The sequence below is a fragment of the Acomys russatus genome, chromosome 30, assembly GCF_903995435.1.
Source record: "Acomys russatus chromosome 30, mAcoRus1.1, whole genome shotgun sequence".
Classification (NCBI taxonomy): Eukaryota; Metazoa; Chordata; class Mammalia; order Rodentia; family Muridae; genus Acomys; species Acomys russatus.
This window is the reverse complement of record NC_067166.1, coordinates 11,106,348-11,394,705: the sequence shown is the minus strand read 5'-3', so window position 1 is coordinate 11,394,705 and position 288,358 is coordinate 11,106,348. Positions and strand designations below refer to the sequence as shown.

At 44.1% G+C, this 288,358-nt stretch overlaps 1 protein-coding gene across 1 annotated transcript; it reads right to left on the bottom strand.

Moving 5' to 3' along the window:
- Nucleotides 1-84,111: 84,111 nt before the first annotated feature.
- Nucleotides 84,112-255,212, bottom strand: Zswim6 (zinc finger SWIM-type containing 6). Its single transcript, XM_051172422.1, has 14 exons — nt 254,552-255,212; nt 148,693-149,049; nt 134,803-134,951; nt 129,700-129,850; nt 107,364-107,543; nt 103,136-103,312; nt 102,715-102,861; nt 99,899-100,045; nt 97,994-98,254; nt 93,596-93,731; nt 90,578-90,735; nt 89,771-89,934; nt 88,125-88,206; nt 84,112-86,794 (listed from the first exon to the last, which is right to left on the bottom strand). Exons 1-14 carry the CDS (start codon nt 255,195-255,197, stop codon nt 85,932-85,934), a joined length of 3,618 nt encoding a protein of 1,205 aa, XP_051028379.1. The 5' UTR covers nt 255,198-255,212; the 3' UTR covers nt 84,112-85,931.
- Nucleotides 255,213-288,358: the final 33,146 nt, after the last annotated feature.

The window sequence follows — 288,358 nt, the reverse complement described above, 5'->3', positions numbered from 1 at the left end:
GCTTAGTTAGGTTTCTATCCCTGTGATAAAGCACTGTGATCAAAAGCAACACGGGGAGGAAAGGGTTTATTGCAGCTCACAGTTCTACATCTCAGTGTCTCATCAAAGGGAGTCAAGGCAGGAACTTGGGCAGCTCAAGAACCTAGCGGCAGGAACAGATGCAGAGGGGTGCTGCTTACTGGCTTGCTCCTCCTGCTGGCTTGCTCAGCTTGATTTCTTATACCACCCATGACCACCTGCCCAGATATAGCATTACCCCTCAAGGAGCAGAGCCCTCTCATTTCAATGATTAATCAAGAAAATGCCCTACAGGCTTGCCCACGGGCCAATCTGGTGAAGGCACTTTCTTAATTGCGTCTCCATCCCAAATGACTCCAGCTCTTTTCAAGTTGAGCCAGATGGCACAGAGTCCGTCTTATCTCATAGGCCATTTATTGAGACTTTAAAAAGATGCATTAACGGTGATGCATACCTTTAATCCCAGCAATTTGTTGGGGTTCAGGAACAGTCATGCAAACCACTCAGACACCAATCTCAGTCAGATGTGGATGTTTATGGAACACACACACCTGGACCAATTGATCAGGCATGTAGAAAGACTCAGGAGCCAAGACTGTGACCCTGGACCATTCTCAGGGCCTATTTTTATATGGGAAAGCCACAAACAGGTGCATTTGCAACATCGACGCAAAGAATTGCTCTCTGGTCTTTAAGTTTGTTGGTTGAAGGGGACATTTTGGCTACCTAGACAGAGCAGAGCTCTCTCGCCTTTAATCTAATTGGCTAGGTCTAGTGTCACAGGAGTCTAGGGAGTTTCCAAGACCTGAGGGCTTCGAGGGGTGGGGGGGCTTCCAGACTTGAAAAGCAAGATGTCGTAGTTAAGGCAAGGAACATTGGTCAAATTAAGGCTACAGGCTAAGGCTAGAGCAGAACTATTAGAACTAGTGTCAAGTTGTAGCCCAACACTCAGGAGGCAGAAACAAGTGCATCAAGGTGAGCCTGGTCTATAAAGCGAGTTTCAGGACAGCCAGGTTGCTACATAGAGATAGCCTGTCTCAAAAAGCCAAATACCAAAAGCCCCAACCAAACCAAACAAAGAAGACACACAGATGCTGTGGAACCTTCTCAGTGCAGGCACCGTGTGTTAGTTATTCTTTCCCTTGCTGTGACGAAATACCTAGAAAAAACAATCAAAGAGTGGGGGATTATTTTGGCTTTCAGGGTCCATCCTTCATAGCTGGGAAGTCAAGGGGCGGGAACTTAAAACAGCTGGTCAGGTTGCATCTGCAGTCTCAAGGCAGAGAGGGAAGAAAGCTGCCGCTCAGCTTGCTGTCAGGGACCCCAGACCACAGGACGTTGCCACGCACTTATGGAATGGCTTCCCACCGCAGTTAACCCAATCTAAAACCCCCCTCATAGGCCTTGCCAGAGTTTCCTGTTATGGGGCTCTGGAGCCTGTTGAGTTGATGCTCATGTTAATCACAGCAGGGCCTGTAAGATCCTTAAGCGCAGAGGCCTTTCTTACATCCTTGCCTCTCACGCTCAGGTTCTTCCTTGGGGTGGAAGGCCCCCAACAGGCTTTACTCTTCCCTCTTCCAGCATCTGTGCTATTCCTGTTGGCATAGAGTCACCATCCCAAAGGGGAGGACAGACCAAATAACTCTGACAATGGAAACAAAAGCCTAAGCAGATAGCTGCTTTATTTCATGAAAATGCAAGGTCTCCTACTAGGTGATGATGGGATTTTTGTCTGAATGTCAAGGCTTGTCATCAGTGTGCTGGACCTCCAGGCTAAAAAAAAAAAAGCATCATAGGTTTGCTATCTGCATAATTTCAGCTCTAGGACAGTTGTCTAATTAAGGATTTCTCTAATCTATGCTAAATATATATTTATATTTATATTGATTGATTGATTGATTGATTTACTTGAGAAAACGATGGTCCTTGAGCTATCACATCCGTTAGGTCACAAGGAACAGCATCATCCTGCAGGAGTTTGTCTGGGGTATGAAATTCCAGGCCCGGAATCTGAAGCTACATTTTAACAAAATTTCCAGATCATTCTTTAAAATTTAGGAAATGTTTAGCTAGGATAAAACTTTTTAGAAATACCAGCATATAGGCCTCACTATGGGCCAGTTCAATGGATCCTTCTGGAAGTGGGGCCTGGCATCTTTCTGTTTCAGAGCCCGGCAGCTTGTTCCAGTGTGCAGCCACAATAGAGAGCCACTCTTTGGACTGAAGCAAAAATCAGAATCAAAGCGTAGAGCCCTCGATACTGTGCTTGCAGCTAAGTTCCACTCCCCTAAACAGCAAACAGGCATTTGCCTAGTAACAAGGGATTCCTAAAATATTTGCCCTTTTCTAAGCAGAGGCAGCATCAGCCTTTTGAATGGATACTCATTGTTCATGCCTCATAAAAATATGCTGGGCCTCCACTGCCCGGAGCTCAAGAGCACTGTTCCCATCCTTCTGTTAACAGAGGCCTAGCCTCGGGCCTGCCTGACATGGGACATGGCCCCTTTTGAGGCGGCTTCTCTTTTTTTTTGCTTCCGCTGCCCCTGGTATTTGTGATTCTGGACAAGGCATATGCCTTCTTACCATGTCATTTTCCTCATTTGCAGAGGGAAAACACAGTGTCCATTGATTCCTTTGGTTAAGCTGACTGGTGTCCCTGGCTCATGTCCAGTGATTATTTCTCTGCAGCAATCCTCAGCTGGGATTGAGCCAGGAAGGGAGAGAGGGCTGCTCACTTTGAGGAAAAGCTCCGAGTGTTCTCTGTCCTGTGTGCTCTCCAAGCGCCACCCTCTTCCTCTGATTCCTCCCAAACACAGGAAGGTCCAGCAGAAAGCCTTGGACGTTGTTTGTGAACAGACACACTACTAGAGTCCCCAAAATGTGAGTGTTCAATGCTTGTCCAGTCTCCAACTGAGCCAGACCTTAGGGATATAAGCCGGTTTCCAGGGAACTCTGTGAATAGGTGAGCTCTCTGGAACTAAATAGCTATACATTTATTTTATATGTATATTTATATCTATAGTTGCTGACGGCATCTGTACTTTTGTGAAGAGCCAAGCAATGGTTATTTCTTTAACAGTGCAAAATGTACGTGCTGGCTTGACTGATGCACATTCTCATATAATTTCATTTTTTTTTTTCATATCTACAACTCAACAGATGGTGGTGAATCTAGAGGAACAGCCATGATCCTCACAAGAAAGCAGACATAAACACACGGGGAAACCATGGTGCCCAAGGTCAGCCCAACTTGCAGCCTCTTAGGTTTGGCATTGACCGGCTCCCAGACGTAGAACTTGGACCTTGCTGAAGAGCAGCTTGGGAGCTGGGTGGGGCCCCCCAGCCAGGGAACCGGGAGGGCGCAGTGGCAGCACACTGGACATCACCACGTCGCACATTGCTGCCGTCATTCAGCCCAACCTACCTCTGCACATTATTACTCCCATTGCTCCACGAGCAAGTGTTTTGGGCGCACATTGCCATTTTATCTTCACCTCCATTTGCGGAGACAGTTACTAATATCATGCTCACTGCACGGGTGCAAAACCAAGGTTTAAATAATAAGTAACTTGGCTCAGGTTCCACTCATAGAAAGTGGCAGAGGCTAGATACAGTCCAGTTCTGTGTTACTGCAACGTATGCACCTCCAAACATGGGTCCAATCCCTCATTTCTAGTCTCAGTGTTTCCTGGGGACAGGGTATTATGAATCAGGCCTTTCTTCCTGGCTATATTTGTTTGGGAACTAGCTATAGAACATGGCATGATCAAAATTATTCAGAACCAATCACAAAGACTGAAAAATAAACTTGGGGGGGGGAACAAATTTAATATAAAGTATTTTTAAATAAAACAAAAGCGCTGGGAGAAAATATACGTGGATGGTTGGAAAATTCCAGAATAGAAAGGGCCTTTATAAAATAACATCAAAAGCAGAAACTGTGAATTTAAAATACTAAAAATCTTGGCTGCACTTTATCTTAAGGTTTTGTATTAATTTAAACACAAAGGCGATCAGCAGGCTGAGGTGTAGCACAGTGATAGAGCACTTGCCTAGCATGTGAAAGGTCTTGGGTTCGGTGCCCAGTATGGAGTGGGTGGGCAACTGGCAGAAGCAGATGGATCTCTGTGAGTTCAAGGCCAGCCTGGTCTACAAAGTCCAGGACAGCCAGGGCTACACAGAGAAACCCTGTCTTGAAAAACAACAACAACAACAACAAAATAAAAACAACAAAAAAGGTAAAGTAGGCAGAAATTATATGTATGTATGCATGTATGTATGTATGTATACTAATATTTGTAACTCACGAAGACAGAACTCCGGCAACAGACTTTTGCATTCTCTGCAGGTGGGAGTGTAAGTTGACATAACCTTTCCAAAGGCTGATTTGGTAAAATGTAGTGAAACTTTTTTTTAAAAATGCAGAACAGTTCACCCAGCCATTTTGAGGAATACATCTTAAGGAAATATTTAAGGACCTGCATGGTGACACAGCAGGGGGATGACCCTGAAATGTTGTGGACAGAGGTTTTAAACATTAAAAAATGTCACCAACCTTAAAAAAAAAAAAAAAAAAAAAAAAACAGTAAAGGAATGGCTAAAAAATATCACACTACATCCTGGCAACGGAAGCGCCTCTTAATCATTAAGGAGGCCGCACATCCACTGAGCTGTACTCACCGAAAGGGTACTTGGGTGGAAAGATGTTCACAGCACATTGTTTAGAAAAAGGAAAACCAGTTTTCCTACAAAATAGCCGTGTTTGTACCACAGTGTATAAGGAAGACTTGTCTCTAGGTAATGAATGCTTTCTTTCGTGTGTTTGCGGCTTTTCATTAATTCTACGATAAAGATGTACTTTTTTTTTCTTTCTTTCTTTTTTTTTTTTTTTTTTTTTTTTGTTAATCAAGAAACAAAATGCAATTGAAGTCATTAGCATCAGGGAGCCCAGGTCTTGCTTCTGAGAGATGGCCTGGAAGAGCATGGCTGGGGGTTAGCTAGTCATGACCTTGACACATACCTCAGGAGAAGAACCTCCCAGCAGCTTTCAAGGGATACTGTTACTTGTAGGATACTGTTTTCATGGGATACTGTTCGCAGACCCCAAGAAGCGCTCCCCTCCTGGCAGTCAGTCCAGCCTTTCCTCTGTCTTCACTCTATTCGGGGATCTGGGTCTCTACTCTGTATGCGGAATCCAGACAGGTGCATGACCTGTAAAGGTTACCCAGGCAATTGGAGCACAAATAAAGGCAACCTGTGCTGAGGAAACGCCCTGGAGCCAGAAACGCCTCTATTCCTCTGAATCCTCTTTAGTTCCGACATGAATCCTCTCTCCTTTTAATCTGATTTTAAACGCCCCCCCCCCCCCCCCCTTGAAGCTCCTGTAATGGGTAAGCTTCACTAGTGATTCATGGTGGTCGCCTTTCTCTGCAAATGTTGACCCACCCTCATCTTGGCTGCTGCCTCTAGACTCCCGCCCCCCCACCACCACACCCCACACTCCACACACACCTGGTGCTGGGCCAGACCCCGGGAGCTACCGAAGCAGGTTACATAGGTATCTGCGATGTAGTAACACAGGGTCGGCAGGCTCCTGCAGGCTCCCGTGGGTTTCTGTAAACCCATTTGCAGTTAGTGATACTCTGGAAGGGGCAGAGGGTATGGTCCCCCAGAAATCGGGCTGTGCGTAGCACGGGGAGGGGGGGACGCGGGTTCTCGGGGATCCAGCGGACGCCCCGACCCCGCCCCTAGAACGCCAGTTAACTAGACCAGGCGTCCTCCCGAAGGGAGTCCCTTCCTCCGGGTCCCTGACACCGGAGGCCCCTGGGTCGCCTCCTTCTTTGCAGGCCAGCGTTTCCCCCTGGCTTGCCCAGTGTCTTGTCTTGGACCTCAGATCCCTCCCCTCCGAGAGGCTGGCGTTCCGCACTGGAGCCCTCTAAGCCCCGGCATTTCGGAGAACAGGTTCGGCGGGGCGGGGCCTGAGACTGTGGCCCGTGGTCCGAGTTTCCACTGCCCACGCCGCAGGTGGGGGATGGGGGGGGAAGTGCGCCGAGCCCAATGTCGCCGCACACCGCAGGACCGCCTGGCACTGGACAGGGAGGAGGCAGGAGCCCCGCCGCCATTAGAGAAATGCGCAGCGAGAGGAGCCAGCCGGGGAAACTGACTCCGGACACCGAGAACCGAGGTGAAGGTCCGGCAATCAAACCACGGCAACTGCAGAGCCCACGAAAGGCTTGACCCCATTCACGAAAAGATGAGAGCTTTTAGGGAAAAAGAAAAATTGAAATCGTAATAGTAGCAGGAGTGGCAGAAAAAGGGAGGAGGGAGGTCCGTAAATCAGGCGTTCGCGCACGGACTCGGGTTTTTCAATAAGCACTTAATTAAAAATAAAATATATTGATGCGGTAGGCAAGTCGCGTTCCTGGGAAGGTAAAAATACAGTGGACTGACTCCTCCACACCCCAGATGCTCCACCTGCCTGCTGTAATTACAGGGCTTCAGAGAGGAGGGGAAAAAAACACGACACAGAGAAATCTGCTTGCATATTTTTTCCTCTATTGTGCTCGGCTCATTTGAATTATAATGTGTTGTAGGCCAGAGTAGAAAATTTTGTGCCTTGAATAATGAATCCCCCTGGAGCCCGCGGTACCTGTACTTCTTTTTTAGTGTCCACTGAGAATAACGTGTTCGACATTCAAGTGACAACACAGAAAAGGATTTCAAAGCCCCGGGGCCCCAGCACACTGTACGCCTCAACAACTCTTCTGCCTGCCCTCTCTTTGCCTTCCAAACGCAGCAAACTCCTTTCTTTACTTAGAATGGGTTCTTGCTTTACGCCGATCCTGGCTGCACCACAGAAATGCGGCCAAGACAGGAGGGCGCGCAGTTCTAGAATAGGAACTGGTCCTGCCCTGCACGAAGCTTCGCGCTAGCTGACTATTCCAGACAATTCTAAACTAGAAAGCATTGCCATCCCAAGCCCAGGCAGGCTTTTCTGCTGTCGCTGTCAAAGATCACTCTCCTGTGCTTACATGGGCTTTCTGTAAGAAAGGATAACAATCAATGATTTAATAAAGCAGACAGGGTTTAAGTCACCGACAGTATCCCACCCAGCCTTTGCATACTCAGTTGATGGTTCTGTGGAGATATTTTAAGGGGCAAATGCTGAAGGGGGGGGGGTATGAAACTGTCAGTAAGATGAGAAAACGGAGGGTTTGCAAGTCAAAAAAGCAAGTAACCTCAAAGCAGAACTTTGCAGCAAGGTTTTGTTGTTTGGGGCTTTTGTTTGTCTTGGTTAAGCATTCTTTCTGGTTCAATACAGTCTTTTTAAAAAAAAAAAAAAAAGTCGCTTTGGCTAACAAGATTAAGGATTAGGCTATATGCTGTGATGGACCCACTTATCAAAACAAGAAAGATGTACCGGTGAAGAAGAATTTCCCATATACATTCATAAATATATGCATAGATAGTATACATACATATCATATAGCGTAAAAAAGTATACATACTTTATTATATGTTATATTTGATATTTTATTTTATATTTATTATATTTAAATGTTTTATATATATACACATACATGTATTCAATGTCTATGTTTGTATAAGCACGGAACCATCTCGGCATGGGCACTGCCTTTTGGGAGAGGAAGCCTGTGAACGCACAGAGTTCCACTTTTACAAAAATCCAGTTTCATTTTGTTTTTAAACAATATAAGTTAATTGTTGGCTTAAAAAAATAATGAGGCAGGGTGATAAATAAATATTACAGCTGTCTCCTGTACTACAACCAAATGAAGACTTGGTGCTAAGGACAGAAATCTTGTGGTAGCTGCTGGGGTGTGTGTGTGTGTGTGTGTGTGTGTGTGTGTGTGTGTGTGTGTGTGTGTGTGTGTGTACACTTGTGGCCATTACTTCACCTTTTCATCACGACTGTTAAAAGCTTCCCCACGGAGCTTCTAGGAGGCTTCTGCCTCTGCCTGCACTCTGCTCTAACAGGGGCACCAACAGTCAGGGAAATGACTAAAAAACATAATACAGGGAGGAGCAGGAAAAGAAACAAAAAACTGGATGATGATTAACATCATCATGGTCTCAACAAAGAACACCTGACTACACGAATTTACTTCCTGAATTGGGACACTTCCTTTGTGTCTGAGGAGCACTCCAGGACTTGTTGGGTCTCTATCAATATTCTCAGAGCTTCGAGCTCAAAAGCAGAGATCTCCAAAGACTGGGAAAGGCAAAGGCAAAAGCAAAACAAACAAACAAAACAAAACTCACCAGATCTTTTGGGTCTGGCTGACCATCCAAATCAGTTCTGCAGAGTGTGCTGTGACAGTTCTGGCAGCCAGAGTGTTGGCTACATTCTCTGACAGGTTCCCTCGAAGAACCTTCAAGCCTGCTGCTTGAGAACTCAGTCCTGCAATCCTGCAATCCTGCAATCCTGCCTGTGCCCAGGATGCCCAGAGAGTGACCCCAAAGAGCCCAGAATCCTCCAGCCTTGCTGATACCCAGAATCCGCAGAGAGTAGCATAAAATGTCGATCAGGGGACCACGCTGCCCAAAGAGACAATATGGACATCTCTGTGCCAGGTTCCTCCCCCACCAAGCAAACCACACAAAGCAACAAAAGTTATCCTTTCCCTACTCTCTCCCCTTAAACAAGGCCAAGACTTCTCGTCCCTTATAGCAGTTTCCTTCGCTACCTCATCATCCTTGACTCTTCATGTCAGATAATTTCTTGAGACAGAGACTAAGCTGAGCAGTGCAGGAAACTTAGTGCTGTTTTGGCTTGGCCTCTTTACACTAAGTGCCAGCAGCACCCCATCCAGAGGTCTCCAGAAGTAGCCAAATGTTCCCCAGGGAAGGGGCCGAATCCCTCCCAGCTAAAAAGTATTTAATTTAAGACTAAAATCCAAAACTTATGAGAGATATGATAACTTTTCCCCCTGTAGTTTGAAAAGTAGTAATATATGAATAATATATAAAAATATATATGAGGGGGTGGATTTTGAGACAGGCTGTCCTAGAACCTGCTCTGTAGACCAGGCTGGCCTGGAACTCAGAGATCTGTCTGCCCCTGCCTCCTAAATGTTGGGATTAAAAGTATGCACTACTGGCTGGCTATAAGATATAAATAATATTTTTTTAAATCATTACTAGACTAGTAAAATGAGAATGAGATGTCAAAACAATGAAGAAAGTTGGGTACTGTGACACCTGCCTTTTAATCCCAACATTTTCATTCAAGAGGTACAGATAGGCCGACCTCTCTGAGTTTGAGGCCAGACCAGTCTACATAGTGAGTTCCAGGATAGCCAGAACTACATAGTGAGACCCTGTCTCAAAAGCAAACAAACAAACAAACAAACCCATGGAGAGATAAGAGGTGGCAAAAAAAACAAAACAAACAAATAAACCCAAAAAACACAAAACAAAACAAAACAATGATGCTGTAAGTCTGAGATGGTCAGGGGTTGGGGTGACATAAAGATGTTGTGTCAGGTATGTTTCTTCCCCTCGCCCCCATCTATCTGTCTAAATATGTTCTTCCCTGCTTTGTCTTAAGGGCTGCATCTTCATGTGGCATCAACACACACACACACACACATACACACACACACACACACACACACACACATACACTAGACAGAACTAGGCATGAGAGTACAGGAGAACAAAGTTGAGACTCTGCACTTCCCTTGGCCACTTGGCCATATCATGGTGAGTTGGCGGATCACTGTTCTCCTCCACAGACTGTTGCTCCATAGCTGTGGAGTTCCATGAACTGCAAGGCTGTCTCTCCGAGATGAAGGTTCTGCTTCCTGCCCTTGACCCTTCAGACCTACACCTGTAATGGCTCCCTGTTCCCGCTGCTCTGGAATACCGTACTTTCCCTCACTGATATCACCAACTCCAGCCATGTTCCCTCCTCTTCCTCATTTTCTTTGTATTGATTTTTGGGTGGTAATGGTGGTGTTTTGGGTTTTGGAGGTTTTGGTTTGGTTTGGTTTTTTTTTTAGTACTGGGTGCTGAACCTAGAACCTATGCATGCTAAGCAAGTACTCTACCACTGAGCTACATTCCCAGCACTTGGGTTTGTTGTTGTTATTGTTGTTGTTTGGTTTTTCAAGATAGGGTCTCTCTGTGTCGCCTTGGCTGTCCTGGATTCTCTTTGTAGACCAGGCTGGCGGCGAACTCACAGTGATCCACCTGCCTCTGCCTCCCGAGTTCTGGGATTAAAGGTGTGCACTACCATGCTCAGCTGGTTTGTTTTAAATTTATTTATTTATTATGCTTAGAGTGTTTCACTTGCATGTGAGCATGCAGGCCACAAGGGGGCACCAGATCTCATTATAGATGGTTGTGAGCCACCACGTGGTTGCTGGGAATCAAACTCAGGACCTTTGGAAGAGGAGCCATTGTTCTTAACCTCTGAGCCATCTCTCCAGGCCGGCTGGTTTCGTTTGTTTGCTTGTTTGCTTTGTTTGAGACAGGGTCTCTTACAATATAACTCAGGCCGGTCTTGAACTTGCGATTCTTCCACTTCTGTCTCTCGCATGCTGTGATTACAGGCTTGTATCACCAAGCCACACTCTATCTGCACTTTTGTATTTCATCCCTTGATAAAACCTCCTCCGGTTTCTCTTCGAGGTTGCTATCTATTTCCCCCAGGGGCCTGATACAGACAATGTAGGAAAGCATTTAGGGGAAATGAACATCTGTGCTGGGATTTAGGAATTCTTGGGTCCTTTGCCCAAACACCAAGCAGGCTGCAGCACCCTGAACCAGAGGCGGACTTTTCTCTGAACTCCTCTTCAAAACCAAACCTAGCTTATGTTCTCCCACACTGGCTACTGAGAACACAAGTTCCCAAACCAAGAGAGGAGATGGTTGTCCCAGCTGTGTTTGCCCCTCTTTAAAAAAAAGTCAGGGCCAGGGATTACAAAAGAGCCATGAGAGAGAAAAGAGAGCCCAGAACCCTAAGCTGTGTCCCCTTTGTCCACTTGGGCCACAAAGACAAACAGCATCTACGCTTGAGAAGTATACCTCCTGAAAAGCACAGGGAATGTGTTTTCCACCTTAGCACCAAAAAGATTTTTTTTTTTTTCAGGCATAAAAATGTCTCCATCTTCACACCAATGCATTCGGGATGGAAGGTAACATGTCTGGCATGTAGAAGAACAGGAGGCCCACTCTATCAGTCCCCGAGGTGTCTGGACCTACTGAACTAGGCCTAGGATCCAGCACACAGGAATTAGACAGGCAGGCACAGCAGAGATGGCCTCCAGTCTGCATCAGGACAACAGGCTCGATTGTCCCTCCCCACAGTAGCTATGCTGCTCCCAGAGAAAAAGCCCGCAGGTCTCCTGGACTGAGCCTCTCAGTGAAGAATTCTGTTCTTTCTCTGCAGCTCTGGAGCCCAGCATCAGGGAGTCAACTGCTCCAAGCGAGCTGGCAGCTCCCTCAGAGGCCAGGGCAACCTCCCCTATGGTCACATGGTCCAAGACACTCTGTTCTTTGTGACAGGCGCTTGGCCAGGTGGGCAGCAAAGGTCCTTCAGGTGCCCTGGCTCTGGAGAAAGTGATGAAACACTAGCTTTCCTCTGTTTTCCCAGCATTCATATATCAGGGCCACCCCGTGACCCCAGGCTTGGCTATTATTCATAGCAGAAACAAAGACCACATCCAATTTGGGGCACAGGGGCCTCAGAAAACACCTTCAGGGGTTTGCCTCATGTGGCTAACATCAGAGATGTTTTATAAAAACAAGACTGGAGGTCACATTGCTTCTTGGATAAAAGGAATTTTACTTCAAAGAAATTTACATGGTAAACAAAGCCAGGAAAAGTGTCAGGACATCACCAGGCATAGGGCAGGAGAGCTATCATGAGGTTGCCCAGCGTTTCCTGAACTGCCAGCCACATCATTTACAGTTGTAGGAATCCAGAGACTTGGCCCCTGAGTCTTCAGTTGCCACTCTGAAAGAAGATGGTTTTCTGAGTTCAGCTCAGCCGAGCTTAAGCTCTTTCCAGCTCTGCTCTTCCGTGTCACTATGAACCCCCTGCCTCTTGGCACTTAAAAAGGAGAAGTTTGCTAGGAAAGAAGAGATGAGAGAGTCCAAATCTGGAGCCAGGCTGTGCAGGTTTGAATCCCAGCTCCACTTTTTACTTGCTGTGTGACACTGGGAGATAATTACATCTCTGGGTCTCTGTTTCTCCGTCTGAGAAGTGGATGGAGCTTGCTTCCCATTTCAGAAAATTGTCGTGAGGGTCAAATAAAGACCCACGGGGTGATGGGGGGTGCATTTAGAGTTCACAGTGCCCAAAGTAAGAAGGCCACAGCACTTCCTGTCTTCATTATTCTTGTTGACCTCCACAGAAGGTCATTCCCATGAGTCTTTTACTGTCATCCATTTGGTCCTGATGAAAGGACCTTGGCAAATGGGTTCTCTCACGTGGCAGCAAGTGGTGCTTTTCTGGAGCAATCGGAATACCCAACCCATTCCTTCTCAGCTAGCACTGTCCTGAGCTTGAAGGCAGAGTTGGGGGTGGGAGTCTAGCACACCTTAAAGAATTGAACAGAATGCCACCGTGTGCCCGCAGCTGGAGAGGAGTGAGATGGAGAGGCTCCATGTTAGCTGCAGGCACTGTTTAAGATAACTCACCACCACCACCACTACCACATTGTCCATCAACACTTAAAACCACTCTATCCCTGCCCCCTCCCTGGCTCAACGTTTTCACTGCCAACGAGTCATCTAGGGACCATTTCTTGTGATGCAGGAGCCACCGTTATGAGCACCAAAGTGCTGGGTATCAACTGAACTGGGTAGAAGCTGAGGAATCACTATAACGTGGACCAGAAAAACAATCACAGAGGACAGGGCACATCTAAAATCCACCAGACTTGTTCACTCCCTAAGGGGGGCAGCATAGGGAAAGAAAGGGACTGGAGCCTTAGAGAGCCCAAGAGCCTATGAGTCCTACATACATGGCCATAAAGGTCCTAGTATCCCAGTGGCAAATCCCTGGGGGGGGGGGCAGTTACTAGCCATGTCCTTTTCTTCCTTACCACCTCCTCATCTCCCATCTGACTCCACCCTCTGTAGAATGGGCCCACAGGTTCCCTTGCCCCTGGGTTTCCCATTGGTTTAGGCCCATAAGAGGTAGGAGCAGAAGAATGAATGAGGGGCGCAGTAAAGTGAAGTGTCTGGGTATGTATCTCCCTGGTCACTACACCATGCTGAATCCTTTCCCCAAAAGGCAAAAACTGAAAGAGAAGCACATGTCAGAAAGCCATCCCTCCTGCTGCATGCGGTCCCTAACCCAGAAGTGAGTGGGACCTCTTCTTGGCAGTGGCCCTCTGATTCCCTGTTAACTCCAGCAATGCCTCCATCAGCAGCTTGTGATTCTCCTCACCACTCTCCTGGAACAAACCGTGCCACCTGTTTCTTGAGAGAGGCCAAGGGTTGGCTACTGACTTATCATTCCATTGGCTTTCTCCCTCCTTTTTTTTTTCTTTTTTTCTTCCTGGTTTCATTTTTGACCACCGAAGCCTGCGTGTAGCATTATAGAAACTATGAAGCCCCCATTCATGTCTTCGCTGAAATGTATGCATGCCTCTCCAGTGTTCTCTGTGTTGCACCACCTGCTCCCTATCAGTAGAGACACTCACTCATCGCTGCACATACACATACAATTCACCAGAGCAGCAGCTGGCCCAAGACACCCCCTCCCAGGAATGACATGGAGGCTGTTAGCCACACAAAAGTCAAATCATAGTGCGTGGAGCACTCAGTAGAGAGGCAGACTGACACACAGACAGATAGGCAGGCAGGGAGGTAGGCAGGTATACAAAGCACCAAAGTCATTCTGGTCATCAATTGTAATTCCCAATGGGAAATGACGACAGAGTGCCACACACCCAGAATTTTGGGGGTTGGGTGGGGGCTTTCCTTCCTTTCTGCTGTGATAACCACCACTGTATGCAGCCCAGCAATTTGGTGCCTCAGTAATAGACTCCTGGTAGGTGCCTGGGCTTGACCACTATTGGTGATATTATGACCATGATTACAGATGACTGAGCAGTCCGGCAAAGTGACCAGCAATTTGCAATCTAATGGCCATTCAGTGGTGGGTAATATTATGAATCTTACCCTGCAATTGCAAAAACAACCAGCCCTCTCTAATGTAGCAGTTTTCCCATCAAAAGCCCAGCCTCTGCTTTTGATCTCTGCTAACCAGTAGCTGTGCCAGCTTTGGCTTTCGATTTGGAAAAAGCTAAACAGGGCCTCATGAAATGATACACTCCTCTCCACAGGCCCTGAATGAGAAGTGTAGGCAGTTCTGTCAAGTAGAAGGGAGGTGGGGGTGGGGAGACAAGCAAAAGAGGCATCTGGAAGGCAGTTTCATTTCTTAAAAGAGCAACGGAAGCTGGCCCCGAAGCTCCGCAGAACACAGCGGAGTGTTGGGAAACCAAGAGAGCCAGGCGTGACCTGCACAAACAGGCTGTGAGTGTGTATACGCAGGTCCAGCTGGGTGCATAGCACGGCCCATGTGTGCCTGTGCACACAAACATTCCCATACACATGCCTGCAGACAGACAGACAGACAGAAGCAATTTCCTCTAACCACAGGGTAACTTGCTGGCAAACTCCAAAGTTATGTGTTGAGGGTCTCTAGTGAATGCTAGCCTCAAATCATGTTTGCAAACAGACCAGGGCTCTTGGCCCTGGGGTCAGCAGATTGTTTTGTTTTGTTTTGCTTTGTTTTGTTTTTTAATATTCAAAGAAGACAGGTGACATTTGAGTCATAGTCCACTGGGACACCTCCTTAGAACTATACAGCACAACCAACAGGAACTACTGGGCATCCACAAGTTCAAATCCATCACCAATGACCAGCTTGACCTTGAGTGGTGAGCTTAACAAAGCTGGCCTGGTGGAGAGCAGGGACAAGAATCCATGACTAACTTCCTACACAGTTAATGGCTCTATTTTTTGGAATCTTAGTTTTTACCATTGTCAAACAGGGATAGTAATATCATGCTGGTCTGTCCCTCAGCAGGTGCCTGTGAACCGAATAAACTCTTAGCTGTGTGTTCTCGAAAACTAGAACACGCTCTGCAGAGACCAGGTATCAGTGTGTATTAGCCTGCTGAAGAAATGAATGACATTCTGCCCTTCCCTGGTGCTTATAGAGAATGTTCTGTTCTTAGTGATTTGGAAAACATAACCTGCATGGTAGGGTGTCCGATGCTTGTGAGTCTAACCCTCTATACATTGCCTCTACAATGCTGCATACCACCACCCAGAAATGGAAAGAGAGGGAGAGAGGGATGGAAGGAGGGAGGGAGAGTGGGAGGAAGGGAGGGGAGGAAAGCAGCTGAGAGAAAAGTAATAGGACTTCGGGCATTCTTTGACTTTGACAGTAATGTTGGAGAGTAGTGACTTCCCTACATGAGATGAGATCTTGGCTTTCCAGTTATGGATTCTTCCATAGACGAAAGAGACAGCTTGTCGTGTCCCCACCACTGCAGGCCCTGGTGAAAGGGAGCAAAGTCTCACTAGTGGGGAGACTATACCTTCCCTTCTATGCCCTACACCTGCCCACTCCCAGAGTAGAGTTGGTGGAAAGCAACCTGTAGCTATTGTCACAAGCCATCCACATGGAGGAGGTGAGTATTGACATGTGATGCCACCCACTTCCTGAGTCCAGCCTGGTCCTGTGCCTCCTTCTATGGCATGCTGTACCAGAGGTAGGAAATCAATCAAAGTTTACCTTAGGGGAGTGGGAACCAAGGCCAGGAAAAAAATATATATATATAGGGTCAGGTCAGGGCAAATGATAAGTAGATGACTCCGTTACTTGCACTTGGCTGCATTGGGATCTAGATGTAATAAACCTGGTGGGGTCTGCAATGGGGCTGGAAGGAGAAAAGAAAGACCATGGCCAGTTTCCAAAGGAAAGATGGGTGATCAAGTAAGGACACAGAAAGCCCAACCCGTCAATCATGGAAAGAGCTATCATTAGAAATCATGTTTGGCCTTGGTTGAGTCCTCAAAGCCCGTTCCGCCATAGAAGATGGATCTAGACAAATTCAGCGAGACTTGGGAGGAAAATCCTCTATTAAGGGCAAGCCACAGACAGAGATGTCCCTCTTCCTTTTGATGGTGTCACTTTCACATGTGACATGTGGAACAGCTGCAGCCACCTTGCTAGCAGGCAGATGATGAAACGAATATCAAGAGGGCAGAGGGGAAAAGCTCAAAGAACACGGGTCCCTGGTGATGGCATTAACCTAAGAAACACCCAAGTCTGGCTTCTCTCCAACTAGAACCTTCCTATTAATTATACGATCTAGTGATGTTTCCTTTATTTCAGTCTGTCTCTCTGGTTTCCTGTTAATTGCAGCATAGTGTTCCTTAGTTGATAGGACATAAGCCAAAGGGAACTAGGAAACTAAAGCCAGAGAGGACCTGGCTTTAGCCAAATTCAATGTTTATCCACTGCGGGCTGTTTTCAATCACCCCTGTAAGCCCTGGAGTGTCCGTCAACACCCTACAGCCAGCTGAGTCTACAGGTATGGAGTTCCCAGCAGCAACTGTCAGGGAGTTGAGGAGAGGCAGAGCCAGCCAGTCCGTTACAAGAATCTGTTCGCAGGCTTCTGAGAACACACATGTCCAGGCCAGTTGGACACTTCCCCTTCCCTCTGGGGACCCTCCTTTTGGCCTCATCAGCCAAACCCCACAGCTGCCAGGCATCTAGCCTGACGCCGAATGCAGAAGAACGGTCTGTGGAGCCCTTCTCAGGAAAGCGTATCCCATCAACAGCTGAGGCTCTTGGGCACTGGTCCCCTGGGAAAACGCATTCCAAAACAGGAGAAAGGCGCATTTGCAGGGATTTTATCTCAGATCCTCTACTCATCATGCTCAGGGTGGTAGAAAGGTTGAGTAGAGCATAATTCTATCAGACACCGGCACGCTTCCTGATTTGCACTTTAAGGGCCTTCCCAGTTCTTATAGTATTTGTGGCTTATATCTTCCGGTGAAATGGGTGGTCCAAGAAACGTCACGGTTGAATTTGTCATTACACAGGTATATAGAATACCAAGAGTAGGGCAGCTTACCAAATACAAGTCTTGAATAATTAGGGATATAAACAGGTGGCAAAGGTGCACTTTGTGCACTGGCAAGTGAGGTAAGACCAGGCCCCCCTCCCCATGGCCACTGTGGTTTCTTTCCTTGGCTGGCTCACAAGACCCACACAGGAATGCTGAGAATAAGAGGCTAACGCTTGGCAACAAATAGTGCTGTGTTACGGCAGTCTCTTAGAGCGGCAGCTCCCTTTCCACCTAACTTTTTAAATCGTAAGTCATCAGCTAAAATGTTTCTGCATCGTGCCATTCAACGGCCAGCAAGAACTGATACAAGTTACGGGACGTCCTGACTCCAGAAAGGCAAAGAAGGCCATTTATTTGCCTGTGGATGCAGAACCAAGGCTGTCTGCAAGCTCCATCCATGGGTGGTGCGGACACAGAACAAACCAAGGGGCATCCTGGTCTCCGCAGCCACACCTCCTCTAAGTACGGGTTCCAGGAGCCATCAGAGAGTCCCAGAGTTAACTCCATTCTGTTGTCTGAATCCCAGGGAGTCAAACCTGGAAACACCCCACCCCAGTCAAGAAGACACAAGCCAAGCAGAGGCACAGTGCTTTCCAGCAGGCTGCAGGCTGAGGACTAGACTCTCACCGGGGTGAATTTTGCCAATGGGCATCACCATACACATCCATCAGAATCCCCGGATAGCAGCCTGGACATCAGGACTGCTGCCCTGGTTACGTTTCTCTGTTTGCTGTGATAAACACTGTGACCAAAACCCACTTAGGGGGGAAAAATGGCTTCTTCGGCTTCTACATCACTAGGGGAAGTCAGAAGAGGAACTCAAGGCCGGCCGCAGACGAACGCTGCTAACTGGTCTGCTCTCCACGATTTGCTGAGTCTACTTTCTTATACACCCCAGGGTCACCCGCCCAGGAATGATACAGTCCACAGTGGACTGGGCCCTCCTTCATCAATAATCAAGAAAATGCCCTGTAGACCTGCTTGTAGGCCACATCCCAGCTGTGGTCCCAGATGAAGATCCATCCATACGTGGGCAATGTAGAGTTCTGGACCAGCCTCAGATAGAGTCTCAAAAGAGTCAAGTGAAGGGGAAGATGGGGCGGGAGGAAGAGAAGATAGAAAGAAAGGAGAAAGGTCAGGAACCTTTGATGTGGGCTCCCTATGGGTACAGTAGGCCTGCTGCTAACTACAGGTAAGAATCTGGCTCAGGCATGAACAAACAGCCTTTATGATACGGGGATGGAGGGTAGCACAAAAAGGCTGCCAGCCCACCCTGCAACCACACACTTATGCCCTGATGCAAGGGACAGAGTGGTTTGGACAGTGGGATGGCCTGTCATCCAGCATGACACCACAGGGTCCCATGAGTGAGGGGGCAGCAAGGTCTTTCCGAGTAGTCACCCTTTACCGCTGCCCCCTTCCTCTCCTCCTGATTACCAAGGGGAACACTACAAAAGGGCAGCACTGTCTGTGGAATGTGCTAGAGACTGATGATGCCCTCCTGAGAACATGGGACCAGGATGAGCGGGCCGCTGCAGTGCCAGGTGACCAAGCCAGTCTCCAGGGACTGAAGGCCAGGGGCCCAGAAGGATCTCTGCAGGTGCTTTCTGGTTGTAGCCAGCCAGTCCTTCTAGAACTGTGGTTCTCAACCTTCCTAATGCTGGGACCCTTTAATACAGTTCCCCATGTTGTGGTGAACTCCCCCCCACAACCATGAAATTATTTTTGTTGTTATTTCATAACTGTACTTTTGCTACTGTTACAATTTGTAATGTAAATATCTGTGTTTTCCAATGGTCTTAGATAACCCCTGAGAAAGGGTCATTTGACCCCCTAAGGGGTCTCAACCCACAGGTTGAGAACCGCTACTTTAGCATGACCCACATGGGAAGGCTGAAGGCTGTGGACTTGATCTTTCGATGAAGCTGGATCTGTTCCTCACTGAGTCTCTTAGCAACCCCTGCTGCCAGATGCCCCACTGTTACCCATTGCTGTGAGGTGTGTATTCCACAGCCTAACAGCCCTCAAGGAGAGACTGGCTATGTTGGTTATGTATATGAGTGTGTTGGACCCCTGTGAGGATTCTAAAAGCAAAGAAGCCAAAAAAGACTGTGTGCAGGGACAGAAAGTGAGCAAGGCAAACCATGGGTCAGGACCCTTTCCTGCCGCCTTGAGCCTCTTTCTACTTCCTCTGCCCTTCATCCAAGAAAGGCTGTCAGCCTGACTGAGCCTCCTCTCAAATGTCTTGTAATTGATGATCTTGGATAGCACTGTACTATCCTGTGGACCTCTGCTGCAGTGTCCCAGAGGTCCCCACCTCCAGCCTGTCCTCCAAGCCAGACTTCATGTGCTTATCTGAGCTCTCCTTTCTCTTCCACTATTAACCCCACCCCAAGAGCTGTCCATCGCTAACTCTCAGAAGAGTCTAGAAAGCCACCGACCCCTGCTTATTTCTCCAGCCACATCCCACATAGTGACCAAGGTAATTCTCTATTCTGTGTTGGCAATCTTCTGTGACAGTTGGGTTCATTAACTGCACTCCTGGTCCACATTTGTTGTTCATTACTCTTCTCATTGCTGTGACCCGGCGTCTGACAAGAAGCAACTTCAGGGAGGAAGGTTTCTTCGACCTCAACAGTTCGAAGGGGTAGAACCTCCAGTGGGAGAGAAGGCATCGGGGTGGTAACAAGAAGCAGCTGGTTACCAGAGCACAGAGAGCCAATTGCTGATGCTCAGCTCCCTTTCCCTTTTTAATTCCACCAGGAACCCCAGCCCAAGGGATGTTGTCACTGACATCTGGGTGTTTCTTCCCTCCTCAGCTAAACCTTCCCTGAATCGTCCCCACAGACACACCTAGAGGTGGGTTCCCAAGGGGATGACAATGAAGATGGTGATTACATTCATTCATTTTCCTTGGTTGCTACAGGCATTATGGTCCTTTTGTTAACTCTAGTTTTGTTCTGGCACTGGCCCTCCCCCACCTCACTCTAGACCATCCCCCCCCCCTTCCTTTACTGCCTCTGGATCTCAGCAGGGCTTGCTCCTTTGGTTTTGTTTCCGTTTGCTTGTTTGTTGTTTGTTTTGTGTTGCTATGCTAGGGATGGGACCCAAGGCCTTGCACATGCTCTGAAAGGGGCTTATACTGAGCTCCACCCCTAACCCCAGGTTTCTTGCCACACTGCAACTGCACAAGTGGTCATTTTTCAATGTACCTGAAGCTCTGGGAGTGAAGGGGGCTTCACCTGTTTGACCCCCTAATCTCCAGGGCTCAGCACTACCATGGGGGGGCAAATTCACCACAATGTCTGCAAAAATCTATTATAATCTGAATCAAGAAAGTGTCTCTGAAGTTCACATGTTGAAGGACTTGTTCCTTAGTGAGGGTAGATAGTAGAGCCTTTAGGAGGTGGGATGTGAAGGAAGGAAGCTAGGTCACTGGGCTCATGATGTAGAAAAAGGTAATGTGGCTCTGGCTTCTTCTGGTTTCTTCCTGACTACCATGAAGTAAACAGTTTCCTCGCCATGTATTTTACCCACCATGATATGTTGCCCTGTGACAAGCCCAAAAACAATGGACCAACTAACCGTGAACAAAAAAAAACCACAAAAACCAACAGCCAAAACCTATGGAATTGTTGTAAACCAAGTCAAACCTTTCCTCTCTTTAAGCTGAATTAACTCAGGCATTTGTGATAGAAATCTGACTAATGTATTCTCTAAGCTCATTAGCAGTAAGTAAATTGTGAGGCAGGTGCTTATAATAAAAAGATGAAGGGCACAACGTCTCAAAGGTAGGGAAATCTAAAAGGAAAACCACCAAACGACTCTAAGAAGGCTCTCTTCTTCCTGCCATACATTGACTTATACCCAATTCTAACCAGATTTGGAGACAAAGAACAGCAGCATCCAACTGTAACTCAGAGCACACAGAAGAGATGGATTCATCACACCAGCCAACAAATTTCACTAATACCTAAAGTCTTCCTAGAAAACTCACAGCCACCTTAAAAATCCCCCCCACCCCACCCCCCGACACACGCAAGAAATATTAAACCAACATGTTGCAAATTGAATATTGTAGTAGAAGTTTTGGTTTCTGGGTAAACTCAGTTGTGTTATGTAAGGTGTGTTCTTGTTCTAATCCCAAGCGTGGGATTTTAGTTGGAGCTTTAGCTTGTCCGTACCTATTAATTGTCCCATGAGGGACGTGGCTTTTGCAAGCTCTTAATGGCCTTCCCTATGCAGCAAGGAGAGGGGCGTGGTCTAGGGCTCTGAGGAAATAAATGAGAGCTCAGAGAGAGAGAGCGTGGTGTGGAGTGCTGTGTAGCAGTTGGAAGAGACCAGAGACAGAAAGTGTAGCAGTTTGGAGCAGACCGACAGAGAGAAACGCTTCGGGGAGCAGCGGCTTGGAGGAGACTACTGGCTGCGTCTGCTGTTGGCCGACCTAAGTATAACCCAAAAGAACCCAAATGACCCTAAACATCCGGAAGAAGCAAAGGGGCCCCTCTCTCCTCTAACCATCTCTATCCTTTGTAAGGTTGGGAGGTTGGAAAGGAGGTTGAAGCCCAAACACCTCAAATAAAGAAGAGTTTAAAAGAAAGAGTGCTGTGGAACATGAATAAGAAATCTCCCAGGGCCTGAAGAGATAGCTCAGAGGTTAGAATAACACAGTTCAGTTTCCTGCGTCCACACTGGACATCTCACAGCCCCCTGTAACTCCAGCTCCTGACAAGCCAACTCTGTCTTCTGAGCTCTGTGGGCACCTCTATGCACAAACACATATGCCCGCTTACACATAGTTAAAAATAAAGGAAATCTTAAAAGAAGGGTCTCCTGGGACAAATGTCATTTGGAGAAAACTTTGAGGGACATGTATCCTTCGTTAGTGTTGAGAAATGGAGGGGGGACCCCTCTACACACGCTTAGGTGCCGTGCAAGCATGTGGGTATCCTTTCTCCATTTAAAGTGTGGATACCACAGTTTGCAACGTGCTGGTTGAGTATCTAACTCTGGCAAGGGCCTTTAATGTTATAGAAAATGGAAGGATAATGCTTGGTTCATATGCTCGGCACAGTCTACAGCACTTAGTAGGGATTCAGTAAATATTTGCTGAATGACCACGCTCATTGGAACAATTGGAACAATATTGACAGTTATCTAGGAAGGGTGCCATTATGAATGCATGTGACAGACAAGAAGAAGAAAACCAGGAGTAAGAAGCCAAGTCGAGAATGAATCAAATTGAGGGCTGGAGAGATGGCTCAGTGGTTGGGAGCACCGACTGTTCTTCCGGAGAACCAGGGTTCAATTCCCAGCACTTACATGGCAGCTCACAACTGTCTGTAACTCCAAAAATCTGACACCCACAGACATACAATGCACATAAAATAAAGATAAATAAATTTTTTAAAGAATGAATCAAATTTTAAGGAGGGGAGAGGAGGGGAGCAAAACCATGAAACCAAGAAATGCTATAAGACACCACTGACTGGCAAACTCACAGCACCGAATACCACCAAGCTGTGACTAAAATTCTGCTTACCTAGTCCATGCTAGCAAGTTTATATATTGTTTGTGTTCTGCTTAGATGAGAGCCTGGCTGCCCATGTCAGCCCTCCACGTGCAACTGTCCCAATCAACTGCCTGGCTGTAATTAGGGAGTACTGAGAAAGGGCTGTTGGAGAGAAATCAGCTTGCATATTTTTTTCCTCTCATTGTGGCTGGCTCATTTGAATGATAATAGATTGCAGTCTGGGGTGTAACACTGATTGCCTTAAATAATGAGGCAGTCTAGGACGCCCAGTACCTGAGCTGCCACTGGTTAGTGGCCAGTGACAAAATGGGAACAACATCTTTGGGCAATAAAGGATGAGTTCCAAGTGGCAGGAGACAGATGCTGGGAAACACCCCACTGCAGGCACCACCAGAAGTTTCCATTGCTGAGAGCTTCATTTGTTTTATTCAGAGTCATTTTTCCAGCTGAGGGACCTTAAAGGCGCCTGGCCATTGGCATCCCGAGGTGATAAAACACTGAGAAGGCAACCAAAAGAGGTGCTGGCCCTCCCTCCCCCGGTGGGGGGGGGGGGCGGCTCGGAGAACCTTAACACCTATTTCCATTTTCTGGAAATTAGGGGACTCAACCAGATGATAATTCAAGGCTCTGTCATCTTGGAGGTTTTCGAATATCACTTTTGTTTTGTTAGTATGGTGTCCCTTGCCAGATGTGTGTGTGTGTGTGTGTGTGTGTGTGTGTGTGTGTGTCTATCTGTCTGTCTGTCTGTGTATGTGTATGTGTGTGATGCAGGTACTAGAGGTGGCATGGTAGGTAGTAAGGGCACAGGCATTTATAGACCCAGGTTTGAAGTCTTATCTGTCACTTGCCAGCTACGGGCCAGTCTGGCTCATTTTCTCTGCTTATAAAATGGGCAGCGTTTATCTCCTATGTGAAGCTGCTGTAAGGGTTGACTTTATGACTCAACAGGAAGCGTGCACAGAGAGGCAATGCCTGGTCAGCACTTGCTATTATCAGCAGGTCTCTGCACAGGCGTAAGCACGTACTGCAAACCAGGTATCCATTCGTTGAGACTAGTGTGGACTCTGAAAATCAGCGTGATCCCAGCATTGCTGGACAACAAACAAGCTGAGTGACCTTGGCCAAGTCATTTGGTTTCCTTGAGCCTCTGTCTCCCCACATGTTAAAAGAGAATGCCTAACAGTGACAGCAGAGGGTTACTATTAGAAATTAATTAAATGTCATGCACCTAAAACAGGGCTTGTCGTGTACTTAGTCAACTATTGGATAACCGTGATAATATTACAAAGCTGCCACCATCGTTGTCATCGTCTTTTTCTTCTTTCATCATCATCATCATCATCGCCTTCCACACAAAGTTTGGCCTTTACATACAAGGGATGGGATACCTTGCTGTATTCATATGAGCAGCTATCTGGTCATGTCTCCCTCTGGCAGCAACTCAAAAGGCACACTGAGAAGGTAGTCTCTACAGAGGTCAGAATCAGCAACACAGAGGAAGGCAGTTCCCAATCTAGCCCTAGAACTCCTTTCAGTAGGATCTATGTGCCTGCAAGGAACCTATTTCTGCATTGCTCTGCCCTGCCATCACTTGCCCTGAGCTGCAGGGTCAAAACTTCACTTGAGAAAAGCAAACACTCACCTATCAGGCCATTTCCCTCGATCCAAAGCCCAGAGCAGATTGTTTAACTTAAATATGAAATCCACTCTAATTCTACATTATCTACCACACCAAGACTTTTCACAACCTTTCTGAATAAGACATGATATTACATACAGGTAAATCATGTCAGCTGTATGAAGTAGGAAAGCAGGGAGGGAGCGGCAAGGTACAGAAGATGTTCTAAATCTAGACACCCACCCTGATAAAGACACCTTGGGTACCACTTCCATATCCCCAACCTCTCAGGAAACAGCCTTTGGCCTCCTCGGTGCCCATCTCTCCCTGTCTTTCCCTCTACCATTATTTCTAAAGTGCTCTTTCTTGCAGAAGGTTTAGGCCCTGCCCACACCAGAAACCCACACCCCAGTGAAAGGACACACCTTCATTCTAAATCTATTCCCCGAGCCTGTCAGGGATTCGTGAATGGCAAAGAGTGCAGGACTAGAGCTCAGACACTGCTCATCATCCTGTCATCAGGACAAAGGGAAGGCATCCCATTATGTCACCTTCCAAGGCAAGAGACAGTGACAATTCCCCCCCTATAAACACTGCACTGACACTGTTATGATGTATCTCAAGCACTTCTAATCAGTATGAAAGTGGAGAGCCTACGGATGCTCTTCAGCCTGAGAGATGCCATTCATCTGGAACTGTGCTCTCCTGTTGTTATTAAAATGACCTAGCTCAGAGCAGCTGCTGCCTCCACACCACCAAGCATAAACACATAGCCAGTGGCAGCGCTCTCTGCTCACAGCCCCTGCAGTTGAACACCCCAGGTCAGAAGCATCCAAAGTCAGTCTTCACATCAGCCACCTTCTTACAAGCCTCTCTGCATTTCCCCCTCCAGACCATAAAAAAGGGGGGAGGGAGTTTCATTTCACCAGAAGGTACTTTTTCTAGTCTGAAAAACACAGCTTTTCTCTCAGCAGTGGCAGGGTACAGTTTCTAAAATACAATTTCTTTTCTTTTTTTTTTTTTAACATTTTGTCTTATTTCTGGGCATATATATTTTTATTATTACACATAAATAAACAAAATTACATACAGCAAGAAAAACCACAAAACAATCAGGGATAATATGAATGTTACATTCACGGTGTTTTGGCTAATTGTTAAAATACAATTTCTTAACAGTGATGGGGTGCACTATTTCCTTATAGAGGCACATTAGACTTAACTCTGCTGTCTCGCTGAGAATTATTTAATAGTTGCAGATGGGAAGCAAGCACTTTGCAGTGAAGAAATCTGGCAGGTCCACTGAAGCCAGATGAGCAAATTGAGCATCACTGGGAAGGAGATGCATGGGTCTGAGGACAGAAGTCTTCTGCACACCCACTGTGGGGTGGGGAGTGGGAAGCAATGCGGATACATTTTGCCGGAGGCATGGGTACCATTCCTTGGCAGATGTCAGGCAAGCAAGAATAAGGCCCACAGGCTCATTCAGGGATGCTCGGCAGAGCCAGGGAGAGGTCCCTGAAGATTAGTACCCCTGGGTGGTGTGGTCAGATTGTGACCAGGGCCTGGTCTTGTCATGACTGACTGTGTTTGGTTTTCCTTGTAGAAATAGTACTGAGCGGGGCGGGGGGGCACGAGGAAGAGAGACCCCTTAGTATTTCTAAGCAGACCCTTGATAGGATTTCGAAGACCTTCTCACATCATTCAAATAAGCCAGTCACGGCCCCTTCCCCTCAGGCACTTGGATTGATTTTCTAATCTGATCAAGTGTGCTCAGTAAGGGCCAAGGGGCTGATGGTGGTTCCTCTCTGAAAATATTATACTGAGGCTTTTGAGGATATAGCCTTTGTTCAAGTGATGAAAGGGAAGGAGGGAAAGTGGAAGGGAGGAAGGGAGGTGGAAGGGAAGGAGGGAAGGAAGGAAGAAAGGAGAAAGAGAAGGTGGGAGGGAGGAGAAGGAGATGGTGGGAGGGAGGGAAGAGGGGATGGATAGAGGGAAGGAGAGAGGGAAGGAGGGAGGGAAGGAAGAAAGGAGGAAGAGAGGGTGAGAGGGAGGGAAGGAAGAAAGGAGGAAGAGAGGGTGGGAGGGAGGGAGGGAAGAGAGGATGGATGGATGGAGGGAGAGAGGGAGGGAGGGACAGAGGGAGGGAGGGACAGAGGGAGGGAGGGAAGGATGGAAGAGGGGAGGACGGAGGGAGGGGGGAGATGGATGAAGGCCAGTTCAGGTCCTTAAAGGATCAGTTTTCTCTTTAGGGTCCTGGCTGTGCCTCAGAACTGGGCTAGAAGGAAGGGCAGAGTTGCCAGCTTTCCAACAACACTAAGTAAGCCTCTGGCCTTTCACACACACTCTCCTAGGCTGAATCCAAGCCTGAGTCCCTGTGGAGCTGGCCAGCTCCCTGATGGTGCCTTCAGAACCTGTTCTCATGGTCACTCCTCCCTTCTTAGTCACAAAGGGGCTCCAAGGGTACTCATCTCTCAGGGATCAGCAATCAACTGATCATAATATTCATGAATATTATATATTCATAATGTGTATATATATACATATATATATATTCATAATTGCATTTGGACGCTAAATAAATATCAGCTTCTGTTACTGTCATAGCACTCCTTCTAAATAGGAAGCATTCGACTTTTATGCATATGGTTCAGAAGCCATGTTTTGCTTGCCTTATCCCCACAGCTTCTTTGTCCCTTCTTCCCACCCCTCCTCTCAGTCACAGTTTTCTTAGGCAGTGTTAAAGTTATCAGACATCAAGGCAAACTTAGACATCAGGGTCAGGGGACCTGGGTTCAAATCCCAGACCTGCCTCTCACTGGTGGATCACCTCAGGACATAGCTGTTGACTTCTCAGCTCCCTCATTTATAAGAATAGGGTGACACTAACCCATATCTCTTAGGAATGGCACAGGATGAACTGAGAGAATACATCAAATACATTCAGAATATTGCCCAGTGAATCAACGGCTCAACAAATCATATATATTATGATACTTTAGGAATATTCATTGTTAAAATAAACATGGTCATTCAGGGGCTAGGGAAATGGATTATTAGTCAGTAAAATGCTTACCACACAAACATGTTTGCCTCAGTTCCATATTCCTAGCATTAAAAATATAAAATAAAAAGCCTGACACAGAGACATGGTCCTGTAATCCCAGCACAGTGGTAGCAGAGACCGCCAAAAGCTGCCCTGAAATTTTGGAGATACCAAATGTTAACATTTGACCGCCCCATGCACTCGCATACATATGTAAGTGTTTGTACACACACACACACCAAACAAAAAACACTGATTTTGGGGGGGGGGGCAGAAGGGGGAAGTTTTCTAGAAGAGATCCACCTGCCTCTGCCTCCTGAGTGCAGGAATTAAAAGCACGTGCCACCACGCCCAGCCTGATTTCCCTTTGATTTAATTTTTCTTGAATGGAAAGATAAGAAATCTCCTATCTTGTTTGAGGAAGCATCTGGTACATTTCTTAAAGTAGGATTTTTGTCCCCAATAAACTAATATATACGTGTGTGTGTGTGTGTGTGTGTGTGTGTGTGTGTGTGTGTGTTCCATAAAACTAAGACTGTGGCACTCTATCTGTATTGCTGTCAGTCTAATCCGTATGTCTATCTATCTATCTATCTATCTATCTATCTATCTACTTAGCAGTTGATTTTAAGGAATTGACTCATGTGCTTCTGTAGATTCGAGGTCCAATGGTTAGGACTATGCAGGCACGTGTTCACCGCTGTCACTTTGGTTATGGTTGGGCTGCAGGTTTTCCCCACATCGGTTCACTGGTGTTCTTTTGCTCCTTAAACATGTTATTAAATAAGCATCAATCTGAACGTGACCCGAGAGTACCACTGGTAAGGCAATGGCTCTTTAAGGCCTTATTCCCAGCTTGGTGTGTAATAGTCTACTGATGCTCTCTCTCAGGAGCCTAACTGAGGAGGACAAGAGAGGCCAGCATAGATGCAGAAGAGACAGGAGCAGATTACAAAGACCCAGGAGGACAAGCATAGCAGACTCCTCAGGGGCCTGATGTCGCCTGCAGACCACTCAGGGACGGCCGGTGAGATGCTGGGTCCTTCTGCTTCAAGGATGCTCTAGTATTTCAGCCCTAGGGCATGAGAAAAGAGGTAGCTGGGATCTAGGCAACCAAAGCCATAGGGAGAAAGCAGCTCACCTGTTGCCCAGGAACCATGAATCCCGGGATGTGACCCCACTACTGAGACAGCAAGAGATTCTGGTGTCCACAAAGGAACATGGACAGAGCCTCACAACGCAAGTGGAAGACAGAGAAATGGAGGGGTCAGGGGAAAGCTGCTACCTCTAAACAGATGTTCACAGGAACCCATTTCCAGATGTGCTTCCCTCAGTCCCCTAAAGAATCAAATCCAGGCGTCCTTTGCCTTTTTTTTTTTTTTTTTTTTTTTTTTTTTTTGTCTTCATCCACAGACATTTGGAGAGCAAAGTTCACGCCAACAAGAGACAGCCTTGGGAAGAAGGGCCTTCTCCCCAACAATATGATTCCTCTACCCAGCAAATCCGCAAGCACCTTACAGCCTTCTTGTATCAGGCAGCCTTCTGAGCTTAGTATAAGAAGGGCAGGGTCCACAGCGCTGGGCTCCTGGCCAAAAGAGCTTCTTTTAGGATTTTCTTCTTCTTTTATTGCTTTCCCACAAAGGATTATAGATAGCTGAAGTTTGTGAGTTAGATTACTTCCACCCATAAAATACAGACTATAAAAATCCTTCCGCCCTAATCAGAAAAAAAAAAAATAATCCCATCCTTTTGTCCCACTATATCCATCAATATGTCATATTTAACAGTTACAATTATTGACAGGTATATAAAATATTTGGTGACAGGGAAAATGGCTTCCTATAAAGTGTTTATTCTTTTTTATTGATAATAAGTTGGTTCCTCCAGCCCCACTAAGACAATAAGGACCACTAACAAGTGATCAAATTCATTTATATGGCTTCCTGCAATCATTCCTGTGGCTCCCGGGCCCTCATCTTGGCCCTGCTTTTTACAGTTCAGCTGCAATAGGAGCCAAAGCAGGGTCACATTACCTCTGTAATGAGGAAAGTCTAATTCTCGGAGCGTCGTTCAGCGAACCCTCTCATTTTTCTTCTTCAAGACAGACTTGCTACTGTGTCTATGACTTGAATTTTTAAAATAGAAATTTTTTCAACTGCAGAGGAATATTAATCAAAGGATCTGTCTGTGTGCAGCGCCAGGTGGGCACCGTGCATAATAATAACGATGATGCGTTAATAATAACCATAACTGTAATTGCTGCTCCCATCCAGTGCCTACTGTGTGCCAGGCATTTGACCAAGGCCACAATTTGCAGCTGTACAAAAGTATCTCGCTAAGGGTGCAGGGGGGCGGAAGGGTGGGCGGGGGGCGCAGACGACTCAATTCCGCTTGCCAAACCCTTTGTCCTTGAGACTATGCTGACCCAGAGGAAAGGACATCTTTGTGTAATGACTTCTTGGATGAGCTAGTGGATATGTTGATTATTAACACTTATTTCTGATCCCCCAGGGCGTTCATTTCTCACCAATAAGAGACTCAAGTTTCTCTGGCTTGACACCTGCTCCCTCTTCTTTTGGGCCACAGTGCCTCTCCACAAAGAGACTCAACACAGACCATCAGAAATGGAATCAATTCCGGCAGGGTTGCCTGTCTGTCTATTCCTCTAAGATAACAGATCATTCTTATCAGAAATACCCACTCACTTGTTCCTCACAAGGAAGACCTTTCTGGGATCCTGGGAGACCATACAGCTGAAACCTACCTTGCTCTGAAAGTCTTACATTCTCATGAGAAAGACAAATTGGGCCAAATAATTACAGCTCCGAAGCAGGTGAGAACTCAACAGAGGGTGTGTCATCTCTGAGATGCTCAAATGAGAGATGCCTTGGAAGACAAGAAAACTGAGTAATAGAGGGGATATTGGGGGGAGGGGTGAGAAATCAAGGCTCAGGGCAGAAAGCTCCACCCTTGAAGGGCAATGGCGCCCACCTCATCTGAGTCCTGGCCTCCGACTTCTGCCTTCATTTCCTTAGAACCCTTTGCTCCTCCTCCCCTTCCCTCCCCTCCCCAGCCAAGGCTCAGAGGCCCACCCAGTGCTTGGCTCCATGACACTCACCCAGAAACCCTCTGTGAACCAATGAGCTTCCTGCTCCTCTTCTGTGCCCACACTTCTCAGATGCTGAAGATGTCCCTGCTTGGATGTCTGTCCTGTGCCTGTCCCAGACCTGTCCCCGAGAAGCTCTTTGGACTTCCTCTTTTCCACAGCAGAGGCCTGGAAAGCATCTCCCAGCTCACCCGGGCAGAAGTCAAAGCAGGACGGCCCCCCCCCCCCCCATGGCTTTTCTTCCTCTAGCCTATGCACTCACAAACCGCTTTACCAGGTGAGCCTGAGGGAAGGCTGGGTGATGCCCTGCCTCCCCGGGCTCCTTCAGATGTGATTATGAAACTCTCACCTCACCTCCATTCTCAGTCTCTTGCTTCAGTTCACTTTAGTCAATCAGTTATTCATTATCAATGATATTGCTAGTCATGACCTCACACATGAGAGGCTTGGGATGCAGACAAAAATGAATAAAGCTCAGGAATGCTTACCTGGCTGGGGATGGTGGCTTAGCTTCTTCTTGTCCCTCTACCCCAACTCTTCAACACGGAACAATCTCCAGGCTCCCCAGCTACACCTTGCAGCCTCCAAAGTCCCCAGCCTGCAGACTCACTACAGGCTCCCAGGCATTGCTCTGCTCTCCTCAGACCTCATCCTTTCCTTCCACCCATCCCTCAGCAGCCTCCATTCCAGCATGACTCTGTGAAGGAAGAAAGGAAGGAAGGAAAGAAAAAAGGAAGGAAGGAAAGAAAGAAGGAAGGAAGGAAAAGAAGAAAGGAAGGGTTTATTGTGGCTCATAATAAAGAGTACCTGTCATGGTTGGGAAGGTGTGTCGATGTGAGACAGCTGGCCACACTGCATCGGCAATCAGGAAGCAGAGAGAGATGAACCGTGGTGCACAGTCCACTTTTTCCTTTTTTTCAATCCAAATGCCAACCCACTGGCTATTACTACCCACTTCCAGGGTGGGTATTCCTGCCTCAGTTACACTAATCTAGAAAATGCCTCACAGACAAGCCCAGAAGTTTGCCTCCTAAGTAACTTGACACTGCGTCTAGGTGACAATGAATCATCGCATTCCGGGTGTTGCCACTCCATGGTAGGGTCCTTGCATCCCCAAACTGCCACTCCTTAGTCTTCCCGTGATGCTATCCAACACAAACCCTACCTGAACAGCAGCTGCTGGGTGCATGCTAATCACAGTGTCATGTGTTTTTAAAGGACAGTTGTACTGGTTGTGCTTTTAACAACTTTATACTGTGTATTGTTCTAAATGTAGTTTTGAACATGGTAGCATGGCACTCTATCATCTATCTATCTATCTATCTATCTCTATCTCAGTAATCACTTAAGGTAAGTGCTCAGATACCTCCAAGCTCACAAAGGATGAAACAGCTTTTTGAAAAACTAACCAACTCCCCCCCACTGCTCACTGCTGGAAAAATGAAAGCCTGGATGCAACCTCAGTGCCCATGAGCGATACTCTCACTAAGACTTCTCTCTCTCGTGACCCCAAACAAATGAGTGTTTTATAGGGACCTGATGAGTGAAGGCACAGACTGACTCTGACTGCTCCCTTCAGACCACCCCTGTCCATGCATCTTCGTATTTAATTTTTACACACACTCTGTACCATATTACTGGCTAATATGACTATGGTAAGTTGACTAATTTGCATGATAGGATCAGAGAAACTAAGAAGTTTACCCAAGGTCACACAGCAAGTACATGCTAGTCCTGATCAAATCTGAGCTCTCTAAAAACAAAATCCTCTTTCCAGCATAGAATTCAGTGCTCTAGCCCTTTAGAAAGGTAGAATACTCTCTCACTTTTGGCTATAGGATCAACTCCTTTCAACGCTCCTCTCACAGGAGATGAATGGAAAAGAAAGCAGGCCCAATTCTTCCTTTCTCTTTCTTTCTTTCTTTCTTTCCTTTTTGTTTTTGTCTGTCATTTGGTTTTGAATCTTCATGCTTCTAATTTTTTTCACTTTTTAAAAAAATTTTATTTTATTAATTTATTTATATTACATCTCAATGGTTATCCCCTCCCTTGTATCCTCCCATTCCTCCCTCCCTCCCATTTTCCCCTTACTCCCCTCTCCTATGACTGTGACTGAGGGGGACCTCCTCCCCCTGTATACGCTCATAGGGTATCAAGACTCTTCTTGGTAGCCTGCTATCCTTCCTCTGAATGCCACCAGGTCTCCCCATCCAGGGGACATGGTCAAATGTGAGGCACCAGAGTACATGTGAAAGTCAGACCCCACTCTCCACTCAACTGTGGAGAATGTTCTGACCATTGGCTAGATCTGGGTAGGGGTTTGAAGGTTATGGCCTGTATTGTCCTAGGCTGGTGCCATAGTTTGAGCAGGACCCCTGGGCCCAAATTTGCCTATCATAATTTTCTTCTTGTAGGTTTCTAGGATCTTCTGGATCCTTCAACTTTGCCATTCTCCCATGCTTCTCTCATCTAGAGTCCCACTAGGATGTCCTCCCCTCTGTCTCAGTTTCCTGGTTAGTGATGGCTAAGATCAAAAATTCAAGCGACACCACATGCTGGCAAGGATGTGGAGAGAGAGAGAGGAACACTCCTTCATTGCTGGTGGGAATGCAAATTAGTACACCCACTTTGGAAGTCTATCTGGTGCTATCTCAGAAAACTGGGAATAGGGCTTCCTCAAGACCCAGCTATTCCACTCCTTGGAATATACCCAGAAGATGCTCCAGCACACAACAAGAAAATTTGCTCAACCATGTTCATAGCAGCCTTATTCATAACAGCCAAAACGTGGAAACAGCCTAAGTGTCCTTCAATAGAAGAATGGATAAAGAAACTGTGGTGCATTTACACTATGGAATACTACTCAGCTATTAAAAACAAGGAATTCCCAAAATTTGTGGACAAATGGATTGAACTCGAAATGATCATAATGAGTGAGTTAACCCAGAAGCAGAAAGAGTTAAATGGTATATACTCACTTATATCTGCATACTAGCCCAAGGGGCATGTCCCATGAAAGTCTTCACTAATTTTTTTCACTTTAAACACCAAAATTCGCCCCAGACCTAACTGAATTTTATCACAGACTTCCAGCATTCTAAACTCAAACAGTGGTTCCTCTGCCTTAGGGAATCTCCTCTCCCTGCAGAAGGCCTAAGTCATCCTTGTCAGAACCCCAGGCTGATGAAGGTCACAACACCTCCCACTGAGGCAGCAGCTCAGGAAGGCAGAGAACGCGCTGACAGGCTGATTCTCCTTGGGGTGGTGGAGAAGCTGAGAACTACCCGGACCTCACCTTGGTTCAAGGTTAACTACAGTGGGATCAAGTTCCCTGTGTGGAACTTGCTTCTGATGTCCCTGAGACCCTCTGGCCCACTTAGCCTCTCAACTCCACTCTGAAGGGGCACTTAGCCGGCCAGCTCTTGAGCCCAAGCCCTGTCCATGGACTGCCAGGGACTCCTGTGCTTCAGGGAGGACATACTTCCTCACCTGAAAATACTGGGAATTGCTCAGTGTGTTGGTCAAGGCAAGCCCAGGGCTAGCAGATGGAAGCTCCTGGAGGCCAGCAGCCTAACCCCTGCCCCTGGGGAGGAAATGGCAAGCTCCCACCATGCCCAGTGCTTGGGCAGCAAGTACAGGAGGGCTGAAGCACTTGGCTACCACAGTATTTCTCCAACTTAGCAGGCAAATGATAGACTGGGAAGGCTGTTTAAATCCTGTTGCCTGGGCCCATCCATAGAGGTTCTGATCCATCTGGTCTGGGGCAAAAAAGCCTAGATTTGCCCTTGTGAATTCTCAGGGCGGCTGCTGCTGCGGCTGCTGCTGTTTTTGCTGCCACCAAGGAACATTGTTGCAACATTCACTGCTCTGTTCACTACTCCACTCAGTCCTTCAGCGTGGAACGCCAGGAACTAGTAGGGAATCAAAACATCACAAAAGTCTGCTTTGGCAGGTTTCTGTGAGTTCAAGGCCAGCCTGGAATATACAATGAGTTCCAGGACAACCAGAGCTACATAGTGAGACCCTGTGTCCAAAGAAGAAGAAGAAGGAGAAAAGAAAGAGGAAAGGGAAAAGAAAAAAGAAAGAAAAGGCCTGCCTTGTTTGCAGTGCATTTTGTACACTGCCCAAAGATGCCTGACAGAATGAGGAGGGATGATAATAAAGTTCACACTAAACAAGCCAAGCTGTGTGCTCTCCCAGAAAGGCAAGCCCGTGGAACTGGAAAGGGCTCCCTTAGAAAGTAATGGGCTCCAAGGAAGGACCTCCATCTCATCATCACTAAGGCTGCACAGGCAGTGGTAGCTTTACATAGCTGCCCCTGTGCCCATCTGCCCAAACATCAGGGCATCAAAGGTGTACCTATTCCGAGAGCCCTAGAAAAGCTACAGGGTCCTGAGGGGCAAAGCCTGTATCCTCAGTTCTTGGCTCACATGTTAGACTAAAGACGAGGCCCTAAGAACAAATGATTCATAGCTACTTTGTGTGCCAGTTGATAGCCATGCCTTGCACACTAGTGCTCAGAAGAGGGGGAAAAGTGCTCTCAGGCCATCTCCCCCTTAGCCAACAGCCTGGCCAGCACACACTCCCTTCCTCACCTTAGCCTTCTGTCTGCTACCCACAGCCGGCTGATGCTCAGGGCTGGCTAATGGCCCCTCTATGATGCCCACCCTGCCTTCTGCCAGCTGAAGACTTGTTACCGGGAGGTAAACAGGCATCCTGAAGCAGGTGAGGACCAAGAGTCAGTTATGAAGGCTCCAGAACCTCCTGACGCCCACTGTTCACAGGAACTGGATCATTTAATTAACTATCTTGTAACTACTTATTCACAGGGCTGTCCACCATGGTACATTTCACCCCTGAGAAGTGCTGCGGGTAGAAATGGGAGAAAAGACACGGGGGGGGGGGGTACGGTCTGCACCAGAAAGGTGTGGGACCCAGAACCAGCCAGAGATGCATCTAAAAAACCAAGGTTCGGTCCCCAATCATAGGGTGAGGGGTGATAACTAGAAACATACCTCCATCAATGAATACAGCAGAGGGAGCGTGTGTGTCAAGGCTAAGCCGGGGTACCCAGGTCACTTTGTCCCTTTCCAGCTGAGCAACCTGGACAAACAACCTGCCTGAGCCTCAGGCTCCTCACCTGGCAGAGAGAGCTGCAGGTGCCAAACTCGCAGTGGAAAATGGGGGCTCACCTGCTGTTTGCATGCAGCACTCTTCTGGTAATTTCTCTGTTTCTTCACAACATCAGCCTGGGGCTTTCCCAGCTCAGAACAGAGGACTTGGCATGGACATCCCTTCCTACCACCGCCTGCGTCCCAGCACTGGCTCAAGGACATTACCAGGGCCAAATATGGGTGCTGGGGGCCCTAAACCTTGATCCCCCAGGACCACCAGCTTTCAGGGAATTACTTCTCTCTTCCCCTAGAACACTGTGAGTGTCACCCTGCAGTTGACAATCTGGAGGACAGTTAGAAAAGCCAGGGGAAAGGATCCCAAGAGTGAATCTTGTGGCAGGGAATGAAGGACACCATTTGAATCCTGGATTGAGCCAGCCTGAAAACCAGACTTTTCTACTACAAGACACAACCTCGGCCTTTTTACGACAGCTTCTTGAGGACAAATGCACGGAGGTGATTTGAGAGATGAAGCCTGGAAAGTGAGAGAATGAGCCAGGGTAGCAAAGGGGACATTGTCTAATGAGTGTCACAGACCTGTGAAAGGATTCTGGAATCATTAGCTCCGAGCCCCCACCTGTCACTGGATGAAGGCTGCGCTGGAGCAAACAGGGTGGAGCCTAGTTGTGCAGGATGTTATCTGTACTTGGGTGGGTTACCATCTGTGCCACACAAGGCCTCACTGGCTTTGTCCTAAACACAGAGCCCACAGCTTGGAGATCACAAGTTCCAAAACACCATCTCCATCGACCACACACCCACCACTACTGCCGACCAGTAGCAGCCCACATGGAGGCAGAGTGCGCTCCGTTTGCCTGTGCTATTTCTTTTAATCAAAGGCCTCTTTTCAAACAGATAAAGGGCCGTCTAGACAGCCCCATTTATTGGACACTTGCCCCAATCCCTCAAGCCCTCTCTGCAGCAGAGGCCCCAAGGCAACTGGAGGTAAAGGTTCCTTCAATTGTCACCCATCACCAGACCCCCTCAGCAAGTACCGAGAAGAGCATGGAGAGGCAGGCAGCAGGCTGGTTAGGTCAAGACATTGAGTAACAAGGCAGAAGTAGATTTTTTGTGTGTGTGTCATTTTTTTTTTCTTTTTATTTTCCAATCTTAGTTTCTAAAAGCCTGGGTAGAGAAAGTAATAGAATATTAAAGACTGACTTATTAATAATCAACTGATTAGAATAAGTAATGTTTAAATTGCTTCAGGACTTTGGCCTCATTCTGGTAGTGCAACCCCTGTCAAGAAGGAGACCTGAAAAAAGGAGGAGGAGGAGGAGGAAGAGGAAGAGGAAGAGGAGGAGCCCTGCTCGGGTCTTGCCACGGGTCTGGAGTTGGGACAGGGGAGGCATATGGGTTTGGCCTTGGCTGTTTCTGCCAATCTAACAAAACAGATTGTCTTCTGCCTGCATGCTGCCATGCCTAGGTTCCAGAGTATGCTCCTACAATGCCGTTGTGAACACTTTCCTAAGCCGAACCCATTTAGCCTATGAAGAAACAGAGGTGCCAGAGTGCATAGTGCATAAAAGCACATTTTACAACATGGCATCCTTGCCGTTTCCAGGTCCTCTCCATCCAACTATGCTCGTTTCTCCTCTAGCCTGTCCAACCCTGCCGGCTGCCCACCAGGCTCTGCCTGAAAAAAAGAACACAGTGGATCCTATTGGTTTACTGTGTTCTGTCAGGCATCACGGATGGGGCAAGCTACAAGAATCCCTTCTTCCCCTTCAGTTCTCTTCTGTAAGCCCTATCTGGGCCTGAGTTAAGGGCAGTCTGCCTCATGAGCCCCAGGAACTGCATATACTGCACACACACACACAAAAAGCCCGGTGTCTTAAGAGATAAAGGCCAAACCGTTTACAGGGCTGAAAGAGGCATTTACTTACAGGGTCTCTGTTGGGAAAAGGACCCCTTCTCTCCAAGCCTTGGCTTTTCTCGCCTGTAAATGGGTCTATTTCACTGGGTTTGTTGCAAGAGCAAAGTGAAACAGCCAACAGAAGGTGGAAACCAGGTTCAAGCCTCCGAAGGGCTTCCAATAAAAGCCCTCCCTTTGTCTTCCTAGAGGAGGGACCTGGCACGCGGAAGGTGCTTCCAGGAGCAACACAAGCAATTTTGTTGGTGTCATGGCAAAGGATGTCCTCATTCGGAAAGGATGCTGCCTGGAGAAGAAATTCAGCCAGGTGACCCGACCGACCGCGCGAGGGCTGACTTAGCTCCGGCTTCCTGCTAGTCACTGCTGTGAACCGCTGGCTTCTGCTGACTTGGCAGGGAAACGGGAAGAGTCTCCGCTGGGTCCTCCACATCCTCAGCCCACACTCGCGCCTCTTGGGACTTCAGTTTTGTACTGATGGTGAACCCTGAAGTTTGTGAGTTTGTTTGCTTTGGGCAAATAATCACTTCCTGTTTCTTAGAAGTCAGAGCAAGCTTCCCAAGGCCAGGCAGCAGCTCTTAACCAAGCCGTAGGAATGTGTGGGGATAAACAAAACAGAGCAGCCCCAACAGCAGGGCTTGGCCTTGAGAAACCTGGTGGTGCAATCTCCCCCCAATCTCTCAAGAGATAAGGGAATCTCAAGAGCGGATTTGAGGTCTTCATAACCCCCACACAGGGCCTCCAGGAGCCCAGGCAAAATTCCTTTGCCACTTGGCAGAGCTTCCTACTGAAACAGGAAGTCTGCATTCCTCTCTAACCAATCAGCTTGCTGGTGTCGCTCCATCTCTAAGTCCCAGTGTTATCTGTCCCGTTTGCCTTCTATCCCTCTCATGCCCAGCTCACACCCTACTTCCTGCTGGAAATCCCCTGGAATTGTTGCTTTGAGCTTCCTGCTCACAGCCCTTAGCCCTCCCCTACTGTTCATTACAGCCAGTCTCAAGCCTACAGCCCTTCATTGTTGTTGGTAGGGATTTGAAGCATAGCCAGTATGTGAGACCCGCGGAGAGGCTTAGTTTTATTTAAACCTTCATAGCCCACATAAGGTAGGCGCCTTCATTAGGAAGTGAAAGGGCCAGTAGCCAACTTGGGTTGTGGCCCAGCTTTGATTCTTACAGACCCTGAACTGCTGCTAGATCAGCATCTGCTAATAGGTTGGTGGGCATACAAGTCCTTAAAAATGCCGCTTCTTGGGCCCTATCCCAGAGTTCCTGAAACAGAAACCCCAGGGACCTAGCAATTTCTGGAGTGCTTTCTCTCTCCCTCTCCTCCCTTCCCCCCCCTCCCCCCCCCCCCCCTCTCTCTCTCTCTCTCTCTCTCCCTCTCTCCCTCTCTCTCCCTTCCTCCTTGTCTCCCTCCCTCCCTCTCTCCCTCTTCGTCTCCCTCCCCTCCTTATCTTCTCTTCTCTTCTTCTTTCTCTCTCTGTCCCTTCCTCCCTGTCTCCCTCCCTCCCTCTCTCCCTCTTCCTCTTCCTCCCCTCCTTATCTTCTCTTCTCTTCTTCTTCCTTCTCTCTCTCTCTCTCTCTCTCTCTCTCTCTCTCTCTCTCTCTCTCTCTCTCTCTCTCTCTCCTCTCTCTCTCTCCACGCCCCCCATGTGCATGTGTACCAGGCATCTGAACTAAGGCCTCATGCCTGTGAGGCTAGCACTACATTCACCAAGCCATCCTCCCAACCTGTAATTTGTGTTCTTAAAGACCCTACAGATTTTTTTTTTAATGTTTGTCGATGCTCTAGACTCCCTCAGCAAGACCAGGACTTGGCAAATACTTTCCTTTAGCAGTTTGCTACAGTTTAGATAAAGTTTAGAAGTCTTCCCATTGGCTGGCTGTGCAGAGAGCTTGGTCCTCAGCTGTGGGGGAAGGGGGCAGGGCCTTCAAAAGTCAGAGCAAGGCAATTAGGTGTCCAGCCTTGGGAGGAAGCAATGCTGGTGTCATGGAGTCAGTCCTCAAGAGAATAGGCTCTTATGAAGTGGGTCCACCCAATGTGTTTGGCCCCTTCTGCAGGTGGCTGTTTACCTATCCTCTCCTCCACAGGTGCCATCCTCCTGTGTGCGTTCTTCTTCTCTCACCCTCCCACCCCCCATCCCCCACCCCCACCCCCCACTGTGCTCACAAGTGCCAATCATCAAGTGGCACCTGCAGTACACCCATCCTGGAGGTCAAACAGATAGGCCCAATCAATCTTTGCCTTTCGGAATCTAAAACTATTGAGCCAGTTCACCCCTGTTCTTTGTTTTTTTTTTTTTTTTTTAATAAAAAGATAGATTTTTATTGTATATGTATGACCGTTTTGCCTGTATGTGCGTCTATGTGCATATGTGCAGCATATATGTGCAGCATATATGTGCCCTTTGCCCACTGAGGTCAGAAGAGGTCACTGGGTCCCCCAGAGCCGGAGTTAAGGATCGTTACAAGTTGCCACGTGGATGCTGGGTCCTCTGCAAAAGCCAGTGCTCTTAGCCACTGAGCCATCTCTCCAGCCTTAGAACTCCTTTCTCTAGGTGCCCCCAGTGTCATGTATACAGTAAAAGAAAACAACACAAACGAAGGGATAGAAAGCAAAAATCTCGGTCTTGGCTGGTCTAGAGAAAAAACAAGATAGAAAAGAGATTTCCACAATTCTTACTGATGACATTCGAGATATGACAACAATCACAAGTATGATTAGCTGTACAAAGTTAATGATGAAAAGGTTTAAACTCACCCGGGAGGAACCATTTGGCTTATCTGGAGGTCAGAGTTAGTATTACCTAACATCAAATCAACTGCAGATGCATATTTAAATTTTTTTAAAATCCTACCTTTTAAAACACCTCATTCAAAGCACATAGGCCAGAGTTAACCCGTCTGCAGTAAGCAAACCCTTGACTATCTCACCAGAATGGACACTGGGTACATTTGAGTCAGTTCTTGTCTACACTAAGCATTTTTTTTTGGTAACTCCACCCCTCCTGCACCATGCCCCCCGACCCCCACTCCAAACAGTTGCTCGCTGGAATTGACAGATTTGAGCAGGCATTTTGGCATCCCGTCATTCCCTAGAAGCTGTGGTAAGTCAGGCAGTCCTTGCTTTACATAGCTCCCTGAGAGGGAAAACAGCTGTCCAGCCAGGTGGCTGAGCAGCTGCAGGAAGCCCTCAGCTCTGTGTCTGCTGCCACCTGTGGCTTCTGTCCTTTCCTCATCTGGCCCCTCCTGGACTTCCCTGGTGCCAGCATCATCCAGCCAGCCTGTTCACTTGATGAGTGTGGGGATCAGAAAAGATATAAGCTGACCTCCCCTCCTCCGGATTTATTCTGTTGACCTGGATCTTTCAGCACCTGTCTGAGCTTGCGGCTGGACAGAAGACTAGCTGCAGTGAGTTGAAACAAAGAAGAAACAAGACACTTAAAAATCTGTATGGCTCCCTTTAAAAGATGGACAGATATAACAGTTGGTTTGAATTGTGTTACTACTCAAAGCAGTGGGTTCACTTCCTAACTCCCAGTACCTGTGAGGAGCCTCATTTAAAAATAGGGTTATTGCAAATATAATCAAGAGAAGGGATCGTGCTGGATTAGGATGGTTCTCACTAATGACCAACGTCTTTGTAAGAAGGAAGGATCTGGACACAGAGACATGGCACCACAAAGAAAATACCACATGAAGAAGAATGGGTTGTGAGGTATCTACAAACCAAGGGCTGTCAAAGATCGCCAGTGACTACCAGGCAAGTGAAATAGCACAGAGGCAAGTCTCCCTCAAAGATTCTACCAGGAGCCATAAGTCTACACCCTATGCTTATGGCTTCAAGAGAAAACATGTGTGTTGCTTTAACCCACCCAGTCAGTGCTATCATGTTGTCATCACTTGAGCACACTAACACAGCCAAGGATGGTAAGAAATAGAATGACCCTGAGGAAAAGGCTGTACGCTCTCAAGGGCTATCACAGTGCTGACACAGTACTCTTGACACAAAGGTAAATAAAAGGAAGCAGATTCGAGAACCAATATGAGATTTTAAAATGTTTAACTTATAGACATGAGTAAGCAAGAAGGCTGGATAGAATAATCTATGTCGTGTTAGCTATCTCTGGGTGAATACTAAAATGAACCAGTTTGGGAGAGGGGTCGTGTGTGTGTGTGTGTGTGTGTGTGTGTGTGTGTGTGTGTGTGTGTGTATGTATGTATGTATCTGAGAGAGAGAGACAGAGAGAGAGAGAGAGAGACAGAGAGAGAGAAAGAGAGAGACACAGAGAGAGAGAGAGAGAGAGAGAGAGAAGGAGACAGACAGAGACAGAGACAGAGAGACAGAGAATGCCTATTGGGACCAGAAAAAGGTGTATGATCCCTGGAGCCCAAATCACAGACAATTACGAACCACCTGATATGCATGCTGACCTGAACGCTGATCCTCTGAAAAACAGGAAGTGCTCTGCACTGCTGAGACACTCCAGACTCTCCTAAGCAGGAGCTCTTGTGTGCTCATGGGGTGGGGGTGGGGGTGGCAGGGAAAATGGAATATAAGGAGACAAACAAAAATATCAGTATAACTTTTACCTTGAAAACACATAACACACACACACAAAACACACACAGAGACACCACACACACACACACACACACACACACACGGGCAATCATTTATGATCAGAGCAAGTGTAAAGTGGACCTGAGAGAAGCCTTGAAGGCCTTGGATATTAGATTGCGTAAGAGATTCTTGGGAAGTTACTGTGAGGACGGCTAAAATCAAGCCAAACGTCAAGCCCACTAGAGTCTGGCAAGGGGGCTGTCCTTGCTGTTGTCTTAGTTAATATGTAGGCCACCTTCCCACCTGATGCTAACTGAATAAGCCAGGAGTGCTCAGTCAATCAACCAGGACTGTATAAAATTTAAATTTCCTTTTAACTAGCTTGTGCCTCTTAGGAAATTCTATATGAGAACAACTGAGTTCGACCTCATCTGGAGAGAAGTCTATTAGGAATAGCTAAGAAGGTTTGCCTGGTTTTTGGCTGGTGTTCTTCACGCTGACTATGCTAGCTCCTTCCATATGGCAGTGGCGCCATCATCATTAACAGAGGTGAGAGAGCCGATACTTGGTAATGGAAGGTGTTGTGTACGGCAGTACATTACATGCGACAGATTTGGGATCCCACACCAGGTAGGCAAAGTCTCCGTTGCTGGGATTTTTCCAGTTTTGGATTCTGCAAGGCAAGGACTAGCGAAGACGCTCATAGTTCTCCACTGCAGCGTGAGACCTAGAACTTTACTTTTCTCAATCCGTGCATGTGTCAGAATGCCTACTGTGTGAATCTGGTATGTGCAACTGATTTAAGCACTGAGTATCGGGGCTGGAGAGATGGCTCAGCGGTTAAGAGCACCGGCTGCTCTTCCAGAGGTCCTGAGTTCAACTCCCATCAACCACATGCTGGCTCACAATCATCTGTAATGGAATCTGATTCCCTCTTCTGGTGTGCACGAAAGCAGAGCACTCGGATACATAAAATAAATAAATAAATCTTTTTTTAAAAAGCCTAATTGTCAATTAATAACTGTCCTGCTTTAAGAGCTGAAGATGGTTACCTTGTAGCCTAAAAGCTCTTTGCACAGAGTAAACTGTCCGTGGCAATCACCAGATGAATCTCTTGTCACCTTAGGACCTGGTCCTAAGGGACACTTAATGGGTATGAAGCCTGATGGGAGCATTTCCTTCCCATCTGATGCATCTCCTGCTCACCTGTATCTTCTTACCGTCTTAGTGCCCTCACTCGTACATTACTAATTCTATGTTGTCTCTTTGTGCTCAGTTTTTATTCACCACTAAACTCAGGAGATGCCTGGAAAGCTGGCTGCATTTTAGAACCACCTGGGGATCTTGGGAAAATTCCAGGTGTCTAGGGGCTGGAGAGATGGCTCAGAGGTTAAGAGCACTGGCTGCTCTTCCAAAGGTCATGAGTTCAGGTCCTAGCAACCACATGGTGGCTCACAATCATCTATAATGAGATCTGGTGTCCTCTTCTGGTGTACAGGTGTATATGGAGGCAGAGCACTGTATATGCAATACATATATAAGTATTTTATATTATTATGTTATGTTATATATTATATAGCATTATATGTTATTAATTGTATATTATTAATATATACCATAATATATTATTGATATATAGTGATAGATTATTAGTTATGCATAATAATTATATATAAATATATAATACATAATTTATATATATTTTTCCAGATGTCCAGGACACTCACCTGACCAGTGGCATCAGGTCCTTCAACAGGACCAAGCATTGTCTTAGTTCTCCACAGCTGATGAGTTCCAGAAGGGTGTCCTAGAAGCCCGCCTGAGAAATACATGGGGCAATAAGTAAAACACAGCCCTAGACCACACCAGGCTTCTCACAGCTCCCTTACATCCTTGGCCACTAGTGATCATCTTCCTGTTTGTTGCTTATGTTTTCTCTGCTTTTTGGCCCTGAGATCTCAGTAGGAAGAGCTATAGAAATGTACTTCTCCCCGCTGTTCCCCTCTGCTGCTGCTTCTATGCCCTCCTTCAAGCCAAAGCACATGCCTCTCTCAGTCAGAACTCTCCTCCCTCCCACTTACTGGGGACCTCCCTACTCCCTACCATTTTTTCAACATCTGTGCCTCCACCAGGGACCTAAAGAACAAACCCAAAACCACAGCAAACCACTCTCCTGTAATTTGCTGGGCGGTCAGGCTAAAAGGGAGACTAAATCCGCCCCCCCCCCTTTTTGTTGTTGTTGTTTAAATGATCTGTGAAACAGACCAATGTTGTGGTTTTGTTTTCCAGAATCAGTTTAGTAAAGTAGTTTAGTGCAGAAGCAAAGACAACATGCTCATTTAAGTACATGCTTTGACAATAAAAGTTCATGAAAGGAACCTTTAGGCTACTTTGGCTTTGAGTGAAACCAGTCACAGGCATGCATGAATCAAACGGGCCATAGCTAAGTAGACCCAAGTGTGGAAAGGGTTAATCTTAGAGCAGTGTGACAGAAGAATCCCAAAAGCAGGCACACAAATATTCCCTGCATAACCTTTTGTAACTATTGGGAACTTCACAGTCCCCTGTGCCCTCAGCCTTCACCCCTGCCATGTTCGCCTCAAGAGGTAAAGCTTAAACCTAACTCACCATGGGCTGATTGCAATCCAGTGGGTGTTACGTGTTTCCTGGTCCGCAGTCCTGCCCCCAGCTCAGTTCCCAAGGCCATGAAGGAGTGAGATAAAGCAAAGTGTACTCATGGTGAGCAGTAGCCGCTGCGTCTCAGTCCGGGATCCGAGATGTCGATGCCGGGATGAAGAAATGGATGGGGTTCCAATCCTCAAAGGGCCGTATGTAGTCTCGTAAGTTATAAGGTTGTGATAAGTCAGCAAACTTTCCGGAGTGCCATCCAGGCACCAAGCCCACTGTGCTTCTGGGGGTCAGACAGCCCAGGCTTCCTTGAGAAGCCTCAAGGCAGCTGCAAAGCTAGGCTGGCACCCCATGAAGGCAAGAATTGTATGCATCTCGGGCATCAGGGGCAACAACAGCTCCAAGCCAGGCTCTCCTCTCTGCCTGGACCTGATCTTGCTCCCTTACCCCTACCCCCATACACACACCTCCAAATTCTCCTAACCCTTCCTGCCTTCCTTTTAGTCCTCAAATGCCCCAAGCTCTCTCTAGCCCTTCATTCCACACGAATGACCTTCCCTTGATCTTTATGGATGCGGGTCAGTCCAACCCCAGGTAATTGTATACATCAGGCCATTCCCAGGTCTCAACCAAAGGAGGGCCACTCTGCTGTTGGTTGCTAACTGCTCCTTTTTAAAGGCTGTCACAGTTTTTGCATCTCTGTGTGCATTTCCTCTTGAAATACATACCCCACAGACCTAGTTTGGTTTCCTGTATCTCGGCACTTACTCCAGAGTCTGACATGTACTTGATGTCCTTAAAATATTCATTGGCTGGCCAAATAAATGGGCCAATACCAATCTGAATGCTATCATTGGTTATATCAAACAATCAGGCAGTGCAAGAAGCACCAGGCGTAGTTCTCCAGTGTCTGAATTATTAACTTACTTAATAACATTTCAGTTGGGTCTTGAATGGCAAATAGAGGTGAATGGCAAATAGAGGTTCCCAGGCACAGGATGGAGGTAAGGGTGTCCCAGGCAGAGAAAACAGCACATGCAAAGGCCCAGAGCTGTGAAACCACAGGACTGAACCAGCAGTTCACAGCAGGCAAGGTGTGGTTAGAGAGAAGGCCCAGGAGATGTGTTTAGATACAAGCTGGAGAGGAAAACACAGAAAAGGCTATGAGAGGTTGGGAGGCAAAGATAGGATTTCATTCTGTGGTAAAAGAAAATGGAGAGGAGGCCTGTCTATGCCTTGGATTTCATGTCGTATCAGCCAGCTTGGGGACTCAGTTATCTTGCTGTGTTTCGTGGCAACATTTCAACATCCCGTGGCCACCCCTAGCAATGCATAGCGTCTGGCTGTGATCACTGGTTGTAAATAGTGACTAGTCTCCAGCTCTCCTGATACTCGGTCATATCTTTTCTGGGTGTGTCTCTGTAGATGTTTCCATATGAGACTAAACAGAATGACGCTGATTGCTCCCCAGTGTGGTGAACCTAAGCAAGCTCACGGAGGGTCTGGAGAAAACAAAGGACCAGCCCCTTTGTGAGTCAGGGGACGTTTTCCTGCCATTCAATTGTAGCTATAACAACGACTGTCCTGGGTCTCTAGTGGGCTGACTCACCCTACAGATCTCCAGGCTTGCAAGCCTCCATAATTGTATAAGCCAATCCCTCTTTATAAACCTCTCTCTATATTTGTGAAGAAACCACAGGCTCTGCCTCTCCCAAGACCCTGAGTGGTACAACCAGATCTTGACACTGGGCTGAGAGGGGAAGGAGAGGGAAAAGCGACTTAAGGTGCTCCAAGGGAAAGGGGAGGAATGAGGTGGAAAACGCTGAGGGCAGAGAAACAGCCAGAAGTTTCCTTCTCTCCCTCATCTCCAGGCCACTCACGGGCTCAAGTACTGTGAGTCTTGGGGTGGCTGTGGGCCCCAGGGACAAGAGCCAAGCTGAACAAAGGCTTGCCTCCAGAGTCTAAGTGATGGTACCCATCCGTACTCGTTTAATGAACTGCAATCAGGCCACTGATAGAGAGTGGCTTAGCTGTTGATTTGGGGCATTTGAGGATAGTACCCAGGCTGGGCTCATTAACAGCACTTGTAGAGGTTCACCCCTGCACCCACCAACCCCCTCCCGCCCCCATCCTTCCCAAAGATAAAACAGAAAAGCTTCCAGGTTTGGGTGAGTTCATTCGTTGATTTGTTTTGTCTTAAACAACCTTTGGCCATGCTCTAGTGCTTCAAGCAGGTAGGCAGTGGTTGGCAAGGGAGAGCAAAAAGCAAGGAGCAGACAGGACTCTTCTCAAAGGGGCAGTTGGTTGTGTGTGGCTCAGGGAAGTTAGACCCAGACTTATTCCTTCTCTGACTTAGCCATGCATCTTGAAGCAACTGCATATCCCCACGCCCTGATCACTGTGACACAGTGTCCTCTGAGGTTCCTTTGGGTCTGGCAGTTAAGGTGACAGACTCCTCGTGCCGAGCAGGACTCAGGAGCCTCCTAGAATACTCCGTACTAAAAAATGCATTCTAAGATTTGGGGAGGGACTACCCTCCTCTCCCCTCTGTCCCTTTCCAACCTCTGTGGTCAATAGACTAGGGAGAGAAAGAAAAAAAAAAGAGCCACATTATCTGCCATGCACAAATTATATTCAGCCTTAAACTTCCCACTTTTGAAATACTCATCCTTTCTCTATCTCTGTCTGTCTCTCTGTCTCCCTGCACCCTCAACTTAGTACCAGGTTCTGAGAATCTCAAGCCACTTGGGGAGGCCCACCTGCAAACATTAGTACAAGCATCTCTGCCAGAGCTCCCCACCAGTAGCCTGCATCCCCTGCCAGCCGTGGAAACCTGCCATTCTACATGGTCAAGCCTTGACCTTGGACAAGCTCGCTACACAGTAGCGGATCTCCGGAACACCTAACTTCTCTCCAGAACACCTAACTTCTGCAGTAAGTGGAATGCAGAGCACAGGAGACTGAAACGATTATACAAATGTATCTCATGAGCCCCAAACTGCTCCACAGACATAAAGGCTCATTGTTAATGTCACAAGTTACTGCCCTGCCCTTCCTGTTCTGTCCCAAAACACAGCTCCTGGCCCTGGTTTCAGCCAAATTTGGGCTCTTGACTCAGGCAGCTTTCTGCTTTGGCTCTGTGCATGAGTTTTTTATATTTTCCAGGTGAGGCTTTAAGTGAGGCCAAGAGGCAGTGATATCTCCCTGGAGCCTCTGGGTTTGCCTACCCAGCGTTCTTCATCAACATACTGATTCTCCTTTTTAAACAAGCTTATAGGTGAAAACTTCAAATCCCAGGTTTTCTCTCCAAACTCCTATAATGGAAAGAGGTGTCCACATGTGCCCTCGGTACCACATGTTCTTAATGGCCCAGGAGCTAACATCCCCCAGCCAAAATGTTTGCAAATGCCTCTTGTGGACAAGCGACTACTGCCACCGTGCACAGGATCTTGTATTAAAATGGCAGGTCACAGTGACCACAGAGAGAAAATGTGACCAGAGCAAGCTTGCTGTGGCTTCTTTTTAATGACCTAAATAAACCCACTGCTAAAAAAGAAAATCGTGAGGCTCAGGCTAAGGGGCTGGCTTGGTTGGTAAAATGCTTGCCTTTACAAACATGAGGACCTAAGTCAATCTCCAGACCCATATTTAAAAGGCCAGGCACAGTGGCGAGTGTTTGTAATACCAGCCTAGGAGGGCAGAGAAGGGTAGGTCATAGCACTCACTAGCTGGGAAGGTCCAGGATATTGAGAGAGCCCGCCTTAAATGGATGGTAGACAGAGCCTTAGCAATGATGCCTGAGGATATGCCTGTGTCCTCCAGATATTTGTGCACACACACCTCCCTACATGTGTACCTGCACACATATGAATGCCCATGAACACATAGACACACATATATAATAATAATAATAATAATAATAATAATAATAATAATAATAATAATAATAATAATAATAATAATTAAAAAAAAGAACTGGGAGACACATCCCAGGCAGGGCTCCTCTGGCCTGAACCATCTTCGGTAGAGGTCTTTACCTTTTTCAGTACTTTCCATATTATTGAAACTTGACATCACATGCTGTTTTAAAAATATCTATCCAGTTGTTCCAACTTCTTCAAAAACAGGAATAAATGAAAGAAACTTTGATCTAGAATCTAGCTATCTGGACATAAAATTAAAAAGCATTTCTAGATCTCCCTGCTGGATTCCTGTTTGAAGCTGGGTTTTTCTTGTCACCTATCTCTCCGTTGTCCTGATCAGTTCATGAAGACAGAGAAGGAAGCATCACCTGGGTCATCTCACGAGCCCAGTGGAACCAACTCCTACCTCTCCCTACCTTTTTCAGGGAACGATGCCTGGGCCGTCATTTCTCTTGCACCATCCCAGCCTGCCGTGCTGTCTGGAGGGTGGCTCATGCAGGGCGGGAATGGCTCCTGGGTCAGTTTCCACACCAGCTGACTGCCAGCTAGATTCCAACAGTCATTGGAGACTGGAAGAAAAGAGGTGCAGTCTTATGTTCCTTCTAACACCACGGAAGCTGCGGGGGTCTGGGGTCAGGGGTGTGGGAGCAGTTCCGGGCTTGTGGACAGCCTGGGCACCTTGAGGCTTATGTTACATTTTTACAGCAGTCCTGTCCGAGTATGAGTCCTTGTTGGCGACAGCACCAGGTTTCTGGCTCCTGGAATTTGGAGGCAGCACATATAGCAACTGTCCCCTGGGTTGGGAGTTATACCATTTTTCCCTATATAATTGTAGCCCAGGGGTAGATCTCTCACAGTCCCTAATGTCGGAACAAATTTATCACCCGTCCCTCTTCCCTCTTTCTTTCCCTCCCCCGCTGCCCCTCCCTGCCTTCCTCTCTCTTCCAGCCTTCATGGCAGTTCCCGAGCTTATAAGAAATTGCTGCATCAAATTCTTCTGTTTGGTTTACCTACAGTCCTTTCTGTTTTCTTTTCTAGCGGGCTAGCAAGCAGTCTGCTGTCCGAAGCACCTACCAGAGGCCTTGTCCTCCGCCTACGTGGCTGCCATCTCTTCCGTCTCTCTCATGAACTCCAATTCAAATTAGATTAGCCATGTTTCCTAACCCATAAATTCCTAGTCTCTTTGTACTTCCCGGGTGACTTCGTGACAGTTTTGCTCAAGAAAATAAAAGAGTTCTCTGGGGCCTCAAGGGAAAAAATTTGCTTTTCTGGTAAGATGAAACAGATATGAACAGAGCTGCCATTTCCACTCTTCCTTATTTGGAGTGCACACGTGATGCTTGGTCCTGCAGCAGTCTCTTTGCGTCCAGGAGTCAGCAAACATGTGGACTTTCCTTGTCTCCCATTCTTTCTAGTATCTTCTGGCTTGATTTGTCCACACAGGAACACTGGGCACCCCTCTCCACCTCCCATTTGCCATTTCCATGCATGCTCAAGACCTCTCTTGAGAAGTCTGGAAAGAGATTCAGAAAATGGATAAAGGAACACTCTCACAAACAAGGGAGTCACAGGACGCACTTCTGGGCAGAACCTCACCACAGCCGCAGCTGGCATTGTTTGACCTCTCTGTTCTCATTCTGAATTTCCCTTTATCAAAAAAAAAAAAAAAAAAAAAAAGCACACTACCACACAATTCTCATTAGAGCCTTGGAGATAAGATGCTGTAGGTCAGAGACAGATTATTTGGGTCACGGCCAATAATACAGTGTGTCACGGATGCTCTCTCTCCTCTCCTCTCCTCTCCTCCTACCTTTTTCCTTTTCTTTTTCACCAAAGTTGGCTGAGGCACCCATGCTCCTAGGAGGCCCGAGCTGCTTCCTTGCTTGCCGCTGCTGCTGTTTCTCTTGACAAAAGCCCCTTTGAGAGGAGTACCCCAGCCTCACCCAGCCTTCCTCCTGGGGCAGGGGTGGGGGGGTGGGAGTGGGATGGAGGCGTTTGCCCACTACCTTCCTGGTGCTTTAATTAAATGGACGCTGCATTCCCACAGAGGGCATACTGCTGCTGCTGCTGCTGCTGCTGCTTCGCCTTTCTAGCATCTCAGAGCAAAATCAGAATTTTAAAAACCCTCAGCATTCTCTTGCAGGAGTTGTGGGCCTCTCCCTCATTCACCTCCTGGGGCCTTGGTTCTTTAGGATGTCTGGCCAGGGGCAGAGGGATGCTGACCCCCTAAAGGTCACAGGCCCAAGCCCTGTTAATGAGAGCCCTATTTGGGAAGAAAGGGAGGGAATGAGGAAAAACCTCATTTCTCTCCTTCGATTTGTTTTTTAATCAAATCAAATTCCTAATTACATTTGGTTGGAATGAAATTAGGCCTCTGAAGGGCTTCCAGATGGAACTAGGGAAGCGATTTTACTGAACTCTGCAGCCATTTTGGGCAGCATTTGATGTTTTCTCCTGAAGAAGCTGCCAACATGTGCCTTCTCTCTCTCTCTCTCTCTCTCTCTCTCTCTCTCTCTCTCTCTCTCTCTCTCGTTCTCTCTCTCTCTCTCTCTCTCTCGTTCTCTCTCTCTCTCTCTCCTTTCCTCCCTTCCTCCTCTCTCCCTCCCTCCTCCCTTCCTCTCTCCAATGGTTGATCCAGAGACCACTTTCCAATACAAGCCAAGAGCTTCAGATAGGACCAGAGGGTGGGACTCTAAAAAGTTTATCTTGAAGGAAAGCTTAAGGTGTTACGGTCTTCACAAGCCAGGGTTCACACTTGACCTACGCCTCCACAGCTGCGCAACACCAGGCAAAGGGCAACCTCTCCGAACCTCACCTTCTTCAGTAGATTGTTCTCAGGGATATTAAGTCACATGACTTGTGAAAGATGTTGGTTTCCTTTGCTTCCTCAGAGAGAGGCTAGCCATGGACACAGCTGCAGTAAATTTTAAGTCATTCCTCCAACTAGAACCTTTTTTTGGGGGGGGGGTCTATTTATTTATCTTCTTGGATTCATTAACTTCAAGCCTTTGTAAAACGGACAGACAAGAATGCTACTTGTGTTAGAGAGATTTTCCTTTTTACTTGTTTTATCCCTAGCTCACTCCGAGTGCCACCAATCCTGATTTTTTTGTTCTCCTGGGTCTTATGAGTCTCCCCCCAACCCCTCCCCTGCCGTATGTGTGTGTGTGTGTGTGTGTGTGTGTGTGTGTGTGTGTGTGTGTGTGTGTCTGCACATGTGCACGCACATGACCTACTCAACAATATCTCTGGAAGTTCTTTTTTAATAAGGCAAACATAATATAATTGATTGCTTATCTCTGAAATTTTTTCTAGGCATATTCAGAGCTCTGCCTGCCTCCAGCTTCACAGCTGGGGGAGAAGAGAGGCAGGAGGGCAGACCTGGCCATGTGTGGCAGCTCAGACTTGTATTTTAATCATCATCTCCCTGAAACGTGTTAAATTAACTCTCTGACGAAAAGTGGAGGGCACGAGGGGCCAGGGAGGTGGTTCAGTGAGTCACAATGCTTCCTCTGAACGTATGAGGACTCAAGATTGAATCCTGAGACGGGTGGGTCCTGAGCTTGCTGACCAGGCAGCCTAGCAGAAATGTCAAGCTTTTGGATCATGGAGAGACTCTGTCGCAAGGCAACAAGGCAGAAGGAAATAGAAGAAGTCAGCTGGTGGCCCGCTGTAGCTTCTACATGCATGTATACGCACAGCATGCCTACCCCCACCATCATGCATGCCCAGAGGAAGAAAGTGGAGAGTGTGAAGTTGCAAGTTTTCACAGGATCATTGGCAACCATCACCCAAGGCAGCTGAGCAGCCCGGCATGCAAGGGGTACACAAGTATTTGGAGGAGAGTAACATGTTGTCTTGGCAACCACCCTGGACATTCTACTTTCATGACGTACATCATCAAGACCATAGAAACAGCTTCCAGAGGGGCTCAACTGGCGTGAACTTTGAGGACAACTCTCTGTTCCCTTCTGGTCCTTCAGTTCCTCCCTTAGCTCAGAGTCTACCACTTGGAGGCACTGAAGTCAGGAACTGTTTCATGGTCTCAGGAAAACAGGAGTTTCCGCTCTTACCCCTCCCCACTGTCTTCTTCTCTCCCCTTGGCGTTTCCGTTGGATTGGTATGTGCTCTGCCACCGAGCTATACCCCTATGCCAGCACCATGCTTCTCACCTGAACATTTTTGGAAAGTCCTATTGAGATACCATTATATGAAGAGCATATCTGTAGGGTTGGGCTATTAATCTGTGGCTTTTATTCATTGACTTCAAACAAACAAACAAGCTCCACAACACTGCGTAATATGTCTTCTGGTCTTTGAAAAACGCCAAGGTCGTTTTCAGAGTGGTGTAGCAGATATTGTAGAGGGGCTTTCCTAGACATCCAATTCCAGCCTTACTTTTGTTTACCTTTAATATGGGGTCTGAACAGCCATGTTCCAGATGGTGCTAGTAGGAGCTAATGGGAAGCATGTCCCTTTCTCAACCGAAAGATAAGACCCCCTCTCCAGGGGAAGGCTTTTGCATCCACATTATTCTTGCCTGGTAGCTGCCTTGCAAAACAGGAAGCTCAGGGCTACACGTGAAGAATGATGGGACAGAAAGACACAGAGGAACTAATAGCACCACAGAGTAGCTGTGCCAGCCCTCAGTGTTGACCTCCAGACTTCTCATTGAGAAAAAATGAAGTCCAATTCAGTAGCTTAAGTCTCTTACAGTTGAATTTTCTGTTCTCTGTTCAAGGCTTATTCTTAAATTATGCAAGTAGGATCCCTCAGAGACACTGGGCATTTGATATATAGCTTTCCTTCTGTTCCTGAGGAGCCATAAAAGAAAGTGTTAAGCCTTGCTTGACAGGCTACAGGAAGGGTCAAAGAGAAAGAGTTCGAGCTTGCCCACGATCTCTAAGATCAAGGTTAGAGGAGCTTGTAGTGTGTTGCTTGCTCCACAGTATTGCCATTTCTTTGCACTGGGGTAAATTTTCTAAATGTTATCTCTAAAAAGAAGTTTGGATGAGACTCAAGTCTCCTGACATTTAAAAAAAAAAACTAAAAAAAAACAACAACAACAAACCAAGAATAATTTCAATTCCTAAACACTCCAGTTAAATGTTTGTTGAAGTTTTTTTTATGTCTGGGAAACTATTTGCTGAGGTTCTAATATTATGTAAAAGGCAGAAGCAAGACTCCCTCCAGTTAATATTTCAAAGTAAGCATCCTTATCTTTTCCTTTCTTTAACACTCCACCTAATATCATATTTGAAAAGAGATCAGTCATTTTTTTCCATCTCAGAAGCGCATCCAAGGGTTGCCATGCCACAGTGATCACCATCATCCTTAAACCAAGGGGCCACAATAGGTTGTGCTCTGCTCACACAGTCCAAGAGTGAAATTGGTAAGTGAGGTCGTTTGAATGAAAATGGCCCTTTTAGGCTCATAGAGAGTGGCTCTATTAGGGAGTGTGGCCTTGTTGGAGGAAGTGTGTCACTAGAGACAGGCTTTGAGGTTTCAATATGCACAAGCCAGGCCCAGAAGCTCATCCTCTCTACCTGCAGCCTCTGGATGGGGATGCAGAACTCTCAGCTCTTTCTCCAGCACCATGTTGGCCTGTGGATCACCATGATTCCCACCATGACGATAATGGACTAAACCTCTAAACTGTAAGCCAGCCCCAATTTAGTGCTTCCCCTTATAAGAGTTGCCATGGTCATGGCAACTCATCAGAGCAATAAAACCCTTGATTGATTAATCTGTCTTGGGATAGATCAAGACAAATACAGAATTAATTACTACTTATTACTAGTAAATTGCCGCTTGTTTTTGCATTAAAAAAAAAAGACTATTAGCAGATGCAAGACAAAAATAGTGACTAACCTTTCAAAGCCAAGAAATGGCACTGGGGTTTCCCTATTAGTTAAATGTAAACGGATAAAATAGCCAGGAGGTAGGGAAAAGAAAAGTGTGAACTGAAGTGATGTTGGAAAAAAAAATAAAATAAATAAAAGACCAGGTCTTAGATAGGGTTTTATTGCTGTGAGGAGATACCATGACTAAGGCAACTCTTATAAAGGAGAACATTTAATGGTGGCTGGCTTACCATTTCAGAAGTTCAGTCCAGTATCATCATAGCAGGAAGATTGGCAGTGTGCAGGCAGACGTGGTTCTGAGCGAGCTGAGAGTTCTACATGTTGCTCTGCAGGTAGCAAGGAGGAGACTGCATGGTTTCACACTGGGTGTGGTGCGAGCATTTAAGACCTCAAAGCTCCACCTCCACTGTGACACACTTCCTCTAACAAGACCACATCTCCTCCGGTAAAGCCACACCTCCTAAATGTGCCACTCCTAATGGCCAAGCATTCAAATATATGACTTTATGGGGGGCCATAGCAACTCAAACCACCACAGACCAGAACCTATAGCTGAATGAAAGAACCCTCCAAGACCCAGGCAGGTCTCAACAAACAGAAATGATCAATCTACATCAATGCCCACAGCAGTGCGCTAACAGATGTTTAAAAACTGACCTTGTGTGGGTAGGAAATAGATAAATTTATACCAATTCCTGGCCAGCTGCAAACAACCAACTCTTCAAGTAAAGAGTCAGGAAGAGGCGCTTGGCTTGAAGCTCCGGAAAAATGAAACCTGGGTCCAGCATTCCACTGGGCTGGTCCAAGCCTCATGGCTGTGAATGTGTCCTATACTGGATGGAGTCTCAGTTCACCCAAAGGAGAAGCCCCTCACTTCAGCCATTTTCTTTGATTTTAAGATAAAGGTACTCCACTCGAGATCAAACACCCCTTCCATCTTGCTGTTAATCCATCTGTGATATAGAACATAGTATAACAAATGTGCAGAGCAGACTCTGAAGAGGGCACTGGAAAACAGAAGAGGAAATCCCCATTGACAAGAAATAGGTGGAATTTGATCTGGATCCATGAATGGATGACGTGGGGCCGGCAAGCAATCCAAGGCAGAGGGATGATCGAAACCCTGAGGGTGTCAGGGGGAAACCTGTTTGGGGTTAAAAGTCGCAGGAAGCGATTCTGGGCTGAGTTCAAAGGCCACACTCTGGGTCAGCCTGGCTCTGGCAACATTGTCTGGTCACAAGGTGATTTTTTTTCCAAGGCTGCATTTGACAAAGCTCACTCAGGAAACAGTGTGGTCTTTGGACAGGGGTAGGCAGCTATTTGTGAGTATGTACCTGTGAGTGTGTGTGAGCATGTACCTGTGTGTGTGGGCATGTAGCTGTGAGTGTGTGGGGGCATGTACCTGTGAGTGTGTGGGGGCATGTACCTGTGAGTGTGTAAGCATGTACCTGGGAGTGCGTGAGCATGTACCTGTGAGTGTGTGTGAGCATGTACCTGTGTGTGTGGGCATGTACCTGTGAGTGTGTGTGAGCATGTACCTGTGAGTATGTGAGCATGTACCTGTGTGTGTGGGCATGTACCTGTGAGTGTGTGGGGGCATGTACCTGTGAGTGTGTGTGAGCATGTACCTGTGAGTATGTGGGAGCATGTACCTGTGAGTGTGTGAGCGTGTACCTGGGAGTGTGTGAGCATTACCTGTGAGTGTGTGTGAGCATTACCTGTGAGTGTGTGTGAGCATGTACCTGGGAGTGTGTGAGTGTGTCTTCACAGGCATGCTGGAGGAGTGGTCAAGTAGACATGACACATGCTGAGCATGTAGCGAGAAGGCACATGGGACCACAGACTGGAGCAAGGCAGCAGAGCAAAGGGAAGGAGCACAGCGAACATGAGGCTCAAGGGACCTGGGCCAGCTGGAGCACAGCGGTGAGCGTGGCTCTTACCCTTCCCGCCCCCCTCCCCCATTCCCTCTGCTTTGCCATAAACCATTAGGTTACATTCCTGAAGCTGCCTCCACAAGGTCCATTCCCTTAGCTGGCCACTTCCTCCTCTTGAGGCTGACTACCAAGGTCCAGCTATCAAAGTATTAAAGCCTGGCAATTAAAAGCCCCCTCTTGGCTCACCTAATTCACAGGCCTGCTCAAAATTAAACACCTTATCCTAACATGGGGTTTCCCCCCTTTACCTTTAGAAACCCCATTTGTCTATGGACCATGCCTGCCTTCTCTCTATCCGGAGGCATTCCTTTGTCCTCCAAGACAGATGCCCCTTCCCCATCTCCCTGTCCCCTTTCCCTTCTCCCTCATCCTCTATCTCCTATCTTTGTCCCCTATTCCCTGACCTTTGACCCCCTGGAACAAAAAAAATCTTTGTGTTGAGAACTTGGTCTTGGGGTGTCCTGGGCTGATATCTCTCCTTTCATAGAGTTCGGGCAAATGAAGCAGCTGTAATCTTGTAAATCAAAATTACAGAAATGGGGGCTGGAGAGACACTCAGTGGTTAAGAGGACCAGCCGCATTGGCAGAGGACCTGGGTCCAGTTTCCAGCACCCACATGGCAGCCCACAGCTGTCTGTAATCCCAAATTCCAAGGATTTTGATGCCCTCTGCTGGCCTCCATGGGTACAAGACATGCCTGTGATACACATATAGGCAAAACACTCATACACATTTTTTTTTTTTAATTACAAAGAAAGGGACATGAAACTAGACGCACATTTGGTAATAAAGGGATTACAGCTGTGGGGACATGAAGGGACTGGGCAGACATGGTACGTGTCTACTATGAGTGAGTGTACCTACCGTGCTGTCTTTCACGTCTTTGAAACTTTGGACAACTTGAATATATTCTGTGGTGAGACGGTTAAAGTTCCTTTGAATGAATGTGCAGAGAGGGTGAACATATGGTTCCAAAGAATCCAAGATGTGTCTGTGAAACACTTTTAGGTGTGTAGTTTCTTCATTCTGAGGTCAGGCCAGGAATCCTGGAGACCAACTGAGAGTGGGCATCAGTGACTGTACAGTGTCAGGTCAGGGCTCGGGGCTGCGTGGGCACGAGTTCCTGTGGGCTTGCGTCTGTGAGCAATGTTGCTTGACTTCCTCAGAGGAAGTGAAGTGGAGCCCAAGAGGGCTTTTTTCTCTTTGTCTTCCTTCCCTGAGAAGTAGCTATCTCTTTATTTCAACCAACTCTGCCTCCTTTAAAACTCCATTGTCTCTGCTATGCTATGGATTATTTCATGTGTTTGTGTGTGGGATTTGTTGTTGTTTTGTTTGTTTACGTGTGTGTGTGTGTGTGTGTGTGTGTGTGTGTGTGTGTGTGTGTGCTTAAATCAAGGTCTCCTGTCTCCTGTATCCCAGGCTTGTGGCTAATGATGGCATTTTAGTGATTTCTTTACTGTGACACTGCCTTGGCACACTTCCATCTTCACCAGACCCTCACCAAGTCTGTAGGTACAGATGACACACACACACACACACACACACACATACTTGCACACACTCACATCCCATCCAATCACTACACCCCTCCCCCAGGGACCTATCTCCACCCCTAGAAGTTCTGACTAAGTTCTCTGCTTTTGGTGGCTGCAGTGGTCTAGGTGACTGTTTCTAAACGCCCCTTCTACCCAGCTGCAGCTTCCGCTAGCTCTCCTGTCACTCTCTCTCTCTGCTTCTGTCCTGCACACCAGGGCCTCAGTTTAATCCCTCTGCCTGAGATCGCCACCCCTCCTCCACCACTTCCAGCTCCAGATCAAATTCCAACACTTTCATGTCAGCTGGGACTTCCTTTCCTATTCTTCAAGTGCCCTTTTCAAAGTCTGCCCTGCGTGTTTGATATGACGTATGCAAGACTGGGGCTCTCTTGAGCTGAATGAGTCTGTTGTGAATGGGCCCCACCTGGCTTCTCCTGGCTCAGCTACTTTAACATCTTACATACTGAGTGTACAAGACAAAAACTGTCCCCTCATATCTACTTTGCATCCCTCCGGCAGGCCAGGCACAGGGCTACCTGGCAAAGGCTATATATCCCAGGCTTTCCAACACTAGCTCTGGTTTTAAGCCTGAGCTCTACCCAATGGGATGTGGCCCACATGGTACATGTAGAACAGTCCTCCTTATCTCCTCCTCTTTCTCCACCTGGACCACAGATGTGCCAGCCAGCCAGGCTAGTCTATAAGTAAAGCATCTAAGTGTGAGGAGAAAAGGGGGCTCACCTCAGACTGCATGGGGTCAGTTCCTCCACCAGCACAGCCGCCAACACACACACACACACACACACACACACACACACACACACACCTGCGGTTATTTCACATCTGACTTACAACAGCTGAGTTTATGTTTCTGCTAATACAAGGTGCTTTGTATATGCCTGCTGAACCACATTCATGGATAATAGATTCCGGTTTTACACAGGAAATAGGAGTGTCAAGAGGCTTTTCCTTCACAAGTTTCGACTTAAGTTTTAGGCAGCCTCCCCTTGTAGGATCACTGCACCATGCCCTTGTCAAGCACAAGACCCCTGAGAAATGAAATTGACCCTGAACTCTATCGATTAAAAGTGCTTACCCAAGGTCAAATGGGCCTCGGGTGTGCCTTGGCTAGCAGGCTCTGTGGAGTAGGGCTTTCTTTGCCTGGGAAGCCTCACCACACTGAAAATCAAGGCCCAGGCAATGCGGCCTCAAATGTCCTGTAGCTTTCTTCTGTGTTTAGTCTCCTGACTTTCTAAAGTCATGGATCCCTGAGTAATGTGTACATGTCACTGCTGAAGAGCTCTGTTTGGGAATCTCTCCACACTCTCTAGCCCCATCCTGGGAGTCCACTCTGCAAGATGCTTGCAGGTGAGATGCTCCACCCCCACCTCAGGCTGCTCCAGACATGAGAACCCTGTAGCTCCACAGAAGGTACCGAGGCTTGCCTGAACTGCCACGTCCCCAACCACTGGGCTTGCGTCATGCTGTTTACGGGAACTGGGCGCCACATGTCCAGTGAAACAGAAGATACAGGAAATGAGGCAGATTCCTAGGTTTGAGGGAGGGCAGGCTCCCCCTTAACCAGAGGGATCACAGCAGTCACACATGGCACGCTGAGCCCTTGGCAAGCGGCACAAAGGGAGGCTGTGTCCACCCATTCTAGGGACAGTTTGGGGGTGGAAAGCTGGAAAGCTAACTTTGTTTCTTTCTCTTTTTTTTTCCACTTAGCACAAAGCATTGAAAAGTCAAAGTGATGTGTGTGTGTGTGTGTGTGTGTGTGTGTGTGTGTGTGTGTGTGTGCCATAGCACATGTTTTATGCATGACTGTGCATCAGTCTGGGAGTTCTATAGCCCGTCAGGAGGCAGAAAGACAAAATGGGCTCATGCAGCAGACAAAACCAGTTCTGGAAAAATGGCCAAGTGGGGGGTCCAGGGGGTGTTCTGACTCAGCAATTCAAACCGCACACCCCAGCTCCTCCCTCTCAGAGTCTCACCATAGCATTTAAAACTGGTGGACAGAATCCGAGAGGAGGCTGAGCTGCAAGATCAGATTCGGGCTGCACGCGTACCCTCATCCTTTCCTTCCTCCTCCTCAGTCCTGAACCACAAAGCTCTGGAGCCAGACTTTTCTACCCTGAAAAAAAAAAAAAAAAAACCATGACTGTCCTCTTGCCAATTGTTCTTTGGAATCAAATGTGTATGCACACGGGGCCTTAGCTCCCACAATGGGATTGGAAGCATCTGAGAAGAAGAACTCAAACACCTCTTCCTTTACTGGCCGTGGCATCTTGCACAATACCTCACACAGGCAGCTTAAGAAGTATTTGCCCAGTGGGTTTGGTTTATTATAGAAGGATTCCTTTTCTTTCTACACTTCACAAAAATTAGGTGTTGACCAAGTCCTCTCTCCCTCTCTCTCTCTCTCTCTCTCTCTCTCTCTCTCTCTCTCTCTCTCTCTCTCTCTCTGTCTCTCTCTCTCTCTGTCTCTCTGTCTCTCTGTCTCTCTCTCTGTGTGTCTCTCTCTCTGTTTCTCTCTCTCTCTGTGTCTGTCTCTCTGTCTCTCTCTCTGTCTCTGTTTCTCTCTGTCTGTCTCTGTCTCTCTGTCTGTCTCTGTCTCTGTTTATCTCTCTCTCTCTCTCTTTCTCTCTCTCTCTCTCTCTCTCTCTCTCTCTCTCTCTCTCTCACACACACACACACACACACACACACACACACACACACACACACGACCAGTTCTGGAGGCTTTTGCTGTACCTACAATGTTTGCCTTCAACTGTGAGCACACAGAGAAAGCAGAGCCATGCCAGGGTCACATACCACCTCTGCCTCCCTCTCTCCAGGCCCATCCTGTTTCTGGGGAAAGCCTTTAAAGTTAGCGAGTGAGACTGTTAACAATTGCCGAGGAGTGGACTACCAATCCCCCTTCTGCTGTAGCTAGATCACGACATCAGAAGTCCACTGCGATCATCCCTGGATGTGTCGACATTGGCATGAGGTAGAAATGAGGACCCTGTGGGACTTCTGCGTAGGACTTCCTCCAAGGGGGAAGACAGACACACATACAAAATGGCTTCCTGGCTGAGCAGGAAGACTGGGGGCCTCTTGTCTGGTGACATTAAAGTAACACTGACTTCTTGCCTGTCAGGCAGAGAACCCATTTCAGGTGCGTCTCCAGAGGCCCTTGACAGGTAAGACCTTTATTCAAAGGCATGTCAGTGTATATCCAGGAAGTGTTCCTGTCACCCCCTTCCTCACCTCAGGTCTGTCTATTATGACCAGGACAGCAGGGTTGTGACTTCTGCTGCAGTGTCCCAGACTCCAGTGGGTCCACCTCAGTGGCAGGTGTGCTCTAGGCACTTGTGCTGTGTATCTGGAATGTCCTTGTGCCAATGCTCCCCTCACTCAGGGGTGACTGCAATGTCACTCTCTTCCAGAGCTCTTTCCTGAAATTATCCCTGGTACCCACATACTAGTCCTTATTTCCTGTCAAGCTTCATTTTCCCTGTGACACCTGTCACAGCCTGATTATTATCACTTACTCACACATTTTCTTTGCTGACGCTTGTCTCTGGAATGTAGTTAGTTCTATGCGAACAATCTTTTTCTATGGTATTTTTCAGCACTTAACCAGCCAGGTTAATAAACAGATGCTTTAAAACAAATAAAAATAATTTAAATAGAACTATTGCCACTGTTATCACTTTCACAGCAGGATCGTCAGCAAGGGTACCAATCCATCTTTGAGCTGGCTCTGGACAGAAGACTGAGCTGCACTGGACTCTGTGTTGGTTTGTTAGGACCACTCGGCTTCTCATAGTTCTGGAGGCCAGGGGTCTTGGGTTACAGCAATTGGCAGAGCTTCTGAGGACAGTGAGAGTTTGCTCCATGCCCTGTGGCTTGCTGGCAATCTTTGGGGTTGCCTTGCTTATAAGAGTGTCACCCACCCTTGCTTCCAACTTCACATGGTGTCTTCCCCACACTCATGCCTGTTTCCAAACTTCTCCCTCTTCATAAAAATTTTAGTCTGAGCCCAGTGCAGTGGTACATGCCTTTAATCCCAGCACTCAGGAGGCAGAGGCAGGCAGATCTCTGAGTTTGAAGCCAACTTGGTCTATAAAGGAAGTTCCAGGACAGCCAAGGCTACACAGAGAGACCCTGTTTCAAGAAGAGGAAGAGGAAGAAGAAGGGGAAGGAGGAGGAGAATAGGAGGAGGAGGAGGAGAAGGAGAAGGAAGAAGAAGAAGAAGAAGAAGAAGAAGAAGAAGAAGAAGAAGAAGAAGAAGAAGAAGTGTAAGAAGAAAGAGAAGAAGAAGAAGAAGAAGAAGAAGAAGAAGAAGAAGAAGAAGAAGAAGAAGAAGAAGGGTGTGAGCATATACACAACTCATCCCACCACTCCCTTCCTGGTATAACCACTTAACCACTGAAAGATTACCGATTACCTTTGGGCAATGTCCCACCATGTTGCACTGTATCTCAAGGGAAGGAACATGGACATTGGGCGGGTGAGTGGGGGCTGGACAAACCTAAACGCCTATGTCCACCTTCTCCAGACCCTCTCTTAAGATGACCCATACCTGACCATTCTGGGTCTCTGGATTTGTTCAACCCTCTCAGCCGTCTCTAAGCTGGATTTACCAGGAAACACAACTGCGGGCACTTCTAGATCTAGCTTTGGTCCCTTGCTGGTTGGGACAGTTATGCTTCTCTGGTATCCCCCAGTGACCTCAAAATCTCAGACTTGGGGATAAGCTCCCATGACCTATATAGTCGTTGGAGACAAGCTCCCATGACCTATATAGTCGTTGGAGACTTACGCAGCTCCACTCAAACGGCACATGCCACCACCATTCTGGGAAGAGACAGGATTCTCCCATGAGCCTGAGAAGGTAATGCTACTGGTGACTAGGGCCCCTGGCGCCAACACTTTGGGAAGTAGAAATGACAAGATTTACCCCTAGAAGCATCACATACAGCCTCTCCAAAATGCACTCAGTGGGATTTATTACAGAACTGACCTCGAGCATCAATACCCAGTGTCTGTCACCAGGATCCTAGTTCTAGGAGCAAGCTGGTGGGGCTGGACCGCTCTGCATCTTCACTTGGGTTTTAATCCTTAACCCAGGTGCATGTGTCCCCTGCAAAAGTACACTAATAAATATGTGGCTGTCATTCTTATAACACATGGTCACCTGCCCCAGAATTAAAATAGCACTATTGAAAGCCAGTGGTATGAGGCCAGGTGTGTGATGTCCATAAAGCCTGAGCTCTGGTTTTTCTAGTGCCGCCTAGAAGAACCCACATCTTTCCTTCATTGCTGGCTGTGAATATGGGTATCTTCCCTGCACGTAGTAGGCACTCATAAAATGCAAACTGGGTGTCAGCTGAAGATGAGATGCAGAGGACTGAGCAAGCGTCTCAGGAGCTGGAAGCTGTTTTTGTCTTCTGCATACTAAGCCTACTGCAGCTAGAGGCTAAAAAGAAGAGCAGTGAGGATGCTAGCACTGTCAGTAGGGAGAGTGAGCCTGTGACACTTTTTCTCTTATCCCAGACTTTTAAAATATGAAATCTGCATTCTGTCCCCTGGGGGGGCTTGGCTCAGTGACCAGAGCCTCCGGGTTGAAATACTTCCGCTCCGGGGAAACTGCAGGTTCAAATTCTTGAGGGATTTCTCCTATGCCTGGCATCTTTCTGAGACCCATCATCTGAATGAATGCAATTTAGTGAAGGCAGTGCTGGCAGGGGGCAGGGAGCCTCTGGAAAAGAGTGATGGAGAGCCAGTGGGAGGCTGGGGAAGGTCAGTGTTTCACCAGAGTTTCTCCACATCCTTGCCAGGAATCAAGGCTTAGAAAACTCACAGTGTGGCTGTGTCTCAAGGCCTGCTCCCTCCCTCATTTCCTTCCTTCTCTACCCTTTGTACAGGTGCTTTTTAAGGAACGGAGTTGCCTGTACCTAAACTGCTTTCTAACCCGGAGTTGAGGCTCTCTTGTCTCCAAACCCAAGTCTTATTCAGTGGCTGCAGAATCAGCTGAACTAGCTGTAAGTCCTGGCTTTCCCAGGTCCTGCTTATGTAGTCTGGGAAGTCAGCTATGGTTTGCCATGCCGCACTCCCCTCTGCACCCCCCACCACAACCCTCCCCCTCCCTCCCAGCAACACACACACCAATGCACCTGCCTCTACATTTCTACATTTCTGGAAACATCCAGATCAAGCATTGCCATGTTACTGTACTGCCCAGAGCTTGGAATTTGCTGGATAAGGGAGTCTACAAGAAAGTTTCCAGCAGTCTTCAAATTCCCCAAGCAGGGTTACAAGGCACCAGCAGGGGAACCATGAGCGTCAATGACTACCAAGAAGAGACTTGATACCCTATGAGCATATACAGGGGGAGGTAATCCCCCTCAGGAACAGTCATAGGGGAGGGGAATAAGGGGAAAATGGGAGGGAGGGAAGAATGGGAGGATACAAGGGATGGGATAACCATTGAGATGTAACAAGAATAAATTAATAAAAAAAATCCTCCTAATTTAAAAAAAAGAAAAGAAAAAGAAATAACTGAGAGAACCAAAAGATATGTACACATCCTCTTTATCAGTACTTATCACCTCATAGTTTAGAAAAAGAAATCCAAAATGTAGGTTTATTTTTAATTGACAAAATAATACCAATACATGTTATAATGCAGTTATAAAATTTTAAATTTTACAACAACAAAAAAAAATGACACCTGAGATACATCCTAAAAACCTTTCATTTCCATAGCTCACTACAAGCTGCTCAGAATTTGTATGTCATTTGAAGGGTCATTATCCTCAGGACTCTGATCTGCACGGAGCACTGTGGACAGGCAGATAACATGGGGGTGCTATTTGGAGTTGCATTCCCAAAGGACAAAAGCGAGAGAGCTGTGTGTTCACTGGGACATAGTTACACGATCAATACCAGGAGCCATATGTCTTTAGCATGTAGTACAATAAAAAAAGCAAACAAAGCCAAAGAAACCCCAAAATACAACAACAAAACAACAACAAGAAGCCCCCAGATGTTCTGTTTTGGTCAGAGTACTACTGGGGCTGACCTTGTATATGTCTAGCACTGATCTAGTAATAAGCACCGCTCACCTCAAGGGCAACCGAGCCAAGACCCTCAGACTCCCCGTGAAAGTTCTAACTCTGCAGTTAGCATGGCTTCCCCTTACTGACCACCAAAAGGTTGTTATCGTTTCTTTTTCCTTAAAATTTTGTTTTTACTAGTTCTTTGATGGTTTTACACATGTATATAATACATTCTGACAATTCTCACACCCCAGCCCTCCCTCATCTTCCTACTGCCCCTATCTACCCTGATTCCCCACACATATTTTCCATGTCCATTTGTTTTGTTGTGTGAGCCATGGAGTTTAACCAAGGCTGAGTGTTGGCACAAGGTTATTATGTAATTCAAATGCTGATTTCTGCATCTCCCATATCTGGCTGCAAGCCTTGTTCTGAGAATCTCCTGTCTCAATGTTGTATAAACTCTGTTCCCCAATTGTCCCGTTATATGCCAATAAAGCAGCTTACAGCCAATGGCCAAGCAGAGGAGAAAATAGGGCTAGACTTCCTGCCAACCAGGGGAGGAGGAGTTAGAAGAGGAAGCCGGGCATTCAGCGACAGGCATGGGGTGAAGGAGAAATGAAGAAGATGCAGCTGGGGTTAAAAAAACAACAACAACAACAACAAAAAAAAAAAAAACAAAAGGAAGAAAGAAAGAAGAAGAAAGAAAGAAAGAAAGAAAGAACTAAAGAGCAGGTAACTTGGGGATTTTGGCAAAGATGAAATTAGGAACAGACTTAAACTGCTCAAGGTTCTGTTGTAAAGCCTTATAAACAAATATAAGAGAGTCTCAATTATTTGTGTGATAGCCAGGTTAAGAAAGAAGCTAAGAAACAAACACAGTTATATAAAAATAACATCAACAGCTGTGTGAGTGACCCTGGGTTTGGAGCCTGGCGGGTTCAGTGGTAGATACGTCACTGGAAACAACGTCTCCCCCAGACCCTGCACCCAGCAACTACATATAGTCAACAGGTTAGCAGGAATGGGGTCTGGCCTCATGAACCCTTGTGCCCCCATGGCTGACTGCTGACAGAACCTGCCTTGTTCCTGCCCAGAGCAAATAATCAAAGTTATTGTGGGTTCATTATCACAATGTTTGTGTGGAGTCTAGAGGATGGTGTGATTGTCTGAATGAGAGATGCTCCCACAGGCTCACCAGTTTGAACGTTAGGCCCCTGACTGGTGATACGATTTGGGTAGTTATGGACCCTTTAGGAGATGTAGTCTTGGAAGAGGAAGTCTATTACTGGATACGGGCTTTGAGAGTTTTGGCCTTGCTCCATTTTCAGTTTGCCTGAAGATGTGATCTCTCTGCTTCCTGCTCTGACTGTCTGCTGCCATGCCTCTCCTTCAAACCATAATCTTCTGTAAGTTGATTTTGATCATGATGTTTTACCACAGCAGTAAAACAAAACTAACACAGACGGCGTGTCTCAACCCTTCGTCCTATCATCTGGCTTTTGCACAGTTCTTGTCATCTTTTCCACAATGTTTGCTAAGCATTCAAGGAGGTGGCATAAATGTCTCATTTAGGGCTGAGCCCTTCGATAGTCACTTTTTCTCAGCGTCTTGGACATCCACGAGTCTCTGCACTCACTGTAAAAAAAAAAAAACTTCTCTGAGAATAGTTTTCATTTATGGGTATAAACATGTATTTATAAGGCAATTGATGCTATGTCAATTTAGTTAGCATGCTCAAGCCTTAACCCTCCTGAAGCATGGGTCGTTAACTATAACAACTAGGCATGGGTATTTCCCAGTGAAGCAGACCTCAAATCCAATCAGAGAGTAGATGGTTATCCTCAAAACAATTAGGCCACTATTGCACAGGTTGGTAGGTCTTGCTTGGGGTGTTGCGGGTTTTGTTAATAGGATTCAGAGCTGAATCAGACCTTCCTAATGGTAAGTTACTGTGAATTTTCTAGAGGAAATGACTTTCTACTATTTGAAGACATTCTGTTTCTTTCTCTGGGCACCAAATATGAACATTTGTCCATTCATTAGGCAAATGTCATCTTTGTGTTTCGCTGCCCAGTTTTTTTTTCATGTACATGGAATCACTCGGTTTTGCAAAGAGTTTTCACTTTGGAAATCAGAAAAGGTTTCAGAAGAAAGAAGGACACGGATTGAGGCTAGAAGAATGAACCAAGAGTCTTCCATCACAGAGTGGACAGAAGACTGGGCTGGGCGGTCAGACCTAGGGAGACTTGGAGCATCCTGGGGATGAAGCCGTAATGACTGGTGAGAGCTGTGGATAGGGCTAGAGTGGTGCTTCTTGACTGGGGACAGGGGCTCCCAGGGGACATTTGTCAACATCTAGAGACTTTTTTTTTTTTTTTTTTTTGTCAAATATGGGGGCAATGCTGAGGGCATTTAACACAGTCAGCAGTACAGGCCAGAATCCTGCAATTCACCAGGCTATGCATATAATAAAACTTTAGTCAAACTTTTCCAGTCTTGCCAAGGAATCCTGGTAAGAGGTGAAGGGACAGAAATGGTAAACAAGTAAATTGAGGCCAGATTCTGAAAGGCCAGGCTCAGAGCTTTGATATCTCTCTGTGAATGTCAGAATCTAGACACAATAAGAAAACAGCAGAATAATCTAGAGTGAGCTGAGCCTGAGGTCAGGGAGATTCGTTAGGAAACTCATGGGGTCGGTCTGTTCATGTGTGAGTCAGGATTTGTTCTTCAATTGGTGAGCATCTCTTATGATCCCATACCTCTGCTACCTGTGCAGGTCACTGGGGTATAAAGATGAATAAAATAGACCCAGTCCCCACCTTTGGGGCTTTACAGACTGAGTACAGAAAAAGGAAAACAAGCATCCAAAGAATCCCACAGGCACACATCCTCACTCTGGCAGGTACTAGGGGGTCACAGAAGGAGCTGCCAATCACTGGTGATGATAAGAAGAAGAAGAACTAACCAAGGAAGGTTTCGTGAAGAGAGGTTTAAGGTGAACAGTCCAGGCAAAAGGTCTGTTGAGTCTTCACTGAGCAAAAAGATGAGCCATTTAAAGATAAATTAGGGCAAAGGCAGAATATGCAGGACTTCATATATTCATTAGAGATTACCTCCCGGGTCTAGGTAATGCACCTGTAATAGTGGCCAAAGCAATATACAGAAGGATTGAGGAAGGAGAAACTGAAGCCCCAGGATTGTAGCATCAGACCTGTGAGAGATGACTGTGTGCCCAATGTGGTCCCAAGACCCCACAGTCATACAGTGACAGCTGTGTGATGGACAAGCATTTATCCACTGAGGCTCAACTACTTCCAACCTGTTATTTCTAGTTAGACAAGCCCGTAGGGGAGAAGGCTGACTCTGTTTTATAAGAGCAGTCCCTGTGGTCAGAGGGGAGTTGAGTGGCCTTCCCCAGGATGCTCAGCTGGCTAGTGGTACAGACAAAACTGGTTTCAAGCGACCAGCCTCCCCACCCCCCACTCCCAGCCCTGAGCATGTGAGAGAAGAAAGACACAGCCCCATTTTCCAGTTCTCCACTTCAGTGCCTAAACTGAGGCAGCCCAAGCAGTTCTCTGGACAGTACACCCTGGACTAAGTGGATCTGGAAACAATCCAGTTCCCCCTTTGCCTCAACCTAGGCTCTTGAGATCATAACAGGAAAAACGAAGCCACCAGGAGAAGACAAAACCAAGGCATGGAATTTCATGGGTGACAGGACACAGAGAGCCTGTTGGTCCCTCCCAAGAGACTGAGATCACAAGACAGCCGTGTGGGTCAGTGATGCCCCAAGGGGTACAATCTTCCTGGATATGTAGCCTCTTGTTTTGGGCTTATAGATGTGTGTGTGTGTGTGTCCTCATATATGTACATATATATATGTGTGTGTGTGTGTGTGTGTGTGTGTGTGTGTACGTGTATATCCTCTCAGAGTTCGTACTACGATGTTTATCAGTTGGCAAAGTCCATGCACCCAAAAGAGGCAGTTCCTCTTCTAGTGGACAAATACCATGTATTCTCTCACAAGTCTGTTTCACATCCAACACTTGGGAGCAAAACAAAAACATGTTTACATCCTCTACAGGCTGTCCAGTGCTGAGTGTGGAAATGAATGGATCCTCCAAAAGAGTGCTATCGCGGTGAGTGTGGTTTGTGTCCCCTGGACTTAGAGAGGTGGCAGAGATAGGTTTCTGACTCAGAAACACAAGGTGACCAAGCTGGGAGAAACGCTTTTGCTGGAGGTGGGAAATACTGAAGTCTCAAAGCACCGAGAATGAGGACAGATTGTAAACGGTTGGGGAGGGGGAAGCTCCCAGAAGGATTGGCTTCTGGAACCCTCTGAAGAAACCTATGGGAGAAACACTGCCCACAGAGAGTTGCTAGAAGTAGAAAGCCCAGGAAGGAAGCCAGCAAAGAACCCACAGAAGCATGCCACATACATGCGCCGCTGTAGGCCCTGACCCCGCCCCATAATCTCACAGGCTGCAGTTTATGTACTTTTCCACACAGTTCTCCCTCCTGTTAGATCCTGCAAGGGCCCAAAGAGTCACAAGAGGGAGAGTAATAGAGAAGATAGAACAAGGAGGCGAGACCTTCTCACTGCAGGAGTCTAAGGCCCAGCTGGCTCCAGTTCTGTGAATAGGCACAAATGTGAGTGTCCATTTGTATGGATCTGGATATATATGCATACATACTTGTGAGTAGGTGTGTACCTACAGGTGTGTGGTCTGTGTGTGTGTGTATGTGTGTGTGTGTGGTATGGGTGTGTGTGGGTGTGTGCATGTGAGACTCAAACAGGAATCTAAATCTCTTTGAATGGTGAAGCTGAGCTGGGACAGCAAAGGCACATGCATGTCACACCACCATTCAGATGTGTGGAAGGAAAGAGCAGGCAACGCTATAGACTTCAAAGGCCAACACCTATGCCTTCTCAAGTCTACTTCAGCCTACCACCTGTACCGAGAGAGAGGTGCAGGGACACAGCTTGATTCTGAAGCTATACCTTGCTTTGGTACGGTGGCAGCAACAAGAAAGGAACCATCAATGTCAACCAGGCCTGCATCCTGGGACACACAGTAGTAGCCTCTCTGGGTGTTGGGCACAACCAGGGCTGAACTCTTCACATGGAAAATTCCCAGTTTCATAACCAAGACTCAGCGCCTGCGCCACCCCTCCACCCCCCAAGTAGGCCTTCACCACAGGCTCTGCTCACGCTTCCCTCATCCCTGTGGTGATGTTGCCCTGCTTTCTCTTGCTAGTGACATTAGTGGGCATGAGCCTTCTAGGCCACCAACGTTTTCCCCCAAGGAAGCTGAGTGCGCTGATTTGAATAGGCATAGCTCCCAGAGACTCATGTGTTTGAATGCTTGGCCCCTAGAGAGTGCTACTGTGGAGGGGTGTGGCCTTGTTGGAGGGAGTGCATCACTAAGGGATGGGCTTTGAGGTCTCAGACGCCCAAGCCCAGGCTCAGTGGCTCACAGGCCTTTCCTGCTGCCTGAGGGTCCAGATGTAGAACTCTCAGCTCCTTCTCCCGCACCCTGTCTGCCTGCACGCCACCATGCTTCCCGCCATGATGACAGTGGACTAAACCTCTGAACTGTAAGCCAGCCCCACTGCAATGTCTTCCCTTATAAGGGTTTCTATGGTCATGGTGATGGTGTCTCTTCATAGCAATAGAAACTCTAACTAAGAAGCTGAGCCTTCACAAATGAGTTCCTTGCCTGGGGGCAGAGAAGTTGTTGCCACCTGTCTTTCCTGAGCCTGTCCCTTCTGGGTGCTTTAAGAACAGTGCCTGGGGCTATTTTGTCCACACAGTCAGAATGGACCAGCTGAATGCTCAGGAGATAGTCAGCCAAGGTAGAAAGTCTATAGACCATAGTCACATGATGCAGAGGACTTGGTCTAGGAAGTGAAGGACACAGAACAGGGGCCCAAAACTACAGCTCTGGCAGGCCCAGACCTGCATCCAATGTGGTGCTCTGAGAGCCAAAGCCAGGCTCTTATTATGACCTGCAGTGTAGCTGTGGAGAGCTGACCTCACATATCCGAACCTGGATCCTTCCTCCTTACATCTCTTTAAGTGAGAGAAGCGCACGAAACTCACAAGCAGGGTGTAAGTAAGAAACAGGATGGCAACGGCTAAGACCAGGGCAGGCGCATAAAAGGTTTTTCGCTGAGTGTTGTGAGCTTAAACATAAACCCAAGAGGCATATTACCTCAACAACCAACTTTGTGCCTGCTTGCCTACTGGCTTGTTATGCTTATGGCTCCCCTCTAAAGGCCGTATGTGGGAGCCAGGAAAGAGCCCCTGGCCAGGTGTAAGGTGTCAGGGCGCACTGCTGACAGCTCAGTCTCCCAAAGGTCCATAGTTAAAATTAGACCTCCCACATTCACTGACAATCTTTTTTTTTTTTTTTTTTCCCAATTCAGTGATCATTCTCCACAATGGTGACTTAAGGGAGGAAAGTCAAAGAGACCGTCTTTTTTCAAGGTCACAGATTCTGATGTCTCCAATCCCAAGACATTCACTCCCACTGCTCCGAGAGGGCACACTGTCATTTCTTTCTCTGGGTGGCCTCTCTTGAGTTCCACTGGGAAGCAGAAGGCACGCTCCCTCCTTCATCCAACGCGTTGATATGCTGACTGTGCAATTGTGAAGTAGATGTTTCTAGGGCCCCCGAGAAGACCCCAGTATCCTCTTGTTATTTATTGATTTAATTAGTTTAGCCTTCATCTCCTCTAAGGACTATGTGAGGACCTAGCAATTCATTACATGTCCCAGTCTCCTGAGGCCTGTAATGGTTGCCTCTTAGAAAGATTTCATGCGAAGGTCTGGTTCCACCTGCTACTCCCACAATCATGGCCTCTGAGTCAGATATGGGTTTTGACACCATGGCTGTGTTTAAATAAATGTCCTCCGGGTTTTCTATACCTGTAAACCAGGGAGGTGCTGCCAAAGAGGAATTGCAAGGCCATAAAGATGAGAATTTAGGTCAGAGGAGAAAGAAGTTCACCTTGGTGCTGGCTCGTCCTCCCAAGCTCAGCTGGCGGTAATGGAACTGTGCTTCTTTTTTTTTTTTTTTTTTTAACTTTGTCATTTTTATTTATTTTTTAAATTTTTTTATTAATTTATTCTTGTTACATCTCAATGGTTATCCCATCCCTGGTATCCTCCTATTCTTCCCTCCCTCCCATTTTCCCCTTATTCTCCTCCCCTATGACTGTTCCTGAGGGGGATTTCCTCCCCCTGTATATGCTCATAGGGTATCAAGTCTCTTCTTGGTAACTTGCTATCCTTCCTCTGAGTGCCACCAGGTCTCCCCCTCCAGGGGACATGGTCAAATATGAGGCACCAGAGTTCGTGTGCAAGTCATACCCCACTCTCCACTCAACTGTGGAGAATATTCTGTCCATTGGCTAGATCTGGGTAGGGGTTTAAAGTTTACCGCATGGGTCAAATGGAACTGTGCTTCTTACCACATTTCAGCGACAGGCCAATTCCTTATCACAGGCCTGTTCATGTCAGTGGTATAAAACCTTGGGTTCCCCAACTAGCAGACCTCCCTCCCACTGTGCTTCCTCCAATAGAGAAGCAGGCTTGGGAGCTGGGCCGGAGCAGCACATCACTGGGTGCCGCTTCCCCAAATCCAGCAGTTCCCACTGTGATAATAGGAAGGTGTGGAGCCTTCAGAAAGTCACTAGGACATGAGGGCTCCTCCCTCAGAAATAGATTAGATGCCTTGCAAAATGAATTTGACCCAGGCAGCCTCTTAGCCACTCGGGCATCTGTCACATGAGGATGTGACACTCTTCCCTCTAAAGCTGAGAGCTTTGCTGTCACCAGACAACAAGCATGTGTGATCTTGGGCTTCCTCACCTCCAAGTGAGATACATTTCTGAATTCTATAAGGTATTCAGTGCTAGGGTTTCTGACCAAAGTGGAAAGCAAGTGTGGTTCTCCGGGGCCCAACAGTGGTTGGAGTGTCGTGACAGACAACCCTTCAGAGGCTCAGGAGCACCACGACAAACCTATAAGCCACTCCAGAGAAACACAACTGATAGGAAGCTCCCTTCAACCCACTAACCTACACATCCCATCCCAACTAAGCCAGTGCAAAGTTCATCACTATCCCAGACACCATCTTAGAGAAAAAACAAATTAAGAGCTACCAAGGATAGTCGCAGCAAACCTGTGTTAGCAACCTGGGTGACACCCAGTTATACTGTGCCACGATTAGACCTTGCTCAGCAATCCATGGTAAACAAGGAAGTTATATATAGGCTCCAACTGCAGAGGACAGGGAACCATCAGAAACAAGGCTGACGGTGAGGCACTTTCAAAGCCAGCCCCTCAGAGATCTGAGTAAAGGCAGCCCCTTTAAAGATTGCTTGCATATCCAGTAAACCACTTGAATCCATAGATGTAATACATTATTATTAAAATAAGTTTTGCTTTTTTTTTGTCTATGGCTAGTGTGCATGTATGAATGTTTGCATGTATGTGGGGGTCACATGTGTGCAGGTGTGCATCATGTGTATGTACATGCATGTACAAGCCTGAGCGTGACTTCAGAAGTCATCTTTGACTATTTTCTACTGTATCCTTTGAAGCAGAACCACTTAGTTGAATCAAGTGCTCACAGATACAGCTCGCCTAGCTAGCCATCATGTTCAGGAGATCCTCTCTCCCCTCCCCCTCCCCTTCCCCCTCTCCTCTTCCCCTCCGCTTCCCACTCCCCTCTTCCACTCCCCTTCCCCTCCCCTCCCCTCTCCCCCCACTCCAGCCCGCGTATCCGCTTCCCAAGTGCTGTACTTATCCTAGTCACACCGTTATCTATGTGAATACTGAAGGACCCAACTTCTGTCTTCACGTTTACAAAGCAAATGCTTTGTCCACTGAACCATCTCCCCAGTCCCATGGGAAGAAGACTCAAAGCCACAGAGTTGGGAGAAAAGAGATGGTCTTGCTCACGTGTCACCCATAGCTTCAAACATTTCATCTATCCCAACTGTTTCCACTGTTTCCAAAGATTCCCTCTCTCAGTGCCCTCTGAGCACTGTCTCCCAAGCCTCAGAGGGCAAAGGGGGTACAGTCCACTACCATGGTGCCAGAAGAACCATTTTTTTCTGTGGTGCCTTTTTACACTTGTTTTGACTGTGAGAGACAAAGGAAGAAGGGCAAAATATACAGTTGTATGGCTCAAACCTCAGCTCCCACTTTTCCTATTCAGTCAGCCCATTTAAGATTCAAGAATGGCAGTAAGCTTAGAGACACAGGACCCAGAGGTGAGGTTAATAAAAAGTGCCTAATGTATTATAAATAAATAAATAAATAGATAAATAAGTAAAATTAGTTTATTATAATTAAAAATATAAATAAATAGATAGAGAGATAGATAAATGAATAGAGAAATAAATAAATAAGTAGATAAATAAATAAATAAATACAAAGCTCCTGAAAGGCTTGCAGCACCAGGAGAAAGAGACAGTGACCCAGTTGAACAGATTGTAGATTTGGACTCAGGTAGAGACAGGCCCGAGCTAAAACTCCTTTAAACTTCAGACACAAGACTCAAAAGATGGTCAGAGACTTACCATAAAATTCCAAGTGCAGTATCTGCCCTAACATGCCTTAGCGAAGGGTGGGGAAAACGAGGCACTTTGCACAATTGTGGACCCCAGAGACCATGAGGTTCAGATAGTAAGGATGGCATTGCCTACTTGAAGAGCTCAGGTGGAAAAAGCTAGAAGACTTTCATCCCACCCTCGCTGGCACAGCTGTCTGACCTCTTCATACCAAGGGTACTCTGACTTCAGACCTTAGAACTGAGGCTGTTTCTGGCCTGGCTGGAACCCAGGTGGAACACAAATCCCAGAGAACCTTCAGGAAGATGCCAGGAGCTGTGTTCCATCAGAGGGAGCTGGTTTGCCTAGCATGAAGAGGGAGTTGAGGTCAGAAACAGGGGTGCATCTTGATGTGTGTACTTATAGATTTAAGAGGCAACTAAATCACCCATCAGTGAACAGCCATTTTTTGTCTCACTGGGCAGGTGCTCCAGTGGTCCATTCAGGAAACCCAGGACTCTGTGAGATGCTTAGAAATACAGTGGTTTGGAATGGAGCATTGCCAACCCTTTCACCCCCTCCTCCCGTTGCAGTCTGAGGAGTCCATTGACTCCTTGGATTCAATGGTAAAGAAAGAAGTCATTGCCTATAGCTCATCTCTTTTGTATACAGTGGCCCAGTCTCAAGGGGTTACAGGTTTTCTGTAAAGAATAAAAAAGACAGCCACTTTTATTAAAGCCCTTTGTCGTCCACAATCAATTTCCCTAGCCTTCTTGGCACAAGTTTCTTTCCAGTTGTGCACATTCACCTGAGAGGCCAGTAGAGGTCTCCATGTGAGTATGGGGTCCCTGGCAAGAGGCTTGTAGCCAGGAGGTGACACATGCCTCTTCAGGTGGCCTCAAGTGGATCACCTGGAGTTAAGCAAAGTGAACTCAGAGCTGAACCAAATAATGCCAGGGCAGCCAGGAAACACAGCGACTCAGAAAGGGGGCTAAAGGGACAAAAAAAAAAAAAAAAAAACAGTGTAGGCCTGAGGTGTGTGACCATATATCAAAGCTTGGGTTAAAAACAACCATTGGTTAGGTTGTGTAAGAAGAGTATAAATGCTAGAAGATTCCACAGATAAAAGTGAATGACTCAGTCTTCCTCCTAGCCTTGTACCATGACCAAGCAGGTCTCTTCTCCATTGGGAAGGATGGTCTGAAAATTCTCACGTAGCTTTCAATAGATGATCTATGCATCTATAAGCATATTAAGCATATAATCCTTTCACCCATTAAATGCTAATGCACACACACACACACACACACACATACACACACACACATGATTTGCCATTTCTCCACTTAACAGCATATCTTACGTTAATTTGACAACTACCCAATTACTTGCAATTAAATGTACTTCTAATGTTATTATTCATCGGCTTCATTCATTCTTTGACTTCCAGATCTAAAATATCTGAAAATTGCCAGGCCTTAGTCACTGTCCCACTGCTGGGAAGAGACACCACCGTGACCACTGAAACTCCTATAAAAGAAAGCACTCAATTAGGGATTGACTTGTTTCAGAGGTTTAGTCCATTACGGTCGTAGCAGGAAGCACGGAGGCTTACAGACAGGCAGACATGGTGCTGGAGAAGTGATAGTGGGACATCTGCATCCAAAGGCAGTATTTCTACCTCTTTACTGCCAAACTCTTCTTCATTTCCAATTCGTTCCATCGCCTTGCCACCCTTTCTTCTTGCCTTGCCTCTGTTTTCTGCAAAGGTTATTTTCCTGTGGGTTTATTCCCGGGTGAGCTTCTGTTTTTCCTGTGGTTTCTCCCAGCACCTTGCCAATGTCACTGAGTGGTCAGAGGCAGGGACTCCTGGGTCGTGGTTGCTAGAATGCACTTCTGGCTAAGTTATTTGACTTTGCGTCCTTCACCGTTTACGAGAGTGAAGGGAGAGCACACACTCACCTCACAGGCTCACGTGAGGAAGGGGGAGTTAAGACAGACAACTGCTCCAAGTCGAGTCACGTTGGGCACACGTTAAGGTCTGTTTGTGAATTGACAAAGGAGCGAATAATGCTGATAATAGCTCCTTTTCCTCCGGCTTTTAATTCTCTGCTTTGAGCTCTTAGATTGAGGTGCCACATTGTTTGAATTCATTTTTTTTTAATAGGATCAAAGCTTTTATCTACTTGACCACATTTTTCTGATGCCTGCGGTTTTTCTTTCTTTCTTTCTTTTTTTTAACCATTTCCTTTTCTTAGCATTTCTTTCATATGTTTCTTGTAACACATTTGAATAGACCCTGGGCTGATTCCCTTTTTTGATTACCACTCCTTGCTTGATTGTTCCCTTTCAACAAGACTAACAGTCTCTGGACCAGCCTTTTGCAAGAGATAACCCTGGGCAGGGCCAGCCCGAGTTTCAGACAAGGGAACTTTCTCTGTGTGATCTTAGCACTGCGTTATTTCAGAAATCAGCAGTGTCGGATTAGGTACTGTGTGGAGTCTCTCCTCCTCATCCTCTTCAACATGTCACCCCACTCAACGACTGTGACACTCACTTATTCTGTGATATCTGTCAGTTGCTGATATCAAATGGCAGACCAGCCCCTGCCATACGTTCCGCTCCTCCTTTTCCTCCCTCTTTCTCTCGATTCTTCTGCCTTAGCCTCCCAAGTCCTAGGATTACAAGCATATACCACCACACCCACCTAAAGTCTGTTTATTTTTTGCAGTATAACTGGAGAGCAAACCCAGGGCCTTGTGCCTCCTGAGCAAGCATCCCAGCACCGAGCACTGTCCCCAGCCACTGTTGCTGGGTTACATTATTTGCTCTTGGTGACTGCCTGGCTTTCTTGGTTTGTGAGAGGGCAGAGCCCTGGTGGTACCCATTCCCAGTAGTATTCATGAGATCTCAGACCCCAGGCCATAACCCCACTGATAAGTGAGGTCTCAGGGGACATAGAAGGCAACTGCGAGTCACCCGCCACTGGTAAAGCCACCTCTCCTATAGTGTGAAGCTGACGGTGTCCTGGTTTTATCTACTCATTCGCAGATTCTCATCCTGTGCAAGCTGAAGTAACACATTTTACTGCCTCCTTATTGGGCTTATAGACTTCACACATGCAAAGAAAAGCATCCCAGCATTAATGGAAGAGTCAAGACAAGTCAGGCACCATGAGTGACTAGTAGTGGAAAACGTATATTTCCCCTACTGACTGGTAGATCCTGAGTTGGCTAACCTTGGCATTGTCAGAACCAGAAGTTCCACTAGGCTGGGTAACAATCAGATTAGAAATGTATAAATGTCTCCTTAATGAAAACAGAAAATACAGGTGATTAGGGAAATGGCTCAATCAATAAAGGGCTCACTGTGTATCCATGAGGATCTGGGTGTGATCCCTGGGACCCAGGCAAGAACGCCAAGCATGACGGTGTTTGCTTATAATTATAGTATTGGGGAGGAGGACAGAGATGGATCCCGGGGCTGACTCACTGGACCACTCAAAAAAAAAAAAAAAAAAAGTTGGCATGAACAACACGTAAGGAATGACACAGACAGTTGGCATCTAGCCACCCTCTGCCCAACCCCTGCCACCATGTCTAGCCTCACATTCATATGCGCATACTGAAAGACGAGACAATGACATTTGAGCCTGCCTGGCTCTTCTTTCCTGTACCCAAGCACACCAGTCAATGACCCAAGCCACCCACAGCGTGTACAGAACCATTTGTGCCCAAGGTGAGGACCTGCCTTGCCAATGCAGGAATCCACTTGCCCTACAGAAGCTGCAGGTGTGTCCCAGGAGGACTCCAGAGGAAGAAAACCTCCGCCTCAAAGTCACTTCTTTACACACTACGTGGCTGTCAAAGAAACTGCAAACAGAGGCCCCAGAGAAGGCTGTGAAGACGGAAACCCACCCCCTCCACCTCCATCTCCCCCGAGTCACCAGACAGGAGAAGAGCCAATCGAACCTGAAGGGCAAATAGAGCTTGAATGTGAATTCTCTTCTTGGCAGTTTCAAGAAATGGTCCTCACGCATCATCACTGGTTCTGAGTTCCCCAGATCTCCTAGAGTGACAGCGATCAAAACTGATTTGGGGAATTTTACCCACAAATTAAATTTACTGGCCCCCCCTCCCCCAATATGAAAGCTCAGTGACTTTGGCTGGCTGCCAGTGAGGAGATGGGAGGGTTTGAGGCACGACACGGAAAAGACAAATCGAAGAGGCGTTTGACCATCAGGCATGATAGAAAAGCTGAAGCAGGGGCTGCAGATGCGGTTCAGCTGTGAGCCAGACTGGGCGGGGCTGCTCTGGGGCTTGACAGTTCCATTTCTAAGCAGGCTTGTGCCTTGCAAGTTTGCAGACTTTCTATGTGCGTGCGTGCATGCTCAGGCCAGTATATGGATTTTCCCAGGCAGCCACACTGCCTACGATGTTTTTAGGAGAACTTTTGGTGAATGCCCTGGGCTGTACTCATATTTTCCTCCAGGAGAAAGCCTGCCTGGGTCCAGCCTGTAGCTGTTCTCTCCTGACTACTTGCTGCCTCTGCAGATGCCTGCTCCCTGCCCTTTGGCAGATATTGCTTCTCTGGGTGCCAGGAGGATTTCCCAGCAGAGGCAGGTACAAAGCAGGTGGCTGGGCTCCGTGGGTAGGGCTGGGATCTGGTCTTGCCTACATACGTGCAGAGGCCACCCCACACACCTACTTTTCCAGACCATCTTGTAGTTCAGTCCACTCCTTGTGTAACATGAGTGGATGTTGGATGTAAAAAGCAAAATCGTTTTTTGCTTTTTTTTTTTTTTTTTTTAACTAAGCTTCATTATATATAGTCCTGGGTCCCTTACTAATAACTCAGTTTGGGTTGTGCAGCGGGCTGTCTAACTGTCCTGATGCCTCTAACGCAGGTGGTTCATGGACTACACGCTGATGAACAAACCCTAGTGGACGAGGCAGTGCAAGTGCTAAGAGGATTAGACGTATCTTGGTAATGTGAAAATGAATGTGCTTCTTTCCCTCGCCCCATTTTTTTGCTAACCACTGGCTGAGATGTAGACGTGATGGCCAAATCCAGACTAACCAGTTAGAATTCAGAAATGGAAAACATGGTTGTACTTAGGGTCGTCTCGGGAATGTTAGGTGAGCCGGTATATGAGCCACAAAGCTCCCCTCAGCAAAAATTTGAAAACCAGGAATAGCTTCTCCCCGTCAACTTGCTTGCCCATTTTTAAGTTCATCTTAGCGAGTTCTCTTGAGGGTTGAAACTATGTAATATATTCCTTTGGGCTCCACAGTGCTAAGGCGTAGTGCATCATCAATAAATGTAATGCTGTGAGAAGTGACAGAGCATGACCCACTTAAGAGTGGCTTTGGAGACGCTTGCCAAGGCTTCTTGTTTGCTGTCTGGTACTGTGTGACTTTGGATAACCTGTGGGGTTTTATTTGTTTCTTCATGGGTAAACATGGGATGGTAATAACACATACAAGACTGGACAGATGCATTCACCAATGGTATGCACAGTGTCTGTATATGGTAAGCACGGAAGCTCTGTCATCGCTACTGGACTTGTCATGACAGTGATGACAACGGAAACTCTATGGTAGGATCCAAATGGACTGTACTAACCCTGAGCATCCTTTTGGAGTCAGTGGACCTGGGTAGTGCATTGTTTATTCTGAAGCAGAAGCAATGATCCAACTGTTCTAGAGGATATTTCATCTGCTTGACATTGTGTATTTCTCAAAGGAACATATTTACAAGGTAGCGGCCCATTGAAAAGCATTGCACGGAGGAAAAGCAAATCCCTCCAAACAGGCCCGTTCTCTCCATACTTCATGGTAGGACTTATCCATGGAGCCCTTTTTTTTTTTTTAACCCCTTTTCACTGAATGTTAATATATTATCTATGTAGGGCAATTTTATTTTTGTAAAAGAAGTGTTATTTCCTCCAATCTTCAAAGTTCTTCCGACTTCCAATAGGAAGGTGTCTCCAGTTTGGCTCTGAGAAGTTGTCTTCTTCTTTCTCCCTTTGGACCTTGATGCCCCACGTTGCAGTAGTGACTTTTCAGCAGATGCCAGCTTTTCACACACCCAGGAACCAAGGCCTGAGCTATAAATGTGGGTCACCAAAGCTCACGGCAGCTCACACCGACTGTTAAGGAACTGCAGGTTTCGTTGTTACTCTTTCAACCTTCCTGTAGGTTTGAAAATTCACAGTAGAAAGTTGGGGGTGAAAGAAGGGTGGAGGAAAAACCGAGGAGCAGGGCCTACAGTTTCTTTAGTTTAATTTTAAGCAACTATTATTCTTCATAATGTAGAAATTATGAAAGCCATGCCAAATAACAGCACAGAGGAAAAAAAAAATCAAACGATTGCTAAGGCTCCTCAAACTCCGGTTGCTGCAGGCACACAAGACACAAAGGGCTTCACAGCTGCTGACTGGGCTTTTAGGAAGCACATCTCCCAGTAAATAGCACCCATTCACCTGCCGTGACCCAGTCCAAACAGGGCCTCCGTGGCCTCTTCCAAATGGGAACTTAACCCGAGGATACAATGATGACCAGAAACATGTTTTCCACATACGGAGAAGCCATGTTAAGACTAAAGTCAACCGCAGACGATAAAGCTAAGCTCAGAGGGCCCAGTGCATGATGGGAACTACCATTTAGAGGTCGAGACCATGAGATCCAGTTGGGGGTGGGGGTAATGTCACAGCAACAATTGAATTAGGCAAATAACATTTTTAGGATTTTATTTTGGATCAAATTATCTTCATCACTTAAAAACAAACCTTGGAGATGCTTTCTAGCTCTGAGCTTTTTCTTGAACTACCTGCTGACAGCTGCACTTGGGCCATACAAACCTTAGATTTTAAAGTGAACTCCTGTTCTCCTGAGAAACTTGTTCCCTGCCATATTCGCCATTTCAGTTGATGAAGCATCTCCCAGCAGCTCAAGATTGAAGCTAGGGAGTTATCGCTGGTTTTTGTTGTTGTTGTTGTTTTGTTTTTCCTAACACACTGCCATCTAAAAACAGGACACGGCTCAACTTTCTGCAACACACAGACTTTAACTGCTGGTCACCATCTCTACTGAGCCCAGCACGTCCAACCTCACATGGTCTGTCTGTACCCGGCCTCCTAATTCATCTCCTCCCTGATTTATGCCCCTGAGCACAATGTAGCCATCAAAGGGCTTCTCAGCTTCCTCCCAGATCATGGTCTCATTACTTTTGGAATCATGAAGGACTTTGCCACGACTTAAAAGCCTCTTTAGGTAAAGGATGTCTCTACCACTTCAGCTCCTTCTACCTGCTCTGCTCATCTCATCACCCACCCTAATGTGCCATCCTGTAAGTACCCTTGCTGACAGTCTAGCATTGTCCACACTCCCTTCACATGGAACACGAGGCCTCATACATCTGCATAGCCAACTCCCTCATTTCCCCAGACATCTGTTCATGTCTCCTATCAGGTCTTCCTAAAATTATAATTTTCCCTTCCCCTGTGACATTTGCCATCAATAAACTGTTGGCACATCTCCCGTGGGGTTCAAGCCCTGCACACTGCCTTGCTCTATTCCTGTATCAGAAGCTCCCTTCTCATACAACAGAACGCTTAATGAATAGACCATTCGCAACTTTCCCAACACATTTCCTTTTTTGCCTGAACTACACTGAAATTGTCCATATTGGTGAATATTTATACCTGGTTACACACCTCTTACTAAAGCGTATCAGGTTAAACGACTTTTCCTTCTATTTCCCCATCTTCTGACCATTTATTTCCCATTAAAATTTCAGCAATATTTAAAAAATTCAATTCTCCTTCATCATCTTGTTGTACTAGGACCACAGTCGTCGCGGATTTTATTCAGTTGATAATTAATATTTGAAGGCCATGAAACATTCATCAACCCCAAACTATAGCTCTCATCCTCAGAGAAGATACCAACCAGATAGAAGGCTCCAACTTTGTAGTTTCTCCTTCCTGCTATTCCAATTTGGTCTCAGGTGGTCTTCTACCATCAGACTCACTAGAGATGAGAGAGCATGCGCACAAACCGGGTTGTCTGCTGGAGTGCTGAACAAACAGTCTTCACACCTATCTTCTTCCTTTGAGGGCACAGCTTCCTTTTGTCAGTCTACTTCATTATGGGATATGCTGGTACTTACCTAAACTTGCATTTGCCCTTATCAATATTAGCTATGCAAAACTATGAATGAGCTTACCCCCCCCCCCCAAAAAAAAGAGAGAGAGAAGCAATTCTGTACCATTGCATAGGTTTTATTTCTTCTAGGCAATAATTGGACATCTGATATTACCACAGATTCATCTATTTTCACTTCTACCTACTGACTTTACTTCTTGACATTTGTAATTTACCTTTAAGAACAGATGTTAAAGAGCTAAAAATACTTTAAAAGGGAACGTATTCCAAGAACTGTAGATCCTCACAACAACAAAAAAAATCCTATTTTGTTAATTCTATTTCTGGGTATGTAGCTATATCCACAGTAAAAAAAAAAAAAAAAAATCTTTCCAAGAAATATCTCCCCAATTAAAGGCAGCATTGTTTACAGCAGCCAAGAAGTAGCCCAAATGTCCACTGGTGGATGAGTAAACAATGTGGTTCATCTTGTGTGATGGGATGAAGTGTAATCCCAGCACTCACACTTGGGAGGCAGAGGCAGGCTGAGTCTGACGCAAGCCTGGTCTACAAAGCAAGTCCACAACAGCCAAGGTTACACAGAGAAATTCTATCTCAAAAAACCAAAATGAAAAATAAAAGAAAAAGAAAAAGAAAAAGAAAGTGGGGAATTTCTGGCACATGCTTCAACATGGATGAACCTGGAGGACACTGTGCTAAGAGAAATAGGCCAGTTGCAAGACAAATTACTGCGTCTATTTACTTGGAGGCGGCATCCAAAACAGCTAATTTATAACAGAGTGGACTGTTATTCACCATGCACTGGGGGAAGGAGTTATTTGTTCCATTATGCAAGCTGCTAAACAATAAATTTTGCGCTTATCTGTATACTGAGTGGTATGTTTTGTGGGGTTTTTCCAATGTATGCATATGCCCACTACATATCCACCTTTCTGTCCAGATCTTTGATAGAGGTAGTGTAGTACAGATGTCTATACCGCATGGATGGCATTTATCCCTTACAATGTAATTTCCTTTAAAACCACACACACTTGAAAACCCTACCTTAGCATTTATTAAACATACAAACTACTTAGCATCCTAGATTACAGTCATTAGTCAGGGATGAACTATGTGGCTGACGACAATTCAGCTACTGCCTTGCTTTTATTCTTGAGGTCATCTGACTTATACCCGCCATCTCTACCAAGCCGACAACAAGCTCCAGGCTCTATTTTGTTCACCATTATTATGCATCTCTAGGGCCTAAGAAGGTACCTGAATACAGCGTATAAATATTTGGTGGATGAATATAACTGTTACTAAACACTTGGATGCAGTAGCACCCAATTATAAATCCCCCCATGCAAGTGTAGCAAGAGATATACCATAAAGGAGGCAGAATCAACTTTCAAAAAACTAATTTTAATCAAAACAAAAATTGTTGATCATTAACAAGTTTATAAAACAGTGATTTAGTTACATAAATAAATTGATATCAGTGTATCAAATCTTAATTACTTTCAACTTCATGAGCTTGTTTACATGAGTGATGAAGTACAACCATTTTTTTTTCTTTTTACCTATTATAATAAATAAAATGGAGCGCATGAAATAGTTCTTCTAAACAAAAATACCTACAAACATACCTCTACCATGTTCTCTAATGAAGGGAACAAGAGACACGGGACAACTTTTGCACCAAAACATAAAGTTGCTTTAAAAAGCACAAGGTTACAGAACCATCAGCTAAAGTAAAGACACTACACTGTAACCAAGGTTGGTATTTTAATAATATAATGAACAGTTTGGTAGTTAGATCTCCAGTTTGGTTATTTTAAAGCATTAAGACAAGGCAAGATAGAAGGCTGCTTTTGTTTTGAGTAATTCTAGAGAAAATAAAATATATTAAAAAAAAGAGAGAGAACTGAAAAAGTAGAACAGTCATACCTACACAACTTTCTGTCCTGCACAAAGTCAAAATACCTATGCAGAATAGATATATAATATATATAATGTTATCTGTGCACAAACGTTGGCTTATTAGCTCACTGCAAAGGCGTAATGTAGTATGTCAATTGTTTTGGAAAACATTTTGCGTTCTGTGTCAAAAGGGTATTTTAAGTTTCCTAGGCTAGGAGGCACGAACCTCAGTTCTGGCATACCGTATATTCTTAATGCTAAGGCTTGCTGCTCTGGCTGTGTATTGTCCCTCTTTAGTCGAGTGCCTGTTACAAGCATGTGTGGTGTAGTGGTTGTTGGTGTCTGTGTGCATACATATATATATATATATGTATACAGAGGCCGTATAGATATACATACGTATAGAATCTTCCCGCTAGACCTCAGTCCAACTACGCAGTCGGAAGGTGGCTCTGCACAGATGCCCAGCATGGAGTTCCCTGCCTGAGCCAACCCCGAAGCAAGGCGCATTTTTAGTCCTTCTGATAGGTTTTCTCTCCATTTTTTTTTTGTTTTTGTTTAAAACCAAGCTACTGCAGCTTCAAGTATTTTGCATTACATAGAATATTTTTTATAAATTAGTTAATGTTATATTTTCAATATTCAGACATATACTATAATATATATACAGTACAATAAATGCTCTCATTCTTTTTTTTTTTTAATTTTTTGGATAAATCCCTGAGAATGTATGTTGACAGTCGCTAAGTTTCCACATGCACAAGCATCGTGTGCCATGCTTCTGGACGAACAGCACTGCAAAGCCACGTGGGTCAGCCTTTTCACTATTAGTATTTCTTTTTGTTGGTTTATTAAATATGCTGAAAATGTGAAGATGAGTTACAAAGGAGTAAAGCTGAATCCATTCGAGGTACTTATCACAGGATGGAGGTGTTTTGTTTGGTTTTTAAAGCCATTTCAATTATTTTTTTTTTTTTTTTTTTGAGGCTGTGAACGTATACAGAAAACAGGAGAGCTATGTGGACTTCTGCCACTTGACAACATATACTCAGTGTAAACCAAACCTTTTCAACCTCTCTCACACAAACCAATAAAAAAGAATTAAAAACAAAAGAAAAAGGGAAAAACTTAAAAACACACAAACTTTCACAACATGACAATTTAGTCTGCAAACGCAATATAACTATACACATATAATACCGGTGTGGCTCTGTTCTTTAAGTTAAAAAGGGTACAAAGGCAGGCTCAAGTAAAAACAAACCATCCCTCCCGCCCCCACCCCCACCCCATTCATACAAGTTCTATCAACCAAACCTCTCCCGAACCAACATCATCAGTTTCTTTTTGCCTTTGTAGATTTGTTTCAGGTTGTCAATGAACTGTGTAAACTGAATGTGTCCATCATGTGCCATAAGGAAGGTCTCTCGGGCCTTGCTGAGGAACTCTATAAACTCACTATAGTGCCGAGGACTGATGTGTGTGAGCCGTGAGTGCGTTGTGTTGATATAGGCCCCAATCGTGGCATCCAAGAGTTGCCTCAAGGGGGCTTTGTCCAGTGACATGAGCTTGCCAGAGTTCCTCCTTCCATGAAGTCCCACCATGCCAGGAGTGGTCAGAGTGCATCTGCGCAAAATGTCTGACAGTACTGTTGCACACTTGACACTCTTGACCACCAGAGGTATTATAGCTGCAAGCTCATTCTTACCAAGGGAGTGACTAAGCGCACAGGCCCACAGGACGTCATTAATGGCAGGGTGTGTGTCCTGATTGTAACTCAGGTTGAGATGGGTCATGGCCAGCGTGGCCAGCTTGTAGGCCCGCATGGGGTACCCGCGGTGCTCCATGTACCGCGCTATTGTAAAGAGCTGTGTGTAGCTCATGCCGGTGGTAGCAGCATCGAGGACAATCTGGTACGCCGTCTCAAAAGCTATGTGATCCTTTTCACAGAGGGTCAGTGCAGAGAGGGCGCAGTTCTGCGGGTCCTTCATGGCGCACTGCAATGCCAGGGTCCGGGCACTGCTGGCCAGTTTTTCCTGCTGGTGGCAGTCCAGGTGGAGGCGGACTATGGTGCTGTTGGACATCACAGTGGTCGCAACAATACTTGTGGCCTCAGTGGGAGTAAAGAGCGTAAACCAGCTCTGCATGATGCTGTCCAGAGCATAGACACCTGCAAGGCACACAAACAAATCCTGTCACTACCCACAGCAAGTCTGGATACAGCCTCTGTTTGTACTTTTACAACGATGCTCGCATTGTTAACTGTCATAGAACCAGGCTAAACCAGAAATCCAAAGGTAATGTGTCTGGGAGCAGCCTTTTAGGACAGGGTTACATACACTGTTATTCTGTGGAAGCCCAGAAGGGACATGAGTTTATAATAAAGAGGCAATCCTCTCGGTGACTGGTATTTGCACTGCACTGCTTGCCATTTCAGACAATGGTTTTTTACTAATGAGTACTCACTCACTGGGGCCTCTTGTCAGTTATGCACTATACAATTGGAGGCCAAAAAAAAAAAAAAAAAGGGCAACCTTCACACAAATAGAGACTTAATATACACAGTGTGCTATGTTTAAGTTTAAAAAATACACAACACGAAACTTTAAGACCTACAATTAAGAAAATATCATCCACAATCAAGAGAAAAAGTGAGCAGATGTGGACCCGCAGATGACAGAGGTGCTGCAAACGGCCTGTACAGAAAGTCTTAAGCCACCTGTACACAGATCTCTCACCTACACAGAGTAGTGTCTACCCTGCTGCAGGGGCAGAGGCGTGGGCAGTTCTGAAAGCCACATTACCTTTATATTGTTTCAGCAACAGAGTACTTTAATAATCTAGAGATGACTTTTATGCTGAGATCAAATTCATGCTTGCCAAAATAAAATGTTCCACACGAGTGAAAAGTCAGTCAGGGTATTTGCCAGTGTCTCCTGTCAGGCTCATGGCACTCAGGGCAGTGTCTTCCCAGGGAGAGGGGTGCTTCCTTTTGTGATGCGAACAGGAAGAAAGTTTAACCAGCCCAGTTTCTACAGCCAGCCACTATCTTCTGTGCTGTGTTCTTTCTGTGGCAGAACCATTTTGTTGTTTGTTTGTTTTTTTAAATCCTGCACAGGGGAAACCATGGGCTTCGAGGGCCCTATAGGGCCCAGGTGACGGACAGTCAGAGGATTCTCTTATGGCCAGCTGCATTTCTCACATTCTTCAAAGTCCATCCAAATCACAGAAAGAGCATCCTCTCCCTTCTACTCAGATGAAGAGAAACCTCAGAGCAATGGGGTGGCTAAAGGAACTGAGACATTCTGCTTATTTACTGATTCCCTCCATTGAAAACAAGAGCCTGCAGCTGCCCACCGTGACAGTTTCGGATCTGGGTGTAACTGAAGGATGGAGCTTGGAGCAGAGCAGGGAAGCCTGGTGTGTGCTGGAAGGGAAGAGGTTTCTCACACTGTGAGATGAAACCCCACCACGAGGCTTTTCCTCCAAAAGTTACCTACCAACTTCAGTAGCACATGTCACCAGCCACCGCACCATCTCTCGCCGTCGCCAGTTGAGGGTTGACAGTGTCATTCGCATAACCTGTGAGAGCAGGGCGGCCAAATGTTTTAAAGATAGTTTTATGTCAATGGGGGAAAATCCAACTCATCCCACAGGGTAAACTACCAGGTAGATTCTATTGCAAGGGGCTGGAAAGCACTTGAATTGGAGTTTAGATCTACATGTCTGTTTGGAACTGTCCTTGGCTTCCTCCAGCTGGTCTTGCCTGGCCTGGGAAGTAAGAAGCCCACTCAGTACTTCAGGGGTCCGTTAGCCCCATGTAGCATCCCAGGAAGGGCTTCAATGTCTTTTCTTGTGTGACTCAAAGGGTGAGGTTGAAAAACTAAGCAGAGTTTGATCCATCTTCTTCCTAGCATTAGTATTCTAGGACTGGGTTTCTGAGGTTTCTTATAAATTCATTAAAAAAAAAGACAAGTGTGGGTAAAGATGTAGCCCACTCCTTCAATAACTGACTATGACAGTCACCTCAGATTTAGAGAAAAAAAAAACTACCTTTGGCATCACTGCTGATTTCTCCCCTTCCTGCATTCTATTCTGAGTTTCTAAGATGAACTTCATCCACCTCCTCATGTTCATAAAAATATCCAGTACACTTAGTACCCTAAAGCCCTAGAGAGGGCACATGGGGTGCTTGGGTTCTAGAAAGTATGAGGCAAGGGTGAGCTTTCACCAATCTGCCTTTACCCAGCATTCCAAAAGTGCAGAGAAATCACATAAATGTTTCTTTCTGCATCACATCCCCAAAGATAAGGCAACTTATGACAAAATCAGCCAAATGACAATATTTTATGTTTAAGAAAAGAAATTCTAAGCCATATTTAAAAGCAATTCCTGAGTTTTTGCTTACACAACACACCTCATGTTATAGTGGCACATGAATTTTCCACTGCATTAAACATCATTAATATATCACTGAGAGGAAGGATCGATAACTTAGAAAACAAGTCGATAATCTAATCAGGGCAGTCTAATTCCTATGCTTTGGGTAGGATCTAACTCCTTTTTAATGAACAAGAACACAAATGTTAGCACAGGTTTCATGAAGGAAGTCAAACAGGCTTTGGTTTCTGTTTTTAACAGCATTCCGTGCATGAACTGTAAGGAAGAGGACATCACCTGTGTGGTGGGCTCCAAATGCCCCTGCTGCTGTTCTGCAGCAATCTGAAATTAGAACCAGGCTGACTGGCCCTGACTTTACCCAGTTTTCTTGGTGTTATAAAATGGAGCTAGAACTGTCCGATGCAAACATCAGTAACAAATCATATTGCCTCTGAAAAGTCAACCCTCCCTACTGCACACACTAGTTTCACTTAAATCTCTGTATTTCTCCATTTATTTGCAAGAGGAATAGGATTGTTAAAGCTATACGTCAGAAAAAAGTGTCTTTAAACTTGAGGAACACATATGAGGATTCTAACTGTGTGGTTGACATAGCCCAGACTAAAACCTGGCTGAGCTCTAAAAGACAGTGCTGCCTCAAAGTCCAACACAAGCGAACTCCAAGGAGTCACTAAACAACTAAAATGAAAACGGTTCGACGAGGGCTGAGTAGCAGCAGTCGTGCCCTAAGAAGGGCTAGTCGTACCTGCAGGCCCAGCTCCAGAGACACCTTCAAAAGAGTGATGTCTGGCAAACTGTCCATAAGAGTTGCTATTTTAAATGCATCTTGGGCAAGCTTGAAGATGTGTGAGGAGGAGTGGATGTTTTTCTGGATGGATTCTAATACTGTCTCTAGCCTCCGAACATCGCCTGCAACGAACAAGGGAAAAGCAAATCAGACTGAGTCAAATGTAGGCAAAGCAACATAAGCAGAGAAAAGCCATGCAGCCACACGCAGGGGCATGCACAGAGGACAGAAGGGCACAAAACAAAATCACACGTTCATTTCACTTGGGATGCTCGTAGCTGGCACAGATAGTGTAACCAAACAATCCCATAATCACTGTATCTCATCTTCACTTGGAGATCGGCCTAGAGGCCTAGACATACCCTCAATGACTACAGGTACATATGAGCGGGGACCAACCAACACAGGAGAACAAGGGGCACTCCGAGCTTCTGCTTCTGCATTATGGTGAATATTCCAAGGACAACAAATACTGTGTTCTGTTTCTAAATCTCAACAATTTAATGTTTTCCCCCATGGGGGTGTGTGTTATACAATACGTAACATGATATAGGCAAATAAGGCAATGCCAAGCTAAAATGAGTAGCACCCATTTGCCTTAGGAGTAAAATATGACGCTAATATCTTTAAATTTTTTTTGAAATTTATTTGATAGTAATACTATGTGGAAACTTTGATTTAGAAACAACAATAAAGAGGGTTTTCTGAAGGAAAAGGAAAGAGTGTAAACCAATAAAGAGATGAGGGCTTCGGATATCACACTACCTTTGGCTGCAGTTAGCATGGTGGACGCCAGCTCACACTGCTGGGATTCAATGTGGCTCAAAGTGAACCAACGAGGGTATCGGTTGGGAACGACTGATGCAATGTGGTGGGGGCGGGTGAGGTCTCCTGTTGGAGCAGTAGATTCCAATACTAGTAACCTGCAAGGAGAAGGTAAGTAAGAGTCAGTCGCTGAGGCGCAGTTTGTCCACTGCCCTGGCTACCGTGACTGGCCAGAGGTGGCCAGCATCGAAGGCAGACGCTTATGGAGATGGACGCTGTTTGAGGTTTGAGTTCACAGCTCACTTCCTGCAGCACTGAGAAAACTGCATGGCATTCAGGGAAATCCAGACACAACAATTACGAAACAAGATCTCCATGTATTTTTTTTAAATCTCATTACTCATTACAAAAAAAGAATAAAATGGACATTTAAGACTGAAACTGAAACAGGCAGGGGCAGATAAAAATCTTGTTAAAACATAATGGGAAGGAAAACAAGGGCCTCCTTTTTATACACTTGTAAGTTCTAAGAGAATTCATTCCGATGACCCCAAGAATCTGAAGTTAGCCTGTGTTCTATCAAGTAGAGGCTGAACAGAACTGAATGTGAATTTAGAATGATTTCTGACTTCAATCTATGTTGACAATTGTTTATTGAAAACAAATCACATTGGTGATTTCTTCTAATAGTAAGTACCAAAGCAATCAGCAGAGTAGCGCTAACTGGAACAATGCCTTGAGAATCATCAACACACAGGCTCCCCCCAGTCCACTAGGATTAGGGACTGTGGAATAAGAGCCCTGAGAGTCAGTAGAGTCAGAGAGTGATGCTGGCCCCAGGCCTGCTCAGAAAAGTCTATGGCTCACTCACTGTTTTTATCCAGGGTCAAAGAGATGTTAGCGTTAGAAAGTGTGGCGAGGTAGAAGCTGAAGAGGTAAGGATTTGGCAGGGTTGTTACTCAGCTCTTGAAAGGGCTCAAGAGTGCCTCACTCCCTAGCCAGATGTTCTCTGCAGCTGCTGGAGCGGAAAGTAGTCAAGAGTCTGAGGAAGATGAGAAAGTAGATACAGAAGCTGCCCTTCCCCCACCGTCTCCTTCAAGTCTAGGAGGCAAGCATGCAGCTACAGCTCCCTTTTCCTTCCACGTTTCTTGGCTATCCTGGAATGTTCTGGTGCTTTATCTATGCCCCAGGCATGAGAGGCCTTCTGGGCAGCGCATGCCAAGAGTAGGTAAGAGAGAGTGGAGCAGAGGGCAGTGCCTGCTCGTACCCCTGGCTATTATTCCAGGCATTCACCAGGACCCCGGACTCTCTCACGTCATCGGACCCACACAGGAACAATGCTGCCACTTCACCCTTCAGCTTTACAGTGGGAGCAGCAACAGGACCTGGTGGCATCATGACATTTTCTTCCAGGTAGAAATCTTAGGATTAGAGTTAGCGTACAGATGAACATCTGCCCCCTCGAAGACTTTCAGCTTCTCAACATGGGAATTTAAACGCGCTCAGGAAAGTGTGCTCTAAAATATAGTTCAAATGGTATGAAGCAGTTTTATGGGGGAAACTATTGCTCATGTTAGTTATTGATTTACTTTTTGGCAACTTAAAGATCAACAGAGTACTAGAAGGTTCCTCTAATAAATCATTGATGTCTGCTGTGGTCAAAAGTGCATGTGAAATTACATAACAGCCCTGAACACTCTGTCACACAGATAGGTGCGTGCGCACGCGCGCGCGCACACACACACACACACTCACTCATTCTCTCCCCCACTCCCTGCCCCCTCTCACTCCCAAACCCTGCAATGGCAATGCTGATTAGCACATGGTACTTACACAAATATAAGAAAGATGGGAGAGTGACTTTGGAGAACTGGTAATTCTTAGGCAAGGATTCATGTGCCAATCTTCTATCAATTACAGACAAGGATAAAAAGTTTCTTATAGGATCAAACATACTCAAGCTTTAGACATATACAGGGCTTGCCTTTTGTCTACTATTATAATATACAATCTGAACTTTCCATTAAAAACACAAGAGTGATTTATTCACTAAAAAAAAGCAAAAAGGGAAAAGGCTACTGCTTTGAGAATGGCAGGTGTTCCCCTCAGCCTCTTCAAGTTGAATAGGTTACATACAAGATTTAAAAATAGGCTCTTAGGAGCACAACAAAAAGTGCCCACCGTGAGCACATTCATGATGAAAGCAATTCTTTGGTGAACTAACTTTTCAAAGGGAAGTGAGAATAAGCAAGTGAGTTGGTAAAGACCATTTTCTCTGCCATGACTGAAAATGGCGAGGAGATGGGAGCAGTGGAGCTGAGGCGAGCAGATTTTGAGAGATGCCTAACATGGACTTCTTTAACATGAGACACAGATGGCCTCCAGCTGTGCACTGATGTGCCCTGGTAACGCAGGCCTTCCAGGACTGGCACTGCAATGTTCCCACACACAGTACAAAGGTTTTCCTTAATATGATAACTTACTCTAAGGTATTTGTTATTTATCCATGTTTTTAAAAATTAAATTCTTTTTTTTAAAAACAACTGATCATTCAGGAAGAGTTAAATTGTCATCCTGTGATTAAATTGTTCTAAAGTTGTTATTTTACTTCCAAATTCTACCACGAAGAGAAAAGACTATGGTGGCCATAGTCTAACAGCAGTTAAGAAAAGGACTTTCCTCTTACTTTAAAGCAAAACAAAACACAGCAGACAGACCACCTCACAGCAGACAGGCCGCCTCACAGCAGACAGGCCGCCTCACAGCAGACAGGCCGCCTCACAGCAGACAGACCGCCTCACAGCAGACAGACCGCCTCACAATAGACAGACCGCCTCACAATAGACAGACCGCCTCATAGCAGACAGACCGCCTCACAACAACCCAGGAAGCTAAACTAGTATCTTTAGCTTCTCTGGTGCCTGTAAGAAGCAGGACTGCACATGAGGTCAGCTAATGGCCACTTCTCCCAGCGGGGAACGTGGACTGCCTCTGCTGGGCTGGGCTGTGGATACGTACCGCATTGCTCGCAGTGCAATTTTGTATGCCAATTCAGCATCATGAGGTAGGAGAGAGGTGAAGAGATACTTGGCAAATGTGTGCATTGGAACACTCTCCCGATGGATTATTTCACCTAAACCACTATATGGTCCAGCTGTGGAAGAGAACACCCATAGGTTACATTCCAAAAGAACAGTCTTAACACTGCTTACACAGATTTTAAAATTCTTTACGTAAATTCATAGCTTATCAAGTTAAGACCCGAACTAAGTAACAGCAGAAAGGAAAGCGATTCTTAGTCAAAGGCCCCTGAGGGCACAGAACCCAGTAGAGGCATCACGTGACGCAGTCCCATAGTGTTTCACTGCCAAGGCAAGAACCAGGGACCCGAGGGTCAGAGCTCACCCGCCACAAGCCCCTCCCACAAAGAGGCCATCTGAAGCACACTCCTTACTAGAATTAGAAAGTTCTTTCTCAGTACATGCTAACTGAGCATCCAGATATGGAAACACAGAAAACTGCTTAACTATGGCGCCTCCCGTCATGACCAGGACAGATACACCACGTCCAGAAAAGAGCTCAGTCTCACATGTGGGAGGACGCTGAGCCCTCAAGCACAGTCTCAGTACACTACTGTTTCTAATAAGCAGAAATGGTAATTCCATAAAGTGATTAATAAGTTACCCATTTGGTATTCAGTGTAAGCAAAAGGAAAACATTAGAATAATGGAAATGTATTCTTCTGGGCTCCAGCAGGCCAATTTTGAAAGCAAAATCACATTTAAGTTGTCAAAACTCATTTCTTAGTAAATTCTGACAGGTGCAGTGGCAGCACTGGTCCCCTGTGTGCTCCCCAAATGCTTCTCTCTGAGGAAGCACAGACTTCAGATTTGAAAGGAACTACAGTGGTTAGTTCTACCACTCAGCACTTAGGTTTAGTTACTGTGAAGTGTTTAATAAATTGCTTTCCATGTCACCTTTGGGTAACATTTGTTTCATGATTTCTAGAATTATGAGCCATGACACTACTACTCAGAGGACACAATACATTTGTTTTCCATGAGAAAAACCAGTCTGTAAAAGAATTTAGAACGCAAGAAATGCAGTTCTGAAGAAATGGTGAGACAAGCTTACTGAACTCATTTTTGGGTAGGAACATGATACATTCTAGAAAGATCTAAAAGTAATTTTGTAATAAAATGTTCAGATTAGTATTTTTAAGTTATTCACTACTTAAATATTTTGAAAATCATAAAAATTTCATATTTTAATCTTAAACCATGACCAATGCCAAAATTCTAACTTTGTCAAAAATACTAATCTTCCTAAGACATCTCAAAATGGTTAGTAATACAGTATTTGTCAAAAGCAGATATACTGTTAGACATGTACCCTTTGTTCACAAAGCAAGTTACATTACTGAAGTCACTGTGATGAACTAAATGTGTATTAATCTCCAAACTCATATACTAAAACTCCTATCCCAATGTGAACATATGTTGAGACACAGATTGATTCTATGAAAACACACACTTAAATGAGGTCCTAGAGCAGGGCCTCGGCTATGAACTCTTCAAGCTATAATAATAACTAGCTGGGCAAAATGTGCTCAGCCACTGGTCCAACTGTGGCACAAATGTCATGGGAGTAAACAACCACTTTCTGATTACATTTAAGGCATGCTCCACAAGTTGAAACCCAAATCTGGGTCTGAGAGCCTGTGCCTAGACAGGGTCATGGCCCCGGGCAAGAGCCTACTATTATTACTCTACTAAGTGGGCCTGATATTAATCAACTCCCAATGACATCATTACAACCACAGGTTAGTGCATCATTCAGCCCTCACCACAGAAGCTTCTTTTTGAAGTGGGTGGCAATTAAGAGAGACCCACAGCTGGTCAAACTGAGGGAAGCAAAGGACTGCAATGATCAGCCCTAAATGGACATATATATCATCCCCTTCCTGCTAAGAATTAGGGGCCACTGTGGAAGATGGGGCAGAAAGACAGAGCCAGAGGCAGTGACGATACAAAGACACAGCTTTCTGGACACAGCAGCTAGCTGCGCATGAGAACTCACAGCAGCTATGACAGCAACTTGGGAAGCTCAAGCCAGATGCAATTCCAGCACGGAGGAAGGGAGAGAAGAGTGGTATGAGTTCCAGCCCTGACTGAAAGGCTATTAGCAGCTCGCAGCTGCTGGGAGAGGGAGAGTCTGTTTCTTGCAGGGTGTGGCTCCTGGTAGGTTCACCATGCTCCAACGGAAGGCAATGCATCCAAGAGCATATATGAGCAGCACGAATTGTTGTTGTTGTTGTTGTTAAAGACGACACAAAGTTGGGTGGGTAGAAAAGTGGGGCAGGGATCTGGGAGAAGTTGAAGGAGAGAGAGAAAAAGGGGAGGCCAAATAGATTGTTCTATCTTTGTCGAGTAAGTCACACCAGGAACACAGCCCTCTTGAGAAACAGAACTGGCCAACACCTTGGCCTTGAATTCCAGTCTCTGTGAATTTCCAAAACACTGTGAGAAAGAAATAAATGCCTACTGCCTATATGACCTGCCTATCTCATGCTGGCATAGCACCCAGGTGACTCAACCACCCAGCTCCATTCTACTTCACGACAAATTACAGCCATCTACCCTGCAGACTACCCTTGTTCCTCACTCCTCCATCCCCTTTCAACGGTTCCCTTTAAAGCACTAAGTTACCTTTTTACTATTCAGAGAGAGCCAAATGCACACTCAACAAGTACTGACGGTGACAATAATCCCTGAATTCATGTGCACTAAATAATAAAGCCCTGACCCTTGGCACAAAGCAACCAGTGCCGTGGCCAGGGAAGTCACACTCGGCAACAAGATAGTAGTTACTCTTCCCAGGCGTGTAGCTCTGTGAGCAAATCCCTGACTCTGTAAGAACAGGAACACATGGAGGATTCCATGAGCTCATGTAATCAACTCAATACTCTTGTTATGTTTAGCATGTGTAGAAATAGCGCCCTGCCGCCTTGTGACTGCTCCAGTCCTATACTGGCTACTCTTGGGCACTAGAGGGACAAGGCAGGGGGCGTGGGCAGAGGTAAGTCAGAGCCTCTCCTTAGATAGGGCACTTATAAAAAAACAAAAGTTTGGTAAGAGTGAACTAATTAACAACTAAGTTTAAAAAAATCAAACAAACAAAACCAACCCCCTAAAACCCCCCAAATGTTGAATAACAAACACAGAGAGACATATGATAAGGACAGCACACACTATCAGCTGGAAAAACTGCAAGTCCTCTTTCATATATAAAAGCAATCAAAGTCAGGACAAACCATGACTACACTGAAAAGACACTTGTGGCCAATGATGTTGCTTATACACCAAAAGGGATTATGTGGAAGGAAACTACTAAAAAATAAAAAAGCAGTTACACAATCAGGAATAGTCTTGAAAATAGCCAGGCCAGGCCTTTTATCTCTGTATATTAATAAATAAATAACAGTCAGCAATGATGAACTAGAGAATACTTCAAAATTTAAAATGGGATTCCTCCCCCAAGGTGAGGAGTCATATTAAGGCTTACTTTAAGAATATTTCCCTTTTAAATGTATAATATAGTTGAAAAAAATCTCTTAAATAGATCTTTAGTTTTGCACAAATTAAAGAGATTTAAAAATAGTAAATTCTCTAAAGTGTGTAGCAGTCCATGATGTAAAATATCAATACTAGCCTATCATAGGAAAATCCATGATCACAGTACACATCTCCAAGAGAAGCAATGTCTATCAATAAGAACTAAGTTTGCACACACTAAGTTATACTTATTACACTTACCTTTCTCAGGAAACATATCTCAACAACAGTGCCAGCCCAAAGGTAAGTTTAGGATCTTTAATCCTAGATCTTACAAAAATCAAGAAAATTGGCCTGTGCTTTTTATAGTCTATGAAGCCTTTCCTTGGTGAAGCTCTGCCTAACGAACGCTGTGACATTACGACAGAACAGGAGAAACCACTGCTGTAGCTTTCTTTGTTGGCAACTGCACATGATGCTAAGAGGCCACGTGTCCTGTAGAGGCAATAAAGCTACAGGAGTGCTGCACAGTTCCCACCTTATTATTTACTTGGCCAAGCACACAGGAACATGGGTACCAATAACAGTTCCCTAAGTATCAACATTGCATTACCTCAGGAACAATACAGCCTGAATAAAAATAGCCCATTACAAAGCAAGTGACATTAAATGGGGCTCATTTCAAACAAGCTGTCCTACACGACAACCTAAATCAAGCAATAAAAAATTAAACATCTTTACTTAAAGTCGGCTGACAGGTTTCTTAGTGAGCATGTCTCAATGCTCTGTGACTATCTTACCACGCTCTATGCATCCACAGAACAAAGATTAGTGCATAAAGCAGGCCCCTTCATCTTGTTACCTTCTAACAGGAAGACTGCTTGCTTGCGAAAAATTTTCACCAGTGTGTCATCCAATTCGATTTCCTGAAGCTTAGAAATGAGTTGCTCCTCGTTCCGGCAAACTTTTTCTTGTGTGTACAGCCCGTCGGGCATGATCCGCTGCTGGCCCAGGCCTATCAGGGCTGCCTCCACAGCCAGTGTCACATAGGACTCCCCTTCTTCTAAGAACTTGTGCGCAGGCAGATGGTGGTATTCCAGGGACTTGCACTGTCCCACGTTTTCTATAAAACATCATAAAGAATGTATGGAAGTTACATCTGCTGCTGACAGGCACAAACTGTATGTTCTAATTAGTATCAGTGAATGAACTTACTTAATTCTGAGAAAGTCAGGACATCCACTTTCTATGTGAAGACGGATACCTTGTTAGTGTATTTTAAGCAGTAGCTATGGATAGTAAGATGTGTGTGTTTTGTGGGTAGTAATATTTTGTTTTATTTTGTTTTGTCTGTAGTAAATATGGTACTAAGGATATGGAAGTGCAATAAGGAGTGGGAAAAGATTTTAATTAAATAAAAGTAAAATTATATACTACCAGGGTTATTAAGACTTGTTACATTGTATAACCAATATGTGCTAATAATAAAAAGTTAATTTTAAAAATTGCATGACTATAATGGTACATTTTTAAGATTAGCATAAAAATGTTTCCATACTGTTACTGTAATAGTAACATTTCCAGCAAAATCAGTAAAGAATACAGAATATGTAACTCAACTTCAGGGTCCTTTTGTTAACCAAGTCAGTCAACACCAGGGAAGCATTCTCCTGTCTCTGTTTGGGAGTGTCAATTTGAAATTGTAACTTCAGCCATCTAACTCTCAGGGAAACATGAATGTGGCCTCACACCTGTCACCTTCCTGACAGAACCTGGATCACCCTCAACTCAGGAAGGCAAGCACTAGGGCAATGCTGAGATGGATGAAATAATCAACCCTGCTTCACAGGACTAATGCAGGATGGTCCTGCTCTTCCTCACCTTTTCTTTAGGAAACCTTCTGAAGGAGGATTCTGAATTCCCAAGAGACCAAAGAGAAATCTCAAAATGTATCACTTTTATGGGACGTATGGTGTCAAATACTTGAAAGATATTTAATAGTGCCCTTAAATTAGACTTAAAATATTTAAGTCACTTTGTTTTTTTGTTTGTTTGTTTGTTTCTCAAGACTGAGTTTTTCTGTGCAGCCTTGGCTGTCCTAAGACTTGCTTTGTAGACCAGGGTGGCCTCGAACTCAGAGAGATCCACTTGTCTCTGCATCCTGAGTGCTGGGATTACACATGTGTGCCACTGTACCTGGCTTTAAGTCACTTTTCATGCAACAACAAATTAGAAAAGCAACTAAATATTCTAGTTCTAAATACTATGGTACACAGCTGTATTTACTTCTCTTTTAATCACAATCAAGGCTGAATAAGTCATAAATGTTATTAAATTCTTAGTAAAGGAACATGTGCAAAAGAGAGTATTGTTCAGGTCACTGACAAATGCTGCCAGATGTTTATTCTGAAGATCTTCCTGTCGGGAGAAACCCATCTGCCATCTGAGGCTTCAGTGCCCACTTCTAGCTCTTGCTAACCCACAGATCCTGTTAACTACATGACTTCATAAAACATACTGTAGGGGCTGGAGAGCACTGGCGGCTCTTCCAGAGGACCTGAGTTCAATTCCCAGCACTCATAAGGTTGCTCACAACTGTCTGTAACTCCAGGTCCAGGGGCTCTGACACCATCATGCAGACACACATGTAGGCAAAACACCAATGCACATAAAATAAAAATAAATCATTAAAAAAATATATATATAAAGAAAAACAAAGACTCACATCAGTCTGCATTTAGAAATAAACAAGTGCCAATGGTTTTACCTGTAAAATCTGAGAACCCAGAGAAGATTCCATCCTCAGTGTGGCAAGCTTCCATGAGGCTACTGAAGAGCGTGCCCACGGGGTCTAGGGGGTGTCCAACCCAGCCTTCCAGATTGGTTATGGAGGTTATGCTTTTATGGGGTAGCTCTGTTTAAAAAGGGAATCAAGAAATGGGAGATGGAGGAAGAGAAGTAAGGGTAATTCAGATGTGATTTAATGGCAGTACTCTGAAAACTTAGTAATTAATTCAGGTGGAAAACCTCTTTAGTTCGAAAAATTCAGCTGTAAGGTACTCTGATCTCCACCTGTGAGCTCTTCTGAGTTGTGAAGATCCATCTATCAGTCAATATAAATGGTCCGCACATCTGTTTAACATCATGTGCTAGTATCCCCAGGACTGCTGTGTTGTGGAGAGACAAGCTAGATGTGGCTTTTGATAAAAATGACTTTTTTCATTTACTTCACAGAATGTTAGCTCTTTCACGTTACAGTGATGAGGAAAAACCTTACAGGTGTCTTAGGGTATAATCTACTATAAAATGCTATTTGAATATGTTTACCAAAGTAACACAACAGTAGTATCTCTCTTTTAAGAGAAAATATAATAAAATCTATTTATCTGAAAAACACATTAACAAACTGACTATAGTACAGCTAGCCAGAGTCATTCTATGAATTTATTACTTCCTTGGAAGCCTTCTGACTTTGCATTATTAACTCCAAGCACACAAGAACTGTACATGGATGCTTATTTAAGTTGGGTTCTAGAGTCCTCGGAAAGGTCATCGTTCACTTGGTTTCTGCCACTGGATTTCATACGCATAGCAAGCGTGAGAAGCACAAGCATCACCCTTTGCTACAGCTAACACGGCTCCGTTTGATTTCAAAAATTGTATATGGTTAAAAGAACTGTGTGCAGACAAGCAAATCAATAGGCAGGCGAGAGATTTTAAAGAAATGCACCTTTAAAGACAGGGAGAGGCCATTTTCTTCCAGCATCACAAAGCTGACAAGCCACGCCAGAGGGCACTGAAGTACTCTGCGCTGTGTTCACTAACCCTGGTTCATTACAAGTAATTGCAAGGCACACCTTGACCTTGACAACAGCTACTAAAACCCCAGTCTTTAAAATTAGGACAAAGGACAACAAATCAGGGACAGACACAAGTGCAGATAAGTCCTAGCAACACCCAAGAATGCCTGAAACAAGTTTCATCGCATGTAGAACGGCAGAGACAGTGTCTGTCATGGCCCAGGCCTGGGCTCTAGCACAACTGACTCCAAGGCAAGCGCAGCAGTCTAACCTAATTGCATTCTAACTTACTTCAACATTTTTACACTTTCCTAAATGGAACATTTTTACAAAACAAGAGTTCAAAAACCAGTATTTCTCAGAAAAATTTACATGGTTTCTAAAAACAACTCAGACATGATCATCAGGGGCCAGTTCTTTCTATACAAAGCCCTGTGCATCCTCCTAGCACGAAAGCAATCCCTTACACAACTCACAAGCAAATGCCTTGGTCAGAGATGACCTGTGTTTAGAGGAGGAAGACTTCAGGAACCTTCCTACAGGGCCTAGCAGTGTGCTTCTGGAGAAGGAGCAAACCCACTGCATATTGAGGCCATTTGCATCCCAGTTCCATCTGCATTTTCTGCTCTGTGGTTCACACTGTGACTCTGGGATTATTTCCACTGTGACTGACAGTGCCAACCCACACCCCTGATAGTTTCAACATAGAGGAAATTAAAAAGTTACAGCCAGTACATGCTCCAACCTCCAGCCTATTCCAACAACTTTTCAGTATTTATCTGTACTCAAGGTGGGTATCTATCAAAAAATTAAAAACACAACTAAGAACAAAAGCCAACAGTTCATAATTTTTAAAACATTAGAGAAAACCAAGTCATCCCAAGAAATGTTTGCCTACAGAAGGCACAAAGAACGCACAACCAAGAAAGGCGGATGCACCTTGCTATCTGATCAGCAAGTTAAGGACCTAGTAACAGCTTTTTTTGTTACTATTATGGTGCTTATTCAAAATCAGAAGATTAATAAAGCAATATAAAGACAAGTTAAATGTGTCCTGTCATGTGATAGCTCATCAAATGTCATTTGTGGACCTTGAAAAACCAACCGCCCAACCAAACTAACGAACAAAGTGGGAGATGTTCTGATCACTTTTAGTAAATAACATACCCTCAAACATAAATTATTATGCCTAAAAAGTTATAGAGTGCCAGGCCCTGTTTAAGCCTGTCTAGGAATGAGCTGGTTTGATCTCTTCCAGAGACAAAGCCCCTGCTGAGACCTGCTCTGCAGAGGACGAATCTCAGTGATTAAGAATGCAGTCATGGGCTAAGAGGTGCCCACTTGAGACCCACTGCTGAGATCCAGGATGGGCAGCCACTCTAGAACTAAAACCAAAAGAAAGTATCTGGCTTCCATGTTAGAGGATTCAGACATATCACCAGCTATTCCAAAAATAAAAATCTCCTTAAAGAATTATGTAGGAAACCTTTTCTTTCAACATCCAACCAAAACCAAAACAAACAAACAAAAAAACCTTAGATTGCATTTTTACAGGTATATTATCAAATTAAATTTTTTTCTGTCTTTACCTTATGTGCATGGGTGTTTGGTTGCATGTTTGTCTGCGTACAACATGAGTGCATTATCAAACATTTAATAGTGCTGAGTAAAGCCATTTCTATGGCTGTACTTTCAAAAATCCATCTTTCCCAGCAAAATATAAAACAAGCTTCACCCTCACCAAGAATCCCATTCCAAAGGAAACAACCTCTTCCACAATCACCTTTTTTTTGAGTCCGGAACATTTCCAACTGTTTCTGTTGTTGTCGTCGTAATGTGTTCACAATAGCTATTGCTAGTCTCAGTGCTTCTCTGGGGTACCCATGCGAACGCAGTGCATCCACTCTTGCACAGGCTGTAGGAACATGTTCTACAACAGAAACCCAAAGGGGTCAAGTTGTCACTGTCAGACACAGCCATAAAGGCAGGCTGCTACAGTAGGACGTCTCTCCCTGAATGCCATGTAAGATGATACGGGAAAGCATTTCTGACCTTGGATCTGAATGAACATTTCAACCCCCTTTGCCAAGCATTCATCCATCTCCCACTGAATGCCTCAAGTCTCTACCTCCCACTCCAATAATGCTACAGAAACTAAACAAAGAAGTAAGTCATGGAAATGTCTTTCCGGTTTGGCCACTTACCATGCCAGAGGGGCCACCCTCGGGAGTCAAAGAGGGAGTTTTCAGCATCGTCATGGTAACAGTAGTTGGTGTACAGGTCACTGCTGATAATGTGCTGCAAGTGGCTGTCCTGCCAGTGGAGATCACATGCCTCGATGGCTCTTGTGAACACTGTCCGATGTGGCCTGTTCGATGAATCTGTGTTTTCCACAATTCAGAAAGCCGTGTCAGCTATTATTCATATGCAAATCAATCAGTCACACCATTCTGTGGCCAGATGCTCATGAACACACCCACATACACTGTCCTGCACCCCACAAGCAGAAGGGCGAAGGGTGAATGGATAGTCTCACATCCTAAGTGCTAGAAGAGTTTCCAGTCACTCACTTGTTTTATTAAACACAAACATTCTGCAGCCATTAAAGCTATGGTTAAAAGGCATCCTGCAAAAAGAACTGTCAAGTGTAGTCTCCATGCCAAATATACTGAAAAGAGGCACTCGGTTTAAAAAAAAATTACATGAAAACTCACTGCTCCCCACTTCTGAGGTGCTGGTGTTGGGCTGCCCCTGATGGGATCAACAGCTCTCACAAACACTATGCAAGAGATGCGACACCAGCCATGGAACCTTTCAGGAAGATGCAGTCAGCCTTAAAATTATGCGTAAGGGTTGTGCTTTTGGTTGTATTTTTTAACTATATTGTGCGGTTTTGCACAATTAAAACTATTATGCTTCTTGGGATATAATGATGAAATTCCACTTTATATCCCAAAGGGCATAAATGCATATCTTTAACATTTCACAAAGCCACACAACATAGCTACAAAACAAACCAGCGCACTTACCTTGCCCCTACAGGCTGTCTCCTGACTCCTGGGCAGGTTCCATGACTGGTGTGATGTCCCCAGCATAGTGTATGCCGGGGCATCACAAGAAAGCAGAAGCATACAGTCCGAAGGGGGTTCAAGGTTCAGGACCTGACGAAGAGAAGAAATGTTTGGGGAATAAAGGATCTTCTCACGTCAGCTCCTTGGGTTTCTCCACTCCTAGAGAGAGCACAGGCGCTCCCGTGCCCCGGCCCAGCTCTAAGCTTACCTTCAACTGCGTTGTGGGGCTGAACACTTTCACTTACATATCCTTAACTGTGCTCAAACATAGCCCCCTGCAGGGCTCTCCGAGACTCAACTAGAAGGGAGAGCTTCCGCTATGGCAAGGCTTTATTTCCTGTCCCCAGACCTCTGCCTGAGCGGACAGAAGCAAAACCACAAAGGCAACCGAGCTGAGAAGAGTAATCTGGAGAACTCACCCACTAGGCACTCTGTCCTGCTGGGGGAACCCAGCAGCAACACAAACACCATGACTTGTCATGAGCCCACAGCCAAGTGTCAAACACTCCCCTGACTACAGACGTAGCTAATGCAGCCATTTGCAATGGCTGTTGGCAAGTGTACAAAGACATTCAGGGTGGTCACATATCAACTTAGTTATCTGTATCTAGGGGAAAGATAAAGAGGAGCAGGTGATCGTCTGCTGAGACTCCTGGGGAGGATCCTTGCTAGCAGCATATGGATGACCATCCTGTAAAACTGGAAGGATGGGACCGACTTTTACTTGCCTTTTGCCATGCAAAATAAATGTGCTATTCCCAGGAACAAATTGGTTTTACAATCTCACATAATCAAATGCTCTAAAATTCAAGTTTTCTGTAGGTATTTTAAGTGGTCTTAGAACTTACTTTGTTTATTTCAAGTTCTGAGATAAAACTTAAAAACTAAAGTGACTTCAAAAGCCATTTGCTATTATGCATGCTGTAAAACAGTGAGTTAAGGGTTCCAAGTACTGATGGGGCCCTCTATCTGTGACACTAATACAAGCACATAGCGTGGTTTCATTAGAAGAATAAACTGACTGTTCCTGTGTTTCATGGCAGCACAGAGAGAAGTGGAGAACACACACAGCTTTTACCATTGGTCCAAGATACCAACAGAACTGATAGTCACAAAAGGGCTAAACTCTCAAAAAATTGTATTTAAATGACCATGAGGACTATAGCACATGAGAAGCAAAATCAATAAACAAACCGATAAAGTGTCTATAGCAATACATTTGGGAATACAAAAAGTGAAGAATTCTTACTTTAAAAAAACAACTAACAACAGAAAAGAAGCTGGCTTTCACTCTATGATCTTTGAAAGTCCTCCTGAAAGAGTAGGCTCTGGATGCTGTTACCTAAGCCTAACCAACCACCCTAGCCATGGTGGGCTTTAGGAGCCCTGTGTGCTCACTCTAACACATGTGTGTGAAAGACATCTGTCCCAGAAGCACAGTGAGCTCAGCGTGACGCACTGGCTTCTGGGCTCCACTCCTCAGTCCCCAGGCTCTCCTATAGAGGGAACACTGTGGAGTGTTCTAGGTGTAAGTAACCACAGCCTCTGTGGGTATGATAACCATCACCCTCCAAAAAGAATGGCTCTTCTCATACCCGCTCAGGAAAGCCTATGAGTTTCTGGCTAAAAGCAGACACCCTTTAGGCATCACAGCTACAAGCACTGCCTTTGGAGTTCCGACCTGCCTCTCTACACTGCTGAAGTCAAGCTGTAAGGGACACAACTGCCCTGGAGCCCTGGAGGCTAGGTCTGTTCCTCTTCTTTAGTGTGTATTGAGGTTTTGCCTCCTCCTGTGCCTGTGTATTGTGCCTGGTACCTACGGAGGCCAGAAGAGGGCATGAGATCCCATAGAACTGGACTTATAGATGGCTGTGAATTACCATGTGGGTGCTGGGAACTAAACACAAGTCCTCTGAAAGAGGAGCAAGTACTCTTAAAACACTGAGCCATCTCTCCAGCCTCCACCTGGTTTCTAAAGCCTACAAAATTTTCATATTAAATCAAAAGTAACATTATAAATAGAAAGCAAAGTTCAAAGTGTAGGACACATCAAAGGAGCAGTCCCCTCAAAATAGCAGTATCCAAAACTCCAAAAACAAAAAAACAAAACAAACAAACAAACAAACAAACAAAACCCCTCCAATTACAAAAACACAAGATTAGGGATGTCACCTACATAGACATCAGGAAACCTTTCCGTAGCAATGAAAAGAATAAATGTTGACCAATTACACTTGACAACTTGGAAAAAAAATGGAGCTCTGAGGGGTATATTTAATTATTAAGTAACATCACCATGAGCATGACATAGACAGGATGGACTTCAAATACTGAATTCCCAGGGCAAGCATCTTCAGGTAAACAGAGCCTGACAATCATCTGGCTAGGTCCTGGAACTTTTTTTTTTTTTGATTGGACAAGTCCCTGTGGGCTTCGTTTTTAAAGACGGAAACACTGTTAACATCACAAATGAACTCGACACATCACATAGCATTTTCTTTAAGAATATCAACTCCTCCATGGCCAGCAAAAGACATATTAAGTCTGGATCCTTCCAATGTTAATTACAACCCTGTTTCCACCATGTGGTTTAAATCCACACCAAGCATAACATCATGTGAAAATACTGGTACAGATTAGTGAATGATAGTAGATTTGTCTAAGACTTAACAAGTTAAGAATGTGATTCTGAAAAAGACCAGAAAATTCAGCAGTGTCTCACAGAAGAAAGTGAAGCCAAGGAGTAGTTTTGAAAGGACTTAAGAAAAACTGAAACAACAAGATAAAATAATGGATTATTCTGGAAACATGTGGGGGCATTTCTTGGTTGTCTCAGAGACTGAAGGGCACTATTCACCTCCTATGGTTGGGACTGAACACACTATGCAGCCTTTAACAATAAAGAATTTCTGTAAGGCAAGTGTCAACAGCATCACCCCCCCCCCCCCCCGCGCGCAGTTTCAGATCTCCTTGCTATATTCTAAATCTAAGAAATTAAGTACACAATAGCTCAAATATAAACTGACCAGCAAAGCCAGAAACTTCCTCTAGTTTCTCCACAGTTTTACACACAACATACTACTACTGTACTCTATCTTTTTAGTTAAAAAGTAAAATCCAAACTAAAGCATTAGTGGATCATTTTATTCCACACGAATATATAGGAACAGCATATCTATCTGCATTGTGTAAGTATTTTTAAATGCATACAATATTCTCTATTGAGATTAAAACACAAGCACACATTCAGAAGAAACATGTAATGTCCTTAAATTATGTAAGTCCCCAAATTCACTACCTGTTAACATTACAAGCAAATGCACAAAGCAGCAGCTAAGAACGGGAGCTACAGTGGACTCACCTTGGTTGGCATTTGCACCCTGAGGCAGAGCATTGGTTAGGTTGGGTAATTCACTGCCATGATTTCCATCTTCCCATGGGCAGACATCAACACTGTTCCATTTTTTCAGTTGTTTTAGCCAACTGGCCTTCTGTTCCAACTTACAGTGGGGGTTTAAAACTATACACATCCACAGAGCACCTAATATAAAGAGGAGGAAGAAATAAATTTTTAAAAATTATAAAAAGGTTCACAACTAACAGCTAAAGAAAAACCTTTGAAGCACTTCATGGTGGACATGAGTCTGACAGCTCTCCTCAGAAGACAACACACAGCCTCATTTGAACTGGAGACCGCGGAGCTGTTACACGTAAGGATGTGTAGTTCACAAGCTCTAACTGCCATCACTTTCTTATTTGAATTATACTGCACATAGAAAAGTCAGTAACACAAACAATCGTAGGGTTCAATTTAAACAGAGTGTAGACATTGGTACATAATATACTGTTCCACATCATTCTTCCCCAATTAAATTTACTTTCAAAGAATAAAACTATACTATGGATGGACACAGGCTCTTAGCTTCTTTAAAATAATTTCAAACACTGTTTATTACTTAGAAGTCACAATTATGTGCACGTGTATGTACATTCTTACACACACACACATATATATACACACACAAACATATATGTAAATGGAGGAATTGTTTAGGCTCAGAAGTCAGTAATAGCTGGGGTGGTGGTGGTGGCACACGCCTTTAATTCTAGTATTTGGGAGGTAGAGGCAGGCGAATCTCTATGAGTTTGAGGCCAGCTGGGTCTACAGTGCAAGTTCTAGGACAGCTAGGGCAACACAGAGAAGCCTTGTTTCAAAAAACAAACAAGTCAGTAAGAAAACATTTTTTAACAAATAAAACTTAAAGCCAGGCATAGCGACACAAAGCTGTCACTTGGGAGGCTAAGACAGGGGGAGCTTGTAGTACCCAGTGAGTTCCAGACAGTGAAATACTAGCTCAGAGACAACCAAATAAAACAAAATTAAAAGTAAGTTACATTGAGCACACTTTCCTAAGCAATCTAATAGGCATCAATCTTCATATGATCACTGAATGTTAAAAAACATACTAACAAAATTTTCACTAGTTTTTCAAAAGATAAAAATGAATTTAAAGGAAAGGAATAACTCCTGACCTGAATAATAAGATAATGGTGAATATATTGTGCTTTCTGCATAGTTTAAAAGGATAGCTAATACAAATATTTCACAAATTTTAAAATATTAATTTCTCAAAAAGATGATACCAATGCCTCCAACCGTTCCCAATACGTGTTCTCTAGGAGGTATGTGTGGACACCTGTTTCGATTAACCCGTAAGCTGGGTAAGAAAGGTAGAAGGGAACAGGATGGACAGTGTTTTCTTTGCCCAAAAGTGATGTCTAACAGTCTCTCACATTTAGTGCATCTGATACTGTAAGTATAAAGTAGCTTAAAAACTTAAAACGGTCAAAATAAAATACACAAAGTAAAAACAACAACAACAAAAAAGCCAGCCTCAACTCTTCTAATCCACAGATATCTAAACCTACAGTTTAAAAAGTTCAAGTACCAGTTAAACAAGAAACACAGTGAGCCAAGATGAAGTGAGCTCAGCACAGCCACTCTTCCTGAGACACAGCAGTGAGCTGGAGAGAGGAAGCAGGACAGGGGAGACCTATGTGGCTGCTATTTCCCACCGCCTCTTCTCTGCTTCTCCCGGATCTGACATAAGATTAATAGCTGCACTCAAGGACCTCTGCAGGGCACGTCAGTGATAAACCTGAAACTTGATTTCCCCCAGAGAGTACTGGGAAAAAGAAAATCCTGACACTGGAGCTCCCACCCCAAAAGTGTTGTTTCAAGTTATGGTCCCATCACCTTGGTAGGTGGTTTTCATTTTTTCCCACTCTTTAGGGAATTTTCATCAAATCCTGATTCTAACAATATTCAAAATGTCTAGACTCTAAAATCGTGGTTTACAACAAAGCAGGAAAATGTGTCGACTCTCAAGTGAAAACTCAACAGATGTCAAGCAGGATGAGCAAGACTTTCGAATTAAAGCCTTGATAGAGACAGTAACTGTTCTGTGAGAAGATGGTAAAGGCGATTAAGAAAAACACATAACCAGATCCTCAGTAAGGAAATGCAAACTATAAAAGAGACTTACATAGAAATGTTATAAATGAGAAAACAGTATATGAAATAAATTTACTGAATGGGACCAAAAGCTGAATGATGATGTCACAGGAAAGAGCGAGCTTAAGGAGCGACAACCAGGAAGACGCCGGGATGGCGTTACACACACTCTTAAACAGGCAGGCAAACAGCAAACAGCAAAGGCTTGTTAGCATTTGTGTCACTGGATTCTAAGGAAATGAGAACTTTGAAAGAAAGAATTACTAAAACCTTTTCAGATTTGCAAAATGGTATTAATTTACAGATCTAAGCAGCTTAGTCAACCTCAAAAAAGGGTCTGCCCAGACAGAACCATGACCAACCATAGCATAACTAAACTGGTGAAAAGCAAGATAAAAAAGGGCAACAAACAAACAAAACAATCTAACAAAAACCCAAAACCAAATCAACAACCAAAAATGAAAATCACCTATAGAATAATGGTTCAAATAACTACCGATTTCTCATGAGTGATCACATGGGACAGACCATAATTAACAATGTCGGTGGAGTGTTAAAAGGAACTGAAAACCAATCTAGAATTGACACTGGACAGTGATAGTATTACCCAGGACACGTGGGGAAATACAGACATCTTCAGAACAAAGAAAACATGCAGCATTCATTGCTAAAAGGTCTTTTCTAGGGGGGAAAAAAAAAAAAAAAAAAAAAAAACGAACAACAACAACTAAGGTCAAGTATTCCCGAATAAAGAGAAATAACACCAAAAAGAAAGTTGAGAGGATAAAGAATAGCAGAAACGATGTCTGAGGAAATAAGAATTTTTGCCATTTTTGTTCTTTGGAAATATGTGTGAATAGTCAAAATTTCAAACACTGTCCCATGAATTTTTAAATGCATAAAATATATAATACATACTAACAACTTTAATAGATTAAGGTATCTCTGATTATTAGATTTTATATTTATGTGGCGAAAGGTTAACTGAATAGTAGGTGTAGGCATGTTTGCTATAATGCCACTTGAAAAAAATACGAGTTAACAGGATAACCAGAGTCAAAATTTTAAAAATAGAGTTATTTTTTAATTTAAATTTTAATTAACACATACACCCCCAAACACAGATGCACATGTGTGTATGAATATATAGAAAGTATCTATGTTCTAAATGTACCAATTAAAGGGGATAATCAAGTCAGATTAAAAGCTAAGAGCAATACCATGTTGTACATAAAATATAACAAGCAACGTAAAAGGATTAGGAAGACCGTGCCACAGTAAAGCTGGAGGAACTGTACTGCAGACTTGAGCCAGACTTTACATGGTGATGAATGTTCTCCCTAAAGATACACTCCTAAGCTGTACTTAACAAGGCTTAACACATAAGCAAAAATAAACAACTGTAAGGAAAACACAGAAACAGTTTAGTTTGTTTGTAGACTTCAATATTCCTTTCTCAATAATTGGCAAAACTCGTGGACAGAAAATTGGCAAATAGCTTAACACTATCAAGCAAGTAAAATAAATCAAGGTGGACCACACACCTGAAGACCAAACTGAGGACCACAGAGCTTCTAGTTCCATGCCTTCAGCTAGGTGAAGGATTATCTAGAGTACCAAAGGCAGGGAACGCAAAAGAAAGACTAAGGAAATGGGCTCCAGCCAAATTAAAAACTCTTCTCTACAGAGACAAGAGACTGACAGGAAATCATGGACAGGGCAGGGAATCACCAAGTCACCAGTGTGACAACGAGCAATAATGCATGCCCTAAAGCCCTCTCATAAGAAAAATGCTTATAAACCAACAGACTGAGCACAACAAACACGGGTGCTGTAAAGAGACTTGTAGGAAATTAAGTAAATACTGAGTAAAAGAAGGCACTCTGAAAAGGCTTCCCAGTATGTAATCCAGCCAGGGGACAGCTAGAAAAGGCAAACTAATGGAGGTGGGGGAGGGTATCAGTGGCTGCCCCAGGAATCAGGGGAAAGAAAGGCACAGAAACAGGAAGAGGACAGAAAACATTTAAGACGGTGAAGGGACTCAAGAGTACAAGACTTGAAAGGCAGGCATACGCCGCGACGCACTCATCCAAACACGTGAGATGCACAGCACTTAGTGTCAACTCTCCTGGAAACCACCGGCTTTGAGTGAAAACGTGTCAGCCTAAGTTAATCAGCTGAACAAATACACCACTGATGTGGAGAGTGCTAGGGAGGAGGCGGGGCTCGGCATAGTGGGGACAGAAACTTCCCACTCACATAATCTGTAAAGTGTAAAACACTGTAGAAAGATAATTCACCAAAGAAGCAATAAAGACTGACCAGCCTATAAAAAACAAACATGCTCAACATCAATAACTAAGAAAATTTAAGTTATAATCACAGTGAGATAATCACTCCATTACAGTGGTTACAGTCAAGAAAAAAACAAAAAAGCTTGGCACCTGCAGGCAGAGGCAGAACCCTCATAAACTGCTGTGGAGTGGGGAGTAGTGGGCAGCCACCTGCAAGACACGCTTACCAAACGAGCCAGAACTCATTCCTACACATTTTCCCAGGAGGATTATAAACACATTCCCACAAAAACCTGGAAAAATATGCCTATAAAAATTTGACTGGGGGGGGGGGGGAAGTGAAAACAATCTGAATGTCCTTCCACTAGTGAATGGACCAACAAATTATGGTATAACCATATAAAACAAACTAAGCCATGGATATGCTACACAGATGCAGAGGCACCCTGGTTAGTGAGGGATATATTTTAATAATGTTTCTGTAGTTAGTGCTCACAGTATACGTTTCATAGTATAGAATGGTTAACATCTGTGTGTGACACAGGGCCCTGAGCCTGATCCCTTGCACTGAAGGAAAAACCAAGTTGCCATTTACTGGGTCCTCACTGTATGCTATAAAGGACATGTAAAACTCTGCAGCCATATCCCATTAACTTATTATAGTAATTCTCTCCAACACCATTACTATTTCCATGTTGAATGCCTTAAGTCAATCTGGTTGCTGTAAGTACAGTTCATAGTCAGGAGAACAAGAGGCCAACGAGCAAGATCACAGTTTCAGCAACTTTAGCATCCAGTGACAGGACCTTCCTGGAGGACCGCCCCTTCCTGAGGCATCCTTGTGTGGCCTCTTTCAAAAGGCATTAATTCCATCCACTAGCTCTCATGGTCTAATCACTCTGCAGGGTGCAGCCTCTGAGTGCCTGACAGCCCAGATGCCCACATGTGAAGCTGGGCTGGTTACAAATAGGAGAAAAATCAAACCCAGCAAGGCGAGGAGCTGAACACTAGATCCTAACTATTCTTGGCTCATTTCAACGAGGATTTCTATATGGCCTCAGCTTTTTATGCTCGAATTTCCCTAATTAGAAAATTTCCATTTTTCAGGAGAAATTCTTTTTTCAAAAGCTAAGTCTTTATTAATTGGCTTGTAACATCCTTTTATTGCTCACCTCCCTAAAGAGAGGTTTCATCCTGAATGGGTGTTCTTAACGCTAGATTCAAGTTTAGTGCCATAATAGATATGGTCTTTTATCTTAACAGTCATGACTACAAAGGCTGTAATTAGCCTTAATAACCAAATTAACCAAATTGAATAAGTCATTCTCCAAATTTTATTAATTCAGGGTCCCACTTTGGGCATTTATCTCTGTTCCCTTCAGTGTGCCTGAAGTTATCTTGTCGCTATAAGAGTAGAGTTCTCTGATGATTAAACTTCACTCCAGGGTCTCTCTGAAATGGTAACCCTTTCAAAGATTCCATGGCAAAGTGGTGAGAGTTGGGTATAAGTCAGCATTTCCAGGGTCCTGCAGTGGACCTGCAGGACACACAGTGAGAGATTTCTGTTTTTTTGTTACAGAGAATGCTTGGTTGTTACAAATCACAGTGAAAACAAACTCCATATATTTACACTGATTTCTTTAGGTTCAATACCTCAAAGTAAATAATGCCAATATCAAACCAAGGGGCTAGCAGCCAGATTCAGAATTCTCTTTGGCACATCTCAGCTCTAGCTTTTTCTACCACTGTGGTGATTTGAATCAGAAGCATTCCCTATAGGTTCAGGCATTTGAACAAATGATCCCCAGCTGGCGTACCTGTTTGGGAGGTTTAGTCTTGCCGCAGGAAGTGCTCACTAGGGGCAGGCCTGGAGATCAGATAGCCTCACCGGAAGTCCAGTTCACAGTCTCTGCTTTGTGCTTGTGTTTGAAGGTGTGAGATCGCAGCTTCCTGCTTCTGCCACCACTTGCTGTTATATGGACTCTTGTCCCTTTGGAACCAGAAGTCATTTTTTTCTTTCATAAGTTATTTTTGGTCATGCTGTTTTATCACAGCAGCAGAAAAGTGACTAGGACAAAAGTTGGTGCCAGAGGCTGAGTGGCTGTTGTAAAGAACCTGACCATGTTTGTTTGCTTGCTTGTTTTTTAAAAGATGTACAAGACTAGAACTTTGGAACAGAAAATTGCTTGAAACCAGAGCTTAAAGGTAGTAAATTCAGTTAAGAGTCTAGAAACAGTAGTGCTGAGAGCAATGTAAAGTATGCAGGCCCAGTTCAAGGGGCTTCAGATGAGAAACAGCATTAGTGTGGGGGTTAGAGGGCATTCATGTGGTATTGTTGACAAAGAATCCAGCTACCTTCTGCCCGTGTCCTGAGAACTTGCTTGAAGCTACATTAAAAAGCAATGGGCTAATTTCTTTGGTGGAGGAGATTTCAAGACTGCATAATGTTGAGTCTGTGTCATGGCTGCGTCATTTCCCTTCTGTGGGCCTACAGTGAAATGGAACAAACAGTGCAGAAAGAGATACAAAATGTGGTCTGGAAAGAGAAAGACCACTAGAAAGCTCAGCGTTTAAACCAAGGCATGTGCTGAAAGAGAGGATGCAATTGCTAAAAAAATTAAACCCGTAAAAGAAGTCCTTGCTCTGCACTGGAACAAAGGCAAGGGTGTTCCCTGGACAAGCCCCCACTCAGTTAAGCTTCCAACTTCTACAAGTGAGCCTAAGGCATCTTCTGCTCCCAGAAAGCAACTGAGTAAAAAAAATCTACAGTTGATGTGATAAAGGGGGTTAGAGAGACCATTCCAAGTTGGCAGCCAGACTTGGCAGAATTTTCCACGTGGTACTGGGTTTAGTGGTATGAAAGTCTGTGGAAGAAAGAGCCACTGGGGCTGGGCAGTACATGGCAGAGGAGTGCCTGAATGAAGGCCCTAAGAGGGAAGAAGCTAGAAAAGGGCACTGACGGAAGCCGTCCCAGTGAAGTCTAGATCGTAGTGGAGATGCCAAGATGCTAGGGTTGTGAGTAGTGAGACATCTGCCAAGGAGAGCTTCATACATGGAGAATAACTAGCTCAAGAATCATGTGTTGCAGACAGCAAAGCCTGCGGGGTACTGCCATCTGAGGTCTTCAAAATGACAGTCCCAGACACTGAACACGAGTTACAGGATTTGGTTTTTGTCCGGCTGAGTTTTTGTCTTGTTCTGGTCCAGTATTTCCTCACTGTGCCCCAATTCCTCCCTTTTGGAGTGATAATGTATTTTCTGTGCTATTATATATGTTGGAAGTATGGAATTTGCTTTCTTTCAAAAAATGTAGGGGGTTATACTTTCAAATACCTCGAGTCTCAGAAGAGACTTTGGACATTTAAACTGTGTTGAGACTGTGACAGACTATGGAATTGTTTGAAGTTGAACTATACGCATTTTTCATTAAAATATGGCATGAGCCTAGTTATGGGGGCAAGGAGTGGAATATGGTGATTCAAGTGAGATACACTCTGAATAGGCTCAAGCATTTGAATCCCAAGTCTTTTGTTTTTGTTTTTCAAGATTTTTCTTTTTTTAAATAGTCCTGGCTGTCCTGGAATTCGCTTTGTACACCAGGCAGGCTTCAAACTCAGAAATCCACCTGCCTCTGCTTCCCAAGTGCTGATTAAAGGCTTGAACCACTATGGCCAGCAGGCTCAGGCATTTGAGTATCGGGTTCCTGTTGCTGGTGCTGTTTGGAAGGTTTCGATGGTGCCACTCAGGAAGTGCATGAGAAGGAGGCAGGCTTTAGATCATATAGCCATGTCTTACTTAGTTTGCATTTCCTGCTTGGGGCTTGGGTTTGAAGATGTATGCTCTCAAACTCCTGGCACCTGCCACCTTGCCTGCCTCTTAGTACTCTGAAACTGTATGAAAGCCAAAACAAACTTTCTTCTCCAAGTTCTGTGGTCCTGGTGTTTTATCACAGCTCCAGAAGAGTAACCAATACAACCACCCTGCATGCATTCATCTTCCCCTCACCTACCCTGCCTAGTCTTCGCTCAGTGATCTTAGCCAAACAGCATCAAGGAAGACAAGCCGAGGAAAAGTACAGACTCTTGGGTCTACTCACAACCAGTCTGAGAACATGGGCAGAAACGTGCAGAACACAACACAAATTGTTCTCACAGTCTTTTTGATTACGTCAGTATTCTGCCAATAGCAAAATACTAGTGAGGCAAGATCTACCGTCAGTGAAGTGGGTGACACGAATTAACTGCGCCCACCAGCTAGCTCCTTCTAGAAAACATTCAGACAATACCATTTTGCCCCACCTCACATCCTGTTTATTTTCATCAACAAGTAATTTTCTCATCAAAAAGCTCTGGTCTCAAAGGAGTGAGTAGCCAACTGACTCTGAACGAGTCCACTCAGCCTTTGTGGTGTCCTTTTCCTAACTGAGACAATAGGGACAATGACATCTTCCTAACTCATCGGGCTGTTTTACACTTCCGCTTCTGCTAACTGTAGACTTCACATTGCCTCAGACAGCCACACTTTACACAGAAACTCCATGAACAGACTTCCAAGATACAAGAAGTGGACCCTGCTGGTCTCTTATTAAGGTCTTCACCCACAATCAGTCTCAACTGATAAAATTTGCCCAGACTTCAGAGAGGAAACACCGATGCCATACCACAGAGCGAGGAAACACCGATGCCATACCACAGAGCGAGGAGCAAACACTGTGGCCAACTTAAGCCTATCACAGTTGCCAAGCACTTAAAACCTTGCTAGATTATGCCATGGGAAAGTATTGGCCACTTAATTGCCATAGACGACCATCTAGTCTTTAAATATGGTAATTTTATGTGCTTTTATTTTTTTGTAAACACTAGCTACAATTTTGCTTGAAATAAAAAAATTAACTAGTAGTCAGCTAACCAACTATTACATTAAATTTGTAAGACTTTATTCTCTATTATTGTTGAAATTAAGCTGTACCCTGCTCTGTTACCCCAAACTGTGGGAAATTTGGTTTGTTTTTTAAGCCTATGCCTCAAATTGAGAGACTCCACTGGCAAAGATTGATCAATGACTTATTCCCGGGTCTATAAATGGTACCACCCTGTAAATTATCATGCTGAATTGCTACTATAGGTATAAACAGATGTGTTGAAATCCTATCAGGAAAATTAGGACCAAGAACTCATTAAATATACATCACTAATGAAAAGGTCTAACCTCAATTGGTCCCTGTAAAGAAGTGATCAACAAAGATGATCAGTCCATTCCATGATGACTTGGTGTGTGCATCAAGGCACAGACAGGTAGAGAACTCCTGACCATACCTGCAGAGTCAGCCTGGCTCCAGTCTTCTTGAATTGCGTGCTGTCTGTGTGACCTCCTGGTTCTCTGTCTGGACCTGCCACCATTAATTCTGTTCACCGTATGTTAGTCTGGACCCGTCCCTCCAAACCCTTAGCATCGCTTCACTCTTCCAGCAAAACTGCCCCCGATGCCACACTCTAACAAAGCAGCACATTGTGCAAAGACAAACTTGTTTCTTTCTTTCTTTCTTTTTCTTTTGAGGGCTGTCCTGGACTCACTTTATAGACCAGGCTGGCCTCGAACTCACAGTGATCTGCCTGCCTCTGCCTCCCGAGTGCTGGGATTAAAGGTGTGTGCCACCACTGCCCGGCAACCTGTCTGTTTCTGATGCAGTGCACTCGTGACTATTACTCATTATCAACAACATTTATAGATAATAATTTTAAATGTAACAAATATATTTATGAAAGGTTTAAAGTAGCATATTAACTATAATGAAACTTTAAGAGTGACAAACACTTATTTCTGAATCTATCTGCCACAGACATTAGCCCTTCTTACTGGTATTTTTCTTTTTTCTTTCTAAACTGTGACCCAACATTTAGAACAATGGCTCTCAACCAGGGATGACTCTATGCCCTTCTAGGAGGAATCTAGCCATATGAGGTCATATATGGTCAGATATATGGTCATATAAAGTAAGGCCCAAGACACTAGTTAAACATCCTACAACACATAAGATGAATAAACCTCGAGAAGTGAGAACAACTCGTGCATGTGTAAATATTATTATCTCAAATAATCAAATTCAAATAAATCACTCAACAGATGAAAGAGCTGTAAGCCAAACAAGAAGTCATTATAAAAACGTAACAAAATAGAAGGTATCCAAACACACTGCATTATTATTACACGCTGCTTTGTATGCAAATTTTATCCCTTCAAGGAAAATCCTAACAATATCAAGTTACACATGTTGGGTTTCTAATTAGATCCTACATTTAACGTTTTTAAATGTCTCTCTTCAGGGTACAAAGAATTGTTCCATCTAATTCAACTAACATTTCTAAAAGTGAGCGGCATCTGCAGTTACTCACCTGACAATAATTGCTGTCATTTCACTGAATCTTTACCTCACATTAACCCTGCTTTAAATAAAACATTAACCCTGCTTTAAATATTTACACAATTATCACGTTACCTTACAACAAACAAACAAACAAACAAACAAAAAGCACTACTGTGTAGACAAAGAAACTAAAGTTTAGAGAGGTGAGTCTCCTAAACGAAGGAGTAAGAACCCCATCCCAGGTTCACGTTCAATATCCTTAAATACTACAGCAACTTAGCTATCTAGCCGAGAGTTTCAGTTTAGACTTATGCAAATTCCAAGACTGATGATTTTATTCTTTTGACAGAATCATTTCATTCTTTGTATTTTAGAAGTATAAATATTTTATTAACTAAAATTATGAGTATCCTGAAATACAGTTAATAACCCTGAACTTCACTGAAGTGTGTTCTTTCAAAAAAATTTTTTTATTGTATGTTTGCCTGTATGTGTGTCTTTGCTGTGTGCGTGCGTATGTGTGTGTCTGTTCCCTGTGGAGGTCAGAAGAGGGCATCAGACCCTTTGGAACATGAGGTATGGGTGGCTATGGATGTCTGAATGGGTACTGGGAATCAAGCCTGGATCCTTTGCAGAGCAGCCAGTGCTCTAAGCTAATAAGCCATCGCTCTACGTCCCCTCCCAACTGTGTTCTTATATACTCAGATCATATAAAGGAAAGTACATCCAACAAGAACCACAGGTCCATCTAAATAAAGCCCAATTAAACAACATAGAACTGCAGTTTTTCAGAAGTGACAGGCATAGAAAATAAATTCAGTGTTGACTAAAACAGTAGATGAACCAACACCAGCTAAACAAAGGACTCAAGACTCATTATCCAGGTCAGATGACATCTGTTTTGTCTGGAAACACTATGGTCTGCTCTGTTAGAGTTAAGTCTACATCAGTGTTTCTGGGGTAATTCGTGTGGCTGAGCACGCTTTCTACCTGGTGGGGTGTATTGCAGGATATGGCATTATGAACAGTGAGCAAATAAGTGAGCTGTGGATACTTGCTGTTCCTAACTTCACACGTAGTTCCTGTTCCTTGTGTTTTGTTGTACTGCTATCAATTTAGTGATTAAAAGCCATAGATTTTTGTGTGGTTTTTTTTTTGTTTTTTTCTTAAAGGGAAGAAGGTAGATTAATTAAAATAAAGCTGTTCATCTTTGGAGTGAAAACCTTGGGAGTCATTTATAAATACTGCTCTTCTCCCTCATCTCTAGGAAGCTAATGGCGCGGATGGTACTGGGAAAGCAGAGATGGTGACAATAGGGGAAAAGGCCAGACCAGTGCAAGGCAGAGGAGCCAGACAAACATTACAATCTCTAACAGAGACAGTCAAAGTCTAAGGTTCATTTTCCCTTTTTCTATATTCATTTTAAAAGGTGCTGTTGGATGCGAAGTGCAGTATCTACATACTAGTGCCATGTAAGGCCTTACACAGTAATAGCAGGCAAAGTAAAGCAATCACTTTTAGCATATCCAAGGGTTCAATGATTATAAAATAATTCACAATATTTATTTTTGTTCTCAGAGGCTATTATAATAGTATAAATTTCATGCATGATCCAATTATCTAATCATATTTATTTAGAGGCCATGAAATACCTAATTGCAGTCACAAATAGGAGATCACTGGCATAATTAGTTGTGCTAGCAAAACTACAGCCACAAAACTTCTTGGGTCAGACCACATGAAAACCGTGACTCTAATTATGACAGTGTTATTATCAGCATAATGAAGTTTTAATACATCGGTCACTCCATGTTTGAAAAGTTAAGTTTAACTGGCAAAACAGTCTTCTTTAAATTTGATATGCTAGCTTTTAATTTATGAAAACATTCCTGGAAAAATTTCAAGATCAGACCCGAGGGACATAGTGAACCAAGTTGTAAGACTGCCGGGGTTATGCATAGCCAAACTCCCGCTAAATGGCACACATTTAGGTATCACACAGCCTGGCCTCTAGAAAAGATTTAAAGGAAGTTTCTTTTTATTGTCAAGAAGGAAAATAGTTAAAAGGAGTTTGCTGACATCCTGGACCATGTTCATTATCTAATAAACAAGCTGTCCCACTGCGTTTGATCTGTCAGTGCTGTGGACTTGCCCTCATTAGGAGCCTCACTCTGTAGGAGATCACAGAAACAGCTTCCACACCCTCAGCATCTCTCTCCTTTTCAAGGAAAATGAGGAAAAGGAGACCAGAGAAGAATCAGAGAGAGGCACTGTGGCAGGCAGTGGTTTCTCACTCTGAGCTGGGATACAGTCAATAGAGGAGGTAAAGGAATGTGGCTATATGACTGAGCATCTTCATAAACAGGTCCATGGTTCACTCAAGGGTCATGAATTCAACTCCATATAAACCTATTTCTGAAAAGACTCGGTTGGCAAGTAACTTCTCCTAACAGTGACTTACTTCATTTTAATGTATGAAATGTACATGATCAATCCTCAAATTGTTTCCGTGGCACACTTTATATGATATAATGCTTCTGCGGTTGTCTTAGGCTGCCTTTTATTTCTCATTTATTTATTTATTGTGTGTGCTGACTAGACAGCAAGGCTGTGAGCTCCCCAACTGCAGCACATATACACGATGGTAGTACAGAGCACTACAGAGCACACAGTAGGTAAGTAGGTCCTTGCTAATCTGCCTGTTTATTCCTCTGGCGAATCACTTACTCATATTTACACTGAAGTGTGTGTGCCTCTGAGCTACTGGTAAAATCCTCTTCCTATTGCTAGAGAATTGAGAACCAATTAGGACAGAAATCTACCAGACTGACCAGTGCCGATCATTCTAGAGTATCAGTGGTCAAGTGAACACTTCAGCACTTAAATTTGTGTGAGATACCAAAAAAGGGGATGGGGAGGGGGTTCTTGCAATAGTCTGACTGGAACACCAATTTGTTCATAAAAACGATTTCGGAACGCACCGACTTTTCTGTGGAGTGCAAAAAGAACTTATGGTGGGTGCTGTGCTCCCCAGAGAGCAGACTGTGTCATTTTGCTCTAATTCATTCTATTACTGGATTAAACTTTGATGTATTGGTCTTGACAAGTGCTTCACGCTGACTGTATCGTGTGTGATAGTATAATCACTCCCCATGCATTTCCCACAGGCTGCATGATTAATGCAACAGATTACCTGCAGCATGGATGGCAAGGGAGAACGAGTACCCTCCCGTACTCTAAACTGCTTGTCAGGACATGCATGTGTGTGCATGCACACATGAGCACCCATGAATATCCTGGGCAGAAAAGCCTAAATAAGACAAAACATGGGGGAGAGGAAAACTGGTAACAGTTAATGCTTTCCAAGTGTTTACTATCACGGCTTCCAAATGGGTAGATGGCATTGTGCCTCAATTATTCGTTCACTTACATTTTCACAAATATGTATTGAGCACCAACTCTATGCCAGACACATTTTTCACTTTTATAGAAAGAATAGCTAACAGCATGTACTACTTTCAATGTTCTAGTTACTTGAACAAAAGAGAAAAAGATGGTATAACTAAAAACGACAGGGATTAAAAAAAAAAAAAAAGAAAAGAAAAAGATAGCCAGAGGAACTATATAAGCATGCTGGTGACAGTGTCACGGAGGGATGTCTGTGCTCTCAGCACTACGGTCACAGCATTTCTCCTAGCATGACTTTCTCTCTGCTTCAAAACTGGGACCTGACTGGGACGTCCAGCCCTTTAAGCCATTTCAAGGCATCTGTTCAAATCCCCACCGTATGAATGCTTTTTACATTCTCCGCTACGTTTGCTGATGAAAACTTTGGAATTTACTAACATACTCCAGAACTAAAGGAGTCAGCAAAAGGTAACTGTCATGGATCAAAACCAGATTTGCCTCTGAACTTCAAAGGTTACCTCTGCGAGAGGAAGCCCAGTGACTCACTCACATTTCAGATCCTACCTCTGCTCCAGGTTGCTTTATCACCAGGTCAAAGGAAAAGACACAGGCCCCAGTGGGCCTGTCAACTCACTCCAGTAAGCTAAGGAGACAAGCAGCAGTCTCCTACTCAGGCAACACTTTTTAAATTTAAATTTTGGAATTCTAAAGAAAGTCATTAAAACGTTATGAAATCATCAGACAAACCTGTAGTAGCCTCACAAAATGTTCACTTGCTGCAAATTATTTAGCATTCTTTCTGCTACCAAACTGTATGAGAAAGCTGTCTGTGTAAAATTCAAGTCATTCTTCGCTTTATCTCAAGAAGTGACTATTTTAAGAAATCACCATCGAAGATAGTGATTATCAAATATAAATTCTAATCTTAGGATTCTATTTCACAGAACTGTTCCTAGGAAGCCTGGCATCCAACAAGGCAAATCCCAGCGCTGTGCCTGAGTGGGACCTGCCTCCTGCCTTGCATCCTTCTTCTTGCATCCCTCCCCTCCCCCTTCTACCACTAGGGCTTTGCTGGACAGTGCTGCAACCTCACAAGGAGGTCAAGCACGGCCCATACGCTTGGATTCTCCATCCTTACAGACCTGCTACTAAATGAGACATTGGCATTTGTGATGCCCTTTGCCCTGTGCCAGCACACAGAGAGCCACCCTGATAGCTCCTTCTGGCCCACCTCCCACTGCTTCTACTATCTAATCCCTGGTATCCCTAATTCTCTGCAAAGCCCTTGCAAATCCCAAATGGCTTAAGATGGGGTTTCTCAGGCCTCAATGATCTCTGTATGCTGCTACATCAAGGGGAAAAAATGCTCCACAGCCTTTCTTTCTTCACTCAACCTCCTTCTATGTCAGCGGATCCCAACCTGTAGGTCACAACCCCTTTAACAAACCTCTAGCTCCAAAAATACTTATGTTACAATTCACAATAGGAGTAAAATTACAGCGGGGAAAATAATGTTATGGTTGGGGGGGGGGTCACCACAACATTAGGAACTGTACTAAAGGGTCGCAGCATTAGGAAGGCTGAGAACCACTGCTCTATATGCTACAGCACAATAATATTGTCTAGATCCACAACCCAGCAGAGGCATCTTGACTGCATTCCTCCTCCACGGCTGTTCCTTGGGGAAAAGAACAGTGATAGTTCTCAGGGAGAAGAAGAGAGTGAGCATAGGACTTTCCTAGGAAACCGTTTTAAGAGGGAAAGGAGGACACCTAATGCCAACTCTGAGATTCCTCTGAGCCACTGACAGGGAGAATGTATGCTAGAAATGAACTGCTATGGATCAACAACGTTCAACCAAGTGAGGAGAGTCCATTTTTGGTATAAATAATGCTATACGTTATACATACATGGTTTCACTTCAACAAACCCTATCTTCGTTTCTAGCCAGATTGCTACAGTCTATATTTAGAATAGAGGTTTATAAAACCACAAAAGTGAAATTATTCTAAACCATCTAAATTTGTTATAAATGATTTAATTGTATATGCAGATCATTTAGATTACAGTATCTTTACGAAACTCCAATTTGTTCTGTAATGAAACTAAGTGACCTTTAATGACCTCATCTAATCCCTTGAGCCTATTACTTCCTATTAATACATATTTACAGTTTTTCTCTTTCCTACATGGGGTAGTAAATGGATAATTAAACCCTAGAAACTACAGTCAAAAGAAAGACAGTTCAGATAATTACAAGGGACGTATTTATCATAGGTTTGCTCACTGTAAAGAATGTTCTTTCCTTTCTAACTTCTGGTTTAAACTACAAATTACTCTGTGAAGCAGAGAAAATCCCCCTCTCCTCTGAACCCCACAGCAAGAGAACACACAGGACAGGCCTATTGCGGGAGAACAGAGTCATATAACTACAGAAGCCAGGCCCTGTAGAAGGACCCAGCAGCAACCGGACATTCTGACAACAGTGCTGGACAGAAACACCCCATTCAGAGCCACAAGCACACAGGGCCTGGCATCCAGAGAGAGCTGTGAATTATGCCACAGGAAGAAAAGAGACTCAGGGAGGCGCACTCTGCCCCAGGCGGGACAGTCCATGAACTCTACAGACTGCATGAGATCAAGTGGTGTCACCAACTCCATGACTGCCATCAGGGCCAGGTACATGCGAGGACAAAGACGCTGAGCAAAAGGTCTTCAGCAACCTGTTACCAAAGGAGACAAGAATACGATCAACACGTCACTGGACCCCAACGCAAGCTTGTCCATCTGCATTTGTGATCAGCTTATTAGTAAGCTATCACTGCTGCTCTCTAAGACAGCATGAAGCTGTTCTTTTCCAACGTTGTTCCTAACAATATTTTAGGAAAAACTGATGTTGTCTAGGTAAATGCTATGGCTACACTTTGTCTTGTTTGCAAAATTAGCACTAACAATTACACCTACATCAAAGAATTGCTTTAAGGGTTAAGTAATATAAAACATACAAGAAACTGCTGAGGTAAGTGATTGAAAAGTAAATGTGGTCAATTGTGCTATCACCAGCAGCTGAAGCTGAGGTGCCCAGCTGTCTCTCTGTCTCCCTCCTCACTTGGGTAAAGCACCAGTGAACAAGGCTGGACTGGAAACCCTACAGCTATTGTTTTCATAGGGACTACCTTTCCCACGGAGTCTACCCCTGCTTTGGTCCACACTGCTTCTTCCCTGCAAATCCTTTCCATCAGCACCTTACAAACCACACTCAGGTCAGTTTCTACCATCAACGGCTTCCTGGTTCATTATAACTGTTTTAATTTACATGTCTCCTGGTGCTTGCAAGTCAACTCCCTCCTTACTATCAGAACCATTGCTAGTGTTGGAGTCTAGACCCGGTGCATCCGCTCTTCTGGATATAGTGCTTTGTGGCAACTGAACTACGACTTCTGGGAAGAAGGGGATGGAGGTGTCAGCAGCACATGCAGTGGTGAAGCTCTAGTCTTCCTGTGCCCAGGGGAAGACAGACTGACAGATGACAAGTAAGCCCTGGCGAGCAGTTCATTAGGCCAGAGCTCTGCCCTGACAGTTGTATGGAGGTTTCCCAGTCTGGGCTGACATCCTTCTGCTGCAAGGGCATTCTGGGATTGCTGTGTGCTCCATGGCCTAACGCTCTCTAGTTTTCAATGCAAAGCAGTAGGCTTCTCAATCGGTTTTTTAACCATAACTGACTTCAATAGGTGTCAAGGCAAAATTGAATTTGCCATAGAAACTGAGGGTGGCAGTTATTAAGGCTGCTGCGTTGAGAGATGTAAGATGGTATTCCCCAGAACGGGCCATTTAGATTTTTTATTTCTGGCTGTGAACAAAAAGCATCCTACATTAAGAAGATATATTCTGAATGTGTGACTTCACGACACCAGGAAGGTGTAGAACTGTTATTTGCATCTAGGATGCAATGAGAAATGAGAAATATCCTTGGTCCAGGAAGCCAGTCATTTTTAGTCTATTTCCATAATTGTGGCTCCAGTTAGAGGGTCGAGGTCTCTGCTGGTGACTATGGATTTACCCTGATTCCCAGTGCCCTGGTCTACACAGCATCCACTCAGTCTCACACCTGAGGCTAGAACATGACAGTCTTTATTCTTTGAATGAAACTAGAATTACAAAGAAACATTTAATTCTGCCTATTTGTGCTCACAAAGAAGTGGGTCCCCAGAAGGCAAGATGTGACAAGAATTACAAGAGCCACCATCTTGTCCTCAGGAAACACAGGAACAAACTCAGTATGGGGTTGTTCTGCTCTCGCAGCCCGTCTTCTTCCTGTGAGCAGAGCTCATGTACCAGACAGCAAAGCTCGTGATTTTCCTCCGAGAGAAAAGTGTCTCAAATGTGGGGAACGGTATTCTATACTTGAAAATGAAAAATTTAAAGAAGTTTCCCTGTGACAAAACTGTAACTAAATTCCATTTAACTGTTTCCTCTAATGACATCCATTTTAATTAGGTGTTAATAGACTGGCAGCCACAACCTACAGCTTTATGATGCAAAGTAAAATTACAGTCTTATAAAACATTTAAGGAAAGAGACCCACCAAAGCCTATGAGAGGTTACACTACATCTCTTTATCCCTAAAGACCTGCATGGTAATTAAGTGCGGTGAACAGGGATCTCTTAGGGCTAACAGTAGGTGTGTATGCCACAAGTTGGCACTGGGCTGTTCCTTTAATCCACACTTTATTTCTAGGATTTGTTTTCCAGAAAATGTGTGTCACTAATACAGGCTACAACTTCAGCAATAGGTGTTCAACTCATTACTGAATGCATGGCCTTGAAAAAACATGGCCGCTGCTCCACCATTACCATGGGGCTTTCTTTTCTGTCTTAAGATTGTAATGCAGATGTCCCTCCCTAGCTGTCTATAATATAAAATTACTCATCTTCAGAACACTGCCAAGTCTTTGGGGAAATGAACAGCACACACACACAGAGAAAAAATTAATATTTGGAAAACTGATTCATGCATAAGATAAATGCATCTGCAAATGAGGTTCAGTAAGCAAGGTCTTAATAGTATACATCTGTATCTATTTTGTCTTACATTATGAAAATCAGGGAGTAAATCACAAAAATTAAGCTCAGACCAAATGAGGATTGCAGGTACTTGGAGTAGAAAGGAAGTCCTGGGAATAAGCAGCCTCTCTGTGAGCTGGAACATGGGAGAAAGAAATGGGCTACCCAAAACGACTCTGCATATCTGTATGAAAGGGAAAAGTTTTAAAAAATGAATGTGTTATTTTCAACTATTTTTGAAGCATCAACAGTGTGAAATTTTGTAGATCACATATAACCAGAAAGTTACAAATCTTGGGAAGGGGGCGATCTGGTCCTCTGAGGAAGATTCTGTCATCTTCTGGCTGACAACCTGATGCCTCCTAGTCCTCTGCCAAGAAGTGGAGTTACTTGGCTAGGGTACTTGCACACACTTATCCCACAGAAGCTTTCGTGCCAGCAATCTTTTTTTTTTTTCTCTCTCTCGTGGTGCACTGGCCACTGCCAGACATGGGCCCATCGAATCCACTGGTGCTAAGGAGTTAAGCATCTGAGATTTAATTTAACAGTTTCGGCTTTATTAAGCTGTCACGGAGCGGCCCCACTTTGATAACAGTAGCTGCTCCAATTATGGCTTGGTTTAGGGTTGACAAGTATAATGATTCATTCGTGGCACATGAGAAGCAATAAAAGGTTGTTTTGCATTACAGCTTTAAAAATGTGGGCACTTTTTTCATTTAATTTGTCACTTAGCTTTTGCTAAGAGGACATTTAAATTGCAGTAAAAGGCAAATGGGGCTTTTAGTTTAAATGTAATCCCCATATTTAAATGATCTGTAATGGTGCAATGTTGGAGTGGGAACACTATTGTCTCACAGTGGGTCCTGATGGTGACATGTGACATTTGTATTCAGGTCCTGTATTATCCATGTGGCTAAAGGGCTTCCAATTTCATTTCACAGCCAGAAGCCTGCAGAAAACACCAATTAACTTGCAGATCCCATTTGCCGACAAAACTCAGCCTCTTCTCAATGTCTGGCATCTGGCAGTGCTCAGCATTTAATTCCAAAGCAGAGCCTTGAAGCAACATGAGCCCTGGGTAGGGGCACAAAGTCAAATTCCCCCATTTTATTAAGAAGCAAAGCCTTTCCTTTGTAGTCTAGAAGGAACTTCAAGTTAATGTTTTGGTGAACAGATATTAAGATGTGATAGCTACTACGACTTCTGTAGGGGATTCCTCACAAAACTTAGATCCCATTAAAATGGCACGTGACCTCTACTTGGCATCAGGGCATGCAGACCTATTTCACGAATATAGCAATGTCTTCAAGGTGGGGCAGTGGGGAGGAGGTGGACGAGTGAGTGTGCACAGATGCATGAGTGTGTATGTGTACGTGTGCGTGTGTTTGTAGCTGTGTTCTCAATCCTTGTCTGAAAGCAAACATCTTGAGTAAAGCCTGGGCCTTAATAAAGCAGTGCTGCCAGAGACTGACTAGAATCAGCTGCCACGGCTGCCACCCAGTGAGAATTCCGATTTCTGACTGAAGGTCTTGACACACATTTTTAAAAGCCAACTTGGAAAGGTGAAATGTGACTACAGATTAAATGTGAACACTGTAAACTTCATCCAACATTATCATTTGTATCTTTTTCTTTTTTTGTAACCAAAATATTCAAATGGCACCTTTTTTTTCTAGTCAGCTACTTATACTTTCACATTTCTAAGCACCACTGTTTAAAATTTTATATATTTAATAGTAATCCGGTATTTTCCCTACCTACTGTCTTTTAATGCTATTCCTTTTTAACCTTTATGAACCAACTAGTGAACTCATTGTGTACTACAGAACCACAGCTAGAAAGGCTTAGTTTGTGAAACCTAAAATCATTCAGTTTTCTGTAGAAAATCTTTACTTACACCATGCTTTACCCCTGTGCTCCTCAGCACTACAGTGTGCTTGCTCTAAGACCTCATTGCAACACACGAAAGATATTTACTGTGTCTACGGATCGATTTAAATTTGACTGAGGGAAAGCTACTATCAATACTTCAGGGGACCAAGTAAAATAGCAGATACAATACACTTTTTAAAAAACACTAGAGAAAAGCATTCACAGATACATCTCGACATTTGGCAAGTAGCAGACATACTTGTATAGAAACCAAGCAGAGGTTCAACCAACAGTCAAGTGAAGTTCCTCAAGAAGCATCCTTCTTAATAGCAAGAAAGAAACACTGATGTCAGTTTTCTAGTAGCTTGCTGTATAACCCTAATGGCTCCATTTCATCAGCATACAGAAACCTCCCTGAGGTCAGTTTCCTCATCTCCAAATAGTCTTAAAAGTGCCTTCCATTATGGTCATGCAGGCCCTTCCCAGACAGCTGCTCTTTGTGAGCTACTCTAGGCCTGGATCAACTGGTCAACAGGAATCTCCCCAAGACTACACATGCAGCAAGCAGTTTCCTTTCATGAAACTAATCTGACACCTTTTTCCCTGGAGCAGTGAGCACTGCATAAGGAGGCTCGTCCCCAGTATTTTCAAGCTTCACACAACAAAACGCCAACCCCCTGCTGTATTTTTATATCTTTAATCACCAGAGAGTTTAGACAATAAATTTTAGAGTTGCCATATCTTTTCCATTCTCAAGAACAATGGTTGACCTGGGTCTGTGTCAACTGAAAATAAAGCGAGTATCCAAATCACTTTTGAGAATTCCAATGAAGGAAAAAAAAAAAAATGGCAGACTCAAAAATTGAGATGAAATAGTCAGTAACCAGTCCCACAATGGAAGCCACTTATTCTAAAAATATTGACCCTTTTACCAAGTACTTAAAGGGAGAATCCTGTACTGGCTTCTTCACTCAAGTCAGACAACTCCCCATGCCACCACAGCTGCTTTCTTCAAACGCTAGTCTGAATCCCTGCTTTTCCTACTCAGCTGCCCAAAGCACACTGGCACAGGCTTGCGTGAAGCAGCTCTCTCCAGCATCACTAGGACCATAGTCTTCAATACCCAACTGTGGTCTTAGCTACACACAGCTCAATGTAGTGTGACAGGAAACTCATTTACCAAGCTCATCCCAGAGCTGCCTGTATTTGTCAGTCATTGCAGTGCCTTGCTGCCTCCAAAGTGACAGGCGAGGATCAGCCATGAACTGCTCTGTGATCAAGGTCAACATTCGGGCCCCATTGGAGTCTCTCATCTTCAACATCTCCCGCACCTAGTGGGGCAAACAAAACATGTTTAAAATGTATAAGCAAATAAATAACAGCAACACAAAAGATAACTTATTTTTATTTCTTGTGTGTGTTTGTGTGTGTGTATGAGAGAGAAGCCTTCATATAGCTCCTCTTAGGCATACAAAAGTATGAAAAACGACTGCATTCTAAACTGTAATGTAATTAGAAAAAGCACCATCAATTATTATAATCTGTGCTTTAGAAGCCATATTTATTCAATAGCAAAGTTTCCCCAACTTTTCAATTTCAAATGTTTTGGTGAGCTTTAAACATTTAATTAAGACAAACAATTATGTTTCACATGTAGGGTAAAAATGTACAGGGTGTGTGTGTGTGTGTGTGTGTGTGTGTGTGTGTGTGTGTGTGTGTGTGTGTGTGTAGGGTAAAAATGTACAGTGTGTGTGTGTGTGTGTGTGTGTAGTCTCATGATAAGAGGGTCTTGCTATGCAGCTCAATCTTACTCATGATCCTCCTGCCTCAGCCCCTTGACTGCTGAGATTACAGGCAGGCCATCCTCAGAGAATGCCTTTTATCTAAACTAAATCTAATTTGTGGTCAGATTATACTCAAAATAGATGACTAGCTAATTCATGTTTCAACAGAGCACAGAAGTGCACACAAAGAAGTATCTGAATCTGACAAATAGATGAAAACTATTTCCTTAGCAACGTGTTGCTCCTTCATGGGGTCTTAATGGCACATCCCTGCTGGAATACAGGAACAGCATACAGACAGACAGACAGACAGACAGACAGACACACACACACACACAATCACGAAGAGTTTGGCATGCTCCTGACTCTTCTATTGACTATGTTTACCACCAGAGTAGCAGACCCAAGGCACTCCAATGGAAATGGTTTAGGATTCTTGTAAATTGATCTCATAGTGTAAAAGTTTCTTGAGACATAACTCAGGTATCATACAAGTCATCAGTATTAACTCCAGAATTCAATGTTGCTTATTATATTCACAAAATTGTACAAGGAGTTTACTTTTTAAAATATATTTATAATTTAGGCATGTTCTTTCTCACTGAAATAATTTACAAGAGAGCAGTAGCAGAGAGTCATTCACAAAGATCCACGGGTTCTGGAACCTCTTGAAACACTAAAACCTGCAGTTGCCCACTTTCTTTTTTATTTTTAAAATTTTTATTTTTACTTTTTTCTTCAATTTCCAATATTCCTATATGAACACTCTATATGAACACTTAAAATCATCTCTACATTAACTTGGGGTTTTTAGAATGCTCACTCATGCATGAGTACACACCATCCATGCGTGTCTTTCTGGGTCTGGGTTCCCTCACTTGGGATGATACAATCCACAGACCCAAAGGTGCCAAGTAGCAAAGGGAGGATCCTTGAATCTCACTCAGAGGGGCAAAAAAAAATAGACATCTGAAGTAGCTGGAGGGAGGCACTGGATAGGAGGGGGTAGGAAGGGGTACAGGGATGGGGATCAGGAGTATGGAGGGCCAAGGTTGGGAGTGAGAATGGCAATACCGGTGGGAGGGCATCTCTAGGACAGCGGTCAGTGGTGGTGGGAGGGCATCTCTAGGACAGCGGTCAGTGGTGGTGGGAGGGGGTGGGGAAAGCTTCCAGGAGTCTATGGGAATGACCCTAGATGAGACTTCAAGCATGAGGGATATGGAGCCTGAAGTACTCACCTCCTGTATGTAGCCAAGCAGGACTTCCAGTGGAGGAAGGGGGACAGTAATCTACCCACAAAACCTTTGATGCCAAATTTGTCTTGTCTACAAGTAGTGCAGGGATATAGATGGAGCAGAGATGGAAGGAATGGCCAACCAATGCCTGGCTCAACTTGAGACCCACCTCATGGGAAAGGCCAAACCCTGTCACTATTAATGATACTCTGTTATGCTTACAGACAGGAGCCTAGCATAAGTGTCTTCTGAGAAGCTTCATCCAGCAGCTGATGGAAACAGATGCAGAGACCCACAGCCAAACAATGGGAAGAGCTGGGGAGTCTTGTGGAAGAATAGGGAGACGGATTGAGGAAGCCAGAGGTATCAAAGTCACCACAAAACAACCTATCCTGGGCCCATGGGGGCTCACAGAAACTGAACCACCAACCAAAGAGCATGCATGGGCTGGACCTAGGCCTCCTACATTTGATAGCAGGTGTGTAGCTTGTTCTTCATGTAGGTTCCCCCAACAATTGGAGCTCATGGGGGAGGGGTGTATCTCTGACTCTGTTGCCTGCCTTTGGATCCCTCTCCCTTAGCTGGGCTGCCTTGTGGGAGAGGATGCACTTAGTCTTGCTGAGACTTGATGTACCATGGTGGGCTGGTACTCATAAAGGGGATAGGGGGTATGAGAGTAGGACTGTGAGGAGAGGAGGGAGAAAGGAAGGAAGAAAGGAAAGAAAGAAAGAAAGAAACTAGCTCACTCTATATGAATGTTTCACAAAGTGCCAAAACAACAACAAAACCCAGTGTCTGACATAGTAACTGAACTTGGACTTTCAAACTAACATTGTGAACTGTCCATTTCTCTGTGCCATATTTCCAAAACGAAAGAAAAAAAAAATCAAGGTCATTGTCTCTAAGGAATCCATAAATAAAACACATACAACCCCAAAGTGTACAATACTCAGCATATACCTCACAAACAAGGACCCCAACTTAAGACCAGTTGTCCCTGTGGTAAATTACTGGGACAGGGTCCTATAGGTGTGTGTGTGGGGGGAGGGGTTCTCTGTTCAGGATCTGACATGAAAGGCAAGGCAAGGCAAGGCAAAAAACAAAATAGCTCGTCTGCAATGAGCAGCCCACATACTACGGGTCCTCTACCTCAGGCTTGGGCTAACAAAAGCACTGAACTCCCGCAGCCCCTAGAGCACCTGAGCCTTGTAAAGAATCCACAAGCATTTCTGCCCTGAACCCAAAGGCTGGCCTAAAAGCTATTCCCAATACAGTAGCACCAGAAAGTCAAACAGGCAGTGTCTTGGAGGAAAAGGAGTTGTTGACTGGACAGTGGGCTCCAGAGTTTGAGCTCACCACTGAATTTCCAAACAACGTGTAGACCGGAGCAAAGCAGAACCTCACTTCCTAAGTTCTAAAGCTAAGCCTCCAAGAACTTAGGCAACTGCCCAATGAACAAAAGCAACAGGGGAATCGGAGCCCACATTTGCCTTAAGACTTGAAACACTGTACTAAATGTTCCCACAATTAGGTGCCTGCATTACTTCATGTGCATATGTAACACATTTATAACACATAACTTCAACTGGGAACTGAACCTATGTTCTACGTAGCTCCAGTTTCCATTTGGCTACAAGGTGCTCTGGCGACAAGAAAACACGTGAAATGCTTCCTCTGTGTCTGAAAACTCTAATGGACTTGATTTCTTTTACTGACACATTTCTAAGTTAGTATTCAGCAACAGTAATGAAATAAATGCTGAACTATTAAGCATATAAACCCAAACTGTACAGCAATCAGCTCGAGTACATCCACTGTCTACAGCTAACACATTTTCAAAGTATTAGCTCTGAAGAATGAAGAATTTGAATCACCAAGAAATAATCAAACCACGGTGAAGTCTCTGTAGACTCAAATGCATTACATTATAAACAAACTTTTCTAAACTTTACAATCTACATACAGCCTATAAGATAAAGCTTTTTGACAGAACAAACTAGTTTCTGGCCATATTAAAAAACAGGATCCATACTAAACTTTCTGAATTAAAAATAAATGAATATAAAACATAGACCCACAACTTTCAATTTTTATGAACACTAGAAGGTGTTTAACAAAAGGATCAATTAATAAAGTTAACTGTTCCTCCTCCTCCTAAAATGTAATTTTAGTACATTATGTGCAAGAATGACTATACCCTCAAGAAAATATAATATTTTAGCACTGGGTTTGTGCGGGACGCAGGGTATGTATGTGTCCATGTGTGGGTTATCAACATACATGTGCTCATAGAGCGGAGGCCAGATGCTGATACAGGGCTCCTCCTTTATCACTTTCCACCTTTTTGTTTGTTTGTTTGTTTGTTTTTAAGACAAAGTCTGTAACAGAACCTAGAGCTGAGATGGTTAGTCTCCACTCCCTACGGCTCAGCTTACAGGCATGCCACCACACCCAGCTTTTCAGCTCAGCTTACAGGCATGCCACCACACCCAGCTTTTCAGCGGACTCTGGGGATCTGAACCTGGTCTCCGGCTTGTGCAGTGAGCACTTCCCTCATCAACCCATCTTGCTAGCCCTAGTATTTTTAGAAAAGCATTTTATCCAATATTTAGAAATGGTTTGATGGTGCCAAATGCTCTGCCATGCTTCTGATCACAGAGAACATGCGCTAAAGATACCAGGTGTTTCTTCTCTAGCCATGGGTTTTTACCAGCTGAAATAAACACAGCACCATTATTTAATACTGCTATCAAAGCAATGGAAAGAGATGTTATCATTAGTTTAATAGATGAGAAAACTGGCAAATAATTTTCCAAAGTTTTTAATTCATATACTCAATGAGATTAGAACTTTGACGTCTATGAAACTAATTCACACTTTCGAAACTAACATTTACTATCACTGAAATTATTAAGTTATGTGTCAAAGAAATGCTATGCTTAAAGTTATGCTCCCCTGGGGAAAACTAACTAGAAAGAGAAACACTTGAAAGGATGTCAAGAAACACTGGAACCATTTACTTTGTTTTTGCTATTGAAAGATTTTTTTTTTAAACTGTAACAAATTACCATTTTATAGTAAGGATGAGAGGCGAAGATGCCCTCCCATGCTGCAGAAGGCCACTTGAACAAGTTAACGCTTGTATGAGAACATAACGCTCTCACTGGTTCCCTTGCTTCCGGTCTCCATCCTATTCCATACAGGATGTGAGTTACCACACATGCCCCTATACTTGGAGTAGGTCTTCAAAACTGCCAACCATACCTTTGCAAAGAGCAAGTTAAGCTGCTTCCCTGATCCGTGGTACCCTCCCTGGGAAAGGAACAGTTTCACCTGTTCTTGCACCTGTTCTTCATCCAAGTGCCAGCAGTTCTCATCGTCAACACTAGCACCTGCTGTAGGGTCAGGAGCACCTAGAAAGAAAAAGGGACATGTGCTGCATTAAAGCGGTAACTGGAAATAATTCACAGTCTGGTTTTGCCTAGACATTTTAAAAGTTAATCTCAGTTCCAATTAAACATACCAATTTATGACTGAAATGAATACAAATCACTTTCGATTTCTGAGATTGTCCTGATTCTACGCTTAGTCAAATGAAGATTACTATAGAACTCAAGTATTTCCATTTTGTAGGAGCAGAGTGTTTTTTTTTTTTTTTAAATAAAAAGCTTGTAAGTTTTCTAAAGAATTAAAGAGTCACAAAAATGTCTTACTGTAAATGCATGATTTAGGAAGATCTACATAGGACCTCCTAGAAAAACATGTCTCAAAGACACCCAGAAAACAGGGAACAAGTCACCTCAGGAGAGCCCTTCACTCTTTCCTCGGGTAAATCAAGAGGCCTCGCCATCATCTGCCACTGTACAAACAACAAGCTGATGCAAGTCTTAACTTGCAGAAAACAAAGATTAAAAAGGGAAATCAAGACACATGGGAGCAGGCAGTGCAGCTGTTGTACTAACCCAGGTTGTAGTATTACCTTGCCAAACTGCATAAATATTTTATTGCCGAAGCACACACAAAAGAGAGCAGCTAGATAATAAACCCAGCGAGTGAAGGCTACTCAGAAATTTAAACGGTACCCAGATAATCCGGGGAAAATTTGTAAGCGTCACTATTTGTTAAGAAAATAAAACAATGAGATTTTAAGGTCTAAGAGCTTTAAGAAATAAAATTTTAAATATAAGAACATTTCACTCCTGATGTCTCGGATCCTCATGAGCCTTTAGACAGTTTGTAGATAGGATTCTATGTCTCTTGTCATTTAATGATCGAATACAAATTAACTGGCCAAGGAGGTAATCAATAATGTCTCCTTAGAAACTGAGTCTGCTTGACGCTAGGAGAGAGCCACAGTGGGACAAGAGCCACCCTAAAAAGTGGCATTTGCTCTTTCAGTTTGTCAGCATAGCCACAGTGTCAACTCTGTCAACCTGCCTCTTGGCAAGACATGGCAATATAATGGTATTCAAAACACAAAGAATTCCGGTTCTTAACTAATTTAAGGCCTATTGTTTTTAGCTGGTACATACAATAATAAATACAGTTTATACAATGCCTAACATGCTTATGCTTTTATGTACTAATATGATCACAGCTTTTTATTGAACTGAAAGGTCTGACTGGAAAGACACAGCCTGAACATAAATGAAATGGCCTGATATTTGCTATTCTGTTTTTTTAGTAACTTGTTATAATCCTTTACACTAATTCTATACCATAGTTGAATTGTTACCATACTATTTGGAAAGCATGATTTTGAGTAAGAGAAGAATCGGTGCAGTAATAATAAATATGAGTGTATGTGTATGTATTGTGCTGCGTGGTGACAGTCCCTTAAGGAAGTCAGGGTTTGGGAGACTTACCAGAACGCTGAGATAGGATGATTGCTAGAATAAAATAAAATACCTTCAGGAAATGGCAACGAGCTGATTCTGCTTTAGGCAGATTAGAAGCCTATTAGAAGTCATCTAAAGACAGGGCAAAGAGGGACGGTCACATGAGGACTAACACAAGAACTTGGGCAGAAAGAAACAAGAACAGAGGAGAAGTGAGAGTCCACTCCTCACCAGAGGAGGAGCTCGGGGCAGAGGGACATGAAACCAGCCTCTCACCAGAGGAGGAGCTCGGGGCAGAGGGACATGAAACCAGCCTGGAGAGGCAGAAGACTTCAGAGGCTGAGGGGCTCCGTCTCTCTTCCCGTGGGGGGCTGAACGGGAACTCATGAGGACGTTGCCTCAAGCAGAATAATGAAATACCCTCTGTCCCCATCCTTACCATGAAATATTAATTATGCAGCCACAAAAACGAACGGCAAGAGTCTCCACATCCTACAATGGAAACATGTCTAAAAATGTTGAATGAAAATGAGAAAAAAAAATAAACACCAGTTTACATTGACAGTGCGGCCTTTAAAAAACCTTCCCCATCATTGTCTCCTAGCCTCACCGAGGCAGGAAGACTTGGTGAAGACGTGAGCACGTGAGGGACGCACGAGATCTAGGCGTGTGGAGGGAGGGGCACTGCTTTTTTAGATTAAACCACTGTACAGAATATGGGACAATTCACTGTAGTGGGAAATCCTCAGATTTGGGAGTTCAATTTTAAATATAGTGAATCTGGAATACCTTGAGGACAGGACAGGAAGTGGGCCAAGGATATGAATGGGGGGGGGGGGTCATGCCGTGGGAGGCAGTGCGGGTGTAAGAAGACCCCAGGACAGAGCCCCAGCGAAGGCTCATGTGTAAATGCTGGAGGCAGAGCCGCGAGGGCAGTGGGAATGAGTGGCCTCTTACAAGAGCTGGAAAGACGTTCCCAGAGAGAGGGAAAAGCTGCTCCAATTAGAGATGGGGCAATTAGGCTGGTGTCCAAACTCGAAAGAGTGAGGATGTTATCTGTCACTATTGCCTAAGCAATCCAGAATCAAACACTTTGAGGACGATATCAAAAAGAGGAGGGAAAAGTCAACAGCACCCTCCAAAATATCAAATAAGGTAAATATTTTCTCTCTAAGGGCTTTCTAAAAAGTGTCTATATTTTTCCTATTTCTTTTATCTATATGTATATGAGTACATATATGTATATGTACATTATTACTCATAAGGACTATTAATTGGCATATTTGTTCTCACGGCTCTCATCTGACAGTACACATAATGCTACTGTAACTACCAGGTCTACAACGGTACCTCAGAGGGATTCAGGGTCCCTAACTCGTCCAGCCATTCACTTTGGTTATTGGGACCTTCTCACACAACCCCTCTGTAGAAAAACAGCTACAGATTCTTTACGAAAATGAATCAAAAAGAACTCTGCAAACAGTTAAACTACAAGGTCTCAACTTCTAAGTTCTCTCCAACATACTGCTAAAACCTCCCTTGAAATCTCACGTGCAGCTCAGAATGGCTACTTATCACTCATTTCTACTGCTCCTGATGATCTGGACGGAAACCCAACACCCACTCTCAGCACAGCTGTGCCTCTTTTCTGTATTTTCCTGTGACTCCCTCCTCAGCACAGAGGTCCCAGTTAAACCTTGGGCGGGCGTGCTGAGAGGCCAGCTGTGCTCTATGTGACTAAGGGCTCTCAGTCGCAGGGACCAGAACTCTATGGGAGAAGCATAGTGTTGAGTTTGTCACAGACATCCAAGTATTTTAAGTAGATATAAACTTGAGTTGGAGGAAATAAAGTGATTTTCTATAGCCTGTAGGCAAAGTGACCTACATTGAGAACCCCTCTAAAAATTGCAGACCATAAGCAATTCTTAGTTATTTCAAGCAAAGAGCAACAAATGATATTAGAATCTAGGAATCACTCTTGAATTAAATGATGATTCCCTCCCCTACTTATAAAAGTTAACAGCTTTAAAATATATTACATTCCTGCTTTGAGGAATCACACACACACAGAGGGAGGGAGGTGAGAGACAGAGGGAGGGGAGGGGAGACACACAGACATGCACACAGACACACAGACACACACACACATTAGAATCCCAGTGACTTCAGCTCAAGGAAGAGCTGAGAAAGAATATGTGTATCCTCTGGCAAATTACACTTCTCCCGCTTCCATCTTAATTCCAAAATTCTATGTTACAGGAATAAAAACATTAACTAGGCAATAAAAATTAGAAGTCTGTTGATGCACTGTAGAAAATTTGATTGTTTAGTTAGAAGAATGAAAATAAAGATAACTAGTGGGTGTAAGATTTTACTTGATATATTTAACATATTAAGGTATACATCACACACATTATAGGCTAAAAGATTGAATATCTTATTAATTACTACAACAATGGTATTTATCCCCAAAGTACAAATGCCTACACTTTATGCATTCCAAGTTTTAATGCTGGGATGGGTTACAACTCTGTGGCAAACTGTCTGCCCACCTCATATAAAACCACAGGTTCGATCTTCAGCACTGTTTCCTAGCTAGTTAGTTCAATAACAAGATTTAAAAATAAACTTTAAGTCTGAGGTTTAACTATTAAATCCCAATATGTCTTAATCAAATACTTTATAGAGTACTTGATTAGGCATCACATAAAATCTAAGAGCTGTGGAATCTACTTCTACTTATTAATGGTCATCTGTAATCAAAGACAAAGCATTTAACTTTGAAAAGAAAATACAAAGAGAAACAAAGTTCACATATTTACATATTTACTATTAAATAACCTGAGTTAGGCAGGAACCAGAATCACTATATCCATACATTAAATGCTTTAATAGCTATCATGGTTTTTGTTCTTACTTATAGGTGCTATAGTATTTGCAATGTATAATCAATCATTATGAGTATTTTATTACTAAAGTTCATCAACTCTTTAGTTTCAAGCTTTTGGGGAAAGGAAAACTATCTATTGTGGGATGGGCAATGAGAGACTTAATTGTCAGTCATTCCAAGACAGGTAAGTGTTTGAGTCTGGTTCACCTTCCACCTTGGTAATGTGACACCAAAGGAGGAAGTAAAGGAGAATTCATGGGCACGAAAAATCACTGTCTAGTCTAAGCCTACTACTTAGCTCTGATTCATCAGAACAGCGAAACTCCTCATCACAATAGTTCCCTAATTTAAAACCTATCAAAATTGCTAGGACACACTGGATGCCTTGGCACCATGTCACATCTACTGAATTGCACTTTTCTCTTTGAACTAGTGGAGAAGAACAAGGATTCTGTAGTTGAGAGGGAGACTATGAAGTGTCTTGGCATACTGTGGACCTTAACAACACAGAAGAGCACTCAGGGGTACCACACAAGCACCTCTCCCCATTGTGAAGGAAGCACATTTTAAGACGCTCATTGAAAGGAGTGTCTCATGCTGCGGATGCCGTCTTCTCGGGGCTAGATAACACCACCTCACCCTGTGCGCTGGAAACTGAGCCATGAAGAATAGTCAGCATGGGCTTCCGTTGTGCCCAGCTCACAGGTTTAGCGTTCAAATGTAGAGTGAGAAGGTAATTCTTTCTTTTCTGCCTCTGCTGTGACCAACTACTCCCAGGAAACCAGCGTTTCAGGCATCCATCTTTCTACATTTATTTAGTGCGTATGTCACGTGCCAGTCAGTTCTCTCTGCATCACATGAGTTCTGATGCTCAAATTCAGGTCCTCAGATTCAGTGGCATAGGCCTTACCCACTGAGCCGTCTCGCTGTCTCCCCAATAATGTTTTTAGCTATTTACACTTAGAAATCATGTTCTGTTTTATCAAAATCATCAAATTTCCTCTATTTGGGCATAATGTAGGCAGCAGGTATCTATACTACAGAGGTAATTAGCTAGTCTCTGTTGGGCGACCTACGGAAGTACGCTATCATGCAGGTTTAGTGCCTACTGTTTACACTAGGAAACATTAAGTCAATGGGTATGCCTGTCTTACACACTGATGGCAAAACCATGACATCACCATTAGTTCTGAGGAGAAAAAAACAGAGAGAGAGAGAAAAAAAGAAAGCTAAGCTTAGAGACTCAAGACTCAAAAACAAGTCTCTCTTTAGAGCAGAAAGAAAACAAGAATACTTTAAAAACATGACCATGAACACTGAAGAGACATGTTCTTTAGAAAAAATTTAAATTTCATTCTCAATCCTCATTTTAGGATGGTGTCTAACTAATGCTTGGATTTAAGTTTATCGTTTTGTTGTAGTTCAAACAGCGAGACCCTTGCTCAGTACCTCTCCACCATCCCTTGCAGTCCACTGCCAGGAGAGGACGCGGTGGCTTCTCCAGAAGCTACAGAAAGGACAGCTTGTTTTCTCAGCCAAAGGGGCTGATGGCAGAGGAAGGCCTGATGGGTGCCACTTCTGCTCTAACCGATTACCTTCCTTTAGCTAAACACCAGGAAGTAGATGAGCTACACATGCCAGCGAAGTGTCTAGGGGTCCTCGAGTACCACTGTCTCCAGCCCTCCTCCACCATTTCCCTCTCTTCCAACAACTGCTCATCTCTTATTGTTTAATTTACTTCAGTCTTCAGAAGACTAGCATGTATCTTTTCTTGGTAAAAAGCAATAAAGCATGTGTACATTTTCCAAATCTCATTAAAAGTGCAGCATATAAACAGTGTAAAAAGCTGCATGGTAACAGGTACATCATTTTCAGTTGTTTATTTGATAAAATGTGCTAACAATTACTTAGTACACAAATATAAATATTTATGCCAAGTTCTCAGAATTTTTTTTTTTAATCAAACTCCTCAGCCTTATTAGAAAGGCCTTTACCACACTTGTGAGCTCTAGCAATAGTCAGCTCTGCTTACTTTAAATGATGCTTTAAAATGCTGGTCTGTGTGCTGGATGCGGTGGCACTGTTTCCACCCCCCCCCCCCCCAAAGAAACCACAACAAAAACAGCAAACAAACAAAACAATGAACAAACAAAAAGAGTCTATAAATATTTTCCTCCATTATTTACTACTGACCCTACAGCCTACAGATGCAGCTCAGCTAACACAGCACAGTGACGGGGACAGCAGGACCCACTCCTGTTCACTCTCTTAGCGTTTAGTTTTGTTCACCTTGTATGAGACCTCTTGCCCCCATAACCAGGCTTGAAAGCATGGGACCAGCGGCTGGATTCCAATTCAGGTGAGTCAGACTTCAAAGATGGAAGTCTTATTAAACACGGAATGGGCTACAGGGGAAGGTGGGCAGTGAGAGCGACCAGCTCATGTAGATTAACATGGAGATTTGAGGGTCAGCAAAATGAGAAAGAGCAGAGAGGGAGAGGGTTGCAGCTGATGGTTTCTCCATACATGAAGGCTAAGGGTGTTAGCGATGCCTGGAGGGTGAGAGGGAAGGGACACACGGATGAAAAGGGACACGGAGACAGCTACTGAGCTCGAGTACCTTGCCTATCGGCTACTGAGCTCGAGTACCTTGCCTATCTCTTCATTACACCTGAGAACATTCCTCACAGGCAAGAGATTTTTAATTCCTCCAAATTAAGGAACATTAAATTTCTAGACTACTTCTTTTGCTTAAGCGAAATGCTGGGACTCCTGTGAAGGAAAGACGGACTATAACCTACATTTGATCAGAGTCCATCAATATTTTAGAAGGTACATTTAACTCATGATGCAGCCATCATATTTTGGTTATAATTTGGGATAAAATATAATTTTAGGAGAAGCTTTCGTAATAATTATAAAATTCAAAATGCATATACCACTTATTCTAGTATTTATACTACTGAAACCATTACTTAAAAAAAAACAAAAAACAAAACTATGGCGTATGCCTTTAATCCCAGCACTTGGGAGGCAGAGGCATGTGAATCACTGAGTTTGAGGCCAGCCTGGTCTACACAGTGAGTCCAGGACAGCCAAGGCTACACAGAGAAACCCTGTCTCGAAAAACAAAAAGCAAAACAAAACAAAAATCAGAAACTAAAACCAAAACACTCACAAACCAAGTGACGGTCCTAACAGCAACACTTCTGGGTAGGGAAAGCTGGAGGACACCTCTCTTAGGTCACCATGAGGTAAAGGACATACACGCACCAGGAACTAGTGCCCGGCTCACAACAACTAACGCAAGACAGTTACACCTATGCAGCCCCTCCTCCTCCTCCCAGAAGGAAGCCATAAATACAGTTTTCAACTGGTTTCTATTTTTCCCTTAAAACTTCATTTCAAGTTGTATGTGCACACGTGTGTATGTGTGTTCACAAAGGAAGAACTATTTTATAGGGCACAGACAATGCTGTCTGCTGGGGGTGCTATGGTGGGCACTGGCTCTGGGAGCAGGGAGCCACTGAGGATTTATTTATCTTTTTGTCTACACATACTTCTCTAACTACTATGATTTTTTCCAAAATCCACTCTTAAGCGTTTCCTTTAGGCTTCATATCACTATCTTTTCAAGATAGTGTAGTCAGAGCAACTTTCTCCGGTGCACAAGGTACTTGTTATGTTGACCACCAGTAGACCATACTTTGTACCAACTGTTGACATTACAGTGCTCCATAAAGATGGGCTGCTAATAATCAAATGCCTCCCTAGGATGCTCCCACAGGCTGTTTGCTAACGCAAGTCCAATTACACTTGAATGTGTGTTGTGTTCAGACATGCTACCAACATACACAGGTCAGAATATGAGTCTCCACGTTTACTGTCAAATGAAAAAGGAACTTGTATGTAGACTTGTTTCGTAGTTTAACCAGGAGGCTGACATAGATTGATAAATAAAATGATTCAAAGTAGTATTTGAAGGCTAAATTAAGAAGGGTAGACAAGCAAGATGGATTTAGTCTCAGTTTTATAAGAAGAAACCATGATAAAAATACTGTATGAGAAAATTCCTTTTCGATAAATATAAAATTATTTTAAAAAAGAAATACAGTAGTATCAAATGCGCAGCTGGGAGTACCAAAAGGAGACGAGCCTTTCAAGTGCAGATCCTGGTTGTGGTCTGTGTTTCTGCAGATATGCCAGAGTTGAGAGGTCACATAGACCCTCTGTGACACGGCAGTGAATGCCTTGGGTACTGCAGCTACTGGGCTGGTATCTGGAGTACATACAAGAGCATTGGCCTACTTTGGGAACTGGCCCAGGGCCTGGGTTTGAAAAAGTCACTAAATGACTTCCTTTTCACTCAAGGTCAAGATCAGTACGACTTTCCCTGTGACCTGTTCCTTTTTGTAGTTTGCGCAGTAGAAGCTAGCCTGTGGGTGGTCAGTAAAACAAAAAGAAATGGGTGTCATGGGGTCTGGGGAAAGCAAAGACTACCTCTAACTCTCCTTTTCATCACTAGCTCTCTGCTTACTGTGTGGGAGGGGACTTAAGGTATTCAAGGACCATGGAGGACTGCCTGGGCAACCAGTTCTCTTTCTATGCCTGGAGGCTCCAGGGATTAAACCCAGGTAGTCAGGCTTGGTGGCAAGCACCTTCGGCTGCTGAGTCATTTTGCCAGTCCTTTGCTCTCTTCTCAAACTATCGTAAGGGTGTCCCAATGAGATGCCGTTGAATATCTTTTTACTATCGTCCTATATATCCATGCCATCATTTTTTTCTAGAGCTATCATACACGAGGATGAACATTTTAAGCATGAGGGAAAATGTGCTCCGCCACATTCAAACCAGGTGACACATACCAATGACACTCCGGCACTCTATGTGCTCAAGTTCAATATTCTGTCCCTATGCCACAACTTGCCGATTTAGAATGCCATCTCCTTTGGGGACATGCTTTGAGACAGGGCCGTGCTACATATACAAGCCAGGCTGGCCTCAACGCTGCAGTTCGGCTTCTGCCTTCCTAGAGCCCTGAGATCACAGCACTCACCGTCACACCGGGCTAGTGTGTTTCCTCCTTTAGTAGGAAACAGAGCCAGAGAAGCAGCAGTTCACACAGCTAAGCTAGGGAAGCAGGGCCTGGAAATCACTGTCTCTACTGCTGAGTACTTAGCAAAGACGTTAAAGGAAGAAACGTGTATTAGAACAGAAAGATAAAAGCAAACAGTTGGCTCAAGAAAATTTTCAGAACTACAATGTCCCTGGTAGGATATTAACGTTAAATACCCTGCAGCCACTTTGTGCATATGATTAATTTTATCATCAAGTCATATAAAAAAATGTATGAAACACGATGAAATGGAAAAGACCTGACAGTAGGACTGTTAACAACAGTGCCCACACTGCAGTCGGTAGTCACACAGGCCTCACCACATACACGTTACTGCCACTGTCCACTCGCAATGCTGAGCTAACATATACGGAATAACACAAATGAAATGTTGAATTCCTCAAGATATAACTCTTTTTCAAAAATATTTCAAAATACTAAGAAAAAGAAAAAAACTTTTAAGAAGGCAGGAAGTAAATTCACACACAAAAAAGAATAAGTATAATCAAAAAAATTTCTGTAAGCTGGGCGGTAGTGGCGCACGCCTTTAATCCCAGCACTCGGGAGGCAGAGGCAGGCGGATCTCTGTGAGTTCGAGACCAGCCTGGACTACAGAGTAAGTTCCAGGAGAGCCAGAGCTGTTACACAGAGAAAGCCTGTCTCAAAAAGCCAATTAAAAAATAAATAAAAAATAAAAATTTTTGTAGCTACTTGTAAGGTATTCACCTTTCTTTCAAAAGGGATGCAGATATGCTAAACCATGTCATCACGAGACTGGCTAAAATAATTAAGTCAAAATCATATACTGGCCCTGTTTATCTCATTAGAAGTTGGTTCTTCTCTTTAGAGAAGGTCACCCCAAAATCATGTTCAAGGCATTTTTCTCAAATTAAAAAAAAGGCTCAAAATTATACAGGAAAGTGCTGTCTTGTAAACAGATTTAATATGAACGCAGGTGAAACCACATGGTCAAATACCTGTGGAACAGTATTAATCTTACATTATGTCATGCCATTAATCTAACAGTTAAAGTTAAGCTGCCTCTTGTGAGGCCATGGCCTGTTTCCCACCCGTCTTGACCACTGTCACGCTAGAGTGGAACGCACGTTTCTAGGCTCAAATGCAATGAGAGACTGAGTAGCGAGAAAGCTGGAAGTGCACTCCACTCAGGTCCTCTGCTCTCAAGCAGCTCTTCTCAGACACAGGCTCTGAAAATCAGATTCCAAGCTAACCTGCACTGTCCATTATAGTTTCTTAAATGGTGCTGTTTCAATCTCAGAAATTCTGAAAGGAATGTCATGTGACCACATTTCTGCAAACAATCATAGTTTACATGACTGCATTAGGAACACTATCTCAACTTGGTAATAAACTTAAAAAAAAAAAAAAGGTTTAAAATAAGAAACTCCAGGAGCTATTAACCTTCACAGCAAGATAACTGCATTGAATATATAATTATTGATAGGCCCATCAGTTAAACTAAAATTTAAAGAACAATGTGTTATTTGAACTAAGGAAAAATAAAAGAGAAAAAAGAACTATCTTATTTGTCAACGTCCAATGAAAAGGTTAATAAGCTCTAAATCAGTGATTCTCCCCCTTCCTAATGCAGCAATCCTTTAATACGGTTCCTCATGTTGTGGTGACCCCCAAGCATAAAATCGTTTCATTGCTACTTTGTAACTGTACTTTTGTATGTTAGGAACTGTAAATATCTGATATGAGTCTCCAGGGGGCTGTGACCCACGTGCTGAGGGGCACTACCTGAAATGCTCTTGAGAAGTCTCTGGGATGACTGTGGGCTAGTGTGGATTATCCCAAGGCAGCAAGGGGTGCGTAAGATGACCGATCCTCTAGGGCAGAAGCCTACTTGACAACTCTTAAACGCACGTGCTTTCTGGAGGCTGACGGCACCTCTGCAGCACAGATGGTCATTCTCGCGATTTAACAGTGGCAGCCTCTTGCCAGTGAAATGCTCCACACACCTTATGATAGCTACTGAGACATAGCAGAGCCGACATGGGGAGCACCACGAGAAATCTGACTGCACATATGACTGCCTTGGACATAAAAACCACGTATCACACACAGTGCCAGGAGACTTCTGAAAACACATTCACAGCAGCGTTATTGTAAACAAGGCCCATCATCAGTAGGGCGGACAAATAAATACTGACATTCTCATAGCCAGAATACTCCAAAGCAATGCTACCACCAGCCATGCAGGGCTACAGACTTGCATGTGGGTCTCGTGTGATTTGGGGTATTATAAGCATGAAAGCAGGCACCAAATTTTAGAGTTATAAATGTCCCTAAATGATTTTGAAAATACCCTGTCAACCTCCACATGCACTCACACACACACACACACACACACACACAAACATGAAGCACATGCACTTTCACAGCATCACTGGCACATAAGCATAACCATTTTGAACAACTTACAGTGCTTGTTATTTTATACATCGTAACAGTATAAAATCTTATGGATTCATTGAAAAGAATATACTGAATTTTACTTATAAAATATTTAACTGAAAATAAGGCTGATAGTGATCTAAAATTATAAACTATATAGATATTTTTTGGGTTTGAGAGATGGCTTAACAACTCTTTAACAGACTAGGCTACAATCAAAAATATAAATATTTTTGTTGAAGCAATATTTATATATGAATCATAAAATTTCATTAAAATTAATTTTGCTTTTTATTTTGTACATTTTACACTAATATGTATATGTGGGTCACACTGTAATTCCCTGTATGAGACAGGGAAACATCCAATAAATGACAACAAATGAATTACAGGCACATGAAACATGGGTGTTTCTACTATTAAGACTTTAAGCAAGATGTATAGAACTCATACTGTATGATATATAGAGCTTAAAAAACAGATCAAGATAAACCAGCATTTAATGATGTAAAAATGCCTCTACTACCCAAGAAGAAATTACAACACAACTCAGGGGCACCCTGTAGGGGCGGGACATGGAGACCTCACACATGCTCAGAGCTGTCTGCTGCTTGGCCTAGGTGCTAGTTTGCTGTACTTGTTGTCAGTAGTCAGACTTCATATACAGAGTGACATCTCTTAGTTTTTAAATGACTTAACACTGCTTGCCATAAAGATTTCTACTTGCACTATGAAGTAACAACTTTAAAAACACTTACAAAACTATATTGTATTATATATTATATTATAAAATAGTAAAATAAATTTAATAATATTAGGTCCCTGGCCTGCTTAGCCAAGACCATGATATGATACTTTCCTCAATATATTTTTAATTACTTACAAAATCATTTCTAAAATTTAAAAAGCACAAAGTGAAGGCCGGCACAGCAGTGGATGAGCCATCTCCCCAGGCTAGCATTATTTACATTTTAGTAGTATATTGTATGGAAAAAGATGTTAGTGGATATATTTCTGAACTTTCCCATATATTCTTTTGAGTTAATTTAAAAGAAAACTGTTTTTTAGATATAAATATATATGTATATATATGTGTGTGTGTGCGTGTATCTCATAAACTCTAAATCAGCTGTAATATTTTTCTTAAGTTTATTTTCTTTTAAAGTATCACATAGAATTTTCCCTGCACTAGACAGTAAGTTTTATTTTAAATTTAATTTAAATTTTTGTTTTGTTTTTTTGAGACAGGGTTTCTCTGTGTAGCCTTGGCTGTCCTAGACTCACTTTGTGGACCAGGCTGGCCTCGAACTCACAGTGATCCACTTGCCTCTGCCTCCCAAGTGCTGGGATTAAAGGCGTGCGCCACCACACCCAGCCTAGAAAGTAAATTTTAAAAGTGAAAAAACTAAATATGTACATGCTCATTTGCTTAAAAGTATAAATTAAATGACAAGTGTTTTATATAACTAATAGCTAATACTAAATGAAATGTTACTAAACTAAATGAAGTGTAGAACAATTTGGCTTTAACAAGTGAGATTTTTCTGAGCACAGAAAGCTTGCTGCTGTCAGATGTGCTGTGGCACACGCAATCTCGGGGAGGTGGGAGGCAGGGGCAGGAGGCTAAGAAGGGACAATTTTGTGCTCAAGGCCAGTCTGAGCCATACCTAACGAGACCCCTTTCCTAAAAGACCCCTTTTCTCCAAAGGGCTTGCCTTCTAGCATAAAATACTTCAAAAGAAATGCTGTAGCATATAAAACTAAGTTAATCTCTCTCTATCAAAGAGTATTGCTGATAACCTACTTCTCACACTTAATTCATTTTATGCATAATTGAACTTATAAATGAAAAATACTCTGAGAAAAGTTCCGTCGTCGGCAGTACTCACCATGAACTTGGTTGATTTCTGAATTCTGGGACAGAATTTCGTCTGCGAGCTTTTGAGCAGTCGGCAAGACTTCTGTGTGGTGCACTGTGATCAAATACTGAACAAACTTCTGCAGCTGGTCTCTGTTCATCTGGAAGAGAGTCTCTGAAATGGGCAGGTGAAGCTTGACCTGATCTGGCTTGCGGATGCGATATAAAGACAGCGCCACAACATGGGCACAGTAAAATATGTCCTTGTTTCCACAGCTGCAGGTCACTGAGGTAATCTTGCAACGATCAAAGCTGATGGCCACGTTGCAAACGGTTTCTGGCTCCGATTGTGTTGCAGGTTCTGTCACTGTGCCACTCAAGTGGAAACCTAGGTGACAAGAAAGGGAGAGTTCAGCTTCTGTCCTCAGACGCTATGAAAAGTCCTAACTCTTGGAAACAGGTGGCTCTGGACAAATGATACTTGGTACCGCAAAATTAAGCCACTGACTGCAGTATGTCTTCAACACCTCCAGTGAGCGGTTACTTCACAGCATCACTTCTGTACTCATGTACTTGCGGGATGCGTGACTGACATCTAGAGCAGAGGAGCACTGTGGTGCCCCCCCCACCTTGTATGTTTAAAGTAACCTGGCTTATTTAGCTTTTTTTTCTCAGCCAAACTGCGCACTCCCCTTCACATTTGTTCTGGGCTGCCATGAAGCTAGCAATCAACACTGTAAAGGCAAGGGAAGACTTGGACCAGAGAAACTTCTTAATACAATATGTTTCTGCAATACATAGATGTTTATAAATTTATGTATTTGTATGATATATTAACATATATATGACAATGCCCCCAAACTGCAGTATCAAAGCAGCTATAGGGAGAGCTGTAAACCCTACAGCTGTTCATGCATTTCACACTGAGTAAATCACATGGTTACACTCTTAACCTTGAATAGAGGAAAGCTTAAATACAGGGTTAAATACACACATAACCCCCACAATGTGGTATCACCAATAAGAATAGGGCATTGGAGGCAACGGACGTTCAACTTAGAAATAGACAGGAACCTTCCATAGGTTCCATCATCAATGGCCAGCTGGGCGCTGCTTACAAAGAGCCAGAATCACAATGCTTGCCCCACAAGGAGGCCATTTGCTCTTGGAGAGTTCTAGCTAAGCCAACTGCAAATGTCTTCAACGACCACTGTGTCCCAATCAGTTGTGGCCTACGTGGCCAGCAAGCAACCCTGGACTTTCCCCTTAAATGCACAGGAAAGCTACCCTGAAGTTTGGCGGGCTGAGGAGAGGCAAGGGGTAAACATCCATTCCGCCAGCCACACTCACTGGTGAAGGATAAGCCCTATGGCGAGGAGACGCCTTCAGCAGCATCAAGGGCTCACATTTACCACATGACTTCAAATGCCTGACAGAAACTTGAGCGCTGAATAATGAAGCCCTCAGCATTCTCTTGGCCTTCTGCTATTTATGCTACTTCAAAAAAAAAAATTATCAGGCTGGGACTGAGTTCCCCTTCACAAACCACGTGAAAACTGGAGAAAACCCTCAAGCATGTGGCTTGAGAGTGACTGGCGGACAATAGCAAGAATCCCTACGTATGGTGTGGGACCCCACTTGAGTTACCTAGGCCACTCTTCCAAAGAACACAGACCTGCTAGAGTGAGGTAATTTCATCTTGACAAGATAAATGTATTGTAATGATTTTTAACCAAATAAATCACTCTAAAAAGGGTATTCCATAAACACAAACTATTGTTTCACAATAGAAAAATTTGAAAGCTGCCATGTAACAGATATTTGGGTTTTTCTCCCATAAATATAATCCACTTAAAAACAGACATTTTAGTTTCCTTTGTCCTTCTGATCAAGAGTTCTCTAGGAAAAGAAGAGAAAGTGTACAGAGAAAATAGTCTCTTCATTCTTAAGTTTTACCCATTAAAAAAATACATAAACACCCGAGGAAAATGTAAAAATGAAAAAATAAGGGCAATCTTGCCTTAGTCAGTACATATCAGATATACTATATATAGTAATAAAAATGCATGGAATAGGCAAAATGCGACAAAAACGTCTGAATCAGAACAAAGGCCCCAACCATATTATATACATTTAGTTCAAGGAAGATTGTTTCCACATGTCACATATTCACATGTATGGATGCCATATACCATAGCATGTAGAGTTGATTGATTTATAAAATGAACATCTTCCCACTTAACACAGCCACCTTTCCCCTTGTCCACCACAGTCCCCTTGCCCCTCCATAAAAATGTACTGGAGAATTCTAAACATAGACAAAGCCCGTAACTGAGGACTCAAAAGGGGGAGGCTGGGTAGTAAACAGTTTACAATATAGCCTGGGAGGGTAGCACATTCCTACCATGTGCTAGGCCCTTGGGAGATCAGTCTTCATCATCACGTGTGAGGTGTACACACACACACACACACACACACACACACACACACACACACACACACACTCTCCATGTGTAATCATCAGCGTAATCAAGAATCAAGAAGGTGATAAGGGAACAGGCTCTCTAAATAGCACTAATGATTATTAAAAGAAAGAGATCCTTAGGAAAACTGACGAGGCACTACAACAGCTAGTGCAGAAATGATCTTTTTCATGTAAGCTACATAGTACAAGTCAGAAAGCGGTGAATCCTCATATAGTATTGTTAATGCTAGCAGGGAATTTCCATGTATTATTCAACTGCTACAGTAAACATTGATTATTCTTCAATTCAGATTTTTAAATTAAACTTTAAAATTTTTGACCTCAAAAAACAACTTAATCTAAAAGATATGAGGTCACAAAACACAAAATAAGTCACAAAACTTTATTAATCTGAGCTCATCAAAGATTACGGTATTTCATTTTTCCCCCTAATTCTAGTATCTTTCAAGTGCCCAAATTCCTTTAAAAATTCCAGCCTTCTCTAATGGAAATCTTGCTAAATAAAAGGTAATGTCTCCTGTTGTCTGGCAGGTGCCTTGCCACCCTACCCTGCTGACTACAGAACAGTGACTCGCTCCCTGAGTGAGCTCCTCCTGCTGCTCTCTCCAGCACATCTACCAGGACACCTCTTCACACAGCTCATCTGTCAGGTCAGCCACACTGCTCCATGTGATGCTGAAGCAGTTAGTTAGCTCACGGAGGCCAATCTGATGGGTGTGGGGCAATTTTCCCTTCACCTTCAGGTGAGGGTTACAAAGTGCACTCAAATACAAGGAAATGACACATTCATATATAAAAGGCAGCTCTGTATAACTTCCTAAGGCCATGGGGTACCAGGTCAGTATGAAGAAAATTCCACACGCCGACTTCAGGATTTTATAATGGTGTTTTGGCCTCTTTGAGGAACTTTTGAAATTCTATCCTAAAATCCTAAAATCACACCGATGCACACAAAAGAAGAGGCAGGAAACCACATGTCCCTCCACCACATCACGAGGGCTGGGAAGACCTCCTGCTTCACCTGCTTCACACTCTGTCCTCCTGCTGTGGTGATCACTGAAGGTGCTGAGTGAGCTGAAACAGGACCACTTCCTAAGTTCGCATGTCCTTTCTGGAGCTCTGACCAACCGTGATGATGCACAGAGCACAGAAAGGGCTAAGCCTGGACTATCTGGTAAAATATTTAAACGTGAAGAAATCACTCTAAGCCTTCTTCTAAAATGCATTCAGGCCTGAGTGTGGTGGTGCATCCCTTTAATCCCAACTCTGCTCTCAGGAAGCAGAAGCAGACCAATGTTTGTAAGTTCAAGGCCAGCCTGGAGGCCAGAGAGGTCCAGGCCAAAGTGAGAGCCTGTCTCAAAAACAAAGAAACAAAGTTTGTTTGAGAGCCTCCAGGTCAGATGGCAGACTACACGGGCTAAGGAGGAGTCAGTAGAAGCACTGGCTCTATGCAAAGGGACCAGGAAGGCTTCAGAAAGTCACAAAGGTGAAGATTCTTCATGTGGCGCAGGGATCTGCAGTGGGGGGGGGGGGGGGGGGGGGGGCAGAAACCTTATTTGAACGGCAAACCAGGCAGCAGTAGAGAAAAGAGACTGGTGGGCCTAGCTTAAGGACAAACCCTTGGATCACATGAGACTCAAATTCAGTGAGACAGCAATTCCTCCAGCAGTAGTAGAATCCCAATTTGTTGTTGTTTTTGTTGTTGCTATTTTTTCAAGACAGGGTTTCTCTGTGTAGCCTTGGCTGCCCTGGACTCACTTTGTAGACCAGGCTGGCCTCAAACTTACAGAGATCTGCCTGTCTTTGCTTCCTGAGTGCTGGGATCACCACCGCCCGGCCAATTTGTCATTGTATATGACATGGGGTAGTAGGCACTATTTTGAGAAACAACAGACTGTTTAAAACTGAGCTACCCTTAAGACCTAATGACAGGGAAGAATCACATCATAGAGCCTGACTTTAGCCTTTCATAGTCCAAAGCAAGGCGCAGCTCTGTGAGGCAGTGGTGGAGAGCAAGAGAGCTGCACTCTTTGACAGGCCAAAAAACGCAGGCACCAGAGGCATGGCTCAAACAGAGAAGTACACCAGGTCAACACGCACACCCTCAAATGACAGGAAGCCAAGCTTATCAACTGAGAAACTTCGGAGGAGCCTGCAGTAAGTGGTAAGTGGACAGACCAACCTCTGGAGTTTGTTATCTTTTCAGTAGGTTAGAATCCCGGAACTCCAGCCAGGCAGATCTCTGTGAGTTCAAAACCAGCCTAATCTTACAAAGTAAATCCAGGACAGCCAAGACTACACAGAGAAACCCTGTCTCGAAAAACCAAACACACACACACACACACACTCTCCCAGATCTCTGAATTTTGTGGACTACTTGACATCCACAGCTCCATCATTCCGGGGGGGGGGGGGGGCAGCCAAGGGCCTTTGCCCCTACAGAACTCAGCACTGCCATTGCGTCCGTTGATTGTAAAACACTCAGGAAATACCCCAGACAGAGCATTAGTCACTCTAGGGTGCAGATCTAGGGAGAAAACTTCTAGGAATGAAAAAAAAAAATTCTTCAAATTAAATAGTAGAAAACACAATGGAAAACGTCATCAAAATACTGAAACAAGCAGACAAGAGATCACGGAGGAAGAACAAGACGGACAACACACTACAGTCAAACAGCAAGAGTGGAAAAGAAAAACTAACTAGCATAGCCACAATGGGTGGGTGGGGGAACATGCCTGGTCCACACTTGAAAAAGCCAAGTGGAACAGCAAAGACCCTTCACAGGCAAGCAAACGAACAAAACACAAACATAAAAGAAGACAGCACCGGCAGCTGGCAGGAATGTCCTCCATGCTCTCTGCAGCAGCAGAAAGCAAGGAAAGACAAGAGCTGCTCAGGCCCAGACTCCTCTTCAGGCTGCAGACACCTCCTCATGCAGCCCACATCTAGCAAATGGACCCCTTACACCACACACACAGCACACTGAGCCCTCACACCGCACACACAGCACACTGAGCCCTCACACCGCACACACAGCACACTGAGCCCTCACACCGCACACACAGCACACTGAGCCCTCACACCACACACACAGCACACTGAGCCCTCACACCGCACACACAGCACAGCGAGCCCTCACACTGCACACACAGCACACTGAGCCCTCACACCGCACACACAGCACACTGAGCCCTCACACCACGCACACAGCACACTGAGCCCTCACACCGCACACACAGCACACTGAGCCCTCACACTGCACACACAGCACACTGAGCCCCTCACACCGCACACACAGCACACTGAGCCCTCACACCACGCACACAGCACACTGAGCCCTCACACCGCACACACAGCACACTGAGCCCTCACACTGCACACACAGCACACTGAGCCCTCACACTGCACACACAGCACAGTGAGTCCTCACACCGCACACACAGCACACTGAGCCCTCACACCACACACACAGCACACTGAGCCCTCACACCGCACACACAGCACACTGAGCCCTCACACTGCACACACAGCACACTGAGCCCTCACACCACACACACAGCACACTGAGCCCTCACACCACACACACAGCACACTGAGCCCTCACACCGCACACACAGCACACTGAGCCCTCACACTGCACACACAGCACACTGAGCCCTCACACCGCACACACAGCACACTGAGCCCTCACACCACGCACACAGCACACTGAGCCCTCACACCGCACACACAGCACACTGAGCCCTCACACTGCACACACAGCACACTGAGCCCTCACACCGCACACACAGCACACTGAGCCCTCACACCACGCACACAGCACACTGAGCCCTCACACCGCACACACAGCACACTGAGCCCTCACACTGCACACACAGCACACTGAGCCCTCACACTGCACACACAGCACAGTGAGTCCTCACACCGCACACACAGCACAGTGAGTCCTCACACCGCACACACAGCACACTGAGCCCTCACACCGCACACACAGCACACTGAGCCCTCACACCGCACACACAGCACACTGAGCCCTCACACTGCACACACAGCACACTGAGCCCTCACACCGCACACACAGCACACTGAGCCCTCACACCACGCACACAGCACACTGAGCCCTCACACCACGCACACAGCACACTGAGCCCTCACACCGCACACACAGCACACTGAGCCCTCACACTGCACACACAGCACACTGAGCCCTTACACCACACACACAGCACACTGAGCCCTCACACCACGCACACAGCACACTGAGCCCTCACACCGCACACACAGCACACTGAGCCCTCACACCACGCACACAGCACAGCGAGCCCTCACACCGCACACACAGCACACTGAGCCCTCACACCGCACACACAGCACACTGAGCCCTCACACTGCACACACAGCACACTGAGCCCTCACACCACGCACACAGCACACTGAGCCCTCACACCGCACACACAGCACACTGAGCCCTCACACTGCACACACAGCACACTGAGCCCTCACACCGCACACACAGCACACTGAGCCCTCACACCGCACACACAGCACACTGAGCCCTCACACCGCACACACAGCACACTGAGCCCTCACACCGCACACACAGCACACTGAGCCCTCACACCGCACACACAGCACACTGAGCCCTCACACTGCACACACAGCACACTGAGCCCTCACACCACGCACACAGCACACTGAGCCCTCACACCGCACACACAGCACACTGAGCCCTCACACCGCACACACAGCACACTGAGCCCTCACACCGCACACACAGCACAGCGAGCCCTCACACCGCGCACACAGCACACTGAGCCCTCACACCACGCACACAGCACACTGAGCCCTCACACCACACACACAGCACACTGAGCCCTCACACCACACACACAGCACACTGAGCCCTCACACCGCACACACAGCACACTGAGCCCTCACACCGCACACACAGCACACTGAGCCCTCACACCGCACACACAGCACACTGAGCCCTCACACCGCACACACAGCACAGCGAGCCCTCACACTGCACACACAGCACAGTGAGCCCTCACACTGCACACACAGCACAGTGAGTCCTCACACCGCACACACAGCACACTGAGCCCTCACACTGCACACACAGCACAGTGAGCCCTCACACCGCACACACAGCACACTGAGCCCTCACACCGCACACAGCACAGCGAGCCCTCACACTGCACATGCATGTGCAGCTCTAATTTTCAAGGAAAGAAACTACACCAACACTTCCTCTTTTTTCTTTTTATTGCACTTTTAGTATTATTTTCACTTCACTGTATTTTAAACATGCAACGTTTAAAGAAGATTTTATTCATATTTTTATTTCCCTTCATCAGTTCATCTAACTATGTGTTCTTTTCAGTACTGCAATCTTTTTCCCTCTCTTTTGCCCACTCTGTTTCCTTTCGGTGTTCTTTCTAATAATTTTTTGTTGGTTGGGTAGTTGTTGTGAGCTTTGTTTTGTTTTGTTTTTTTGTTTTGAGACAGGTGTCTCTGTGTAGCCTTGGCTGATCTGGAACTCACTCTGTAGATCAGGCTGGCCTCAAATTCAGAGATCTGCCTGCCTCTGCCTCTTGAGTGCTAAGATCAAAGGCGTGTGCCACCACCACCCGGCTCTAATAGTATCTTTACTTCAGCTGAAGAATTGAGGTCATACTACTGTATGGTACTAGAAAAAGGTGCGCAGACAAATGGAATAGAAGATCTAGAAATAAGCTTACACGGCCACTTGGGTAAGTGTGAAAAATAAACATCAGATAAAAAAGAAAGCCTCTTTAATAAACAGCAAGAATGAAGCTACTTCCATTTCTCTGACCATCAGTGTAACATGGATCGAAGGCATTCCTCACACGAACTCCATCACATCAAGGACCCCAATGCCTCACGAGCATGAGAACACAAAGCCTTCCTTCCCTGGGTCAGGCTCAGAGGGAGGCCAAAGCCCTCTTCGGGTCCAAGTACAATATTAAAAAGATTGACCTTTACCTAAGCCAGTGATGGAGAAAATATCAAGCCCAGTTTCCTCCTTCTGCTGAGTACTCCTGAAACTGCTTTCCTCCAGAGACCTCCTCCTGACATTACTTTACCTAAGCCACCTTCTGCAGCCGATACAGTAAGCCCACCTCCCTGTGCAGCAGTACACCAGCAGTACACGGGCTTACTTCTGGACTGCTGGTGCATTTCTGTCAGAGGGCGCCTCCCATCCAGTGTCAGCTTTTCTCTACACATGTCTGTGTGTCTGTCCTTCATTCTCTCTTCACTCTACATACGTCCTGGGGTCAAGTCCAAAATCATAGGAATCAAGGGCGACCTTAACTGCTAGACCTAAAACTCTGCAAGTGCTAGAGGAAAACGCTTCAAGACAGGCACAGACTTTAATGAATGACAAGAAATAACTGCAGGGACTAACAAATGGGATTCTAGGAAACTAAAGGGGTTCTACACAGCAGAGGATGTGACCACCAGGGAGAAGAAACAGCTTGTGGAATAGGGAAGCTTCTCTGTCCTGAGACAGTGGATTAACAGCTAGGATACTTACAGACCCACAGAAACTAAACAACAAAAACACAACTAATAATGGGCTAATGAACTGAAATGACAGCTCTCAAAAAAAAAAAAAAAAAACCAGGAATATTAATGATAATAACTGAACAAGTGTTCAACACCATTAACCGCCAGAGAAACATGATTAGAGAAAAAGCTTTACATATCTATCTTATCCCAGTCAGAATTGCTGTCATCAAGGGAACACATGACAACCAATGCTGGCACAGAGAGGGATAAAAGCGTCTTTGTACATTGCTGGTAGGAAGGTAGATTGGCACAGCCATCACAGAAGACGATATGGAGGTTCCTCAAAAGAGAAAAGTGAGCTACCATATGACCCAGCTAGACTACTACTGGGATCACACCCAAAGTCAACACAGCACAACAGACACACACTCGTGTTTATTTCTATGATATTCACAACAAAAACAACAAAAAGAACCAGCCTCAAGCCCATCAATAGGTGAATGACAAAAGAAAAAGTGTATACATACAGAATGAAATTTTATTTGGCCATTAAAAAGTACAATAAAATCAGCTGGGCAGTGATGGGGCACACCTTTAATCCCATCACTTGGGAGGTAGAGGCAAGTGGATCTCTGAGTTTGAGGCCAGCCTGGTCTACCTAGTAAACTCCAGGACAGCGAGGGTTAAACAGAGAACCGCTATCTTGAAAAAACAACAAACAAACAAATAAAGACATTTGGAGGAAAATGGATGGATAGAACTGGAGATCATTGTTAAATGAAGTAAAAGCTTCAAAAAGAAATATGCTGTGTTTTAGCTCAAAAATACAGAATTGTGTGTGTGCGTGTGTAAGCAATATTAAGGGAGGAAAACGGGGAAAGTGACTGTAACAGGAGAGATAATGATAAGAGCATACAAGGGACACTTCTTCTGGGGACAGATGGAGGCCAGCAGGAAGAGGTGGAAGGATGGCTGTGGACGAAATGGTTAAGAACGAAATATAATGATATATATGTGCATTGAAAAAAAATACTTTAAAATGGTTGACTCTGTAAGATGTAATATAGTAGGAAGTTAGTCAGGAAGAGGGACAGTCAGAGAGCAAACTCTTTGCTTATCACAGCAACACCTTAGTCTCCACAGTTTTAACCTCTGTGAACAGAAGGAAAACTGGGTAAAAGCAGTGTAGTGCTGTGGAGGCCTCTGAATACAGACTTTGGCTTCTTAAATGCTCTGTGTGTTATTCAGCCCTTTTGAGTCTCTATTTGTGCAAGTACGGGGCTAGAAACATGTTGCAAGGTTGCTTGGGGGATTAAAATGAAATGACATGTGTAAAGCACCTGGCACATAGTAAAAGTGCTCATTAAATTTTATTTCCCTTTCCTTCCATTCCCAGCTGGAGAAGCAGAGGGGCGTGGTGCTTTCCCTTCATCCAGAACACTTTCTTTTTCTAAGCTACTGGAATCTTGGGGGAGGAGGTTACTCTCACGGGTGGCTTGGAAAATAACGAGAAACCACAAACGTTGTTTGATGCAAGTGGCTAGGGGGACACTAGAAGAATCATTGTTATTTGAGAACAAAACTGAAAAACGTAAGTCACTTGTATCTCATCCCAGCTCTTCCCTATTTTCCTATTAGCAGTGTGTTAATTTCATATGCAGAGAAACAAAAACCATGGAGAACAATTTTTAAAGTAACGGTAAGTTTTAAAATGTTATAATACAGTGACTTTTAAAATGGGAATACTAACTCCTCCTCCTCCTCTCACCCCCGAATCATCAAGTGCCTTTCAGAGCAACCACGATAATGAACTCTTTCATAACTATACCTCGACACCAGTGACCTTTTACGCGTTCTCTCCTGAATGCATATTCAGTTTCAAGAGGCTGACACGATGTGGGCTACTGTAACAGAGACAGATAAATAAGAGATGGATACTCCTAAGAGTAAACATTAAAGAAATTTGCAGCAACACAGATAATGTCACTCATTTCAGTTAAATATTTTTATTGCAAATTACGAGAGTATTTTTAAACAGATTTTATTTCTGTTAACATATACTTACTATTATTGAATAAACATGTATTGTACTTGCTTATAGGGTTAAACTTGAAACAGTGTCTATCATTAGGATAAAACACCATGACCAAAACAACTTGAGAAGGAAACGGCTTATTTCATCTTCATCTTACCAACTCTTAGATCAAGCTCTATCACTGAGGGAAGGCAGGGCCAGAACTCAAGGCTGGAGCTGGAGGCAGGAACTGAAGCAGTGACCACAGAACACTTGCCTACTGGCTTGCTTCTTATGGTTTGTTCAGTTTGTTTTCTTACACACAGTATATGACCACCTGCCCATGGGGTGGTACCACCTTTGCTGGGCAGGACCTTTCCAAATCAATCATTAACCAAGAAAATGCCCCACAGGGCTAGCCATGGGCCATCTTATTGAGGCTTTTCTCCACTGAAGTACCCTCGTCTCACATGACCCTAGCTTCTATTAAGTTGGCAAAACAAACATTGAACACAAAATAACTGCCCATAGTTATAATGCCCATAAGCAAAAGCACCTAGGAATTTCCCATAAGAGACCCAAAGGTTTTAGAACTGACATAATGCTCTGTAGAAACAGTTCAACTGTTCTTTGCATAACATTATTTGTATTTGTATTCATTTTTTTCCAAGATTATTTTCATTGATGAGTATGTGTCTGTGTGAGTGTGTACCTTGTGTGTCAGCGGTGCCCATGGGGCCAGAGAGACCACGAGATCACCTGGAATTGGAGTTGCAGCTCCAGGAACTGACCTCAGATCCTATGGAAAAGCAGCAAGTGACTTACTTACTGAGCCACTTAAGATTTTAAAGTGACAGGCCAACAGTATACTCAGCAGAGAAATGGGGAGAAGACAGATTTTTCACACATGAACACATTAAAGTCGCCTATATTAAGTCTTAACAAAGATGAAGTTTCTGTAAAAGAAAACTTTAATTCTTCACTGACAAAAATTTAACTTTTCTTGAGAAGTGATTGTTTTCATGAGTAAGGATAAGTATTAAGTTAGGTTTTAAATGGGACAGAGGCATCATGAAAAGACAGCAGTTTGAGAACACACCAGCAAGTTCTAAAAGGTGGCCCTTTTGAGCATCTCAGTGTATGTGCTCAGCTAACTGAAAAACGGTTACAAACTTGAAGCATTAGAACATTTCTAAGCTAGAATGAGCTGGCAGACATGAAATAAACACACAGGCCTGAGCCATTCCTGTCACAGCACATTCTTCTCAGGAAAATGCGAGGCCTGTGCATGAAGTGCTCAAGTGACACGGTGTTTGTCGGAGAAGTGAACAGAAGCCCTGGTGCAGTAGTTACACAAATACATCTTTCACCCTCTTCCTAAATAAGGAGAACCCCGGGGAAATGAAAGGCAGGAAACAAGGCACTGTGATGTTATGGCTGAAAGGGTGGCCAGGGTTGGGAGAGGGGTTTTTCTGTCTTCTTAAAAGCTAGGTCCAAGAGTATTGGTGTGTAATGCTCTCACAACAGCGTGTCTATTTGTTACACTAGCCTGGTAAATGTGTCATAACCAGTATTGATTTATGACTGGTAAACAGGATGAGGTAATCCTCATCCCCACATCTAACAGTAAAGCTTTCCTACTCAAAACTATTGCACACGATCCAATAACCTACACTGCAACCATCAGCGCAAACACAAAATGTTTCTGTTCAAATCATGTGCACTCCCCAGATCAGCAGCAAAGACACTATGGGGCCCAAGATGGAGACAATAAATGCAAGTTTAAAGCCAACTTATCTAAAATATCATATTCCTTCTTTAACCACATAATTTTCTCAAAGGGAAATCCTAAATGAAAGAGACCGCATCCTGTGAGCTGCCTAATTAAATCCTCTAGCCCTAATTTCTAATACTAAGCTTAAACAGCTTATAGAAAGACATTAGGAGACCTTGCTGGTAATAGCTAATGAAGTAGTTTCCATCTTTTTGAAAAATAATTTTTTAAAGGAAAAGCTTTATTTTAGGTCCAAGTCAAAAATGATTATTTGAAACAGACTCACTTGTACACCTCATTAATATTTTAGAAAGACAATGGCAAATTAATGCAAAGGCCAGACTGTGAAGCACAGCACACAATATAAACAACATAAAAATTTACGGAGCATGCCCTGGACTGCCTTAACCAAGAGTTCCCAGCAGCATTCTGCGCATTATTGGTTTTGTTTCCTCATTAATGTGAATTCTTCCCCCATTTCATACAAAGATCCAGTTAATCAGAATGCCGGCGTTAGCCAGGAGTGACTTTTTTTCTTTAAGAGGGAAAAAAAAAAGAAAAAACCTACCAACTTGGCTCTTTGTAATGGGCACTGAGAGGAGGCAGGAATTGAACACAGTAATGCAAAAGCCAAACTGAGAAGCCAGGTTGGCCTGCCCTGAAGTTCGGAGGCTACCTCTTACCAAGTGCTTTTTCAGGGGTGCATCTGAGGGGCAACAATCACTGCTCAGCCAGGGAAGTGGGCGGCAGGAGCGGGCTCTGATGAAGAAGTGGGAGCCAGGACTTCTCCTCTGCGAGGTGCTTAGCGATGGAAATGTAATCTTTCCTGATGCCAGCTGGTCTAATACAAGCAAAGCCCTTTGGCCTTTTGCCCTTCTACACGGGCAGCCAGGCCGCCCTGCCTAAGTCCCAGCACACCTGCAGAGGCCTCCCAGCCCTCATACCTCTCATTACCCAGGCCTTCCTGCCCCCCTCAGGCCTCTCTCCTGGATCTCCAACTTCCGAAGTGCAGATGAGGTTTATTAGTGTCTTTGTTGCCCAAACAGCACATCTGCACACCTTTGTCCTGCCCCCCAGGACCCAGAGGCTAACCAAGGAGGTCACAGAAGTCCCTAACCTGTGAGTTTCTTCTTTTGCTTGCTGCTCTCAGAAATGCTTGGCTGTTTCCTTAGGCAGCAGTGGTAGAGGGGCAGACAGTCCTGTCTGCCAAGCACGGGGAGAATGCGGGCTCAAAGCTGGGAGGAGAGGCTGCAAGCCAAACTCACTTGCCAAAGTTCTGGCCTAACTTCAACCTCAGCACCAGGCCCATGGTTTGGACCTAACCCAGGCTCTGACCCTATCTATCAGTTTCATAATCAGAATAAAATGCAAGCATATGATTCCTTTTTAGATGAGCTACTTGAAAACTCTGAGGCACAGTGGATTAGCATACTTTACATAGGTGGTTCTCAACCTGTGGATCCAGAGAACCTTGGGGGTCAAATGACCCTTTTGCAGGGGTCACATATCAGCTATCTTACATAGCAGAGATTTACTTTATGACTCGTAACAGTACCAAAATTACAGTTGTGAAGTAGTAATGAAAATAATTTTATGGCTGGGAGTCACCACTACCCGAGGAACTGTTTTACAGGATCAGAGCATTAGGAAGGCTGAGAATCACTGCTTTAGATGAAGCAGGACTCTTAAAGATGAAAAGAAAACAGGAGTTTCTGTAATCCAAATGACGAGCTTCCACAAATACGACCGTTCTACCCCAACAGATGATCTTAAAAGCTGAGAGGAGACTCACAGCTGCAGATCCTTACATATTACTAAGATGTAGGATTCCTGGAAACCATGTCATGTTGTCATTTCTATAGTCCAAGAACCCAGCATAGCTCTTGGAACAGGACAGGCCTGAGACAAAACATCAAATAAAAGAACTTATGGGGGTCTTCCAAGCACTGCCTGCCTCACCTCACGTAAGTTACCATAAACCTGAATGCGTTTGTTGTCCTTCAGCCAGAGGCAGTTTAACTTGACTGAAGACTACTTTAAGATGCCAGCCCTTTCTTGCATCCAAATTCAACCTGATGCATGGACATAGTAGATGGCTGTGGCACCTACATCATAGGGTCCTGACAGAGAAGTTACTGCTTAGCAGAGTCTGCAAGATGAGAGAGCCCCAAAGCATTCTTGGCATGTGAAACGCAGACTGGTGTTCCTCTACTGCAATGCATGTGGATCCTGTGGAGAGGGACGATAGCAAAGGTGACCACGCCCACACAGAGTCTCTCTCATCCACACCCAGTGACGCTCACTGCTCCTGGGTTCGGAACCAGAACCACTGACCTGGATGATTCTAATTACAGCCCAAACAAGGCTCTTCTCTTCAAAACACTGGAGTAGACAGAGCAAATGGGACAAAAGAATACGTAAGTCTTTTAACAAAGACTTTGTAGGGGGCTGGGCATGTAGCTCAGTGGTAAAGCACACAGCTAGCACACAAAAAGTCACTGAGGTAACGTTCAGCACCAAAAAGTATTTTAAAAATTATACACAACCAAATGTTTCCACTTTGTCAGGCATGGAATAATAAGGAGGGAAGAAATAGTATTTTCTAGTAAAACATATTATCAGTATAATCAAATACTTATTGTCTTACTACCTTAAACAAGACTTTCATTAAATATAAATCAAAATATAAAAAAATTAAACCATTATTAACCGGAGTCTGTACTTTTACAAAGAGATTGTTTTACAATGCCCATGGGATGCCCCATGATTGGAGGGGCTTTATATATTAGAAACAATTCAATTAATGAAAAAATACCAGCAACTCCTGGTAACACATTTTTTTGCCTAAGGCCAAGTCTCCACCACCTGAGAAAGGCAGAGATAGGGCTGTGTGACAGCGAGGGCAGTGCTGCATTTTAGAAGAAACAGAGCCTCTAAACATGACCAGCAATCCTTTGAGCTCTGGCGACTCACCTCAGGGACCTTAGCAAAGTCACTTGGCTGTCGCAGCTTTCATCTGCAGGAAAGCTAATGGCAGCATGTGCTTGCTGTAAGGATGAAATGAGAGCTGACATGTATGTAAGGCACGAGTTCTCTTGTGGAACGCCTGCTACCATAATTACTGTAAAACAATTCCACATGCTCCGGGAAGCTTGGCATTTCCAACTTGAGCACAGAAATCCCAGCCTACACCAGGAAGCACACATGCTGCTTGAAATGCCAAGCTCCCAAGAACACACATAATTTTACTCTACAAGTGGACAGAGACTGTCTACTGCAGCAACTCACAGACTACATACTCAGAACTCTAATTAATAGAGCCATCCTATTTTTCCTTGTCCAGTTTTTATAGTGTGTTCTTATAATGTGATCTATCCGAAACAAAGAGAAAGGGGGGCTTAGGGCGTGCTTTTGACTCTAAAAAAAGCTTTCAACTTCAGTAAGCGTTGTTACTCTTTTCTTTGAAGATATTTCTACTAAAATATAAAGTGCCCTTTTATCCCTAATCTTGGGACTTCTTTTATAAGGAATGAAATTACTTTTACAGTTCAAATTCGTCCCATAACTGAGTCACAGACTAGTAAAAAAAAAATTAGATGCTACAATTAAGAGACTCACGGCTGTCATCAGACAGGGAGCACTGCTTTGTAGTCTCAACAGTTTGTGTTCTGACGAGCGAGCGTGAGCTCCTCCTCACCCTGAAGATACAAAAAAACACCAGCTTCTGCAAGACTGCAAGTTAGTATCTGCCTCTGATTGCAGAGGTCCAGCAGAGAAGCAAACCAGCTCTGCTGTGTGTGTCAGCAAGACCAGTGAGGTAGATACAGTTATTCCTTGGGTGTGGAATATTTTTAGGCTAAGCACAGCAATAAAAGAGAAGCAGAAACAGATCTGTTCAGTGTGTGGATAAAATTATGAAGGCATTCCAACCTACAGTGTGACTGCTCTTTAGCTTCCCTGTTTTAGCTGGTATAGAGGAATGTCTGCACTTTTATCGTTTATAAGGAAAATTTTGCTTTAACTTTAATCATGAAAACATTCAACATATTTCTGCATGAAGAATTTGACATATAAATGCTCTCCAGATTTGTTCTGGGAGCCTGATAAGGACAGCACACACTGGTGGTCATCACGAAGTTTTGCCAGCTTTCCCCAAAGCTCTCCTTTAACACTAATGAGGGCACTTTGTGACTTATCGATGGTCCAGAGAAGTGGACTACATGATCAAAGGCAAAGGAGAAAAGAAGAATGGGTCTCTTGACTGTAACTTCTGCTGCCATAGAATTTTAGCCCCAGGAGCAACTGATTTTACCTTTTCCTTGTCTGATATTCTCACACAGTGAGAAGCACGTATTAAGATGATTTCTGTACATTACAGGAGTATACAGCAGAAATGGCCATACCCACAATAGGCAGACGTCACACACAAATGGTATAAGACTTCTGATTGACCCTGGCTGTTAATGGTCATCTTAAATAACTTGACAACTTTTCCTCAAAAAAAGGACAAAGGATTAATTGTACAATAGCTGCAATAATATATGTGTCACTGACAATTTTTACACTGTGAAAGAAAATATAAAACCAAATAAATATTGGGTTTTTACCTAAATGATTTTTACCCATTTTTTAAAGCAGTCGTGTAGGCATAAGGTTACTGTGTAATTCAAATGCTGAGTTTGTACCCCCCATATCTGGTTGCAATCCATGTTCTGAGAATCCTGTCTCCATGCTGTGTAAAGACTGCTCTCCAACTGTCCCCTGATATGCCAGTAAAGCAGCTTACTGCCAACTGCTGAGCAGGGAAGAGAGGAGGGCTGGACTTCCTGCCAGGCAGGGGAGGAGGAGTGAGAGGAGGAAGCAGGGGATTCAGCCATGGGAGAGGTCCAGGAGACATCAGCAGGAGCTGGAGCAGGGAAGCTACAAAGTGTGAGTATCTCTGGGATATACGGTGGGAGGAAGACAGATTACCTTAGAGGGTTAAGAATAGAATAATAACTGCTCAGTTATTGTGTTGTGAAGCTTATTGAAATAATATAATAGAGTCTCAATTATTTGTGATAGCTCAGTTAAGAGAGAAAATGAGAAACATAGTTTTATAAAACTGTTAACACAGTTGAGATTGAGGCATAGTGTGTGTGTGTGTGTGTGTGTGTGTGTGTGTGTGTGTGTCTGTCTGTCTGTCTGTCTGTCTGTCTGTCTGTCTCCACAGTAGCTGACAAAAATCACATGGCATGAGTACTGTCTGTACAAAATGCCGGAAATACTGAGTAAGGTATACAGTACCATCCTTTTAAGATCCCACTGAAGAAGGAATGACCTCACGGATCGTCTTCACTTCCTACATACCTAATAAGCCGCATTATGAACACGTGTGGCCACACTACTTCACAGCCACCTCCATAATCCACCATTTGGTAAGGGGCAATGTTCCAGTCAGAAGGAGATGCACTGTGCTTAGCATAAAAGTTCCAATTCTAAGAAGTCATGGGATTATTGGACAACATGACACCTAAGAAGCTGGACTGCAGCTGAACTCAGATGTAGCTTTTTAATAGACCCCTATTCCCATACAATGTCCTGTGTGTCAAGAGGAAAAAGGCATTTCCAAGGTCAAGTGGGTTTGGATTGAATTGTCACAAGTCCTCACTCCCTTAGAGAGTCCAAAAGCACACTGAAGTGTTAATGGATCCAAGGACTTAAACAGCAAAGAGATTCCTACTCAGTACCACCCACTGTATCTCTCTCAAGGATGGCAGGAAGAGATCTAGACCAGCTGCACCTATGAACGTGAAAACAGTTCAGAATGCACGATAAAGAGAACTGTGGGCTCCTTGGAAACCATAAACCCACATGAACCAACTGCCAGTTTTTGGACTTTTTCCCAAAAGTTCAAGCCCAAAGCCCAAGACATGGGTCTTTAAATGCTGGATGTGTCCCATCAACAACACCTTATACCATGCACCAATTATTACTGGGAAAGGTAAGTCTGTTGGTGAAACTGACCATCTTTGCAATGACAAAACACAATGTTGTTGTTATTTGCACCACAATTAGCCAAGGGTTCATGTAGCATACTCCCAATTAGAAATATCAATGAACTTTTATTTAACCAGAATATTCTATACTCTATCCACAACAGTCAAGAAAAGTGTTTACACTATTTTTTTTTTATCCAAATCCTTAAAAGCCAAATGGCAAAGCTCTCTTTGTGGTTCAGATATGACTTTGTGGGAGGGTTTTTAAAAGTCTAAGATATTACATTAGGGTTTATTTCCCATAATGAGATTCACAGTCTTGACTGTGGTCGGCTAAAGTTAAGGTCTAGGTGGCACTTAAAGCAGCTCAAACAATGAGGATGGTGGCAAACGCCTATAGTCCCTTGAGAGGGCAGACAGGAGGAGCAAAGGTTAAGGTCATCCTCCACTACAAAGTTGAGTGCGAAGCCACGCCCAGCTGTGTGAGATCCTGTCTCAAAATCAAAGCAGTTAAAGTAGCACCTGCCATATCACACACAATCAGTTATTTATTATGCAAATGAACAGAACATTACGTGTATGTGTGTCTGTCTGTGTGTGTGTGTGTGTGTGTGTGTATTTGCACATGGGCGCTCTCGTGCCCATGTGTCTGTCTGTCTGGGTATGTGTACATCATACCCAGGGACCAGAAGAGGGCACTGCACGTGGCTGTGAGCCCCCTTTATGGGACCCAAAGTCAGGTCCTCTGAAGAGCAGCAAGAATCCTTAGCTGCTGAGCCTTCTGACCAACTCCAAAATTTCAATTTAATAACAGGTTAAGTGAAAACCAGTAAGTTAGATGGCTCCAGGATGGGGAACTGAAGAGAAAATCTGAAAGTAAATTATTTAGAAGCCTCATGCAGGAAACATCATGTGATGCAGTAGTTATCAGGAATTAAAGCACTGTTTATAGAAAAGATCCCTTAGTGTGACTTTCACAATCTTAAATGTCACCACTATGTACACTACTGTAAATAACAATTAATGCTTATTTCTTCTGAAAAACAAGTGTTTGTTCTGTAACTACACAGATATATTCTACTTTAGCACAGGAGAGTATACTGGTGGATACTGCTAATAAGTCAGAAAAATTCAGCCATTGGTCTAAGATCTAACTAGACCGTTCTTTTCAATATCAACTCATTGTTATGTAAAGAATACTATTCATGAATACTGATTTATGTTGCTACACTTTAAGAAAAAGTCATGACAGAATTTTTACAATTGTCCATTTTTAACAAGAAATGTAAACGCAAATAGGTTCAAATCTGAAGAAGTGCTAATTACGCATCAGCTATGTACATGGTGGATTACATTTCAGAATCACACTCTGGGCCTAGGAAATGGTAACACAGTGAATTGGAGCGCTGACCTAAGAAGAGCAAGTTTAATGCTGGCCCTGCTATAATTAGCTACTGAACTTCACATATTTGGCTTTATTTTCATACCTGCAAAATAAAACTAGAGGGCTTGCCATCTTCATTGGGGACGGAAGGTAGCAGTGAGGTCACAGATAATAGGGTAATTGATAAAGAGCAATAGATGTCCCTCTCACCAAATCACCAAATATGTATAGGATTCTGCAGATCCAGTACTAAAAGTGAAGGCTACCTTGTGGGTCTTCTTGCAGACTCAACTCTATAAAATTTCAGATTCTAAAAAAAATAAAAACCATCAAAATCATACATGCATTCAGAAGACATGGTCAAAACCCAGGCCTTTTTTTCTTTGTTTTTAACAGATTTTTAATTTGAAAAGGACATCTAGCTTACTTCCAAGGCACCTGAATACTTACACAAATTCCTGCACGGTACAAGTAAATGTACTTATATCCCAGTTCATGTGCTTCGGATCTGAATATCCCCTAAGACCTTGTGCTGAAGACTGGGTTCCAAAAACAGCAGACTTCAGAGGTGGGGTGGGAGATGAGCGAACCAGGAAGGCCGGCTTCGTGAATGAAGGAATCAATGTGTGGCCCTAGAGCTTAATCAACTATGGGGGTACCAGAAAGTTAAGGAGGTGTGGGCCCAGGATGAAGAAGCAGTGAGGAGGGCACGCCGCCCTTGAAGGGTATACTTAGCCACAGCCCCTCACCTGACTCTCTCCTCTCCGGTCTCCCTCCCTCTGCCCTACCACTTGCTCTCCATTACCATGTTCCTGGCTCCCACAGGGCCACAGCCAACACAGCCAAGTGACTGGATGCAACAAGAAGCCAAATAAATCTGTACTCCTTCCTGTGGATGTTCTTAGGTATCATGTCGGCAAGACAAACACACCGGCTCACAGAGACTTACTGCCTACTGTTGAGGATCTAAAAGAGGGCATCAGGCGATGAAAAGAAGAATTCTAGAAGACATTTCTAATGGGATGTGAAGAGAAAAAAAAGTCAGAACTGCTGTATGATTAACCATTGTCCTATTTCATTATAAGACTAAAACAAACTGCTGACTAAATGCAGAAAAAAATAATTGCAAAAAAAAAAATGAGAATAGTCAAAAAGTGAAATTACTAATTTAAAGTGTCTCTAATGACCTAACATTGAAATGCACAGGCTCTACAATCAATATCTGAGCTAAAAACAAAAACCTACCTGAGAACTGAACTATAAGGGTGGCTTGCAGGTTCTGCAATTTTGGAGGAAAAAAAGGCCTAGGCTCATATATTTATATTCAAGTACATTCGCTCCAAGGATGTCTCCTCAGAGCAGAGTTTGATCCCTTCTACTTGAGGGAGAAACTGTCTGCCTCTTCTAAGGCAGGAAGGGAGACAGAATTAGAAAAGCTCTCATTTCCAACAGGAGGTTAATTCCCTGCTTCAGACACCTCTGAGCACATAGGAGAATGAAGTATCCTAAAAGAGTAGGGACAAGTGACACGCAGGGCCCAATCTGCTGCCAGTGTAACTGTTTCTCTTCCCCCCTCTTCTAACACTTCTCTTCAAATGCTCAACACACACAAAGCATGTCTGGGCTTCCTCTTTGCCTTACCCCCATCTCCACCATCAAAGCTATCTTTACATGTATCCAGTGTAGGGGGATCCACTAGAAAACACTCTGGTAACTTTTCTCGCTGCAGTTGTAAACCTGGACTATTAGTAACTCAGGGGCAACTGCAATTCTCTAGGCTGCTCCTTTCTGTGGTAGGCTGAAGAGACAAGTCTAGGTCTATCAAAAAATGCTTATGTATCAAATCAGCATTTTATATAACAATGTAAAAAATCTATGCAGATAAGAGAAATATTAGCCTTAAAATATTTCTACTAAAAATCATGCTTCATTTTCATCAGTGATTCTCCTGTAATAAACTGCGTGTTGTTTTTCTAAATTAAAGTGTGAACATTATATTCACATTTATTTTGAGAACACCTCTGATACATACAATGTTCCTGTGAATATGAACCCCAGTCTAACAATGACAGTATACTAATAATATACATTTTACAAGTGAAACTAGAAGCAAAAGGTTCGTCCCTAAAGAGAAAGCCATGCTAGTACAATCAGAATAAATAAGGACCTAGTTTTCATGAACATGACTTTAACCAAACAGCAGTACTCTGTGCTCACAAACTGTCTCTCAGTATTTCTGAAATCAAAGTTTTAGCCTGTATAACTGAAAATAAAAAAAGTTTACGCCGCAAACAGTATTTTCATTTTATCACACAGATGAAACCCTTCTGCCACGGAACACAACACAGCCCTGGCTCGCAAGACTTCAGCAGTACTTTAACGTTCCCTGGTACTGCAAGGGCAACAGCAGGCAGCACTGGAAGTTTGCATGGCACCTACTTCATGAAAGCAAGTCCTCAAGGGGGTGTTCGGGCCAGCTCCAGCTCAGGGGCCTCGGTGCCTTGTGTCTGAGGTGCATGGTGTCTTTAGCAATGGGGACTTAAGTTCCACCTTGGGTGGAAGCCAAGGGCAACAGCAATCTACTGTATGTCTGAGGGTCTTTTGGAGCCCTGACTAACAACGCCAAAGTGTCTGGGGTCAGGGTTTTTTAAGTCTTTATCTCTTGAAGGGTGCATCGTCGGCCCAGTTGGTCAAAGGTTCATTCAAAGTATGTATTATGTATGTGTGTATAGTTACAGAACTACATGTATTGTAGAGTCTTATAAATAATTATCAGGGTGATTCTTATGATGTTGTCAGGGTTTATTTTACTCTCCGCTCTCCTGTATTTGCTTCCCTCTCCCATCCCTGAAGAGCTCCTCTTTTCCTCCTCCCCTTCAGATCACTACTACTCCCTTGATCCTTCTGTATTTACCCCCTGCCCCCTCTCTAAAAGATCACCCCTTTCCAGACCTTGGTTACACCCACCAACTCTCCAACCGCAATCCCTGTTTAACAAGAGGGAGACTGTGCCCGGTAGGATGCCTAATCAACTACTCAGTACAGTGGAACCATGGATTTTGAAGGACCACATGCACAGTCACTTTACTAAGTTAGCACAATTCTAACTACATTTTAAACATTTGCCCTTATACCTACAGGTAAGTGTAGTCCTCACCCCCGCAAAACTTCTCTTTGCTACAAAAGGAGACCATTTCAGAAAACCACAACCAATCAAAATGTAATTTTAGAGCTCATTCCCAATGGACACTTCTATAGAACACTCCTTCACCTAAGGCTCAGGGAACTTTGTGGAAGAGGAGACAGGAAGACTGTAAGGGCCAGAAGATCAGGGAGTTTGCTCTAAGACTATAGCGTCTCCTAGTAAAGTCAGAAGCTACACCCACAGACTAGCCAACATGACTGCCTAAAGACGAGCTAAACAAGGGCAATGATTGGCATGCTGAGGTAGATGGGGGAAACCCACGAGGCCTCCACTCTACACTAGCAGTTATGGGCAACTCAGGACCACTGAGAGTGAAAGAACTAGTCTTCTCCATCGAAGAACATGCCAACTGATTATTGCAACCAAATGGTAGGCCTTGACAGCAGACATACAAGTAACACAGAGACAGAGTAGGTTATATTTGGCAGGGGAGAGTGAGTGTGAGTGTGAGTGTGTGCGTGTGTGTATGATCACATATTCGTGTAATAAAACTTAATGAGAAAAGAGGCCAGAAGCCATGAACTTGAAAGAGAGCAAGAAGGGACATATAGGAGGATTTGGAGGGAAAAAACTCAAGGGAGAAATAAGCAGGATGGGTGCAAAGAAAACATGAAGTCTAATGTAACCGTGCTTGGTTACCCAGGGTTGTCACTGTAAGAAAGCATAGGGCACTCTGTCTTTTCAGCTAGGCAGCCACAGCCTCACTCAGCTTTCTCCTTCCTCACAGAAGTCACCTGTACTGTACACCCATATTGCTGAGACCCTTCTGGTTCTTTTAAAGCACTGGCTTACATCTTGTAGACGCTTAGAAACTAGTTAGCCAACATTTTTAGATTTGTGTATATATATATTAGGGGTAACAGTGACTCAAAGGCCTAAGGTTTTATTTTATGAGTTGAGGCGTAAGACCTAGCTAGGGGTTATTGGTGAATTTAGTTTAGAGGTTTTGGGGACCCTCTCTCCCCTTTGTCCTTGCTTCACTGTTATCAGCTGTGTCCCCAATAGGGAAAACAACTGCTTTTCAAGTTTTTCACAAAAAAATGCAACGACTTCAAAAGGACAAACTCGAAACTCACTTCCCATTACCATAAGTGTGTGACGCTACAGTAACACGTCTAATTAGCTGCTACTGTCTGTGTTGAGAAGAAAATAATGTATTTACCTGTCACTACATAAATCTCACTTTTGTTTCCAGACAGGGGAAAAAAATGACTTTTGACGATATATGGGAAATTACCTTTGTTTCTCCCTCATGACAAATACTATCATCTAAAACAAACACCCAAATACTCTCAGCTTCTAAATATGGTCTTTCAAAATACAAGACCAGGGCTGGGGAGATGGCTCAGAGGTTAAGAGCACTAACTGCTCTTCCAGAGGTCCTGAGTTCAAGTCCCAGCACCCACATGGTGGCTCTCAAGCATCTACAACCTGATCTGATGCCCTCTTCTGGCCTGCAGGTGTACATCAGAAATGGAGTTATTTTTTGAAACTTCAGGAAACTGTTACAATGTGGGAAGGCCCCCAATGACCACGCTACACCTATTTGAGAAGCAAAATTGATAGCAACAATGTTAGAGTCTAAATCAAAGAATTAAGTAATGTATGGTCCTTAATGGCCTGAGTCATAGTGAATGAAGAAGGGAAAGTAGACATATCTTCCTACAAAAAACAAAAACAAAAACAAAAACCTGGATAATAGGATCGAGGGACTTGGGTGGGGAGACAATTCACAAGGGCACTGAAGTAGTAACTGGTATAGGCAAGAAACTAAAATAAAATTGAGTGAAGATGCCTAAATTGTGTACAACTTCAAAGTATTTCCTCTCCAAATATGTGTGGACAAGTAGCGCTATCAGCACATATCAACAAAGGCTTTGGTCATCCTCTTCCCTTTCACCTGGGTGTGGCTGGACCCTTCAACTGAAGCATAAACATTGTTAAACATTGCTAGGAAAGCAGATGTACAGTATTTTCACTACAAAATAACTATCTGAGGCAATGCCTGTCAGTTAGCTAGCCTTAGTCACTACGCAAGATCCATATGCTTTACAAGGTCATAATATAAAACATGAAAGGCAAAATGTAGTAATTTCAAGGTGGAAAACCCTGGCATCAAAGACAAATAAAGCCGGGCTAATTGTCAGAATGTCAACATCGGACCCTAATTTGGATTATCAAATGTGAAAGCAGTAGGGAACTTTGAACAAAGTCTGTCTGAGTGGGACTAGGATCATTGTGCCAAGATAATTCCTTGAGTTTTGATAATAGTGATATCAAAATGAAGAGCTGAGGCCACTAGAAAAGGAAAAACCAAGTAGTAATGAATTTTAAAGAGCTTCAGCACCTTGTAGAGATCTCCTGAAATAAAAGGAACAAATGTTTAAGCAAAACCCAATTTGAATTCTACGTAACAATGCAGACTGTCAGTGAAAACTACTCCAATGTCTGTACCCTGACTTCCCGAATCTAAGAAATTCCTGCCACATTGCCAACTTCCTTTCTGAAAGGACTAAGGATGCTCAGGTTCACCCTAAACGGGAATCAAAACATAAAGTGCCTCTGCTGTGCAGTTGTAACCAGCCTAAACCGCTCATGAACCAGAGCTGTCCTTATTGATCACAATGAGAATCACTGCATTAGCCAGATGGCCAGCCTTCAGGAAGCAGGAGCATCCAACTCCAGAGCCTGGGAAGAGACTGCTTGGAACCACATTATCCTTACGTAAACAAACTTCAATACAATAAATAAAAGCACAGATAGCCCTAAGAAATACACTCAGCTACTCAAGTTTTCCCAAAATGGCCAAGGGCAAATGGTCCTGGGTGGGTGGGCAGGGCTCCTTGATGCTGCACTCGTTTCTCCCAGGAATGCAAGTTCTGCCCTGCCCCAGGCTTTACACTGCATTCTGCCCCAGGCTTTACACTGCATTCTGCCCCCTTCATGGTGGTCAGAGTACTGTTTGCTCGCCATTTGGGAGTCCTGTAAATATTTAGCAACAACAATCAAATGGTTATAAAGCTCAAACATTCACCATTCGGAGAAAGGTGCCCATAAGCTTACTGACGTGTGTTAAACACGCCCTGTGCTGACTTCTCGATGCAGCGGTAATTCCCACTGCATTTCACCCCGCCTTTAAGGAAGGAAAATGAAACAAGGATGCTTCAGGCATCCCCAGAGACCAGTGTTGGAGGTTAGGATTTAGTGAGTTCCCAGTGTGCTTCTCTGCAGGTGGCATTTCAAACAGAGAATGTCACAATATTCTGTCTATACCTGCTATTATCTATTTCTATTGGTGTTGTGATTATTCTCAAATTATTTTAACATCTCTAGTCAAAGCAAGCTTCGCTCAATTTCAATTTCTACCTATGGCCTTAACCTTTCTCTTCATTCCCCTGCTAAATATGCCCCTCTCTGAGAGCCCTAGTCCTGTCCACGACCTCACTCAAACTCACCCTTCAACAATGTGGACGGATTCTGTTACCTAGAGCTTCACTGCCCCTTACACACACAAAAGTATTTATTCTCTTCTGCGCACCAAAGTACTTTTTGCACAGTCTTCTGATCACTGTTAGCACAAACACTATGGTGAATTGTTCATACGCCTGCCTGTTTCAGTGGGCAGTGAGCTGGCTCATTCATCTTTGTGTCTCAGTACCTACCAGGACCAGGCACATGGCTGGCACGCATTAGCTGTTCACTGAATTGAACTGAATACAATAAGGAAACTTCCCATTCACTCACCCCACATAGCTTACTTAGGCTTGAACACTGTGAGCATTCGTGCTGAGACACGTTTTAGACGGCAAAAGCAGCTTCGGTGCCCTCTCCGTGCTGGGATCCACAGGGAAAGGGTACTTTAAAAAGCGGCTTAAGTTCTTCTCATGTCTTACGAACTGAGAGGCCACGAAACAGGAAGCTGAGTGTCCCCCATGTGATGACTGTAGCATCCCTGACTTTCTCCCGCCTGGGAAGTCAGCGGAGGGCTATTTACTGTCTCACCCATGTGATGACTGTAGCATCCCTGACCTTCTCCTGCCTGGGAAGTCAGCGGAGGGTTACTTACTGCTCCTGTTCTCTCTCCTGGGTTCATCATGTTCTTTACCCTAAGCTCAATGCTTTTTCTTTTTATATGTATTTTTATTTTTCTTATACCAATAAGCAGCATATAAGAGACTGTACTTTTTTTTAATTTCTCAAAAATCTAAAAAGAATTCTGGGCCTTATGCCAAAGAGTTGTCAATTTTCAAACAAGATTGCCCTACCACTAAGTCAATCATCTTTCTTCTTCCATTAGGAAAGAGATTAAAATAGAATTACACTTCCAAATGTGAGCGCAACATTTTAAAAGCCACTAAGCTTTTGTTTCCTTAATATATACTAGCTTTTTCCCTTTCATTTTCACCCAACAATAAACAAAACAGTAGCATAGTTTCTAGCCTCAAACATCTCTCCTTTCTTCCCATGTGTCCTGATTTGTGAATGACTATTCCAATTAACAGAGTAATGACCAGGAGTCCATGGCAGATGGGCATTTCAACTCGACACTGGAGACATGAAATATTCCCACCACATCCTCATGAAAAAAAAAACAAAAAAACAAATCTTTTACAAAAATATATGACTTAAACAAACAAATATTGGACAACCTGCCATTAGGCCTTTTAAATTAGAGCAATGAATTAGGAAATTAAGTTTGTCCTTATCTAGCCAAGTTAATGTATTGTAAGTATGTATGCATGCATGCATTTTTGTATCTATACATGCATGCATGTATTGTATCTATTAGCCCTGAATCCTATCCTAAGTGTGTGTGTGTGTGTGTGTGCGCGCGCGCGCAGGCGCCAAGATACAGCCATAATGCTTTAGCACTGTTCCCAATGACAGCACCAAACTAGAACCAACACAAATGCCTCCTAACTGTTCACCGGCTGAACAGTATGGTGGAGAACTAAACCATTACTAAACAGCAGAGAAAATGCTCTACACAACCGAGGTGAGCCACACATGGAGTCAAAGTAGCCAGCACAAGGCAATTCCAGGCCTCTCTCTTCTACTGTAGACATGCGCTAGATGACCCATGTGGGCTGTGTCCTTCACAATACAAAGCAGCCATTTTTTAGGTCTTTCCACCTGACTATAAACTGCTTAAGGGTGAATGTTGATTTTATTCATTCTGGGGCTTCCTGAACATCACAGTACATAACAGTTGTTCAGCAAATACTGACTGGACAGACAGATGGATGAATTATGGACAAAGGGAAATCACAAATGGCAAATGCCATGAAGCATAAAAACACAGGTGTCTTGACTTTCCCTACACTTGGAGAACAATTTTAAAAAGTGAGCCTCCTTTCAGTCAGCTAAGTATGGTCTCACAGGACCACATCTAGCAAGCTGCTCTGTTTAACACAGGATAGCTTTGCCTGAGCTCAGTTCAGTTGTCAAATTTTGCCTTTCTCTATTGCAATATGGATGCCAGACTCCTAACCATCTAACCATTAATGATTCCTTATTAAGTACAAAACAAAAAACGCAGCCTTCTCTGTGACTTTCCCGTGAGTTATACAATGTTTCTCTATTAACAAGCACAGCCTGCTGCTCTAGGAGTTGGAATGCCTCCCTCCTCCCAGCTCCCTGCCACTCTCCTATGGACCACAGGCTGCAGCTAGTCTCCTATGGACCACAGGCTGCAGCTAGTCTCCTATGGACCACAGGCGGCAGTTAAGTCTCCTATGGACCACAGGCTACAGCTAGTCTCCTATGGACCACAGGCTGCAGCTAGTCTCCTATGGACCACAGGCTGCAGCTAGTCTCCTATGGACCACAGGCTGCAGCTAGTCTCCTATGGACCACAGGCTACAGCTAGTCTCCTATGGACCACAGGCTGCAGCTAGTCTCCTATGGACCACAGGCTGCAGCTAGTCTCCTATGGACCACAGGCTGCAGCTAGTCTCCTATGGACCACAGGCTGCAGCTAGTCTCCTATGGACCACAGGCGGCAGTTAAGTCTCCTATGGACCACAGGCGGCAGTTAGTCTCCTATGGACCACAGGCTGCAGCTAGTCTCCTATGGACCACAGGCGGCAGCTAGTCTCCTATGGACCACAGGCTGCAGCTAGTCTCCTATGGACCACAGGCGGCAGTTAAGTCTCCTATGGACCACAGGCTGCAGCTAGTCTCCTATGGACCACAGGCTGCAGCTAGTCTCCTATGGACCACAGGCTGCAGCTAGTCTCCTATGGACCACAGGCTGCAGCTAGTCTCCTATGGACCACAGGCTGCAGCTAGTCTCCTATGGACCACAGGCGGCAGTTAAGTCTCCTATGGACCACAGGCTGCAGCTAGTCTCCTATGGACCACAGGCTGCAGCTAGTCTCCTATGGACCACAGGCGGCAGCTAGTCTCCTATGGACCACAGGCTGCAGCTAGTCTCCTATGGACCACAGGCGGCAGCTAGTCTCCTATGGACCACAGGCTGCAGCTAGTCTCCTATGGACCACAGGCGGCAGCTAGTCTCCTATGGACCACAGGCTGCAGCTAGTCTCCTATGGACCACAGGCGGCAGTTAAGTCTCCTATGGACCACAGGCTGCAGCTAGTCTCCTATGGACCACAGGCTGCAGCTAGTCTCCTATGGACCACAGGCTGCAGCTAGTCTCCTATGGACCACAGGCGGCAGTTAAGTCTCCTATGGACCACAGGCTGCAGCTAGTCTCCTATGGACCACAGGCGGCAGCTAGTCTCCTATGGACCACAGGCTGCAGTGAGCTAGCCACTGCATGTGAAGGGGTGCTGGCTGGAGCGAAGCCCTGCAGAGAAAGTGCTAGTTTACGGCGGTTTCAGCACCAACGCACCTGCTGTCCTACTCATATGTACATTTAATTCTCGGCATAATGTACAGAATTATATGCTGTTCTGTGTCTGTTTGTTCTGATTCTGTATACTCCTAACTAGTTGGTATTCTCAATTGTTCGCTTTGAAAACCACGCAACTTTCACTAGGCCTCTTTGTTGACAGTGTCTGTGAAGCAGGGCACAAATAAATGGCATGCAGAGTATTATATGCAAAAAAGAAAAAATCATGACTCCAAGTAACGTAAGGAAGCCTACCCAGCCTGCAGCCACTAATACAGCTTCCTTTACCTTCTAGATTCCTCACTTCTGAATACACTTTCACACTCTGCTGCTATGATGGGAGGAATTAAAGCACAAGGGGCAGTGACTTTTCAACAGCTGCTGGTAAATCTAGAACATTATAACTGTTCTTTTCCTAGAAAATCTGAACACTTGTGTTAAAAGCTGTATTTCTACAATTAACATTAACAGTCTGTTCCACATAAACAATGTCATTTACACCTGTAAGTTGTGACAATACATGCCACTGAATTAACTATGGGATGGGGAAGAGGTACAAAACAGGATATACGAGCAAAGAAATAATATGCTAAGACAGCATTTAAATTGTACGAATTACACTTGCTTTTGTTCACCAACCTTCACATTCAGCAGGGAACATACTGTTCAATAGTTAAGATTCATCTTGGCTAAGCTTATAAACTATAGACGATGAAGCAGGAGAATTGCTTAAGCAAAAGAGGTTGGGACCAGCCTGAAACACCCCACCTCAACCAAGAAACTCCCTCGTCCTCACCCACACTTACTAGCCGAGGCTGCTTTTAGTTCTAAGGTTATTAGGCTTTTGTCTTCTGTGCAGGCTGATGTGACGCGTTACTATCAGTAGCCATCTTGGGTACTTCAGTAAATAACTGGCATTTGCCTTTTACTCACGAGTCCTATATTCATGAGTCCTATAAACTTAAAAAAAAAAAAAAAAAAAAAAAAAGCTATTCTACTTTCCTCTTAGATGCAGAAGTTTAGGTGCCAGTGCTACAAGTAAACAGACTTACAATACATGGTCATCACACCCACCACACTGCACCTTTTAAAGCTCCTTGGCATGGACACAGTCTATCCTTCCTCTGTGCTGTAGTCTTTTTCTTCGTTTTAGCAGGGCTTTGCCTTAACTCATGTGGCCCCCTTGGTCTCTCAGATGGAGGCAATGGGGTCAAATATAAGAGTTCTGATTCAGCAAGCAAAATAAACAGCAGATGATAAGCAGGTGAAACACATTTGGGCTGGTGTAATTAAAATCATCAGGAGTATTTCAGACCAAAAATCAACAGAGACTGAGAAGACAGACAAGCTGCACAGTTTTTTATAGAACACACTAGCTCGATTCCAGGGAAAAGGAACCATAGAGCAATCTCTACCTTCTGGTAGTTTGAGCACACCTGCAAGTTTTACCTGTCAATTTTCTTCCCCCGCCCGCCAACCTTTGGCTTTTTCGAGGCAAAGTTTTTCCTGTGTAGCCTAGGCTGTCCTGGAACTCACCTTGTAGAGCAGGCTGGACTCGAACTCAAAAGATCCCCCTGCCTCTGCCTTCAAGTGCTGGGATTAAATAAAGGTGTGCACCACCACACCCAGCTAAACCTTTAATCTTTATCTTCCATCTAGAAGGTGGGGCTCATCCATGTATCCTATCATAATGTACACTATTTAATGATGAGTCAGTGAATGTCTGCTATGAAAACATGTAAGCGTGAATACTAGACTTACTCTAAGAGCTGGTGAGAACATTCACCCAAACCCACTGAGGTAGAATAGACCAGAAAAGTCCGTAGTGAGTAAAGACTCCTTGCAGGATCTAGCCCAGTGGCAGCAGGATCTGTAGAACATGGGAGGTGTATGTACCTAATGAATAGTGTGGCCCAGATTAGAAAAGGTCTTAATGGGTGAACTGTAATACATCTAAAACAAACAGCCCCAAGACTATCACCCTGGACATGCATCACAAGAATGCTACTGCTAGAGTAGTCCAAAGAGTCCAGCTGATGTCCACATGGCTGACATCGCACTTGTTCATCTGTACTGGCTACGACAGGGTCATAATTAACTGCTCAGCTTTGAGTGCCACAATCAGAACCCAGGCCCCTCATAATATCATGCAACAATTTCCTCTGGGATCCTGCACAGAGCCTCCCTAAGAAGGAAAGTAAACAACTAACTCAAAATAGCTTCAGGAAGTCCCTAAAACTGACCAGATTCACTAGGCACCTTCCTCCCAGAGAAAGAATGAAGACTCTTACTCATTTCAGGCTGTTGAGACACTCTCAGACAAACCAAGCTAGAAGAAGCCTCTTAGCCAAGATAAGCTGCCAGGAAGAGGTTAGACCAACTGAGTCACTCAGAACACTCTTCATCTTGTTGAGCTGCCTGTAGGCTGTGTAGCGTGATCTAGGTTCCCGGCTTCTGTGAGCTGTCACCAGTGCTGGGGTGGGCTTTGGGGACACAGCTGTCCTTTAGTCATTTCTGCTCCTGTGAGTAACCCCAATGAACCCCACTGGTTCACCAAGTTGTACTTCGCTGATCTGTACATGAGCTGCCTATTTGTGGTGAGTAGACACATGTAGTATTTCCCCAGGAAAAGAAGTCACACAACACAGTTACCAGGCAAGTGTTCGATCATCAAACTACAATCCAAACTGCAGATTATTTTTTCTTAGCCACAGAACAGCACACTAAACTCTAACTGATGGCATACCACCTTTAATCAAATTTCAAAAAAATGAAAATTAGCTCCCTTGCTATTTAGAACCCACCACCATCGCAAACTAACAGCCTCAGAAAATGCCATAAATTCATTCCCTATTTAATCAACCCTGATTTTAAAACAATCCCTAACAGTTGTTTAAATATGCATAGCTAGGTTTGGAATAGTTATTCTGATTTAAAGCAAAGGAACATCTGTTTATGAGCACAGACTGACAGCAGTTTGGCACATCTATCAGAAGAAATCAACTGCAAGCTTAATAAGCATTATTTGTATTCCACATAATACTATTTGTCCCTTGTAGCCACTGCAGTAATAAAACACACTCAAACCCATTTAGTGTGTACTAAATTCAAGGTACCTAGGCAAAACACTGAATATCCCATTTGATGGTTCTCAGCCCATAAAGCCCAACTTTTTAAAGTATTACTACCATCTGGTTACTAGTCTGTGTTTACCAAAACAGTGGCTAGGCACACATTTCCATAGCAGCTGTGGTCAAAAACTTTAAATCAATTCATTTGGCTAAGTGAAAACTCTTCGAGGGAAAAATAAATATAGCATTTTGAATATATGTTTAAAATAAATTTCATTACTGGTCCTTATAGCCTTCTTAAAGACAAAATTAACAAGAACGTAAGTTATATCTGAGACATCTTCCCCTGCTCAATCATTCATCAAATTACAGGATGCCCACCCAAGTCAAGTGATTTGTCCCTGACCTGACAATGATTAGCTGGGCCCTGTCCAGCACACCGGTGTCTCCTAGTGTGCAGTACTAAGTGTTCATAATGGAGTCCACAGGATTGGAAATATACTCAGGATAACACATATGGAAATATTATAAGTTCCAAGTATTTTAACAGGATCTAACATTTCCACCCAATATTAACAGCTTCTCAAAGATTAAAAACTCAACTTGTGTCTCATAACTGTGGTAAGAGCTAAAAGCATTCTGCAAATTGTATTGTTGATTTTACAAACACTATCCCTTTTCATTTTTCACATTTTTTCCCAAAAACATTTCCATAAAACTAACTATATATACCAATCCTGTTTCTGTGGTCAAGAGACTAAGCCACTGCTTAAGAAATTGTTTTTCACATGTATTTTTGAGTGTGTCTGTGTGTGGAAGTGTGCACTCTCCACAGCATGGATGAAGGTGTCAAATGTGCACGCTCACGTCAGTTCTTTAATCTGCTGGTCTCGGGATTCAGCTTAGCTCATGAGGCTAGCTGGCAAGTACTCCCATGTAGACCTTCCTGCAGGTCCACAGCTGCCAGGCTGCTACTTCAAATCAACATTCATTTCTTAGCTCAGAGAGAAAGCATTAAATACCATATTGCAGGCTTTCTTCTAAACAGAAAGCCTTTTCCTAATTAGAACTACCAAACTTTTCAAATGGCATCTTTCCTAAGAAACAAATCTAATCTCCAAACGCAAGTATATATTTTCCATGCCTAGTAGGGGGAATAAAAGGCAATAAAGCCAAAGGAAATTTATAGAAATCCTTTGTTATTAAAATCACTCTAATAAGGCTTAAGGAAACAACATTTCAGAATGTGAGTATTCTAACCTTATTTGTGTTAGTCATCATCCTTGCTTTGACCAAAATAAATTCAGTTTTTCTTCCTTTTGCACAATTTCTAAGAATTAAAAAACATAAACAACCCATCTAAACTAAGCATATGTTGCATTCTATAAAGCACTCAACTCAGGGGGAAAAATGGTCATTACTAATGATGTTCTCTGCCATGGCCAGAGAAACTTCTCTCTGCCCTGAGTCACGTGTACCTGGTCACAATGCCAACAGTAAGTGGCTACTGAGTGCCTGGCCCTATAGCTACCCTCCAAGGCCCCGGGGCAGAAAGAATGCAAGAGCAAGAGGTGGGAAGGAGGGCTGTGAAACACTGTCTTTTGCACAGCCATTACGAACAAGAACACACAATAGTTGTGGGGACACACACACACGATGAAAGTGGAGTAGTTGGAAAGAGGAAGTGGGGTGAGAGAGTGACGGGTGAATACGATCACAATACAATTTATGAATGTCGGATGAATGAACAGTGTGAAGTTGCTGTTTCTAGGTGGACTATACCTAGCACAAACTAAGGGCAAGGCCACACCAAACTTACAGAAATAAATGGAAGCAGTGTTGTTCACATCTGACAGGACACAGCTGGAAGAGGTCAGACCAAGCATTAGAGGTCAAGGTTGTTAAGGCTGTGATGCAAAGGCAGCCCAGTGAGGACCACACAGCACCATCACAATCACCTCAGCAGCCTCAGTGGGTACCCAGGGAACAGTGAGCAAAGCTCCGAGGCCTGTCGGTCTTTATTTTGGCTGCGGTGGTTCTAGTTAAGCCTCACTCTGCTTTTTTTGTTCCAATTTTGTTTTTCTCACACGCCACCTTGATTCCCCGCGTATGAATTAAACCCTAATGTTTTCTGTATAAGCAGTCAGGGTTTCCACTCAACAACTTCAGCTCTTCCTACATTCAAGCCAAGCACAGGGCAAAGTTTAATGTTTGGGAGAAAAGCGAGGCAAAATTGTTTTGAGATTCTCTGTGAAAAACAACCTGTTGTATTAGAACAAACAGCAGCTTGTTCCTATCAGGCCTTTGTCTGACAAGTCGGGGCTGGCCAGGAAGGTCGTTTATGCCTCAAAGCATCAAATTAACATTGGGAGACAAGAATTTTTAAAATGGCTATTTGTTTCTGTTCTGTGCATGGCTAGCGTAGTTCATAAAAGACAGAAGAGAAAAAAGTTCACTATTCTCTTAGCCAAGCTCCGAAAAGATGCCCCCTACCCCGCCCCCCAAAAAAGGCAATGACAAAAAGCACACAAAGCTCCAAACTTTCCTCGGACAAACTCAACCTGGGTTTCATCTCAACATATGTCATGTATCAATGCAGCCTCATTTTCAAACAGAAGATCTAAGAGGGCAGCTGCAGGGGCCAAAGTGTGAACCAGAGAGACGGAGAGGAGCCTAGTTAGTTATCCTAAGATGGTGTCTGATGCATCTCCAACAACACCAAATGAGGCTCTTCCCTCTCATCCAAGGCCTCTGCCCTAACATCTTTCATAGCTACCCAGGACAAACTCCCAGTTTATTTACAACTATCCTGCTTCTAACATGGCATGTTTCCCCAAATTTTTATTTATTTTCACAAGACAGCTCTATGTTCCTCTACATTTAACTGCACGCCATCATTACTAACTGGAACCTTCCACTGTGTAAATATTAATTCAAATCAGCAAACACTCCAGTTACACTGGAATTATCATGATGACAGAAATTATTGGACACTTTATGAAAGTCATTTTCACTTTACACATAAATACTGGAAACAACACAAATATCCCTTACATTAAGGAAAATAGGCAGGCATGATGGGTCTGACCTGTGATCCTAGCATTAAGAGTCTGGCTCAAGAGAACTTCTACAGACAGCCTAGACTATACAGTGAGTTCCAGAATAGCCTGGACTACATCATGTGGCCCTCAAAATAATAAGTAAGATTTTGAAAAATGAAGATTTAAGATTAAATATACAGCTAAAAATAAGAGTAGATGCTGGGGAGACAGCCATGGGCAGAAATGTTTGCAGGGCTGACATCCAGGTCCCTGCACCTATGTAAATGCCCAGCAAGAGTGGCAGCCCGCCTGTACTCTAGCGTGGGGGCGCTAGAGTTAACTCGAGATGCTGTCTCAATACATGAGAGGAGTGGAAAGGCACAGTATATAGGCCTCCAAGCTCTGAACCACATGTACACACGTGCATGTGCACCTCAAACATGTGTGAACATGCATGCGCACCACACACAGACACACTAATAATATATAGATAAACCGCTACTATCAATTCAAAATAAGCTCCAGATGAAATCAGCAGGCTGAAGAGACATGTGCTTCTGCACGTTACTGCACCACTTCACAAGACCCAAGAAATGTAAACAACCAGAGTGTCCATCACAGCGAAGGGATAAAGAAAAACTGGTATGCACACACAACAGAGTACTGCTTTTCCATTTAAAAAAGAGCAAAATCCTGTCACGTGCAACAGCATGAAAACAACTGGACACCATATGACAAGTGGTATGTTAAGCGGGGCACAGGAAGCCAAGTACTGCATTGTCCTATTCATCTGCGGGGTGTGGAACACAGACCTGACAAAAGTGAGCCGTACCAGAGAGTAAGAGTAGGGGAAAGGGAAGAGACGGGAGGGGCTGAGCAATGGCCACCCAGTTACAGGTAGCGAGGACTAAGAAACTGGTGTTCTATTGCATGCTGTACTCAGAACTACAGAAATGCTTCCTGCAAAGCTTAGTCTGATGGACTGTGTTCTAAAACACTGAACTTATTGTGAAGATTTTCACTGTAAGATATAATGTTTGAGGACAGATGTTTGATTTGAACATCATGGATTACACATGTATTGCAATATCCCATCACTCCATAAATTGTTGACTATGATTAGGCATAGACTCCAAAAAACATGCTCAGTCCATGCAATTACGTGTCTAAAAGTGTGTGTTCTGATGTCACAGTCAGTACCTAAAATCATGTCTAATTCTGCAGTTTTCTCAAGCCATTTCCCACTTCCACTCCTCACTGCTCAACTCCCTTGTAAGCCACTTTCTGTGTCCTAAGTATCTACCCATGATCAGGGGTCTCAAGAGTCACTTTAGAGAATACAGCCTCCTCCTGGGCCTCACCCTCCTTAACATCTCTGTGGCATCTAACACTACACCATACAACTGTGACTTGGCTTCTGAAGCACTGCACCAACACGATGCTCCCTTCACACTCACCACGCCTGGACACCTTCCAATGAGCACGCATGTACCCACATATTCCTGAAATCTGCTTGCCCTTCCTACAGATCTACTCCACTGCACAAGTCCTGGGATATCAGCCACACAAGTGACGAGGCGATTAGTGCTCAACGGAGCAGAGCAATCAAGAATCCTATCCCTGGACTGACCTTGGTACACTTGAGGCTTCCATTCCCTAGACACTAACTGTCACCCCCTACTTCCCACCAAGACACACAACACTGACCACCAACCATGACTACCCCCACGCACACAGCTGAACTCAAATCTGTACTGTCCTTCCTATTTTCTTTCGGCCACCAATCTAATCTTCTCCCTGATCAAGTCTTTGCCAGCTACTTCCATAAGGATGATATCTAATTTGTACTCTCCAAGCATCTGACTCTAAACACCTCATGCTTGAATGGCACATGGCTGGCTCTGTCTCCTGCCAAAGGATGTACCACTTCCAGACGTGTCAGCCTTCATTTCCCTTCTCATGGGTACAGCAGACCTAGCCAAGTCTTCTCCCAAATTCTTCTTATCTTTTGCCTTTTTCCCCATTTCCAATGCTGTCCTCTACGTTAAACCTCACTCCCCATCTTAGATAAATGGGCACTCTGGCCTAGCACCTTGTGCTCGAGCTAGCACTGTCAGTGAAACAGAAAAGTACTAACACCTGTTCTGCCAGAGATCAAACTACATTCTGTAGGAAGACTGTGGGCCCTGGGGCCCTTGCCCCCTCCTATCTTCCTATTTTCTCAGTGTACTCACCCACCCACCCACCCAAAGTTGCTGCTGTCTGTGTAAAAAAAAAAAGAAAAAAAAAGGAAAACAAAACTAGAGGACCCCTATTTCTTCATCAATTGAACCCCGCCCTCAGTAAAAGCCTTCTACAACGGGAACGCATCATGTTCTCAGCAGCAAAGCCCTTGGAAAAAGTCTGCACAATGTGTAGGCACTCAGTAAGTATGTCAGAAATTCAACTTCAAACAAGTGGCAACCAACATCTGATCATCCTGCTAACTTACAAGCACTTTTAAACTGAGATGCTCCTAAAATTTCAAAACAATACAATAAAGATGTAGTGGCCCATGAATTTGAAGTACATTTTTTCTCTGAATTACTGAGAGTTTTTAAATGGACCTAAACTATTGACAATATTTTCTCTTTTACTCTTCATGACTAAGTTTTGACATAGTTTAAAGCACAGAGCTCCCCAGAGTGTCAGAAACAATAGGGGAAAAAAATTGAAAACACTAAAAGTGAGAACAGATATAATATGAACATATTCAATGAAATGTGACCATGTTCTCTATCCTTTCTTCAACTTTTGTAATTAAAAATAAATAAATAAATAAATAAATAAATAAATAAATAAAGTAGCCCAAGAAATGACCAAAACAGAGCCGGCATGGGTGGGCATGCTTCTTATCCCAGCAGTGGGGAGGCCCAGGCAGAGGGGCACTGAAAGTGTTAAACCAGCCAGGGCTAGAGCTAGAACCCATCTCAAAGAGAAAGAAAACAAGCCACTAGAAGAGCTTTTAAAGCAAGGACCAACTTCATTTAGAAGAAACAAACAGGCCAAGTGATTTATCTCAACAGCTCATTCCTATGTCTTAGACACCGCTGAGGGAGGGGATGTGACATTTCTTAATAATTGAGTCAAAACAAGTGTCTGTCTTCTTTACAACTAAAAAGACAATTCTGAATAAATGATAGCTCCCTTAGGTGCTGCTCACTGTAGACATCAAGTCCCCCATGGTCTCCACCCCAACACACACACAAGGAGCCAGCATAATGTTATGCAGGAACAAAGGAAGCCACCGATTGGCTAAGGGCATCTCAAAGAAGTGAGTACTTTAAAATCTTCTTTTATAGAGAGGACCAAAAAACATTTGATAATTTATAAGAATTTTGTTAAAACTTAATGTTTGCTGTGTCAAAAATAAACACAGTGGAACACATATAAAACAAGCCTCTGAAGCCGGCAGTTTAAATGTTTTGCAACCATTTTAGTAAAAAATGAGACTGGGCATGCATCCCCAGTAGAGGCCAAGTCTGGAGGGAAAGTCTGATGAGGAGCAAGATTTCTGTGGGCTCAAATATCCCCCCACAGATCGCCTATTAGTTCCAAGAGAAAAAAATAATAGCTAATTAGTGAAGTGATTGGAAAGCATTTTGACTAATGATCACAATTAGCACCACCATCAAGGGGCAGACAGACTTCTTACTCATCAGCTGTGATGCCTTGCAAAGGAGGAATTACTGACACAGAACAGGTGAGAAAAAGACAACCTCAACCTAACCAAAAGAAAATACCATCAAAAAACTGAGTAAGGAAGTTCCATTTTTAAAAAAAGGTTAAGCACTCTATTCTTTAGAATGTTAAGTGTCACAAAAGGTAAAAGTCTGGAAATACTCCAAAATAAAGGAAGCTAAGGAAACAGGAAAACCAAATGCAATGCCTGACCTGAACCAGATCCTGCGCTGAGGGTTAAAAAAAAAAAAGACTTTATAAAGAGTATTACTGGATCAACTGACAGAATAGCTATAGCAGTGGGTTATTTAAAACCTATCTATGTTAAATTTACTGAAGACGACAACTGTTCTGCCAGTGCTTTTGTAAGAGAAAATTCATAGAGAATACACTTTCTAGTGATTTTGAAAAATTCGTATGCGTTTAAGTGTGTTTGCTGGGTACTTATCTGGGGCAAGAGCAAGGTACTAACCGGTGGAGCAAAATCAGTGTTGTTTGAAATGTCCACAGTATCTTCACCCTCAACGACTTCTCTAAGCCTGAAATGATGACAACTTTAAAAATATCTAGGGATGCTGAGATGGCTCAGTAGGCAAAGGCGCCTGCCACCAAGCCTGTCAGGCTGGGCTCAACACCTGGAACCAACTCTTGCTAGTTGTCCTCTGACCCCCCACAGCATGCTGTGGTATACCTAGACCCACAAATTAATCTAACCTTCACACACACACACACACACACACACACACACACACACACACACCTACATCCCCACCTCAATGTTTTGCCATTTATATAATAATGTGTCCACATTAAATAACTAATGCTACCATGATTGTTTTTACAATCTGTCTTGGGGGAGGGTAACATGCACCTGGGTGCAGGTGCAGGCAGTAACTGGAGGCACTGGATCTCCTGAAACTGGAGTCACAGACTGCTGTGACCCACGCAGCATGGTGCTAGGAACCACACACTGGTCCTCTGCAACAACAGCATGAGCTCCTACTGCCAGGGCCACTTCTCTAACCCTGAGAGCCCAAATTATTATGCCACAATATTATATGTCTCCCAAACAAGAGCGACACTCCTGCATGGACTGGCTACTGATTGGCACCAGGCTAGCAGTGAGGGCTGCAGCACCCTGAAAAACTACTAGGAAAAAGTACAAACAAGAAGCTTTGAAATGGGGGGCGGGGGGGAGACACGACGCTAGCACAGTGGTTCTCAACCTTCCTAAGTCTTCCTGCAATACAGTTCCTCGTGTTGTGGGAAATTGTTTTCCTTGCTACTTCATATGTAATATCGCTGCTGTTATGAATCATAATGTAAATGTCCGGCAGGTGTGAGATATGTGACCCCTGTGAAAGGGCCGTTCACCCCACAGGTTGAGAACCACTGGCCTTGACCGTCCTTATCAGCATCCTCTCTCCCCAGGCATGGCCTGAGTCTCAGCCCTGGCTTCTTCTCTGTCCCTCACCTAAGGAGACAGTCTCTTCTGTTGTATTTTATCCTGGTGTTGCCTTAAGTTCTCAACAACACAATGACAATTCTCAGGAAGTTGGTTATTTTAAAAAAGGAAAACTAATAAAGCACCCTTCCTTATACGTTACTCAGTATGAGGTAACCTAAGCGCACATGTTTACTCAGGTCCTTTCGCTTTTAGAAAGCTGAATTCCTTCACATCCTATCTTCTACCGCCACGTGTCACTGGCGACTGACTACACAGCAAGTTGTAGGCACTACTCCTCTTAGCAATCCTGACCTTTCAAGAACTGCACTCTCAGGTGCCCTGGCACCTTCAAAACCTGACTGGCCATTAACATTGGTCATAAAAGCTTTGAAAGGGAGGGAGTAAGAGGTCTACTAAAAACAAACTGCTGAGGACATGAGGTGGGGAGCAGCTCTGCTGTAGGGAGGAGGTAAGAGGATGTTTCGACAGAGGTGACTTAACTGTGTCCACGGTCAATAGTGCACGGGGACAATTTTTTAACCATGTGTCTTTGGCTGTTGTCTTGTCTTGTCTACAACACTACAGATGGAACCCGTAGCCTGACAACCTGCGCAAACAGTCTACTGGAGACACACACCCTGCCAGTGCCTAAAACTGCAAATGGAAACAAAATGTTTAATTTTTGAAAACTTGAAATGCCTTGTTTCCAACACACTTGCTTTTGTTTTATGATTCTGAGCACTAGGGTTATTGTCTTGTAGAATTTGTGCAGTTCTGAATGTGGTCACTGTACACTGGCAGTGGGACTCAGGGCTGAGCTACATGAACCAAAGCTCACCATCGGGATAGTGCGCTCTGAACCTTGCCGGAGACCTGCTTACACTCTTCGCCAACTACCAGCTGCCTCTGTCACTTGCTGCTTCTGTTCATCTCAGAGAGGATCTAGCACAAAGGCAACCTCTGTGACCCCTACATAATGAGTCCCAAGTTAGACCAGTAGAAAAGCTACTGATTTTAGTAACCCTGCTAGAAGCCATGGTATAGAAGAGTTTGACGTTCCACTGTGTGGGTGGGAAAGAGCTTTCTTTCCATCTGTGGCTAAATATATCAATTACTGGTCTAGGAATAAAAGATAAGCCTATTACACTGTTAAATTTTTCAGAAGTAACCTAAGCAGTTAAGGTTTTAACTATATAACTCAATAACTCAATATATAACTATATAACTCTATAACTCAATCTCATACTGTTATTTGACTAATCTCCAAAGCATGCTACTATTTCCCAATTCTGTTTAACTATCTGTACAGGATGATACCTTCCAAGCAAAGATGAAATAATTTTAAAGTTACTGTACAGATTAAAAATCCTGATGCCAGTAGTTTCTATAATGGCCACAAAAAAATTACACTTCATAAGCATTTCACAGCTGGGTGGTGGCGGCACACACCTTTAACCCCAGCACTCAGAAGGCAGAGGCAGGCATATCTCTGTGAGTTCCAGGACAGCCAAGGCTACGCAAAGATGGATGGATGGATGGATGGACGGACGGACGGACGGATGGATGGATCAATAGATGGATCAATGATTGATAGATATAGATTTTCCCAATTCAATCAGCACATCAATCTTTCATTAAATGGTAAGATAAAAAATAAGTTCAAGTCTATACTTTGCTTAAGTGGCAGAGTCAGGCCTCAACCCAGACCTACTAAGTGTAATCTCCAGGCTATTTCACTCAAAACATGGGTACCCTAACCTAACTATACATCTAACACCAGCCTAGATCGTTTTGTGATCTGTTGCATGTTCTCTTTTGTATAATTAATGCACTCAGAAGGTAAGGGCTACACACTATCACTGTCTTAAGAAGCGTATCTGTTAGGACAAACGTCTATCAGAGACATGCATTGATGGAAAAGGAATGTGATTCTAGGTGAGCCTTGTCTAGCAGATATTTCTCCAGTGATGACATGTTCCATACCTGAGTTATTTAACACATTAACCACCTGAATTGCAAAATCAAGAAACCGGATATGTCTAGTGATATTTAACTGAATTAGTTTAAATTGATATAGTGCAAGGTACCTAGTGTGCCTATTTTGCTGGGTAATGCAACTCTGTACCTGGACGCCTAGAAGCAGAGCTTAATCTTAACATCTGAATGTTGCAATGTATCTGTGATACACAAATAAAAATGAACAGTAACTTAATAGTGGGCCCAGGTACAGCATTGGTTTACTCAGTAGGTTCATGGAACTGGAATGGATGTGATACCATCAACAGTAACACAACCAGCAAGATAATGGCAGAATTATCTTAGGATCTTTGTAAACTCCTCTGGGCAGCTAAATCCAATGAGTGACTGCAGATGCCAAAATCTGTTGCTGACAGTATCACCTACAAAGGGAAAAGGCAATTCAATCCCACAGGCTATGGTGGCTTTCTTGGTAGAAAATTCAGTCTGCATGGGAAGACCCACCAAAAAAATCATAAACACAGGCTGAGAAATGTGAAAAGCACACTGTTCTTGGTAAGTGAGTCAACACTGTATCTGTGCTTTAAAGAACCCAAGGAAGCATCTTCAAAGCCATGCCATGCCCTCTCTTCTGTCCCTACAGCAGCATGCCCACACTACAGTCCAGCATGACCTTCCTGTCTTCTCCCTTCACTCACTCACCTGGCAAGGCACTAGATTTCATTTAAACAAAAATGATAGGGTTTTACAGAAAATTCTCCTTTGGGTTAAGGTTATTAAGCCTTTCAGAACCCCTTGGGGAGGTTTTATAACTTCCATGAACAAAGGCAGGTGTCACTTTCTATTGCTTTAGTATAGTCCACCTTCAAAGCACCTCAGCAGTGTTAGCAACAGGACTGGACAGGATCGCAAACCCAGTCTTGGTTCTGATTCTTCATCTACTAGCTATGTAAAGCACTGAAAGTGACAACTTTGCGCTGTCTCAGCTTATCCCTTTGTATATTGATAGGATGCTTAAATCATTCCTCATCTTCTAATTCTAAAACTACAATTTTGTGATATTTCCATCATTTCAGGTCTTTGCTGGAGCTTCCTAATTACAATCACTCGATCTCCTTCTTCACACATGCACACACATGCATGTACACAGTGACTTAAATAGCAAAACCAACTGTGTATGTTCTGCTTCAGTCAATCCACTCCCCAAAATATATACCAGTAGTTTATGCATAAAAAAGACATCCGTGCATTTATAGTATTTCAAAATCAAAGTCCTAGCTGACGTGATCACACATGCCTATAACCTCCCAGCACTTAGGAATCACAGCATGAAGACTTCAAATTTGAGACCAGCCTCAGGTTACATATTACAGTGAGATCCTGCCTCAAAAATAGAAATGTAAAAAGCAAGTAAGTAAATAAATAGGGGCAGGGGAGATGGTGCAGGTAAGAGTGCTTGCTGAATAAGCAAGAAGACCTGAGTTCAGACCCCAGCACCCAAATAAAAGCCAGGCCTGTCAGAGCATATATATGTGTATACACACACACACACACACACACACACACACACACAGTAGCTGGCAAGGCAGCTGGCTACAGTATGAAGGCTCTTTGAGTGGCGGGAGGTGGGGGTGGGGGGGAGGCGCTTCACTAAAACACTCCCAAAGGACAGGAACTACTAGAATCAAATGCATGATTCATATCTCATGAGCAATGAGCTCCTAATCACTTGCCTAAAAAACCTCATCTGCTAGTCATTCACCACTTCTGAGAGAATCTTTGAAAAGAGCACCACCACACCCCTAGGAATCAGAGTTGTGTATGCTCTGACAGGCACATACTCAGCTAAGAGGAAGATCAAAAGCAGCAAGCCATCTGATGCAGGGGCTCCTGAACTCTCTACTACTGGAATTCCTAAGATTCTTATTAAAATATTCAAGACGCCTCATGGTTTTCAGGAGAAGTGATGAACCTCCATGATGAGAAACTTCAATGGTAGGTATGACCAGGTAAGAAATACCACCTCTGCATGGGTCTGTGCAGGTACCTGGCTAAAGAACTAACTGAGGGGAGACACTTTTCCCACATGGGGAAACTAGTGCTTCTGAGCCTCTCTTCCCTTGGCCCTGCGGTATATACATCGACTCTATCACATCTGTCACTGTTGTCGCCACCCTTCAATGACATCACAATCCACTTTTTGAGACTTCCAACGTGGACTGAATGTCAGCGCAGAAATCCTCCAGGTCCTCAATGCTAGATCAGGACTGTTTATCTACCTAGCCTCAAGGATTGTACAGCTACCAGGTTCTCAGCTTTCAGTGTGCAGATAATCACTGTTGGATTACTAAGCACATATGCTGTAGGCCGATCTAATAAGCCCTATGTAAGTTCCTCTAGAAAGCCCTGACCAATAACACAGTAGGAAAATCCCAAGGCTTACTACACATGACTCATCGTTTTGAACAGGTTTCAGTAAGGTAGGAGGAAAACAGCTCTATCCAAACTTACTACCTGTGCCAACCTTCCTCTGTATTCCTTTGCAGAATCTGGATTATGTGAGCATCCTATGGGTGCCCTTTGTTCTGCAGTCTCTTGTGCAGACACTGTGTCTCCATCTGGCCTGTTTTGCCTTCAGGGACTCCTAGGACCACCACACTTCATCCATCCACCTTACCTGTAAGACAAACAGACTGATAATGATCTGTGATTTTGCTGACAGTAAACTCGGATTGCTGGTGTTCCAACCCCTGATAAAGTTATCTAGAATAACTTAAGCTCTCATTACCTCTCACTGGTAAATATTTTATGAAGGCTTTTGTCCTCATGTTCTCAGTTGTTTTAAAACAAAATTTAAAGATCTAACTTTTCCCTCTGGGACAGAATGTAGCATACGCACATTTTATAACTTCGGCTGATCCAAACGCAGATACCAAAAGATGAGTTTTAAGCAACTAGTGGTGTTCTCTTTAATGGTGATCTTTGTGCAGTGGAGAAAGGAATCCAGAAACTCATATGGCCAGTCACATTTCTCATCCTATACTGCTACATGCAAGTTGGTGTTTTTATTCTAATCACTGCCGTAAAGTAAGCGGGCGCGTGCACACACGTGCTTAGAAAAGAAAACACCAATTACTACAATACTATTATAAAAAAAAGTCAGGACACCCTTAAGTCCTATCAGCTTAGTACTCAGCACTTAAACCTTCAGGAATGGATGACTGAGCATGTTGCCTTTGCCAAAAACAAGACCCAAATTTTTGTGTCTTAGCCTATGGCTTCTTTCACATGCTAAAACCCTACTGACTAACAAGATGGGTGAGTGCCATGATGCCGAATGGAATCATCAAGACCACACAGAAGTTTCTTAATACTACCACTTTTATAAATTAGGGGTTCCTGAAACAAGCTACCCAAAGCCTGAACTAATGAGGTAACTTAAAGTAGCCAGCCAAACAGCCTTTCTTTGTTGACCTAGTCAAGTATTTTAAGTTTTCCTAGAAGGTCGGTGATCTCTCTTCACAGTTTTTACACCAGTACTACCTGCCCCATGGTCACCACCCCTGCCTCTCACTACCTAAAACACCTGCCGTTCCACACAATAGGTAGCAAATTCACTCGTGATCCTGACTCACAAACTCTTAGCTTTAACTAAGGAAAACAATCTAATTAAGTCAAGAAAAACAAATGTGCTGACCAGTGAAGTTAACCATCACAGAAAAGGGGCTGGGTAGGACAAGAACAGCTCTAAGTATAATAAGATGCCATGGAGGCTAAAGCCAACATTTTTCTTCAAAGGCTAAAATGCCAGTCTCAGTAACCCAGAGCTATCATGTCCAGAGTGGTTTCCTTATTGATATATTCAAATTTGGCTCTTTTGCACACAATGTCCTAACTTTCTGATCTCTGCTTTACAAAACAAGGGCTTCTTAGATTTCTTTCTCATGCCAAGTAAATATGAAAGTGGATTTTAGTAACAAAAGTCAAGGGCCCACTATCCAGCAAAACAACACCTTCCTGTTCCCTCACCTGAAAAAAAGAATCAGCAAAAGATTTTAGTCTCTCCCATTCTCAGAAAGAGAAAAAAAAAAAAAAACCTAGAAATGATATGTAAATTATATTTGATTTTGTTATTAGAATTCTGACTTAAGAAAAAGCTGTTGCCTTTACTACAAAGTAGCATTATTGATAGTAGTGAGAATACTAAACCGGCTAGGCCAAGGCTTCTGTTACTCTCTGGCTCACAATGCGACCCCACCCACTCGCTGTCTGTTACATGAAGGTCCCGCCCCGCCCAGGCCCGCCCACTCCAGCAAGCAGAGTCTGAGTATGGCTCTGGCCCGGGGCTGAACCAGTGGCGCTGACGTCAGCTGGCGACCGCGGTCGCATTCCTAAACAGTTCAGACAAACCCAGTGGTGGGAAGCTTCGAAAGCCCTCAGCTGTAGTGAGGGAAGCAAAGGCTTGGCTGGCAGCCAGACTCCTGAGCTCAGCATTTTGTAATGTACTTCCTTCTTACTTAACAGCTTGCATAATACCCTTAACCCTTTCTTACCTGCATCACCCCTTTAACCCCTTCTTTTCTGGGTCCAAATTAAAACAGAGCATGCAATATTACCATGAGTCTGTAATATATTCTCACAAAATCAGGACTGATTGATTTTTAATAGCGCTGAAGGAAGTTAATTAAACACACATGTTCCCCACTACCTAAGAAACTGCCCAAGTTTTGCTTCTGAAAACATTAATTTTCAACTAAGTTTCCCCCTCCTTTTGTTATCTCTTAGGAATTGCTATGCTAGATCCCTCTGAAACTCCTAGTTTAACAGGTAATGTAAAACATCATATTGACAAACAAGTAGCTATCCTAAGTATACTTGCTACTGAGTACACATGTGTTTTTGAAATATTTAAAAACACAGTACAGGCAACAGCAAACTATTGTTTTGAATATGAACTCATTAAGTCAGGAAGGTGTTTCCTACAGTACAGGAAGGCACTATGACATGTCTTCAGGCATTAGATTCTAAGTACCTGAGTGTTGAGATAAGAAAGGGGAGGGCTGGGAAGAAGGAATCCTGCCAAAGCAAGAAGCCTCAAACACATGAGGTTCCAGAAGGTCCTAAGGCACTCAGACCCGCCCCTCAATGACCAGAACTCCAGAGAAAACCGCTGAAAGTAGTTTCCTTGTGCGATATGAATAAACTGACATATGCATTTTAAGGTTCTGAGCAAGAGGTGGCATTAGCATTATATTTATAAAGTATTATTTTAAACACTAAACACATCTTCCTGTAACTATGACACCAAGAATAAAGTCCCAACAGACACTGGTTTGAAGCTTAATTGGCTCTGTTCTTGTGCCTCCTGGCTGTACTCTGGGCCATGGCATGACGGCCTGCTGTTTCCAAACATGCTTTTGACTTTGCTCTCCTGTTCTTGTTTACACTGTTCTCCTATCAACAGGAAACACCAATCTCTGAGCTTAAATAGGCCTCTCACACCTTATAAAGAAAGCCTCAGCTGAGATGCCTCCTCCCTGGCCATCCCTTGCCCCCCATAGCTAGGTTGATGGTAGAGGTAATACAAAATGTGAAAGAGAAACGCCATGGATGTGTTTCTACTAATGCAAAGACCCAAGAAAGCGAGGAAATGCTGTACTAGATGACAGAGAGAAACAACAGTACAGAGCTTCAATTTTCTAATATCCACTTTGATACCTACAATGTATCTTTTTTATTACCTCCCTCTTTATATTGGTTTATATACCTTAAAGCCTAGGTTTCCATCAATTACAAATTATAACAAATATGAAGAGGACAAAAGCTAATACACCATAAATAGAATATTCTAGAAACCAGCCACAACAGGGAGAGTACTATCAAGGTTCTCCTGTTCTCACAAAGCAATGGCTGTCATTTCCAGGATCCCAATACCTATGGCCTGTCAGTCACCGAAATTGCACCATGTCAGCCACTGGTATTGATTCCACGGACTTAAGACCCAGACTCCAAAGTATAGGACGAGGCACATAACTCATAGCTCTCAAATCACCTGCATAAGGCAAGCATCAATCATAATCTTAGGATTCAGTCTAATTGAAACACTACAATCAAGGACAGGGTCCTGGGGATCTATTTGGGCAAGAGGCAACCCTCCCTAGGCGAATGAGGTGTTTAGCTGTGGCTTGGAAAAGATACAGCATGGAGCTGTAAAGGGAGCAAGTTTAGCTAAAGGAGGTGGTAAAAACCCTTCTCTCCTCTGTCCCGGATTCATTCATACTTCCCTCCCTTCCTCAGGAGTTCTCTCCTCCCTGCCCTGCCCCAACCCTCTCTCTCTCCTCATCCTCTCCCCCCCACCACACACACACACACACACACACACACACACACACACACACACACAGTTATTGAAGAAAACAGCACTGCCAAGAGCCCATCTGCCATCCTTTACAGCGAGGCTTGCTGACCACCAAGGGATCAGAACCAGAGAGAAAGCAGGCAAGCATTCCTTTTGTGAGGCAGTAGCCACAGGTTAGAGGGTCCAGAGACACTATGAAGGCACTTTCAAGTTTTCCATCTGCCTCAACAGGGACACAAAATTTTCCTGTGGCATTAAAAAAACAAAGCAAAGCACTTTAAAAAATAATAATAATAATAATAATAGAGACTTGCCAGAGTAGCTGTTAAAGACAACAGGAAGAGGTCACCTAACTCACTGCCCAGCAGACAAGACTACAGGAAGGCTTATCCAGGGAAAGATCCTCGAAACTATCTCAGGGACTGAATTTCTACATAATTTAATTTGCTTGCTGACAATATTAATTATCCAGAGGCTCACAAGATTGGAAACTAAGAATTGAGCATTATGAGAAAAATCTACACTGGCCAAAGAAAGGTTTCAACTCCCATTCAAAGAACCTAAGCATGTGTAAGCTTTTCCGGCTCCAGAATCTAGTTTGCATGACTGCTTCCACGTCTGGCTTTCCTCGGGAGATTCTCCTGTCCAAGTCTACCTCCTAACCCTGAGGGGGTGCTCCTCCTGCTGGCTCTCCCTCACCCCCTCGTCTTGGTGATGAAACTGGCATGCAGGAGATAAGGGAGCACAGGGCCGGGAGCACTCTCACACTGTGCTCTGTAAAAGGCCAAGTCTGCTAGCTTCATGTAGATTCACATTTTCCTGTTTACGCTGGTTCTCTGCTCTGTATCACAGGAAAGAACTGATCGCAGGTTACACAGTTTAGAAACTGCACACTACGTTTTACATTCTAGTTGTATTTTTAGAACAGTGTGGTTTTAGCAACCCAAAAGGACTCTGAATGCCCCAGCCAGCCTTCCATCTAGATTTGAATAGTATAAAAGCAGTGCTCAGAGAACTAATTATTCAATCCTAAATGAGTGTCATTTTAAAAAAAATTCCTACTGATAGTCTCAAAGTGATTCAAGTTGTAGAAAGTTACCAATCCTAAGAAAGCTATCAAAGGCACATGTCCTCAGTTAAGTCTGAGTCTTTGTATACTCTAAGCAGATTGTAAACGTGGCAAGTTACATGGTTTGCACGCAGCACACTCTGGCTGCTAGTGCAGTGCATCATTTACTGCTGTAATTCACCATAGAGTCAGTTACCTACACGCATTTCCCCACACACTGCCTGCTCGTATATCACAAAAGCAGAGACTTTTGTTTCATTTCTTGGCTTCTATTACCTGCAGGGCCTACCTCGTACCACATGTGCAAATCACTACTGATTGACTGCTGCCCCACAGTTACAGCATATATAAAAACAGTTATTTTCTCAATCAGATATAAAGCTCAATTGTACACACATTATGTCCTACAATGCATATATACTAAATCTTCACATGAGACTCAGTAATGGTTACTATAGGGATAATAACTGAGATCCCGCATCAGATCCAACTGGATACTTAACCGTGGCAGTATAAAACTTAAAAAACTGGAATACTACGAGAATCCTAATCTCTGACTCTAACCCAGGAATGCTCCAGGCTATATACTACACAGTATTTGTTCTTGTGTGGAGGTGTGGGGGTGACTCCTCGTTTAAAACACCTTCGTTTGGGGAGCCTCTGGATGGATATTTCCTGTATCTTCTAAGTAGAAAAAAGCAAAAATGAAATCACTATAATTGATGCTATAAAATCCCTAACAAGCTTATTTTTCTAGTGATAAAAGTTGTGTGTGTGTTATGAGATAGATCTAAGTCAAATTCCAGTTATAATGTGATATAGCCAAATCCTGCTGTTTTTTTTTTTAATCAATTGCAACTGCAAATATATTAAAATTCAAACATTTGTAGATTCACCTGGAAAATAACACTGATGAGTCTTCTACTGCAATAAGGGTGAAGACGAGAAGGGTGCTGTGTGGATGTGCGCGCACACACACACACACACACACACACACACACACACACATACACACGCATACACACACACAACACACACACACACACACACAGGAAAGGACAGAGAATACAAGAGCAGGAGGGATGCTCCATGTGGATGTGTGTGTAAGCACACAGACACCCTCAGAGAAGGAGAAAAAGGGAGAATAGGAGAAGCACCAGGGAAAAATGGGACTCAACCTACCAAATAACAAAACACTTAGTGTGACAGGTTAGAAATGATAGGATTTTGGTTTGGTTTGGTTTTTCGAGACAGGGTTTCTCTGTGTAGGCTTGGCTGTCCTGGACTCACTTTGTAGACCAGGCTGGCCTCGAACTCACAACGATCCGCCTGCCTCTGCCTCCCAAATGCTGGGATCAAAGGTGTGTGCCGCCATGCCCAGCTTTTTTTTTTTTTTTTTTTTAAGTGAGCAGTGATAGTTTTATTGTCCTTCTGCGGGCACACACAAGGGACTTGTATTAGGAAATGCAGGCTATAAGGCTGTGACAAGCTTGCTGCAAGTCAGACTCTGCCAGCAATGTTTCTGACACAGTATTACCCTCTCACATACACGCTTTTGCCAGCTGCTTTAAATTCTACTCATAATCCCCATCCATCTCATCAGTCCCTCAATTTCTCAACATAGAACATACTCTATCTTGAGAGGCCTTCCTACAGCCACTTTATAAAGCTGAATCCAAAAATATGCATACTGCTCAGGATAGTCTCCTGAAAAACCATGCTATGTGCTTGTCCCTGTGGGGAAAAACTGGAAACTTAGCCTTTCAAGATTTCCTCTTTAGTTGGCCCAGCAAGCCCCCTTTTAAACACTCGGTATTAGGCACGCTGGGTCTAGAAATTGTGGAGGCTGAATACAAAGAAAAAGAAAAGGGAGCAGGTAGAAATCACTAACCAAAAGCTACAGAGAACACCGCAGTAAGGGCGAAGCTCATACCAGCAGGCTAATATAGCCAGAAACCAAAACTAACATAGAATTTGCAAGATACATGACAATATACTCATCATAAAACCAAGACAAGTGACATGTAAACTCATTTAAAGTGCATGGGTAGCGAAGCCTCGTATCACTGTTAGGGTTCTCCACCAGTCACATACAGAACAGCACAGAGACACCAGCTGTCTGCCCCAAAGCCTTTATTTGACTGTGTCCTGGTAAGTGTTTCCATTTACCGCTTGGGATGGACTCACAGGCGTGACGGGCAAGAATGAGGAAGTGGCATAGATTAGTGCTGCCCTCAGCCTTGGCCAGAGCTCTACCCTGTAGCAGTCAGCAATTAATACACTCAAAACCGGTCAATGAGTCTCCCGAATGCTCAGACCTAAATACAGACATCTGGTTTTGACCCCGGCCCTAAGGCTCTGGGAAGAGTGTGGGAGGCAGCGGGTGGGGGAACTGCAGTGATGCTCTTCTGGACAAGACTGTTGTGCCCATCAGCTTTCTCCAGCTATGACTTAACCAATGTTGCAACCGGCAGCACAAACTGGATTCAGCGAGTTAACAGCAAAAAGGAGGTGACACAAAAGGGTGAGAGGGACATGTTGGGAATACCCATAGGAGTAGGAGGGAGAAGCTGGGGTTCCTGGAGGGAGTCTGGCATGCATAAGATCAAGGCGCACTGCTTACATATGTGAAGTTATCAATGTATTAATTAAAAATATTCTTTTTAAAAAAATGGAATGAGGAGGTGCCCACCAGAGAAGGACTTAATACAACCAGGCCAGAACAGACAAAAATCCCACACACCAGAACAGGTGACAGATAACATATAACCCACAAAGAGAAAGATAAACAGGAAATGCTCTCTAGGCGCTCAAAGCATGCTGTTCGGCTATGACAGGAAGCCCTGCTCATGAGCAACTCATGTACAAGGCAACCCTGAAGAGGCTACACACAGACATGCTGTCTGTTTAAAAATAAGACTTGGGCTCTAGGAGGAAATTCCAGCACATTTTTACTGTGCCCTGCATTCATTGTGTCCTGTGTGGAGTTCTGTATGGTTTTCTGAGGGTCACATTTTAAAAGTGACAGCAAGAAACTTGAGTAGCTGGGGAAAGCAAGCATGACTGCATGGAGTCTGGGATCATGGAACAGGAGCAGAAGCAAGGCTTTGGAAGCAGAGCCAGGAAATAAGCAGACACACTCCGCGCTGAGAACCTGATGACATATCGCATATGATCAGTAGCAGACTGACTGAGGCCGTGGAGTGGCAAGAAGCCCACACCACAGGAAAAGCTAGTAAACTGCTTACAACAAGAACTCTGAAAACCAAGGCTACCTCATGTGCAGCAGAAGTGAAAAGGCGAATAGTGAAAGGAAGCCTCGCCATCGACACTTCTGCAAAGATACCAACATGCTTAAGTCACGCAAAGCTATTGCCAATGCTGTGGTTCCATAAGTCTGGACACTGAGGGCAGGGGAGAAACGGAAACTACCCCTGGGGACTGCCATGGTTAGGCACATCATCATGAAACAGCAGGCTGGCATGAGAGGGCAAGTTTCTAGATGTCCACCTGTGTGCTCTTTCCACTCTGAACATGATACCACTTTAATCCCCATATACAAATGACTCATGTTCTTCTCAAGAGTTTGTTCAGATTTGGGAAGAAGTCAGGGAACCAATCACCTTGTGCAGGACAAGAGGTGTGGGTGGCTTTTCAATTTTTGGGTAATGTGCAAAGGTGAAACTGCCCACACCACCATCCCTTAATGCATGCTGATACAATGCACGTTTCTCTTAGAAGTCAGCTCTAAGTGCTTTGGAACCACAAAGTACATGCTTCAAAGACTTGCTCATCCAACTCAGTAAGGGAAGGGATCTGGAAAATGCAGTGATCTTATTGTTTGCCCAGTCAAAAACAAACAAAAAAGAAAACCTACAGCAAAGAAAATGAAACAAACAAACAAAAAAAAAAACCAAAAAGACATGCATTCACTGACAAAGTTGATTTTCATGTGTAAGAGAACCTGGCATGAGAAAGTAAATTTCTCACTCCAATAAACCACACAAACTCTGTCTTCAATCAAAATACATTTTTGTTGTTGTTGAGACAGGAATCATGGTAGCCTTGAACTCGTAATCATCCCCGTGCCTCTGTCTTCAGGTGTTGGGATTACAGGTATGCACTACAATGTCCATCTTCAAAATACTTTCAAGTATCAGTCTTCACGTGTGTTTTTACTTCCACACCCTACAACTCAGCCTTCAACTCTTACCTGTTCCTGTTTCACGACACACTCTCCAGGGGACTAGCTCACACATTCAGTTTGTTCTCTAACTCAGAGGACATTCTAAGGAAACACATCACACAATGATTGCTTTCATCAAAAGAAAGACATCTTAACTGACCAGGCACTGTGTTGAGCACTCCATGAGCAACACTGATGATAGAAATGCTACCCCCGTTTTCCAGAGGAAGAAAACAAGGCTGTGAGAGGTGGCAAAGTCAAAAGGGACTGACTGTCAGAATCTGAATCCAAATCCAAATCTAAAGCCACAAGCACCCAAATCTCAATCACTGCACAGCAAGGCCTCCCTGCTTGTTCCAGAAGCCTGAGGCAGTAAGGTCCCAGTCAGCAACCAGAGCCACACTGTTTCCAGACAGCAGGGCAGGTCATTATCTGAACTCCACAGAGCTGCTACTTTGGGATCAGAGGCTTCAATGGCAGCAGGAGGTGCCTGGCATACTTCGGACAATAATGGTTAGTTCTCTTGTGCTCAGACTCCTGCACTTTCCCTCAGTGTAGATGAAGTACATGTGGACCATAATTACACAGGTGAATAGTCTGTGTCCCCTTTAGAAGTCACCTCAAAATAGTTTAGATGTCACTGATGAACTCACACTGAACGAACTCACATGACCAAGAAAACTAAACTGTCCATGTTTCTCCAGCAATGGAGGCCTATAGTCATGACTGCCAGTGCCCAGGACATTTCCTGACATCCTGATAGAACACTCAAGGTAAACTTAACTAAGATCAAAATTTTTAGCAGTAAACCCAAGGTATTTTTAAAATACTGTGATTATTTGTCTACGGGTCCATTTTCTGTGTGTTACTGAGGCTGTGTTACAACACGGAGAAGGCTTCTTCTAGAAGGGGACAGATTCTGAAATATGTTTTTAGACTGCATACAAATCAATACCCAAAAGTGAATAGTCTGTTTAATAAAACCTCAGGCAGACTCAACAATAAGACAGCAAGGCAGACGACTCCGGTTTTAGCCCACGGTCTCCTTTACTCTTCACGAGTGACACAGTCCTGGGTAACCAACAGCCTCGCTGCGATGCAGTTCTGCAGTTGGTACACTGGGAATGTGTTGTTGTTGTTGTTGCTGTTGTTGTTGTTGTTGTTGTTGTTTAAACTCCATAAGGACCAACTCACTGGTATTATGTTTACAATGCTCCTAAGAGATTTTTCCAATTCCACAACTTAGTAGGATTATGTAGATGAAATTAAAATTAAAGGATAACTCATTTAAGTCCTCCTTCGTCCCTTAAACAATGTTTCGAAATACTTGGTTTACTAGTAGCCTAGATTTCCCTCTTCCTTTTTCAAACTTGCTAAAGCCAATTTAAACACCATACTGGATCACTAAAAGAAACTTCTGGCACCATTGCTGGCATTTGCATAGCATTTTACAAGCTAAATAAAAGGTTTTGCTGACATTTGAATGAAAACACCCAGTTCTCAAAAGAAACTAGTAAGGTCAAAGGAGTTGTGTTGCTGGGGTAATTTCTCAGGAGGAAGACAAAAGTGACAAACTTAAGTCATACACTACTCAATTTTGAAGGGTGCTCACCTGTGTGTTGGCTTTTGTGAAATCCACACCTCCCATTCTCATCTGGCCGTGGGCTAGAGGCATGTGCCACACTGCTTCTGGCAGTAGCCACAGCCCATACAACCACAAGGCCACCAGAGTAAAAGGCAGGCATTCGACAGGGTCCTGTGTTGCTAAGCTGGCTGTAAACTGAGTGCACTTAGCCATGGGGTCTTCGGGGACGCAACCCCACTGTAAGCAGAAGGGCTACCAGAGACCAAGTGGAAGCCAAACCTGACCCCCTGCTCCACTGTGCCGGAGATTACTCTGCCTCCAAATGTCACTCTGTAGCTCAGATACCAGTTTGTTAAATGTGCAAGAAACACAACCTTTCCAGACTCTTTAATTTCCAAGAAATATACCAAGTTAGGATGTCTTAAATCAACTTCCCTCAAAAAAAAAAGAAAAAAAAAATGTAGACATTCCAAATCTACAGCGCACACTCTCCAAGGAAAGTAATTTTCTTTACTTCATCAGAACAATGTAATAGAGCCATAAATTATTACAGCACTTTAATACCTAATTACCACTACAGTCTATGGCCTGTTGTCTTATTTACAACACTTTTCTTAAAAGGCCAAATGAATAAAATGCCTCAATTTATAAATTAGGGATTTGAAATCTCAATCACCCCTGCCACATTAAAAGGAAACAGAATTTTGAACCAAGTGGTTTTCAACTTTTGAAGTCAATTCTGTTTTGAATTAGGTCTTAAGAAACCAATTTAGTACTATGAGCTATCACCTTATGACTGAGCCTGTGATCCATCTATCAAACCATTGGTTTTTATCCTAATTCTATAGTGTTTAACTCAGTACTCCAAGCTGACACTGACAGACTCATAGCTGAGTATAGCTACGAACAGGTGGGGATAAATACACAAGTGGCCTCCTGCTCCCCGCGAAGACTGCTCTTATATACCATGCAGCCACCCGCCTCATCTCAGGCCTATACCGCCCCCTACACCTGCAATCCCTCCACCAGAAGTGGACTGCATGCAGGAAAGACTCCTCAGCACCAAGCAGTTATAGTCTGTGGAAATGATGCCCCAAAATTCAGGCCTTGACACAACTCTGCTGAGGGGATAAATCTCACTAGAAACAAATGCCCTCTGGTACTAACGTTTAGCATATTCCCTAACTCAAAAATAGAATTTTACCATTTCCTGAAGTGAGCACAGAGTTGCACTAATCATCTTGACCAAGCCCATAATGCAAAGCAGACCAATGAAAGCCCTCTGATGGCACTCCACTATCCTCAGGTGATGAAGCCTAACTCCTCATCACAGCACCCAGGATCCACCACAGCCTGCTTTACACACTGCCTCCTGCCAGTGCCCTCTTCCGACACATCATCTACAGAAGCAATGCGGAATGAGCTTGCTTGGAAAAGACAGGTAATTTACACATCCCCATACATGCACAAGACTTACTGTGTAAAATCTCTGTCCTTGTCTAGACAATTATCTCTCCTTCCTAAAGACACATGCCCAACCCACTCCTCTTACTGCCGTTAGTAGAACAGCTTTTCCTTATTTTGGAATCCCTTACAGATCCCCAGGGATAACTGACAGATGCCCCTTCCATCACAATGTGTTGTCAATAATCCTACTGGGTTTTGAAGCTACTGTTTGCTTTCATTCCACCAAGTACCAAGAACCTGGGAGAAAGGATTGTGAGTCAGATTTGTGCTCCGGGGGTCTCAGTGAGTGTTGGCACTAGCCGAATGTCAACAGTGAAGGACCAGTAATGCCCATCAGGCCGGGAACTCTCTCCTGCAGGGACTGTCAGGGTCCTCGCAATCAGCACACACTCCCAACCCTGTAGGAAAGACACTGGGTGCTCTGGCAACCCAAGATCATAGCCAAAGAAAAGTGAGCACCCTTGCACCCTATGGCTCATGCAGGCCACAGAAAGGTAAAAACACATGAAAACAGGAAGAAGCTGAGAAGGAGAGGGGGTTCAACGGGAGGGGAGGGGATGGAGAGAGAGTAGGGAGGGAGTACTACTAAAGTGCAAAGTGCAAAGCAGGTGGGTAGGTGACTGACAGGAGGAGGAGCTGGCACTGCACCAACACTTCTTTCCTGAGCTGAGAGACAGCAACCTGAAGGAGGTCCTACAAGTCTGCCTTTTATCTCAGTCTTCACCGCCTTGACTCCACGTTTGCCAGCAAGCTGCTACTATGTTACAGAAATAACAATCTAGCAGAGTGTCCATACAATATTCCTCAAACTGAAACAGGGCTTTCTTTGGCTAAACTTAACCAACAACTTAACAACTTCCCTACCCTGCCTGTAAGGGAGTATTTCAGAGCCTTTATATATTGAAGGCTGCTTTTATTTTGTACATTATATATAATAAAGTTAGTTCTTTTCCAACCCCTCTGCAGATGTAAGGCATCACATTTGAGAAAGGAGATAATACTACAAAGAAGAGACTGTGAGAGCCCACGCCTTTCAGTGCAGTGAGCTGATCCCTTGTCCTATGTATCTGGATGGTCAGTGCACTTGACCTAATGACACAGTTCTGAGTTTCCTTGGAATGTTCACTATACAAAAGTACATATTTCAGTATACTACTGTATTTAAAATACAGCTATATGTTAAATAGCATTACAAAAGCAATTTCACTTATGGAAATTTGCACCCAAAATATAAGTGGGCAAGACATGCATGTCAATATGTTTAGTGTAGAGTTGTTCAGAACCATAAAGAATTGCAAGCTAAGCATCTTTAAAGAGTGCTGAGAAACAGGCTGTGATGGATATATAAAAGGGAACCAGCTCCCAGCCGTTTTAAAGATCACACTCACTGACAAAGGAAAAAGGCCATGGTGTGAATGAAGACATAAAAGGTGGTAAACAGTCTGACATGATGTAGGACTTCACTTACATGTTCTCCTTAGTGACGTGTCTAAGTGCTTTGGCATGTGCACGTGTACATTACATGCTACAGACAGCACTAATTCCTATGCTACCAAAATTAACTATGACTTCTATTTCTTCACAATTTTCTATAGCATCTTAATTTGCTATGGAAATTTTCTCTTATGATGAGAAAAAAGCAATTTAAAGAATACATCTGTCTCAAGGACACCATTTCAAGGACAAGTAGCCGAGTGTATATAGTGTGGGCTCCCATGCATTGTTCTCCATCTACTGCTACAACAGAGATCAGCAGACAGATCCAAGCCTCAGCACCGTAAACCGACCAAGCACCTAAGAAAATGGTGCAGGTTAGAACACCTATATGGAGAAATGCCTTACATACTGTTCTAAACACCTCAGTTTCAATCACCTTCTAGTGACTGAAGGAAGTGCTCCATCACTGTTTGATGTCAAAACACAATGAGAAACTAGCAAACAAAAGTGCTGTGGTTTGAAGGTTCACCTCAAACTCCTGTTGCTATTTGATGGCCAGGGTGATAATGCTAGACAGTGGGGCAAAGGACACCAGGTGGTGAGGGTTCCGCTTCCTGAGTGTTAACGTCCTGGGAAGTGATCTTTCTATCTGCCACAGGACGGACACTCACGTGGGCCTTCTGCTAGAATTTCCATGAAGGCCGTCACCAAATTCAGCTCAGTACCAGATATCTCAGCCACCAGAATCAGGAGCCAAATAAATATGTGTTGTTTATAATTTACCCAGTGTGTGCTGCTCTGCTGTAAGGACCAAGATAGAAGAAACCATAATTCTGAATAAAAGGGAAACAAAGGGGACATGTGCACAGCTAGTGCACCGCTATATAATCAAAGGAAGCCTTATCAGAGACAGGGTTTGAAGTTGCTACCTTCTCCACTAATTAAACTGGACTGTCTCCAGAGTAAGAGAAAACTTGTGGTGGGAGGAAGTACAAGAAAAAAAAAAATACACGTTTCAGTTGGAAAATAAGACTGGAGAAGGGCAGGTGCTTTAGAGTATGTGTGTGAGTGTGCGTGCTTGTGGCTGAAGGAAAGGAAAAAAAGTGAAAAAGCACGGTATCAGTCAAATTGTTTCCAAATTCTAGTATTTATAAAATACATAAAATATAAACATAATACATAATGTATAATAAAAGTCTTAGTAAAAAACATAGGAGAGCTCAAAAAATGGGGTCACCAAGCTGGGGGAAAAGCATTTTTCTATGAGTAGACTAGCTTGGGAGGATACTTTTGGGAAGGTGGGATGTCTCAGAGTTAAGGTGAAGACTGGATGCAGGAAGGTAGGCTGGGAGCCAAGGAAGGTAGCACAGGAAGATGCGATGGAAAGCAAATGCTGTGCCACGTCAGGGAAAAAGAAGAACTCCACTCATCATCAACAGCACTTTCTCATAGCACGTCCCCAGCTGACGGGCTCTCTTTGATCCTACGTCACAAACCACTCTTGCACCGTCCTTTTTTTGTACACTGAAGTTGGTGTAGACGTAGGAGAAGGTCGTTCTCAGCCCATCTCTACGTCATCAGGATCCATCTGGGGCCTGCTACAACCTCTCTTGCCAGGACTGACAGGGGATTTAAAGCTGTCTGAAGTGCATGTCCCTAGACTTCTACATAGTGCTTTGCTCCTCCATGTGAAGCAGTTTCCAAGTATGTTTGCTCCTGGAATCCCTCAAGATGTTTCCACTTCCCTACACGCACTCTGTCAAAGATGGAATGCCTCAAAGCTCCAACATCAAGTATATCCGTGTGACACCAGGAAACAAGTGTTTGTGAAGACTAGCCTTCCTGAAGAGTGAGCCCCAACTAGGCCAAGAGTGACCTGTACACCAAGCTTGCAGTGACAGGTGCAGACTTCCATAGTCATCACTGTTTAATCCCTTCTGCTTCGTCTGGAATGTGTCTGGAAGCACGGGTTGCGCCATGGCGAAGTGCACTGTGAGACGGTGTAAGCCACGGAAGTGGACAAAGTGGTTCAAATGATGACTGCAAAAGCAACTTCTGAATATTTCCATTTTTGCCAAATTGTCACATTTCACAGTTATGCCCAACTTATATATAAACAAGGAATATATGTTTTCATTGAAGGTTTCTTAGTAGCAAACACCCTAAGTTACAACTAAAAATACCCACACACCAAAACATCATAGTCAGTATAAAACAAGGGTGAGGCCACTGACGTTTAAGGCCACAGTGGGTCCCAGTGTAAGAGCACAGACAACTCAATTAATGCTAATTGCCTCAGTTTCCTTATCCTACAGAGTTGCTGTAAATTTTAAAAAGTAATCTAAATAAAGCCCTCAGGTGTTATGTGGCTCTTTGTACTGTTAACTGCCATCACTCTCCTCGTCTTCCAGGCCTGGCATGGGCACTTCACCTCTTACTCATTCCTGATGAGACCTGACTGCAGAAGACAGTGTAAGTCCGAATAATCCCTGTAGCTTAAGAGGCAGCAGGTGACGGATGGCCCAGCTCCTGGTCCGTCTCAAGGACTTAACGGCAACACCAAGATGCCGAGTGTGAACGGGGAAAGGAAGAGATTGGTTTGTGGGTTATTTTGCTTTTCAAAGACTGGCTTTGACATGTCATTATTTCTAACTACTTTTAAGCACATTTGTAAGAGCATTTGCTGTGTTAAGTGCTTTTGCCTTACAATTCTAGACTACAGACTGCTACTAACCACTCAATTAACCCCAAGTAACTCTTAACAGGAAAGATATTTTATGCTTATACTCTATTTCCTGTACTTAAAATATCCTATTATTTTTCTGTCAAATGATTATAGATATCTCCAGCTTGAGATGCAGATGAGAACACGGGCTGGACTAACACTGGATTGTCATGTCACTAGGGAACTCGTGTCACTCACTGGCTGCTTGACGGGGCAGTAATATTTACCGTATCTCGTTACCAATGTTATCCATTTGTTGACTTGAGGAAAGTAGATTTTCCCTGAAAGCAGATGGCCAATCCTCTCCAGAAAACTGCTTTCAGACATATGCAACCAACTGCAGAGAAATAAACTCACAAGAATCAGAGCAAGCCCCTTTGAACTCAACACATGCCAACTGCTCCCTTGAAAAGAGAAAGGAACCTGTGGTAAACAAGTGAGCAGGGCAGAGGGCATTTGGCAAGAGAACAGGGGCAAAGTGCCTCAAAAATAAAACAAAAGTCAGAGACGTTCCTTGAGAAAGTCAATGGTTCAAAGGTATAAAACTCTTTTTAGTAAACCAACACAGAAGGGCTTCTATCTGGCACAGGAGAGTCTACTAACCCACTACTTGTGGAATCCTTTTTCTTAAGTACAGCCATGTTTTGGAAAGTTCCAGATCCTGAAACATACTCCTGATTAGCAACACTCGAGTTTCCAGCTGCCTTTACATTTGTTCCTTTTGTCAAAGCCCTAATTCTACTAAAGCCCTTTGTCCTACTATAACGCCAGCTTAGCTCACCTTACTGGAGAGGCTCTTCTGGTTCTGTCAGCTGTGCGCATGGTAAGCAGCTGGGCAGTATGGAAAAGCCATTAACTACGGACCGAGAAGAGTGTGGCCACGGAGTTCCACCATTTGTTGCAGAAGAGGTTAAAAATGTAAATTGGAAAAATGAAATTAAAAGGGCTATTCATTGCTCCACACCTGCTCAGAAAGGCTCTGCAGCCACCAGCTCAGCACAGCTACAGCTCAGCTAAAGGAAGTATTTTTTAATCCTTGTTTAAACAGAGAAGGGAGACCTGCCAAGGGACAACAGCAGAGGAAAATCACTGAGAAGCCGGAAGAGAACCGTCCACTGGGGCATCAAGGATAAACCAAGGTGCTCACTGAAGTCGGCTCCCCCAAGTTCTCTAATAAATGGCATCCCAGAGGCAGATGGGCACCGACTGGGGAGCGCAGGCAGGCCAGCTCAAGCATCTTCCTAATTACTATGCAATGTATAAACAAATGCAGAGCAGGCTTTGTATTTTCCATCTTCAGCAATGCTCAATTGCTGGGCAACAGTGCCTCAGTTTCCATACCTCTTGCCAGTGCCCTCTAAGTAGTGTGGCTGGGAGAAAGGCTCTCATCACTAAAGCCTTCTTGCCCAAAGCTAGCGATGAAGCCAATCCAAGCAGGCACCACAGTCCAGGATATTTGCCTATAATCAAACGACATAGCTCTAGGCCATTGGTCCTTAAGACCCAGACATGTCTATGAGGGTTATGTGACCTCTAGGGTTCTGGGGTTGACAGAGGTTCCCCAAAAAACTGAGCTTCAGGTGCGTTTTCAATGGAGGGGCCGCCTGTGAGAAAGCATATGCCATAAAGTATTTCCATCATAAAATGAGGGAAGAGAACCTTAACACTGACATTACCGACGCATTGACTTAAATTCCAGGCATATATTAGCTCAATTAAAGTAACCGAGACCCAAGGGAGCTACACAACTTCCCCCAGGGTCACGAAGGAGTTAAAAGGCTAGAAGGAGAATTCAAACCCAAGGCAGTGGAACTACAAACCAAGTGCTCGTTCAATGCACTCTGCTTTCGTTATTCTCATCACTGTGCTGCTGAGAAGTGTTAATAAGCTTTAATTACACTCATCTATACAGGTGGCTTAAGACGCCAGTGATCTAAGCAGTTCTCCATTTCGGGGGCACCTTTACGTCTCTTAAGATGCAAACCATAAAAAAAAGTGCTTTTTTTAAACAAATATAACTATGTGCTGTCCCCAACCGTGGTGTTTTCTCGTTTTGAATGAGACTGTACAGTGCACTCGATTGCGGCCAACAGCTACACGCCACACAAGCCAACCGCTGGCCTGCAGAAGCGTTTCCTAAGACTTCTCCAAGTGATTGGTTGTTAAGAACACAAAATGAAAGCCATGAATCTAAGTTTCGTGTGAGACACTCTGGGCACACTAAAGCCCTAATGCCCAATCTAAATTCGAAATCATTCCACCAGCACTTCATTTGATCCTAGTGTAAAACAAACAGACAAGCACAACCCAGTGTTTCCAGGGATTGGGGAGTTGGCTCAACAGCTTACTCCTCTTGCAGAGGACCAGAGTTCAGGTCCTAGCACTATGGTATGGAGCTCACAACTACCTTAAACTCCAGCTCCAGGGGATGCAGCACCCCTTTCTGGCCCCCAGACACCTGCTTACCTCTTCCTTCTGCCCTCCTCCTCTCCCCCCACCCCCCACTCCTCTCTCTCACACACACACCAAATTGATAACCTATCAAACAGCATTTTCTAACCCTCTAATCTGGTGAACGCAGACTCAGCTACACACCCCAGCTCTGGCCACTGGCTGTGCTAAAGTCTTGGTGCCACTTTCCGTCTCAGAGTCTTCTTTCCCCTCTGTCCAGATTTGCAGGGTTATAGACCTGGTCCACTGTGTACTCTTTTCAACACTTTTACTCACACTGGAAGACCTCTTATCAGAAATGTCAGAGACTTTGTTTTGGCAAAAGAACACTTTAACATGGCAGAAACAACAGTTTTCACCAGCAGAAACACTAGAAAGGCATCCTTTCCTTCTTGCTCCATTACGTAAGCAGATGGGGAAAGGCTTTAGCATATGAGGAAAAGGTCCCAGAATTTCAATTAAAATGAGAAAGGTTAAAATACTACTTTTATGCTGGAGTCATCCACCCCTCCAGGTCTTCATTCAGTCAAAGCAAGCCCTCAAAGGCAGCTCCTCCAGCTGCTGCGTGAACAGCAGACAGTGGCCACCCACCTCCACCCTCCCTCTCCATCGCAGCCAGTCATTATCCTATGGCCTCCCCGTGGCCAGAGCCTTAACCAGATTGACAGGGCTGCCTGTCAGCTGCCCAGTCTCTGTTGGCTATATGTTATTTTATCACCGTGCCTTACACTTGAAAAGAAATCATAAAAAGCAACATAACACAGGGTGTCTGAAAATGCAAACAGGACAAATTCATTTTAAATTGAATATAATTTATGTAAGATACTGAACGAACAAAAAATTCTCTGTGTTCAGACATTCTGGATCCTGCCATACTACCTTCATGTTAAGAACTAAATATACAGTTTGGTAGCCAGAGAAACTTCACCTGGTAAAAAGTTTCAAGGTTAAAGAAAACCATACCAAGTGTGTTGTTTGAAAGTCAAAGTAACATACTATTTAAAACTAAGTTTATCCTGTTCCCTGCTGTCAATCCCCTGCATTCTAATCCATTGCAAATCATCTCCTGTAATTTCCTACGCACATTCCCACACACCTAGGCACCAATCGTTTCTCTTTCTCGCCCTATCTTTACTGCAGGGTGGCATAATGCTGGCATCACTGAAGTGCAGTGCATTTTGTAACTGATTTCTATGTGACTCTAAGTTAATAGGTACATCAAGAAACAACCTAGGCACTAACTTCTTTGAGAACAGACATAGTGAAATTAAAAGAATTGCCACTTTGCACTTTGAAATACTGAAGTGTAAATTCTGGTTTCACCAAATGACATGTGGAAGGAGAAAGAGCAAGCATGCGACAACACGCCAGACCAGCTTGCTTGCACCAGGCACGTCTATCTATCGCGATGCCACTTAGTCCTTGGTAGCCGGCATGTGGGAAGAACCAACTCTGTCCTGCACTCGCATCTCCTCACGTGTCTGTATCACACACTACCTACACCTCGACAAAAGGACACAACATCCAGCAGGTGGACCTTGACTAGTCCAACCGCCATTAACTAACCCGGGACACCTCACGGTGGAGAACGCACTGTGGTGGAGGGGCCTGTTCACCACACTGCATACATGTGTTAGTTACTACGGAGACAGCCTTCTCATGGCTCCAAGAGGTTGACCATATGCATTTCCTCCAGCTCAACACAGGTAGCAGGGAGGCAAAAGTCTACATGTTCTGTCTAGCAAAGGAGCCACACGTCACAAACCCGAACAATGAAGCAAAACTACAGCAGCCCCCCTTATCTGCAAGGGATGCATTCTAAAACACCCTATGGCCTGTGGATGGCCACACCATGATCCTTACGCAGAATGTGTCCTCTCTCCTCTCTCTCCACACACACACCTCTATGAAGTTTAACATAGATTAGGCACAATGAACGAACGATTAGCAGCAATAAAATAGAACAATTATAAAATATCAGTTATCTAAAAATGTATGCTTCTTTTATTTTTTCTTAAACCATTTATTCATTTATTTATTGTGTATGCACATGTGTGCATGTGTGCCACAGCATGTGTATGAAAGCCACAAGACAACTTTTAGGAGCCAAACACGCTTGAGGGAAGGTCTCTGTCCACCTCCCATCTTGCTACAGGAATTCTGAATTACAGATGCATATCACCACATCCAGTCTGTTACGCTGTCTGTCTGCACAGCAAGTGCCTTTACCCACTAAGCCATCCCCCAGCCTGTTTCTGAATTTTCCACGCAACACCCACCACTATCCACCCCATCCCACTCCCCAGCCCTGCTGACTAAAGAAGCTGGCTGACTAAAGAAGCTGGATGGAATTGGTGACAGAGGACTGTAGTACCGGCAACTGTTTGCTGCTGCTGCTGCAGTATAGACAGCCATTCTCCGGTTCTAAGACAAAACTACGGCCTGCATCTGTTAGGTACTTTGTTTAGCTCATTGTCAAGGCAAACATTCCTTGCCTGGAGTAAGCTCACTACAGGCCCACAATTAAGAGGCCGGGGGGGGGGGGTGTACAGATGGTTCCCTCTTTATGAAAGAATTTGCAATAGTATTATTTGCAAATAAGTTCTAGGATGGTCAAAGATGAGTATAACCCAAGGTGCTTGCTGCCAAGCCTGATGGCCTGACTTTAACCCCGAGGACCCAAATGGCAAAAGGAAGGAATCGAATCCTGCAAGTTGTCCTTTGATCTTCACACATGTTGTACCATGTGTACACCCACACAATACATACAACAAACAAACAAATGTAAACAATCCCTCTACAAATAAACGCATCACGTGCCTTAAGGAACAGTGAGTGAATGTGAACGCATGAATGAGCCTATGCTTGCAGTAATAATTCAAAACTAGGGGCTGAAAATCACGGACCCAAAGTCAAATGGAGCAAGTCACCCCTGAAAACTTAGTGGTCACCTTTCAATAGCATAATCTCCCTGTTCTAATCAGCATTCTACAATACGCAGATATGGGGGTTTGGCTTATTGTTTTGTCTTGGTTTTTTGAGGGGGTAGGGTTCGAGACAGAGTTTCTCTTAGTAGCCTTAGTTGTGCTGGACTAGCTTTGTAGACCAGGCTGGCCTCCAACGCACAGCGATCCACCTGCCTCTGCCTCCCTGAGGCTGGGATTACAGGCGTGCGCCACCACACTCAGCTCACAGATATGTTTTTAAAGATTTCTTTTAATCCGTGTGTCTGAGTGCAGGCGTTCACATGAGTATGGCTGCCCATGGAGCCCAGAGCAGCTGCGACCAGCCAAACACAGGTGCTGGGGACTGAATCCTGTTCCTCTGCAAATGCCCCAGATGTTCTTAACTGTTGAATCACCTCTCCAGACTGAGCGAGCATTTCTTTAGTAGCTACTATATGCCAACCACACCTGGCTCACTATTTCCTCCATCTACACTGACCTGACACAAAGATGGAAGCTGACTGTTCAGGGCTGTTCATCCTAGTAAGACACGCTTGGTCAAGATGTCATAGTAATAAGAATCGTGAATGCTACACTACAGCTATTTTCAGAAAATAGATTAAAATCCAGTGAGAAAACCAATTTGCAGATGCTAATTGTTAAGAAAACCATTAGGGGTGCGCTACTGTAACTCAAAACTGTAGAAATTTTAGTGTGATAGAGTAATAAACACAGAACAAAATAAAATAGTTCCAGGGCTACTGAGAGTCATGCAGAAGAGCCAAAGGCTTTTTCTCCTCTTGGCATTTGTCGCACCAACACGCTTAACATTTTGCTTACTGTCTGTCAGAGGCAACCTGGCATTTGCATTGCTAACAGTGCTTTTCCAAATGTTCTCACTCTTAAGTTTCTTCTGAGTGGCAGTAAGGAACCTGCCCTGGGGACAAGGGCATGCTAACAATATCAGTGCAGATGAGCGGATTTTCACATTCAGTGTACAGCCTGAGCAGAAACACCGTGGGGGGGGGATGGGGGGGAGTGCTAACTTTCTTGGGAAGGCGCTGTACCAGAAGGTCCATTCTGCTTTGTTCTGGTTCTCACTTGAGACTGCATAAAGAGCAAGCTCCTCCCAAAAGGGCCCCTCACAAGAAACAATGGGAATAAAACAACTCCTGAAAGAGCTGTTTGCTGCTGTGTGCTGTAAAAACAACTTCGCTTTCTTGGGGTCTTAAATTCTTTGTCTTTGTACAGTTATCAACTCGAACTAGTCAAAAGACCCTTTGGAAAAGAAACCATGAAAGGCAATGGGTTGCTTAGCTGTGGGTAAACAGCTACAATTTTACGAGGACAGTACACTTCTGGGCAGCTGTTTAGACAGGCATAAAACACACTGCACAGAGCCAACATACAGCTCCCAGAACAGAATTCCCTTCACACGGTCTAGCCTGGAAATCACAGTTGAATAAAATGAAGATATACTGTTAGTTTCTGTTATATTTTTGTGTGTTATGTGTGGCTCACAACTGAAAAAGTACAAAGATCCTTTTCCCTAACCCTCTCTTAAGCAACTTAAGACGATCGCATGTGCACATAAGCACCACTCGACGTTCTTTCCTTTCTACTCAACAGCAGCGAAACATTATCGGATACCTTCCTTTCGCCATTTTAATACAATGACACATATCAGTAATTTCTTCACTCTTTTTTTTAAGTGTATAACACGTATTTATTTGTGTGTACATGAGTGGTCATGCCACCCCATACACGTCTCCACATGTCAAAGGACAACTTGCAGGAGCCGGGTCTGTCTTCCACCATACAGGTCCCAATCTGCATGTCCAACAGGATGGTGTGAATGTTTACGGCCACACTCCTGCACTGTAGGATCTCCTCGCTGCTCATGCTAAGTCATCTGTCCACGATCTCCAATAAATGGTACATTTTTTTCAACTTGTCTTTAGACTTTGTGGCCGTTTTTACGTGCAAAAATGCTTATTTTCACTAAGTTGTAAATCTTTTCTATTGCTTCAAGATATTACATAAAGGAAAAAGTCCCTTCTACATTACAAGATAATTCACTGTTTAGAGCTACTTCAAGTCTGACTTGTTCATCATCATGGAGGTATGATTTTTTTCTACATGTGTACTTAGTTATCCTAATGCCTTATTTACCAGAGAAACCAGATGCTACTTATCATGTGTGCTTCAGGGCTCCTTGCAGTCTTACAGTTTTATTCCATGTGCATGCCTTCCTCACAACTGCATTATTGGAGCATATTGACTGACATTTTGTAAAGCTGGACTTTATCTCTTTTTCATGAAGTTCCTAGTATATGAGCATTTCTGTATGAATTTTGATATCAGTTTGTCAAACCAAAAAGACCTACCAGCATTTTTTTTTAATTGGGGCTACTTCCAACTTGCAACATTAGGGTGATATTACCTTTCAGAAACAACCTTACTACCTGACAATTTTGTTGTGCCAGATGACAAATGTAATGATTCACACCTTAACTAAGTACTCCTATTTCCTACTAATGTCCCCTGTTACAGGATGATGGTCTTCCTCAAAGGCAACAGTGGCATTTGACATTAGTTAACATTCTGCACAACCAAGACCCATATGAAAATGTACCAATGTCAAAGTACTGGTAAAATCTTAGTTTATCCATAGATAAAACAGAAATAGGAAACTTCTAGACTGCCTTCTTGCCATGGTAATGATACATGGGATAAAGGCTCCAGATGATCCAAATAGGTCCTGAGCACTCCCGTCTTCTACACATGTATCAGCCCCACCGTTGTGGTTTATTTTATAGGCTGTTTCCTAATTTTACATTCAGAAGACACTGCGCATTGGAAAATCATGTCCACTTTACTCCGATATTCCTACAGAATTATTAAATGTTTAGCATCTTTTTAAATTAGAAAAATAATTTTTTTCCTGAAATAGGATTACATTATATTCTCCCGCCCTTTCCAAGTACCCGCTCCTTCCTACCTCTCCCATGTTCCTTCCACTCAAGCTTTTTTTCCTTTGGTTATTATTATTATAATAATATTATATTATTATATATGTACATGTATGTGTATATACAAGTATATAAATACCACTTGCTGGGCCCATTTTTGTTGTTTATGTGTGTATGGTTTTGGAATTGACCACTCTGCACTAAAAAACCAGTAAAGGGGCTCATCTCTGGGAAAAGCCAATTCTCCTTCTAGCAGTAGTTACGTTTCTTGTAGTTCTTTGTCTAAGTATGGGATCCCACAAAAATGAGCCCTCTTCAGTGTTACCATGCCCACTAACATTGCCATTGTTCCCACCTTGTTTAATGCAGCCATTTCTAGGAGAAGACTGTTTCAGAGCAGACCTCCTGGTATTCTGAACCTTACAATGTTTGAACCCCCTCTTACTCCATGTTTCCTGTGGCGGGGATGCAGAAGCTGTGATGTAGATGCATCCATTGCAGCTGGGGGTTCCCACAGTCTGTCGATCTCTGCATTGCGTCCACTTGTGTTTTTCTGGGATGGTCTCAATTTGCTAGAAAGAGCGGTCTCTCTGATTTGGGGGGTGAAGGGGGTGCTACACTTACCCAGGAAAAAAAGCTCATGTACAACAGCATCCTTAATCATCATGAAAAATGGAAGCAAAAAAAAATTTATTTTAAAGAAAAAGAAAAGAAACAAAAAGAGAAAAAGTATTTCTCATTTATATTCTAGTTAACACTTTCATAAGCGTAATCATATTTGGCATGTGTTTGAACTCAGCTGACCACATATATGTGAAAATACAAAAAGTAATAAATTTGTAACCATTTTGGCAGTGGCTAAGACAAGGCCTTGCATTGTTAGGCAAGCACTCTGCCACTGAGCTTGCCTAAAGAACAATCATTTTTATAAAGAAGAATATGTCAACATTTTCTCATCCAGACTGACAATGGGCATCGAACCAAACCTCAACACCAGGCATGATGAGAATCCTTCTTTCTAGTTGCTGGTCAGAAGTGCCCGAGAGATGCCCAAAACATCACAGGCTACTATTACTGCCCTTGGCTGGCCCCTAGAGATGGTAGTTAAGGCCCTATTGGTGAAGACACTGTACACTGTCTTAGAAAAGGTGCCCAGAGGCCTCTGAGCTAGAACTAAGCTGAAAGCTTCTCTCCTGAGGACTAATTTTTATGTTACCAGAAGGTGCCATGCAAGCTTCCAAAGGAAAGAAGCAACCAAGCAACAGTCTATTAATCACAACAATGGCTAGTCTGGCATGATAACGCTAAGGCTGTAGCAGTGGCTCACACGCTTTGGCAGTAACCAACAACTCTCTAAGTAGACTTAAGACCTCCTCATCAGGGATGAAATCCTACCTGCTCTGATGCCTAGCCAACTACTCAGGGCCATGGAAGTCACGCATCTCAGAAGAGATTCTACAGCCACCACTTGGCTACACCGGCAGCATCTCTAACTACATTCTCAGTATTTGTCCTTTTGCCCACAGGTAAGTGTGGTTCATCTTCACACCTCATCAAGGAAACTTCTCTTTTCTATAGGAAGCCATTACAGAGAACCACAAGCAATCAAACTGCCAGCTTGTGGAGCACAGTTGCAACAGATACGGCTACGCCCACACCTAAGGCGCAGGCTCACCTATGCTGAAGGGGGGACAGAGGCTCAAGGGGTTTGCTGTAAGGCTATGTCAGAATGCCGGGAAAGTCAGAGACCACACCCATAAAGACGTACCAATGCCTGCCTAACAGGAGCTGAATGAGGACAACAGCAGCCATGCTAAAGTGGGGGAAGCCTGCAGAAAGGATTACAGGCAAATTATGTCAAGAGGAGAAATAGCCTTCGCCAGGGTAGAACAAACACACTGGTTTTCTAAAACCAAAAGGTCAGCCCTGAAAACATACAAACATACAGACTGAGTAGGTTGTGTTTTTATATATTTAGGAATATATACATATATAGTTATACATATGTAGGTAACAACAATTAATGAAACAATAAAAAATAATTGGAATGAGAACAAGAAGACGTATATAAAAGAAGTGAAGGGAGGAAAGGAAAGAGGAAGTGATATAATTATATTAAAAAGTAAAATAAATAATTTAATTGTAAGCCAAAGTAAACTTTCTTTTTTAAAAAAAAAAAGGGGGGGGGGGTGAGAGTATGCTGGCTGGTTTAACGTCAATTTGAAACAAGCTAGAGTCATCAGAGAGGAAGGTGAGAACTGCCTCTATAGCATGCAAGCTATAATGCAATTTTTTTCAATTAGCAGTCGACGAGGAAGGGCCCAGCTCGTTGTGGGTGGTGCCATCCCTGGGCGGGTAGTCCTAGGTTATATAAGAAAGCAGGTGGAGCAAGCCATTAAGCAGCACGCTTCCACGCCTCTGCATCAGCTCCTGCCTCCAGGTATCAGGCGTGTTTAAGTTCCTGTTCTGACTTCCTTGGATGATAAACCCGTTCCTCCTGACTTGCTTTTTGGTCAACTTGCTTTTTTCAGCAATAGAAATCCTAACTAAAACAACATCAAAGCACTGGTTTCTTCTATATCCTAGAATTTTAATACTAAAAACTTAATTCCAAGACAGAAACACAGCACCTGTTACAGGAGAAGGGCAACATGAAATAAAATTAAGAGCAAGGCCTGTAGGCACCAGTTAAGAACTGGCCTCAGACATGGTAAGAGATCAGTAAACGATCTTACACAGAGAAAGGACACACTCATAAATGACCTGGTCCGGCAGAAAAGGCAGCAGGGACAGAGCAATAAAAGGCTCTACTATGAACCCGCTGTCACCACTGGGCTTGGGTGGTAGCAAGACTGATGTCGAAGAAAGAATTCACCAAAAAGATACCATGGGTGGGAAAACTAGAAATGGTAAGGTAGTGGTAAGTTCCTGGTTTGAATAACTCAGTGGGTAGTGGTGGCATTTACAGAACTGGGGAGAAGCGGGGAAAGAGAGGTTTGGAAGAAACATAGTTAAGCATGAATCATAAATGCGCTAAGTAAGTAAAGATACACAGTGAACAGTTTTGGACTCTGGAAGTCTGTTGCTGACGAAAGTAAACATTTGAAGCTGGCACATGGTTTCTTGAGAGTAGATGAGAATTGAAAAGGGCCCAGGAAAGTATATCCAAGTGGGAAGCCTTACTGAGAAGGACGGGTTTGCCAGGAAGTAAGATGAAAACCAGAAAAGCTTGGATTTATGAAATTCACGCAAAGACTGTGTTACTTAGAGTGGTCTTGTAACAGCGGTCTTGTGGGGACCTGTTAGCTTCTCAGCAGGATGAAGGGGCAGGTCCCCCTGCCTTCGGCAACAATGGCACATCTATGGGTTCTGTGAAGTAAAGGAACAGGAGAGCAGTGGGGAAGTGAATGTAATAATTTGGTAACTTAAATAAAAAATTAAAAACAAAATATTGAGAAAAATAATGGGATAGAAAGACTTGACATCAAGTGAGGGTTTGGGTTTTTTTAAACTGTTAATACTGTAGACTGAACCTCATGTGTTAAGCATATCCTCCACCCTTGAGCTATACCCAGGCCAAAAGAAGACTGCCTAATCTAAAGGATTTTTGTCATTTAAGTGTTATTTATGCACAACAACAGAGAAAAATAATTATTCTTTCAACAATGCCCTAATACAAAAAAACAATCAGGGCATTGCTGAGATCTAAGGACAGGCTTGTGGTGCTAGCGAGAAAGCACAACCACCCTTCAGCGACTTCATACACTAAGAAAACCAACTCTGCAGCAGACACAGGGGGATTCATTTCGAAGATGGTGCCCATATTTACCCCACCCCAAGGGAATTTTTAGGACACTCACATCAAAATAGAATGTGGAATTTAAAATTCATTCTGAAGCATGCTCTCTCTCAACATAATCAAATGAGAATGACGTGTGCTTCCAGTGGGTAAGCTTCCTGAATCTGTCTATGAAATAAAGGTTTCAGACATACTTCGAAATAAAAAAATGACGACGCCGTGAACGGCTTGGTTATTTACACCCTTGAGGATCACGCAGAGCAAGCCTAATGGTCTTGTCTTGAGGCAAAAGCCTTAGCAGACTGCCCTCCTAATTGCTCCTCCGACACTCTACAACACCACGTGACCCTGAGAGACAAGATTCCTATAGAAAACTCACCTAAAAGGAAAAATAAATATCTGGACAACTTTCCTAGGCAGACACAATGCCTGTAATTACCCAGGAGCTAACTAACGATCATCATACCAAGTACTGGCTAATATTCCTGATTCTGAGCTGTTTGCTGTCCTCTAGAGTAAAAGCCACAGGTAAAGTGTTAACAAATTACTTAAACACCACTGTGCAATAAACTTCTAAACTTCTGCTTGTGCTACAAACAGCATCAAGTTTAAAACTCAAATGTGGCATTTTTATTTCTGAGGAATGTTTTTATACCTTCACCATGAACACAGAAGGCTGGGACCATGATCAATCTTAAGAGTTTAAAATACAAAAGAAACAGCAAAGTAGCCTAAAGAGAAGGGATTTCATAAACTGAAAGAAATAAATTTTTAAAAACTGAGTGATAAACTCCCGGAGCCAGGCATCGGTTACCTGAGTGCTTCAGAGACTGAGGCAGAAAGATCAGGAGTTCAGCCCAATCTTTGGCTATGTAAGAACCTGTATCAATAAACTAGAACAAAAATAAAATCCAGGAAAGCCAGGAAAATTTACATAAATCTAGATATAAGGCAAAAAAACAAACAAACAAAAAAACTCACTCAAAGTAAAATCTTCCCAATACCCTAAATTCCAGCCTACAGATCCTCCACACCTCGCCCCTGGCAGCAGAGCAGAAGTGGGGACTCAGGCCAGCACCGCTGTCTGCAGAGCTCTTGCTCAGTACCATTTTGGCTCTGTACTATTGGGACCCTTTACCAACCAGTGGAAAGAGGGGTAAGAACAAAATCCATAAAACAGAAAATGTGAAAAATGTACAAACATTCTAGCTTCCTAAATACTCCTAAATGTTTACAATAAAATAACAACTTACTTTTGTTCTTACTGTGAAGAAAATATGAAACAATACAGTGTTAATAGTGCAGAAACTATTCGGGTGTTTGGCAATACAGACAGAGTGCCATAAAAACATCTAACACACCTTTTAGCCCCAGTTCCACCTCTGGAAACCTTCGAGCAAACATCACAAGATGGGCACTGTGAAGGGAGGTACCTAATGAGATGAACACTGCCACTGCCACTAGAGAGAAAACTTGAAGCCAGCTAAAGGTACAAAGCAAGAAACAGTCAAATAAAATATGATAAACCCTAAGTTTATTGCCATTAAAATAATTATTGCATGCGTAATGTAAGAAAAATGTTCTTAATCTGGATCTAAACCAACAGCTAGATGTAACAATGTACACATAATGAAACCCTTAATAACTGAAAAATAGTGACTTCTTTCCTACTAACTTGCAAATGTCTTTTAAGACGATTTCTTCTATTAGGGTTTGTTTGTATGTTTTGTTTTGTTTTTTGTTTTTCAAGACAGGGTTTCTCTGTGTAGCCTTGACTATCCTGGAACTCACTCTGTAGACCAGGTTAGCCTCAAACTCAGAGATCTGCCTGTCTCTGCCTCCAGAGACAGCATTTAATGCAGTTTTCAAAAAGAGCTTACAAAGTAGTCACAAACTTAAAATACATGAACAAACTAGATCAAGTGTTAGTGCCATAAAGAACAGAAAGTTGCATCTCCTTCAAAACCTTCCACAAAAACTAAAGAACCAGTGCACCTACAAGGACGTCTCCAGTAAGCTGCTCCGTACAGACCAGGCTCCAAGACCATTATTTGGAAAATATGTGCACATGATTGGAATCTTGGACCTTAGGACTTTAATCTCAGAATTCACTTCCTTCTGAATAAATCTAGAAATCCATTTAAGTTTTAAGCTGGAGTTTCCTTATCTGGTTCTTTTACAGCCTCCATTTTCCAGTCCTTCTAAGGGGCAATCTATACCCAAGAAATCTGACTTGTAATGTATTTACCATTATTGTGGGTGCAGACACCAGACACGAGTGTGCGTGCGTGCGTGCGTGCGTGCGTGTGTGTGTGTGTATACACTGTGCAGGACTCCATTCTCTCCTGTGGTTCTCTTTTATGATGTTAGCCCTCCATTTGTACGTTAATTACCCTGCGGATAATCAGTCTGCCTTGTGTTGCAATGGATGAAACTGCTCTTCCGGCCAAGCAGCTATGGAAGAGAGGCCTCCCAGTCTGGAATGTCATCAAGTGATCCCGTTTGACAATGCTGCCTGACTGAGCTGCAAGGTGTCTGGCTCTAGCTGGATTCTGGCACGGGGGAGGGGAGAAGAAGCCAGTGAGTATGATGGTTTCACTTCTCGTGTAGTTCTGCCTGGCGTTGAGGAGCTGTATGAACTCTGTTAGTTCACTCAGGCTTACTCACTGCTACTTCAGGGTTGTAATATTACACTTACAAAGGCCTGCTGAGTGTGAGGCGGCGTGTGTGTCTGTGTGTGTGTGTGCACACATGAGCTCACATGCAGTAGGATTGAAAGCTACAGTCAAGTGTCTACATGTCTTTTCTTCACTGAACATCATTTCACCTGTGCTGCCTTTCAGGACTATGAAGTCAGCCCATACTCACTGGAGGTTTTAGTGATGCACCGTCACCCACTGCACTGGGTACTGGGTAGAGACTGTGTGCTTCTGCCTCTGCTCCAAGACAAATCCTGCATCCTGGTAAGCTTCAACTGGCCTCTGGGGGAACTTACATTTCATGTGATTTAGTTCAATCAAAATTACCTTTGAGCATTGCTAAGTGAAAGCCAAGTTACTATTGCAGAATTAGCTAATTGGAACATTGGGTCAACGTCAAATACAACCTTTCTATGTTCTGGTAAGTGAGCATGCTGTGTTAACCACCATTTTATTTAACTAAAAATTGATAGAAACCCTTTACAATCATATTCTGCATCGCTGGCTAGATTTCACTAGGGCTTAGGTGACTCAAGTGCAAGTTTAGACTTTTTGATTTATTACTTTGAGAGGCTCTAGGAACAATTTTTACTATCTTACAAAGGCATCTTTGAAGGTGAACATCCTGCATGTCTGCTTACTGGAGTGGCAGGTGGTGATTTTTGTTACTGTCCAGATATTAGTTTCTCCCACTGCATACCTCAATCATGTATAAATGAAAACCACCATGTTGTCTGCCCTTAGAACTCAGGTGAGTAGGACGGACACTGGAATTAACTGATTCCTTAGTTAATAACATTAGTTCCTAAGGTTGAAAATTCCAAGCTGGCTAGATTTCTTCTCTTTTAAGTTTTTCAAGACAAGGTTTCTCTGTGTTATCCTGGCAGTCCTAGGCTCCCATAGCCTCCCAAGTGCTGGGATTAAAGGCGTGTGCCACCACGCTCTTGATAGGGAGAGATGCTTTCTGTGCAAACCTAATGGCCTGAGTTCAATCCCTGGAACCAACACAAAGATTTTTCTAGAATGTATTAGTATTTTATGTCATCATGGAGTGGCTGTGAAGAGCAAACACAATTCTTAGAAAGCAGCGACTGAGTGATTTCCACACCGAGTTCAGCGACCGCAGTCAGCAGCAGCAATGACTCCTCAGGGGACAGCGACATATTTGGGGCTTTGGCCCCAGACCAAGTGGCCTCAAACTGCTCTCAGCTCCTGAGTCTCTCCCCCACCCCACCCCCCCACTGTTTAATGTTTTCCATTCTCAAGCTGTCACCTAATCAAGCCCTGTTCAGCCACTGGTCCCCTTTCCTTGGCCTTTACTGTGCTTTCAAATGTGCCATAAACGTGAAATGCACACAGCCGGACTGACTTCTACAAACAACACACCAGGTTCTCAGAGGGATCCTGAGTCCCCTGAAGTAATTAAAGAAAAACCTTCGGTATGTGGGCACCATATGTGTAATCTTTACTTCCCAAAGTTCTCTGCTTCTACGGCTTCTTTACAGGACTTGAAGGATGTGAAGATACAAACAGACAGAGGTAAGAAAAAATCCTAGACCTACAGATAGCCTTGGTCTTTCAGAACTCACCGGTGTGGCACAACTATGTTTTTTTCAAACCAGATTCACAAGAGAAAGAGTAAGAAGGTGACTGTGGAATACACACACACACACACACACACACACACACACACACACACACACACACACTGATTGTTCAAATAATCCACAGAACAAGAGCAGGCTTTTCCTTTGATTCACTAGAAGTGGCACCTAGCACAAAGCGGGTCTGACGTTGGGGTACCGTACAGAAAGGGGACTAGGATGCTGGGCAAATGTCCTCATCTGAGACACAACAGCTGTGCTATGGACAAATGTGGAGATCTGACAGAACACCGCTGTAGGCCGTGTGCCCTGTGCTATCTGCATATACTCTATGACAAGTCAGCAAAGGGAAGCAGCCCTAGCCTTTGAGGGATGAACCCATTGGACAAACTTAAGGACTGAAGAGCACCAAGTGCTGGAAGAGACCATAATTGCACCACTTACCGTGAAGGCAAAGCATTCACTGCATGGATTAAAATAAGAGCATACACATAGAAACAGAAGAAAAATGGTCACGTCTGGACAATCCTTAGAATGTCTATTCATTACAGAAACTGTACCATTCCTGAACATTTTTTAAACTTTAGCAAGTCACCCCACTTGTCTGCCATCCACAAAGCTGGTCTACAAATTATATAGGAAAGAAGCACATTTCATGTTTTTAACTTCCATGTGACCAGACATTTTATATTTCAACTTTTATACATGATCAATTTGTTGACTGATGATGAAATACAAACCATACAGGCCATGGGTTAGCAAGCTTTTCTATACAGGGCCCAGAAGGAAGTACTTAAGGTTTTACAGGCAGTGAAGTCTCTAACAACCACTCGACAATACTGACATGAAAACAGTCACAGAGAATTTATAAACTGCTATGGCCTGAATGCTCTGCAACCCCAAATTCCTGTTAAAGCCTCATCGCCAATGTGATGGTGCCAGGAGACTGAGGGCTCCCACAGCACAGCTCCACACCACTGGAATTAGTGCCTTTATCAAGAAGGCACAAGATCCCTCACCACACCCACACCCATGTGAGTTCACAAGGAGGCACCGTCTGCTAAAAATGCCCCTCGCCAGGCTCCAAATCTGGAGGCACAGGGACCCTGAAACTTCCAAGAAAGCCCCGCTGACCTCCAAGGCTCAGGGACAGAGCTCTGCTGCTCATAAGCCACTCAGTACTTCGTTAAGCAGCCTGAAGGGACCACAATACAAACCAATGAGTGGAGAATGTTCCAACACATTTTACTTAAAGCTCAAAACTTGGAGTTTCATATTCACACGTCACAAAATAGGATTCTGTAATAATTTTTCTAACCACTAAAAAAAAAAAAGTGTATGACCATTATTAGTTTACAGGCTATACAAAAACAGGTGGCAGGCTAGATTTGACCCACACACCACAAATCTTATGATTACTGATTGAAACAAATTATTACTCAAAAATGAAAATGCATAAAATGCCAACTGTAATTTCAATCATTATATTACCTTTGAATGGGGACACTTACATTTTCAGACAAAAGTCTTTTATATATGCTTTTTAAAAATTTTTCAGAAGTAGGATCTACGTTGTACAGGCTATTCCAAACTCCTAGCCACTGGAGTTAATAGCAAAAATCTTCAGTGAATCTTTGTCTTTTAAATAATATTTAAGCATATTTTAGCTTCCTTCAAGAATGGCTTAGATTCTGCCGCCACTTATATTATTAGTGCAGTTGTTTTGTTTTCTTTTCCTCTGTCTGGTTTTATGTGGCAGGAGCTATGCATTCCAAGCTGGCCTCAAACTCATGATCATGTGCCTCAGCCTGGCAATTACTGGGATTACAGGTGTGCACCCACTAAGCCTGGCCCACACTGAGCATTTTTAGGGCCATTCTAATATCCTGGTTTTCTCCCCAACTGCTACAAGTCAATTAGCTTTTAAAGCATTTGGGTCAGTTGTAAGTTTCTGCAGCATGATAAACAGTATTTCCTGAAGCTTCACTAGAATAAACTTGCTGGTCTAAAGCATTCAGCACTCAAAGAGGGAAAATATATGGGAAATAAATGTATTTTGCACCTGAGAATACTTATCTCATTGTATCATCATCTTTTTAAATTATTAATATTTCCATTCGTAAGTTCCATTTATATATGCTTTTATATTTTCAGAAGTAGAAAAAATAGAGTCAGTTCATTCTCCTACATAGAAAAGGTAAAAACATAATTTGCAGAAGGGTCATCCAGGCAGTGCCTAGATTAACAGTGACCCAGCAAGAATACAGCCCAACAAAGTCTGGCGTCCTAACGCAGGGCATAGGGTCATTCCATTCCTTCTTTTACATTGTAATTATTTGTTTGTCTCAAGTATTTACAGTCTCTTAAATAAGTGTGCAGGCAGCTCCGCACAACCTAAGGTACCTATAAACTACTACGCTGGCTTAGGAACAGTGTTTTGCAAATAGCGATTCAGTCATGACTCACTCACAAAAACTCAATGCTGTCGGTCACAGGAAGCATTTTCTAATGGAACTGAGCAAGGGTTATTAAGAACATCAGCAAGCGTGGCATGTTTTAAGGACTGCATCTTTTCTTATGAAGCTTTTTTATTAATAGTTGTGTGTATGTGTATGTGTGTGTTTGTGTGTGCACGCATGCTGTGTTATGATATAGATTCTCGCTTTAAATAAAAACTGTATAAAAATGGCCTTGAAGTCACTGCCAGACCTAAGCAGACTTCACTAAATGACAAGCAGTCGTCATTAGTGAAGTATGAGGCCATCAGCACTCGGAGGCTGCTGCTGCTTCAGAAAGTGCCCCACAGATGCCCGTGTCACAGCTTGCTTCCTGGGATGGCACACCTGGTGGTCGCAGATCCTGTAGGAGGTGGATCCCACCCTAAGCCCTTGGGTCACTGTTGGCATGCACAAGGGATTGTGGGACCCGAGCTCTTTCCTGGTTCTTATTTTTTTAAATCTGACTTTAGGTGAGTCTGCTCCACCATGCATTCCTGCACAAGCCCAAAGCCACGGGGGCAAACTGAACGTGAACTGGCACTTCTGAACCCAACCCTTCTGGGCCATGACGTGAGCAATGTGCCCCACCACAGGAGCCTCAGCATTTGCTATCTAGTAGGTCCACAGGGCCAAAGCCAGCAGCTGTGGCCAGACTTAGACTGCAACCTCCAGCGCCACAGGGTAAAATTAACCTGTCATCTTCATAATTATCTCCAGGAACCCTTTTTACAGTAACTCAAAGCTGACTATCACAGTGACAGAGAAAACTCTGGAAGGGCTGACATTAACCACAAAAACCAGGGTCTCTGAGGAGGAGAGGCACAGAGAGGGAGCAGGAAACCAAGGAGCTGACAGTTCTCTAGCGTAAGAAAAGCAAAACAAAACAAAAATAATAAACCTCAACGTTAAGAAGTCAGTGCGTCCTCTGAACCTCCCACCTCACACAGCTAGGTATGAAGGAGTGAAGGACTGGAGAACACTTAACCAGGAAATGGGGGTTAAAAAGCTTCCTACAGCTGGGGGGGGGGGGGGGGAGGCCTCCGTGCACAAGCCAATAATCCCAGCTCTCGGGAGGCAGAGGCAGGGGGATTGCTGTGAGTTTGAGGCTAGCCAGTTGAGGACAGCCAGGTCTACAAAGAGAAACTCGGTCTCAAAACAAAAAACAAAAACAATAAAAGCTTCCTACAAAGCCTGGAAATGTATTCATTCCACTGACATACACTGACGAAGTTTAGTACTTTGTAATGGGTACTATATACCAAAAAGGGTTTTAATGTCCACCTATTTATTGATAAGCCGATTAATAAACCACCTATTTGCATGTCTGAAGATACTACAAGAGAGAATCACATAACACAATTTATTTTAGGGCTGTGTCAAAATCTCTCACAGTGAATTCTATTTTTAATGTAAGATTTTCACCGTCTTCTTGCAAATCTTGCACTGAATTTCCTGCAAAGGGAATATTCTTCAGGATGTGGAGGTAAACACTCTCAACAGAGTGTTTGTATAATGGAACAACAGTCACCCTCTGTTTAGACTGGAGTTGTTTCAAAGTTATTACCCTGAGCCCTGTCAATAAAAGCCACAGCCTCACTTAAAGGTAGTATGGTACTCCTGAAATTTCTAAGATCTATCACCGTTGACAATTTTAAAGGCCTTTTGACCCAGTTCATTATTTCTTAAAAACAATAATTTATATTCTTGGCCTTAATAAAACAGAACATTCCTTAGAGTTGGGTGGCAAATTTCCTTTGTCGGTACATAAGTTAGTGAGAACAGAAGCAACTACTGCTCAGACAATGGAGGGGGTTAACAGTGGGTCCAGTGGCACTGAACCGGCCTTAAATTGATCTTGGCAACTCTCCTCCTTTTTTTTTTTTTTTTTTAAGATTTATTTATTATGTATACAGTATGCATCAGATCACATTATAGATGGTTGTGAGCTACCATGTGGTTGCTGGGAATTGAACTCAGGACCTCTGGAAGAGCAGTCAGTGCTCTTAACCACTGAGCCATCTCTCCAGCCCCTCTCCTCCTTTTTAACAGTTAAGAGAATGGAGACTTTCCCCCCCCCCCCCCGAAGTGATCTGGAGGAAGCTGGGGCTGCCAGTCAGATGGGGGTTCCAACTCTAGTCATCAGAGTTAGGGTTTTTGTTTTTAAAGTAAGGGCATACCTAGAGTGCACAATGCAGAGCTGGCAGATGTTTAGGTCAGCTTGAATTCCTGTGCTCTCCTACCCCCCCCCCATGCCCCAGGAGACCCTGGCAACCCCTCAGAGACCACACCATACAGTAGGAAATAGCCACAAGGATGTATGCTTGCTGTTTCTGATTAGTCTTTATTTAACACGAAAATGAACATTAAAAGGCACCTTACATGTAAAGTCCAACTCAATCCGAGGCAGCAATACTTTAAAGAAAAGGTGAAAATGAAGAAAAGCAAGAGCCTCCATAAGACGGGGGAAGCATGCCAAGGGCAGCACTACTGCGGTCAAGGCTGGAATGCCTTCAACAAGCTATGGGGAGAGCAAGGAGAAAGCAGGAGCCAAAACACCCCCATGTGTTGGCAACAAAGTTAGTGATGACCTAAAGAAGGTATTCCAGAGAAATCAGAAGAAAAGTAAGTGTTATAGGCAAAAATCACTAGAAACAGCCACACGTTTGAGGTGCTCAGGAACAGGGAGAAAACCTCAATCATCGATACGGAAATACATTCTAAAGAGGAGCTAAGGGTGGGGACTGAAATCTCACTGCCTGAATTCATATTCCAACTCTGTATAAAGTAACTGCCTGGCTTTAGAACTGGGTGCCCTCTCCCCATGCCTCAGTTTCCATGTGTTTTATTAAAAAAAGGGGGGGGGGGTCCAGGCATGGGTGGCTCACCCTTTAATCCCAGAACTCAGGTGGTAGAGGCAGGTGGATCTCTGTGAGCTCAAGGCCAGCCTGAAGGACCCCTGTCTGGGGGTGAGGGGTGGGGAGTGGCACTTGGGCTGAAAGTCTATCAACTACATATTCCAAACTCCTCTGTCAATTGTCGTCTACTGTGGTTCTATCCATGGAAACAGAAACAGGAAACCATAAGACAAGGAGGGAAAAGATGACTCCTGTTCAAGTGGTACTGGCAAGACAGCAGCAAAGGACTGAAGATGGCCCCGTATCATCTGTGATGGCTTCTAAGCAGCAGAACCAGCAGACCTGTGGTGCACAGCAGGTCACTCAGCAGTCGACCCTGACAGCCTCTCCTCCTCCCTTGAGAATCGCCTGTGCGATGCACTTGTGCACATGAACATACTTTAAACCTATGTGCTGATGCAACATTAACTTCTCATCCCCCCCCCCCCCAAGACCTTCCAAATGCACTGTAACCGATTCTCTGTATTAAATCCCTTTCTGCTCAAAACGCCTGGTGCTTTTTCATGAGCAGACTGGACGCCACTAACACATCTTTGGAGATTATTATAATAAAATGAATTTTACAAGTACCTTTGATCACTTCCTGGAACCTACAAAGTAGGCTGTAAATATTAAAAGTTCTCGCTATACAAACGGCTTAAGCTAGGCGGTGAAAGCAAGCTGTTAAACGGGAAACGACAGTGTTTCCCAACTCTTTAATGGGATGGCATTAACAACCAGGGGCAGCTTGGTAGCCCCTCAACTGGGAGGAGTCAAAATAGGTCGGGAACAAAGGAAGGGAGGGCAAGGCCTTCAAAAATGAGACATCTCCTACAGCCAAGTCCCTGAAAAGAACTCCCTGGCTGCAATAAAATTCTTTCAAAAAGGCATTTTGATTTTCATCAACATGTGTGCTCCATTAAGACTTACATTCCCAGAGCTTTATATTAAAAGCATCTCCTCAATATTTTAATTAAGATACCACTTCATTTTAAAATGTAATAGCTAGATGTGCCATTTCTAAACCTTTTACCCACAGAGCTTGGTTTCGGCAACCCTGTATCTCAGGACCCCTGATCGCTGGCAAGGTACACACCATTCCTCAGACACCTGGGTGAGCTGGCTTTTCCTGGGGTTGGGCCTATGGGAGCCACCAGTGGAAAGGAGAGAAGCCAGGATGGTTTTCTCTTTCTCTGCTTCAGGCAGGGTTTCCAGAAAAGTCTCCAGGGTTTTACCAGTCCCTAGCAGGAGGCTGCAATCCCCTCAGCTCCTGAACTGCCCCAGTCCTGCCTCTTGAACATGTTATCACCCTGTTGTGAATCTTTAGGTGGTTCATCACTTATCTTGCCTTTTCAGTTCCTCCAACATTTGTGTGAGCAGTCAAATTCAGTGAATTCCTGTTTTTAACATCTGTAGTAAAGATTCAGGTTCTCTTTCTCTGTGTGCACTCTGAGCAATGTATACTGGGCCAGTGGTGGTGTTAATATTCAAATTACCTGGAAGATATTAAAATGCAGAGGTACTAGATCCTAGCTTGTCAGTACTTACATGGCAAAGCCAGGAAACTCGCATTTCTAACCAAATCCCAGGTGGTGATGAACCTGTTGATCCGGGGTCCCCAATGAAAACTACCTCAGAAGAAATTAAATTACCTGCTGGTCTGTCCTCCTGCTGTGTTTAGTCAGATGCCAAACGCACTTTTAAATTCAGGGAAAATCTACTTATCTGTCTTCAAACAAAGAAAGAAGAGGGGGGAGGTGAGGAGAGGAAGAGAGAGAGGGAGGCCAGCAAGATGGCTCAAAGGCAGAGTCCTTGAATTACCGTAAATTCCAGTGTGTTTTCAAGGAGTGAGTTTTAAATACAATTTTAGCACTTACTGTATATTATGCCTGGAAATAAAAATCTCAGCTTTAAATACCAACTCATTAAACTTTCTATAAAAATTAAAAGTAATATTTAAGCCCAAATTGCTAGCAAACACTTGGCCAATAAAGTGATCATCCTTCATATAAGTTCATCTATCTTAGAAATTTAAGATTGAAAAACATATCTCAACTTGAAAGGAAACTAAAATGAAGACTCGGTGTCTTGGATCCAAGTTTACAGAATTACTGTAAGGTGTTAAGTAGCTAAAAGTCAGTATCAAGTATGTAAGAAAATAATGACAAATAAAGTGCTTATTATCAGATCAAAAAAATCTACGTAAGTAAAGCCATGATCCATATATGTAACTTTAATTTTTATTGGTCATATTATTTTAAAGCTTAAAATGTGGAATTAATAATACACTTAGCATAAAATAGTTTCAATTAATTAGTTATATTATATTTAATTTTCTTTGTTGCCTTCAAAATCTAGTACATATGTGTACTATCTGAATTTTTCCTTGCCACATGCCACTGTTCAAGAGTGGCAATGGCCAGTGACTCTATACACACCAATGCTCAAAGAGTGGCACATGCCTAGTGGCTATAGATACCACAGAAATTCATGGCTTGTTCTTGAATGCTTTGAGAACTGGACAGTGGTAATAACTTACTACTTTTTCCACAAATATTTGTGATTTATAATTTTAAGAATTTTGAAGCCTTAATAGTCCTAGACTGCTTAAAAAATTAAACTCCCCAACACTTGGGAGGCAGAGGTAGGCGGATCTCCATGACTTCAAGGCCAGCCTGGACTCCAGGGCGAGTACCATGACAGCCTGAGCTGTTACAGAGAAGCCCCGTCTTTAAAAAAAAAAAAAAAACAAAAAAAAACAAAAAAACACTCAGGTGACATTTTGGCGTTGGCTTCTGTAGCCTACACTATTTCTGTAACTCCTCTCAGGAGGATCACATTGTAAACAAGTAAGCTGCCATCACTGCTGTTTCACTCCACGTCCCAAGGCCTCAGCTTCTCTAGCCCAGGGGAGGAGTTAGCAGCCACTACAGGTCCACGGGGCTCCCTAGGTGAGGAATTCTCATCCCCTGGGCTTGCCAGCAGGGAGCTAGCTAGGTTCTAACTGCCAACCTAAATCTCTAGGACAAGAATCTGGTCCTTTGACAGAGAAGGTGGCCACCTGAGCAAGTTACACCACCCAGTAACAGCACAGTCAACTCACCTGACCAGCTAGCAGAAATCTTCATTAAAAAAAAAAAAAAAAGAAAGAAAACCACATTTTTATATGATGCAAGTATTACTTTAATAGTGAATTAAAAGGAGAAAACACAGACAAATCAATTTAAATTACTAGCATCTTTAATGCTTCATGATCCATGAGCCAGACAGAATATATAAAACTTCAAATCTAACTAGCCTAACAAAAGATTTACTTGCAGTAAAAAGCCGAAATACAGGCATTACCTTTAATGAATATAACTGATAATCAAAATAGCATCTAAGAATGGAGCATGGATCAAGTTAGTGTAAGAAGCAGCTGAGAAAACAAGAGGCATGGTGCTTTGGGCAAATCCCTCATCTACCTTTAATATCTAAAATCCAGAGTATACCTGTTTACGCCACAATCCGCTGGTGTGTAGTTCAAAGTATGCCCTAAAGAAATGTGGGGGTATTGAGATGGTGCCTGTAAAACAAACAATTTCTGAATCTCTCAAAAATAATGGACTGTTCTTCTACTTAACAGAAAGTGGGTTTTCTTCTGAAAATAAAACTCCTGCCATAAGCATAAATGTGCCTGTGTGTATATGTCAGTGTAGTGAGATAATTACATACCTCTGAGGCCTAAATACATCTGGTGTCACATCACACCTTAAGCATACAGTTATTTCATTCTGAGCCACTCACTCTAGAGAGTAATTACTCATCCCATAACCCGGCCATAAAAAGCAGAGCTCACTCAATGTTCCAGCAACTGTACAGCAGAGGTGGGATTTTATATGGTACTTGTGTAAATCAGATCATCAGAACAGTAAAAAGTGCTAAAATTATGGCAAGTTATATAGACTTCCTAAGCTTTTAACTTGTAACTAGACCACACCGAAAGCTACAAACACAAATAAGCCTGGCAATGGGGCAAAAAGTTGAACGTACGGGAAATCACTACTTTGGGAAGAAGATACGGTGAAAACACAAAAGCTGAGACCTGGGATGTTACCTAGAAAGACCCATCTAACCTTTCCTCTGCTGACAACAAAGATGTTTGCTAAAAAACAAGGGCAATCCTAAGGCTTGCTGTGCTGGGTTTGGCAGACCTTTAGGCTGTAATCTGATAGCACAAGTCACCACAGCACTGCATCTCCATCAGCAGAGCTGCCCACAACCTACAGAATCTAGAGCCACTTTCCTGTAGCACATCTGTGAGCAGCAAGGCTTCCGCTATACTGAGCTTCTTGAAGCCTCTCCTCTAGCCACTGCTGCTATGTCTCCTCCTGAAAACCAGGCGCTGATCAAAGAGGGAAGGGACGTTTTTCAAGCCAAATTCATGTCACCAATGTAACTCCAACTATCAGTTTTGGTTAAGTTTAATAAAGAACAAGATTTTCAGCTAAGCACAGTATCAGCTCCATGGAGGAAGACGTCTATGTTGTGGACAGGCACCTGTAAGATGCTAAGCATTAGAGGACAATGCCTGGAAACCATTCCACCTGACCCTTGGGAGTCATGGGAGTGCAGGTCCACAGACTGGCTATGTGGTGCTACTGCCTAAAAACCGGGCATCTCAAATGCAGCATAAAATGCCTTCTTCCCAACTAGGTAGGAACATAGAAACCATGCTTGTAACACAGAACTGGCACTCCAAAAGTGGGTAGATTGATACAAATTTCAAATAAAAGCTGGCCCCTGATAAAACACTAAAAAAAAGTTTAACATTTTCCAAGATTACTTCTAATAGGACAGAAAGAATTTTATACAGCAAATGCTTGGCTAGTATTTGTTATATCCATCACTCTAGCCTGCTACTTTTTTGATTAATGAGGAAGGAAAGAGTAAAATGGTGGGCAGTGGGGGCAGAGACGGAAAAGGAAAAGCTCAAGTACAGGCAAGAATTTGAGTAAGGTGAAAGCGCTGCTCCATGCAGCCATGCACTGGCCCACACTGCCCACGCACACGGCACGATCACAAGCCAGGGTCCCCTCTGACCAAGAACAACTGCTCATCAGGAGAACTGGGGAAAGAGAGGAAATGACTTCTTCAGCTTGAGCAAAAGAAAAAGCGATGCCCTTCCCACACACCTCCCATTCACTTGCAACCTGTAACTGGCAGCACAGTACCAATTTCTCAGCCATGTAATACGAGCCACATTCAATGCACCTAGCCATGATAAGATACTTACTGTATGCAAAGAGTCCGGAGCTCTCATATTCTAAGAAAGTCTAACAATGGTGGATGCAAATACACCTTCTGGGGAATTTGGGAGTAGCTCCAAGTGACTACAAACATAAAATATGGAAATACTTTCAACTGTCATGTTCTTCATGTGACAGGTGTGGGGTAAGGACAGATGAGGCAGTGCCTCCTTCTGGAGACTCAGAAAAATAGTTCTAGGGCAAAACACTGAAAAAACAAACTTTTACTAAGATCCAACTATGTGCAGCTGTCCTAGGAGACAGAGCTAGATACACACACATGCGCACACACATACACACACTTTTCTGCACTCACAGACCTTACAATCTAACAGGGGAAATGGGAGAGGAACCAGGAGGCGGGGGGGTGGGGGGGGGAACACGATGATAACAAGAACAAGAGAGGAAGAGGAAGGAGGGAGGAGAGGGGGTAGGGAGGGAAGGGGAAGGGAAGGATTAAGGTTGCAAAGCAAAGTTTTATTTGGTTTTGGTTTTAGCCAGATTTCAAACAAGTCGCGAACTGTGCAAAGAAGAGCATCCTGGGTGGCAGGGCAGTCTGGACATGCTGAAGGAGAGGAAAACATCTATGGATGAGGTAAATGAGGGTCCAGGGTGGGCCACGCGGCTGCAACCTGCATAGCTGTGAAGGAGCAAAGGGAAGCTACTGAAGGTTCCAAAACAGATGGGTATAGACAGCATCCTACTTACTGGCTATGATACATACAGAATCTAAGAGCTGAGGTCAACCTGTTCAAAGTTATTACTGACTAGCACACTCATGCATATATGAGGTCTGCTCTTACATAATCATGAATATACACAAACACAGAGCAACTCAAGTTTTAAAGAGCCTTGTGGTATAAAGTAGTTCAGAAAAGCCATTAACAGATCAGACATGAGGGGAAATGCATTAACCTTATACAGCTAGAAAAAAATGTGGAGGCAGGACCCCAGGTTCCATCACCATAGCTTTCCAAGGCAAGGACATAAAAAACAAATGCAAAAACAAACAAAGTCAACAGAATTGAAAAAGCACTTAGCAGAGCAAAAGCAGTCCAGGAAAGGGAACAACCGAGAAGACTGGGCAAATGGAGTTGAGGATCTGGATTACCAACCTTGTCGTGAACCAAGCATTGGAAATATACCCATACTGTTAAATTCTTTTGCAAAAAAACTCCTCTGGTGAGTCCTATTTTACTGCAAAGCTAAGTCTTAAACAGTTCTCAAGGAAAATTCATCAGTATTTTGTAGATAAGTTTAACAAACTATTCTGATAAACTAGCCAATGTATCTTCAAAACGTATAAGACCTTATGGAAGCTTTGAAGCCATGTATGCTTTTGCAAATCATCACCCGGAGGAGGTTGTCAAAAGACGAAGTTTAGTTTTCCAAGTTTTGTCTGGGTTTTCTTTGAGGGCTGAGGGGAACATTGTGGCTGTTCTAAAACTCAGCTCTCCTGCTTCAGCCTACCTGGGTACAGACAGAATCTTTTTTAAAGTGAAATCTCAAGTAAACGGGTAGGGGCTCTCCTAACTCCACAAAGGTATATGCCAAATAATTTTCCTGGACAACCCAGAAATACTATTCTACCCGGGAATGCACCAAGGCTTCCTACTCAACACTGTAACCATCCATTGAATGAACTGCTTTCAGAACAGCTTTAGGTCGGTGCTAGGAGAAAAGGGCAACCACAGAAAAAACAAACTATACAGCAGTCCAGTACTGAACGCAAACCAGCTATCCAGTATCCATATTCTTACAGAAAAGACATGAAAAGATGAAGCCACAACAACATACTCAGAAAACTGAATAGAAATAAAAACTTGGGAGGTTTTTGCTTTTTTGTTTTTAAACAAGGAAGGTTTCACACACACCACAGGATAACATATCATTGATCATTCATTTAAATAACAACTGTATACACACTGACTGATACTATTAATAGCTGCTGGCCTGGATTTAAATAACATTTTATGTCAACTGTATACACACTGACTGATACTATTAATAGTTGCTGGCCTGGATTTAAAATTTACCAGCAGTTTTTTGTTTGTTTGATTGATTGATTGATTGGTTGGATTTGGTTTTTTGGGTTTTTTTTCCCCCAAACTACCAGATTCATCTTTCATTCTTAAGAATTTTGTACAATGGCAAACTCAGATGACCTCAGAACCACATGTGGTAGAATATTTTTACATCTGTTAGCACTTTGCCTTTCAGTCCATTTGATTAGCTAACTGATGCTCCCTTCATCAAAGATGCACAGAAATCTGCAATCTGAGACAAGAGTAGGCATACTGATTCCTCATAAGAAACTGCCATTCATTTCCTGCAGCTTCTACATTAAAAATGAATTCCACAGCTAAGCTCTCAAGTTTGGCTGATCTCTTCAATAACTGTAGAATTTCACAACTACAGGTCCACTTACCTTCACTGGACAGAGATTACTTTTCAGTCTCAGTATAAACTCACTCACTATATCTGCATAATCTACCGGGTTGTGTCTTACTAGACTGTCTAAAAGGGCAGTTCAGAGGTGTATGTTAGAGCAAAACTTGAATGCCAGGCACAGCGGTGAGGGTGCACACCTGTAATCCCAGCACTCAGGAGGCTGAGGTAAGAGTCCTGAGTTTGAGGCCAGCCTGAACTACATAGTAGCATATTTTAAACATTTAATGTTTTAGATGTGTTCAATATTGTTTAATGGAGTTGGGTTCAAAATTCCAGTCTCAGTCGTTAAGAGGGCAAGCTGAAATAGATTGTCCAACAACTGTAATGGATTAAAGGGCAAATAGCAGCTCGGCCCATTAGCCTGTGGAAATGCAGCAATTGCTCAAGCAGCCATAAGACAGACTGTCACAGTCAGGCGTGGTGGCACACGCCTTTAATCCCAGCACTCAGGAGGCAGAGGCAGGCGGATCACTGTGAGTTCGAGGCCAGCCTGGTCTACAAAGTGAGTTCAGGACAGCCAAGATAACACAGAGAAACGCTGTCTCAAAAAACCAGAGGGGGCGGGGGGAGGAAGAAGAGGAGGAGGAGACGAGACAGACAAAAGGCATCCTAAGGTAGGCCATTTCATGTTGAACTTACACACACACACACACACACACACACACACAGAGTCTGAATTAGAAGATGCCCTGCCCTGCTATGGATATGGATAAGAAAGCTGAAGGGGCTGAAAAAACAAAAACTACTTTCAGGTTCCTGGAGTTTGTCTGCCTATCATTGTTTTAGACAGAATCTCACTCTGTAAGCCCAGACAAAACTCATCAAAATGTGCCTGCCTCAGTCTCCTGAATGCTGAGATTACAGTTATGTGCCACCATGGCCAGCTCTAAAAAGAAGACTATATATAACAACATTAAAAACCAGCCCAATGAAGTAGAAATGTGAGGAAGAAGGGCAGGGGCTGCTATACCTGCCAGAGTTACTTGTTACTTGAATGTTTTGCGCTTATCTGAACTTACTCATCACTATCACTTAGCCCCAGCAGATACAGAAGAGACAGGCAGGCAGGCAGGCAGGCAGACAGACAGACAGACAGACAGACAGACACACAGAGGTTAGGCTCATACACATGGAGTTGGGCAGAAAACCGCAAGCCATACGCTTGTGCCAAAAAATAAAATTTTGAGGGCCTGGAGGAACGACTCGACAGTTAAGAACACTGGCTGCTTCTCCAAAAGACCTGGGCTCGAGTCCCAGCACCCAAACCACAGTCGTCTCTAAGTGCAACGCCAGGGTGACATGCTGCTCTCTTCTGTCCTCCAGCAACAGCAGGTACACGGTACACATGTGGCATAGACATATGCATGCAAAACACCCATACATACAAAATAGAAAATGAGACAAAACAAAAACTTTAAAGTAGATTTCTTAGATAGACGAAAAGCTCCTCAAATTTCATGCTGTGAAAGTCAAAGACAAGTCACCACTAAGCAATAAGTTGTAACACAAACCCAGACCTAGTTAGCACTAAAATGTAAGAAGACACCCAAAGGTCTCATGGAAGTAAATTGTTTATAATAAAGAGCACGAAGAAGCCAATGGTAGAGACCTAGCCTACCCTCGCACACCCAAGACTCTTTATCACTGAAAAAGAAAAATAAAAGTACATGAAAACCTTCAATGAAACTAAAATCTGTGAAAGCTTTTAAATCCCCTTGAAGACTTTCATTGTTAAATGAACAGGTTTTTTTTTTTTTTTTTTCTCCCCCTGTAGCATCCTTACTAAAAACTAAATTGTAATATCACCCAGGGTTTTGGAGTTTCCTGCTATCTGTGAAATAGCAAAGAAACTGCTCTGACAAGTTCCAAGGAAGAAGTCATTTGAACCCTCTGCCTCCACAGGCTCTAAGGCCCACTGGGCTAACCTCTACCAAGCCTCCACGGGCTCTAAGGCCCACTGGGCTAACTTCTACCAGGCCTCCATCAGCTCTAAGGCCCACTAGGCTAACCTCTACCAAGCCTCCACGGGCTCTAAGGCCCACTGGCTAACCTCTACCAAGCCTCCACGGGCTCTAAGGCCCACTGGGCTAACCTCTACCAGGCCTCCATTTCAATCAAGCTTCTGGAGGCTGGGCTGACACCCCATGACTCACCTAATAAATCTGAATTAAACTCAGAATCTGAAGAGTGGTCATTTATCAGCTACCATGCGACACGTTCTAATGTTCTGTAAATCACACTGAATGTCATAAGCACACCTTTGCAGATACCTGGATGTCAGTTGGTCCCTCTCCAAGACACACTCAAGATAACCTATCTGTAGAAACCATCATAGCCTCTAGCTGCACAAAGATGCTACATGGGAGTATTACTATTCTGTGACATGGCAGTGTGCTTGATCCTCCATCCCCCAGACATCAAATGTTTGACTTTACAGTAAAAGACATAAAATACTCTTTAGATCAGCGCCACCAAAGTGCCCACCCTGCTCTTTCCCAAACTGCTAGGCATGGTGGCACTCGCTTGCAAACTCAGTGCTAGGGCAACAAGGCAGGATGATGGCAAATCCCAAGCCATTCTGGGCTGCTCTGACAAACCCTGGCTAAAAAATAATTCTCATGTTTTAAAAGCATGTCTGCTTACTCTATGAGAACATAGGGCTGACTGTGGCAGTGCAGGCCCACAACATCAGCACTGAGGTGGCCAAGGCATGAGGCCATGACGTCAAGGCCAACCTGAGCAACATAGTAGGGCTGCCTCAAGAAGGAAGGAAAACTAAAACTACAAAAATGTAATATAATCTCTGAAACCTCCACTTTTCAGAAGTCATTCGACTTCCAACTTCCTTCCTTTCATAAAAAGTGAGTTTGCCAGTCTTCATTCTTAGCCACTGTATGGATGGAGAAGAAACCAATTTGATTTTCTATCACTACTCTGTATATCAGGTCAGTGCACTGGCGTTAGCCGTACACTGTACCACGTTCTAGACATTATGGGTCCAATCACCACTGTTTCTACTGCTAGCTATAGTGCCATAGAAAGTAGATTACAACCCAGGCCCAGCACGCTCAGCTTTCTGTGCACACTGGAGAAACCCTAAGGATTATCCTCCTTACTCAAGTCCCTTCCATTTCCGTTTTACACTGTGACACTTTTTCCTTTTCCCAACAATCACTCAAAGGAACAAAAACAAAAACAAAACAAAAAAAAACCCCAATTTCCATTTTCAGCACCACGGATAGTCAAGTGGGTTCTTAAGTCACAGGTGCATCCTCAAGTTTAAGGCTCAGATCGCAAGTGTGAGCTCCATGACACCGGCTAAGAGTATATTGGGTCTAGACCCATCTCTTGGTCCTTCAGGTAAACACTCGCTGCTTCATAAAAAACAGTAAGTGTTTGACCATTTAACAAACCTAAACCCACATACACATGTCAGCAAAGAGTTTGTAGGGATTGGCTGTTTTGGCTTTTTGGGGTTTTTGTTTGTTGTTGTTGTTGTTGTTTTGGTCTGATGACACCTATAATTACATAATTCAACTCAGACACAACTTCAACAGCAGTGGCAATTTTTAAAACGCTGAGGCATATTAATGAACCATGTAAACTTTGCACCTCTTGGTGCCACCACTAAGCCCAAATTACTGAGCTAAATGTATGTCTGACCTGATAAGAAAATTTTCAAATCTTCTCTCTAAAATAATCTCTATAGCACATGTTTTAAGATTTATTATTTATGATGACTATTTTTTAAAACCATTTCTTTAAAAAGTATCACGTATTTTAAAAGTACAAGCTAAGAGTATTGTAGAACAGGGTATATCTCAAACTTAGACTGATGAAAAACTAAGTTTCCAACATTGGCCACCAGTCCCACAAAGTACTGGCCTTATGCCATCACGGCCTAGTGCCAGCCTGACGTAGGGCCAGGCTAAAAATATCAACTAAGCAGCAGCTGGAACACATAGGTCCCTCTGACCTCAGCTTAGTTCCCTAAATCAAGGGAGGTAGTCGGGGGACAATTGCAGGGACTGAAAAGAAACTCTCCACAGATGCTCCTATACCTGTCTCCTGGTCATTTCTTTGCTGTGTCCTCCAACCCACTTCATACAGCACACCTCAAGACGGGAAAGGAGGAGGGGAGCAGAAGGGAAGGAAGAGGAGAGTGGAGAGGACCAGGAAAGGAAGGGAGGCAAGCCAGGCTCGGAGGCTTCATGCACGCCCTTGGGTCTCAGTTGCAGCTCCATTATCCCAAATCATCTGTTGCTCATGCCAGTGTCCAGTGGCACCACTGTCCAGACAAGGAACATGTCACACCTCTGTAAGACTGGCTGGCTTTGCTGGCTTGAAGACTTGTCAAGATAAAAGTTACACAACTGATTTATTTGATGCCCGAAGAGGAAAGAACTGTAAGATACATCAGAAATAGACATAAACTCTAAGAATGCTATTTTTAAAAAGTCTTCAAGAACAAGGCAAACAAACTTAAGTTTGTTTATATATAATAGTCAGACTATACACACTTATAATACCTTGAATTTTAGGATTTACTTTACAACAGGTATTTAGAAAGACAGGAGCATTTCTTTTTAGAAACCAGTCAATGAGTGGGGTACGCTGACACACATCTTTCATCCAAGTACATGCTTGGTGAAGGCAAGTGAATCTCCATGAGTTCGAGACCAGCCTGGTCTACAAATCAACTTCCAAAACAGCCAACAGAGAAACCCTGTCTCAAAAAAACAAATCAAAAACAAAAAAAAGGCCGACAGACAGACAGACAGACAGACTAGTTGATGAAATGAGTGCAAAAGTCCCTAAATATACTGCAGCCTTGAACTTAGGTACTTTGTACCTAAATTATGAATGAAACACCCATCCTTCACGTACGAAGGTGCTGGGAAGCTGGTACAGAATTGAGATGATGTAAAGAATCGAAAACACAGAAGTTAATGGATCAGCAGCTAAGAGGGGTTACTGCAGGGCCAGAGAGATAGCCCAGTGGTTACAAGTACTTCTTTATTCTTGCAAAAGACTAGGTATTGATTCCTAGCACCCACACTGTGGCTAGCAACTGCCTGTAACTCCAGTGTAGGGATCACATGCCCTCTTCTGGCCTCTGTAGGCACTACATACATGTAGTACATATACATAACATGCAAGCGAAACACTCATGTGCATGAAATTAAATAAAACTGAAAAAAAAATGTTAAAGAGTGCTAACTGCTCTTGCAGAGGACCTGAATTCAGTTCCCAACATTCATGTGGCAGCTCACAGCCACCTGTAACTCCAATTCCAGGGAATTCTATGTTTTCTTCTGGCCTCTGAAGACTTCTGCATTCATGAGACGCAGTAAATGCAGGCAAACATGCATATACATACATATATACATACATACACACATCTCTAAGGGTTCATTTTTGTATTATCTTCTTAGGGATGTTACGTGTATAATATCCAGTGATATTAGACAGGCCTAACGTTAATTAACAATGAGAACACTTCAAGTAAGCAGACTGTTAAATAAGGCAAGACCAGGCAGCTAGTCACCTCAGTTTGGTTTTTGTTTTTGTTAAAGACTTATTTATTATGTATACAGTGTTCTGCCTACATGTACACCTGCAGGCCAGAAGAGGTCATCAAACCGCATTATATATGTTTGTGAGCCACCACCATGTAGTTGCTGAGAATTGAACTCAAGACCTCTAGAAGAGCAGACAGTGCTCTTAACCTCTGAGCCATCTCTCCAGCCCCCTGGTCACCTAAGTTTTAAGCACATTAATAACTTATTGAACTTCCAATTTATCTGCTCAACTTATTGGGTTTAAAGAGGTTAAATGTACTGATAGGTTCTGCGGTGTCCTACCAATTAACATCTGGGCACAACAACTGCACAGACAAAACTCTCGTTCAAACTCGACTGCTCTGCCTGCACTAAGAAGTACCACTGTTAATCAGTTATTTTTAAAGGGCCTTAAAATGAGAAATATAATTCCTAAGTGTACTTTGGGAACATTCTCTGCAGCATACACACACAATCAATGCAATCTTCAAGTTATTCCTCTTTCAGAAGTTGACCAGCTGCCCAGTCCAACCATCCTCCAAAGCCAGGTGGTGGTGGCCTACATCTTTAATCTTGGCACTAAGGAGACAGAGGCAGAGGGATTTCTTTGAGTTGCAGAACAGCCAAAGAAACTAATTCAACAAAGAACTGCCCCGAAAGCATGCTCCCCCCCTAAAAAAATCTTTTAAAGTTCAACACTTGACTGGAAAAAAAAATAAAGGTACATACGGGCGTATCCTGAAGAAGTTCATCTTTAGAGGAGGCAGCTAACTGACAAAAGCAGTGTGATATGTACACACATTTTCTCAAACATAGATTCAACTATAAACACATTAAGTTCACACCAAACTTCTTCCTGGCACTAATAACTATGCTGTGTATAAGCAGGGTACACTTTTAGTAAACTCTCTATTACACTGGTGTCTGCATGCATTCTCTCTATGCACGTGGCTGTAGTAACTGCTGTGCTGTAGCAGACAACTTTCCATGGACTTTTACACCATAGCGTTACTAATTCAACATGTACTAATGTTTAGCAATAAGCAGCACCTATTTTTCACGCTAGATCCACCACTGACCTGAAGCCATTAGAATCCAGCCTGGACTAGAATGCCATCTGGAAACACTTTCACAACGTTCTGCAAAGTAACTTCACCAGCGTTCATATCAACTTAAGAAATGCTTCCTGTCACTTCGGACGTCACCATTCAGCAAACCAAAAGAGCACAAGCTGTGGACCAGAAAGCCAGAGTTTTCTCTGCAACCTATGACTCGCTCAGAACAATCTCTCATGGGGCACAGGCCTCCATGTTTTGCAGACACTGAGGAAAGCCGGGCATGGTGGTTCACGAGGACAGTCCCATCACCCGAGAGGCTGAGGTAGGAGGCTATGAGCTCCAGGCCATCCCAGGCTACATACACAGAAAGTTCCTGTCCAGCATTGGCTAGAGAAGAAAACCAGCTGGAAAAAATATACAAACTAAACAAAATGAATGCTAAGAAGTTGAAATTAATGTTATCTACCTATTTCTAAAAGGCCCCACACTGATAAACAGACTACACTGTACTGCATTTCTTCCTAAATAGAGCCCATGGTGTGGAAGAACGCGCCTGTACACCACAGGCCCTGAACTATTCTTGAGATGGCAATGCTCGAACCTGCCTGATCGGCTTCTGACTTTCATCTCGAAACACTCACTTTAGAGTTGCAAAGAAAACAGGCCAGGCATGCAACTACGCACCTCGCATTCCACATCTAGAAGGCTCAGAGAGGACAAGCTTAAAATCAAGGCCACTGTGTGCAACACTGTCAAAGGGAAGGAGGGAACAAACGAAAGGACGAAGGGACCAAGGCAGAGGGAAAGGCAAGTATCTCAGAGGCAGAAGGCGGCATCTGCCTGAGCTTTAACAGCAGCCATCTATTTGTTAGAAAGCCCATGTTTCTATTAACTGGAAGTTTAAAATGATAGCAGAGTTCATACTACTTTCTCTCCAAAGCTTACTTTAGCTCTCTTTCCTATGTAGGCCAAAAAAAGAAAAAAAAAGAAAAAAAAAGACAGAAAGAAAACATCCTATTTTTAAAGAAATGAAAACCATGTACAAGCAAACATACTATCACCGGTACATAGGACATTGAGTAAAAAGACATACCCAGGCATCTCCAACAAATCTAAACAATCTGGCTGGACTGAGAAATAGAAGTGCCTTTTCATGAATCAATATAATATAACATTTTTCTCCAAGTTATTATTTGATATTAATTTCTCAGGTAACAAAATCATGCTTCAAATGAGAGGGGAACTCATGTTTTCAAATATATAGTTATCTGCACACGTGTACAGTCAAAAATGAATAAAGCAAGGTGGATATAAATTAGGCTTTTTACCTAACAAAATCGTTTTTTAATTATGAAATGGTAATTTAAAAGGTAATGAAAAACGATGTTGTGCCCTTTAAAAAATGCTGGCCTGTCATTTGCTTTATTTCTAAGTCATTTCCTAATAATTTTATTTCCTTTTCTAGGCTATATGTCCTTCTTAACCTAAGAGTTTAAGTCGGTAGCAGGTGGAGCTTAGTGACTCCCCTATGAGATTCACTAACCCTGAGTGAGCTTGTCTTATCACATGGATGTGTAAGTAGGCATTTTTGAGATACCAAATTCATTTTGATTCGCTGAAGAAAACGCACAGTCCAACACAAAAACAGAAATCGTAAGGATCCAATCATGTAACTTTTAAAGGGGACTGCTTTCTTAGGAGGCCCCGGTTCCCTGAACATATTACTAGCAGAAATCGTAAGTTCTTAACTAAATGCTGAACATGAGTGTGAGCAGATGAGAGATGCTGCCCTGAGTTCCTCCTTATGAGACATGCAGAGCTGGGAGGAAGACAGCAAGAGACTAGCAATGACAAAATAAGCATCTTAAAAACCAACAAGGACATACTTAAGAGAAAAAGAACCTCCAATGCTTGATTAATTGCAGTTAATTCTCTTCCATTAAAGGTCATGGCTCACAGGCATCCTGATGTTTCCAAAAGAATAGCATCAAAGTCTAGCATTTTCTAAAGAAACGAAATTTAACACAAAAGGGAAAAAACAAAAAGAGAGGACGACGGCCTTTGCAGTCCAAGAGTGGACTCATAACACAACTACTCAGCGAGGAATTACCAGACCCTGGCTGCAGATGTGGCTCCATAGCTGAACACTTGCCTGGCATCAAAGAGACTCTCAGTTGAACCCCTAACAGGAGAAACAAACAAAACTTTGAGACTGAAGCAAAAATAGAAAAGATTGTTTAACACAAGCCTGCAACTCCACCCTCCGTGATTGCTGAAGTATTTGTGTGCACGTCCATGCAGTGTAAACACTGTTCGTGTGGATGTGTGTACGTGAGTGCACCTGTGTATGGGAGCCAGAGGTCAACAGTGAGCATGTGCCTCATCTACTCTGCATATTATTTTCTGCAGTAAGTCTGGCACTGAGCCTGCAGCCCATCAATTCAGCTAGGCTGGCTGTGCAGTGAGCTCCTGCCTCTGCCCTCTGGGGTTACAAGTGTGCACATCTTATGGGGTACTGAGCATCATGTTGGGTACTGAGCGTCTTATGGGGTACTGAGAGTCCAAAGCCATGTCTCCATATTTGTTCACATGCACTTTGACTGAGCCATCTCCTCCTTCCCTTTGTTGGATCAGTGTCTGGGTACCAAAAAGCGCTGTACCCACTGGACAGTGGATTTCTTCCTTGGACCAATACCAAGTGTCGTGGGATGAAGCATCACTGAATGACACACATTCCTTGCCTACCAGGCACTGAAAAGCTGTAAACAAGCGTCTCAAGTCACACACACAAACATGTGAACACTTCCAAAACTTCTCTTTTTCTGCAATTAACGTTCTCATTAATCAGAAGGCAGGCGCAGGGCTGTGGGTGTGGTTCAGTGGCAGAGCATCTGGCCTCACGTGTCCCTGCATTTAATCCCCCTGAAAAGCAAAGATAAATTAGTAAACAGTCCTATACAAAATTGGTTCCTATTATTTTACCCTTGAAAGTAGGTGCAATAAAACATACTGTAGCCAATCTAAAATACACTCAACTCTGACAGCAAATTTAGAGTCTCATCTTTATATCGTCATGTTTGGTCAATAAAGAAAATAAAGATATTCTAGTAAAAGCCAATAGATCATCTGACTAAACTTTTTATTCATTTTAATTCCAATACATATTTCCCTTGTACTTTACTACCTTGACTCCCACCCCCAGCAAAAAAAGAATAAAAGAATATATGAACCAACATGTTAATAAAATTTGAGCAGTATTTTTCTCTCCCAAAAGCAACTACCAAAGAAAGAAATAGCCAACTCCTTTTAAAATTTAACTCCTTCCTTCCCACACACAAGATTCTGGCTGTGCTTAATATGCCTTGCTTCTAAATAATTTCAAACAAAAGAAACAGAAAGAAAGAAAGGAAGAAAGAAAGAAAGAAAGACAAAAAACTGCACATATATACCAGCCCCTCAGAAAGAACAATCATTTTCACACCCACACATGAAAACACATCCAAAAAATAACATTATAAATCAAAGGTAAACATTAATCTTCTTTAATAAGGAAAATGTATGTGGTTGTTTTAAGAGAAAAAAAAAATCCTCCAAAACCTTGCCAGTTCACTTAACTCACTTCTCCAGCCAGCCACAGTTCCCTGCTACTTACATGGCCTTGCTGGACCTTTATTTACACCAAAGTCTTTTGTTGAAAACAAGAAGTGAAGCATCCTATGTGAAGTTAATTGTGTACTGGGATATTTTGTTTGGTTGTTTTGTTTGTTTTTGAAACAGGATCTGGCTTGGAACAAGGTAACCTGGAACTCAGAGATCCCCTGCCTTGAGTGCTTGGATTAAAGCCATGCGCTGTCACAACTGGCCTAAGTTATGTACTTTAAAAGGTCATCTTTCTTTGTTGAAATTGATCAACTACCTTTTTCATAGTTGCATAGTACTCCACCCAGTACTTCTTGACCAAATCCTATCTGACAGAAACGAGGAGTGAATCGAGCTTCTCACTGCTGCAAACAACACGGAGCAGGCACTCCCATGCAGAACACTTTCATGCACCAGCATCGCTGTCCTCCACAGGATACAATGCCAGGAATGGCACAAAGGACGGCACCAAGCAGGGGGCTGGGCAGCACACTCCCTCCCACTCGCCCCATCCCTAACCAGCTCTCGGTGCTTAACATTCTCTGCTCTCCTTCTGGGTTTCAGCAGTGTGGTAGAAGAAAACTGCACCTCAGTTGTACTTGCGTCCCTATCTACATAAGAGAAAAGATGGCCTGCTTATGAGCCACTTGGCCTCTCTGCCTCTGAACTACAGTGCCAACACTTCCTACTGGATTGTCTTTCTTTAGTAATTTCCTACCTTTGGTCAAACATGCCATAAATATTTGCTCCAGTTGGTGATTTTGCTTGGTTTATGTTTTCAAGCCAACAGAAAAATTTAAAGATTTTTCCCCCAATTAATCTGCCTTTGATTTTAGGTCATATACAAGAGGTTCAGACAAAAACCTGGGGGAAATTGTTTATGAGGTATCAATGAAATCATTGTTTTACTGAGATCAAGACTACGTACCAACAGATGGTCGTCTTAACGAAAAGCATCCGAACATAACAAAAATAAGTAGATATATCTCTACAAAAGTTTCCTATAGCCAGATGAGCAATTATTAAATATAATTTTTATACCTAATAATTAAATACCACTTATCAGTACCAAACGGTTTAGTGTATTGCTGACCATCCACCCAGGAGGCTGCTTTTCTAGCAAGCCCAATTCCCTACTCCTCAATCTCCAGACAAGCTTCAACACTAACAAATGTAAGATAAAAGTCTGACAAGTGGAGTTTCCCTGTTGTGACTAGCATCCACAAACATTTCCTGTACAAACCTGAGTGGTCAATAACAGAAAACTGCTTATCATTTAAAACTGAGATCAATACAGTATTTTGTTCTTCTCCATCTCAGATTTAGTTTGGTTTTGATTTGGCAGGGGGAACGGTTAATCTAGAACAAATCACAATTGTAAGCTTCTTAAAGTATACTGACTCCAACCCACCACTTGATGGTAAATTAGATACTTAGTCTAACTGGCCTCCCTCACCAAGGGTGGACAAAACTTGGTTCTAAGTTTTCTACCTCACAGTGCTAGTTGCTAGGCATTTATTTAACAGCCTTCCATCTCGGAAAACAAGAAAGGCAACTTGAATGTTAAAGAAACTGGGCAGGACTCAGAGAAGAAGGGGGGAAAAAAGCGGTTTCCACAATTGTCACTATTTCCAAAGTGGTGGTCAAGCCTTCAAACCATAGGAGAGGCTGCCACTTTACATCGATGGGGCAATTGCATTCAAGTGGCCGCCTTCCCCTTTGGGGACTATTGAAAAAGTTACTATTTTCTTTTACAACTAACTGTTCACCCTGGCCTCTTCCACTGATGAAAGCAGGCAAAGCCCACGCTGTGTGTCTGTCTCCTAGAGAAGATTGCATCTTTTATTTATCGCCCCTTGGCTTTATTTTCACAGTGAATTCCTGGCTTAAATGCAATCAGCCAAGAAACCCTCCCTATGTGCTCTCCTGTCAGTCCTCATTGCTCGCAAGCAGAGTCAAACACAGCAAGGGGAAGGGGCTGGGGGAGGGGGCACGATGCAATGTTGCCAGCCAAGCCATAAAAATTCAGACTCCAGCTAGCTATACTCAGAAACCATAGATGTGCTTCAATCGGTTTCAAACCGGCAGTGAAAAAGGAGTATTTAAAAAAAAAAAAAAAAAAAATGTAACTTGAAAGAATGTTAATTAGATGTTAAAGGAAAGAAAGGGGGGGGGGAGGATGGATAACCTCAAAAACCAACCCCCTCTTAGAGAGAAGGAAAGGGCGCTGAGCAACTCTGAGGGCTGTCTTTGGAAATAAATGACCATGCAGAAAATCACGTTTTCAGATTACATTAGAATTCAAACTAACCAAACAGGATTAAAACAAACCTCCTGTGTCGGGGCCACTATCCAGACCCCCACTCCACTCCCAGGAAGGAGGATAAAAAGATCGGACTACAGAGAGAAGAGAGCAAGTTAAAAATGAGAGAGACAGAGACACACAGTCTTTCAAATCTATCCTCTCATTCATTTGGTTCTGGGTTCATTCCCTACAATTTCAACTAGACGGAGGTGGGAGAGGGTTATAAAATACGCCTTCAGCAAGCGGGGGGGGGGGGGGGAATGGGGACAGGGAGGTTGCTCCACAGCATTGTTCACTTTGGTCCCGTTCAAACGTCCCCATACCTATGACTGGAAAAGATATCTACACAGAAGAAAAAGAAAAGCGCTGTGGAGGCAGAGGGATTTGAGAAAACTCTCCTGGTCTGTCAGAGAAAGGAGGGCTGTGCAGCTTTAAATCACAAGTCCTTCTCTAGCCTTTGTCAAATATCTTCTACTTTACAAGCCCTGAAAAGAAATAAAGAGGCTCTTTTGTTTGCTTTCCCTTTTTCGGAGGGTGACAGAAAATTGAAAGGGGCACAAATAAACGCGAAAGGAGAACAAAGTGTCGGGTGGTGCAAGGCGGGCTGCGGCGCAGGGGGCCCCCTCGGTGCGGACGCCGGCCCCGGGTCGGACCGTGCAGCCTGACTCTCCCTCGGCACCGCGCCCCGACCCCGGGCGCAGGCCGAAGTCGGGCGGCGGCGGGGTGCCTCGCGGGATGAGAAGCGCGAACTGCGCCCCTCAGCGGCCCGGCCTACGGCCGCTCCACACGGGGATAATCGGGGACCCGGTCGCGGGCGCCGCGGAGCTCGCGGGGCGGGCCGGCCGTCGGAGCCCCGAGCGGAGCGCTGGCCGCGCGCTGTTGGAGGGAACTCGCCACCGCCGCCACCACCGCCACCTCCACGCTCGGACGGCGGGGCGAGGAGCGGAGCCAGAAGAAAGGACGCGAGCCGGGCAGCGCTAAGCGAGCGAGAGAGCGAGAGAGCGCCCGGGCGGGCATTGTCTCCGGCCCGCGCCCCCTCCCCCGCGCCGCACGCCCCAGCCCGAGCCCCGCGGCCGCCCGCGCCTTTGTCCACGCCCGCCCCGCACACCGGCGCTCAGCCTGCGGGACAGACGACGGGAACGCCGACACCCACCGCCCCGCCGCCGAGGGGCGCGTCCTGCTGATTCATTTCCCACTCGCGCTAGCCCGTCCGGGGAGACGGGGGCGGGGACCAGCGGGAGGAAATGGGCGCTCGGCTCCGGGGACCATCCGAGTCGACCCGCTGCAGCGCGCGCCGGGCCACGGGACAACCCAGGGGGAGCGGAGGGGGGGTCCTTCCCTCCCCCACCCCCGAGGGACAGAAGGGACAGACCGAAGGACCGACGGCCAGCGGCGGCCCCCGTGACTCACCGACTTGCAGGACGTTGTCTACGCAGCCACTCTCCAGCAGCGCGATACCCCGGCGGAAGGGCAGCCGCGTCTCGTCGCCGCCGTCCGCAGCGCTGGCCGCCCCCACCGACGGGGTCCCGGTGCCCGCGGCGGCGGCGGCGGCTGAGGTGGCAGCCGGCGAGGATGAGGAACCGCCGCCGCCGCCGCCACCGCCGCCCGCGCCGCCGCCCGTGCCGCCGGGGCCGCCGCTGTCGTCGCCCGGGCCGCCCGCGGAGCCGCCACCGGTGTTGAAGGACGAGTACATGCAGATCTCCCGCTCACTGCGGGGAAAGGACCAGTAGACGATGCGGCGCTGCACCGGCTCCGGGATGCGCTCGAAGCGCTCCTCCACGCGCTGGAACGGCCACTTCTCCGCCACCCTGCGCGCTGCGATGTCCAGCAGAGACTCGGGGCTCTGGGTCTTGCCCGGCGGCAGCAGCCCCAGCGCCGCGCCGCCCCCGCACGCCGCCGCCGCCGCACCGCCCGCCCGCGGGCCGGGCCGACAAGCAGAGCTGTAGCCGCCACCCGCGCCGCCGCCGCCGCTGCTGCCCCCGCCACCGCCGCCGCCGCCACCCGGCCGGCAGCAGAGCCGTTTCGCGGGAGGAGGCTGCTGTCCGCGCTCCGCCATGACCGCGCCGCTTCTAACCCGACAGCGGAAGTGCCGGGACCCTATAAACGGCACAAGGAAGCGCGACACGCACACGCCGTGGCGACGCCACGCTGCCATCTAGGGCCCGCCGCTCCTTGTAGGGACACGGGAGGTGTGGCCTAGGCCGTGACGACGTCGCCGAGGAGGAGCGCCGATAGGGAGAACCTAGGGGAGGGGGCGGGCCCTATGCAAATCACTGGGCTGAAACATAAATAGAGCGCTCCGTGGACACGGGGGTGGCGGGGGCGCTCGGGTTGGGTTGCCGGGTGGGCTGTGAGAATGTCAGGCTGCTGTGACGCGGGGGGCGGGGCTCAGGCGGGGTTCCCGCGGGAGGGGGCGGGCCGCCGGCCAAGCGGAGGGTGGGTGGGTCTCTGCGCCCCCTGTCTACTCAACTTAGCCCTCCAGCGCCCCGCCGCCTTTTGATGTCCGCCAAGTGAGGACGCGCCTCGTGGGTCGCCGCGGGGCGGGGAAGCGGGGGGTGAGGGGGAGCTCCGGACTAAATGGAGGGCGGACCGACTGCTGGATGCCCCACCCCCCCGTCAGCCGGCCCCGCGGGGAAAAGCCTCTGGGCGGAGGAGGCGCTTTCAAAACAAAGAAATGCTGCGTGAAGCCCCGGGGGGACGCGGCCGAGAGGAAGGCGGGGGAGGCGCGGCCCAGGCCGCCTGCTTTCCTTCCAACCCGGCTGAACGAACTTCCCCCACCCTCGGCCGTGTCTGCGGCGCCGGGGAAAGGGAGGAGGGCTAAGCTCAGCCACTGTTTTCCACTTCACTTTTCGCCGACCCAGGTGGGGAAGGGGCGCGGCTGCCTCACGTAACTGCAGAGCACCCAGCCCGGAGCCCCGGGTTCGCTCCGGCCCGGTGACCGGCCGGGCAGCTGAGCCGACCGAGCGCCCAGACACGCAGAGCACTCGGAAGCTGCCCCGCAGCCGCTGGACCGGCGCCCCGAGCCGCCCCGCCCTCGCACTCTTTCTGTGCTTTGCGCTCCCGGGTGCAGCCCCGGAGCCCCAGTCGCCCTCTGCCGCGACCTGGTGCAGACCCAGGGCTCCGGGCCGCTCCGGTTAGAGCGCACGCACGGGCTTGGATCGCGCAAACTCTGGGTCGCGAGACGGTTTTTTTGTTTTTTGTTTTTTGTTTTTTGTTTTTTTTTTTTGTAGCTCGCGGCCACCCGGTGGCGGACCGCGGGCGCGGGCGCTCTGGAGTCTGCGGCGGAGCTGAGACCGGAGTCCTTGGCGCTCGGGACGCGCGCCGCTCTGCCTGCAGCACTGGCGGCGCCCGACCGGCTGGTCCTCCCCGCAGCAAGGCAGCAGGGCGAGCGAGCAGCGCTGGGAGCTGGTGCCCGGGCGCCAGCGGAGGCGGAGAAGCGAGTCCCCGTCTGAACCTAGAACCCTGCGGACATTGTTCTTCGCACTCCGCAGAGCTCGGTTAGATCTCAGCCAAACCGCAGGCTTAATGACCACGTTAGACACCCTGCCTTCTTGCTCCACCTTCTGTTTTTACTGTAAACAGTGTTAGAGATACTGTCCTATTGTTGGAGATAAGCCCTAGCTGCTCTGACTCTTTCGCATATTGGCTACTCCCCCACTGCCTGCCTGGTCTGAATTTAAAGCGACTACGCGCGTCGGCGTTGTAAAGAAAATTGCCCACTCAAAGCGAAGGCCGCCCGAGACATTGGACGTGATCCATGTCGGGCATCAGGAGCCCCAGGCTAGAAGTCCCTGGAGACAGGACGCTGGCAGACTTTCCATAGCTGCTTGTTAGGAAAATTTTGGTGACATGTTTTTGTATATCCATCCAGTATTTTTCTAGGCACCTCCTCGGTGCCTAGGAAAAAGCTGAACAGAAAACTGGAAGAGCTTTGTGGGCAAGTGGAAGAGGAAGTCTCTTTCCTACGATGGTTTAATATCTAGATCTCTTGAAAATTATTTTTAAGAGACTTTAAAACTTAGGTTATTGGAGCAGAAAGTACCCGGGTGCTCTAGTCCTCAAAAATTCATGACAAGGCTTGTGCAGTATAGATCGCCAAGCATTTTCACATGTGTACACAGACCTCTGAATTGGAAAGTTAAAAGATGACAAAACTGGTGTCCGCAGACAGAATAAATGACTCACTCGGGGTCAGATGCGGTGTTAATGGAAAGGATTAATTTCCACTACAGGAAAACACATACCTTTAGAGGGGGCTAACATTTACAGAATCTGAGGCACAGAGGCACGGAGCTCGCCTGGAGGGATCCAGTCATTTCATGTTTAGTTTTTGCTAAGAGTGGATACTGGGGCCTGCAGCCTGAGTGCTCTAGGGCTGGATTTTATCCCTAGTCCTGGGGCAATCCAGCTTCATTTTCTAATTCAAAGAAAAGCTCAGGGCTACTGGCATGAACTCCCTGGGGTCTCAGTATCTCGGTCCACTCTTTTAAACAGCCCCCTTCATTCTTGGATTTCTCTGGCACCTTGTTGTCCCTTCTAAGTTTTCTGGTCTTCTACCTCATTTTCTTCCTCTCAACTTTTGTTTGTTGTTTTGTTTTGTTTTCCAGACAGGGTTTCCCTGTGTAGCCCTGGCTGTCCTGGAACTCGCTTTGTAGATCAGGCTGGCCTCGATCTCACAAGAGATCTTCCTGCCTCTGCCTCCCTGAGTGCTGTGTTTACTGGCGTCCTCCTCCAAATTTAAACATACCCCCATCCTACAACCTGTTAGGATTGTGTTTTGATGGCACCCCTTGGAGAGTCAGCACCGGTCAACCCGGAAAAACCTTGCCTCACCTCTTCTCCACATCCTGCTCACTGCACTCGAGCTCACGGTCAAAATGTCTCAAAGTACAGCCTAGGTTCTCCTTCTGAATTGTTTGTCTCCCAGTGGCAACCTATCAAGAGCCCCCAAGCCGCAGTGATGCAACACCCCAGTTTCACTTGCAGTATTGGCTACCCCAGCCCTTCTTGCTGTTCACACTTCAAGAGCCCTGTTGCTAGCTGCCATGTCTGCCTAGGCTTTCCTCCTCCAAGTTCCTCCCCCACCCAGCTGCCGAGCCTTCCAAAGTACATCTCTGTTGGCATCACCCTCCCGCCCAAGTCCCTTTAAATGCCTCTGTGCTGCCTACTGGAAAAAGTCCAAACTCCATTTTGACCAAACCCAACTTCCCAGCCTTGTCTTCTACTAAAACCCAAAAGAAAAATTTCCCAGTCCCCCAACAGGAATGCTGCTATGTCCCAACAGGACTTGCCTGCCCCACACATTTGCTCAAGACATTCCTGAGGCCTGAAATCTCTCTGTTCGCTTGGAATCTGTTAGATTCCTACCCTTCCTTCAAGGACTTGCTTAAATGCCACTTCCTCTGGAAAAACCCACCTTGGTGTGTGACCTCTCTCTGAGTACCTTACTACCCAGAGTCTGTCTTGTGACATTTATACCACTCTGCCAAGCATCTCGCTGTTCTGAACTGTTGTCTTCTCTTTCTTGCCAGGTTGGAAGTTCTCTGAGGGGGTAGCATTATGTCTCCTCCTCTGGAGCCTCCTCCAGCCCCTTCCCCTACTGCAACAAGACCTATTCCCCATAGTTAGCTACGCCCGAACCCAGGAATGGTATGCCATCTTCAGCTAGTCCCAGGGCTGCTGCTCTGTTTTGAGGATTTATGGTAGTTATGTGTGTAAATCATGACTAAATTACTTAAATTTTCCCTTTCCTACCAGGCCTCTACCCCAGGGACCAAATCAGGAATAGAGCCATGCCCAGTGTCAGCCGTTAGGCAATCATAGGGAACCAGAGTGCTGAAAGTCTCCAACCTCCCACACTGCAGGGACTCCGCGTACATCATGGAACCCCACACCAGGCAGTGGGGTCAGGAGCTAGGTTTCCCAGCTGGCTTCGTAAATAGTTCTCTCGGTGGCTAAATTGATGAACTCAAGGAAAGAAAATACCCCCACCCGTTCCCAGGCACCATAACCAGCACCTGGCCCATATGACTGGATGCATGGATGAATGGATAGATAGCAGGCAGGCAGGAAGACACAGGACTCTAAGAAAGGAAGTGGAGTCCTAGCCTGAGATCAAGGCTCCTCTCACTTCTTTAAATTAAAAAAAAAAAAAAAAAAAAAAAAAAAAAAAAAAAAAAAAACCAGTAATCACACAGGAAGCAGAGACAAGAGGATGAGGCATCAGCGGCCAGCTTGGGCTATTCAGCACAAATTTCTCTCAAACAAAAACTAAAATTGATTTATCAGATTTCCGAAGCACTAAATTTTGCTGCAGCCCATAATGTGCACACCCTTGGACAGGGGAGTCTGAAACGCCATGTGACAAGCTCCCCATGCAAGTTTCAAAAGTTACCCTTTGGTGATAAGAGCTTAACACAGTCCCAGTACTTCCAACTGCAGGAAAAGAAAGCCGCATTGCCTCATCATTACTACTAGTCATCTCAGCTAATTAAGATAATAATTTGCCATTAGCAGGAAGATTCCAAGACATGGAAATTGGATTAGACCTAAGGAACTTGGAGTCATTTGAAGACAGACACAAAGCTATGCTCATTTCCAGGCTACTTTTCATACTGGGACATACTTTTTATATTATATTTTATATTATAACCAAAGTCAGTAATTTCCATGGAATATAATTCAATTGTGTAGAAGGGAATAAAAGCCTCAAATAGGATAGTTAACCTCTGAACCAATCATTAATCTCCCTTCCAATAGAATGACAGATAATTCCATGGTTGTGTGGATAAAGGGATGAACGGTGGTGTTTCAGAGATGACACTTCATCAATAAACATGCCCATAACAGGGAGAAATGCCAAAAGAGTCTCCGAGGTCAATCACTTCTACCAAATAAACTCTTAGGCAAAAGAAATGGTAGTCACAGAGTGATGGGGAACCAGCCAGCTTAGAGCAATTGCTCCATCTTCAAAGAAGGGAAAACTTTGGAAGTTCTTTGCTCTCTGTTAAATCCTGAAGAAGGAAGCCACTCATGTCTTACTATGTTTTGAAGTTTCATCACAGACACAGTGCTTTACAGATAACTCAGTTGATGTCCCAGAAACATTACATAAGGATCAAACAAGGAAACATGAAGCACAAAGAATTTTGCCAAAGGTTATTTGGTCTTCCGGGCAGGGTGGTGCATGCCTTTAATCCCAGCACTCAGGAAGCAGAGACAGGCAAATCTCCGTGAGTTCAAGACCAGCCTGATCTACAAATCAAGTCCAGGACAGCCAGAAGTACAAGAGAAACCCTGTCTATAAATAAATAAATAATATAATATAATATAATAAATCAAGTCCAGGACAGCCAGGAGTACAAGAGAAACCCTCTTTCAAAATTATTATTATTATTATTATTATTATTATTATTATTATTATTATTATTATTATTATTTATTATTATTTATTATTATATAAATAAGAAAAAGAAAAGAAAAAATTATTTGGTCCAATCAAGCAAAGATTCCAATTTGAGTTCAGTGCCAGCAATCCCTGCATTATTCAGCATTTCTCAAACTTGCCAGTTCGTAAGAATCCGCCTGTGTACGTGTTAGAAATACAGGCTTCTCTCCAGTCTCCAGAATCTCATTTTCAGCAAAGCTGGGATCAGGCTTAGAACTGATCTTTTTAACCCATGCCATGAATTCCTCAGAATAGGAAAAATCCAGAAAGATATGCCACCCTTCCTTGTCACTCACTCACTAACTCATGCCATTCCATCCCTTAAAGTGGATCTTCCTAAAATCTGTCATGAGAACAGCATTCAGCTACCAATCAACCATTTTCTGGATTAAGAAAACATGTTCTAAAAAAATAAAATAAAATAAAAAAATAAAAATAAATAAATAAATAAAAGAAAAAGAAAACGTGTTCTGTTGGAACGGCAAACCTTGGTTGCAATCTGGAACTCTGAAAAAATAGATCATCTTGGGTCACCAGCTTGCTTACAAGTTTGCCTCCTATTTTGAAATGTTCACAGGTAACGCTCTCAACTCTCCAGAGCGGCTGCATCTGCTTGCTTTCCTGGGTAATCGACTTCACTGGTTGTTACGTTGGGAACTGAGTGTGAATATAGCGTGTGTGCAATCTTATCCTTGTGAAAGTGGGCCTAGACTGTTACTGTGCTGCTCTTCACTCCAAGGGTGAAGCTCTTCTGCAGAGAACCACCTCAGAACAGGAGTGTTTGTGAGACGTTACAGTGGCCTGCAAGCCTAACGATAACAAAAAAAGATACGCTGTGTGCAGTTACAGCCCTCAGTCTTTTGCCTCTTAAGAGTTACTTCTATTGAGCCTTTTAAGATCGTTGTCAGTTATAACACAGTTTCAGTGGGTAAAGGTATTTACTTCTGTTTTTGAACATGTCAACCAGGAAAAACAGAAACAGAAAAACTCCCACTTTTAAAGACTGTAAAGGCACCATAAAAGAATCATAGTTTAAAGAATTAATGGCCTCAATTTCTGTCCATATACTCCTCTTTTCATCTCCGATGTACGATATAAGGAAGACATATTTAAAACATTTTAAGTATTCTGTAGGGTGGAGCCAAAAGCTCGCTCGCTCTCTCATTTATGAAGGACATGCTTGGAGAAAATGTCATTCCATGTGACTAGGGGGATGGCTCAGCAGTTAAGAGCACTGACTGATGGCTATTCCGGGCCACCTGGGTTCAATTCCCAGAACACACGTGGTAGCTGACAGCCATCTGTAAGCCCAGGCCTAGCAGAGCAGGTGCCCTCTTCTGACCTCCAAGGCCACTGCAAGTAGGTGGTGTAGGACATGTATGCAGGCAAGAGACCCAGACATGTTAAAAAATGCTAATGAAAAAAAAAATCAGCTGAAAGGCAAAAAAAAAAAAAATGTCATTTCATTCCAAATATCATCTTCTGCCAGGAGTAGTGGCACATACTGTTAGTCCCAGCCCTGAGGCAGAAGCAGGAGAGTTTTTGTGACCTCAAGACCAGTCTGCTCTACATAGCAAGTTCCAGGCCAGTGTGGGACCGTGTCTCAGAAAGGAAAATTAAAAGGGTAGGGCATGTTGGTGCATACCTTTAATCCCAGAACTCAGGAGGCAGAGAGCGATTTCTGTGAGTTTGAGGCCAGCCTGGTCTACACAGTGAGTTATAATACAGCCAGAGCTACATAGGGACCCTGTCTCAAAATAGTAGCAGTAGTGGTGGTGGTTGTTGTTTTGCAGTAATATAATCAACCAAAAGTCATCTTGCAGGGACATAGCATAAGCATTTTCTAAAGTGATGAAATAATCTTTTGTTAGTTTTCATTTCTATCGGTCAGATATAAGGATGTAAATTAGACAACCAGGTATCTTTTGGGGGGTAGCTTATGATAAAAGAGTATTTTCATTTAAGACAGACATAAAAATCATTTTTAAGTGTCTAACCCAAACTTTAAAATGGATTCACTAAGGGCATGTTATTACCTACAATAGTTTTTCAGTATTTGGGAGGCCACTTCCTGTCAGGAGAAGCATCTTGACGATTCAGACATGAAAAGTGTTACTTCTAATAACTGTTCAAACTCAGAGCTGGGAAACGTGTAAAGACGAAGTTTCAGCAAAACCTGATTTGAATGTTTCTTTTTTTTCAACACCAATCTGTCCTTAATGGCACCTCCAGACCACAGATGATACGAGAGCCTCAAGAGAGCTGCTTTAGCACTGAAACTCTTAGCATGTTCAACTCCACAGATTAGACATTTCTTTCATTCTTTTTTTTTTTTTTTCCTTTCGATTTTTTGAGACAGGGTTTCTCTGTGTAGCCCTGGCTGTCCTAGACTCACTTTGTAGACCAGGTTGGCCTCGAACTCACAGCGATCTGCCTGCCTCTGCCTCCCGAGTGCTGGGATTAAAGGTGCGCACCACCACGTCCGGCCAGATTAGACATTTCTAAACGATGGCACACTTGCTTATTTCGCCAGTCCATTATAAAGACATGAGCACAATAAAACAAGTTAAGGTCTATTAAGATATTTTTTGCTTCAATTTGCCATCTCTCATTTTCTTTTTTTAAAAAAGATTTTATGTATGGGTGAGTTGTATAACAACACTTTTCCTGGGGAGATACAGCACACATTTTTACTCACTCCAAACAGGGAGTCCATGACAGAACAATGTACGGATGCCACCAACGTCCAACTCTGTGAACCAATGGGTTATATTGGGGTTACTAACAGGAATATGAGTAGGTTACTTATAGGAGCAGAAATGACTCAGAGACAGCTGCATCACCAAAGCCCGCCCCAGCACGGGTGACAAGCTCACCAAAGCTAGGAACCCGAAGCACAGCCTACAGGGAGCTCAGCATGTTTAAGGGTGCACGTTCCCAGGGACTCCATTGGTCTAACCCTCTTCCAGGAAACTCAGCTGATTTCTGCTTCTTCCAGGCAGATGGTCTAGTCTCAGAATCATCTTTGTAGCTTGGCTTGGCTTGAATCTTCTTTGAAGCTTAGAACACTCAACTTTTGTAGTTTACTCTGGATGGAGGCCGGGGTCTAGTGAATCTGGTCCGTTTCAGGGATTTCCTGGGGGTACTTTGACGTGTTTGCCTTCCTGTATTAAGAATTTCCCTGCAGAGTGGAATGTTTCACTATGGGAGGAAAATGTTACACAACAGTGTTTTGCCTGGCTGTATGTCTGTGCATCACTGTGCTGGATCCCCTAGAACTTAAGGTATAGACAGTTCTTAGCAGCCACCAGGGTGCTGGGACCTATTCCTGGGTACTTTACAAGAGTAGCAAACGCTCTTTACCCATAGTGAGATCTGGTGCTCTCTTCTGGTGTGCAGGCAGAACACTGTATATGTAACAAATTAAAAAAAAACAAAAAACAAAAAAGGGGGATAGTGACTTGAGGAAGACACTCTGAATGCTGACTTCTGGCAATCTCTGTAACCCCCAAATCTGTCTGTCCTTTTTTTCTAGTCTTGTTTTTGAGTCTGTTTCACAGTGCTGTTCGCTGTTACTTTTAATTATTTACCCTATACCTACTCATAACAGCCCTTCTGTTCCTGAATCATTGCTCCCGCTCTTTTGTACCTTAGAAAGCACAAGGTAGGATTCAGGATAGAGTAAAAATCAAGTTCCCTTGGTCTCATTTATTTTGACTTCTTGAAGACTTCATGGATCTCAGCTGGTTCCCAGATAGGAGGGACGTTATTAAATGCGCAAACCGCGACTCCTGAGGAGTTAATGTATGAAAGTCCGAATATGATGAACTCTGAGGTGCCTACTGAGTTGTCATGCATAAAATAATATGCATTGAACATGATTTAGTTTTAATGTATTTCATGAGACTACAACGCTAGAATTTGACGGTTCTTTTCTGGAATCTATAGCAACGTCCTGACAGGTTTTAGGTGTTCCAGAAGCTGCCGTGGCTAGATTGCACACAAGAATAGTTTACTGTGCGTTCCTGCGACAGCCTTAGCTCCCCAGAGCATGCCAAGGGGCTGGAGACCAAATCCCTCGTGATCCCACTCTGCAGACTTCCGGCTGTGCCTCAGGAATGACCTAGCTCTGCCCACCTCTCCAGCTGGCCTCGCCCCAAGTTCACTCCCTTCCCACTCTGGGCCTCTGCCAAAGCAGGCTGCTTTCAGTTCCTTGAACACTCATTTCCTCCAGAGGGCCCTTTGCCCACGAGTTGAGTTCCCACTGTCTGGATGTTCTCCTTCCACAGGCCCTGAAGCCAAGGCAGGTTTTTTTTGGTTTTTTTTTTTTTTTTTTTTTGCTATACACAGCTTAATCCCACTTCCGTAGAAAAGCCTGGCCGCTCTGCCTGGTCGGTTCTGCCTATTACACACTCCAGTGGTTACGTGTACCAGGAGCCTTTATCAGAGTTACAATTTTTCAATTAGTTTGTATATGGGACAGATTATGTGGGAAAATAGTAGGTGCTCAATAAATATTTGCTAACCGCGAAGAAGGGAGAAAGCAAGGCCCTTCGGCCAGGCTAACCTCCTCTCCATTGCGGTTAACACGAAGGCATGTGCCAGCAGAGCTGTTTCCAAGGGCTCATAGAGACACTCATTTGCTGCCAAGGCTCATGGGTCGTTCTTCTCTTCCCCTTTCAGGAAAAGAATAAAATCTAGCGCGTGAACATTCTGCAGCATGGTGTGAAGCTGTTACTGCTACATTCTCAAAATCGTCACATCATTCCGAGCAAAGAAATAAGACAATCTCCCCAAACAAATGTCAGAAACTTTACCACACTGTCATGCGTGCTGCTTGGAGCGTTTGTCTTCTGTTAATTCTTCTTCCCCCAGCTTTTCGTCTGAAGTGTCTCTCAAGTTTGGGCAATTTTAAGTGTTCTTGTTACCATAGAGATAAGAAACCTATTTCTGACTTTGGGAGAGGGGAGCTATCCCCTCTATCGGGGTTCTAGATTTTGCCACCTTTGATTTCAAGAGAGCAGTTTGTAGGTAGTGCTGTTTGCCAACAGTTACTTCTGTGCTTACTGTGTGCTGTTCATTTTTCTGGCCAGGAACCCTCCGTCTCCAGACCGTTTTTTTGTTTTGTTTTGGTTTGTTTTTTGGTGTTTTGACTTTTTGGTTTTTGGGTTTTGGTTTTGGTTTTGGTTTAGACAGGAACTCTCTTTGTAGCCCTGGCTGTCCTGCAGCTTGCTCTGTAGACCAGGCTGGCCTCGAACTCACAGAGATCCACTGGAATCAGCTTCCTGAGTGCTGGGATTAAAGGCGGGCACCGCATGCCCAGCTGAAACTGCTCTCCTAAGATGACCATACGCCCCTCTCTTCCCTCTCTCTCCCTCTCTCTTTGACTCTGTTTCTCTCTGGGGTGCCCCTCCCCCTTTACTTCTCTCCCCATGCTCATCTTAACAAACAAACAAACAAACAAACAACAACAAAAAAGACGCTGGCTCTGGGTTTTGCCCTTCAGTGATGTTCACATAGCTGTCCGTGGACTCTGAGTGCCAAGTGAAGACCTTCCCTGCTTCCCTCTAGGCACATCCACAGCCCCTAGCAAGACCCTCTTGCCATCCTGGGAACTAAGGACCACACTACACACGCGTCACATCGTCCAGTTAACTCTTTCCGGTTCTGTTTTACAGGTAGATGAACTATCTCAACCTCCAGGACCAAAAAAAAAAAAAAAATTTTTTTTTTTTTAAAATTAACACCTGGTGTTAAACCTTTTGGTTGTTATTGCTCTCTAACCTTAAAATTTGATAGTTTCTCAAATCCACTGTGGACTTGAACAAATGATTGAAATTTCTGAACATTTTTTCTGAAAATCTCCTTCCCCCTCCTTAATAGACACATACCCACAATTCTGCATATTTGTATAATTATGTAGTTTCCCTCTGGCCTTGAACCTATACCTTATTGCATGCAGGTAACAATATAAGATTTCGTGGATTTTTGTTTTACCATGTTACAATATACAATAGAAACAACAACAACTTTATGTCACCAGAAAGTTCAAATGTTCTCTGAAGAACAGATATTGAAGATTCTAAAACTAACCACTAGTTAGTTTCTTGAATGAAAATTAAGCCTGTTGGCCTCTGCCTTTGTAAGTAAAAAGATCCCCCTGTGGGGAACCCACCTAATGAATTGTTCTTCATTGCAAACCCTGTACCCCAACTACTTTGTGTTGCCTATAATTCTAGCCTTAAGAATACCCCCAAAGGAGATGATTCAGGAGTTAAGACCACTTAACTGCTCTGGCAGAAGACCCGGTTCAGTTCCCAGCACTCACATGGCATCACACATCTACCTATATTGTGGGGCTGGAAAGATGGCTCAGTGGTTAAGAGCACTGTCTGCTCTTCCAGAGGGCCTGAGTTCAATTCCCAGCAACCACATGGTGGCTCACAACCACCTATAATGGGATCTGATGACCTCTTCTGGCGTGCAGGTGTACATACACATAAGGAAAAAAAAAAAAAAAAGAAAGAAAGAAAACTACCTATATTGTAGTTCCAGGGGATCCCATATCCTTTTCTGACCTCTGTGGTCTTTTGAATACTTGTAGTATACCCTCAGATACACATATGCATAAGACAAATAAATGAATATTTTTCTAAAAGAATATATCCACAAGAGACCTCTACATAGAAAGTATAGTTGAGCAGAGCCAAGTTCTCAGCCTAAAGATATTTCCTAATTTACAATCCCCCCCCACACAAGAGATTTGATTCATTTCACTTTTGTAAATCCCCATTGAAAAATACCAATATCCCTTGAAGGCCTTAGACTGGAAGTCATTATCAGTTCACTCTCCCAAGGGATTCCTTAAGCTGACATAGTGCCAACCCTCTATGGAAAACTAACATCAGGGCAGGCCCTGGAGGGTGGTGCTGATAGGAGGAGAGGACAATAAAAACTGCTACCACCTTGGATCTCACACTCTTCAATCCCCTGGTGTTCCTTGAAGGTTTTCCTGCCCCAACACTACACACACACACACACACACACACACACACACACACACACGCACGCACGCACGCACACACACACACACACACACACATTCTCCAGCTCTGTTCTTGTCTGGGTTTGTCTCTATAAGTGGCTGTGTGTGCACTTTAGATCTCTCTGGGCAACATGTTTGCAGTTGTATTCTCAGGTCTGTCTGTGTTGGGATGCTAATGTGTACCACTGGTAATCATAAAAAAGAAATAAGTTAGACTATGTGTTGGATGGTTTAGCTTCATCAGTAACTGGTGGGTCAACGATGAATTTGTCAAGCAGGGTTTGAATATGCTTTCAAGGTGGCTAGACGGACCGTTTAAGGGGACTTTTGGGAGGTGTCTTATAGACACAGCTGTCGTGTCTGTTGAAGAAACAGGAGTTTGCCTGTGAACTGTCCGTCTGTCTGTCTGTCTGTGCATGCTTCTGGCAGGTTCCCTTTCTTGGTGGCGTTTCAGCACTCCTCCTAGCTTCTGCTGGGTCTGCCTTCACATCTCTCAATCCGCAAGCCTCACTGAGCTGGGTGAGCCAGTGAGGTCTACAGCCCCAATATGCCTGCTGTCAACTGCACACCATCGGGCTTCAGAGTAAAGCTGGGAAGCAATAGTTATGTAGCTAGAAGGCTGAGAAAGGTGCCATTGGGCATACATCCGGGTGTCCTACCGGCCTCAGAAAATGAACCTCTTGCCTTGCCCTTAAAAATAAATTAGCATGGGGACAGAACATGGCCAGTGCATCAGAATCTTACAAGAACTCTCTCCAACCACTGAAAACAACCTGGTGGCTGTGGAGGTTTGGTTAACGTGGGAGTAGATCTGACACAAACCACTAACTCGTCCGGCCACACAAAGCGCCCTGAGGTAGTGCTAACCTTGTTTGCCCTTGGCAGGGCCCATTTTCAAGGGCTGTTTAGCTTTGTCAGGGGTTTCCTCTTAACATTTGTCAATGACCATTGTCAGGTGTTGCTAGGGTTGCAGGAGAAAGGTTTCCGTTGATTGGCCAAGCCACTGTATACCTTAGCCAATCCGAACGCAGTGCCGGGGTGGGGGGTGGGGGAGCTTTACAAGATAGAACAATATCAGCCCAGGCAGACGCCTTCCGTGTACTAATAAGGCGGCTGGAAATTCAGTGTGCGGTAATACCACACTCGCCATAGCTCCAGCCGTGGCCCGGGAGCTGCTCACAGTATTTCAGTATGAGTTAAAGTCATTCCCACTGATTGGAGACTATCGAGATTTCAAAAGAGGGGAGTAGCTCTCCTAAGGAGGAAGTAAAACTCCTTGCTCATTGTGTTTTACAGCCTTCCTTTGTAAAACTGCTGAGTTGTCTTTTAAAATATTCCACCCTTTCAAATAAATTACGCACAGCGCTTAAAAACAGGAAACGAGAGAGGCACACTTGTATTGTCAACTAAACCTCCACAGACCTTGTACTACAAAGCCAAGCTGGAAAAAGAAAAAAATTACACAAGTTTTAGGAATCCCTTTGAGAACAGTGACAAGGGTCACCACCAAGGGAGCCATTGTGCCTCTGACAGTGTGTTGAAAACTCCATAGTAATTATGAAATTAATGAAAGACAAATAACCACCTTGAAGGAAAATGTGGACCTGGTCTGATTTTCAGTAATGGATGATTCAGATAGACAGGGTAGAACTAAGAAGGATCGTTAAGAGAGCCCTTCCTCTTCTCTTCGGGGGAGGCCTGGTGGCACTCAGAGGAAGGATAGCAGGCTACCAAGAAGAGACTTGATACCCTATGAGCATATACAGAGGGAGGAGGTGCTCCTCAGTCACAGTCATAGGGGAGGGGAGTAAGGGGAAAATGGGAGGGAAGGAGGAATGGGAGGATACAAGGGATGGGATAACAATTGAGATGTAATATGAATAAATTAATAAAATGTATGAGAGAGAGAGAGAGAGAGAGAGAGAGAGAGAGAGAGAGAGAGAGAGAGAGAGAGAGCGAGCCCTTGACCACCGCCAAGGCTGAGCCTTCCTTCACCAAGTTTAGCTCTGGTAACTTGTCCCACTGAGCTCAGGTGCCCCGTCAGAACCAGAGCTAAGGTAGGCCAAGGTTCTCCTCACAGATTTCTCGTTCAATTATCAATAGGGTCCCCCAAGCAGGAGCATTTTTTTTTAATTGTCCGTTTTTATTCAGAAAAGTTTAAGTTTTCCGTGCCAAGCCTCTCACTTGGCTGTCACCAATGGCTTGGTTGTTTCGGAGACAGGATCTCACGGAGCCCAGGTTGGCCCAGGTGTAGCTGAGGATGACTCTGAACTTCCGATTCTCCTGCCTCCACCTTCCAAGTGCTGGCATTAAGAATGTAGCCCGCCACGCCAGGCTCCCCTGGGATATTTCTGGCACAGAATCATCCTGGTCCTACCATTTACCTTCAGGGCCAAATCTGAAAAATGTACCTCTCACGTCTCGTCCCCATTGGAGACAGGTAAACCTTTCTCCACGTTTCCCAACTCAAGATAATTTCCAATGAGACCCATAGGAGAGAGCCCACTCCTGGACACTGTAAACGATACTCTGCTATGCTTACAGATGGGAGCCTAGCAGAGCTGTCTCCTGAGACGCTCCACCCAGTAGCGGTTCAAATCAGACGCTGAGACTCACAGCCAAACTTGTGGGAAAATGAGGGGGCAGGGAGAAAAGGACCTGGAGGTGTGGGATCCCCACAAGAAAACCAACAGAACCAACTAACCAGGGCCCAGAGGGGCTTGTGGAGACTGAAGCATCAACCAAGGACCATGCATGGACTGGACCTAGGCCCCCTACACAGATGCAGCCAACAGGCAGCTCAGGCTTCATGTGGGTCCTCTAGTAAGAGGAGCAGAGGCTGTCCCTGACATGGACTGTGTTGCCTGCTTTTTGATCACTTTCCCCTGGCGAAGCTGCCTTGCCAAGTCGCAGGAGAAAAGGGCACACTTAGTCCTGATGGGATTTGATGAGCTGGGGTGGACGGGAAGGAAGGCTCCCTTTTTCTGGGGAATGGGGGTGGGGGGGATGAAGGAGGAAGGAGGGAAAATGGGACTGAGAAGAGAAGAGGGAGGAGGCCTATGATTAGAATGTAAAGTGAATAAATAAATTAATAAAAACAAAAAATCATCCATTAATCTATAAAAGTCTACTAAACCAATGAAAAACAAAAACTTGATTGCAAATTTCAGCCCACAACCAAAGAGTAAAATGTATCCATATAAGTTTCAACCCTTTCCTTTCCTGAACTACAGCTTCTAATAATCAAGGAGACTTTTTAGAGTTAAAAAGTGTAGAAAGAGGCCGGGCATGGTGGTGCAACTGTAATCCCAGCACTCAGGAGGCAGAGACAAGAGAATTTCTATGAATTCAAGGCCAGCTTGGTCTACAAAGTGAGTCCAGGACAGCTAAGTCTATACAGAGAAACCCTGTCTGGAAAAGGAAAGAAAAAAGTACAGAAAGGCAGGGGTCAGTGGCCCAGGTTAACCCATAGCTGAAGAAGCATAGGGAAGTGGCTAAAAGAAGATAGAATTATCGAGAAAGCAGCCCCAGCACGTGTGTGTGTGTGTGTGTGTGTGTGTGTGTGTGTGTGTGTGTGTGTGTTGAAAAGTCCACAGTCAGCTTGCACCCTCCACAGAGCACTGAAAAGAAAGTAGGTCAAGCAACAAGGACACTGGGTAGGGAGATGTGATTTAGCTTTCAAAATGTCATGTCTGTATTGAGTGTCCCTCCAGTACAAACAAAGCAGAGAGGAGTCAACTTCATGGACAAGGAGAGCAGTAAGGTCTTGGAAAAGGTGCTGGTATGCAGTCTAAGAACAGGCCAAAAGAATCGCTACATCCCGGCAGCCAGCCTCCATCGTTCTAAGTCCTGTTTCCCTCACAGCAGACTGTCCCCACGGTCAGTCCCATACCGTCACCTGCATCACCCATATAATCATACCGACACCCGCATCTCTCGTTGACTTTCTTTTAGTAAGTCCCTAAGCATAAAACTGGCTTGAGTCTATGACAACATGGCCTGTCAGTGGTGACCCTTTCTAGCCATCAGACAGAAGGCTTAGAAATCAGAAAACGGAGCGAAGGGGAGATCTAGAGTCGGCTTCATTCTCCAAGATAACTCCTGTGAGGTTTACAGATCATGCATTTCCAAAAGAATGGATGTTTCTTTAGGCAAAACCACTTATTACAGTGGACCTCGTACACCTTTGAATTTCTTTGAGCCTACAAATAGATTGTAGAGACACCATTTAATAAAATTCAAGTGCTCTGCTTGGGTTAATGACAACAATAGCCACCACATAAAAATTAGGTATATCAGATTTCCTATTAAAATATATACTGAAACCTCTCAGCAAAGAGGAAATGGAAGAATTATAGGACAAACTGGATAGAAGACTGATGTCCAGGGTCAGTAAAGAGCTTCTAGTGTCAGGCATGATGACATGAATATGTAATCCTAGCATTTAGGAGGCAGAGGCAGGAAGAAAACTGCAGGTTCAAGGCCAGACTGGAGTGAGAAGCAGTTTCAAACCAAAGAAACAAAAATCCGTCTGGCTTACTAATAAAGGAAAAAAAAAAAAAAAAAACAAAAAAAAACTCAATAGACAAAAGATTTAAACAGATGTCCCACAAAGGAGATCTATGAAAATGGCCAGATGACTCATCAGGTAAAAGTCAACAAACCCAGAAAACCAAATTCAACCCACGTGGGAAAAAAAGAGAACCAGCCAGGCATGATGGCGCATGCCTTTAATCCCAGGAGGCAGAGGCAGACAGCTCTCTGTGAGTTCGAGGCCAGCTTGGTCTTCAGAGTGAGTTTCAGTATAGCCAGGTCTACGCAGAGAAATGCTGTCTCAGAAAAACAGGAGGAAGAGGAAGAAGAGGAAGAGGAGGAGGTTAAGGAGGAGGAGGAAAGAAAAAGAGAGAAAAAGAAAGAGGAAAAAGAGTTGTTCTTTTTATTCTTCTTTGACCTCCACCCTTTATAACCAAAGTGTGCAAGCACATACACACACACACACACACACACACACAGAGAGAGAGAGAGAGAGACAGAGAGAGAGAGACAGAGAGAGACAGAGAGAAAGAGACAGAGAGACAGAGAGAGAGACAGAGATCTTCATAAAATACATAACATGTTAAAAAGAAAAATAGCAGTTAAATATGATTTTAAGAAGAGATATGAATGGTACCTAAAGACAATGTGCTCAATATCCTTGTCATCAAACACACACACACACACACACACACACACACACACACACACACACACACATTAAAACCACAACGAAACACCAGTGTATGTGCTACCAGGATGGCTTAAAATAAAAACACCAATGGCACTAGTTTAAAAAAAAAAAAAACAACTAAATATTTAGTTTTAAAAGCACTTGGAACTCTTGTATATCATTACAGGGAATATAAAATGGTAAATTCACCTTGGGGAAAAATTTAGTTTCTTTCAAAGTAAAGCATATGTCAGCTGTGATCTAGCAACAACACAGTAGGTATCCCCCTGCCTACCAAAAGATTGGCATACAATACGTCAGCCTTAGCCCTAGTCAACAAAGCTGTAGAAATCTTAGGCACCTGTCAAGAGGAGACAGCTAGACTGGTTGGAGTACCGTCTAGCAGTGGAGCAGTACATCAGTGCAAATGAGTGACCTGTTCTTACACACAGTAGTGTGAATAGTGTAAACAAATCACACAACATAGAGCAGTGAGTGTCATGTGGGAGCTCCTGCGGGGGGGGGGGCAGGGCGGGGCAGGGCGGGGCAGGGAATGAAAATGTTCTCTTTGTTGTTGTTGTTGTTTGATTGTTTGTTTTGTTGTTTCTTTTTTGGTGTTTTGTTTGTTTGTTTGTTTGTTTGTTTTTGAGGCCAGGTTTCTCTGTGTAGCCTTGTCAGTCCTGGAACTCACTCTCTAGCCCAGGCTGGCCTGGAACTCACAGAGATTCACCTGCCTTTGCCTCCACTGTGCTGGGATTATAGGCGTGCACCACCACTGCCCGGCAATGTTCTGTATCTTTATGAGGGTTTGACACACAGGTACATATTTTCCAAAATTCAAAATGTGTAACTCTCATGTTGCAACAATACAACATTTTACATCAAAAGAAAACCATAAATGTTGAGCCGATGTTTGTGGTAGAAATTGAGGTGGGACGATATTTATGTTTTTTTTTTTCTTCCCGGTGTTGGGGATTGAACACGGGGCCTTATACATACTTAGAGCTCTACATTTTTAAAAAATATAGTTGGGATCCAAATTCAGGGCCTCATTCATGCATACTAGACAAGTAGTATACCACTGAACTGTGTCTCCAGTCCACAAAGTCCTTGTAAGTAAACGGGAACATAAGGTGAACTAATAAAGGTGGTCTCTCAGGGCTGGAGAGTTGGCTTAGAGGTTAAGCTCACTGATTGTGCTTCCAGAGGTCCTGAGTTCAATTCCCAGCAACCACATGGTGGCTCACAACCATCTATAATGTGGTCTGATGCCCTCTTCTGGCCTGCAGGTGTACATGAAGACAGAGCACTGTATACATACTTTTTAAAAAAGTGATCTCTCTGTGTCTGTGTGTCTGTGTGTCTGTCTGTCTGTCTGTCTGTCTCTCTCTCTCTCTCTCTCTCTCTCTGTGTGTGTGTGTGTGTGTGTGTGTGTGTGTGTGTGTGTATGTGCGTGTAAGAATAGTACTTTTTTAAAAAATGTGTGTGGTGTCTTAAGCCTGATTCTATGTGCCTGGTGCCCCCAGAGGCCAGAAGAGGGCGTCAGATTGCCCTAGAACTGGAGTTACAGGCCACTGTGAACCAACATACGAAAGCTGGGAATTGAACCCAGATCTTCTGGAAGAACAGCTGATGCTCTTAGTCACGGAACCGTCTCTCTGGCCTCAAGAACAGTAAAGTTTTCGCAGTAGCGTCTACACGAAGGTGCTAGTCATATCTCATTCACTGTAAAATTCTTTCAAGTTGGTGCATATTTGAAAACCTTCACAATAAAGTGCTTGGCAGGGAAATCAATGTGCTTTTGTGACCTGCAGACCCTCTCCAGTCACTTCTTAGGTCTGAACGCTCCATTTCCTAGTGCTATATTATTAGCAGATTATAGAGAAGACAAAGGCTGGGATTGGGAGACTCTCCTCTCTGACTTCTTTTTCTTTCAAGCCTAGTCTTTTTATCCTCATGGACAAAAGAAGCCAGAAATGGTTACTATGAAAGGAGGGAGGATAGAGGAATGGACCTGTGGCCTTAAAAACAACAACATGAAACTCCTACTGCAGAGTATTGAATGCCAAGAGCAGGCGCTCACTCCAGACTTTGCAGAATCGAGAAATTAATGAAAACCTCAAGACTGCATCCTCAGAGCCACCGAGGAATGATAATTACAGACAATATTTCTGGAGCAGACACATAACCTTGGCTCCCAGGGTACCCCCTAAAGCACTCTAATAGTATGCTATTTGTGGAAGGTTTTTTCCACCTTTAATAACAGAGAAATAATGTTAGAAGGAAAGAAATCCCTTATTTAGCCACTGGGGTGTTCTTACTGAGCCCCAGCTGAAGGCCCCCTTAAAAGCATCCATATGGTAAAAGAGCATGTTTCCCCATGAAATCAAAACTGAGTACATCTGAGACTTCTGAACATCTTTTTTCCTTGGGTCTTAAAATGGATCTGTGCATATTTGTGGAAAACATTTTTATGATGTGCTATCTTCCAAAGTGAATGGTTATTTATAATTCATAAAAGACCGGAGCACGGGAAAATTCTCCCCTTTTATTAGCCCTGTAAAGTTAGGCCAGCTGATCAGAACATATTACAGACGTCAGCTTTCCCCATATGGTTGAAGTTTTTCTCTTCAGACCAAAACGTGACAAGTCAGTGCTACCTAGTCTGTGGCTCCCAAGCTTGCAGGGTTCAAATCTCCTTTGATTAATTGTTGAATAAACAAAATGTCACTCGAAGATCCAATCTCTAAAGACACAGAAGGGAAAATACTTGGAATACTGAGCATGCTTTTAAAATTTCACATAGCCATTGTAAGACCGATGGTATGCTCTAAATAGATTTTCTTTTCTGTGTCCAGCATTTAACTAGACTTCGGATACGGTCACCACATCATTTCCTTTCAGCTGGTCAGAGGCCTGAGTCAGAGTCCTAATGGCATGAGCAATGGTAACTCGGGTTGATGAGTGAGGACACTGAGGACTTGGACCTGCTACAGGGAACTTGGGGCCAAGGGTTTCCACCCAGTTGCACCTGGTCATCCCTCACAGGCCATGATATCATCAAGAGCTATTTCCTTCAAAGAGTCGTGCTTCCTAGCTCACGCTGCTGGCAACATGTCCACCTCGTTTGCTGGTGTGCCACACAGCCAGCCGCATAAGAGAATTACACAGACATTTCGGAGGTCTCAGTCTGATCTGAAAATAGCACATTCATGCTTTCTTTGAACTTCGCTGCCCTCTAATATTCCAGATGAGCCCTGTCAACTCTATTTTAGAATTATATGGGGGATAGGAACTCCTTCTTTCTCCATCCAGACTTTTAAATGCCTTAAAAATATGGGTTACTAACTGCCAAACACCAAAAGGCAGTTCCTTCATTCAACGGGGTTCTTCTGTAAAAAGAACCGCTTTGCTGTCTATTCTGCACCACACTCCTGCCCCACTACTGTCCACAATCAATGGTTTTCAATCATGTTTAACGTCTTGCTGCGCAGAGTAATTCTTTGATCTTGTAGGCTTTTTGGGTAGCTGCTAGTGCAGAGCTGAAGTTCATATGGAAGTCCCTGACTTCTGAGAAATCAAGAGTCTCATCAATATTGCTTGGCAAAGGAAAAAAAGGCTCAGCCAGGAGTCCGCCACTTTGGTTTGCAAACCACACTGAAGGCTTGCCTTCAATGGGTGTGTTTGGTTTCTGCTGTTCCAACAGATGCTTGAAATAATCAAATTATAGAGGAAAATGATTTGTCTTGGCCTGTGATTATCAAGGTTTCAGCGCACGGTCATTTGACACCCTGTCTCTGGGCTTGGGACAAGGCAGCTCATGGTGGTGGTGGCACACAGCAGAATATACTCACTTTATGACCAGAATAAAAGAGAAAGCAGAAGAGAAAAGGCTGTGGCCCCAAAGGTTTCCTTCCAAGGTATGCTGTCCAAAGATCAGAAGACCTCCCACTAGGCACTAGGTCCTATGTCTTGGCAGTTCCACCACCTGCCAGTGGCACCAAGCTGTAGATTAAGCCTCTAATGTACGGGCCTTTGAGATTCTAGATGCCAACTACAGCAGAGGGAAAAGACTGACTTGAAAAGAATTCGATTCTTTTTCTGTCGTTCTTACTAGTTCTTAGGGTTTCGGCCTTCAGAGAACAGTGTGGCTGAGGGGAGGGGTTGGGTAAGTCAAGCTGTAGCATCCAAGCAGCTTTCAAGTGAGCTTCTCATCACCTCGAGCTGCCTGCCTCAGAAGGTCAGAAGGGAGAGAGTTCAACCTATTGACCATATGCAAGCTGTCCCATGTGGTACTACTAGCAGTAGGGCTGGAAAATGCCGCATTTATTCAGAGGGCCATAATAACGTCATCATGAAGTCACCTGCTACCCCTAAGTGGTTTACATTTTATAAGGTCCATTGAGAGAGCAGCTCAATGAGGGTATGAAGCTTTTTTTATTTCCATCCTCACTGTTATTCAGTATAGCTAAGTATTAAACAGGTAGGTGTGTGTGTGTGTGTGTGTGTGTGTGTGAGAGAGAGAGAGAGAGAGAGAGAGAGAGAAAACCTAGTGCACAATGTGCTGTTGTTCTCTTTAGGGGTTCACCCTACCCAAATTTATTTCTCTATTATAAAAACGAAATCTAGCCGGGTGTGGTGGCACACACCTTTAATCCCAGCACTCAGGAGGCAAAGGCAGGCAGATCGCTGTGAGTTCGAAGCCAGCCTGGTCTACAAAGCAAGTCCAGGATAGTCAAGATAATATAGAAAAACCCTGTCTCGGAAAAAGAAAAGAAAAGAAATATGTCAAGAATCTCTTCATCAGCCACCACTCAAAACAGTAAATCGTTGGATGACATAAATGGTAACAAAATATCTACCCTAATATCCCAGCTATCTAGACTACTCGTTCACACACCAAATCTTCCCAAGGTAGAGAGAAAGAGAGGAGTCCCTGTGACTCCTGCCCTTTGGGGGTCATACCAAAGGTGCTCTCATCCTTTGTCCCCATGCCTGGCCTGATCATAGGTTGCTTTCCTCTGATTCTGCACCAGAGCAGGAAAGCAGGGGGTGTAGACCAGCCTCAGACAATAGCCTCCAGTTCATGAACTCTGTCCAGCTCATTTTCTGGGTTTCTGCCACCTGCCTGCTCTGGCTGTTGGAATCTGGTACGTGGTCAGTCAAGAGAAAAAAAAAAAAAAAAAACTAATGTTGTACTACACTGGAAAAGCACCCCAGGATAGAGCGAGGGTAAAATGTCAAATGCTCACTTTGTGTTGCTGAAATTCAAGCCAGTCCTGGCACACACTCAGTGTTTGATTTTCTTTTCTCCTTTGTAGGATGCTGGCCCCTCCTCCCCCTAGGCCAGTGCTCACAGCTCATGTGACTAGCTCTCTTAACCCCTGCTTCGGTGCAATCACCCTTCTGGTCTCCTGAGACATGCCAGTGATCTTTCTTTGAAGGACCCTAAACACGGCTTCCTTATTTGGCATCCTCTGGCATATCCTTTGGTAGACGAGGGTGACAACTTTTTATTTTCACTTTTCCCACTCTGGGGATTGAGACCGAGGGCCCACATACAGGAAGTAAGTACTCTACTACTGAGCTATGTCCCTAGCTCCTTCAAAAGACCCTTAATTTTGAGACAAGGTCTTACCATGTTGTATAAGCTGGCCCCACTCCACAGCCCACGCGGGATTTGATCTTTCTATTGTTTTCCATCAGCTGGCAAGTACTTGAGGCTTCAGGCCTGTGTTGGAAGGCCTAGCTGAGAACTGAATTGGAAGGAAATCTGAGCGATGAGCAGGATGACAAAAAGGAGCCAGATGTAGTAGTGGCTCACACCTGTAACCACAGAACCTTGGAAGCTGAGGGAAAAGGATGGTTGCGAGTTCTAGACCAATATGGTCAGTCTGGGCTACAGATCAAGACTACAGCTGAAAATAAATAAAAATAAGATTTAAAAAAAAAAAGGGTGCAGATGATGCCAAGAAGGAACCTAAGACTTCCCTCTCGCATGGGGCTCTGACTAATGCTCTGGTTTGATTACAGCACTTCCTAAGTAGGCCAGACAAGCTTCAGCGGCCAGTAATTCTTGAGGAAGTTTCCATCCCCCTGCCACAGGACGACAAGCTTCCTGCCTGGCTCATGAGGAGCAGCTCACCAAGGCTGGTTCACAGGTATGTAAATGCTACAGGTTGGTCAAGATATGAATCCTTTCAGCTCCAGAGGCCTGTGCTAGGCCCTGAGGCCCTGAGGCAGCCACCTGTGGAAAGTAGGCTACTCTGTCCCACCTTTCATTAGTCGGACCAGTAAGAGTTCTCCCAGACAATGGCTGAAGACGGATCCCCCTTATTCGCTCAGACGCCTATGTTCCTGTCTGTCTCCAGTCTTCTTGCTGACAATCGGTCATTGATGCTCAGAACCCTCAGTCCTCCATCCCTCGTTCATCAGCGCAGAAGGCAAAGGGTTCAGGCTGTTCCTTTGACATGGTCTTGACTTTGGCCACCCTTGGATGTGGTTTTCCCAAGCTTCTCCATCCTTGACCTTACTTAGCCAGGAAGGTCTGGTAGATAGATGATGCCAGCCACTTAATAGAATTAAAGTTTTTATAATGGACGTATTTTTAAACAGGTTAAAAAAAATCACTGTTTTGCATCCATGTGTATGGAAAAACGATTTTCATACTATATAACTCACCAGTTAAGATGTATAATTTGCGGGCTGGAGAGACGGGTCAGAGGTTTAAAGGACACTGATTGCTCTTCCAGAGGTCATGAATTCAATTCCCAGAAACCACATGGTGGCTCACAACCATCCATAATGTGACCTGCAAGTGTACATGCAGCCAGAGCACTGTATATATAATAAATAAATAAATCTAAAAAAAAAAGATGTGTAAAATGCTTCATCACAGAGATATGCAGCAAATATACTGAGCTGTGGGATACATGACACATTGTCTCAAAAAGAAGAGAGAGAGAAATTGAGATAAAGAGAGAGAGAGAAGAGAAGAGAAGAGAAGAGAAGAAAAGAAAACTTTTATAATACTACTTACTGCTGACTTTTTTTCCAAAACCACTTCTGTCACTCTGCCTCTGTCCCTGTGAATTTGCCCATTGACCACTTCATATAAATAGAATCATACAAGGCGTGGCCTTCTGTGTCTGTTTTTCTTCACCTCGCACAATGTTTTCAAAGTTTATTCATGTTATAGCATAAATTACAATAAAGTAATTTTATTTATCTAAATCTACCTAAAATATTATTGTTCCGTGTACTGAAAATAAAAAAATGATTAATGGCATGTTTCTTTTTTATATATATATAGTAAGCTTTTGAAGGTCAGTGTGTATTTTAGACTTCAGCTAGCTACATTTCAAATGTTCAGAGACCACACGTGACTTGTAGCTACTGGCTAGTGTAGCCCTAGCCAGAGTTCTCTCTGTTGTTTGATGTTTTTGTTCTTTGGTTTAGTGTACTTGTGGTTTTGTGAGACTGTGTAACCTGGCTGTCCGGGAACTTTCTGTGTAGACCATGTGGGCCTCGAACTTGTGGCAGTTTTTCTGCCTCTGCCTCTAAAGTAATGCCACTATCTCCAGCTGTTCTTTCTGCCAGTCTTTCATCCTAGCTCAACATCCACTGAGCTAAGTCCTTTGAAAAACTAGATTTTGGTGGGCAAAAGGGACAACTTTTCATTTTTATTTTTCCAGCCCGAGGAATTGAACCCAAGGCCCCATGCACACAAAGTAAGTGCCCTACCATTGAGATGCGTTCTTGGTTTCTTTTCTTTTCTTTTCTTTTCTTTTTTAACTTCATTTTGAGACAAGGTCTCGCTAAGTGGCATAGGCTTGTCTTGAACTCACCCCGTAGCCTAAGTGAGACTTGAATTTGTTATCCTTCTCGCCCTGTCTTCCAAGCACTTGGGGTTTTAGGCCTGTACCGTAAAGCCTAGCTGAAAACTGAACTGTGAAAAAAAAAAATCTGGGTGAAGAGAAGGACAAGAGGAAAGGACCAGGTACAGTTTCTCGCACTTGTAATCACAGAACCTTGGACGTTGAGAGAGGAGAATATCTTTCTCCAAGTACCATGCCATTCTTGGGTGGTGATTATACAATATGTCAGTATATTAAGTTCATCTCCTTAGGCGCCTACTTATGCCAATATTGGCAGGTGACTTAGGGATCCTAAGGCTGGACTACTCTGCTGTTCTGCTAAATGTCCTTGCGCCCTGCAGAGGGTCCTAAGCTTGTCATCTGCCTTGGCCATTGCAATGAATCATCTTGGTTGTCAACTTGGCAACATCTGGAATGAGCTAAAACCCAAGCTGCTGGACATGCCTGGCATAGATTTTCTTCTGATGGTTTGAGTGGGAAGGCCCACCCTAAATCTGGGCCACACCTTCTAGGGACAGCCCACAAACAGGATATGGAATACAGAAACTTGCACTCTCTGTCTCTCTCTGTCTCTCTGTCTCTCTCTGTCTCTCTCTCTCTCCCTCCCTCCCTTCCTCTCTCCCTCCCTCCCTCTCTCTCTCTCTCTCTTTTTTTTTTCCAGCTTCCCTTCAATCTCACCAGCAAGTTTATCTATCCTGTTGCTGAGGCATTCCTTCACAGGTGCTAGAACCTACTTCTTCAGACTCCAATGTAGACTCTAGGAATTTTCTGGGTCTCCAGCAACAGACTGGGACTGCTGAGACATCTGATCTCAGGGACTGAAATACTACCAGGTTATGGGTCTTTCCATTGTAAGTTGTCGACTACCCAGACTACGTCCAATAAGTCAGTATATGAATCAGTGTGTGTGTGTGTGTGTGTGTGTGTGTGTGTGTGTGTATGTGTGTGTGTGTGTGTGATAGAATGAATGAATTCTACCAGTTAATTCTATCAGTTCTGTTTCTTTGGGGAATCCTGACTCCTATAGCCATTGTCACAGGCACAGAAGCAAACAGGCAGGTCACTGGGGCTGGCACTCTCTGCTGACTGGTGCCCCAGGTACCCGGGGATGGAACATCTTGCTACCATGAAGCTTTCTTCTCCCCAAGAGGACAGTCTTGAAAGAAAAAAAAAAAAAAAAAAAAAAAAAAAAACATTTTAAAAGGAAATTTTCTCTTAAAACAAAACACAAAAAACAACACCCTGCCATTTCTTTTTAATTTTCTCCCAGGCACATTTTCCAGTCATTGTTTTGCTAATAATAGCTCCAAGCACACAAATAGAGCTAAATGGTAGAGGAAGGTTTCTAAACTTGCTACAAGCTTTCTTACAGTTTTATCCAGCTCTTGTTAGCCATTTCAGTGAGAAAATGGATGTTTAATCAGTACAGGGCATATCTTATTAGCCTGCTGCATGAGCTCTCATCTCCTGCCAGACTCTTGAGAAAAGAGAGAAGCTGCCAGGGACTGCCAAGGACACCAGGATTTCTGTCTGAAGTGGCACAGTACAAGTGTTTATCTCAGCACGGCTCCACCTGTATGTCACGTGTAAGTTATTCCTGAAAGTTTGTGACTCTAAGATTGACCCCTAGAGATGTTTGTGACATTTCCTTTAAAAAATTTTTTTTTTTTTTTTTTTTTTTTTTTTAAGAAAGAGGTTAGAAAATTAGAGGTTGGAGCAGGAGAGATGGCTCAGAGGTTAAGAGCACTGACTCAATAATTAAGTAATACAAGTTAATTGTTAGTTGATCAAATCATGGTCATGTCAATTACTATTCTATTTTTATCGCAAGACTATATGTCTTAGGGTTAACAAATAGATATGATTCTACAGAAAGACAAGGTAAAATAGTAAGATAAGGTCTTCAAAAACCTCAGAGACCTATAGAATATGGCATTTAAAGATGTTTTTATTATTTCAAAGATTCTTTGACAATAAGACAGGTAAACTGGCAAAGCCAGCCTACCTCAAAGAAGGTGACGAGCGTCAATGAACCTCCTTATGGAGATGGCTTCAAATGTGGCAAACAAGCCACTGGGCAAAATGTCCTCCTTTCAAGCACAGACTGAATTCTAAAATGGCCTAAAAATGGGCAAGTTTTGATGCAGGCAGAGTAGACGGTCAAACTCTGCTAAGACAGGGTAAGCAAGTCTTCAATAGTTCCTGCCTCACAAATATGTCTGTCAGATGTACTGTACCAGAAGGCTGAAGATCATGCTTTAATGTTATAGAGAGTTTTGGATGACTGTCCAGGCAGCAAACTGTCTCTGTCATGTTCTCATTTTGGAAGCTGCTCACCTGCATTTCCTGTCTAGTCAGGTAATTAATTCTATTCCTTCTCAAGTCTCTGATGGGATTGAAGACCAGATAGTTAAGTTTTACAATTATACTTAGTTGTTTAGGGGTTAAGATGTTTTTAGGTCTAAATAGATGCTTTAAGTTGATAAAAATGAGATAAAAATTAGATGCACCAAGATTGCCAAATACAAATAGTCAAAACACTATGAATGTAACATTTATATAATTTCTGATTATTTCGTGGTTCTTCTTGCTGTAGGTAGTTTATTGTATACATGTGTACTAATATAAATGTATATATAAAAAAGAAAAAAAAAAGCACTGGCTCCTCTTCCAAAGGTCCTGAGTTCAAGTCCCAGCAACCACATGATGGCTCACAACCATCTATAATGATATCTGGTGCCCTCTTCTGGCATGCAGGCAGAACACTGTATACATAATAAAAAATACATAAATCTTTTTTTTTTTTTTTAAGAAAAAGACAATTAGAGGTTATATAGTCCATAAAATAGAAGACTGAGGATAAACTTAATAGGTCCAGAGATAATAAGGAGGTAAGAATAGCAGTATTAGATTCTTGCCTGTTTCATTGCAGAGCAGGAAGTCTGGGGATGAGCCAACAGAGCTAGAGAAGGAATTTGGGGTTGCCTTTAGGAAGAATGTCCTGTTAATTACATGGACACACTGAGAACCTCATATCTTCATGTATGTAAGTTTCACGTACATCCATGACTGTTGGCAGAGTACCTTCTAGGAATGTCCTGTTATCTATTTATTCTCCAGAGAGTAAACCATTGAACTTTATCCAAATTCTTCTCTAGAGTCTGTCTTTCCTAGCTTGTATTAATATTTTTTATTCAGAGTTAGCATATATATCTATATGTCTATATAATTTTCTTCTCTTTTGCTTTGTTGGGTATCGAACTCAGGGCCTCCCGAACGCCAGGCAGGCACTCTAACCACTGGGTCTTACTGCTTTCCCTCTTCTTTTCAGCTTCCTGTGAAGGTTCACAAGACTCCCATCCTGATCCGCAAAAGCAAGTGGGGAAGGGAGATTTTAAAATCATGAGTTATCTTAACAGTAGAAACTCTGGCCTGTTGCACAAGCAAAGACTTATTCAACCTCTTGATTAGTCCTTCACAAGGCAATGGCATTCTGGGAAACGACAGCAAGGGAAGACACCCTGAAGGTCTGGAGCCGTCCTGTGAGCTAATTCACATGTTTGTTTTCTTTGACTCAGCTGGAACTTCACATTCTACGGAGAGTAGCAATCCCGTTGCCATTCTAGGATTCCCCACCACACCTCACTCAACAACTGCCTGCATGCCTAGGCCTAAGTGTTAACACCCAGGGCCCCAGGGAGCATCAGAAAACATCACCATCTTCGTTGACACCCAATTCAACAAGTTTTTTTGGGAGCACCCAGCTCTGAGTCACAGACTCAGTGGCTTCCATGTGAGGTCATCTTCTGCTGTAATTAACTTTTACCCGTTGTGCACATTCCTGAGATTAGAGGTGCCTAACGTTTGTTAAGGATTCACATCTAATTCCGCAGTGCTATGAAATTACTTCGGTTGTTTCCAAGGCAATCTTCATGTGATCCAAGCAAACTACTGCTATTCTCATTTAAGATGGCCTGGAACATCGTAATAGTACCATCGCCACCCTTTCCTATTGCTTATTTCCAAATGGAAGAGATTCTTATGATGTAATAGGGTTCTGAGTAGAGTTTGCTCGAATGCAGGCGAGTTATTCCATGTTGTACTTGCGTCAGTTATTTGCATCTGGTCCCTATTTGCTAATGTCAGTGGGCTGTGCTCGCATAACTACATTGACTTAAGAAAAGACTTCGATTTGAGTGGTTACTACATGTGCACATGTGCGTACACTCATACACCATCACCTTCATCTTATCATCATCCCTAGCCATCATCACCATCATCATCATCATCACCACCACCACTACCAATAAACAAGCTCCAAGCTAGAAAAACCAGTCTGGAAAAAGCTGTACACCATCACCACTGCTGCTGTTGTTGCTGCTGCTGCTGCTGCTGCTGCTGCTGCTGCTACTACTACTACTACTAGACAGACAGACAGACAGACAGACAGACAGACAGAGATGTACACACAGAGATGGATAGAGTGACTCTTTGTCTATCACAAAGCCTTTCTAGTTTTGGTCTCACCCTCTCCTTTTGAAATAAGATCCAGTAGTCCCAGCCTTCCATCAAGAGCAAAGTAGCTACGACTCCTCAGGAAGTAGCATGGCAGACCACCCAAGAACGGAGTTGTCTGATGTGGAAGGAAAAGTCCGATGAAAATGTAAAGATGATGTCACACAGATGTTAATAAGTTACTGGTTCGCAGACTCCTATTTCTCTCCAGTGACATTCCCTTTGTTTCTGCCTTGGGGTCGTCACCCAGCCAGAGAGGGCTGGTCTCTGTTGCTTTCCCAAGTGCATACCCAAGCCCCCAGGCACTAGACAACTCGCTCTTTCAAAACCAAGGCTTTCAAGTCCCTGAGCAAGATCTCTGCGCTCAGGACGTCTCCTGTCTTCCTTTCACACACATTTCTTATTGCTATCTGATGTGTGTTTTGTCACTTCCATTAAACTACAAAGTATCTGAAGACAAAGATCAGGTCACGTTCCGCTTATGCCTGCAGCACACCTCCCTTTTAGTACCTTGGGGCAAGGGGATTGCTCAACGATTGCTGGACTTTCATTATTTGTTTCATTATTATTCTAAATCAAACTTTTCTCTTGATGACACGACCATAGTTGTTGACGGTACAAGGGACTCCCTACCTGACTGTGTCATTGATATTTGGAGGAAGCAATCATATATGTGGAGTGTGATTCAAAGGGTCTAGGAAACACCCTTTTACCACTACCTGTGGAAATTTCAAAAAGGTGACACTTTGGCCCACAGCTTTGACCTTGTTTAAATACAAATGCCTTGGGGCACAGCGATATGATAAGTTATCTGTGGTTTAGGGGAGATGAAGGAAGATAGTGAGGAGCCTAGGAGGAAGGAGATATCAACGGTAGCAGGGAGGTTTTTCAGTTAGTCCCATCCGCACCATAACCTTCCCTGTAAGGTAACATGACGTAAATATGAAGAATATTTCTCTGTGCCAAGACTAAGAATAAGAAGGGGCTGAGTGGCCTGGAGAGATGGCTCAGCAGTTCAGAGCATCAGCTGTTCTTTCAGAGGACCTGGGTTCAATTCCCAGCACCCACATGGTGCCTCACAAGCCTGGATAACTCCAGTTCCAGGAGATCTGACAGATCTGATGTCCTTTTCTGGCTTCCTTGGGCACCAAGGATGTAAGTGGTACACAAGCATACATGCAGGCAAAGCCTCCACGCACATTAATAGAGAAGGGGGAGGAGTTTCAGTAAGAGAGCACTAACTGGCCTCAGTTTCCCCGGCCGTAACCCTCTTCTTCTCCCCACTGTACAGGTGAAATATGGAAGTGCAGAGATCCTCAGCGTCACTCAGACAGAAGGCTGCCAACCCAAGAGAAGAATCATCGACAATGAAATAATTAAACTCACCTCTTAACCTGTGGATCGAGACCCTTTGGGGGTCCACCGACCCTCTCACAGGGATCGCATTAGATGTCCAGCATATCAGATATTTGCACTGTGATTCATACATACAGCAGCAAAATTACAGTTATGCAGGAGCAACGAAAATAATTGTATGGTGTGTGTGTGTTGGGGGTGGGGTGGGGAGAGGGGATCACCACAAGATGAGAAACTGTATTCAAGGCTGAGAACCACTGATCTACTGTGTGATACCTGCACTCGGGTGCTTTGTCCCATACAACTGCCTAACCAGAGGTTGCTCAGTGGAGCCCTTCCATCGCTGCTCACACATGAAGAGAGCATGGCCTTCTTGGTGTGGGGCGCTGCTCTCTGTACATGTGTGCTGGTGGGAGAGTAAGCAAACCTCTGTGTGACTAAGCCAACAGCTTCTTTCCCTGGAGGAGGATGAGTTGTTGAGAAAGTTCATCTTGACGCTTCTCTGGAAGATAAATTCCATTAGCCTTTCCGGAGGGAAAATGCGAAAAGGGCTGGCTTTTCTAGAACTAAGATGATTCTTTTCAGTCATCAGAAGGGATCCGAGGACAACAATATGCACTAGATAAATGGCAAAGCAAGAGGCGAGTTCTCATAAGAGTTCATCACACGTGTGTAAGGTTAAATGGGGTGGCACACAGCAGCGGAAATGAGACTTCTTGAGGATGCCTCACAGCAGGCATAAAGGCAAACAAAGATACACCACATCTTCTTTTTTTCTCTTTCTTTTTTCTTTTTTGTTTTGTTTTGCTTTATTTTGTTTGGGAGACAGGGTTTCTCTGTGCGACAGCCCTGACTGTCCTGGAACTTGCTTTGTAAACCAGGCTAGTCTTGAACTCACAGAGATCCACCTACCTCTGCCTCCAGAATGCTAAGATTAAAGGTGTGCTCGGGCCCAGCTGTTGATGGAGTTCCTTATGTAAGGGTGGCAGTGGGGGCCAAGCTGAGTAGCCAGTGTTCCAGAGATGAAGCAAGCTGCTCTTTGCCAACCAGGACCACGCTACTGCCATGTTCTCCTGCCCTCCTGGGTTCTGGGAATGACTCTTGGCCATGCATAGTCAGTACTGAAGAGCAAACACTGGCTCCCTTGCCAAGCTCTGCAACCTTCCTGGCGATCACAAGTTTGATGGGATTTGATAGTATACCGTCAAACCCTTTGATGATCTTTATCATGTAAAAGAAATAATTCTTCTACCAAGAAGAGACTTGATACCCTATGAGCATATACAGGGGGAAAGATCCCCCTCAGTCACAGTCATAGGAGAAGGGAGTAAGGGGAAAATGGGAGGGAGGGAGGAATGGGAGGACACAAGGGATGGGATAACAACTGAGATGTAATATGAATAAATTAATAAAATATATATATTTTTAAAAAAAGTAATTCTTAAAAAGCAGACCTTTTAGACTATCCCAACTTATTATCTGGAAGGTGACTGATCCCCAGGATGAGAACACAGAATAAGCTCTTTGCATACAGAGAGCTTTGCACATTTCCTTATCATCACGGAGGCCACAGTTTATGTCTTTGTGCACCGGTGCTGTAAGGTCAGCTGGCTGAGGTTCCTGGAAGATTAAAAGCACCAATAAAATGCCGAGAAGAATTGTACTTTACCCCTGCGCTTACAAGGAGTTTATATTTTACTCTGAAAGAGTTGTCGCCTCAGAGACAGTCTCGGCCTTCACCTCTATCCAGGGGCACAGAAAGTACTGACGG

Coding starts and splice junctions, on each gene's coding strand:
- Zswim6 (XM_051172422.1), bottom strand. CDS start 255,197: ATGGCGGAGCGCGGACAGCAGCCTCCTCCCGCGAAACGGCTCTGCTGC. Junction 134,952..148,692: donor AGAAATCAACCAAGTTCATG/GTGAGTACTGCC, acceptor TTTTCTTTCTAG/GTGCTCCTGACCCTACAGCA. Junction 98,255..99,898: donor TGGGTTCTCAGATTTTACAG/GTAAAACCATTG, acceptor GATGTTTTATAG/AAAACGTGGGACAGTGCAAG.